This window comes from Leptinotarsa decemlineata, unplaced genomic scaffold (genome assembly GCF_025532065.1).
Source record: "Leptinotarsa decemlineata unplaced genomic scaffold, Ldec_3_MD MMD2_tig00000026_RagTag_RagTag, whole genome shotgun sequence".
Classification (NCBI taxonomy): domain Eukaryota; kingdom Metazoa; phylum Arthropoda; class Insecta; order Coleoptera; family Chrysomelidae; genus Leptinotarsa; species Leptinotarsa decemlineata.
In genome coordinates, this window is record NW_027412539.1 from 5,551,570 (window position 1) to 5,839,927 (window position 288,358).

General features: G+C 35.1%; 2 protein-coding genes and 1 long non-coding RNA gene across 3 annotated transcripts; 1 reads left to right on the top strand and 2 right to left on the bottom strand.

Moving 5' to 3' along the window:
- Nucleotides 1-86,803: 86,803 nt before the first annotated feature.
- LOC111503546 (uncharacterized) lies at nt 86,804-226,721 on the bottom strand. Its single transcript, XM_074171653.1, has 6 exons — nt 226,486-226,721; nt 215,204-215,406; nt 161,364-161,612; nt 118,998-119,181; nt 92,071-92,243; nt 86,804-87,110 (listed from the first exon to the last, which is right to left on the bottom strand). The coding sequence occupies exons 1-6, from the start codon at nt 226,664-226,666 to the stop codon at nt 86,895-86,897; spliced, it is 1,206 nt and encodes a 401-aa protein (XP_074027754.1). The 5' UTR covers nt 226,667-226,721; the 3' UTR covers nt 86,804-86,894.
- LOC141480913 (uncharacterized) lies at nt 175,346-176,442 on the top strand. The gene is made up of 2 exons (XM_074171652.1): nt 175,346-175,592; nt 175,657-176,442. Exon 2 carries the CDS (start codon nt 175,658-175,660, stop codon nt 176,366-176,368), a length of 711 nt encoding a protein of 236 aa, XP_074027753.1. The 5' UTR covers nt 175,346-175,592; nt 175,657; the 3' UTR covers nt 176,369-176,442.
- On the bottom strand, nt 186,601-188,365 carry LOC141480912 (uncharacterized). The gene is made up of 2 exons (XR_012464627.1): nt 187,136-188,365; nt 186,601-187,074 (listed from the first exon to the last, which is right to left on the bottom strand). It is a non-coding gene; the product is annotated as an uncharacterized lncRNA (long non-coding RNA).
- Nucleotides 226,722-288,358: the final 61,637 nt, after the last annotated feature.

The following is a 288,358-nucleotide window of genomic DNA, read 5'->3' on the forward strand; positions in this document are numbered from 1 at the left end:
AGCAACCCATCCTTCTACATCCTATGACCCTGATTTTGAGGTAAGCGATAGGTCTAGTGATCCGCACAGAATTAGTCAAGCAGAGTTGAGTGACCTTATAAGAGATCTTCGCTTGTCTAAGGAAAAGGCTAAGCTGTTAGGGTCAAGAATACAACAGTGGAATCTTCTAAAACATGATGTGAAAATATCTCAGTACAGACAGCGTCAAAAAGATTTGCTTCCTTTTTTTGAGAAGAAAGAAAACCTCGAAGTTTGTTCTGATGTTAATGGTTTGATGGACTGCTTGAATTTGGATCACACTCCATCTGAATGGAGACTGTTTATAGACTCTTCAAAACTAAGCTTAAAAGCTGTACTTCTGCATAATGGAAATCAGCTACCCTCTATTCCTATAGGTCATGCAGTTCACATGAAGGAAACGTATATAAATATGAAAACACTTCTCCAATCAATCAAATATGAACAACACAAGTGGCACATCTGTGGTGATCTGAAAGTCATTGCTATACTCCTAGGAATGCAATTAGGGTTCACCAAGTACTGTTGTTTTTTGTGTCTGTGGGACAGTCGGGATAGAAAATCTCACTATAAAAAAATTAACTGGCCTACACGAGACCTAAATCCTAATGAGAAAAATGTAGTTTACGAGCCTCTTGTAGATCCTAAGGATGTTCTCCTTCCCCCATTACATATTAAGTTAGGACTAATGAAAAACTTTGTGAAGGCCATGGACCAGGAAGGACAAGCTTTTAAGTACTTGAGAGCAAAGTTTCCCAGGTTGAGTGATGCTAAAGTCAAGGAAGGCATCTTTATTGGGCCTCAAATCCGTGAAATCGTAAATGATCCTGCTTTTGACATGATTTTAACAGGAAATGAAAAAAGAGCCTGGGAAGCCTTTAAGGGGGTTGTACATGGGTTTTTAGGTAACAAAAGAGATGATAAATTCACAGCATTGGTTAAAGAGCTTCTTCAAGCTTACCACCAACTTGGATGCGACATGTCCTTAAAAATTCATTTTCTTCACTCTCATCTTAATTTCTTCCCACAAAACTGTGGAGCTGTGAGTGACGAACATGGAGAAAGATTCCATCAAGACATTGCCTTAATGGAACAGAGATATCAGGGCCGTTGAAATGAAGCAATGCTTGCAGACTACTGCTGGTCTGTGTGTAGGGATGCTCCAGAAGTGTTTTATAAAAGACAAGCTAAACGACAGCGATCTTACAATGAATCGGATGGACTTAATTGAAATTTGGTGGTACAAACTTCTTTTATTTGTCAAAACACTAAGAATAATGTTTTTTTTTATTAATTTTGTACTTAAAATATTCTAAAAGAAACATAACAATATTGTTTTATGTACTTTCACTTTTCACGTATAGTATAACTACTCTTTAAGATTTAGTACTGTGTATCTCAAAAACCAGAGCTAATAAAAATTTTTCATGGTTATTTTCGTTTTTATCACCCCAAAATTAGTAGAAATTTACTAACTTAGTGTAGGAAACATTCAAAAAATATTTTGTTGTTGTGTTGTGTATTTATTCGTTGAAGAATTTGTAAGACTCTGAAGGAGTCTGAAATTATTGAGACTGTGTCCGTGCATTTGACTTAGCGTAGTGGAGAGCTTGAAGGATGTTGAATAATTCTCCAGTAAGTATAGTTGCCATTTCTGAAAGTTTGAAGGTCAATGCAACATGGTCAGACACTACTGTAGCTCCTACTCCGAGATGAGTTTTTCATGAGTCTGTGTATATTTCCTCAGGGTGGTCGTATTGGTCCCGAATTTATCGAAAATTCAGTTCGATAATGTTTTTATTCGTATCGTGTCTGAGAAACTGAGAAAGGAGAGTGTTTGATAGGAGTCTGTATGAACCATGGTGGTGCAGATTTGTAGGTTACGGCATTGAAAATGGCTCAATTTGTCAAGAACTAATAAGTCGTCGGACCCTTTCGTAAAATGGAAGGTCAGTTCTTGACCGATAGTCACTTGTTGGAAATTGATTTGTTATTGTTTTTCTGTAAGTGTGGATGTTTTTCACTTTATAAATGCAACTGTAGCACCATAAGACAAACTCAGCTGAGTTCTGCAAAAACTGACGAAAGGTTTTCCTAATTCAAAGTAGAGGCTTTCCACTGGCGTAGTCCTATAAGTTCCTGTAGTCCAGTTGAAGTAATGTTCTTCATTCAGCAGAAGCATATGCAATTTAACCATAATCTAATTTAGAGCGTAGTAAAGATTTGTAGAGCAGCAGTAGTGGTGCCACTCTTGTTGAGGAGCTCGCCTTTCCATAAGGTCGTTAGGTGAAAAAAAATTCTAGGTTATATATTCTCAATATATTTACCATAATATATAATGAATTACCTGAATTTGGTTAGAATGAAGTGAACTTGTGATGCACTATTTGGAACCTTTTGTGTAGTAATGAATATTACTGGAGTTTTATCCCAACACCAAACCATTATTTCAACACCTCGCCAGGTGTTTCGATCACAAAGTGATCATCTTCAAGTCTTCAAGAGGAAGTTGAAATTGAATTTACAGTTTAATCTTTCTCTTGAAGATGATCATTCGGTGATCAAAATATATGTCGAGATGTTGAAATTATGTTTGGCGGTAAGATAAAACTCCAGTAATATTTAGAATGAAGTGGTTTATGATTTTTCCGTAATGTCAACGTAGTTCTTTTGGAATCATTGTCTGAATTTTGTTAGGGAAGATCCATATGTAATTTCTTAATCAATTAGGTGATAACGCAATTTTCAAATTCCACGATATGATCTCCACGAACTTTGTGGATACAGGGGGCCCGCAAACCGGTGAGCAGGAAACGTTAAGAGGAAACCGACGAGAATTAGGCCTGCGAAATGAGTGGCGGGTCTCATATTGAATTTTATAATAATTGTATTGAAAATACGGCGGTAACGGTTTTTAACGCACTTTTTGTGTTGTAGAACCTTCTTTCACTCCATAGACAAAAGGGAAGGAAAGAGTTTGGAGCCAATTCTTGATTGGCAACGGTGGCGGATAACTTGGTGAGCGCGGCAGAATCATGAAACTTATTTTACCTCAAGATTCAATGTTACCAAAGGAATATATTTGTGATGTAGGTCAATCAAATCCACTTTTGTTGTACGAGTTAATTGTAACCATTTTTTAAAATTAACTAACCCAGTATAGTATTTAAAAAATGTGTTATGAACAAATCACCAAGCCTATTTTTGATATAAAACATTCCGATACGGATTAAAACGATAAGGTACTTCAATTTCAGAACTATTCATTCACATTCACTGATATTAATTATGATGGGACAATGAAATAATTAAAAACACTATGGGATGCATGTAGGCGAAGAGAAAATTGACAACAGAGCAATAAAATCCTGTTCACAAGATAATACAAATACAAAATGACGTTTTTGTTATGGTAGAGAGCCAATCACAGCCGCGAAGCTACCTGCTAGCCGCTGCTGTCAACCTTACGACATTTTAATACTTAATTCCCTGTTATTCCCTGCTTATTTGGAGGTGGCGTATGTTTGTGATATAATTTTATAATCAAAACATGATTGAAACAGTAAATACACCATTTTATGCAACCTTTATCTATATGACGAAACTGTATGTTTATATTATATCAGTTGTTCAAAAATAACTAGTGGGGCCCTGAAAAGAGGTTTGCGGGGGGCCCGAAAAAATCTGTTACGCCACTGTGTGGATATCATATAGTGAGGTGTAGTTCATGAAATTTATATCGAAATATTTTCCTTAACAGGTTCCATATCCATATTTCTTTCAAATGTTAATTGAGGAACTGCTGAAATCGAATTCAAAATGTCTCCATTTGTCCGTTAACTTTTAATTGCAGAAGCACAAATCATACCCTATTCAAATATTCAATTAATTATACGTATCATTGATATTAGAGAGATAATAAACCTGATGCTCATCGAAACTACCGCGATCGGGCTATTTCGAATGGATTGAAATTTCAATGGTTAAAATTCGTAGTTTGCACAATAGGATGTAGGCTTGTTATTAAACATCATTATCTCCATCATTCCACAAATTTCGTAGTTATATTGGTGTATATTTATGGATATATAGATAAATAGCACTTTATATCTAACAGGTGTTCACCCAATTACAGGAAATGTTGAAGAAAATATACAAAAAAAAACATATATGAAAAAGATCTTTACAATTTAGTTCATATCAATCATATTTTAAGTTTTGTTTATGCTTAATTCTTTCCTTAATTTCGCATTGTACAATGTGACAGCAATTTTACTCTCCTCAAAACTTTAAACATTAAACGTGAAGTAATCTTTTCAATTCATCATCTCATTTCAATTTGATTCTTCAAGTCGCTGAGAACTTGACATCGGCATAGACAGGTGAATTGAAGAAATAACATTTTCGGAAAAGTTACTTTTTTATACAGAGGTGATGATTTTCTATAAGACTCAATATTTTTTTTTTTCATCAGATACGGTCATTTCTCTGGTAATGCCTTACAAATTAGTTGTTTCATGTGGCGGTTATTTTATATTATGGAGCTTACTACGGAAGAAGGTACTGTCTTAGCGAAAAGCATGTATAATTGACAAAATGTTCAGTTATTATCATAGGTAGTGAAATGAAACATTCAACACTATTCTCAAGTAACTTTCTTGACCAGTGTAATGCAGCATTCACCTACATTCCTGAATGATGTTGATCAATATAAATACGTTCAAGGTGGCTTGAGGTATTCAACCGGTAGTTTAGATATTGGCCACCGATAGGTCTAGCTACACTCTCCTAGTGTTACTTCAGTTAGAGACTTGACATACCAGGATAAGAATAACTTTTTTGAGGTCAATTGCCCTAACACCAAACTGTTATTTTTGCACTCGTAGCGCGTTTCGCCAACAAAGTTAGTATCCTCAATTTTCTTTTCCTGAGGATGCTAACTTTGTTGGCGAAATGCGCGTCGAGTGCAAAAATAACAGTTTGGTGTTAGGGCAATTGGTCTCGAAAAAAGTTATTCAACTTTCACACCAAAGGTTCCAATCTCATCGTTATATAAGGATTAACCAGACTAGACTAGGTATCAATTTTCTTACCCTGAGGATGCTAACTTTGTTGGCGAAACGCGCGTCGAGTGCAAAAATATCAGTTTGGTGTTAGGGCAATTGGTCTCGAGAAAAGTTATTCAACTTTCACACCAAAGGTTCCAATCTCATCGTTATATAAGGATTAACCAGACTAGACTAGGTATCAATTTTCTTACCCTGAGGATGCTAACTTTGTTGGCGAAACGCGCGTCGAGTGCGAAAATATCAGTTTGGTGTTAGGGCAATTGATCTCGAAAAAAGTTATTCAACTTTCACACCAAAGGTTCCAATCTCATCGTTATATAAGGATTAACCAGACTAGACTAGGTATCAATTTTCTTACCCTGAGGATGCTAACTTTGTTGGCGAAACGCGCGTCGAGTGCAAAAATATCAGTTTGGTGTTAGGGCAATTGATCTCGAAAAAAGTTATTCAACTTTCACACCAAAGGTTCCAATCTCATCGTTATGAAGATAAGAATAAACTTGAAGTCAGTCGACAGCGACAACAGTCTTGTGCTTCAGCGTGCTGAGCTGGACCCTTGAAAGACTATCGCTCTACATATTATCGAGTGGATACCTATTTGGAATTACTCTTCTAGGGGCTTGAGTCACTCCGTTGCGGTTCCGTCTTTAGCGCCTTTAGCTGTTACGTGCTAGAGAGTGTAGACCCTGTTGGAGGGGTACCCTTGGACGCTCGAGTCATTCCGGAGGCATGTTCCGTCTTCAACGTGCTGCACTGGTGGAAGGAATTTCCTGAAAAAGCTGTGGTTTAACTAAACTGGCAACTCTCTGGGTCGGCAATTTCAGCCGTTTGCAGGTGTTTTTGAAGCGTGTTCAACTTGTGAAGCCCCGTGATGGGACTGCAGAACCATTAGTCTAGTTCACATGTACTTTTTTTGTAACATTTTTCAGCCCTGTCCAAAAATTACGACCAAGGTGTCATTCAATTCATATTTTTGCCTAGAAAGTTTAAGGATAGGTCCGAAAACGCGCCGATAAAAATTACAAATGTTATGAACAATTGAGTGAAAAAAAAATTGGGCTTTAGATTTTCCTTAATATCTCGGAAAATTTTCAAAATTTTGGAAATTTGAAAGAGAATTTGAAAAGATCAATGAATTTGCGTAAAAAAAGTCTTGACTCCCGAAACTGTATCTCGATTATTTATAATTTTTACAGAGCCCTGCAAATAGAGCCAAAAGCGGGTAGTCTGGCTTCCGCGCGCGTTTCGTCACTCTGACATAAAAACAAAAAAAAAAATTCAAACATAATAAATGTAAATATTGAGGAATGAAAAAATTCATGTGATGTTGGGATACATCAATAAACAATAATCCGCAGTCAAAAAATGTTTATCCCAATTTTAACGTTAATTATGAATTTGTTAACTTTTTCTGAATTGAATATCAATATAAAAATCCCTATAATTAATAAACTGAAACCCAGGCATTTTTTCCTTTGGTAAAGTTATCTTTGATAGGCAAAAAAATAGATTACCGTTGCCAAAATGAAAACATTGTTATTTTCTATTTTTTTATTGACAATTGAAAATTATAATTTTATAAAAAATACATTACAATTTTTTTTTATTCTTTATTGTTTCAATGTCTCATGGCTAAAAACTAATTATTGATAATTTTTAAGTTTTTTACAGCTATTGTTAATAAATTTATTATAAACAAATACATTGTTTAAAAGCAATTAGAATTTTTTTTGCATTATGTTAATTGAAAAAAATCATGATATTTAGGAAAAAAATGAGTTCTTAAAAAAATGTCTTTGTTGCTAAAAAATGCGTTTGTTAATTAACAATCGTTTTTTGCAACTAAATATTGAAAAAAAGGAACCGTTTTTTTTTAAATCATAAATTCTATTGTTCTTCAAGGTTTTGGAGAAACTTTTTTTTTTCATTCTTCTTTTGATTGTTTATTTAAAAAAAAATTTGTTACAACAAATTATTTTTATTTTATTTTTTTCAATACTTTGTTCTATAATAAAAGTAACTATGTGTTTTTTTTTATTCATTTCATTTTTTATAAAACTTTCAATATTGTTATACCTTGATAATTGTCTTTTTCATTTGCTCGTTCGCTTTGATAATTATAATACATTTTAAACTATTGCAGTTATGATGAATATGCTTTGAGTCTTTTTTGTTCATTATGAATTCATTAACAATTTGAGCCTTTTACTAAAGTTGTAGTCCTATTATTTATTTAATTATTGATCGTTATTTATTAAAAAAAATGTTATTGATCCAACAACTACTAAAAGTGCAAGTAATAAAATCCTTATGATTTATTGTTACATGACACGAAGTTTATGTTGAAAAGACTTTGTTGCTGAAAAATGCGTTTGTTGATTAACAATCGTTTTTTGCAACTAAATATTGAAATAAAGGAACCGTTTTTTTTAAATCATAAATTTTATTGTTCTTTAAGGTTTTGAAAAAACTTTTTTTTCCATTCTTCTTTTAATTGTTTATTTGAAAAAAATTTGTTACAAACAAATTATTTTTATTTTATTTTTTCAATACTTTGTTCTATAATGAAAGTAACTGAGTGTTTTTTTTTAATTATTCCTATTTTTTATAAAACTTTCAATATTGTGATACCTTGATACTTGTCTTTTTCATTTGCTCCTTCGCTTTTATAATTATAATAACTTTTAAACTATTGCAGTTATGATAAATATGCTTTGAGTCTTTTTTGTTCATTATGAATTTATTAACAATCCAAGCCTTTTACTAAAGTTGTAATCCTATTATTTATTCAATTATTGATCGTTATTTATTAAAAAAAAACGTTAATGATCCAACAACTACTAAAAGTGCAAGTAATAAAATCCTTATGATATATTGTTACATGACACGAAGTTTATGTTGAAAAGATTCAAACATATTTTTTAATAAATAATGATCAATAATTGAATAAATAATAGGACTACAACTTTAGTAAAAGGCTTAAATTATTAATAAATTCATAATGAACAAAAAAGACTTGAAGCATATTTGTCATAACTGCAATGGTTTGAAAGTTATTATAATTATGAAAGCGAAGGAGCGAATGAAAAAGACAAGTATCAAGGTATCACAATATTGAAAAATTTATAAAAAATAGAATAAATTGAAAAAAAAAACACATAGTTACTTTTATCAGAGAACAAAGTATTGAAAAAAAAATAAAAATAATTTGTTTATAACAATTTTTTTTTAAATAAACAATAAAAAGAAGAATTAAAAAAAAGTTTTTTCAAAACCTTAAAAAACAATAGAATTTATGATTAAAAAAAAAGTTTCCTCATTTTAATATTTAGTTGCAAAAAACGATTGTTAATTAACAAACGCATTTTTTAGCAACAAAGAAATTTTTTAAGAAACAATTTTTTAAACAATGTATTTGTTTATAATAAACTCATTAACAATAGCTGTAAAAAATTTAAAAAAAAATCATCGATTAGTTTTCAGCCATGAGACATTGAAACAATAAAAAATTGAAGAAAAAAAAATGTGTAATGTATTTTTTATGAAATTATAATTTTCAATTGTTAATAAAAAAAATGATTTTTTTTTTTCATTTTGGCAACGGTAATCTATTTTTTGCCTATTAAGGATAACTTCACCAAAAGAAAAAATTGCCAGGGTTTTAGTTCAATAATTATAGGGATTTTAATATTAACTTTCAATTCAGAAAAAGTTATCAATTAACAAATTTATAATTAACGTTAAAATTGGGATAAAAATGTTTTGACTGTGGATTATTGTTTATTGAGGTATCCCAACATTACATGAATTTTTTAATTCCTCAATGTTCACATTTAATATGTTTAAATAATTTCTTTTGTTTTTATGTCAGAGTGACGAAAGGCGCGCGGAAGCCAGACTACCCGCTTTTGGCTCTATTTTCAGGGCTCTGTAAAAATTATAAATAATCGAGACACAGTTTCGGGAGTCGAGACTTTTTTTACGCAAATTCATTGATCTTTTCAAATCTTTTTTCAAATTTCCAAAATTTCGAAAATTTTCCGAGATATTAAGAAAAAACTAAAGCTCCATTTTTTTTCACTCAATTGTTTATAATATTTGTAATTTTTAGCGGCGCGTTTTCGGACATTTCCTTAAACTTTCTAGGCAAAAATACGAATCGAATGACACCTTGGTCGTAATTTTTGGACAGGGCTGAAAAATGTCACCGAAAAGAGCTAAATCGAGTACATGTGAACCAGACTACATCTATTTGTTGTCGTTCCAACCGTTCTGGTCATCATTCAGTAGAGAGCCCTCCGATTCTTCGTCGAGCCCAATCTTCTGAGGACTAACTGAGAAATCGACTAGTCTCCCAATTCTTTCCGAAATTCGACTGAAATACTCATAAGTTGTTCAGCATTTTTGTACATATGATCCCCGGTTTCTTTGTAAGTATTTCTCAAGAATAAAGTGATTTTTCCTTGAAGAACCCTGGACATATTTTTCCCAAACGAGCTACCTGAATGAAGAAACGCAACGTGAAAGAAAACCACGTTACAGTAGTAACAATCGTGCAACTATGTATGGACTTCAATCCTGATTGTGAGGTAGGAGGTTTACCTTACGTTAACCGTGCCATAAACCTACAAATGCATAGAAGCATAAAGCGACTGCACTAGCAAATTCGTTTGAAAAATTATACTGTTTAATTTTCACTTCTATTCGGCAAACTATGCTTTTTGTTTTCAACATTTTTCGCTTAGTTGTATCCCTATCTGTATCCGTAGAAATTTAGATTATTTCAATATTGATCATTATAATTGGTTTTGTTTGCTAGTTCACACCTACTACACTGACAAACCGGTAAATCAGCGTATAGAAAAAGGAAGGAACTGAATACGGTGTGAAACTGAATGTAATTGTTTCACCATTATTTTGTAAAATGAATGAAAGAAATCTTGACTTTTAAAAACAACAAAAATCAATACAAACATATCTCAGTTCCATACCACCAATACACGAACAACTTTTGAAAGATATTCAAGGAACTAGGTATGAAGGTGGTTTTTAAAACAAGTCATACACTACAGAGCCTTTTGGGTAATCCAAAAGACTAAGTGGACTAAGTCAAGTCAAAATATGCTTTATTGTCTGAAGATTCACATATCACACATATCAGCTATCGCTACTCAGTCATATGAAACTAAAAACCAAAATACAATTTCAAGTAGATACTGAATATATGTATATGTAACACAATAGGACATGAAAGATTACAGAATCAGTTTGTTTGTATTCACCTAGCACAATAGGAAAATAGCCAGTAATAATGTATTTTGAAAATTTCCAATATTGATTACATGAACTGTATTGAGAAATTAAATGTAAGGACTGCGATGCAAAATATTATGGACAGACAAACAGATCTATCAAAATAAGAAATAAGGAACACTTAGCACATTTAAAATATGGAATAACTGGAAATTCAGCAGTCGCCCTTCATATTTTGCAGTAAAACCATTCCATAGACTTCATTTCATTGAAATTAGTTAGACAAGTTAACAACAACAGGTATCTAAATGCCTATTAGAGTGTAGAAATAAGTAAACATGATAATATTATGAATAACGATGGGGGACCAATACCTAATAGTATAGTATATAGCTTGTTAAAATAATATATTATTTATTAGATTTACCTGACTTTTACTTAAGGAGACATTGTAAAATTAATTTAATACATTCAAGACACAGGTACCTAGAAGAGGTACATATTGTATAAATAAGGAAAACGAAACTTTTATTGATCTGGTTTCCTCCTTGCTAATTGTACAGAAATTGAGAAATAGAAAGCCAAAATCCTTAATTTTCAAAAACGAATCTCTCTTTCAATTGCAGAATTCCTATCGCTAAGATCGAATCAAATAAGCGTATGAATGATGTCATTACGTACTGTTATCGTGACATCATAAGATTGAATTCTTCCGTGACATGAAGAGTCGTGTTGTCATGAATGAATTCAGTGCTTCGTTTTGTAATGTTATTCAAATTTTTGCTAATGGGGAAATAAGACCAATGTCTTACTTCAAAACTTAGAGTTTCACCTTCGACGATGACAAGGTTCCATGTAAGTGAAATTTCATACCATAAGTCTTCCATTCACTATATTGTGTAGCAATCCTGTGAATAATATCTGATTCAATTCCATAACTATGTTGGAACTAACATCTGAGTAGAAAAAAATGGTTCTATTGTAATTTATGTTTATATAAAAGTAGTTGTTTCTGAAGTAGTTTTCCTTTCGTGTGATTGAAACTTTATACGGGAGTAGTTATTCCAATAAAACTCCACTTTTCACAGAGTTTGAATGAAAATTGATTGTTTGTTTGTCCACATTCATTTTTGAAGATAAAGAAGTAGGAAACTAAAATCATTCTTCCTAAAAACTAGTAGCTCTAGTAAAAATATGCCTCTTTCAATTGGAATAGGATCCATATGACTGAGATCATAATCTTATGAATGTCATCACATACTATCATCGTGTCATGAAGAGATTTACGTTTCTTTGAAGGTGGTTGACGATGTTTCTTGGTACATTTCATTAATTTGGACTTCCATTGTCTAACATGATTTAAAATGATTTGAAATCCCTGAAAGAATAAATAAAATTGAAATGGATAGATGAAAATAACAAGTATATTAGGCAAAAAGCAAAAAACCTGACACAAAATCACAATCAAATGAAATACAAGCAACAAATTGAAAATGGAACAATGATGAAGAAATAAAAATTGAAATATTTCAAGTCAAGTTACTTCAGAAAGTGAAATATCTTATATACATTGTTTTCAATTGTTTTTCAGAACCTTTTTTTTCCTTTAACACCTGTATTCAATGAAAAGTGGAATATTTTTCATAAAAATAACAATATGATATGTAAGTATACATTTAAAAATTTCTGCGAAATCATCAGATACTCAGTAAAGTAAATTAACACCAATGTATTTAGTCCGATGAATTGCATTGTCAACACTCAGAATACTTGCAGTGAAATACAAACCTCAAGTCAGATTACTTCAAAAAAACACACACTTACAACAATATTCACAAATATCGTGCTCAGAAACATCGGACGGTTGAAATGATTTTCATTACATCAACACCAATTATTCATTAGAATTGAACATAACGATAGAACAATATCACAATGCTTAATGTATTCATTTATCTATTTATACATTCCATTAATATGAAACAGGCAATAACGCTGATGATACTTGAAATTTCAGTAATATTCCAGTTTTACTGAAACTACAATTGTTGGGGTTCATGAATAATTGAATATAGATTGTTGTGAAAATAATGTAGGTAGTCATAGATCAGCTATTGAAATTTCACTTTTGATCTCATAAATATAATTTCTTATATATATTTTTAGCATAAACCTGGCAGTTCATGAATTATTTATTTACTTTTATACTTTTAGGTAACTTCGCATATGTACCACACACAAAGTAAATACTGAATAGGTACCTACAAAAAATGACAAAGAACGTCAATTGTCTACCCAGAAGGCAAACACAGAACGTCTGAACTGGCCAAAAATGAATAGTACTGGAGTTTTTTCCCAACACCAAATCGTTATTTTTACACCTCAACACGTGTTTCGATCACCAAGTGATCATCTTCAAGAGGAAGTTTTACCTTCCTCTTGAAGATGATCACTTGGTGATCAAGGGGAAGTTTTATCTTCCTCTTGAAGTATGATCACTTGGTGATCGAAACACGTGTCGAGGTGTAAAAATAACGATTTGGTGTTGGGAAAAAACTCCAGTAATATTCATTACTACACCAAAGGTTCCAAACAGTATATCACAAGTACATAATGGCCGGAAATAGTAATAATAATAATAATACGTCTTTATTCATCACAATAATAAGTACAAATTAAATAATATTCAAAAAAATGATGAATGTGCGGAGTTCAGCTATGAGAGCTGCCTTCAAACCCAACCTCGATTGGTATGTATTTTTATCATTTTGTATAATATTCGGATATGTGAGAAATTGCCAAACTCTTTTGCATATGTCGTGCCCTATCACTGTCGTGTAAGAAACATGTCTTTCAACCTTTTCTTAAAGTTTCTCAATGAACTTTCTTTAAAGTCTGTAGGGATGGTGTTACACAATTTTGCCGCATTGTAGGAGAAACTTCGAGTAAATATTGCTGTGGAATGCCTGGGAATGAGCAAAGTATGTCTATTACGAGAAGTGCCACTATGTGATAGTGCAACTAGTCTTTCACGTAAGTAAGGCGGATATCCCGAAACAAGAATTATATGCGTGAAACTAAGCAGATGGATTGCTCTTAGATATTTGAGTGAAAGCCAGCCAGAATTTCGAAAGAACGGACTTATGTGATCATAATTTCGGATACCGTAGGAAAATCTGACACAACTATTTTGTATTCGCTGGAGTCGCATCACATCTAATTGTTGTAAGGCGGGTCCGTAGATACAATCGCAGTAAGCTAATCTTGAAAAAATAAGTGTTTCACAGAGATTCAACTTCAGACTTTTTGATAAAAGGTGTCTACTTGGATAAAGTTGTCTTAATACATTGAATGCCGTTTTACACAGATGACTTACATGCTTCGTGAATCTCATGTCTGTATCTAACCACAAGCCTAGATTTTTACATTCATTCACAAAAGGTATTATGTTATTGTTGACACGGATCGACAATGACTCACACCTGCTCAGCATCTACTATGCTATGGCCTACTCTATTATGAGCATGAACATACTTGTCTGGGGTATGGCTAAAGATTTCTCTCGAATATTTCTAGCCCAAAAAAGAATAGTAAGACTTTTCTATAACATAAGCTACAGGGACAGCTGTCGACCTATCTTCATAGAGAAGAAAATTCTTACAGCTCCTTCCATTTTCATCTTCAAATCCATAATGTTTGCCAGATTAAACCTACACCTATTCAGAGAAAACTCCTCCGAGCATTACTATAATACACGTAATGGTGACCTTCTTAGAATTCCCCAACATGGAATGACACTTTTTAAGAAGTCTCCTCAGTACAATGCCATTACTTGCTTCAACAAGTTACCAACTGAAGTTAAAGGAATTAGAAGCGACATAAAATTTCAGGCAATCATAAAAAACATTTCAATAGATAAGTGCTATTATAGTTATCAAGAATTCTTGAATGACAATCTCACAAACAACTCATTGTGAATTTATGTTTGTAGATATATATGTGTATGTGTGTAAATATATACCTATATTTTTGAATGGGTGTGTGTGTTTACGTGTATGTGAAATTTTAAGTTATGCGTTTGATAGACCTAGATTCAGGTACCTTATTTTTACATAAATATACCTGTGTGCTTTATATTTCATATATTATATTTTATATTTTAACATTTAAATTCTAGCTTTTTAACTTATCTATGTGAAATTTCTGGCTGACGTACCATATATACAAATTGTATCATAAGTGGTAAATAAAGATATTATTATATTATTTTTTTTTTTTTTCACCGTAGTGTGCGCTGGTCAGGCCCTATCCCCCGAAGCCCCGATACATTCGGGAGGGCGCGCCAGCACAATCAACCAATGACCACTCCCCACACCGTGGGGTAAGTGATCATTGGGTCCGAGAATCATGTGCCCTGAGCAAACGCAGTGAGCCAAGAATGGCAGCCTTCTGCATCTATGTGGCTGAGATTTCTGCCTTAGTGCGGCAAGCCGGTATGATTTTGAGATTCGAGAGTAGAAAAGACATCATTCCACCAAGGACTCCAATAATCAGAACGACCATCTTGACAGAGTGATCTGGATAGAGTCTGCGGAGTTCGAAGAGAAAATCTCGATATTTTATCCGTTTTTCCTCCTCTTTTCTGACGATATTCGTCTCGCCAGTAGCTGAAAACTCCACGACAAATATCGTTTTGGTCTGGTGGTCGAGAAGGACTACATCAGGCTTATTAGCTTGTATGAGCCTGAGGGTGGGGAACGAATAGTTCCAATAAATTCGGCACTTCTCGTTCCCTACAACGGATTCAATATCCCCCGGAGCGTAGAGCAACACCGGTGTCTCGTCAATACCGTAAGAGTGCCGTAGATGGTAATGTAGCACTCTTAGGGCCGCGTTATGTCGATGGATATAGGCCGAGACCGCATATACTGGACATGCTGATGGCAAGAGCATTAGGGTCTCGGGCGCCTCGCGGCAGGCCCTGCACCTCGTGTCAGGAACCTCTATACCCATCACGCGACTGCGGTAGACTAAGGTGTTGAAGACACCATCCTGTCAAGCCATGATGAACCCCTCAGTTTCCGACTTCAGCCCACTCGACCTGAGAAAAGCGAACATCAGGCGCTTTGATAAGCCAAGGTCTTCAATATTATTGAAGAAAACCCCATGCATTGGCTTATCCCTGTGTCTCCGCAGAAGTAAGGTGATCTCTGCGGCGTTTATCTGAGCTTTTTGCTGAACGGGTTCCAACTCGGTGACAGAGTTGTAGTCACCTCGTTCAGAGTCGAAAACTATATCGAGTTATTATACCGAGTATATCATTATTATTATTATTATTATTTTTTTTTCCGTAGTGTGCGCTGGTCAGGCCCTATCCCTCGAAGCCCCGATACATTCGGGAGGGCGTGCCAGCATAATCAACCAATGACCACTCCCCACACCGTGGGGTAAGTGATCATTGGGTCCGAGAATCATGTGCCCTGAGCAAACGCAGTGAGCCAAGAATGACAGCCTTCTGCATCTGTGCGGCTAAGATTTCTGCCTTAGTGCGGCAAGCCGGTATGATTTTGAGATTCGAGAGTAGAGAAGACATCATTCCACCAAGGACTCCAATAATCAGAACGACCATCTTGACAGAGTGATCTGGATAGAGTCTGCGGAGTTCGAAGAGAAAATCTCGATATTTTATCCGTTTTTCCTCCTCTTTTCTGACGATATTCGTCTCGCCAGGAGCTGAAAACTCCACGACAAATATCGTTTTGGTCTGATGGTCGAGAAGGACTACATCAGGCTTATTAGCTTATATGAGCCTGAGGGTGGGGAACGAATAGTTCCAATAAATTCGGCACTTCTCGTTCCCCACAACGGATTCAATATCCCCCGGAGCGTAGGGCAACACCGGTGTCTCGTCAATACCGTAAGAGTGCCGTAGATGGTAATATAGCACTCTTAGGGCCGCGTTATGTCGATGTATATAGGCCGAGACCGCATATGCTGGACATGCTGATAGTAAGTGTATTAGGGTCTCGGGCGCCTCGCGGCAGGCCCTGCACCTTGTGTCAGGAACCTCTACACCCATCACGCGACTGCGGTAGACTAAGGTGTTGAAGACACCATCCTGGCAAGCCATGGTGAGCCCCTCAGTTTCCGACTTCAGCCCACTCGACCTGAGAAAAGCGAACGTCAGGCGCTTTGATAAGCCAAGGTCTTCAATGTTATTGAAGAAGACCCCATGCATCGGCTTATCCCTGTGTCTCCACAGAAGTAAGGCGATCTCTGCGGCTTTTATCTGAGCTTTTTGCTGAACGGGTTCCAACTCGGTGACAGAGTTGTAGTCACCTCGTTCAGAGTCGAATACAATACCGAGTTCATCAGCTGCTCGAGCGGCTGCCCTAAGGAGAAATGATCCAATTCCTGCTCTCTCATGGTCACGGACCATGCAGAGAAGGGGATCCGAACTCCTGACGACTTTATAGGCTGCATCCAGTACCATTCTGTCATGTAGACACTCCAAACTCAAAAGTCCACGACCTCCCTGTTGTCGGGGGAAGTACAACCGTGGAACGGACGATTTGGGATGCAAACTCCTATAGAGATGCATCATTTTTCGGGTCCTTACGTCGAGTTGATACAGCTCCTCCCGAGTCCACTTCACTACTCCAAACGAGTAGAGTAAGATTGGAACGGCAAGCATATTTGTTGCAGCTACTTTGTTCTTCCCCGACAGTTCCGATGACCAGATCTGTCGAAGTTTGTGCTGATACTTTCCGCGGAAAGAGTTTTTCACTGCGGTTACCTCTTGTGAGTGGCGTTGTTCCACCCCAAGGTAAGTATACGTCTCTCCGGCATCCAGATGATGTAGGATGCTTCCATCTACGAGCTGCACATCCTCTCCGTAGTCCCCGCATCGTCCTCTTTTGAGATGAACCATTGCACATTTGTCTATCCCGAATTTCATACCGATAGCATGCGTGTACTCTTCCACCACCCTCAAGGACTGATGGAGATCCTTCTCTCCAGAGGCATAAAGTTTAAGATCATCCATATATATTATCACCGTAGTGTGCGCTGGTAAGGCCCTATCCCCCTATTATTATTATTATTAATATTTCTTTTACATTTGGGACCAAATAACATGACCTGGGATTTCAGGTCATGTTATTTGATCAGTTCAACTGGAATACTTCTGCTTAATATCATCTGATGAAGAAGATTTTGAATACAGAAACCCTCATAAATCAACCCAAATGAAACTAACTTCTCTGAAATAGTACTCTTTTTTCACCAGTGCAACAAGCACTCAACTATTTAATAGCACTCTAAGCAACTATACAGCCCAATGAAATGTTTCCATAAAAAATTTCATATAATCGAATTTTTATCTATTCGCACAACAAGAAGATCTTGCAAGGAAACATGAAATATGAAAATAACGAAGGAAAGATGATCATATATACATGATCATATATATTTCCTAGAAAACCATTACAGAAATATTAACATCTTTTCACAAAATCAAATTTAGTTTGATATTAACGCCAAACCGTTTAGTCATTCCTGGCTTGTGGATTTTTTTAAATAAGTTTTTGAGGCGTTTCAGAGAAGAGAAAGTCCTCTCAGGGGTACATGTGGAAGCAGACAAGAACTTTAGAAGTTTGTGAATGTTTGAAAATAAGGACAGGTGGCATTTTCCGAGAGCTTCTACAGCACATGTTGGTCGATCTAGTTCAGATTCTTCCAGCCATTTTATCCGCCACATGTCTAATTTAGCTTTCACAAAGTCCTAATCTAAATATTTTTTATAGAGCTCTAAGAAATTTTTTGATATTTACTTTTGATTTGTTCTTTGCAACCCACAGAAGGAATTAAAATGTTGAGAGATGATAAATTGGCTTTATGATTTTGGAATCTCTACTGAAGCTGATCAATGAAATCATCCAAAAAAGGAATCATTATAGTAATTCTAATATGAGTTTCAGGATCCTTTGCGTTATAGTTTGCCCTATGCTCTTGGCGTGACGTTATTCGCGGAATTTTAATTTCTTCATGTACAGTACAGAGCAAATTCTGTGCATTCTGGAAAAGTTTAGAAAAATTTGAATTGATATTTTGGCGAAAACCTTCAATAGTATTTATGTACTTGTGATATACTGTTTGGAACCTATGGTGTAGTAATGAATATTACTGGAGTTTTTCCCAACACCAAATTGTTATTTTTACACCTCGACACGTGTTTCGATCACCAAGTGATCATCTTCAAGAGGAAGATAAAACTAATAACTACTCAAAACTAAAGCTACTTATACTAATCAGGTACATCATAAGGTAAGTAATCAGTAATACCACCCATACAAGAGTACCACCCTAAATTAATTTTACAATTGGCCTTTCTATTATTTACAATATGTCCTTATGTATGTTTAAATGTTACAGCTATATATAGAACAATTTTCGGCTATATAAAATTAGTTTCACAATATTGCCTATCTAAATATATTTACAATGTGTCTTTTTGTAGTAATCAGTAAACTTAACAATATTATTTCAACAAGCTATATAGTATGCTATTTGGTATTGGTTCGTTGTCGTTATTCATAATATTATTATGTTTACTTATTTCCACACTCTCATAGGCATCTAGTTGCCTATTGTTATCAACTTGTCTAACTAATCTTAAATAACTGAAGTCTATGGAATGATTTTGTTGCAAAATATGATGGGCGACTGCTGATTTTTCAAATCTTCCATATTTTAAGTGTGCTATGTGTTCCTTATATCTCACTTTGATAGATCTTTTCCTCTGTCCATAATATTTTGCATCGCAGTCCTTACATTCAATTTCGTAAATTCCAGACTTTCCCGAATTCTCGACTTTGTCTTTTGGACTTCCCAAAAGGTTCTGCAGTGTATAATACCACCCATACAAGAGTACCACCCTAAATTAATTTTACAATTGGCCTTTCTATTATTTACAATATGTCCTTATGTATGTTTAAATGTTACAGCTATATATAGAACAATTTTCGCCTATATAAAATTAGTTTCACAATATTGCCTATCTAAATATATTTACAATGTGTCTTTTTGTAGTAATCAGTAAACCCAACAATATTATTTCAACAAGCTAAATAGTATGCTATTTGGTATTGGTGAAGTTGAGGTTAAGAATGAACGAAATCTCGACTTTCAGAAAGGACAAAAACCAAGATAAATACATCTCAGTTCCATACCACCAATATACGAAGAACTTTGGAAAGATTTTCAAGGAACTAGATATGAAGGTGATTTTTTAAACAAGTCATACACTGCAGAACCTTTTGGGAAGTCCAAAAGACAAAGTCGAGAATTCGGGAAAGTCTGGAATTTACGAAATTGAATGTAAGGACTGCGATGCAAAATATTATGGACAGAGGAAAAGATCTATCAAAGTGAGATATAAGGAACACATAGCACACTTAAAATATGGAAGATTTGAAAAATCAGCAGTCGCCCATCATATTTTGCAACAAAATCATTCCATAGACTTCAGTTATTTAAGATTAGTTAGACAAGTTGATAACAATAGGCAACTAGATGCCTATGAGAGTGTGGAAATAAGTAAACATAATAATATTATGAATAACGACAACGAACCAATACCAAATAGCATACTATATAGCTTGTTGAAATAATATTGTTAAGTTTACTGATTACTACAAAAAGACACATTGTAAATATATTTAGATAGGCAATATTGTGAAACTAATTTTATATAGCTGAAAATTGTTCTATATATAGCTGTAACATTCAAACATACATAAGGACATATTGTAAATAATAGAAAGGCCAATTGTAAAATTAATTTAGGGTGGTACACTTGTATGGGTGGTATTACTGATTACCTACCTGTATGATGTACCTGATTAGTATAAGTAGCTTTAGTTTTGAGTAGTTATTAGTTTTATCTTCCTCTTGAAGATGATCATTTGGTGATCGAAACACGTGTCGAGGTGTAAAAATAACGATTTGGTGTTGGGAAAATCTCCAGTAATATTCAATAGTATTTATGATCAAATCGACATGCCTATACACCATCTGATGATGTATAGATATATTAAATGGAGTGAACCGCCTGAATATCTAGTCTATCGATGGTCATGGAGACCGTTATTGTTTCGCCACATATTTCTTGAAAATGGTTTGAAAGCAGAAGCTGAAACATCAGAAACAGAAAAAAACTACAGACGCGGTTCAACCCGGACTTACAGTTTACCAAATTGTTGCTGGCCGTGAAAATATATCCAAGGTAAAATCAGCAGGCGCCTGTACAACGTTTTCCATATGGAAGATTTGCTGCAACTTTCTATATAGGTATATGACGAACTGAAATTGATTTCATTTGGTTGGGACGACAACCGATCAAGAGGAACATATCAGATGAAGTGAACTGTCTGAATATCTGGTCTATCGATGATCATGGAGATCATTATTGTTTCGCCACACATCTCTTGAAAATAGCTTTGAAACAAAAGCCGAAACATAAAAAAAAAGAAAACTACAGACGTAGTTTAACCCGGAATTACAGTATACCAAATTGCTGACCAAGGAAACCTATCCGAAGTAAAATTAGCAGGCACCTGTACAGGCACGTTTTCCATTTCGAAGATTCGTCGCAAGTAAATTCCTATATATGAAAAACTGAATTTCATTTGGTCAGGACGACAACCGATTAGGAGAGGCATTTGAGATAGAGTGAACCGTCTTGATATCTGGTCTATCGGTGGTCGTCGCGACCAAATTAAATTAATTTCAGCTTTCCATATACGAGAAGTTACTTGCGAGGAATCTTCCAATAAAAAAACTTCGTACAGTTGTCTCATGGTTTTACTTCAGCTTTATGTGTAGTATCAGCTGGGATAGTTGTTGTTTTTCCGTCGGGTATCCGCTACGTTGGTTTACATTTACGGAGATATCTGCGTTTTCTGTGTCTTTGATCCTCACAACGATTTTTTCCACAATGATGGTAGTAATCTTTATAACTGAGGTAATCTTTGTGAATCATCCCATTTGAGACAGTTGGGACGTACTTCAATTTCAATGGCAATGGTTTTGGCGTTTTCGAAGGTCATTGTGTGGCCTGTTTCACGGTGATGTTTGATGAGGGATGATGCTGAGTCTGATTTACGAACAGCAAGCTTATGTTCATAGGCTCTGTTGGATACTCTTCTGTTGATCTAACCGATGTAAGTTCTGTAGCAGGTAAAACATAGTATTTTATACATGTCCTGTACCTTATCAAGTATTGTGTCCCTAGGTGTTCGTAGAAAAGTAGAAATCTTATTTGTGGCTGTAAATACTGTTCTTATATCGTACCTCTTCAGCATGGATATCAATGTATTGCTAACACTTTATCGGTATAAGAAGAAAAGGTTTTTGATGGTCAGTCTGCTCTTCGATCTGTTTGAGATGTGAGGTACTGGTTTGTTGAAGTTGGATGGATCTTTGGATTTTGGATTCAAAATTTTCGTTTTGCAGAAGGGCGGATTTGAGTTCGTCTAGTTCCTCGGATCTATTTTGGCTATCAGTGACTATGTTAGACATGTATATGAGATAATTTGGAATGGGATTTGAATGAGCAGGATGATGGTGGACCCCAGCAATGACGTAGGGGTTAGTGCTGGTTTGTTTTTGGTGAACAGTGTGTGAGAAGCAATTATTGGATTTTCTGATGAGAACGTTCGAGATAGTTTGTTGTTATTTTCGATTTCCATCATGAATTTCAGATCAGAATGTGGAGAGTTGATATGATTTAGAAATTCGTGGAGACTTTCAAAGTCATCAAACCTTATAACAGAGAAGTCATATACGTATCGAAGACAACACGTAGATTTGAGATCAGACATCTCAATGGCTCTTGTTGCAAAGTCTTCCATGAAAAGGTTGTCAAAGATTGGAGAGATTGGGGAACCTACGGAAGTGCCTTGCAATTGTTTATAAAATTTTTCCTAACAAAGGGAATACGTGCTTGACATGCAGTGGCTGATGACGTTGGGAGTATTTTGGGAACTTTGGTGTTTCGTTATGAGGATGAGCAAGGTTTCGAATAGTAGAATATTCGTTAATAAGCATACTGTATCAGAGCTGACAAGGATATCACTTTCTTAGATATCGAATAATTTCAGGATTTCAATGAAATGACAGTAATTTTGGACGTACGATGAGAACTGCTCGGCTATTGGCAAAGCGTTTGGTGAGTCGTGAGTGAAAGATCTGTATGCACTGATGATAGAACGAAGTGTGATGTTTGATTTATATATTTTTGGAAGACTTTATATACTAGGTATACAAGAGTATTTTTCTCTTGGAATGAAATATTTTTTAGTCAGCGGAAATGCTAGAGTTGTTGATTAGTGCTTTGGTCTTCTTCTGTAGGTAAGTTGTGGGGTCCCTAGTTGTTGGTTGGTATTTCGGAGAGTCGCGCAATGTCGTTATCTCATCGATGTGTTTGATGGTGTTAAGTACTACAATGGAATATCCTTCGTCTGCCGGAAGAATAACTAGGCTAGATTATAATTGGAGTTTTTTAGGAATTGTCTTTCCGCTGAGGTGATACTGGATTTCGGAAGCTTCGCTCTTCTCAAAGTGGTGGTGCTATCTTGCCATATCTTGCAATGGTCAGGTTTTCAGGAAGATGAAAAATGGCTAGTTTCAATGGTCCAGATGAAAGTTATTTTCTTCACTTCAACCCACAAAAAACGAAATTACTGTTGAAAAAAGTAACAAACTGTTACTTTTTTCAACACGTTTCTATTAGCTTCACTTTTATGTTTGTTTGAACTCGATTTTGACTATATTCAAACGGACAAATTTATTTCAAACTTTATACATTTATCAACGATCGGTGACGATACAATAATTTCATAAGTGAGCAAGTGAGACAATCACACTGTCTGCGAATCCGTATATCTAATATATAAAAATGGATGTTGGTTGGTTGGTTGGTAAGTGATAAACTTCTACATCGCTCAACCGATCGTGATGAAACTTGACATGCATAAGTAATTTTTCATAGAGAAGGTTTTTAGGCTATCAATTTTTCTGTAACTAGCCACTAGATGGTGCTGTAGAACAATTTTTTTAAAGCACTGTTCTATAACGCTGCGAACGCCTAAGTTCGTTGATTCTGATTCTGTCAAAACATTGGAACAGCAGCGATACAGCAACATAGTACTAGTATTTCATATCACAACCAATGGGTTTGAAATAGCAAGCCTAACTGAGAAGTGAAAAATAAATAATGGTTCAATAAAATAAGAAACAACCCTCAATAGCAATACAAACTGAAAAATCAAAAATAATTCAAAACTAATTTAAGATTGTGTTCAACATCGATAATAACTCCTATGGCTCGATGTAACTGATGAATTTCAATGAGCCTGAAATCAAAATATATCGATATACAAAACAAATAATTTTGTTGTGAAAAACCGTGGGGTGCTAAATATCCATTGTTATAAATATTTGGTTAGGAGCTCTACGGCTGATTGAAGCCATGATAAAAATATAGTATCAATATTTTTCGGGTTCGAAGACCGTGGATTGTTGGAATTTTCTCCTGGAGTTTTGAGTGCTAATACCTGTACCTAGATTAGGTAATAATAAATATGCGTTACCAAACCGTAATGTTCAGTCATTGTATATTAATCCAGGATGTATGAACCTCTGAGGAAGCTAGCTGCCCGTGCCGTCGAAACGTCAGGAAAAAATTCCAAAAATCCATCGCCTTCGAACCTGTAAAATAGTAACACTGAAAACCTAGGTCGCGGAATCCCTAACCATTTTGTCAATAAAATATATAATTCAAAGTATCCACGCTGTTTTACAAATAAATATTTTTTTAGATTCATTCTTATTTCAGATTTATTGAAAGTCATTAGTTACATCAAGCCATATGACTCATAATCGATGTGGAAAAAAATCTCGAATTGGTTTTGAATTATTTTCCATTTTTAGTTTGTATTGCTATTCAAGCATGTATTTTTTACTTTTTCAAACTAGTATTTATTTGTGATGCACTGTTTGGAACCTTTAGTGTAGTAATGAATATTACTGGAGTTTTTTCCCGACACCAAATCTTTATTTTAACACCTCGAGACGAAGAGGAAGATTAATCTTCCTCTTGGAGATTCCATATGATTTCTATAACTGCTAGGAAAAGCATTTATGATGACGTAACTACTGATATCTTCTCTTTTTCACAACTTACAATATAAAATACCCGAAAACAAACGAAATTCAATTTCGTGCAATAATTAGTTATTTATCTGGTATAATGAGAATACTGAAAGTTTCCATTTCATTCATCTTTTCAACGTTCAGGTTCAGCATCTATTTCAAGACCTCAGTTTTTTCGTATCATTTAATTTCCACATAACAGCAACTTGATTTGATTTCTATTAAAAAAGTAATGAGGCCAATTTTAAACTCCATTATACTTCACGGTAACTGATGCTTAGTCATCAAATCTGAAATCCTCAGCTCATAGTAATCCAGAAATTTTATAAGCAGCCTGAAGTGTGATGTTTGATTTATATATTTTTGGAAGACTTTATATACTAGGTATACAAGAGTATTTTTCTCTTGGAATGAAATATTTTTTAGTCAGCGGAAATGCTAGAGTTGTTGATTAGTGCTTTGGTCTTCTTCTGTAGGTAAGTTGTGGGGTCCCTAGTTGTTGGTTGGTATTTCGGAGAGTCGCGCAATGTCGTTATCTCATCGATGTGTTTGATGGTGTTAAGTACTACAATGGAATATCCTTCGTCTGCCGGAAGAATAACTAGGCTAGATTATAATTGGAGTTTTTTAGGAATTGTCTTTCCGCTGAGGTGATACTGGATTTCGGAAGCTTCGCTCTTCTCAAAGTGGTGGTGCTATCTTGCCATATCTTGCAATGGTCAGGTTTTCAGGAAGATGAAAAATGGCTAGTTTCAGAGAATACTGAAAGTTTCCATTTCATTCATCTTTTCAACGTTCAGGTTCAGCATCTATTTCAAGACCTCAGTTTTTTCGTATCATTTAATTTCCACATAACAGCAACTTGATTTGATTTCTATTAAAAAAGTAATGAGGCCAATTTTAAACTCCATTATACTTCACGGTAACTGATGCTTAGTCATCAAATCTGAAATCCTCAGCTCATAGTAATCCAGAAATTTTATAAGCAGCCTGAATGTGCACTTTAATAAATATGATATAATCTGTTATTATCAAACGAACCAGTTTATGTAAAGCCCTCTCGCTAGAAGGAACTTTCGAAAAATAAATTATGAAACTGAAACGAGCAAAACTGTTAATGCGTTAAATTTTTCGCTTTGAAGCTGGAAATAATTTCGTGAACTGACAAACTGCTGTTTATATTTACACCCTAGTTGCGTCACACGAACAATGGGGTGGATACCACGTTATATGGCGTGGTAAAAGGTTTTAATTTCAGGGTGAGATACACAAGAAGAATACACAGCGCCATGAATAATTGCGTTCATTCACAATTAAATAAGAAGCGAGATTTCTAGATTAAAAATGGAGCTGTTAAGAGAATTGGCGGAGATTTTACAATCTTTATAATTGCTAGCTTCTGTAATTAGTACTTTTGGTGAGTCCCAGGAGATAGAAATTTTTCCGTCAGAAAGAAACTATTTCCGGTCGGAAAGATCAGAGTGGTTTCCAACTCGGTGAGCAGGGAAAATAATTTGAATCTGGGATGGAAAGATGGAGAAAATGCAGAACTGAACTCAAGTACATCGACAGAGAAATTCAATAAATACATAGAGAAAGATATTTCAAGTTATGGCATACTCATTATTTGTCATCATATGCATTTTTTGAACATTTCACGGTTCCGCACGGAATTGCACGTGAATCTTGGTATCTACATTAAATTTTTTCGGAGCGACAAAAAATGTGAGATATAAGCTATAATCGAGAAAACGATTAAAGAAACTATGATGGAGCTATTCACCGATAAAAAAATTATTCCTTGGTTGGTGGGTGTTGTAATAGAAACAGTTTCATGAAAATTAACTGCACAAGTTGGAAATCTATCAACAAAAATTGAAGTGGATGAACACGTTAGGATGAGTGGAATGAGTTGGAGCATGAAATGAATGATCTGGAATAAAAGGAAAAGCTGAAGGAATTGAAATTCTTGTTATCGAATCTGAACAACATGATTATTGAAAGAGAAACCAGAGCCATTCTGGTGTAATCTGGAATTACTGGAAGTTCAAATGAATTGCGGTATTTAGAAAAAAACTGAAAGGTAGGACGCAGAATTGTATTTGTTATAAATCTGTTTGAAAGGCAATATGAAGTTTTTTTTTTGATACAAGTAAAGTTGGCGAAAGAAATAGTTTTTACTGTTTAGAAAAATATAAACCCACACAGCACCAGATATTCATGGAATATTCCCTCTATATCGTAAAACGAACGTATATATTCCAAATATTCATAGAATATGCGTAAATGAATATGGCAGGAGTACTCCTGAAAGAATGTGCATAGAAAATATTGTCGATCGAATATACCATACGGTATTTTCTTAGAATATATCCCCACGGTATTTTTTGGAATATTCTATACGAAGTATTACTGGAATTTTGAATTATCTTATGATAACGACTTCAAATAATTCAATATTATTAAGAACAAAAATATTTGAAGATTTTAATCGAATGCATAACCTAATGTATATAACCCTAATAGTGTTAACCAGTTTTTGAACTCAATGCGAAGATTCTGATGAATTGCTGCAACTGCAACTGCAACTGTTGGAAACGACAAAAAAATTCGAATGGGCCAATAAATGAACCACTTGCATCAATAAATCGGTTTATTCTCATCCTATTTATCTTTTTGTATTTGAAATTATTCAATTACAAAGTGACAAATCCTGGCAATAGAGAAATGGGAAGTGAAGTATTGAAGTAAAGGTTTCTCATTGGTCCATTGAAGTGTAGCGCGCGACAGCCGAAGCTCTGTGAAAGCGGCTTAACGCTTGACTTTGAAATCGACATTTTGACATGGCAGATTCGTATGTGTAGTGCATGGTGCATTGGTGTTATTATCAAAGTATACTTCTCTCATGTTTAGTGTACCATTTATAGTTTGGGATTGTCCAATTTGCAGTACAGCGAATAGTTTGATTTTGCGAAAAGTAAGTAAATGACAATAGTAAGGATAAGTCATAAGTCATTTTAGGCCCGAAGAGAGTTGGTATGTGGAATTTGTTAGTTTGACTAAGTACATGCTTAAACAAGAGTGATTTCAGCTGTGTATCTTCAGTAGAGAAAATTAAGTGAATGACATATTTTTTTGTATCATCTGTTTTCATAATTTTTATCATTATTTTTCAAGCTAGTATCAATATGCCAAAAAGGAAAAGGAGTGGTACCTACCTGGCCAAGAAACTGAAAACGTAATGAGTACTTTTCACCAACGGGAATGCAAGTTGCTCTCCATGTCATAAAAAGTTGTAAATGTTAATGAGGAACCTATGAGAAAAATATCTATCAAATTTTTATTCCAATTTTGTATTGCCACTTTCAAATAGTGATAATGAACGTTAATGTACATTTCGTTCCAGGTATCAGTAATGAAAGACTGGCTGATGCATCGTTGGACAGAAATCAGGAAAACTTTTCTGATGAGCAAAGTTTGGATAACTTTAAGTAAGTAAAATTAATTGAAGAACCCATCATACCACTCATTTAAAATGCTTCATTCGTGGGTTTAGTTTTTGAAGTGAGAAACCTATATCTCACTCATTTCTTCATGTAATACATTTGTTCTTTTTCAATGAAACGATATATTTATTATTTTTCAATTAGTGCTGATGAATTCACAGAATTGTTATTTCAGTATACATTTTTTTGACAGTAGGAACATCCAAATTTAAATACATTTCTAATATTTGTAACATGAAAATATTCAGGAATATTTTTTTATTCAGTGAATGAATATCTCGAATTAGATTTTCTGTGTGTATTGTTTTTGGAATATATTGCATGTACATACCTGAAATTGGAAGACAGACGTCTAACGGATTTGAAAATGTAAAATATACCTATGATGAGAAAATTTTTTGACACTGATTATCTTACGCTGAATAATAATCGATGGGTAGCTGTAGTCCTGATTTCTTAGTGATTAGTATGATGCAATGTTGATAAAAGTATGTGAAGATCCTGCTATTCATATATCTATAAGAGATTTGTTGTTTGTTTAAATTCGTTTGAAAATACTTACTGTCTACACTTCTAATTTATTGTAAACTGTCCAATATTATGTCAGATTATGATAAATACCTATCCGAATCTATAACTATTGATAATAATGATAATTCATTATGATATTATGTTATTATATTCATTTAAATGTTCAACTGAATAGTCGCACCAACGATGTAATCAAATTAAAAATTGAAATTTGAAAAGAACGGAAGGAAAGTATGTCAATCAGATCTGTTCAAACACGTGAATAGACATACTTTCAAAGACTGTACTCTGAAAAATGTATTAACAACCTTTTTTTAAGTGAGAAATTTCACTATTTTCAATATTTTGGTTTCGAATATACGGAATTATTTTTTTTTTCGCACCAAAGGAACGTATGGTACGCAAATCTTTTTGAACATGTCGATAGATATGCTTTCGAAGAATATATTCTGGAATTTTTATCGGCACACTTTTTTTGATAAGTGAGAAGTTTGACTTTTTTGAGTAATTCAGTTCCGAATATACGGAACTTTTTCTTTCGCACCCAAGGAACGCACGATACGTAAATCCGTTTGAGCACGTCAATAGATATACTTTGGAAGAATATATTCTGGAATTTTCATCAACAAACTATTTTTGATGAGTGAGAAATTTGACTTTTGTGAGTAATTCAGTTTCGAATATATGGAACTGTTTTTTTTTCGCACCGAAGGAACGTATGGTACGCAAATTTGTTTGAGTACTTCGATAGATATACTTTGGAAGAATATATTCTGAAATTTTCATCAACAGACTATTTTTGATGAGTGAGAAATTTGACTTTGCTGAGTAATTCCATTCCGAATATACGGAACTGTTTTTTTTTCGCACCGAAGGAACGTATGGTACGCAAATCTGTTTGAACACGTTGATAGATTTACTTCCGAAGAATATATTCTCGAATATTCATCAACAAACTTTTTTTGATAAGTGAGAAATTTGAATTTTTTGAGTAATTCACTTTCGAATTAGGGGAACTATTTTTTTTCGAACCAAAGGAACGTATGGTACGCAAATCTGCTCGAGCACGTCGAAAGATATACTTTTGAAGAATATATTGTGGAATTTTCAACAACACACTATTTCTGATAAGTGAGTAATTTGTTATTTTTTTTTGATTAATTCAGTTTCGACTATAAGGAACTATTTTTTTTCGCACCGAAGGAACGTATGGTACGCAAATTTGTGTCAGCAACTCGATGGATATACTCACGAAGAATATATTCTGGATTTTTCATCAACAAACTATTTTTGATAAGTGAGAAATTTGACTTTTTTGAGTAATTCAGTTTCGAATATAATGAACTATTTTTTTTGCAACGAAGGAACGTATGGTACTCGAATCTGTTCAAACTCGTCGATAGATATACTTTCGAAGAATATATTCTGAAATTTTCATCAACAAACTATTTCTGATAAGTGAGTAATTTGACTTTTTTGAATAATTTAGTTTCGACTATACGGAACTATTTTATTTGCACCGAAGGAACGTATGGTACTCAAATCTGTGTCAGCACGTCGATGGATATACTTACGAAGAATATATTCTGGATTTTTCATCAACAAACTATTTTTGATAAGTGAGAAATTTGACTTTCTTGAGTAATTCAGTTTCGAATATACGGAATTATTTTTTTTGCACCAAAGAAACGTATGGTACGAAAATCTGTTCCAGCACCTCGATGGATTAACTTTCGAAGAATATATTCTGGAATTTTCATCAACAAACTATTTCTGATAAGTGAGAAATTTGACTTTTTTGAATAATTCAGTTTCGACTATACGGAACTATTTTGTTTCGCACCAAAGGAACGTATGATACGCAAATCTGTTTGAGCACGTCGATAGATAGACTTTCGAAGAATATATTCTGAAATTTTCATCAACAAACTATTTTTGATAAGTGAGAAATTTGATATTTTGTGGATGAGTCTTTCCTGGGCATTCGGTATTGTTCAACGCAGGATATTTCAAATGACATACTTTTTACAAGTCATAAAATTTTTACTGAGGAACCAATTTTCCAGTTTCCATACGCTACCTGTTTCGGTACAAATGAATTTTTTCTGAATAATATTATACTCTTATTTTACATTTTTTTCGGTATTAATGCTTGTATAGGGACAGTTGGCTGATATAATTAGTTTATGTAGTATGCTGACTCATTTATTCGACATGTTTCAATAATATATCATGTTTTTAAAATGATAACATCGAAATACAGGTAAAATTCCTAATATTTGCAATCTGGCAACACTGTTCGCAAATCTCATTCTAAACCCTGTTCGATTGTCCCTCGTCATAAACTGTGGATAAAAAGTTGTGGGTAACTTCACACTAATCCTAATATGATATTGGAGCAACATTGATAGAAGAGTATTTTTTCCTAAATACGAATTCAAAATTGATGAAATGAGTACAAATTTCTTGGTTTTGGTATTTTGAGGAAATCTATGAAAATATTGCGATAAATAATGCAATTTTGTGCCTCCAGTGAAGAATTTGAAAATTTTGACGGATGTGTGACTTGAAAGTATATCATCAAACATGTGCGGAAGGGATGGGGAGAGTGTGTATGAAAGAGCCAGTTTTGAAGAACATCAAAAAAAGTTAACGTCAGGTGATGGTTATTGAATAAAATTGCTTTTTGTAAATAATTAGTTTATAGTAATAGTTATCCAATCAAAATAAAATGAGATACAATGCCAGAATTTAATAATACGGCAACTTCAACATAAAAGGAAATTGGCTCTTTCAAAGCAACATGTGTATGAAAGAGCTGGGCATGTGCTATGGAAGAGCCGGGTGTTTCTTTACAAAAAAAAAAGTATTTCATCAATAGAAATTACTTAATAAACTATTTATCTGATATATAAGTCTTATCAAACTGTAAAATTGCTCATTTCTGTGAAAATTAGTTATTTACCAGTCTTAAATCACAATCTTCCAACAATCTTGAGCAATATAGTGTATATTTTTCAATAATCTGTCTCCTTTATAAAATAATTAATTAACTAGAAACCTTGTAATGCCATAAGGCTCCTCTTTACAAAAAAAACAGTCTTCCAGCAATAACAATCTCTTAATAAACTATGTATCTCTTACAAAAACCTGATCAAACTTGAACATTGCCTATTTCTTTTTAAATAACAGTTATTTATCAGTTTCAAATCACAATTATACAATATTCTTGAGCTATATTGAGCTACAATTATAGATTTTTTTCAAATCAGTCTCCTTATGAAATGATCAACTAGAACCATTTTTGGCCAAAGAAGTTTGTTACACATTCAATGCCAGAAGACTCATGTGACCAATCATCACAAATCTTACACTGATACCATCCTACTTTGCTCTTAGAATAATCTCTATTAAACACAATACAATAATTATTATTTTGCTGTGAAGTAATCTTCTTGTTTTTCAAATGCAATAGAATAATTTCATCATGTGAGCTTGTTAATGAGGAATCATCGTACAAAGATATGTTGGAATCATTGGAGTCATTATGTCCCTTGGAATTTGGAACTTTTTTATGTTTTGTTTTGTTGTCATTTTCACAACACCAACTCTTCTAGGTTTATTTTTCTTCTCTTTTTTCTCGTTTTACTTTTTTCTGAAGCTGGATTAGGTCTGTCGGTCACATATGAAGCAAGGAACGCATCGTCAGAAAATATTTTAGAATTTAAGGGATATATGCCAGTTTTGATACAATACAGTACAATACTTTATTTTTCCTTAGAATTTTTTACAAGCATAGAAATCGTCTAATACACAGTAAAGATTGGAGTTGAAAAATATCAAGTGATAAAATATGGAACAAACATTAAAAAAAAATCAAATCAATAGTAGATGTAGGAGATAATTATATAAAACAATAAAAAAATACATAGCATAAACAGTAGAATATTAACAAGCAAACAATCGTAATGTCAAGCAGCCAGATCAGTTTGAAAATATTCATCAAGTGAATAAAAGGCATTTTTGTAGAGAATATTTCCAACGCTATTTTTGAAATTAATGAAATTTTTTTAATGAATGTTGGAAGCTTATTGAATATTTTTATAGACATAACATGAGGTCCGTTTGATACAGATGTTAATTTGTGTACAGAAACTATCAGATTATAATTTTGCCTGAGAGTATAACCAGCTGCTATGCGGATAGTATCCCTTTGCTGAAACTCATGGTATTTATTCTTAATGTAAGTGACACAATTTAAAATATACATGTATATCACAGTTAAAATTTGTAACTCAGTAAATAACTGCTTACAAGAATCACCATATTTTTCAAAACACATGGTTCTTAGTATCTTTTTTTGAGCAATCAACATTTCATTCAAATGCACGTGACAAATCAAATAGAATACTTATCGATTTTTCGCCATTTTCTAATTTGGATAAAACATGATTGACCAGAGAAAGAGTAGCATCTTGGGTGGATAAACCAGATTGGAATCCATATTGGCTCTTTGCGAGTAGGTTATACTTTTTACACAAGGATATGACATAGGATTTTTCGAAAATTTTTGAAAATGAAGACAGCAATGCAATACCTCTGTAGTTGGAGATTAAGTGCTTATCATTTTTCTTGTGAACAGGAACAACAATAGCATGTTTGAGACACGAGGGAAATGAACCCTCAAGGAAAGAGAGATTAAGTAGGTATGTAAGTAGTTCAATGATTAGTCCAGCAACATACCACAATACTCTACCTGGTAATTCATCAAAACCACTAGAGTTCTTAGACGATATGGACTTGATGATATCAAGAAGTTCAGTTTCGTCTAAAGGATGAAGAAAAAAAGAGTTTGTTTTTATATTGTGATTATTTTCACCAGCAGGTTCAGAATCATTGATTAGAGAATTTACAGAGTCAATGAAATAATCATTAAAGACTTGAGGAATAGCAGGACTACCATGAAACCGAGTTCCATCATCAGTTTCAAAATAATTCGTAAAACGATTGCTCATATTATTGAATGTTGTATCCTGTTTAATTATATTCCAGGCAACTTTAGATTTGTTATCAGCTTCAAGGAATTTGTTACTGAAATACTCTTTTTTTGAATGGTCAATTTTTTTTCAATGATTCTTCAACATAATTTTGTACTGCTCAATAACGATTTCATCACATTGAGTTCTGTTCAGATTGAAAACATCACGAAGAAGTATACCTTCATTGATGATTTCCTTGGTGATCCAGGAGAAGAATTTGGAAAATTTAGTGTCAAACTCAATGTTGTAGAGATATACGAAGTCCCAAGATTCACATTACAGTAAGGTTTTGAAATAATAAATTTTTTGGTCATTGAACGCTCGTTTGAGAGTGTAGTAGGGATCATCAGTAGAGCAGGATTTAATAAATCCTTGAATAACATTTTGTAGTCTTAAGGCTGCTAAATAGGCATCTTTAACAAAATGCGCAATTTGGTACTTTGTAGTGTATTGAAAGAGCCAGTTTTCATGCCATGAGAGAACCGTCTTTGTCAAAGCCTCCACAAGTGGCTCTTTCAAAACATTTAGTTATTTATGTTGTAACCTCAAAATACAGCTATTTCACGTTAATATTATGACATTATAATATCATCGTTAAATATTGCTACAGATATGCGTAACAATACAACATTTCAATTTTATCAAATCATGCGACACTTATCTCTGCAAAAAAAAATTAAAGAAACACAAACAAACTCACTTTTTGGTCAAAAAATATTTGATGTGGTCCACCGACGCCATTCGTTTTCACAGAACTGTTAAATGTTTGTGGATGACAGATATACAAACATTAAAATTAAATTATGGTAGGATTTTGGTAAGTGTTATAAAATCACATCGGCCTTTCAAAGCCTGGCTCTTTCATACACACTCTCCCGTATGTGAATCTTAAGTTTTGAACTTCCAATCATTGTATACTTCGAAAACATAAAAATAGAAATCAAGTTAATTGATATATCACTCTATTCTTTTTTTTCATTTATTATATGGGTCTTTGTTCAGATATCGGGATCACTGCTTGAATTCAGACTCTTCAAGCAAAAATTGTTGTAAAAATATATGTTCATGCTCTATTTATGTTGAAGTTTTTACAGATGCAATGACAGTTGTGCTAATTAACGAATACGTTTCTCGTCGAAAGTCTCTCGTTTTTCTTGATTTCATTCTGCATTGTCTGTCTGAGAAAACTACACTGCCATTCATATGTGAAATAATAATAATAATTATAATAATAAATAGGCTTTATTGATAATACAATAAAACAATACAAAGATATATTTGAAAATGAAAATAGGTTTCAGGAGATTCTGGTACTCCTTGGCGAAGTCTAGCTCAAAGCTACTCTAACTCAACCAACAAGCACGACTCCATAATGCACGCAAACATACAAAAATAAAAGCAATTAACAGTGATGGTACCACGAAATGAGAACCGTAAATAAAATAATAATTTGTGATTACCTTCTAAAGATAGTTGATTATTAATTTAATTCAATTGATCTGTTGTCTAAAAAGCAAAAGTTGACATTACTGACTATCATAGATATAATTTTTATATTTGTATTTGAATTTCCTGATATTAAATCTCTTCAATTGCTCGAGCAATGAATTATAGAATTTCACAGCACCAAAAAGAAATGATCTCTGAAACTGTGCAGTGCGATGTTGTGGTATAGTTAATTTGTTTTTATTTCTAATCTTTCTTGAGTGAATATTTTCACGCAGAATTAGTTTTTGTATTAAAAGAGGAAAATGGGGAAGGGTGATCAATTTATGAACAAAACAACCCAAATGATGAATCATACTGTTGTTCATATTGAGCCAGCGGGAGTTTTTAAAGGCTTCAGAAATTGAATCATACTTACGAAGTCGATAAATTAGGCGGCAACAAGAATTTTGCACTTTTTGTATTCTTTTTTTATCTGAATCATATATATATATATATATATATATATATATATATATATATATAATCATATATGAAATCACAGTAGTTGAAATGGCTTAGCACCAAACTATCACAGAGCATTCTTTTGAGAGGTTGGCTCAAAATAAAACGATTAGAGTATAACAGTTTCAATGACATATAAGCTTTTTTCATTAAATTTTTAACATGGCCAGTGAATCTAAGATCAGTGTCAGATGATCAAGATGACGATCATATACAATACTCATATCATCATACATCATATCATATACAATACAATATTCATAAATCATTTCTTTGCTAATCTGAAGAGACGAGAAACTTACCTATTTCAGTCTTTATCTATAGATTTCTTAAGAAAACCATTATTTGAATCATATTGTGCAAATTACAAAGGGTAAAATTCGTTAGATTTTCAATCAATGATTACGAACTCAACTGGTTGAGTCCGTATATAACGGAATGAAACAAAACTCTCGAAAAATGTTTCAGAAAACCCACACTAGAATATTTCATGTAATTCTATATCTCGTTTTCTTGATTATTCCACGAATGTATACAATCACACTAATGATTCCCTCGAATATTTTTAAGACCTTTCACCGCTACCATAAAGCTGTATAAATCTGAGATAGGAATCGCACAATAACAGTTATTCAGGTAGGCAAGAACTTACGAAATTCATATTACCATTAGAATCGTCAGAAAAATAGGGAATACGCGAGCGTAGTTAAAGTAATTTAGGTATTATCGTGAGGCAGTACCCTTTTCGAATTGACACGTAAAGGAAAAATCGATGAAAGTGGCAGCTTGCACGCGAACCCAATGGCGGAATGATTGTGGTAACAACGTAAATATAGCTCGTTTTGATACCTACGTAAATAGCAATCGTGATTGGTTAGCTAATGATTTCTTGTCGATGGAAAGAAGAAAATGCAACTATAATTGCTTTTCATTCAAAAGTCCAATTTTCGAGAATAGTTAATCATTTAGTAATTCGGGTGGTACAGGGTGAGCCTTCGAAAACGCAAGATAAACAGGAATTTTGATCGGTCAGCTAATGATTTCTTGTCGATAGAAAGAAGAAAATGCAACTATAATTGCTTTTCATTCAGTCATAAATAAAGTCCAATCTTTGGGAACAGTTAAATATCTAGTAATTCGGGTGGTACAGGGTGGGCCTTCCAAAACGCAAGATAAACAGCAATCGTAATTGGTAAGGTAATGATTTCTTGTCGATGAGAAAAAAAATACAATTATAATTGGTTCTCATCCAAATGTGAACAATACTTTTATTAAAACAACGATAAAAATCAAATAAAAACAACAATAAAAATTAATTGGCGCTCCGGGGCGACTTCTTTGATTCCAATGGCACATTTGCTTTTTCAGCTGCAGGAAAACCCGAAAAAACCTGCAGCACCACATTATCTGAAGATCTTGATCCAACAGTCCTCTCTCTTATAAAACAAAAGTCCAATTTTCGAGAATAGTTAATCATTTAGCTGGAGCAGCACAAAGATTTGACAGGGTTTGTTACCACACTTAGAAGAAGTAAGTAGTTCATGATAGACTCCAATTGTTTAGATAGATTCAAAAACAAAAATCTTCTAGATATAGGACATATTTATACTATGTAGTTATTTTATAGATAAATAAATATGTTTCTTTAAAAAAATGTGTAACTAATGAAAAAAACATGAGTGAAAGAAAAACCATAAAATGAAAGATTGTGAACCCGTCTATATTCATTGACTATAGAGTCGCTCGAGACTTATTTTCAGTTTCACGTAAGTTGCAGCAAAAAAATCGACGTTAGAGAGCTTGTTTGCATTAAGACCCATGTAGTTAATTGGGGACTCCAACTTTAAGTTCGTTTGTGCCCTTTTGCATGAAAAAAAATTGTGCTTACATACTAGCCTTGAAACAAATATGTCAAAACCTGAAAGTAGTACAGAAAAATCTATTTTGCCATTCAATAATTGGAATAAAAATAAAAGAGATGCCTGATATCATCGTTTCTCGCTACAAATTCGAATTCGGATCAGAGTAATGACAATTTCTTGGGGGATACGTTCCAACTATTCTGTAATTGGAATTTCAGAATATTCTTTTGTACTCAATTGCATATATGTATATTGATTTTTTCATAAACTACAACTTACGATTTGCTCCCCACAAACTTTATTTCCAAAAAATATATCATACTACGAAAAAGCAACGGCGATACCATAACATGTGATATATTTTTTAAAAAAAAGTTTGTGAAGAACAAATCGTGAGGTATAGTTTATGAAATTACTATGGATCTTCATCAAGTAACGGCCGAATCTATCAGAACAGTGTATCGATTGTATATGGATTCCATATCATGGATCCATATTGCAGTTTTGGCCTCACCAAACTGAAATACAGAGAGGTTGACGATAATATATTATGAATCTTCATACAGTTCCTTATAATGACACCGTTAGTGCGGTAAGCTGAGTTTATAATGTGTAATGTGGTGATTGAAAGTCAGATGATCAAAATAGTCTCCTGAATTCCGAATATTATCTGTTCTATCTTATATAATGTTATCAAAGTGGTAAGGAATTTGTAGTGTATTGAATTTTCGGCTGCATGTCACAATTTTGCATTTGGATGTATTCAAATGGAGGTGCTTCTATTGCCGATTAACGAATTGCACAGATCGTTAATGAATAATGAAAACAATGAGGGGCCATGATTAGATCTTTGCGGGACTCCGCTAGTGGCTAAGTACATAATAATATCTATACATATTGATGGCATCCGCAAAAATAAGATTGCAAAAGTTGTCAGTAAATTGTTTAGAAACGCATGCAAGAAAGTTTACAATTCATTTGAAAGACTTACTTATGTCATTATTTGTGGAATATAACAACGTTCAAATGTCCACCACGGCTTCTCTGGATGGAGCGCAATCAAAACGTTCCATTTTTCATGACTTTGGTGTATAAATCAGACTGAATTAGACCCATGACATGGGTTATATTGGCTTTGAGGACCGCTGTGGTTTTTACCTTGTTCGCATACACCTGCAACTTGGGAAAACCCCATAAGAAAATGTCCTACGTAGTCAAATCGTACGATCCAGGTGGCCAGTTCACATCACCTCCCTGTAACATGACCAAGCCCTCAAATCGTTCGTGCAGAATATCCATTGTTGCATAAGCTGTGTGGCATGTAGCGTCGTCCTGTTGAAACCACATGTCGTTGGTGTCCAGTTCATCCAATTCAGACCAAAAGAAGTTGGTAATCATCAACCTATAGTGCTCGCTATTGACAGTGATGGCCTGGCCAACGTCGTTTTCAAAGAAACATGGACGCCACCATCCCAAAATCCACACCAAACAGTGACTTTGGGATGAATTTTCATTGGTTTCGTCCCAAATTCGACAATTTTGTTTGTACACGTACCCATTCATTCTGAATTGGGCCTCACCGCTAAAGATGATTTTTTATCGAAATTAGGGTGAGTTGTCAACTGCTCCATAACCCATTCAACAAACACGCGTCGTTGTCTATGATCGTTTGACCTTCAATTCCTTGGTCAGTTGAATTTTGTACGGGTACTGGCCCAAGTTCAGACAAAAAAAATCACCAAGTTGTTGTCTGCGTAAGGTGAAATTTTTGTGAGTGACGCGATATTAACTGCCGCAGATTTGCCTTTACACTCTCACAGATAGCGGCGATGTTTTCAACATACAGTGCATTTTTTTAATGTCCCCTCCTTTTATTTTGTGAACGAGTCAACTCAAAAAATTGAAATTTGGGATAATGAAATTGATGCATGAATACTTCTTGTTGTAGTGAAATTGACAGATGAAACTTTCAAGATGGCGACTGGGTGCCATCTGGGAAAAAAATTAAATGAAAATAGGCTCATGAAACATCATTTTGAAGCTCCTGACGAATACTTCACAACCCTAGAATCTGAAGTCAATATCTTCACCTATTACAAAATAAGAAAACATTCAATAATTTCCTGAAGTCATCACATTACTATCGATATTTCTACAAATATTCCTTTTTATCTGCCATATAGCAATTTCAACAACCCGATAAGGTTTGTTAGGTTATTTTTTGTTTATAAAAACGACAAAAAATATCAGTACGACAATAAACATCATTGTTCAGTTAGAATATTCTTATTTAGTTTTCGGTTTCACTATTAGAAAGGTACCACAATCTCTGTAATTGTCAATTCTCGTCCTTTGGAAGAAAAAATTGGAGCGATTTTTATTTACGGTGCAACACGTAACTTTCACGGGACCGAAAGGATCTTCAGTGAACGTTTTCCGAATCGTTCTATCTGTAGAAAATACTTGAGGGAACTTGTATCCAAATTCAGAACTACCGGTAGTGTACATAACAAAAAGACCCCAGGTCATCCGTCCATTCCGGAAGAACAGCAACTGCAAATAATTGGTGAGATGGTAGTAAATCCTGAACAGTTTACTTATTCCGTGTCGAATGTTTGTGCTGTCTCCTACTACTGTGTGGAGACTTTCGAAAAGGAACAGGTATCATCCATACAAAATCAAAATGGTACACCAATTAACTGAAGATGACCCTGATCGGAGAACAGAATTCTGCGAAATCATGATGAAAACCATTGCAAAGCCTCCTACCTATCTCCACAATATTTGTTGTAGTGACGAATGTACATTTTTTTTTAACGGTAATTTTCACAGACAAAATTGCCTACTATTTCTATATGGAAATCAAATGACAGGGCTTGACTAGTAGCATGGTAATACACTTCGGAAAATATGCAAATTCAAGATGGCCGCAGCTACAAAATGGCGGATCACATATAACTTGTGATACGGAGACACAAAATGAACCGAACAGAATGGAAAGAATTGAGTAACAAAATTGGAAACTGAAAACTATAAAGTGAATTGAGTAAAGAAATATGTTGAACGATTTTTTTGAAAAAATTATGTAGATAATGTATTAAAAAGTAAAAAAAATAAGATGTTCCTGAGTGAATATGAGAACACTACGCCCAATATCATTTTTTTATCTGATCAATACCATAGATTGCTGAGGAGAGTGGTGTGATGACTGCTACGTAGGAACTTCCGAATAACGTTTTAGTTTCTAGTACATTATCTACACAATGTTTCGATAAAACCGTTTAACATTAACCTTTTTTTACCGATTTCATTTGGATTCATGCTGTTTGTATCCCAAGTCGTGCAATGAAAAATGAATCAATTACACAGGTCTGCGATGAAAAAATTGTAGGATATTGAACTACTGATTTTATAGATAAGTCACAAATTTCACCTGCAATTTTCTTATTAAATGGGTTTTTTAGGTTCGGTATGGATTCGATGTATCTGTATTATATAGCCTATATAAGCGGTAAATTGAGTCTGAATTATGGAACTTTCATAATGAACAAGTTACTACACAATGTGAGTGTATATCTAATATGAAATACGGTTTCAATCTATTTATTTCAATAACATAACGAATCTAAACTGGAAAAATCCAGTTCCTACTGGAACAAGGCATGTATGTGTCAGTCTGTCTGCCCCCTTCCTGAACCTACTGTCTGCTGGGCGCGACCTTAGTTGCAGGCAGTGACTTGATCAGTGTGGAGCCAGCCACTGTGGTGTACACATCAAACAGTTTTGTGCTACCGTTTTGAGAAGAAATGGCTACTAGAGGATGTGTTAACTCTCCTAACAGTTTCTGTTATGTTTGTGGGTCTTATACCATCGAGAAGCAACAAAGGAATATTTATAATTTTGCTCAGAAGTTGTATTTTGCATACTTTGGTATTAGGGGACTAAGATAAATCTTGGGCTCACCATATAGTGTGTTCTGTGTGTGTTGAAGAACTTAGACAATGGTTTCAATGAAAGAAAAAATAATTTCGTTATGGAGTACCCATGGTTTTGAGTGAGCCTAAAAATCACAGTGATGACTGTTTTTTCTGTTCTTGTTCAGTGCAAGGTTTCAATTCAAAAAACAGAAAGGATATTTCATACCACACCAACATACGTTCAGGTGTTCGCCCTGTTTCTCATGGACCTAACTTGCCTATTCCTTCACCTCCGGATACCTTGGAAAACATTTCAGACGATTTAGACGCGAAAACACATAGTAGCAGTAGCGACAGTGTCGACAGCTACGATCTAGGTACCAATGACCCTGAACTTTTCTCTCAATCAGACTTGAACGATTCAGTGCGAGATCTGGTCAGAAGTTCTCGGGTCCAGACTTAAAGGAAGACATATGTTAGCCTCTAGTGTTTCTTTTCCATGGTACCGATTCAGAGGAAGGGAATTTGTCCCTTCTTTTACACATGAGGGTGACCTAGTTTTCTGCAACAATGTACTCGGCGTCTTCGAAATGTTCAAGATAACGTATGAACCAGGGAAATGGAGACTTTTCATCGATTCATCAAAAAGAAGTTTGAAAGCTGTACTTCTTCACAATGGGAACCAATATGCTTCTGTGCCTGTTGGACACTCAGTCCATTTGAAAAAAATGCTACGGAAATCTTGAATTTGTTCTTAGTGAGCTCAGCTACTCTGATCATAAGTAGACCATTTGTGGAGACTTGAAAGTTATTTCGATGTTACTAGGTCAACAAAGTGGTTAAAATAAGTTTCCATGTTTCCTATGTGAATGGGATAGCCGTGACAGGAAACAACACTATGTCAAGCAGGTGTGGGCAATAAGAAAGGGTTTTATGCCTGGAGTTGAAAATGTTGAAAAACAAAGTTTAGTGGATCCTAAACATAATCTTACTTCTACCACTCCATATCAAATTGGGACTAAGGAAACAGTTTGTGAAAGCATTAGATAAAGAAGGAGATTGTTTCAAGTATCTTTCTGAAAAGTTTACTGGTCTATCCGATGCTAAACTAAAAGAAGGTGTCCTCGTTGGGCCGAACCTAAGAAAACTTTTAAAATATGATAGCTTTGTCACTAAAATGGAAATGAAAGAAAAAAATGCCGGAAATTCATTTGAACTTGTTATAACAGGCTTTCTTGGAAACAAAAAGGAACCAAACTTCAAAACGTCTACAAAGTCCATTTCCTTCACTCACATCTGAACTACCTCCCAGAAAATCTAGGGGCTGTGAATGAGGAACAAGGAGAACGGTTCCATCTAGACATAAAAAAAATGGAACGCAGATACCAAGGTCGGTGGAATGTTAACATGATGGCAGACTACTGTTGGATGTTAAAAAGGGAAAATTCACAAGAACACAGCCGAAAAAGTACCAAAAGAAGCTTTGACAGAAAAAGAAAACGTTTTTACAAAGACTTATAATCACTTCGCAAACACTCGTGTATCACTATAATGCTTGGTTTAGCTATGAAGCATTTTTTTTTGCTTTTATTTCATGTGAAAATAATGAAAATAAATCCACAATTTCCCGTTTTTTCGTACTTATTCAATTATTTCATCCTCATTTTGTAGGCAAACCTTACGTGATATATAAAAACAAATGTCATTTTTGAAATCAGCACAAAAAACTACATGAAGATCAGTTAACGAAATCAAAACAATTTTTCAAAAAGTTTTTATTGCAGAACTGTGTTATTATATCAATTTATGTTAGAATCTAATTTCTTTCCTATGAAGGATTACGAAGTTATTTGTTATTTTTCAAATTTATAATTATTAATTAATTTATATATTACTTTTCTCTATTCAGTTTGTATATCAAACATTTGTTGAGGAATAAGAATCAGATATCATTTACATAAGTTCTACTTTGAATGAATGGTAATAAATTGTATTCACATGGAACACTGTCACCCTAACTGGTATACACCGGTGTTTCGCCTTAAGACACTTGCCCTAAGGCTCTTCAGTACCAAATTGGATAACATTATAGAATAGAGAAAAGTATCTTCTGTATAATTCAGTGTTCATATAGAAGTATCTGTTTCAAAAGAATTTTTTTCTTTCGTGTAATTCAATGTTTATATGAAAGTAGCTGTTTCAGGAGGACTTTCTTTCAGGTTGTGTCTGAAAGTTACTTCTTTGCATGATCTACATATCCATGTATAGCGTTACTTATTTTCAAATTGATCACTTCCTTTCTTTATTTGAAAGATTCTCTCATCCATTTTTTTTTTGTATCAAATGGAGTAGTAGAAAGCCAAAAACTTTCTTTCCCAAAAATTAATCACTCCTAAAAATATAACCCTTTCCATTCAAATTAAATTCAGGATAATGAAATTAATGCATGGGTACTTTATTTTGAAGTGAAATTGACAGATGGAACTTTCAAGATGGCGACTGGACGCTATCTGGAAAAAAAATTAAATGGAAAGGGGTATTTTGTGATACATCTTTATAAAGCTCCTGACAACTGCTTCACAACCCTAGAAAATAATGTCAATATCTTCAACTAATACAAAATGGCCAAACTATAAATAGTTGCCTGATTACATTGACATTACATTGACAACTACATAATATGAGGTAATCAGCTTGAGGTCAGTTCAAAAGATGCTCGAAATGGTTGCCTTGAACTTCTTGACATACGAACAGCCTATCCGAACATTTTCGAACACAGTAACGTCAATATCTCTACAAATATTCATTATTCTTTGCCGTATATTCAATATTGAAACAGGTTCAGTTACGTACTCATTTTACTTTAAAGAGTCCAATATACAAAAAAAGTCCAAAAAGTCCATTCTGTAGGTTCTCGGAGGCCAATCCAATGACCGGTAAAAGTAGTATCCAAGTTTCTTATTTGTCTGAAGTAATGTGGTTATGCTTCAACTTGTTGGAATACAATAACCATATCGAATTCATTAGGATTCGCTTCGACGATTTCACTGATGAGAGTGTCAACAGTAGTTTCCAGCATAATCAAATACAGTTCCCCTCTTGAATTTTGATCAATAAATAAAGGTCCTACAATATGACTTCCCAATATTCCTGCCCAAACGTCTGTGAACATTGCCTTTTGAAAAAATGTACATTCGTCACTAAAACAAATATTGTGGGGATGTGTAAGATGCCTTGCAATGGTTTCCGTCATGATTCCGCAGAATTCTGTTTTTCGATCAGGGTCATCTTCAGTTAATTGGTGTACCATTTCAGTTACAGTAGAAGGAGATACCTAACAAACATTCGCGCCTGAATAAGTAGACTGTTGAAAATTCACTACCATATCACCAATTATTTGCACTTGCTGTTCTTCCGGAATGGACGGATGACCTGGGAGCTTTTTGCTATGTACACTATCGATAGTAGTGAATTTGGATACAATTTTCTACATATAGGACGATTGAGAAAACATTGATTGAAAATCCTTTTGGTCTCGTGAAAGTTACGCGTCGCACCGTGAATAGAAATGCTTCAATTTTTTCTTCCAATGGACGAGATTTGACCATTTTAGAGATTGTTGACGTGGTACCTCTTTAGTAGTAAAACCGAAAACTGAATGAGAATATTCTAACTGAACAATGATGTTAATTGTCGTACTGACATTTTTTTGTCGTTTTTATAAACAAAAAATAACTTAACAAAACATATCGGTTTGTTGGAATTACCATATGGCAGGTGAAAAGGAATATTTCGAGAAATATCGATATTAATGTGGAAATTATTGAATGTTTCGCCATTTTGTAGTAAGTGAAGATATTGACTTCATATTCTAGAGTTGTGAAGTATTCATCCGAAGCTTCAAAATGATGTGTCACAAGAGACCCCTATCCATTTATTTTTTTCCCAGATGGCGCCCAGTTGCCATCTTAAAAGTTTCATTTCTCAATTTCAGTTCAAAATGAAGTTATCATGCATTAATTTCATCATCCCAAATTTCATTTTTAGGATTATATGGAATACTGAATATTTTCATCACGCCTTCATTCGCTAAGAGTGTCGTAGGAAGTTAGTACCAAACTAGATCGTCATTTATTCATTTTCGGTGTCGATACCCTGAATATTTCACCAAAAAATCCAAGTTATGATCTGTCTGGATCGACGACCGGCCCGCCGCGACTCAACTCGTCGCGGCCTAATGATCCGCGTCACGACGGCGACGCGTCACCCTTCGGCGGTAACAGATTGCGTGCAACGGGCGCAATGTGTTTCTTGCGTGTCTCTTTCTCTGATTCGATTTCGGAGAAAGGCAGCGAAAGAAGTTCATCTACTAGTTTTGATTATCGAAGTGTGACGAGGTAGCGAATGTCGCATAGGCCAAATGAAAAATCCATAGTTCAAAGGGCTTTGCTGGTTTACTTAGCGCGAGCACGATACTCGGACTTGGACTAATGGTTGTTTCGGGAGTTTGTTGCCGCCGAAGTTGTTAATTTAAATCCCTCTGCGAAGTGTTTTCATGTTGAGGAAGTTTTGTAGGTATTGCTACAAATCAAACTGAAAATATTTTTGGGAACATATTCTATTCAGATTGTCATAATTGTATCACAAGCTCTCCCTTATTGGAAAAAAAAGTTTTTCAGCTTTCTACTTCTCTATCTTGATACAGAAATGTGAAAAGGAAGGAAGCAATCAGTTTCAGAAGATTAACTCAATACGAATATGTGTATATCATACAGAGAAGTAACTTTCAGACACAAACTGGAAGAGAAAACTCTCTCGAAACAGCTCTTTTCATATAAACATTGAATCACGCGATAGAAAATTTTTTCCGACAGAAATTATTTTATATAAACGCTGAATTATACGAAAATTATTTTTTCTATTTCGTTTGTATTCCAAATATTTGTGATGGAATCGAGTCAAATATCATTCACAGGATTTCTACAAAATATAATTTTTTCAATAATAATAATAATAATAATAATGGCAATTTATGTTCATATGATGATTACATAGAAAACAAGTCATATAAAATGTGAAATGCAATATACAATACAATCAAAAGTGAGGGTGAAAATTTGAAAGTTGAAAATGATGGCTCCTCAACAGAGTAAGGAGAAATTTGAACACCATTAAACAGGAGGGTTTTTTTTTCAGCAATCAACTGGTGAAAAAATACAGGAAAATTGTGAAAAATGTCAAAAGGTAATATACCAACATAATACAATACAGATTGAAAAAAATGTTATAGATATTCACATAAATATAGATATATATTTACATACATAAATACATATTAACTCGCATATACATGAAAAGCATATTGCCTACATATTCCATTTAAAATTCAAGTTTTCTAATCACAAAATTCTCCTATGATGTGGCAGTTTTTGCGGAATAAGTGTTTTTTCAGGAGATTTTTGAAAATTGTTAGAGAAGCTGCATTTTTTATGTGATCTACCAGAGAATTATAGCATTTGCATCCAATATATTCAAAGTTTTTTTGATACCGGACGGTGGTATGCCGGTGGAGTAAACTAAGGTTTTTTGGTCTAATATCATGTTCATGGTGTGTTCTGATGGCATTATAAGTGGCCTTATTTTTGAAAATGAAACAACACGCTTCGAGGATGTATGTGCCCATAACAGTCAAAATATAAATTATTTTGAAAATCTCTCTGCATGGCTCTATTCTACTCACTTTTGCAATTATTCTGATCGCGTATTTTTTCAATAAGAACACCCTTTGTACAGAGGAACTTGCTCCCCAGTTTGAATTTCCGTATCTCATATGAGAATGGAAGTGGGCAAAGTATAAAGGCAGAAGGATATTTTCACTGCATAAACTTGAGTGCATAACAACCTTTTTTAAGTTTGCCGCAGACAATATCAATATGTGAATTCCATGAGAGCTTTGAATCAAAGGTAATTCCTAGCATTCAGAAGAAGTCACGACGTTATTGGTATTTTCAAACAACAAAAGCTGGTGGTGTTTCCGACTATTTGAACAAAACATCAGGGCATTAGTCTTTGATTTATTTACCATTACATGGTTTTTGTCTGACCATGTTATCACCTTAGCATAGGTAGTCTCAGCCAATAATTTTAATGATACTTAATCTTCTTCTATACGTTAAATATTTGTGTCGTCTGCATAACATGTTGTAATAATTTTATTGTGTTCGTTCAAGTATGATATGAGGTCATTGGCAAATACTATGAATAGAAGGGGGCCTAATATTGATTCTTGAGGGATACCTTGCGTAATGCATAAGGGATTACTGTTATTGTTGTTTGTTTTAACAATTTGCTGTATGTCAGATATATAGGATTCTAGCAATCTATACGGCGTTCCCCTAAGTCCATACCTTGACAACTTTGATAATAGAATCTCATGACTAACACAGTCAAATGCTTTAGAAAAGTCTATGAAGAGGCGCATAACAAGTTTTTCATTATCGAGAGATTGAATTATTTTGTTTTGGAATTCACTTAAGGCTGTATCGGTCCTTTTTTAACTGTAAAACCATGTTGCGAGGATGATAATAGATAACTTGTTTGATGTGAAGGAACTGGTTAGTTGAAATTTGATATTCAATTCATATAACTCAGATGATTATATTGTGTATTCTTTCAATAATTATATTTCAATAATTGATTCTTTCAATAATTATATTGTGTAGGAATCTTTGAATGATATCTGATTCGATTCTATTACAAATGTTTGGATTACAAACGAAATAGAAACAATATTTGTCATCTTATTCAGCGTACATATGAAAGTATTTGTTTCAAAAGTTTTTTTTTGTATATTCCAAAATTTTTATGAAAATTGCTGTTTCGAGAGGATATTCTCTTCCAGTTTGTGCCTGGAAGTTACTTCTTCACCTGATCTGCACATCTTTGAATGTAGCTAATTTCTTAAATTGATTGCTTTTTTTCTTTCTTTGGGGAATTTCCACATTTTGTATCAAGAAGGAGAAGTAGAAATCCATATAACCTTTTTTTCTCAAAAATTATTCTCTCCTAAAAATATACCCTTTCAATCTCTAACTAATTGTTTGAAATTCAATCAGATTTCTCTCTCATGATGATTTTTCCCAGTTTTCAGAATCGGTCAAAAAAAAAGTTTCAATGTTTGGAAATTTTTGAGAAAAATTTCTTTCAGTTCAATAGAAATTGAGTTTCTCGAGAAAGCTATTTTTTTATAAAACCCTTTGAAGTGAAAATCACACAATAAACTGTTTTGATTAGTGTCAATATGTATTTTCATCAAGTATCGGCCAGACCTATTCAATTAGAAACAATTCAGATACATTATCGCTTCTAGGAAAACAAATAATTCATAAATATCTTGACTATGGACATTCAATGAAATCAAAACCAATAATGGTAGACGAATAACTACTTGTTGAATTTCAAAAAAATGTGAATATTTGCTTCTTTCGATTTTCAATGGTCCCAGCAGATAAAATTTTTGTTGTTCATTCTGTACACGTAACATATTTTTACAAAAATTTTTTGTTCTGCCAGAATCATCTATCTGATTCAAGGTTGACATAAAAAAAATTAATAGAACTGTCGGATACTTGATGAAAATCCACATTAATGAGTTTTGACATAAAATGACAATATTTTACCTGTTTTTCCTAGGAGATATTGTATTTTGATTGTTTCTCAAAAACATTATCTTTCGCCCAAAGGAATTATTTACCTATCTAGTTAAGTTGTATATCTAACTACTGTTTTATGAAAGACATTGTGGAATAATCTAATATACCAGTCCAACTGATGAGGCTACCATGCATCGAAACGTGTCTTGAATGAAATATATTATTAATTAATGTTTTCAGATCGAGTGACAGCGTGTCTTCTCGGTAACTCATCTCACCGTCAAGATCGACCTCTGTCTTTTGCCTTGTAACTTCCTTCCTCAAGCCCGATTGTTCTGTGATACTATGATTGAGGTGACAAAATATATAAATTTCATCGATTTGTTCGTAATATACATGACTTGTGGGATAAATAACAGGGAGAATTTTCATTATTGGAGTAGACATAATCCATTTCTAGTCTATCCTCACAATCCGCAAAGACTATACTATAACAATTTTCAATTGAAGGTGATTCATTAGCAACGTCGCATTCGAAATGACCAACGGATAATCCTCTTACCCACTCTGCAGAGGCGTACCAAAATAATAGTTTTATTTATTTAAACACATAGATAATTACGTAAAAATTGTTATAGTAGGTGGCGCTACCTGGTGCCAATGGTAAAACTGATTACATTTTCTTATTATGCCCAATACAATACTTCAAAAAAAATTAAAATAATTATTATGTTCCTTTTATTCAGAAAGGGAACTACAAAGCAAAGAAATAATTACCTATGTTATGCTTATGGAGTTTCAGAATCCATTGACTCGTCCGAAGAGAAATCCCCAGTCACACTCATATCTATTATTATTTGGTCGAAAACAGTGTCTACTATCCCGTCCAATCTCCATATTTTCTCTTCTTCCTTGATCACATGGGCTATAGCGTTAGTCCAATCTTATTTTCGTATCCGTTCCATTGCGAGTTCTAAAAAACGTTGGACATCAGAAATTTTATATTTCACGTTTTTACAAGAAACGAAACCCTTATTTGAGCCCAGATTAATTCTATCGGGTTTAACTCGCAATGGTAAGGAGGAAGTCTCAAAATGGTGATGCCTTCTGCACGAGCTATTGTTTCCACCACGATGCTGTTTGATGACACTCATGAGCTCGGTCTTAACCTTCATAAACCCATGGTCAAAAACTTACATTAAATATGGAGTGGGGTCCAAATGCACCCCAACATTTTTTTGTCTTATTATTATTTTTTTAATGTTATAATTAGAGAATATTAAAAAAACACATTCTGCTTATAAAAAAAATATATTTTTACATAAAAAAGTTGTCAGCATTGATAAATGAGTAAACACATTTTGAATAAATAATATGAAATAATTAGGAATAATAAAAACAAAAATAATTTTGAAAAAAGAACAAGCACTTCAGTGACAATTCAAATAATGATTCAATTATCACACCTGTTACAAACTGTTATATTTTTTGAATGTTCTGCACATACGAACTGATTGCACCGAAAACAAAACTTTCGAAATTTCCTGTCTTTACTTCTCTCGCATAAGAAACATCGCTGCTTTCTGCCAATAACGGGAACAGGTTGTTCGTTCCTTACGTTTGATTCTGGCAAAATGGTTATGATGAATTGTTTTATATTGGAATGTAACAGCTTGTCATTTTGATATCTACAAATCATGTTTTTCCTAATTAATTCTTGGCCCAACTCCAACAAAACATTCTTCTCCTATCCAAGCGATTTTTTTTCTAATCTGCATTTTCAACATCCAAAGTTTATAGGCATTGATGCCACCAATGTCCAGCAGATGAAAACATATTGCCATTGGCCACCGATTACTTTTTCTTTGTGTCGTGAATTCCTTCGCTAATTTATCTGTTGTGTCCACTGCACCCTTTGTTTTATTGTATTGTGAGATAATGTCTGATTTGTAATTAGTTTCTTCTCCACTTATTTTGTCATCGTTATGTTTAGTCGATAAAAGAATAACTGCCGCATTTTTTGTTGGTACGTAGGAAACTAAGGTTTTATTTTCCATAAAAGCAAACATGCTTGAAAAGTCCTTTTTATATCTTGCTGGAAGTAGTTCTTTTGGAATACAAGTTTTATTTTTACGCAGTGTACCACACAAGGTAAGGTTTTTATCTAAAAGCATATTAGCTAACTCAATACTGGTAAAAATGTTATCAGTAGTTATTCCATATCCTGAAAATAAATGGTTTATCAAGTCCAACACTACCCTTTGTCCTTGGCCTTTCTCCGGTTTGTTTCCTACTTTGCCTAAAATGATTATTCTGTGATAAAAATCTACATTTTTTTCATCAAAAAACCTACCTTAATAAGGTTGCATATTCACTGTATATGCTGAACTACAATCAGCCAATGCCCAAATTTTTAAACCGTACTTGTCCGGCTTACTCTTCATGTAAACCCGAAAAGGGGCCTTGCCTCGGAATGGGACTAACTGCTCATCCACGCACAAATGTTCAGATGGATTAAAAGATTTCTTGCAATTTGCATCAAAAACATCTCTGATTGGGGCCAATTTATCAGTGCGTTTTCTTTCTTCTCTTGTTTCAAAATTATCGAATCTTAGAAAGCACATAATCTTTTGGAATCTGTTGCGAGACAAGGCAGATGGTACTAGAGGCCGACATAAAGTTGGATCTTGGCTCCAAAGTACACAAATTGGCTCTTTAGCAGCGTGCCAGGCTCCAAAAATAATAAGCAAACCAATAAATGCTTCCAGTTCTTCTTGCACAGAAGGAGAAAAGGCCTTCTCATTTCTCGCATAATATGATTCGGCTTTTCTATTTGTCTCCGATAAAATCACATCCATAATATCTTGTGGAAGAAATAGTTCAAAATCTTCTTTTATGGTGGAAAATTGGGAACTATATCTAGTGAAACCTGATGAAACCTTCTGAATATTACATGTTCGTAGTAAAAGGAACCTTTGCCCACACACTACCATCTTTAGACGAATAAGTTGGATGATCTGTATACAAGTTTATTGATGGGCCTACTTCATCTGCAGAATCTGTCGACTCATTTTCCTTATCACTAACTTGTAAAACGTCATCTATCTCATCAGTTTCAGTCACTATGGCAGTCTCCTCAATATCACTTGAACCATCCTCTAGTTGTAAATCATTAAAACAATGGTCGTAAGCGTCCGTTTTTAATATCGCCAATAGTTCTTCGTCAGTTACCTTATTTTCATTTCTAAACTTTCGTGGTTCACTCATTTTTATAAACGCGTACTCGACAATCAACTGTAAACGTGACTAAACATCCCTAAATTATATTGAGAAAATAGGGGTACAATTAAATTGGGAATCCCCGAGAGTGTTGACGCCAAGAAACGGGGAATCCCCGTCGTTTGAACAATTTGGGATTAATTTGTACCCCGGTTGGTTTTTAACGTAGGCAAAATTTATACCTGTTGTTACATACCGAGCGGGGTGCATCTGGACCCCAAGCAACTAAATTATTTTTAATTAGTTACAATAAAAAGCAATTTTTTCAAAATTTTGTATACCAATTTAGATATATATATATATTTGAGAAGCATAGCTCGAAGGATATTAGGTTAAAAAAAATATATTAGAAAATATACCCAAAAATTCATGTCTGGGGTTCAGCTGTACCCCGCTAGGGTTTATGAAGGTTAACCATGTCCTCGGAAAATGAAATTCCTAATTCAGCTCGACTCGTGAAAGAAGGGATTGAAACCATCCTTCAAAGCATTGGATGTCCATGTCCTCGTGATAATTCCCTTTTTTTTTGGATGAAAAAATTAGTGCACTATCGTCTAAAAAGCCACTCTCGTTACCTATATGGGCGACAATTAGTCGTTGCCCTTTACCCGTTGGTCCGCGAAACCCTGTTGATAAACCGATCACAAATGCTTGACGATAACTAGTTACAGTAGTATCTTGCAAGATCTTAGATAGTGTGACCAGCATTCACCCACGTTTCGTCCAGATAATAAATCTTTTCGTGAGCAGAACGCATTTCTCTAATAGAGCGAAGATATATCCGTCGCCATGAGAGTATATCTTCTCTTTCTATTAAAACAGATTACGGGATCGTTTGGCATATATAAATTTTAGATCTTCTCCTATTATTTTCCTTAACTTCTCGTTGCTCATTTTTGGAATGAGATAATTATACATTACCTTTGTCCTAACGGATTTGAGGGTTGGCGCTTTATTCTCAAAAAATAAAGAATGAATGGTATAGCCTACAAAATTTTTCTGGTACTCGTTCAATTTAATTTTTTTTCCACCACGACAATGTACTTTTGGAGCTTGCACAATCCCAGTCACGTACAATCGTACGTGAAAAAACTCTATCTTTTATTTTAAAGTTAATAAATATAACAGTCTATTTAATAAATATAATGAAACATATTCAATGAATACAAAACGAAGTCACCACCACAAGAAACAGAACTCACTACGCCTATATAGATAAGGACGCTTGATAATGAAGAAACCGAATGACTAGTTTGCCGATGATTCAAAGTATTTCTGGTTCACTGGTTCACCTATTCGCTCGTACATCCTATCGATATGCAGAAGCTATCTTGTTACGGGGGGCAAATTTTATGGAATCATCTTACTTTTCAATTATTTACAATGGCGATGCATAGACAATAAAAATGACCCCGTTAAGAATTTAGTTCTAACATTTAACATTGTTGCCGTTAGCTCTCAGTTCAATTTGTATATGAGTTACCTTCAATTGAAAATTGTCAGACTATACATGATCTATTTTCAGCAGGATGGAGCATTAGCTCATAATTCTAGTAGCGTGAAAAGTGTTGCGAGACTGTTTCGGAAACAGATGGATTGCTACAAATGGTCCTGTTAAGTGACCTCTTCATTCACCAGACATGGCACCTCTAGATTTTTATTTTTGGGATTTGGGAGGTATACAAAATGAAACATAATAATGAAGATGAACTGAAAAATTATATTTAAACTATAATTGATTGAATTGATTGCCGAACTGTGTTGAAAGCAACACGCACTGTCAGGAGAAGGGCCCAAATATGTGTTCAACAAGAAGGCGGTGATTTTGAATATTTACCCGATATTTCATAGCTCTTTATTCGTCAAAACAAAGATTTTTTTTGTATTAGTAAAATAAATAGGTAAATATTTCCACATAACTCGCTCATTTTTAACTTTAGGAAGGAAGGTGACATGAGCTTTATTGTTGAGAATGATGTTATAACGAATCGAAATGCATGATAATATATAGAGTATTCAATTAAAAAAATATCATTTTATGAAATATTTTGAAAACGTGACTGAATTATTTTTTTTTCAGCATCGAGAAGGCCATTGAAAATACCACTAGTTTACCCATTTAACCGAAGCCATAGCATTAATATTAACGGAGTTTGCAATGGTGCAGACTTAATTTAGAACACCCTGTGTATTTGTTGTTAATCAATTGTATACGATCCGTAGTTTCGACAGCAATGAATGTCAATCAAGATAAAATACGTCTGTAATTTTATATTCGAAGGACTTTTCCTATATATTTGTTATCAATTCATTTTTAAGCAGATAAGTTGAGTTCCTCGAATACGTAGTTTCTCTTTCCACGTAATCTTCCCAGCAACTCAGCGTAATATCTAACAAATATTTCCGAATATAAAATGGGTATATTGAGTGTACCAAGTTGTGCCAACAAACTGTACTCATACTCAATACATCCATTAAGGAAGCATAATATGCAACATGGCGAACGAAATCACAACTTTCCTACCTGCGGAAATCCGAATATTACATTATAATTACAAAATCCATAACTTCTGGAGTTTCAGTTTTACTTCGTCTTGGCATGAAATATCAAGAAGTCTACGTTGGCTTCTAAACTAGAAGACAGGGGCGGGCTGAGCATAGGCGTGAAGAGAATGAATAAATAGATGATATGACTAACCAGCAAAATTGTTGTATAATTTCATGGTACTGCAACAGTTTTATTTTGTTGGTGTTTTATAATTACTTCTAAAATGCTGATTGATTATATAAAACGAGCCGTGAATAAAAAAGGGTTATAGTCAATGAAAGTGTTTTATAAATTCGCCATAGAAACTTTCATGAAATAAAATCAAAAATAGTCACGAAATTATCAGAGAAATGTTTTTACAACTAACTTAAAAAAATCTGTTTAAAAATCTGTTTTTCCGTTAATCAGCTGTCGCCCCCATACGAACGACAACTTATAAAACATACTTTCCTATGGAAGTGAATTTTTTTGTAGCAGTTTCATAGCACTTTCCAGCGAGGTTTGTCTGATGTTTATAAAACTATTTTAAGCAGTCATTGTTCACTGTGGTTATGGCGTTGAATCTGCTACGCATTGGTCAAAGACGAAACGAACGAGTTCAACATTGACGATAGTCGTGTCACTGAATATTCTGGCAATATTTTTAATCCATTGGAGCCTCTGGAAACACCCTAAATTTTATTCTGTGAAAGAGAGGACATTGGCAAATCAAGATCTTTAGATGATGTGGTACTGTAGAATTTTCCGGGTTTTCCTTCAGCTGAAAAAGCAAATGCGCCACTGGAATCAATCATGTTCCCCAGAGCGCCAATTAATTTTTGTTGTTTCATAATTTATATTATTTTGTTTTATATGTTTCTATAATTGAACATTCTTTCAAGTTTATTTTACAACTGCTTCCTGTAGCTTAGATGAGATTATTTTATTGAAATGCTTTCAAATACATATTGTCATTTCAATATTTTATAGTATGGGATTTTTACTTAAGTTACAAAACATTGAAATTACTGTTATTATATCAAATTATTTTCGCGAATGTATACATTTACTGCCGCCGAAAATAAGATGCAGCATTCAAGAAGAACCAGCTGACATTAATTTTGGATTTTGGATTTTTGGATTTTCATTTGACTAGCGTCCCAATAACGTCGCCAATATACGTCGTATAAAATTGGTCATTGGAAAAAAAGAAGAAAAGTGGTTCGTTAAATGAAGATCCACGTAAACTAGTGTTTAAATTTTTCTCTTGCTAAAAACAGAAGAAGGTTATTAATGTTTGAAATCCGTCGATTTGAAAAGAGCATCATGTAGACATACCCTCAAATTACTAGCATAAAACTATTTATCCAAACTATACCTGAATGCCTATTTTCACACAGGTACTTTTGTGGAAATCTATAGATTTAAAAGTAGTCTGAGTCTGCGCAATACTATCACTCCAAGAACTAATTGTTTCTCAACAGTTTGAATCGGGTAACATAGTAGCTAAAATACATTAAATGACGCCATTTTAAAATGATAGTCATTCAGAATATTGATATTACATAACTTGTAAATATGAAATACCCCATACATATTGATATTTACAGCTAAAAAGAACATTGATATTGTAAAATTATATCATTTAGAACAAACTGAGTTGAGTTTGCTTCTAGAAAAGAAATACGTCGATAGAGTGAATTTTTGTATAATTAATAATTTTTTCTAAAAATATTAATGAGTGGCGCGCCTGAATAATAGGCTGTATATTTGTCAATAAAATTTCAATAGCAGTAAAAATATCAATTTCTAAAGCACAAACATCGTCTTCAACTGTTTTATAATTACAAAAGTGAAATTATTGAAATGGCTCCGACCTCTCTATTTGTTAGTTTTTATTTGGTGACATATCTATTATATTTTCCTAGTGTCCAATACAAAATTACTTCTTACGCCTTTAACAAAACATTCTGAAATTCTGAAAACTCTTTCGTTTCATCGTTATCGTTTCAGGCCTTACAAAATATTAATATTTTATAAAACGGTGCCAATGTTTTACTTACAGCTGTTTCATAAACATATTAAAAACATTCCTTGGAGAAATATAGTTTCATGATTTGTTTCCCCTGAACGTTTTCGCAACTATTATGAAATATAAAATTACTGGTTGGATAATATCCAAGAGATAAACATTGGGATTGATCCAATAATCCTCAATAATTCGTTTCAAAATAACATCATTGCCTCATTTCGGAATGGTTTCAAGAGTGGTGCTGATGTGCAATGTACATTATTTGATGAATGCCTGCCTTGACGAGAATTGATGTAATATTCCTGAACATGTATTAATGAATTTTGCACTCATTTTGGACAAATGAAGGCTTTTGCTGAATACAGTTCACTTTGTTTTTTAATTGATACTCGAAAGAATTTGAAATATATATTTTTATGACATTAAGTATAAGTTAACTTGTATAATTGACTAACATATCATAATTTGCATAAAGACACCAACACTTTGGATGACTTGCAAATTGAGAAAACTGCTTTTTCGTGAGGAAAATTTATAATGACTCTTTGATAACTGGGGAGCCCAGTTGGTAATTGAACTGAAAGAGAATTCAAATATGTACTGAGGCAAATCTTCCAAATAATGAAAAAAAAAATCCAGAAATACTTCCACGCCATCTATGAGATCGACAGAAAATGAAATCTTCGAATATCAAAGATAAATGAAGATCCCAAGGCGGTCACTTGTGAAGTCGAATTTCAAATCAACCGCCAACGAGATTCGTTTTCTGTCTTCCACTGCAGCTTTCACTGAAAGGCGACTAGCTGAAAGCCAGCTCCCGTACACAAATCATTAATGATTCAAAGCTTTCACCCGCCATAAATTCCATCAGTGGTGCTAGGCTGAAACACAAATATATTGCAAGACTCAATTGTCCTTGAAAAAAGAACCTGAGTGAGAACGATGACATACACAAGATGCCAAATATAACATCAACATATTCCGGTCTAATCGCGAAAGAATATTATTTTGAAGTTGGAGGATCAAATTCCAGTTTTATATCAATATTACCAGAATTGAAATCTAGGATTAGATGAATGGGTATGAGAACAAGAAAATGGATCAACAATATTATGAGCTAGTCAAGAGAAGGTGAAGAGAAAATGTTTTCAAAGCATTGAAACATATAAAATCTATAAATTGATGGATATAGCCGTGAGTACGTGGTGGAAAATCATAATGAAGAAAAGAGAATTGAAACTTTCAATGTTTTTTACCACTTTTATTTGTAGTTTAACGTATAAGTTTGAAAATGTACTCATAGGGCGGAAATGCAGTAACGTTTGTTACAAATAAAAGAGGTAAAAAACATAGAAAGTTTCAATTCTCTTTTCTTCAATATAAAATCTAATTTGCAACCTGAAATTGAAATGGATGAAATATAAATTTGAACAATTATGTTGATCGATCTGGAGGAAATATCAAGAATGTGCCTGAGACAGGCTGAATAATAATGATGATCAAAATTTGAAGAAAGTTTCCATGCAAATACGATTGTGAAAATGGGAAATATTGTCAACCGCATTCAGGTCACAAACAAAGGTAACATTTCCTTCAAAAACTAGTGTGAACTGATTCCACTATATTGTTGTTCATCGAAGTAGTATATGATTTTTCACTCCTCGATGTAATGTGAAAGTCAGTCCGATTCTGTACAAGAGTTGGTTCAGCTTTCATCATGCTTGTTAGAAAATATTTGGTTTCGTGCAACTTTCGGTAACACCAGCAGACAGGAATTGTGATTTACATCATTTCTGATACTAATCTGGAACACAATTGAAATTTTCCAGATGGAAAATTTTCAACATCGACAGTTATAAACTCATAAGCAAATTGTTATTTGAATTTTTTTCTCAGTCTTCCCCTTCGCTTATTCTGTATATGTGAAACATCGACAGTTATAAACTCATAAGCAAATTGTTATTTGAATTTTTTTTTCAGTCATACCCTTTGCTTATTCTGTTTGTGTGAAAATTTCATTCAGTAATTCAAACATATTATTTGTGGTATATATCGCTATATCGCATCTGTCTCCTTAATGTTTTATTTGTGAAATTGCGATATTTGTATAAATTGATGGATGTAGCCGTTACTACGGGGTAGGAAATCATAATGAAGAAAAGAGAAATGAAACTTTCTATGTGTTTTCCACTTTTATTTGTAAATAACGTTACAGCAGTTTTGTCCTATACGGACATTTTCAAACTTATACAATAAACTAACAATGGTTCATTACATTAGCCCTTATCTACCACCCCTGTAGGTACTAATAGAGGTACTTGGCTTGATTGAGTACCTGAATTTACAGTTTACAATGCGAATGTGCCAATTAAAATTCACTTACAGATTGATATACCCTCAGGTGAAACAACCAGAAATCAATTGTATACTGATCATAATCCAGTAATTGCCGTATGAGATCTTCGGCGGATTGGGATATCTTCACAACCCAGCTCGGAGAGATGCGCGCACTTCGCACTTCGCTTTCCCGACGAACTCGAGGTGGCAGTTGCGCGTTTCGAGCTTTCTGTGAATAATGCGTTTCGAGCGGCCACCTTCAGAAAAGAGTGTCCGCTGAAGGGCTAAAACGAGTTTCACTGTCGTATCAAAGCCTTGATATGAGAGGGAAATCGCCTGAGAAGGCTCTATCAACAAACCCTTTTCCCAGGAGATGAAATTGCGGCAAGTAGGATGACCAATCAAGTCAAACAGCTCATCATTGATCACCAAAACGAAAAGTGGCAGGAGCTCTTGGAATCCTGAAGGGTTATATTAAGGCCGCAAAGGCCAAGAAAGCCCCGGAGGCCGATTCAATAACAAATAGGTTGTTGAAGAGGCTTCCGGAAAACTACGTCTGAAAAATGCTGCATATCATTAACAGCCTGTTGACCCTCAGATACTTCCCCAGAAAGTTGAAGCATGCGATCGTCGTCATGATCCCAAAACAGGGTCAAAACCTGCTGTTCCCACAGAATTATCGCCCGATCAGTCTGCTCTCGTCGGAGGCTAAGCTGGCTAAAAGAGTCGTTCTGCAAAGACTCAACGAAGAAGTTGAGAACCGAAATGTTCTGCCTGTCGAACAATTTGGCTTCAGGAGAGAACCCTCCACTGAGTTACAGGGTCCAAGACTTGTCGAAAACATCATCACAGAGTCAAATTACAATCAAAAAGTCTATGTCGTACTTTTAGACATGTCGAAGGCCATCGACCGTGTATGGCACGAAGGTCTTCTGCATATGCTATTTGCGTTCGACCTGCCTCGGGACCTAATCCAGTGGATTGGGTCTTTCCCGAAAGACCAAACATTTTGGGTTAGAGTAGAGGGCTCTCTGTCTGACAACAGAGTTTCAGGCTGAAGTGCCACAGGGGCCGTGCTCTCACTCACTTTACACCAGTGATCTTCCGAGGTCTGAGCGTGTGAAAATATCTCTATACGCCGACGATACGGCTCTCTTCTCATCTTCCATGGGTCGGGAGCTCGGAATCGACCCATGGTACCGAGCGCTGGTACCTTGAATGGAAGATCCGAGTGAACCCGGAAAAGACTCAGGCGATAACATTGGAAGAACGATATCTTCTCCGGCCAGAAAAGTGAGGATCTCTGGAAGGAAGATCGACTGGCAAGCGCGGGTAAAATACCTTGGTCTTCTAATAGACCGTAGGAAGAAGTATTTTATCAACACATAAGTCAACGAAATCCACGACACAGAAATCGTCAGAGGCAGGACATCTTCAACTGGCAGGGGACGTTCGACAAGAAACACGGCAACAAGGAGTCAGATATCATATGACGGGTCGTCGCCGTCGACATCTGTAATCAGTATCATCTGTTCTGTCTGTGGCAAACAGGATCATACAAAATATGTGTTTTTTCAAGTTCATGTAATATTTGTAAACCAAAGGGTCATTTATCAAAAATTTGTAGACGTAATAAAAATAATATTTTGCAGGATGAATATGTGATGTAATCGCTGTGTGATAATGGACTCAGAATACATTCATCCAGAACTCGCTTTAATTCCGGTTCAACGCCTTCACACATCGCAAAAGGCAAAGGTCGATGCTTGAAAAACTTTCGCTGCGCTCCTTCTTTCAACTCCAAATGTATGATGCCACCGTTATAACAACCTAAAGAAGATGCAAAGATTTTAGGAATTTTTTTTGCATGTACTTTTTTATATCATCACGATCAACTTCCTCCAAGTACGTTTCATTCAAATTATTGATTGAAAGCTCAAATAAATTGATGAAATCTCGAACCAACAGTGTTGGTCCGCCTTGGTCAATGATAAACAATTTAAATGTAATTTGTGATTTCCTTATGAGTAATATTTACATAGATATGACCTATCGGTATTTCTGACGGTTCTTGTTAGTTTATATGTCGTTTTCATGTTATATCGATTTTGAAATCCCTGTATTTTATCTGTTACTCCTCTGACGTGGGCCAGGATGGCTTTGGTTTCCTTTGTGTTCGTTTCTTTCTTGTTTTCCTTCTTTCTTTGGTGTGCTACTTTGTGGATTGTATGCTTCTTATATCCATTCTGTTGGAAAGCTTCTTGTATAACTTTCATGTTTTGATATTCATATGTTCAGATCTGAATATGAGGCTGTTGGCTATAGGATGTATTTGTGAAAAATAATGATGTGACTCGCGTTCAGGTATCTGTTACTAACACTAACAAGTTTCCTGTAGACTGTGTGCTGAATTGCTCTATTGAATTTTCTCCTAACTATCAGTGTGAGTTTGGGAAAGGCCAAATGGTGAAAATGTCTTCGACATGTCTCAGCCATAATTTAGGGCGACCGGTGATGAAGCGGAACTCATTGGAACACCTTCTATCTGACTATAAAGTCTGTTGTTGAAGCAGAAATATGTATTTTCAAGCAGTGATTTGAGAGTTCAATAACGGAAGCTGGTGGGTCATTGTTCATTCATGTTGCTCCATTCATTCATAAGTTCGGATACGGATATATTTTGTCTATACTGGCACATACATATATCGTTCGTGTCCAATGTAGTGTTTTTTATGAGGCTGATGGAATGCTCTGAGTTCTTGATTGTTCTATGATTGTGAATTCTGTGTAAGCGGATCTATTATGCTGGCCAGGTATTGTATTGTAGATCTAATTGCGCTGACAATGAGTCTTAGAGGTGTGTTCTCTGTTTCTCTAGGTATGATTTGTTCCTACATTCCGAGTCTATTGGTGACTTTTATTTTTCTTTTGGTGGTTCTCTCGAAACAGGTACTCCAAACCAGTATATCACTCCAACCAACTCTGACTAGGGGAGAATTAATTCAATGCACTCAAATAACTTGGGAAGGACACTGACTACACTGTACTACAGCTAACCAAAAGGCAACGCTACCGTTGTTACAGACATAGAGGAGTACACAAGGAGAATGGAAGACAATTTTGAAGATGAGGTTCATAAACGAATCACTCGAGACCCTACATAGTTCGGTCAATTTAGAAATTCGCAGCTACCTAAATTCACACCAAGCTGAAAATCATTAAGCTTGTTCAAAATATGATTAAAAATAAAATTTGAAAATTCTCCATCTTTCTCCGGTATAGAAAAAAATTTATTCAAAGTCAAAGGTCAAAAAAAAATTATTTTCGCGATTTTCAGCAAAACGGTGAGTTTTTTTCATAAAAATACTCCAGACAGAAATTGCAGATCATGAAATTATCTATAAAAAATGTATCGATACTAAGGGCCACCGTTCAAAAAGTTGTAATCATAATATGCCCACGTTTCCACGCCACCTATGAGGTAGTGTACTTAGCGCGTTTTTTCAACGTGGTTTCCCTAGTAAGCCTATTTCACGGGTCTTTTGTGATCCTGTTCAATTTAAAACTATTGCAAAATAATGGATAGCAGAAATTGAAAAGATAAAAGCAATTTCAATTATAAAAAAGTTGTGAAATTTAATCTTCCGAGTCTTCTTGTTCTTGTTCGTCTTGATCTTTTTTTTGCTTTTGTTATTTTTAACGGAACATGCATATCTATACTTATCTAAGCAGGTAGTTTTTTTAGGAGTTCCCTAAAAGGAAGAAGAAAACAAATGCCGTTAGTGATAATTTATTGTCGAGTTGAATTACTATTTTTAAAAACTTCAGCACATTGAACTACACTTTGTTTCTCAAACATTTTGAAAACTGTTATTTTAGCCCTCCTGTAAAATGCAGATGTCGTATCACAGCCAGTTATTACATGTAAAAATAGTATATATGATTTTCACACTTTGCAAAAGTAGATGAACTTTCTGATGAATATATTTCCAATTGATGTTGAGCTTTTCCTGGTTTTAAGAAGAAAATAGTTTTTTTAGTTGGAGTTCGAGCGGTGAGAAATACGAGTAAATCTACAATTTCACCAACAACAATAGTTGTATTTGTCAAATTGAATTGCTCCATTGCTGTTTCAATTATCAATACATCAGCATCAATTATCAATACATTAGCTTGTTTTACCAATATATTCAGCATTTAATTTTTCTTTCAACATTGAAATGAACCAAGACTTGTGGGAAATCTTTGTTGACTGGTTGGAACTGTCATATTTTCATCAAAAGAAATATCAATTGATGAAGATGTTGCTGAAATTCGACGACGTTGTTCTGCAGCTTTGGTATTTCTCGTGCAATAATTATAGCCATCAAATACGATAGTAACTCTGGAACCAAAATGTCGACGTCCATACTGTACGTATTTATCTAAGGTAACGTTAAATGTTCCTTCGCTATCCCACACAACGCGATGTAGTAAGTATCCGCCGTCAATGATGTATGTCGCATTTGAGTTGTTAATATCAAAATCTACCTTTTCGAAACAATCGAAAATGGCAGACTTCCGTATTTTACGCATCTCAATGTCATTAAAAAATTATAAAGGGTAGGGAGATAATTCATATACAATGACCCATAGTGAAATATTTTAACATATATCATAACTACAGAAATGTATATATGTGGCGAACTCATTCATATTATGACGATTATAACTTTTACAACTTTTTGAATCGTTATATATCAAAAACGGTGGCTCGTAGGAAAAGAAGTGTTGATTCACTTTTTGTAAATAGTTTCATGCGAAAAACTCATTTTTTGAGCTTTGAACTTACATACAATTTTTTTCATACAGGGGAAAGATGGGGAACTGTCAAATTTTATTTTCAATTATATTTTGAACAATCTTACTGATTTTCAGCTTGGTGTGAATTTAGGTAGCTCTACTCTCATTTTTTGATCTAATTTGACCGGATTATACAACCTATTTGAAAAGAAACACCAAAATCAATAATAAAAGTCACCAATAGACGCCAAAACCCAGGAACAAATTATACGTAAAGAAAATTCCAGCCGATGTCCCAAGTAATATGGATCACCAATGTTCTACAAACAAAACAAATGATAGCATTCCTTTTCAATAAGTCATGATTAGATTTTGAATAATTTTTTTTTTACTCATTGTAGCTAATATGCTACCTCATTGCATGTTTCTGTTTATAGAGTCGACAAATTTCAAACAATTAATAACAATACCTGTCATTTCCCATTAAATCAGTGTTATACAGTCACATTTAATAATAACAATAATATATGAAATTGCCTGGATTTTAATACCCTTCTTTTATGGCTCATTACCTTCAATGCGGTTTCAACATTTCATGGATCAATTAATAAAAATGATTAATCACATTCAGATACGCTTTGGGGGCATCAGATTATTATTAATTAATCTAACGATTCTGATATTCATATGCGTAGTCATGATATATACATTAACGGCGTAATTCAAATGGCGGTCACATCACGTTAGTGAATTGGGATGAGGTAAACACAGGGGTGGAACTATGTGTCACGACATATAGAGGCTCAAATTAATAATTATTTTATACAATTTTTGACTTTCTTAAAAATGAATAAAAATTATTATTTCAAGTGAACCTCTAATAGAATCATGAATTTGTAGAATTTTGAAGAGATTAAGTCCACTTTGATTAACCTAGTGGCGTTCAAGTAAAATCAAAATTTGATGTTTTCTAAGACTACAAATGAGAAAATAATATGAATGATGAATTTCACTAGTTCGGACTTCCATTGTCTAATATATAAAATGATTTGAAATCCCTGAAACAACTAAAAGAGAAGAATTAAAAATAAATAGCTGTAAATAACAATTATATTAGGCAAAAAATCTGAAATGAAATGATAGAGAAATAAAATACAAGTAAAAATAAAACAATTGAACAAAAATAAGAAATAGAGAAATACAAAATGAAAATAAAGATAAAAAAGATTTCATCAACACAACATCGAGTGGTCCCAAGCTGAGATCCTACACAGAGAGGAAGCCATACATGTTGTCCAACAACGTATTCAGCCAAGCCAATTCAGCCAAGCCAACGTAGAAATACGCAACATATGGAAACCCATCATCAAGCGGAAAATGGACAATTCCCATTTACCCAATGAAGCGGAAAAAATGGAAAGCGGGGATAAGTGAAAGTACTCGAACGACCTATAAATAGTCATCATACGTACCTTTGCTATATTGTCCACTTACAATTCTGTAATTCATATGTGCTCATATATGTATGTATATACGTGTATATATCTTTTTGTAAATAAATATCACATCCATTTTCAACATCCATATCAATTTCAACATGTTTTTATATATTATTACTAGTACGCGTATTTTACAATTGTGATTTTATACTTAACTGTCAATTTAGTTTTATGTTTGTATGATTTCATATTCAGATAATATTATATGTCAAAACTGACAACTTTTATATAATCTAATGTGTTTTTAATTTCATATATTAAGTAGTTTATTTTCATATGCAAATCCCCTTTATATATAATTCATTGTCATACTTTGATATTTATCATATATTCATTTTTTTTTTCATCTGGATCTCCCTTTCACCACATACAAGCAACATCTGATGCTTCTGTGGTTTCTACAATGTTTATTCAACTGTATGTATTACTTTAGTTATTCCTTTTTGTGATTTGAATACGAATGAACATTATTATTATTATATTATTATTATTATCTCTCAGAGAAATCAGTCCAGTCATCACCAGAAGACGATTGTGGATACTAACAATCGAAACGTCGTGAATTAACTTGGCTTGAAATCTCTCACCTTTTTTATTTTTATCTTCATTTTCATTTTGTATTTCTTTATTTTAAATTTCTGTTCAATTGTTTTATTTTTACTTGTATTTTATTTCATTATTATTTAATTTTAAGTTTTTTTGCTTAATATAATTGTTATTTAAAGCTATTTATTTTTAATTCTTCTCTTTTAGTTGTTTCAGGGATTTCAAATCATTTCATATCATATTAGACAATGGAAGTCCGAACTCGTGAAGTTCATCATGAAATATTGTCAATCATCTTCAAACAAACGTTAAATATAAATGATGATACATTGTGTGTGATTTCAAACAGCAACACCTTGTTTTTTTGGAACCCACGAACCGATTTCGAAAAATGACAGTTTCAAATTATAGTACTCGATGAGCTCTATCCAAATATGTTGACAGATATGAATTATTCTCATTTTCAAGACTTACTGTGACCTGCAAAATGGGTCGAAATTTCGAGAAGGACCATTAGGCATTTTTTTATCGGAAAAGAGGATACCGCATCCGATTTGGGGATATTTCGAACATGTTTACTCGAAGTTTCAACCCAATATCTTATACAGGGTGTTAGTTATATGATGACAAATTTTCAAATATACGATTTTTTAGCTGACCCTGTATAGCTACGAAGTTACTAGAGTTCTAATCATGTCATGGAGTTGTATCTACTTTAATTATAATCAGCAAATCGAAAGTTGATAACGTTTTTTTAATTTTAGAAAAATTATCAACCACAGAAATAAATTTAATGATAAATGGAACATTTTTTCAGGTATTGGAGTTTTAAAAATATCCTCCTTCAAGCTCTATACATTATTCATATTCTGGATGGTCTTCTTCAATTAGCCTGGTGTTATTTAACCATATTTTTGCCTTATCCTCTCCTTCAATTCGTTCAAATTTCGTGGTCTTTTCCTATAAATATTTTTTTTCAAATATGTCCACAGAAAAAATCTAATAGAGTTAGCTCTGGTGATTGAGGGGGCCAACAAATAAAAGGGCGATTCCTTCCAATCCATCTTCCGTGAAATTTTTCATTGGAATATTTCCGCACAGCAATCACATTGTGAATGAAAGCAACGTCTTGCTAAAATTTAATATTTCTGCCATCTTTAATGCTCAGTTCTTCCATAAAATCCAAAAATTTCGTTCTCAAAAAATTATAAAATCCTCCACTGTTTAGTGTGTTTTCAGAAAACACTTGACCAATCATACGGTTTTCTAATATTCTCCACCCAGTGAATATTATCTTTTTGCATTCAACATCATTGTGGATTATCCCTTGCCCAGTACCTGGAATTCTGAGTGGACACTGTATCGTTAGTGGTAAATGTCTTCAATCGGTAAAGAGAATATTGCCCAGAAAATTATTATTGTTCAAATATTCACCTTGACAGAATTCCAACCTTCGTTACTCATCGGCTCTTTCGAACGTGTGCATAGTTTTCGGTTTGAAAAAAATAACTTTCTTTGTTTTGAAACATGTAATTATTTTAGATATACTAACGTGTAAATCTCGTGAAATCTGCTGCAAGATATTTTTCGGGTTTTCTTGAAAATACTCTAAAATTTGTTCGTCTATGTCTATCTCTTTGTCTCGGTAGATGTGTTTCATTTACTCTCCCGGTTCTATTGAATAACGTATTGATCCTGGAGACGGTTTTATGGTGAGTTGGTTCACGATCTGGATGTCTTCTTCTTCCACAGCCACCCTCGTTGATCGAACATTATCAACAACTAAACACACAATCTCAATTCTCTTGACTAAGTTGAGATTTACCATTTTGAAAACTCGCAAAACCCTTTTATAACTCTCTTCACCTAATACTTTCGGAAAGCGTTAGAGGATACCTAAATGTCAAAATTATAAAAAAAAAATAAAAGAGACAACTTAATTCAAAAGCCTGCTATGAAAAACAGTGCCTGGCTCATTGATCTACTCATATGAATATGCCGTATGAACATGCCGTGTGAAATGAAATCAAAAGAATTTTTTCAAAATCTGTCAACGGGTTGTGACAACTGTTTAAAAAAACATATAAAGGGGTATTTTCACAATCTTTAATTAACTATGCATTATACCAAAAAATCAAATGATATGGATAAAACATTTTCAACTTTTGATTTTTGGTTGAACTAGGGTAGATGTCCCTAGTGCAGTACCTGTTACGATGATGAAACTTCGTATTTGAATATTAAATGTGTTTCTCATTTCAATTGCTACTTCACCTTCCCTTTGAAGTTCACAGTTTGTTTTACAGGATCAGACAAAAAATCTTAAATTCAGAAATGTGTGATCATATGACTATGAGCAGGGCATAGTAGGCCTTGAAAATAATAAAAATCCAAATCGGATTACATCTTTGTAATCCGAAGCTCGTTGAGTACTATAATTCGAATTTTTATTTTTCAAAATCGATTCATGGGTTCTAAAATAACAGGGTGTTGTGGTTTGAAATCGCAGCACACTGTATAGAAAGATGGTATATGGTGATAGATTTTCATGTGAGTGAAACTATTTTTCAAATATTTCGTCGTGTAGCTTTTCTATGAATGATATCTGTGTCCATTCCATAATGCTCACAAACCGTATGGTGGAAAGTGATCATCCTGTAATTCAATGTTTATCTGAAAAAAAATATTTCGAGGATTTACACATATTTGTGAAGAGGTCAGTTTGGACTGAAGTTCCTTTGGAACCACTTCACATTTTTTTAAATGAAGATGATGTGGTTGTTATCCAGATAGCGCGTTAACAATTTTGGGACTGATCATCCAGCAAATCATACGAAAAATTGCGGTGGGTATCTCAGTCATATCTATTGGGGATCAAATTGTCTGAGACATTCCGGACTTTTTCTAATTAGTTCAAATCGATCATTGTTCCCAAGTGACTGTGATTATCACTATTAATAAATTTTCTGTATAGAGGGTGTATCTTGAATGAGGTCATTAGTGTCAGGTAGTTATTACTTGTCACATGTTATGAAAAAAAGTTCATATGAACTTCGTTTCAGAAAAAAAAAGGGTGTCAAAGTTTTACTAAAAATATCAACACTTCCAAAATACAAACCATGAAATTATAAAACAACAATAAAAATTATTTGGCGCTTCGGGGCGACTTTATTGATTCCAGTGGCGCATTCGCTTTTTCAGATACAGGAAAACCCAGAAAAACCTGCAGCACCACATCATCTGAAGATCTTAATCTATCAATGTCCTCTCTCTCAACAAAATGTAGGGTGTCTCCAGAGGCTCCAATAATACATCGCCAGAACACGACTATCGTCAAACTTAAACCAGCCCGTTTCGTTTTTGACCAAGGCGTGATAATGACCAAATTCAACGCCAGAACCTTCGTAAGAGTTTGGTGCTCACGTCAGAGATCATCAGTGTTATTATTAGATTAACTGGTGCCTCACCTATACTTGTTTCCTTATAAGTCAGTTAGTTTGGCGCATGTTGAAAGTTACATTTTCAGATGATTTAACAATAAGCTTTGCACGGACTGATATTCAGTCATATTAGGAAACACTAGTTGAAGTTCCAGGTTGTTACCTCTTGAACATTTACTACAAAGTAAACAAGTGAGGATTATTCCAGCAAAATATTTACAAACACAAAACGAGATAGACTGAAGGAATTATTCAATCCAGAGCGGCAAGGAGTATTGATTCTGCAATTGTTTGGCTTACGAAGAGTATTCAACAAGAACCCCGAGAATTCGGAACAATCCTCTTGTTGTCCTAATGAGTATTTAGTGGACTTCAAATACTCTAGAAAATAGTTTGGAGAGAAATATGATACATTCTTACGGAACTGCAGCTGCAGTTCCGTAAGAATGTTAATCATTCAAATCTCGTTCGTGAAATTCTTGGTCATGAACAACACTTGTGAAGTGATGTTCATATAGCAAGTTTTTCCTAAATTATCTAATCCAATTTTTTTCTCAAGGTTTTCAGGACAACTCTCTACTGATTCGTAAGGAAGAACATATTCCACATAATATGCATGAGAACCGTTTCTTACGCTGCAATTGATCCTTCCAAGTGATGAAGGGTTTAGTAGAGGGATCGATTCGGCTCTTGCTTCATGAAGCTCTACCACTGGAAGTGAACAAAACCACGAGGACTGCAACTCATATTTGGAGGGCAAGAATGACCTATGTCCATTGACCACACTGAAAAATTATGTGAAGGAGGAATAGTTCCAAGGACCGAAGCAGCATTACCACGTTGAATAGCAATACTGATTCTTTCTATCAAAAAAGTAGAACGGTGATCTTTCGTTGCTTGGCCTATTCTCCTTCCGAGTTCATGAACGAATAACAGAGACTCCGGGCTAAAAACACCAAAATTTTCAACCGCTACTGGAAGGAACAGATAGTTATCACCAAGATTTTGGTATTTTTTTCGTTTCAATTTTTCGCCAGACAATGCTGTGGTTCTAGCAGACTTGGAACTTCCGGCTAGATGGGAAGTCGCGACCGTGTCGACGCAAGTGAAGTCCCATACCACAGGTTTACCGTATTTCCATGATATGAAAGACATACCATTTGGTCGTTTACCATCATCTCGACTGGTATCTAAGGGTCCCAGAATTGCAGGAACATCCGCCGACAACAGCTAGTTTCAATATGTTGTTCACTTGGTGATGTCGACATGTACGCCCTGCCCTTCTCCTGCAACTTAAACCATGTGTACCTTTCTCATCGACTATACTACCGAATCGGTGGGAAAACTCAGAAGTTTTCTAGCCGATTCTTTCGTAATGTCCTCATAGGACGAAACTGCAATAGTATTAATTACAAATAAAAGTGGTGAAAAAACATAAAAAGTTTCAATTCTCATTTCTCATCATCACATAGTAATGACTACATCCATCTATTTGTGTGATTTCGATTAAACATATATCTTTTGAAGGCATTATCGATGCTTCGAACTCTTCTGAAAAGGTGTCTGCGTAAAGATAGCCGTTATCACTACTTCTCATTTGCCTCTGATTTTGAGAGAATTATACCAGACATTCGTTCATTTTGTAATATGTTTTCATCATGGTCCATCACCGTGATGAAAAAGTTAAGTCATTCATCATTGAAAATGCACCCTTCCATATCGTAAATATGCACTAGCAACACAATTCGATTTAACTCAATTTCTGTTATATTGTCAATATTGGTTGATTTCTGTTTTTCATTTTCCAATTCTCCGAGTTCCACGATATGTTTGCTGTTAATAGCGGACGAGATTGACTGAACATTCATTTCATCCAAACTCAATATTTGTTGTTCTCTGCACACCAATAATTAAATGCAACATTTTTTATCAGATTGTTTGAGAAACGGTTGGAACTTGGTTTGTTCAGTATTTTTTCCTCGATGAAATGAAAACTTGGCGTTTTTAATCAGTTGGGTTTATTCATTCGTATTTGTTCAGGACCATTTGACTTTATGCCGTTAAAATAAATATTGGGGAAATATATTTGGATTCATTCCGCGCTTCAACTTCTGGTCTGTAAAGACTAATGGAGCATTTTGAAAGTACTTATCAAGGGCGGTACATGAAGTCCAATCGGGAAATGGGAAATCAATATGAACTCATGATATGACATGGAAAATCATTAAATAAATAAGATTGTTTTTTCTGTTTTTCCAATGAGTATCGATACGGAAATGAATATCCTGATGAAGTGCCCGTCATCGTACTCAAAAAGTGCGCAAACGAACTCGCACCAGTATCTTTTCAACCAGTCTTACAAGAAAGGGGTTTTTCCTTCTTGTTGAAAGATTTCTCGCGTTCAGCCTATTCCCAAAAAGGGCAAGAAAACTCTTTGAAATAATTTTCTGATTGATTCGGCCGTTACTTGATGAAGATTCATAGTAATTTCAAGTGATTTGAAATTCAAATCACTTGATAAACCTACTGTGCTAGCGAAACATGTTGTGATAGAGTTTGTGGAGATCAAATCGTGAGGTGTAGTTTTTGAAAAAATATTTTCCAAATAACTATAGACCAGTCCATTTACTATCAGTGAAGAAAGCCGTAAACCCCTATATGTTCAAATATTTGGAAGGCTTCAACATCTTGAGCGATCATCAATATGGTTTTCGGAAACAAATATCAACAGGCGACCTTCAATCGTATGTCACTCATATTTGGAATAACGCACTTGATATTTTTGAAGCCTTTGACCGTGTGTGACATGATGGTTTGCTAACCTAACTTTGATGCTATGGCTTGTCGAATCATTTTTGTGTATGGCTCTTCAGCTACCTGAAAGAATGTTCCCTGCAGGTGGCTGTCCGTGAATATCTCCCGGATATGTTTAATATCAACGCTGGTGTTCCCCAATTATCCATATTGTCTCCAACCCTCTTTCTATTGTACAGGGTGTAACATAAGTACGTTAAAATACTCAAGTGACGTATTCCTGAGACAATTTCAAGAAAAAAGTTTATATGAACTTGTGTTAAATGCTTCGTTTCGGAGATACGGGGTGTTGAAATTGAAATTTTTCGTTCGCTTTTTGAAAATAACTCTTGCAAAAAATAAGTTGCTTGCACGAAATTTAGTACTCGGGGTTTTTTGACGTGGGAAATCATAATTTCTTATTTATTTTCATGTTACATCTAGAGGGCGCTGCGTACGCTGTCATTATTCATTTCAAATTACCCTAACTTTTTTGACATTAAACTTTTGGTACTTTTCATGAAAAAACTTAATTTCCACACCTTTTCCAAGCAAAAAGTACACCTCCTCAATAATGCTGGAGGTGTATGAAGGTGCTATGGCTTTTCGGATCACTTTTGTGTGTGGCTATTCAGCTTCCTGAAAGAACGTTCCCTGCAAGTGGCCATCGATGGATACATCTCGAATACTTTCACCATCAACGTTGGTGTTCCCCAGAGATACATATTGTCTCCAACCCTTTTTTTATTGTATATCAACGACTTATTGGAAAAAAACAAGAATCCAATTTATTTCTGTGCTGACGACAGCGCACTTGTCTCGTTATCACACTTTAATTCCAGGACATCGGCTGCGGATGCACATCTTCACCACCAGTAAGAGGTTGAATATCTCAATGACAATCTAGAAGTAATTTCGAATTGGGGCGGAACTAGCCAGGTTGCATTCAACGCCACAAAAATCCAGGCATCACTTTCCTCCAAAACCATATGTGTCGGAACCGGATATATTAATGTTAGGTCAGACATTTTCCCCATTCTGCTTCCATAAATTTGTTGGGGGTAAAATGGACAATATGTCTTGGCACAATCATGTCGCTATAATTGCAAAAGACGCTACTCAAAAGCTTGGTACACTTTTCCGAACCAGAAAACTGTACACACTTCAGCAACTTTCGATGCTTTATGAAGCACAGATCAGACCTTCTTCAGAGTATTGTTCTCATGCATGGAGCTCCGCCCCCAAACATACCCTGAAGCTGGTGGATACCATTCATAAAAGAGCCACCCGCCTGATTTGAGATACAAACATCACTTGCAACCTTGAACGTCTGCAACATCGAAGAAAGGTTGAAGATTTGTCTTTCTTCTATATATACTTTCACGGGAAGTGTTCAAGTGACTTGTCACATTTGATTCCACCAAGAGCGGTTCATATCAGAAATAGGCGACAAACTGTGGCTGCTCATCTTTCAGACTGCAGTGGTCGCCAACCTTTTCAATGTGTTGAGCTACTTTCTTAATTTTGGAATAAACAGCGAGCTACTCACACGGAATCCACGTAACGCAACGTAAATGAAATAATCCACAGTTAATTTATCATTACATGTATTTATTTCACTATTTAACTGGTAATACATAATACATAGGTACTAGAAATGAACTAATAACAAAATAACTAATATTACTAGTACGTACTTGTTCATAGCTACATCAAACGATGTAGCTACATAGCTACATCAAACGAAGGTGAAAAATAAACACAAACTTTTATCCAGCCACAACGGCCTGTCCGTATCATTTAAAAATAGTTGATAATAACAACAAAAAAGTAACGCACTATCATGAACATAAACATTGAAAAATACAAAAGCACGTTCAATGAGAAGGCTGACACTCAGACTCATCGATATTTTTTTTAATGTTTGCAGTATAATTTGATGCAGCCATTCGAATACAATTATCTAAATGTTCATCTGTAAGTCGATTGCGATATTTGTTCCTAATAAACTCCATATTGGAGTTTATTAGAGGAAAAAGAAGATTCACACAAATAGGTCGAACTGAATAATGCTTTCACTTTCAAGGGAACACGGCATAGAACTGAATATTTGTCTTTACTTACAATAGGCCAGATACATTCAGTAGTTGAGACTAACGATTTTAAGGCTGAATCATTTTGAAACTGAATGACTTCCATTTCTGTTGCAGTGATGTCTTCGCCAAAGTTCTGCATAACACAAGTTGCAAACTGTTGGATATCAATTTCCATAAAGGGTGAAACAACAAACTGCGCTACTAAAGCCATTTCATTGAAATCCTTAAAACGATTTTTGAAGTTATTCTTTAGGGTAGAAATTATTTCTACATGATATTTGTTGTCATAGGGTTCTAATGGATTTTGAGATATTTTTCTGGAAGAATAAGAAAATGCTTGGCATCGCTGTTAATTAGGTTTTGTTTCCAAAACTCCAGCTTTTTGATAAATGCTTTTATATCAGAAATCATTTCCGCTAGTTCTTTGTCTCTCCCCTGAAGCTGCAAATTAAGTTCATTTACTTTCTCTGTAATGTCCACGAGAAAACCAAAATCTCTAAGCCAGATTTAATTTTCTAGTTCCGGAGTCGGTTCATCGCGTTGTTTGAAAAATTGAACTATGCCAGATAGGACATCATTAAAACGTTTCAGCACTCGTCCTCTACTTAACCATCGGACTTCACAGTGAAGGAGTAGGTCCCCGTATTGACAGTCAACTTCATCGGTCAAGGTTCTGAATAATCTTCTTTGTAACGCTTGAGCTCTAATCTTGTTCACAATTTTTACCACCAGTTTTATAACGTTGCTTAAGTTCAGGAAATTTCCATATAATGCTTGCTGATGGATAATGCAGTGGTTACAGAGAAATTGCGGAAAAGTTTCATCTTTACGACATAACGCCACCAGACCCTTATCACAACCCACCATAGCTGGAGCGCCATCGGTTGTCAAGCCTACCATTTTCGATATTGGAATTTTCTCGAAAGAAATAATATTTTTCAAATGAGAAAACAACTTATGTCCAGTAGTGTGTCCTTTCAGTGGAATGAACTTCAAAAGATCTTCTTTAATCATAAAATCACTAAAAACCATCCTGACGAACACGGCCATCTGGGCAGTGTCAACGACATCTGTTGATTCATCCAGTTGAAGTGAAAAATAAACACAGTTATCTAAGTCAGTTCTTAACTGTAAAAAAATATCACTGCTCATTACTTCTATATGTCTCATCAGTGTATTAGCAGAAAGTTGCATAGATTTTATAGCTGAAACTATCTCGCCTTTATTTCTGAAGTTGGCAAATAACGAATCAGTAGCTTCTAAAAACGCCTGTTTTATCATTTCCCCGTCTTCATAAGGTTTCTTTTTTCGTGCAATTATCTGGGACACACGGTACGATGCTTCAGTTGCAGCCTTATTTTTGTCGACTGTTCTTAAAAATATTGATTGTTGTCCAATTAACTGCTTTTTTACCTGTTTCAGTTTCTCCTTTCTGGCGGCAGAATGTAGTAGGAATAATTTTTCAAAATTAGAATGTACAGTTTTATGATGTCTCTCAATATTTCCTTTTTTAGCAACGGAGACCGAAGTATTACATAACAAACACACATTTTTGTCTTTAACTTCTGTAAAAAAGTATTGTTCTTCCCATTCCGAATGAAAGTGGTATGTCTTCACCTTCTTACAACTGCTCGCCATAATATTATTTTTGTTGTTCTCTACGAACCCTACCGCTGGACGTTGGTTAAGCGTTCAGTTTTAAACTAAGCGCAATGTCGCTGCGCCGTGCATATTTATCCCGTTCAAAGCAATCCAGATCGTTCTCGAACACTAACGCGATGGTCCGGCTGGTCGGTTCTAGCCGATTCAAGCTTGATGGCGTCAGCGGCAGATCGCTCACCGCAACGTTGTCGCTGTTTATGTTTGATATTATGACAATTAGATTTTTTTGTGGAATTTTCGGAAGCTTCTCTGATTTTTGCAGTTTGTATTTTTAAAATTAAAATAGTTGTGAGAGCTACCAGAATTGCCTCCGCGAGCTACCGATAGCTCGCGATCGACAGGTTGGCGACCACTGTTTTAGAGATTCAACCCAGTATACCTCAAACTTCACTGTTTGAAAACCCTTCCATTTGGAGAACGGCGTGTATGTGAAATAAACTTCCTGAGAACGTTTTTCCAAATGGATCACTACTTTCACACAGGCACCACTCTGAGAGCGCTTTAAGAATATTTCTGTAGTGCTTGTGTTTTGTATTTTGAAAAAGTTGATCATTGAAAAGAAGAAACAACGAATAAATCATAGAAGAAAGTGATATTGACGGACTTCAGTTGTTTCAATTAATCAGGGCTTGGTGTCAATGAAGCCTTAAGAGATGACATTCGTCACAATCTATATTAATGATTCATAATAATAATAAGGACAATTCGACAACATCTAACATGTAACTTGGACAACTTGTCAGACTCTGACGCACAGTTGCAATTATATTATTAGAATAAATTACTGATCATATCACCAGAAGTGATATGGCGTTTTGGAACTTTTCAAGTGCCAAGCAAATTCCAAAAGGTAACCTTTTGAATTGATATCTACCAAATGGAGTTCCAAAACTACAATACTCTGAGGATTTGTCGTCTGTTTTGACCTACATATAGCCATTTTCATATTTAGCACTGACATGTATTCTCTTTAGTATGGTTTTGAATCAATTCCATGAACAGTGGGAATAAGGAAGTATTATCTTTGAGGCTTAATCTCGAATCATATTTTTCTTTTGCACTAGAAGATGCCCTAACCACATCATCTAAACTCATGAACCAAACTTTTATATTTTCTACTTTCTTCAAGTCGAGTTTCACTGAATGTTAGCCTGAAAGAGGCATTTGTCTTCACCTATCAACAATAGGTTCATTGTTATTGTGGACAATGATGTCGTGGAAGTGGACATAACTAATGAGCAGGTTGCACCAGGTGATGAACAACCAGATGATGATGATGATGTAGAAGACGTGGGAGCCCGTGCCATTAGGGATCAGGTAGCAAACACTTTACAACTGTAAAGGTCATCAAAGTGAGGTCAATTTGTCTTGAAATATGCAAATAGGTAGAACAATTATGGTTGTGAATTTAGGAATAATAGAAGGAATTTCTAAGGGTTTCTGCTTATTTTTATTTATTCACCCCAAAACATTTTCACATACTCAATTATACATGTATCTGATACATATTCATATTTATATTTTTTTGTTATTTTGAACTAATGAACTCAATACCTCCCACGAAAATAACCTTACTGAAAATCTCACTTACTGAAAATTAGCAATTTCTCTCTTTTTAGGAGCTCATTTATTTCCTTATAGTCTAAGATCTGAATTAGGGTCGACCTTCATTGTTCAATGTATGAAAATTATTATATTCCACGAACATAAACTGAATAATAAATACTGAAATTTAATCACAATTCTTTGGTCAGAAATTCCACGAAGTGGATTTATAAAGTTAGGTAGAGTCTCTTTTCAGGAGCTCATTTCTTTCTCTTAACATATCATTTCTTTCCTTCATTAAGACTACTATCTGCTTTTGAACTTCTAACTTCTGTTTTTCAACTCCTATTCTCTCATTATGATATTCTTTCCTATCTCTTCTCAATTGCTCTAAAGTGAGATTTTTAGTTGCTGTGGGATTTTTTCTTTTCAAGGATAAACCTTTTCCTAGGGTGTGAGGTGTAGCTATAGCTGAATTTGTTGAGGTAAATTGAATAGGTTCCTCATTGGCTGGCTCTACTCCTTCTTCCACATGTTCAATGGTATCTGTTGACAACAAAACATCGGGTTTAATATTTTTTTTCCGGTAAATATATTGTCCATCTCACCCTGACACTCAAAATATTTTTTCCTTTTCCTATTTTTTTCTGGTTATCAACAAATGTTTTGCATGACTGTTCAACAACTCTCCACCTATTTTCTACATAACTTGAACTGTAGTTAGATTTAAGAATCTCATCAATTTCTACAGCTATAACTTCCCATAGTCTTTTTAAATCTTTGCATTGAAAACTCCCAACATTTTATAAAGATATAACATCATTTTTGTCTGGTCGCTACTCCAATTAGCAATAAATTCATGATTAGGTTTTTCTTGTAGTCTGTGGTGGAATTTTCTTGTAGCCTGGGATGGGTGTAATGTTGATTGTTCTGTGTTAACCGAAGGAATACTCTCGGAAATACCAAATTTTGCTGGAGCTGGAAAAATTAGGAATCCTTTAAGTGAACCTAAATTAGGACCATCTTTAATTACACAAATTAATTATTGCGGTGACTTACTTACCCCATAGTTCCACGTTGATTAGTAAATAGAATAGATATATAAAATATTGCAACCTTCTTTTACTCTCTAGAAATACACTTGATTAGAATTAATTTTGAAGGTTATGTGGGAATTCCACGACAAACTTCACTTGAACTACTTGAGATGTTCCAATCAGAAATTTCAAATTGATCAGAAACCAATATTCAAAACTTTTGGAAATCTGTTGGTGGCTCAAGGTTGGAACGAACCTAATAATGAATGGAAAACGTGATAGTATTTCATCTATTCTTCACTGAGTCGAATCCTTTAATTCCAAAATCCGAATTTCCATAAGCTATTACCGTTATATTCGACCTTTTTATTCTACTACTGAGATTCACCGCCTTCAGAATATTTAGTGAAATGGCACTTGTGAGTGTTTGAATTCAAGTTCTTCACAGATTCACACAACGATTCTCTTGCTCCAACATCACTTCTCTACTCAATGACCTGCGGCTAACAACTATGGTCCTTATAACTGAATGAATATAGAGTTCGTCGTCTTTTCCGTCGTCTGCACCACCTTCCACTTCTACCGCTTCCACCTTCTTGTCCTGATGGGATCTTTTTTATCTGCACACAGAAGCAAAACAGCCTTCCATGACAATAGTCACATATATGTCCATAAACTGGGCTTTGACTTGTTCATTACCGCAGTAAATATAGTACTTTTGCACAGCACGTGCACTGACAGGATTCCTCATCACTTGCATTTTCCTATTCCCTAAAACACTGATTGCAGCTTCATTCTGTAGATATTTTGATTTAGTTCTGCCCGCTCCAACGGCTCTGTGAAACCACAGATTCATCATGTGTCAGACTAGATTCATGTAGAAGTCTTTCTTGGGTTCCTGATCCCATATGCCCGTGACAAGTATGTGCCTGATCATATCATATTGATCTGCATACCTCGAATATTCAATTAAGGTCTGACCTTCCTTCTGACTAATTCTGTTGGACTTTACCGTTTGAATATGATCTTGGGCTTACAATCATTTCATTTTATTTTTTTGTATACTTTCCATAGTACTATCTTCTCCTGTTGCTAATGTCGAAGAATTATAAAGCTTCAACCTTTCTTCCACAACGAGACTCAAATATGATTTGAATTTTTAGAATCATAAGCCACTCTGCCCTTGATATCAACGGCTCCAAGGGCGTGAATAGTGATCCCGTAAAGAAAAAATATTCCACTACTTAATCTCGTAATCCAGTCAGTTTTACACCTCTTTCTCCCTCTCTCTCTCTCTTATGGACGTTGCTTCGCACTCGGGCGCATTTGTCCAGGCTCCTCCTATCAAATTGACATCAATTTGACAGAAGCTTCGTCGGGGGGGCGCAGCGGTCTTGCTCGAAGCAATGCTGCTACCTCTTTTTTGTCACACTTTTTATAATAAAAAACAATGTACTTTTTTATAGTCACCTGCTGTTGAGGAGACCTTTTAATTTTTTACATATATGTTTATTGGGTCGCGTCCTCTTCGGGAGAACTGCTGATTTTTTAATTCACATACATGGCCCCTTTACGTGGTTATCCGTTCCACTCCGGCCTGAATACCGGTGTGAATAAAGGGACCCTTGAACTTCTTTTTTTAAAAACTCTCACACACTTCAGTATTCATTAAAATGAACTGGAACAACACAAAACGGAGTCCCACGATAGCACATGGTATCCGCGTACCTTCTTTGTGGACGGACGTTATCAGTACGTCCGTCCACTATCACGGCCACCACGAGACTCCCAGTTATTACATCTGTATTGAAAATAATTTCGAAATGAGTGTTATTCATAAATATTAATGATCTCGTGGTCATGCCATGATAGAACGTTGAACATAAGAATCCGAAACAATAATAATGACAACGCAACAATAACTAACATAGAAGATACAGGGTGTTTCAAACTCGATCCTCACCATCGTGATCTCGGAAACTATGAGAGATAGGAAGATGGTTGAATAGTGGCAAAGTTGCGCATTTATCTGACTAACAATATGCCGTTGAGAAAGTTCTGAAATTTTGAAATATGTTTTTTTTTTCTGGCTTTTCTTTACGAAGGATTCGAAAATAAATTGCACTTCCACATTGCTGCTTTTTCCCTGCTACATAATGGTGTTTACAGATTTGCTATCAGACATTTCGTCTTCCGGCTACCATCATCATTTTCATTTTCTATTATGTGCGCTATATTGGATTTTTTCTCTTTTGAATAGAACCAGATGTCATCTTTTCAATGATATATCATAAGTTGTCATTCTTTTTCAAAAAATTGGAGGTATTGAAAAAAATTGATTCTCATCATAATTTTGACTTTGATGTTTCCAAATTTGGCTTTCGATATGTTACACTAAATGACATTTTTTTTTTTAAAGCAAATTCGCATTAGCCTAGTGGTTATTAGCGAGTAGTACATGTTTATAATTTTGTAATAATATCGATACATTTAAGAAATTTGATAATATTCGGAATATTACAGTTTCTGCCAATAGTGTTGTAGATATCTAGGGGAAAGTTAAAGTTGTTTCGCTGCACCCAGTATTTTGGACAATCAGTGAAAATGTGCTCAACACTCAGTTTTGTTTCACATATGTCACACATTGGCTCTTCGGTGTGATTTAACAGATAACTGTGCGTGAGTTTGGTATGACTCAAGCGTAGCCGATTGATGAGCACTTGATGTTTTCGGTTGTTTGTTTCATCAGGCCACGGTTTCACATCATATTTGATTGTACGTAGTTTTGCCCCGGACACTTGCCACTGATTTTGCCATTTCTGGATTATCGCTGTTTTCACCATTGTTTTAATGTCTGTAGATACTACTTTGGACACTACTTCCGATTCGGTAGAGGTAATTGCGCCACGAGCACATTCGTCGGCTTTTTCATTGCCCTGAATTCCAATATGTGATGGGATCCAAATGAAACTAATACTTTTTCCAAGTTGCTGGATCAGATGCAGTTCTCTTTTTATTTTTTGTGCAATTGGATTTTTAGGATATAAGCGCTTAAGTTCGTATATGGAGCTAAGTGAATTCGTTAAAATGATATAATTATCTCCAGCTGTCGCATTGACATAGACCAGCGCACGGTAAATAGCATATAGTTCTGCACTGAATATGCTGGTAGTTGAGGGAAATTTATATGAGAACGATTCAGATTTTGTAACTATGGCAGCTCCTACTCCTTCGTTGGTTTTTGAGGCATCCGTGTAGATTTCCATGTGATTAGGGTGGTTACAAATAATTTGGTTGAGTTCGTTTTTGATGATCTGGCTATTGGTACTGTGTTTGTCGTATTTAGTTAGGCTCGTGTCACAGTTCGGCCGTTTAACAGTCCAAGGAAAAGGTGGATTAAATTTGATAGGAAACGTTTCCGGTAGGGATAGATCGAGGGTAAACAAATGGTCGCGGATCCTCTGGTAGAAAGTTTTATAGATTCTTGTACGATTTGTGAAGAGATTTCTATATTTATCGCAGAATGTGTTACTATGAGTGGGATTCGTTGGATTTGCACTTATTGTTGCTGCATATGCCAAACTGAGATAGGTACGTCTGTTGTGGAGAGATGACTCTCCTGTTGCACAGTAGATGCTTTCAACTGGTGTTGTACAGGAAGCACCTAAAGATATTCGTAAGGCTTTGTTGTGGATAGTGTCAAGTAACTTGAGTGTTGTCTTGTTCGCCGAGTTGTATGCAATACATCCAAAGTCCATTTTAGATCGGATGAGTGTTCTGTAAATGTGCAGTATTGTTTGACCATCAGATCCCCACTCTTTATGTGCCAACGTTTTCAACATATTCAGTCTTCTGTTACACGACTCGGCTAGGCTTCCAATGTGTGCATTCCAATTCAATTTGTCATCAAATATCATACCCAAGAACTTTATGGTTTTAACATATTTAAGATTTTGCCCATATAGGTAGAGGGGTGGTATATTGGCCGTTTCTTTTTTGGAGAACAGAATACATTGTGTTTTTTCTGTTGAGAAAATGAATCCAGTTTCATTGGACCAATGCTCTAGGTTCGAGAGTGCTTCCTGAGACAATGATAATAAACTGTCTAAATTTTTGTTTTTGCAGAAGAATACCAGGTCATCAGCATAAAGACGTGCTTTCATTGGTGATTTATTTTCTTTTAGAATGTCATTCATGGCGATAAGGAACAGTGTTGGGCTAATGACAGATCCTTGTGGGGTACCATTTTCCAGTGTGTGACTGCTCGAGTAAGTTTCATTTGTTCTGACGCGAAAAGTTCTTACTTTCAGAAAGTTCTGGATGAAAGCGAAGCAGTGCCCGTTAATTTTCCATGAGTCTAGTATTTTCATTATACGGTATCGCCATGCAGTATCAAATGCTCTTTTTATGTCAAAAAAGATGGCCAAACATTTCTGTTTTACTGCTAGTGCTTCATGAATATCGCTTTCTGAATCTAGAATATTGTCATTGGCGGATCGATGTTGTCCAAAACCGCTTTGCTCGGGGGTCAATAGATTACGGTGTTCAAGGGTCCATAGCAGTCTTCTGTTAATGATTTTCTCTAGGATTTTGCACATCACACATGTGAGAGAGATCGGTCTATATGAGTTACGGTCGGTTTTTGATTTACGTGCTTTGAGGATGGGAACAATTATCGCCTCTGACCATGCTGATGGAAATTTGTGTTCTATCCATATTATGTTGTATATGCGTAAAATAAGTTCATGTGCATTATGTGGGAGATTATTCATGAAAATTACCGGTATCTCATCGGGGCTGTGACTTGTATTATTGAACGTTGAGACGGCATCTTCGTATTCTTCTTTACTTAGAGGCATGTTCAAGGGGTCCTCATAGTCTATGACGATGGGTATTTCAACTTCCTCTTCATCACGTTTTTTTGCCAAGAATGATTCGTCATAATGGGAGGAAGATGAGTTTTCTCTATACATTTCTGCCAGAGTCTCCGCAATCTCTTGTTTATCTGATACAGTTTGATTATCCACTTTCAAGATATTGATTCCTTGGTAAGTATTAGCTCCCGATATACTCCTCACCTTTTTCCATACTTCGGTCATAGGTGTTGAACTATTGATACTCGAAATATACTGTCTCCATGAAGTCCTCTTAGCATTCTTGATTGTTACTCTTGATATTGCTCTGAGTTTTTTGAACTCAATTATATTTTCTGTAGTGTTGTATCGTTTACATTTGTTGAATGCTCTTTTATCATCACGTATTGCCTGTTTGCATTCATTGCTCCACCAGGGAACCGGAATATGTTTAGGGTTAAAAGAAGTTTTTCCAATAGCAATCACAGCTTCTTGCGGAACGACTCTGTTGAAGTTGGCTAGAGTTTCGTCTATATTGTCAGTGATTTCACAAGTTGCTATATTTTTCTCTATTGTGGCAGAAAAAAGTTTCCAGTCAGCTGATTTGATATTCCATTTTGGAATCGGGTTATCCGGCTGTTGACTTCTCAGGTTGTTGGATATTACTATTGGATTGTGATCACTGTTGTAGTTGAAAGGTAGATCTTCCCATGTTAGTAGAGGAGTAAGAGTGGGGTCACACATCGTGAGATCCAAGACGGAGGATTCTCCCGTGTGCGCATTGAATCTGGTTTTGCTTCCATCGTTTAACAGAGATAGATTAAACTGGTTGATCAATTTTTCGATCGTCCGACCCATATGATATTATGGCCGTTGAAATCACCGACCATAATACGTGGTTGAGGAATTTGTTCTATCAAGCTCAGAAGATCCAATATATCAATTATTTCATTTGGAGGAAGATATATATTGCAGATAGAAATTTTGCTCCCTTCTAATGTGACAGCAATAGCTTCTAATTTAGTATCTATGTCAATAAGATTTGCCTGAATGTTTTCTTGGACAAATATAGCTACGCCACCATTTGCCTTTCCCTGTACGTCTCTGTTTTTAAGAAAAGGTTGGAAATTTCTCAAACTCGGAGTTTTATCATTTCTGAGACGGGTTTCTTGTAAACAGATTACATTAGATTTTTGTTCCAAAATCAATACTTGTAACATTGGTAAGTTACGGTAAAAACCATTTATATTCCACTGCAGAATAGAGTTGAATGCTAAGAGATGAATATAAAAATTTAAATTAGTAAGTGATTTCTTGAGAGGAGTCACTTTCAATATCTGTAACTGAATCGTCAATGGTTTCTCCTCCAAGATGTTTCAATAATTTTTTCTTCAGTTTAGTGCACCTCGATTTGATATTCCTTTCAGTGAAGTGTGGATATATTTCTGTGAGCATATTTATCAATGCTAATAGATCATTGGTGTAATTTTTAACCACACTGACTTGATCAGCGGATCCCCAAACATTGTCGAAAAGGTCCTTAATTTGACTATAATTCAATACACATGCAGGAGAGTGTGTTTTTATGAAGTTTTCCGTAGGTTTGAATAAATCTTCTATTTGCTTGGTAATTTTTGGTTTTTTGGCTCGAGACTTTTCCGAAGGTTTGATAAAAGGATCAGCTGTGGTATCTTGTTTGTCCGTTTCAGTACTTTCCTCGGTTGGTGTTAATATATCATTTACAGTACGTTTATCCGACACTGTATTTAGAGGTAACAGGACATACGAGTCGGGTGGTTGTTTACTTGGCGAGGTTTTGCACTGAGACGAAATATGTCCAGCCTTCTTACAGCTGAAACAGGTGAGGGCATCTTGGGAGAGGAAAATACGATAGGATGTTTCATCAAAAGTTATCAATATTGATTCCGGCATCCATTTTAGATCAGCGAGTAGAAATAATTTTCAAGTACGATCCTGGCTACGCAGGTGTACTGAACATACCGTCACCAAATTGGATTTCTCTTATTTGTATATCAGTATGCAAGGTTAGGTATACGGAATTATTTCAAACTGTACTTACAGTTCAATGCTGGATAGATCACTTATGATTCACAATTTACCTAATTCTTCAATTTTCAACTTTGAATCACAGGTTTATTTGAGTATGAATATGGATCTGATATTAGACACGGTTGAACCTTGTCAGTCAGAACCGGACTCCTAAATGACAATTTGTTATTGTACAAGTCATTGAATTTTTGGCGAAAAATGGCTTTCACGAATGAATAAAAAAGTGATATGTACAAATTTTTTACAAATACAATATAAATAGTGTCAGGGCATCAGAAATTTATTTAAACTTGTATCCCGAAAGACGACATCCACATCGAACTATGTTCAAGTTATTGGATCAAAATGTCACCCAGTGTGGTTCGTTTGAAAAGCCAATGAAAAAATGCGGAGTTATTTGGCTTTTTTGCTTAATATAATTGTTATCTTCAGCTATTATTTTCAATTTTCAATTGTATGGGGTCTTTGGCGGCCGAGATTTTCACTGTTACTATCTTCATTCGGGTTCGAAGGCCGTCGTAGTTTGGAACTGCATCCTAACGTTTCGCCAGCACGAGTGACTGGCTTCAAGGTTTATTCATCTTGATGAGCCATCGGTGAATTATCCAGATGAATAAACCTCTGAAGAAGCCAGCCACTCGTGCTGACGAAACATTGGGATGCAATTCCAAACTACGACACCCTTCAAACCCAAATGAAGATAGTAATTCATTTCATATCATATTAGACAATAAAAGTTCAAACTGATGAAATTCAACGTCATATTATTATCCGTTCGGAAACTTTCAATTACAGAAGTGACTAGCTAATTACACTAAGTACTCATGATTCACAAAATATGTTAAAAGAAACATGATTCAATTTCTTGAGAATACGTAACAGATAGTTTATGAACAAATAAATATTTCAAATTAAAATCTACAAACATTCATCTCTCCCTACTACCTACACCGTGATAAATGCCTGCTGAAGGTAATACTTCGAAAACGATCTACTCAAATTATTTCAGCATGGTCCTGTTGCTGGACGAACGAGAAACATCTGCGAGACTAGAATCTGTAAGGAATCTTGCATAAATATCTGTCGGATATAATTCAATATCCAGCGCAGTATTAGCCGGGGAAGTAGTTGTTTTTCGACAGACTTTTACCACACCCTACTGTGTAGGTAGTTGGGAGAGATTAATGTCTCGATACTATAGTCAAATAGTTTATGTACGAGTGTCATATATTTCCGGAAGCTAATCAATTTTCACTGATTGCAGGCAAAAGGAAAGAAGAAAGAATAAAAAAAATAGTTTATAAAAATTTTAATGCGGATTTCATTCCATTTTCGTTGAATCAACTTTTGAAACACCGTTAAATTGCTGCACTCTCTTCCAGCTATCATGATCGTGATTTGTTCTTCTTTAGTTTTTGAATTTCATTCTTAGTCAGTTGATTTTCGTTTTTGTTATTACGATAAGCAAGAGGATTCTCAGATTTTCTTTCCTCCATGTCTGCTTCCAGTTCAGATTTGCTGATTTCACTGAGGGATTTTCCTTGTCCGTAAAATATGTCTTCAGTATATACACGGTCCTTTTTTCTGTAGGTTCCGTGGATCTGTGAATATTGAAGATTCAATTAGTACTTCAATTTTTCAAAATATTAAAATTTTGGTGGTGAAGCTGATTTTCATTGATGTTTTCTGGGTATCTATCTTTTTACTATTCAAAGGTTTTTATTATGGAGCAAATTGTTGTAGTGGAATATTCAGAAACCCAGAAAACATCGAGAAGTACTTCATTATTTCAGTGGGTATTTGAGAGGATTATCTATTGAATATAGATGAGATCTGATCAATCAAACATTCGAATGAAGAAAGCAACTTCCCTATTATTTATAGTAATTATTGAGGTCGAAAACAGAAACAACACTAGTGATAATAACGCAGAAAGCATCTTTCGGTGAACACAATCAAGACTCACAATTTTTTTACATAAATACCTGCCTCTGAAGAGAAGAATCTTTATCAGTTTCAGGGTAGTAGTAGGGTTTTCTCGTGCCATCGCTATAAAATTTGGGATATAATACACTCTCTGTTGCAATTGTTATGGCTCATTTTTCAAGCACGATAACAATATTGAATGCTTTCGAATCAACAGAACTTATCTGGCAGGTCTGTTGAGCCGTTCAGGTTGTCTTTTGACACTTAATAATAATAATAATAATGATAATGAAGATAAAAATAATACAACTCGCGTCTCGTATCCAATGTGTGATGGATTACAGGGCGGCCAACAGGCCTTTCACGCCCGCAGTGCAGCGAATAGCCGCCAATCCACGACATCACACTTCGAACCAAGGCGTGCTGCTGACTACCAAACAGCACTGCTTTGATATGATACGAATGCTAGTGGCTGCTGAGAAGTCACTAGTGAGGCGAGCGAGAAGTATCCCGGAAAACATTAGGTTCCGCGAGAAGACTTCTCGCTTATTCCAAGAGTCTCCACGTGATGTGGATAATCCGCCGACCGCTGATCAGGTGGAATCCTTCTGGAAGGATCTCTATGAACACCCGCAGCCACTCAACTTAGACACTCCAGCCCTAGCACAGTTCGAAGCTTTCAACAGAAAGCTTCGTCAGCCTGAGCTCAATGAACTGCGCAACCCGATAACCCTGGATGACGTTCGAAAGGCCCTTGTTGGTTCCAAGAACTTTGGTGGTCCAGGTCCAGATGGGCTAAACACTCATTGGTGGAAAAAACTACCAAGTACCCATCGCCATCTGGCCAGAGTTTTCAACTCATGGCTGGATGGAGAGCAGCCGATTCTGGATTGGTTTGTCGAGGGGCGGACCGTTTTTATCCCTAAAAGCGGAGATTTGTCGATTCCTAAGAATTACAGTTATGAGTTGTTTACACGCATCTTATACACACGAATACTTACCGCAGTTGACTGAGTGTTCGAACTGATATATGAGCATAGAGTGTCGAAGAAAGGAGTCACTGGATGTAAAGAGAACCTGCTCATCGATAGATGTGTAACGCAGGACTCGATACAATATAAGCGTAACCTCTCTATGGCCTGGATCGATTACCGTAAGGCATTTGATACAATTTTGCATGTGCTCATCTTGCATTTGCTCAGATGCCTTGCGGTACCCGATAACATAGTGAGATGCACTGAACAACTGATACCACTTTGGCGAACTCGCTTCACCATAACATCTGGTCAAGCAAGAGTCCAAACAGGGTGAGTCACTTTCAGAAGGGGTATATTTTAGGGTGATTCCCTCAGTCCCCTTCTCTTCTGCATCTCACTATTGCCATTATTCGTTGCGCTCAGAAATTCCCGAGGGTATAACTGTGGCACCCCTGGAAACCAGGGGTACAAGGTCACCCATCTGTTTTATATGGATGATCTTAAACTTCATGCCTCTGGAGAGGAGGATCTCCATCAGTCCTTGAGGGTGGTGGAAGAGTACACGCATGCTATCGGTATGAAATTCGAGATAGACAAATGTGCAATGATCCATGTCAAAAGAGGACGATGCAGAGACTACGGAGAGGATGTGCAGCACGTAGATGGAAGCATTCCACACCATCAGGATGCTGGAGAGACGTATACTCACCTCGGGGTGGAACAACGCCATTCACAAGGTAACAGCAGTGAAAAATTCTGTCCGCGGCAAGTATCAGCACAAACTTCGACAAATCCGGTCATCGGAACTGTCAAGAAAGAACAAAGTTGCTGTAACAAATATGCTTGCCGTTCCAATCTTACTCTACTCGTTTGGAGTAGTGAAGTGGACTCGGGAGGAGCTGTATCAACTCGACGTAAAAACTCGAAAAATGATGCATCTCTATAGGAGTTCGCATTCCAAATCGTCTCTTTCAAGGTTGTACTTCCCCCGACAACAGGGAGGCCGTGGACTTTTGAGTTTAGAGTGTCTACATGACAGAATGGTACTGGATACCGCCTGTAAAGTCGTCAGGAGTTCGGATCCCCTTCTCTGCATGGTCCGTGACCATGAGAGAGCAGGAATTGGAGCATTTCACCTTAGAACAGCTGCCGAACAGCTGATGAACTCGATAAAGTTTTCGACTCTGATCGAGGTGACCACAACTCTGTCTCCGAGTTGGAACCCGTTCAGCAAAAGGCTCAGATAAAAGCCGCAGAGATAACCTTACTTTTGCGGAGACACAAGGATAAGCCATTGCATGGAGTTTTCTTCAATAACATTAGAGACCTTGGCTTATCAAAGCGCCTGAAGTTTGCTTTTTTCAAGTCGAATGGGCGAAAGTCGGAAACTGAGGGGTTCATCATGGCTTGGCAGAATGGTGTCTTCAACACTCCAGTCTACCGCAGTCGTGTGATGGGTATAGAGGTTCCTTATACAAGGTGCAGGGACTGCCGCGAGGCGCACGAGACCCTAATGCACTCGCTATCAGCATGTCCAACTTATGCGATCTCGGCCTATATCTATCGACATAACGTGGCCCTAAGAGTGCGATATTACCATCTACGGCACTCTTACGGTATTGACGAGACACCGGTGTTGCCCTACGCTCCAGAGGATATTGAATTCGTTGTGAGGAACGAGAATTGCCGAATTTATTGGAACTATTCGTTCTCCACCCTCAGGCTCATACAAGCTAATAAGCCTGATGTAGTCCTTATCGACCACCAGAGCAAAACGATATTTGTCGTGGAGTTTTCAGCTCCTGGCGAGACGAATATCGTCAGAAAAGCGGAGGAAAAACGGATTTTCTCTTCGAACTCCGCAGACTCTATCCAGAACACTCTGTCAAGATGGTTGTTCTGATTATTGGAGTCCTTGGTGGAAACAAACTGCATAGAGAAGGGTGTTTTTGTATAATTCAGTGTTTATATAAAAGTTGTTGTTACGATAGTTTGTTTGGAAGTGTTTGACAGTTATCACCCGAAGATGACTGTGAAAACTGACATTCGAAACGTCGTGAAGTAACTTGGCTTGAAATCTTCAAACTTTTAGTCTAATCAAATTTTTCTATTTTCAATTTATTGCCTGATTTTCATCTCATTGTAACTTCATTTCACGGTGCTTGTTGCTTAATGTAATTGTTATTTTCAGCTCCATTTCAATTTTGAATTATATTTGTTCTTTCAGCGAATTCAAATCATCTATACGAATATCATAAATGTGAAAGTTTGTGATCATGGATGTATATATGTATGTAGCTCTTTCATGCCTAAACGACTGAACCGATTTAGATGAAACAGAAATACAGCGTATACATCAGAATAACATAGAGGCTACAATTCATAAATGTTTTGTGTAATTTTGGTCATAATGAAACGATAAGTATTAAGTGAGTCGGAAAAATTCTTGCTTCCTGAGAGCTATCTTGGCGGGTGCTGCCTATACCGTTGGAGTTACTCGCAGATAATGTACTGTAACATTGTTTAACTTAAATATTTCTAAACAAAAGTCCGCGATAGCATATATCTACATAAATTGGGTTCTTTTATCACAATGTACATTTTAAAATATCTGTCAAATTCTGATAAAAATTGATACAATTGTCGTTTCAAGTATTCAATATAGATAAACTTTGTCTTTTACACTAAGTAATTTAGATGAACCATTTAAAAGATATCACGATAAGATCAACTTGACGTAATGCAGTAAGGCGTTACGCGTCGCGTCTACTGTATGACGACGTGGGACGATGCGCGTGGGGTAGAGGAGCGGTCGAAGCAATAAAGCGCCATCGTGACGGTTGTGTTGATTTTGCGAATTTCTCTATAGATAACATAATTTAATTCTCGAAGCCATTCATAACTCGGTGCAGTTGGCATATTTTTTCAGTTACTGTATTTTTGAAGTGAAAATATAATTTACTAGCTGCTTTTCACTCTTATATCAACGTAGGTACAGCCGAAGTTACTGAACTTGGAATCTTTAAATATGCAGGCAGGTTCTTTGTATAGCATAAATAAGCATCAAGAAAGGGAATAAGTAATTTCTACCCCCAAGGGGAAAACATAGGGGTTCAAAGATTCTTTTGAATTTGATCAGTTTTGAAGTTGGAAACCTGAAGTTTTGGGTTGATAAAAAAGGGAACTATTTGTTTAAAATGGTCTGTCACGAACAACTAATATTATCACATTAGACAATGGAAGTCCAAACTAATAAAATTTATTCAAAAATGTTTTCCTTTCGTGTAATTCAATGTTTATATGAAAGTATCTGTTTTGAGAGGGTTTTTTATTTCAGTTTGAGCTCAAAAGTTATTTTTTTCATGATCTAGATAGACATTTTTGTATAGATATTTTCAAATCGATTGCTTTCCCTTTTTCCTTGGAAGATTCCCAAATTTTTGTTTAACGACAGAGCAGTAGAAAGCCAAAACCTTTTTTTCCTAAAAACCAATCTCTCCTAAATAAATACTTCTTTCAGTTTGAAAAATAAATATGCTTGTGTCAAGTATAATAGTTGCATTGTATTTTTATTGTATGTGACACTAATGTATGAAACCCCGTATAGCTAAAAGCGAGTTGTGAAAAATTGATGAAATTCGTTGAAAAATTCACTCACGCGATCCCAAATTTCCATGTTGAATCCAAAATTAACATGGAAGTACTGATGATGATTGTCATGGAAAATTGCATCCGGTTGCCATGGTTGCCACCATTGTGCCTTAAAAGCTATCCCTGAGTGATCTATTATGCCATGGTAGTAGACGTAAGCAACAATTGCATAAAATGGTCCTGGAATAGAGAAAAAATAATGTAACTGTTGAACCTCAATTCAGGCTGTTCGAAAAAAAATTTTTTGGTTCGAAATTTTCGTTATTATGAGTAATGGTATTTCCTAATGTATCACTGAAACCAAATGGAAGTCACATATATTTGAGGGTGGTGAATTGATATTTTGTAGAAACTGCATCAGTATCTCACTTTTCTCTGATAGTTCTACGAAAAAATCAACTGAAAAATTCTCTTTTTGTCTCAATAGTGAGCTATAACAGATATTTTGAAGTATAGGGGAGAACAGGGCAATGGGAGCCTACTAAGGGGAAGTTTGAATAAAAACAACGTTAGTCAAAATTCTTTTTTTTTTTTTCATTATAAAATATTACTTTTGTTATAAGAGAACACTTTAATCATAGTTATAATCAACTACAGACATGTAGATAAGGTACAATCACAGTTTTACAAAAAAAGTCAGTCGCTCCTATTACCCGACAAATGCGGCTAATAATGAGATCCCATTTAACGCTGACACAGGAAATGGGAGCCATTATAATTACTAAAGAAAAAAAATTAACAAAACGTACTATAAATGATACCTTAATTACTATAATTATCAACACAATAAAACTATTAGTAAGTCAAATCAAAATAAAAACAAACTTGAACAAAACGGAGATGAAATATGAAATTATTAATGGATAACAAAAAATCTAGATTTCACGGATCCAAACAAAATGCATAAATATAAATATCTGAATTATCACTGCCAGAACACTCTTTATGGGCCCAGTTTTGGCAACTTCTGCATCGGTACCACATCTCTTCACATTTTCCAGTATCTAAACAAATTGCACATAAATTATCCTCTTCAGAATATTCTGACTCATCATCCCAAATAGTATTTTCGTCTACTTGATCAATAGACGAGTATTCATCATCACTTTTTAACAAATATTTTGTTGTCTTTCTGATCCTTGTGTTTCTGGTTGTGTTTATCTTTGGTATGCTTCTTTTTAATACAGTCACCTTTGGTACATTTTCCCTTGACACAAGTTTTTTTATCACAGTTTTCTTCATTTTTTTAATTGTCTTCGTCTTATTCTTCTTTTCAGTTCTTTTCTTTTTTTTTCTATAAATACTGCTTTATTTGGAGTATTTGTTATTATTACAGAATGCTGTTTGTTCTTCAACGGTCTTTGTATTTGAGAGATGAGTTGTTGGGGCAGTGGACTGATAATAGAGACAACATTAGCAAAGTCAATATTGGACTGAGTTGCGATAGATCTGGCGGTGTGTGTCTTCAGAATAGCAGGCGATTCCGGTGTTAAATATGATGTGGATGGAATTGAAGATGGAGTTACAGCAGCTTCCCTCTGAATAATTTCTGGTTCAATTTCCAGACCACAAAAATAGATGGACTTGTTACAGGGCTAGAACATGGTTGCTCAGCCTGATTTAACGTTGATGGAATAGAAGTGATATTCGTTGGCTGCTGTTGAGCGTCAGCCACCGGCACAGTTGATCTGGATTTCTCATTAATGAAGTCATCATCGCAAAAAACTCCGGGATTCATTGGGAATATTCCCGTTGCTTTAAAGCTCGACACTCCTTTTTCTATAGAAGCAACTCTAGTATAGGCTTCATTAAACAGTCCAGTAATGTCGTAAGGAGTAATTTGTATCAAATTTCTAGATTTTATATTCAAGTTGCATTCTTTGTTATAAGCTCTTTCAAGCGGGGAATAAAATGCAACGTCAAGGGGTTGTAGATGGTGGGATGAATGAGGAGAAATGGTTAGAAATATGATATAGTTCTCTTTTGCCATTTCCCAAGCTTCGAGAGTAGCATGCCAGACTGTTGAGATACTTTGTACACCGATACCCCTCCTCTTCTGAGAACAGATAACGCATTTTCTAATGAATCCACTGTCCAAGAAGCTTTTGTGGTTGTCCGAACTCTTTTACGTGGCATCTAAAACAAAAAAAACAAGGCATTATGTTTCTTAAATGATTAAGTGGGATAAAGGGAGCTTTGTCGGATTATGAGAGCCAAGCTAGGCTACCATTAGCCGCTGACCACCATTTTGAAAAGTAATAACATAAATATGTAATTTTATTTTCAATGACAATTTAACTAATTGGGCTTGTTAGTAAACGAATATAGGGATATAAGAAGTATAAATACAATAAAATAAGAATATAATTTCATGCTTACCTTGATGCTGGCAATCGACAATTTCTTGTAAGCGTGGAGCAAAAAACATACAAGCATTCCTAGTGACTGAACGAATGGCACTAACGATTCGAGCGCGTCAGGCGAAGTTTGCAGATAGTTGACGGAAGTAGCCAGGTGCTTACGATCGCGCAAATGTACCTGCATTCCATTCAATCACCATATCTGTAACGAATATTTCGTTACCTTCATATATTCTTAATGTTACCTATAATATCAATAGTTTAATCACCACAATTTCGATCATATTATTCTCCGTAAACGGTATATAAGGTACTGCCGGCAGGATCTGAAAAAAAAAAAACGCAAAGACCGAGGGCATTCGTTTGCGACGGAAACGATAGAAAGATCTCTTCCTTCCCAGCGTTTGACGAGAACGGTTGATATCTGGTACGTGTTGACCTTTTGTTTGAAATTATCTTTATTCATAGTAAATTTGTGGAGATCTGTTTAAGTATATCTTTTGCCTTTCCTGGATTTTCTATTCAGTCATAGAAATTAGTTTAATTCTGTAATTAGTGATAATAACACTGCATGTGATTGAAGGTTATTTTTTTAATTTACTTTATACTGGCTTTTATTCAGTCATCGATGAAATTTAGAGTCTTGCAAAGATTGCTAATTCACTATTTGTGGTATTTTTTTAGGTTAGAGGCTTCATTTCTTTTTATTTTCGTAATCTCAAGTCATCCTCTAAATACAGTGAGATCACAGAGTTTCTTCTAGAGAACATCAGATTGCCTTGATGGTATTTTTTTTCTAAAAATTGAATTTGCTCTAAAAATAAAAAAACACAGTTGTGAAGTATCTGCTTTGCACACCTCCTTCATCTTTGAATTGCTTAAGGAAATCAGTATCTACGCTTTATAAAATTTCAGATACTGGATACTTGGCATTTTATTCTCGAGATACCTGTTGCTGCAGTGACGTTATCATTATTACTAGGACATTTGGAAGTGGACAGGAGAGTTGAAGTTGATTGCTTGGTGACATTCAGGCAGTACCTTTCCAGGACAATTCCTCAGGTAAGCATTTATTTTCTATATGACCTACTTTTGGTCCAATTAATTTCTCTTTGAGAAATAAATGCAAACTTGAGAGAATTTGTTTTCTGGCCTGATTTGTTCTGTAGTAAATGACTGATACCATTCTATCCTTATCTTCCGATTTATCTTATCAAGAATACTTAAGCAGTCCATTTTATCTTAATTAACTTTATCCTATAAGGTCAACCAGATATCCTCCCTTCTGTATATATGCACTTTGCTTGTTATTTCCCTGGCATTTTTTGTTAGAAGGATTTGCCCCCTTAATTGATTCAAAATCAATAGCTTTGGTTTCTCATTGCTTTAAAGTATTGACAAGCTATCAAAGATTGTAGCATATTTCTATTTGCCTTCAATTCAGTACCTTATTTTTAATATTTTCTTGGATTAGTTGTCAATTTGTTTGATGATTTTCAGTGTAGTATTAAAATAGTTAATGATTGCCAAACTATTATTTCCTTTCTTTTTTTTAGTTTAAGATACATTACCCTTTGATGTAACTGAATTCCATTGGAATTAATCTTTTTAATTCAGAATATAGTATTAAAATTCTGAGGATATATGTGTTTCCCATCGTAGTAGAATTGTATCTGATTCATTTCATTGTTTCGCATGATATCGAGAAACTGTATACTGGGTGAAGGACTGATACAGACAGGAGGTTCCTACTAAATAACTTAATCGAAGAGGCACTCCAACGTGAGCTCTAAATCCATCTCCAGCCACAGCAGGTGGTTACAAGTCTCTGCAGCCCTCTTCAAGACTCCTCAGCCACCCCAGGTATTCCAACCAGTGAAACTGACAACTATCGACACTGTAAATATTCTGAATTTTTTTATTATTATTTTTTTATATTTCTAATATTATATCACCATCATTATATATATATATATATATATATATATATATATATATATATATATATATATATATATATATATATATATATAGAAACATAAGTTAATATCGGACATAGCACTCATGAAAGTGGCAAACCATAGACACGTGTTTCGGGCTTTTGGCCCATCATCAGTATGGTGCAGCCAAGTGTAAGGATGGGCAACACTTGGTTACCAAAAGATAGAAATATAAAAATACAAATGCACGAAGCCACCAACAGGAGCCAACCGCACATTTGTGTGCCAAAAGCCAAAAGCCCGAAACACGTGTCTATGGTTTGCCACTTTCATGAGTGCTATGTCCGATATTAACTTATGTTTCTATATCAAGACACTCAATAACTTTCATATTTGTATAATTTCCTGGACCCGGATGTCACGCAGGTAGCTATAGCTGCCTCCGTGGTGATTTTGATAGTTTTCTTGTGAACACAAGATCTATCAACTGAAACCACAAATGTGCGGTTGGCTCCTGTTGGTGGCTTCGTGCATTTGTATTTTTATATTTCTATCTTTTGGTAACCAAGTGTTGCCCATCCTTACACTTGGCTGCACCATACTGATGATGGGCCAAAAGCCCGAAACACGTGTCTATGGTTTGCCACTTTCATGAGTGCTATGTCCGATATTAACTTATGTTTCTATATCAAAACACTCAATAACTTTCATATTTGTATATATATATATATATACATATATATATATATATATATATATATATATATATATATATATATATATATATATCCGACTTTGAGCCATTTTGTAAAAAAGGAAATAAAGTTGTTAATTTTTTATATTTATTTTGCCTTTCAATCCAAGCTAGGTACAAGTCATATCTTTCTCTTTGGTTTTGCCTTTTGCAACCTGGCGCCCAAATATCAGAATTAGTCAAGTAAACTCATGGTTTATTTGATTAATAGTAAACTAATCTGTTATAGCTATTAATCAGACCTGTGTTGAACTTATTCACACCCTCCCGTATCAAACTGAGCAGCCTATCAGCAAAAGGTGTTGGCATCCCAAATTTTGAATTATTAAATTTGCCTTTTCAAAATTTGGGGGGTTACATATCTCCCATTTCCCGACCGCTCTCATTACCCCACGTTCCCCTACTACTGGTATTCGTGCACATTTTTCAATGCTTCAAAATTACACTTATCTTCACCATTTTGAAGATGTCGATCTCTCAGAGTGTTGGAAAGTCAATTATGGATTGATGAAACTGAAACTTGTGACAGTTTAATCAACCCATATATTTATGGATTAGACGCGAAAAAAAATATCATGACTGGAGTTCTTGAAATTTGATCGCAATAAGTGAACGTAATTGATAACTTAATTTAACTTGATTTTAAAATCGTCTCAGTAAAATGAAATATTTCAACTAATACTTCCTTTTTTCGCCCTCATTCAGCTATTCGTGAAAGTATACTTATGTTTCATGGAAATCTATTCAAATTTTTGCTGAGCAGAATCTGATAAATGTGGCGCCTTTGAATGGATATGTTCCAGTTGAGCTTCAATTGGTTTTTCTGTTCGGTTCATTTCTTGTCCGCCACTTTCCTGATTGATATATATTTTCGGCTTTTACTTGACCTGTGGTCTTTTCCATATCGAAATCAAAATAAATCTGACGACTGTTACGAGTTATCTATTCGTATGAGAGAATGAATATTCGAAAATGTTATTCAAAATATTGAAGTTTCTCAACGTTACCACTTGGATACTGATATGGATACTGAAGTATATCTATGCAGGTTTTCTCAATAAGTATTTTTTTATTCTTCCAGTAGCAAGATATCGTTGAAATCAATCGAGTGATCAAACGCAGAACATTACTCCTCGTCAGTGCAGGACAGATTCAACCAACACACTAGTGTGTTCTGGAATTTTTTGGACGGACTATGTTTGATTGTAAGAACACACCTGACACCTTTTTGGAGCTCTTTCGGCCGATTTTATTCGATTGCCAAAATAAACTGCTCATCTACTTTGTTTTCTGTGCGATTGCTTTGAAAGAATTTTCAGTCTTTTGTTACTCTTGATTCTATACTTATCCTTGTTCTTAATGCTTGTTCCTCGCTTCTTCTTTTATTATAGTGGATCACTCCTCAAGTTGGTACCATTATTTTCAACATGACACTTGACTTTACGCATTCTGTTGCAAGTTGTCCTTCATTCATATCACATATCGACCGAACCACATGTCCTCAATCTCTAACATGTATATTTTTTTCAATAGGGATACAAACAGAATAAATTCAAAAAATATCCTCATTTTACATATGAAAGAGAGTGAGTAAACAAAATATAAATGCTAAGTACATTACACTATATAGTAATGAATATTAACAAAAAACTAAATGAACAGTTTATGAAGAACCGATAACTAATTATAAATAAAAATAGATTTCCCATACTTTTTAAATCTAAGAAATGGTAACCTCAGTTTTTCAATATCATTGCAATGAGTATTGAAGGATCTGACAATTCTGCATGAAGGAGAGTTTTTTCCTGAATTGGTTTTTCTAAATGGGTTTGCAAAGAGATCATGGTTCCGCAAGTCTCTGCAAGGTGTATTCAATGAAATTTTTGTTATCAACGTAGAACAATCGACACGTTTATTGAATAATTTGCACAGCATTAATATATCTGACATTTGTCTTCTATCTGTAAGAGACAACAAGGAATACTTTTTGTAAACTGGACGGAAATTTCCATTATAGATTATAGAAATGTCAGTTTCACGCGCCAATTGTTTGACGAATTTATTTTGAACACTTTCAATTCTCTGTTGGTAAATCGAATATTGTGGACTCCAAACGACAGATGCAAAGTTCAAACGACTATATACATAAGAGTAATATAGATTAAGAAGAGTTTTTGCATTTCTGAAATGTCTTGTATTTCTTAAAATGAATCCCAATAAACGATTACACATATTAACGGTCTTCCCAATGTGGGATTTAAAAATCATTTTGGAATCCATTATCACTCCCAAATCACGTACTTCATTAACTTAATCTAACATTATTTTAAGTATAGGCTACTATTGCCACAGATTTCTGCAAATGCTTCAAGATCATTTTGCAATCTCTCACAGTGCTGGATTTCTTTGATGGTTCGATAAATTTTGAGGTCATCGGCATACAACAAAAAGTTGGAATGTTGAAATACTTCAACAATATTGTTTATATGAATTATAAAAAGTAATGGTCCCAAGTGACTCCCCTGTGGTACACCTGATGTAATCACAAAAGGTTCTGACTGGTAACCGTTAACATCCACAACCGTTAACATAATCTGTTAACTCGATTAAATTAGTATCGATGGATCTACAGGGGAAAAAACCATGTTGTTCTACTATTATTTTATTTTGTGCATGCTCTAAACTAATTCTATGCATAATTTTTTCAAACAATTTTCCGGGAATGAATAGTTTGCTGATAGGTCTATAATTCTTAACATTACGCTTATCACCACCTTTGAAGAGTGGCATGACGATAGAAGATTTCCACTTACTAGGAAATCTTCCTGTCTGTAGGGATAAATTAAAGATGCAAAAAAGAGGTGGTATCAAGTTCTCTCTACATTTGTTTATAAATATTCCTGATATGCCATCCGGACCAGGACAATTCCGTATGTTGCTGTTCAGAAATGCTAACAGAGTAGTCAAGATTATCGTTAAACATTGGACGATCATTTGCAAGCGGGTCGTGAATATACACCGTGACTCACAGTCGATGGTAGGTTAGACGTTTCTGGAAAACACAAAGCATGATTTTTCTGAAAATTTCACCTCTCACATTTCCTTACCTGTTCTATCGATCTAAAATATTTTCAGCACTACGGCGTTGCCACTTCTATCAAAAAGCCCTAGCAATTATATTTTTTTGAACGGAACACCCCGTATATTGATACATTTTTGGAATTGCTCTAGTATTTTAATACTTTTTGTTGATAATATCCGATACCTATCTCTATCTGTTTTCGAGATAAAAAATAAATTGTGCTAAATATGGTCCAAAACATAGCCTTAATTGAAATTAAGTACATCAGTACTCTCAATTCATGAAAAGTTGATATTTTGATGATAGTTTGGACAAACTCTAAATATTCAAACAACACCAAGAAATCGACTCCATATCATACACGGCGTACTAAAATTACTACTATTTCCATTGTGCATAAAAGTAATCAAAAGTTCATTTTTTCAAATAAAACCCCCTGTATATTACTCGATAAATTGAAAGATTGTGGAAAAAGCTTCAAGATGATATATCATGTCCCTATATCTAAATCGTTAAGTTTTCCTAATAAAGCCGTTTTTGTGGAAAAATAGTTATTCACGTTTTACCTACAAGAGTTGAAAGTGGCATTTTATTTTGTGAGTGGGGATCATTGCAAAACGAGCGTCAGCAAGTGGAGCAAACTCACGAGCAAAATAAAATCACTTTTAACAAATGTATCATACACATTTTTTTGCATAACGTTACTGCTGATAATAAAAAAAAATTATAGGGTCCATGGGATAAAATAACTAACGTTATTTTAAGGAGGATTATTGGTTAGTCATGAAGGACTTTCTACAGTTGGACTGAATACTACTTCGTCATCGTCATCGTGCCAATAGCACGAACTGCATGTGTGAACTTTTCTAAATAATTTTTTGGTAGGTGTTCTGATTGAAGTGTTTCTATCAAGTAACAGTTGTACAAAAAATAATTTTTGAAGAATTTGATTTCTAGGTAGCCGTGGAAATATCAAGCTTATGACAGTTTGGTGACTTTTCTAAGTAAATGATAAATAGTTATTGACGGTGTTTTAAAAAATCGCCAAAAATGAATGCAAATATCGATTATTTAAACGAAGTTTTTATGAAGTTATTTATTATACACGGACAGTGTGATCAAATCGTTGCCAGAACTTGTAGAAATTTCAACCAAATGTATCCTGAATTAACACCAATAAACGAGAGGAAGTTTGTAAGATTACAAAATAATTTCCTCAACTACGGCTCCATGTTAAAAGCGCCTCCAACTTTACCAAAACCTGTTACTTCAAATGAGGACAATACTGTTAACGTTTTGGCATATTTTTATGCATATCCAGAAGCTTTCATTCGCAGTGCAGAAAAAGATTTAGGTGTATCACATGCTCCAGTACAACGAATTTTGAAAAATCACGGAATGCATCTGTATAAATTTACCAAAGTTCAAGCTCTAAAAGCAGAAGACTTCGAACGTAGAATGCATTTTTGTGAATCCCTTTTGATTCATACACAGGAAGATCGGGAATTTTTGTCAAAAATAATTTGGAGCGACGAATCAAAATTTACGAGGGATGGTATTTTCAGTAGAAGGAATAAACATTTTTGGGCTGATCATAATCCTCATGTTACAAAAGAAATGGGTTTTCAAAAAAAATTTGACCTGATTTTTTTCTGTATTTTGAAGAACAATAAAATTAGCTTTTTTATTTATGAAGACATACTGAATGCAGAGAGATATCTCCAAATATTAAGGACGACTGTAACCGATTTTCTTGAAAATTTGCCTTTAGAGGAATATAAGAATTCGTGGTTTCAACTGGACGGAGCGCCAGCTCATTCCACCCAGGAAGTTTCCAGGAAACTTGACGAACTCTTCGACGATCGTTGGTTTAGGCGTTTAGTGCCGTGGGATTGGCCACCGAAATCACCCGAGCTCACGCCACTTGACTTTTTTATGGGGTGTATTAAAAAAAAGGGTATAATTGCGACGGCTAAATAGTGCGGAGTATTGAAGATTTGGATCCCCAGGAAATTGAAAAAGCAACCACAAGTCGAGTACAAAAAAAAATTTTAAAGTGTTTAGAATGTAATGGACAACATTTTCAGCATTTACTGTGAAAATGTGATATTTTGTTTACAATTTTGTTATTTTGAATCATCCTATTCTGTTATTGTCTATACTTTCACATGTTTTAGCCCACAAAATCTTTCTTTTTATCTAGAAATGACTGATTTTTGGTACAGTTGTTCCCTGGAAACTTTGAGTTAGGAAAATTATTTTGTGAGCCTACAAACTTCCTCTCGTTCATTGGTGTTGATTCAGGATACGTTTGGTTGAATTTTTCACACGTTCTGACAATGATTTATTTTGATCACTTCGTTCATGTGTATAATAAATAATTTCATAAGAACTTCGTTTGAATGATCGATATTTGCATTCATTTTGGAAGATGATTCAAAACACCGTCGATAACTCTTTGTAAATTACTTATAAAAGTAAACGAACTGCTATAAGCTTGATAATTCCACTGCTACCTAAATCCAAATTCTAAAAAAAAAATAATGTTTCTAAAAGAAGCGACTTTATTGAGAAAACTTGACGATTCAGGTATAGGGACATGATATATAATCTTGAAGCAATTTTCATCATCTTCCAATTTATCGAGTGAAATACAGGGAGTTTCATTTGAAAAAATGAACTTTTGACTACTTTTATGTACAATGGAAATAATAGTAATTTTAGCACGCCCTGTATGATATGGAGTCGATTTCTTGATGTTGTTTGAATATTTCAAGTTTGTCCAAACTATCATCAAAATATCAACTTTTCATGAATTGAGAGTACTGATGTACTTAATTTCAATTAAGGCTATGTTTTGGACCATATTTAGCACAATTTATTTCCTATCTCGAAAACAGATAGAGATAGGTATAGGATATTATTGACAAAAAAGTATTAAAATACCAGAGCGATTCCAAAAATGTATTAATATACGGGGTGTTCCGTTTAAAAAAATAAAGTTGCTAGGACTTTTTGATGGAAGTGGCAACGCCGCAATGCTGAAAATATTTTAGATTGATAGATCAGGTGAGAAAATGTGAGAGGTGAAATTTTCAGAAAAATCATGCTTTGCGTTTTCCAGAAACGTCTAACCTACCATCGACCGTGAGTCACGCTGTATACACTCTTAAAATAATTAGAAAATAATTCACATATGCCTTCTCCGGTGTCTGGTGACAGATCGTCTAAAAATACTGATTGAGGTATATTCGAATTATTTTGTTTTTTTGTGTTTATATACTTCCAGAAACTTCTAGAATCAATAAGGATTTTATTTTCGATATTATTTACATAGTTATCGTAATCCCTTTGAATCAACCGTTTGGAATGTCTACGTAATTGAGAGAAAAGTTGATACAGATGTTGTCCTCCATATTTTTTGAATCTTTTGTGTACTTTATTTTTCTCATTGGTAGTTTGTATAGTATCCATCATAAAGTAAGTTGGAAATTTTACATTTCTTTTTATCACATCATTGATTTCTTGATGAATATTTCAACTACTGTATCCACATTTTTCTTCATGAAACAATGGACCCAATTTATTTGTCCAAGTTCAAAATTTACTCTATCATAAGTAGCTTTGTTGAAGTTCAATTGAATGCTTGATTTTTCAAACAAATATTTGAGTTTATGAAATTCAAAATCAATATTTAGCGCTGGATGATGTAAATCTTCTCTGATCAAAGGATCAGAACAATCATTTAAATTTTCATTATTATTAAATTGTATGAGTTCCAGAAAAGAACACATATCAATAATTTCAGAATATTTGGAGTCGACATTGGTCGCTTCAAAGTTATCTTCACGCATTACAGGAATCCATTTAGTAGTTGAGAAGTTGAAATCGCCTATAAGCATTGCCGAATTGTTATTAAAAATAAGTTGATTCTTACGGAAATTAGATGAGAAAGCATAATAAGCCACAGAGTCATTAAGAGGTAAGTAGACACAGCATATACAGGGTGTCCCTGGACTTCCTCTTTTCCTCTCGGGAATGTAAAGATGGGGTCAAAATATCACCAGTACTTCATATAACTTTTTTTCCCAAAAGTCTTCGTAACCAAGTTACGGGCCCTCGAAGTTACAAAATGAAAAATGTTTTTCTTTGATAACTTTTCAAGTGAATATTCAAAATCATCCAAATTTTGGTAATTGACTAAACAAATGAATTTCGTCGATGAGCTTTCATGCAGGAGTCAGTTGTTTTGCTACAAAGTCAGGAACGGACTACCCCCGATGGTCCACACCCCAAAACTATGAAATGACAGATATTTTTCAATATTTTTCAACAAAATAAGGTTACTTGGACAATTTTATGAATAAAAATACTCGTGTGGAAAGTCGAGCGGAGCAACGAGTCTTGATAAAAATGTAGTTCTACTCGACGACATCAAACCCGCTCGTCCACCATTATTTGAAATGAATAATTATCAAAGCAGAAATAATAATGATAACGTTAATTCAACAACATTTATAACAGGAATAATACAAAGTATGCTGAAATGAAGTCGTAAACAAAAAGTACAGTACCTATATGGAAGTTTAAGTCACAATTGTGATAGCAGATATTTTTTCAAAAGAAATATCAAGTTCTGTAGATTCGTGGTGTTTTTGAACTAACAAGCTACTCTACTATGAAATATCGAATTCATTCCATATTTTGTATGTACATAATACGTGTGGAATAATCACGTTTCGTGTTGATCAGTTATCTGAATCTCATGAAACTCAACATTCGAATGTTTCAAATTCTTCTTCACAGCTAAACTGTTGAGGAGTTTCACTGATAATTATAATTTTATGGGAGAAATTCTTTAACACGAATCTAAATTTAGCTGAAAAAACGCACATCGGAAAAAATATTTACTATACTAATAAAAAGCAAACGAATGAACTACAAAAACGGCTGCACATGATCAGGTGAAAAATATCCAGGGAATATTTATGTTCCATTTCTTCCACAGATGTTGACAAAAAAACCTTTTAGAAAGTTTTGATAAAAAATGAGAAACTGGAATGCGATTTTGTTTTGTTGAGTGGTGCGTTGTCATATGACTATCATTGTATTTTCAATATTCTATAGGATATTTTGAATTTTTTGATATGGCCGAACAGTTTACATTCAATGAATATGCAGATATGCATGTATTCTATGGACGAGCATTTTGTAATGCTGCAGAAGCTCGTCGTCTGTATTCCGAGCATTTTCCCAATCGAACGGTACCGTCAAGAGAAACATTCGAACGTGTCGATCGCAGCTTGAGGGAGACAGGTATGTAATAATTGATAATTAATTCGAGCACGTTGTTTTATTTCGATATCATTGTAGGTACAGTTTTGCCAAAACGAGGTGGTGAGGGCGCTCCTAGGACTGTACGTACCGTTGTATTGGAGGAAAATATTTTGGAAGCCGTCGCTGATGATCCTTCAATGAGCATCTGAAATCTTTCAGAACAGTTCCATACATTCAAGTCCACTATTCATAGAATAATTAGGGAACAACTGCTCCACCCATTTCACATCCACAAGGTACATGCCATGACACCTCAAGATTTTCCAGCACGACTGGAATATACCAATTGGTTCATGGATAGGCAAAGAGAGGATATGACTTTTATTAATCGAGTTTTATTCACTGATGAAGCAGGTTTCAGTAGAGATGGAGTTAACAACTCTCATAATCTCCATATATGGGCCGAAGAAAATCCCCATGGGATATTGCAAACCAAACACCAACGGAAATTCAACGTGAATGTTTGGGCTGGTATCATAGGAAACCATCTTATAGGACCATTCGTTCTACAGGACCGATTGAATGGAGAACGTTATTTGGAGTTCATTCAGAACGATTTGAATGGACTTTTGGAACATGTTCCATTGCAAACACGAAGAGATATGTGGTTTATGCATGATGGCGCTCCTCCTCATTTTAGTTTGATTGTGCGTGACCATCTGAACCATATTTTCCACAATAGATGGATTGGTAGAGGTGGGCCATATTCATGGCTATCGCGGTCTCCGGATTTAAATCCATTGGATTTCTTTCTGTGGGGGCATCTAAAAAGCCTTGTTTACGCTACACCTATTCACACAAGAGATGCATTGTTGAATAGAATAACATTACATTGTGAAGCCATACGAAACGACCCTGGAATGCTATTTCAAGTACAGAGAGGGTGTCTTCGCAGACTAAGAAAATGTATAGAGAGAGAAGGTGGTCATATCGAGCAGTTTCTGTAGCGGATTTTTCATTTCTGTTTGCTCTTGAGGCTCTTGAGTTTCGTTAGTTAAACGTGTTTGCATTATAAAAATTCGTTATGAACATTTTACCTATCATTTCCATTTTCCTTAAAAACTAATATTTTCGAATAATGGTAGACATCTCAGGATAAATGTTGTTGAATTAACGTTATCATTATTATTTCTGCTTTGATAATTATTCATTTCAAATAATGGTGGACGAGCGGGTTTGATGTCGTCGAGTGAAACTACATTTTTATCAAGACTCGTTGCTCCGATCGACTTTCCACACAAGTACTTTTATTCATAAAATTGTCCAAGTAACCTTATTTTGTTGAAAAATATTGAAAAATATCTGTCATTTCATAGTTTTGGGGTGTGGACCATCGGGGGTAGTCCGTTCCTGACTTTATAGCAAAACAACTGACTCCTGCATGAAAGCTCATCGAAGGAATTCATTTGTTTAGTCAATTACCAAAATTTGGATGATTTTGAATATTCACTTGAAAAGTTATCAAAGAAAAACATTTTTCATTTTGTAACTGCGAGGGCCCGTTACTTGGTAACGAAGGATTTTAGGAAAAAAAGTTATATGAAGTACTGGTGATATTTTGACCCCATCTATACATTCCCGAGAGGAAAAGAGGAAGTCCAGGGACACCCTGTATATAATCTTTCCCCATTGACAACGTCCACTGATATCCACAAATCATCGGCATCTGATTGCATATTGGGATGATATACCACAAGAAATTCTTCCTTAACTGCGATAGCCGCTCCACCACCTTCGGATTTAGAAGATGCACTATCATGACGATCGCGCCGAAATACTTGATATTTGTCGTTGAAAAGTTCAGCAGAGATCACATTGTCATTCAACCATGTTTCTGTGAGACATATCACGTCATAGTTAATGGATAAAATATTCAAATAGAATTCATTCGTCTTGGATCGAAGTCCTCTACAATTTTGATAATATATATTCAGTGTATAAGCCATTTTTGCTACAAACTAAGTTGATGATGTTACAACGAGTAGATATTGATTTATCTTTTCTGAAGCATGTCATGATTTTTAATGTGTAGGATAGGTGAATTTTCTGATTTTCTCACGAAAATGCTTCCATTTTTCATCCAGACAAACTTATAATTTTTTTGCTTGCCAATTTGCCGAGTTTCTTTATGCAAATTTTTGTTCATGAGTGCAAGATGTTCATTGATATAAATTTTATCAGAAATGCCAACCACTTCCAAGGGTGAATTATTTGATCCAGCATCAATTTTCTCAGCTTTTACTGAAGTTAGTAAAGCATCGCGGTACTTGCGACTAGAAAAAGTAACGATTATATTTTTTGGTTTGTCTCTAGGGGAAACTTTTTTGTTAGTTGACACACGATGAATACAATCAATCATATTCTCATTAATCGAAAATTTGAGTGATCCCCAATTTTTTTCAAAATTTGAACTAAGTTCTCATTATCTCTTTCCGGAATTCCATGTATTTCAAAATTCTTGATTCGACTTGCTTGATCGAGCTCATTGAATTTAACGGTTAATGAATCAACTCTTTCTTTCAGTTGAACGTTTTCGGCTATAGCTCTATCGACAATTTTCATGTGTTCTCTTATTTTAGATATTTCAGTTTGAAAATCCGTTATCTTATCGCTGCAAAAGGCAACAGACTCCCTAAGCAATCGCATCTCTTCTCTTATTTGCTGAAGTATATCGAATATTTCGTTTGAGGTAATCTGAATACTTCGCGGCACACCTAAAGAGAGAAGCGACTGTCGTTTGGTGGGGTTCACACCAAAGTTCTGCGAGGCACGGCGAACGGCGATTAGGATGCTCCTGCTCGCGCCTGCAATCGGCGTAATTCCACGATGCGCCTTCGAACCTCAACGCATCCAACTGATTCGTCGTAAAACCGAGGCACTGATCATGATAGTACTCCTCACAAAAACTGCTACATTAAAGGCCTGGTTTTTTGCGGTTAACCGGCCTAGCACAGAATTTACACTTGTTGGACATATTTATATCTTCACTTTCAAAAAATAAAGGCAAACCAGCAAAACACTGTTTGTATATCGGTTTTTACGTCAACTCTCTATAATTATTGTTACGAAAAAAACAATAACTCTCAACTATGATGATGGGTCTAAAATTGACTCAGAGGAAGTAACTGAAATATTTGCTGAATATTTCTCAAATGCAGCTGAAAATTCCATATCAAATCACTTCGGGCAAAACTTATCTCTACCCTGTACTGTCACTGAAAATATTACCATTATTGAACCGTTCCAATCCTATCCGGTTACGGAATATGAGATATCGAATGAAAAACAAAAAAACGGCAGGCTTTGATGAACTATCAATTATAGCAATTAAGAAAATATTACCATCGTTCCTTTAACATACTTAATGAATCAATCACTTATACAAGGATACTTTCCAGAAGTTCTGGAAATCACTCGTTATACCTGTATATAAAAAAGGAAACCCCACAGAAAGGGACAACTATAGGCAAATATCTTTGTTATGCTCGATATCTAAATTATTTGAAAAAGTTATAGCACGTAGGGTTATGGATCATTTGAAATCAAATAGGCTGTTATGTATGTCTCAGCATGGTTTCAGGAAAAATAAATCTATAGAAACAGCTTCCTATCATCTTCTGAATTATATTTACACAGAGATTGATAAAAAAAATTATGTGATCTCACTATTTTTCGATCTATCAAAAGCGTTTGATACAGTATGCGCGGAATTTCTCATAAAAAAACTGTCATTGTTCGGGTTTCCACGAAATATAATAAATTGGATACAATCCTATATGACAAACAGAGAAATGGTTGTAATCTGCAATGGAGTTACATCTGAGTCAAAGACGGTAAAACTCGGGGTGCCACAGGGCTCTGTTCTAGGACCTCTACTGTTTCTTCTCTATGTTAATGATCTTCCTCAACATATAAAGGGAGGCTACGTCACAATGTTTGCTGATGATACAACGATAACCATAGCAGGCAATAATGCTGAGCAACTCATCTGCAAATCTGAACATATTATTGATCAGTTCAGTACCTGGTGCCAAAGAAATAAGCTCATTCTAAATACTTCTAAATCGATCAGTGTTAACTTTCACTTCAGAAGAAATATTCCAATTGGTCGACACTCTAGTTATGACATTAAAACTTCTGAAGAAATGAAATTTTTAGGGACGTTCCTAGACGCCAATCTAAATTGGGAAAGGCAGGTGGACTATATATGTGCTAAGTTAAATAGAGCATATTATGCCATAAAACAGCTAAAATCCTGTTTGGATGAAACTGCCTTACTCAGCATATATTATGGCCTACCCTCATATAAGTCCTAATATTATGGCTTGGGGCAGAGCAAGGGATTTTTCCAGAGTCTTCATAGCACAAAAACGCATAATACGGCTAATCTTCAATATGAATTTCCGGGATAGCTGCCGGCCAGTTTTTATTGACAAAAAAATATTGACAGCCCCTTCCATCTTCATTTTCAAATGTATTTCATTTGTTAGGCAAAACAATAAATTATATGATAAGACTGCTTCAGATCACAGTCATAATACAAGAAACGGTGATCTTCTAAAAATCCCACAGCATCTCATGACAAGCTATAAAAAATCCCCTCAGTATAATGCCATTACGTGCTTCAATAAGCTGCCAAATGAAGTTAAAAAAATCACAAGTGACAAGGTATTCCATGATTATGTTAAAACTATGCTTTTAGAAAGAGGCTATTACAGTTACCAAGATTTTTTAATTGACAATCTCACAAACAATCAAATTCACAGTGGACGAAATTTTATTTAGAATAAATTATGTGAATGATGTAAAATGTTTAGTTAATTTGAGGGCATCTATGCTTACTTGTATATGTGTGTATATATGTATGTGTATATATGTGTATATTTAGAGGTGATTCTGTGTTCAATCTCCAACTCTTTTTATCTTTACTAGCCTGTAGTACAACTGACTTACCATATATACCCAAGTGTATCAAAAATGGTGAATAAATATTATTATTATTATTATTATTATTATTATTATTATGAATTGGTATAGAATATACTATTTCACTCACTAAAACAAAATATACTGAGAGCAAAGTAACGAACATCCGTACGCTACGATGTCCTCACACAATATTTCGTTGAATTATCAGGCTAATTAGTTTTATATGAATTGAATCTTACAGATGTACTGTGTCCTCGTTTTTCTATACCTCCTGTTGCCTGATAAGTGAGTAATATTTTTTTTTATATATTCATTACATCAAAATAAAAAAAATCACAATTATCTCAATTAGATTACTTACTTGCAGGTGAGCACTGTTGATCACGAAAGTCTAAAGCGCTTTGCAATAAAAATTTATAATTATACACTTTAATAGAAACTCTCCGACTCATTCATTCTAATAAGTGTATTTAGCTTCCCAAATGTATTCTTTAATCTATTTCTTTATCGTTTCTGTTATAATGTGGCAGTCGCCGATGTTACGCCTATAGATTATATGAATAGTCGAGGTATTTGAATTGCTGCATTGTAAAAAATCAAGTGAATATACTCTTCAAGGGCTGCCAGGGCCACACGTGCCCACATGTAGCATTGCTGATAATACATTCAAGTACAAATGAAAAAATATAAACTCAGTAACATTCATTTTCTTTTTCAATTTTTACATGAGTTCATCCAGGATGTCTATTACTATTTATTTCTGCGATATTCCTATACATATTCACATAATAGACACAAGTTTGTTCCAAGAAAGAACTTCTTTGATTTCTGTATTCATTTCATTATTGATTTCAATTGTTTCTTCCTTCATATTCCTTTGTTCTCGCCTTAAATGATTATTGTCATGTTATCGGGTGAAACTATCTGACAAATCAATTATTACTGTTACGTTTCAACTGCAACTGCGGCAGTCATCTGCAGTAGTGTATTAACTGACGTATCAGTTGATACGTCAAGAAGAGTACTTTGACCATGCCACTGAAGATAACTGTGCCACAGTTGCATTCAAAAGGTTTGGAGATTATAACCAAAGAAGATCACGGCAAAATTCGGAAAACAACCTGCCGTGAGAGCCATTCCTGAAGCAGTCTGTGATTATTTCAACATAGCTGGGGTTACCGCTGGTGTTACTTTGGCATTCGCTCTCGTGGCCCTTTCGCGGTACCCATTCCCTTTGAAGACATTTTTTGGTGATTGAGTTTTTCAGGAAGTCTCTCAGGTTGTTTCAATTACCCCTCTCTTTTGGTGTGGCTGGTGGTTAGAGTTTCTGATCGGGTACCTGTTTGTGTGTGTTGGTTTCCTCTGTGGCCCAATGCACCATCTTCACGCCTGTTCACAAGAACATCCAAGAAGGCCAGAGTCCCATGAATTTCTCGTTCTATTGTGAATTGAACATTTGTGTCGAGAGTGTTCAGATATAATAGTCAAGTGGCAAGACAATATCTCGGATTTTGTTGTAATGAAACATGGAGTTCCGCAGGGCTCTGTTTTAGGTCCTCTACTTTTTATAATCTATGTTGATGATATGATGTTCAATTTGTCCAAACCAACTAATATACATGTAACTAGTTATGCTGACGATGTCTCCATCATACATTGTAACAGGGATAAATGTATTGTCGAACAAAATATAATGGAATCTGAAGAATTACTGAAAATATGGAACAAAAGCAACTATCTGACATTAAATCTGGACAAAACACAAAGAATCTCTTTCACACTGAACAATACGATAGCTAATAATGATATTAAGTTATTAGGAGTGCATCTAGACGTCAGTTTAAATTTTTTGTCACACATAAGCCATTTATCCAAACGGTTATCGACGGCAACTTTTATTATTAGACAATTGAAGGGCAAGCTAACTGAAGAATTCATCAGGGTATCTTACTTTTCAATATTTCACGCAGCAATGACGTATGCTATAGTTGTTTGGGGTGCATCAAGTCATACAGCCAAAATTTTTGTCTTGCAGAAAAGAGTTCTAAGAATTATGGCAGGGGTTGATTATAATGATCATTGCAAACCACTATTTAAAAAATTTAAGATACTTACACTTCCCTCTTGTTTCATATATGAATGTTTGATTTATATAAAAAATAAAAATATTCGTGGTGATACCGTCAAATATGAGCAGGTACATGAATATTTCACAAGAGGAAAAAGTGATATAAGACTGCCAAAGCCTAGAACAACTAAGATCAAACAATCATCTCTGTATCTATCGATGAAATTTTTCAACGCTCTTCCTAAGAATCTGAAAAACGAAACGTTGAGTTTGAGCAACTTCAAAAAGAAAGTAAAGAGTATTCTGATCGAGGAATGTTTCTACTCCTTTGAAGAGTATTTCAATTACTTTTCATATCCGATACCCCATTTGTAATCAAGTAACTGAATTTATGTATTTATGAAGTATACAAAACTATACATATTTGTGTTTGAATATGTTTTTATTGTCTGACAAATGGTGTTGATTGTAATGGATTTTAAATAACTTAATTATTCGCTGTAATTTTCACATTTTTACTTTCTGTTGTAACTGTTTTATGTGACGTATGTATAAACACTTTTGTGTAACAACATGAATAAAGTATCTATCTATCTATCTATCTATCTAATAGATATTCGTTTAGTGCATCTTCACCATTTTGCCATACTACCAACGTGTCATCAACAGAACGCGACCAATAATATGGTCTCAAGGCCGCTTGCTCTAAAGCACGTTGTTCGGAATTTTCCATGGAAAATGTTGTCACTGCCCATTGTGATTTCATCCATTAGTTCGTGAAGAACACCGTCCCACTGGAAATGAGTTGATGATGAACTATACGCGAAGAGGGCGCTTATATCTTCTGGGAGAACTTCGACGTATCTGTGAACTTGAGAGTCTTTCCGAGGAACCCAATCACTTGAAAAATGCTTCCAAAAGAAATGAGTACAGCGAAGAAGAATTTGAGCGGGCCATACTACCCAAGAGAGATAATACCAAAGTAACCTCAGCTAGGCCGGTCAAAGAGAACGCTTTCCTTCCCTATGTTGAAAATATTGAAGACCGGATAGGGGGAATCTTAGAGAAACTTGACGTGAAACCAATATGAAGGCCAACAAAAACTTTCAGATAAAGTATAGCGTCAGCTAAGGACCTCGCAGATAATCTTTAGCAACTCCCGGGGCATACTGGATTCCTTATAGCTGCGAACTGGTCTACATTGAAACCACAGGAGGGAAGCAGGTATACTTCAAGTACACGATATAGTGCAAACTACCTTTCAACAACTCCCTTTTAATAATATAGTTAGGTAGCTAACTAATTTTTTTATTTTTTTTTTTTTTTTGATTAAATAACAATCACAATATGCAGGCATGTTAAACATACACATTCTCGAATCATCAGTCCACCCTTTCGTAACTATTTCGTCCAAATAGAAAATTTGCCATTGTTCTTGTCTATATTTAGTTATTTACTCTAAGTTTTTGTTACGCAATTCCACTATTCTGCTTTCCATAACTGCTTAACGTATGTTTATTATTTTAAATCTAAATCCTAGTTTCTTTATCTAATTCTGAAGAGTTTTGTCACAGCAGCTCACGTAATGGCCGGATATATTCAATCTCTTCCTTATGATTTCAGTTGTAGGAATCTAATTTCTTTCATAAGAGTCGTATTTTGTTTTTTTCAATGATTTTATTAGATGAACATCTAAAGGTTTTGGTAATTTCACATTGTTGACTTGAGAAAAAAATTTCGATCAAATCTGATGTTGGTTGTAATGGTTTTTTTCCCCTCGAAACCAAACTCGAGATGTAGATTCTGATATACATTGAAACACACTCTCTGTGTTTCAATATTCAAATGCACCCAAATCTTATTCACTGGTATCTCTATTTTACATTGCTCACCATCGCTATTGGAATCACTACACTAGAAAGAGTCTGCGTTGTTATCACACTCGTTATCACTATTAGTAGATACTTAGTACGTCACAAGTACGCCACATTTTAAACAGATAACAACAATTTTAGGTAATTATAACGGCACCAATATCGAATTTCAACACTCAAATCGCGATCAGTTTCTGAACTGAACACGACGGCGATTACCTTCCCCAATTTCTATCACTAATTTCCTCAACAATATATGAATTGGGATCATATGGTGGGGTAAATTTATTCACATGTTTTTTTTGCAAATTACTGAATCTTCAACATTTAATTCATGATTTTTAGTATGTAATCTTTCATCTGCATACTTTTTGAATTTCATTTTATTTTTCTCATCAATAATTTTCAAATTTCCATCTACATCTTGATTGGTAATTTCAGGAATAGTCGTATGTATAGATCGGTTGAAAAGTAGTTCAAACGGAGATTTTTCTGTAGTGGAATGTGGAGTAGCTCTATAATTCATTAAAAATGATTCTAATTCATCTTTAATATTTCGTCCGCTCATCACTGCACACAAAATTGTCTTCTTGATAGTTCTGACGTTCTTTCAGCAAGTCCATTTGCTTCAGGCCATAAAGGGGTTACTTTATGATGTTTGAATTTGAAATGATCAACAAATTCACCAAATTCTTGCCCATTGAAAGGTGCTCCATTGTTCGTTTTGAAATGATCAACGAATTCTCCAAATTCTTGGCCATGGAAAGGTGGTCCATTGTCCGTTTTCATTTGATTGGGAATTCCAAATAGGGAGAACAAAGAAAATAGTTTATTAATCACAGTTTTAGAGTCCACTCTTGGTATTTCATAACAAACAGGGTACCTTGAATATTCGTCAAATACAACCATGATGTATTTACCATTAGGATAGGGTCCAGCAAAATCCATGGTTGAATTTCTCCAAGGACCTGTAGGTGAAGCTGTTACCTGAATTGGATCTCTACTTTTAGTGGATGTTGCTGCTTGACACAACAGACAGGACTTTATTTCATTTTCTACTAATTTATCCATTCCAGGAAACCAAACTTTGCTTCTGAGTAGTTGTTTCGTCTTTACTATTTTCAAATGACCTTTATGAGCTAGCTGGATAATCTGTTAGCAAAGAGTTTCTGGAATGACCAATTTTGTGTTCCTCAGAATTGTTCCATTTGCAGAAGTCAACTCATATCTAACTTTTTTATGGTTTCAAAACACCGGTATTCCACAAATTCTCATCAGAGTTCTTCAAAGCCTCAAATATATGTTGGAATTCTTGGTCTCTTTTTGAAAATTTTATTACTTCTTCAAGAGAAATCGCCTTTGGAAGTGAGTTTTGAAGGATGAAGTTTATATACTCTGCAGGTTCAGATGTAGTATGTTCTACTGGTAATGGATGTCTAGACATGTAATCACACGGATTATTTATACCTTTTTGATGTTTCACTCTGAACTGGTATTGCTGAATCCTAAAACACAATCTTTCTATTCGGGCTGAGAATACTGATCGACGATTCTGAAGTATGCTGACAAGAGGTAAATGATCGGTATAGAGATTGAATACACTACCATATATGTAAATGTGGAAATGTTCGATTGCCCAAGTAATGGCAACCATTTCCTTGTCAATCTAACTATATCGCTCCTCTGTTTGAGATAGTGATCTGCTGGCGTATGCAACAATTTCAGGATTTTCATTATCTCATTTTGCGATGATAGCTCCCACTCCACAAGGACCAGCGTCGACGTACAGGTGAATTTCTTTGTGAATATCAAAATATGCAAGATGACATTCTTCACTCAGCTGACTTTTCAAGAATTCAAATGTATCTTGAATTTTTTTTGTCCAAGTCCAACATGTATTTTTCAAGATCAATGTTCGCAAATGTTTGGTGGTACTTGCTAAATTCGGAATGAATATACCAACATAATTAATCACACCCAAAAGACTTCTTACTTCAGATGCATTTTTAAATGTAATGTTTCGTCCTGTATATGCTGTTTTAGATTATTGTATGTCAAGTAGTCACTTTGCAGATTTAACTGAGAGATTGTTTAAAATAAACAAAGATTGAAAACTACTTCTACAATTTCAATTAATATTCCAACACGAATATTACATTTGGCGACGAGAATAACAACCCACGTCAGTAATGGAAAACATCAATTCGAATTTTGTATCATTTGATACTAAATCCGATATAATCAATATTGGAACCAGATGAGAAAGATCGATCAATCGTTTTGAGATATATCTTCAGGCAATGAACATTACCAAAGAATCACGAAAAACAGCTATGTTACTGCATTACATTGGAGATGATGCATATGATTTGTATACATCCTTACCAGATCCACCATCTTCATCTTCCGAGAATGAGTATGACAAAGCAAAATTGAAATTATCCAATTATTTCAAACACAAAATCAATGTATAGTTTGAAGTATATAACTTCAGACAAGCTAAACAGTTACATGGAGAAACCTTGGATCAATGCTACGCTCGCTTGCTGAAATTATACAAGAACTGTATTTTTGATGACCATATGAAAAAAATCAAGTCTCAAATTATTCTCAGTACTAACTCCACCCGGATTAGGCGAATTGCATTATCTGAACAATTAACACTAGAAGAGCTTTTAGCAATAGGCAAAACATTTGAAGCTACCGATCATCAACTTATGGCTATTGAACAGAAAGAAACAGCAAATTTTTCAAAAACCAGCAAGGAAAGCTGGAAGGATAGAAAAGATAATGGCGATTTCAAGCACAATAAGTCAAAATGTCAAACTAGAAATTTTGAATCTGTCAAAGAAAATAAAACGGAGAAAATTTGCAGAAATTGTGGCAATAACTGGCATAATCAAGATCTCATCCTCGTCGCCAAATGTAATATTCGTGTTGGAATATTAATTGAAATTGTAGAAGTAGTTTTCAATCTTTTTTTATTTTTAAACGATCTCTCAGTTAAATCCGCAAAGTGACAACTCACAGTCTACTCGACAAAGAATAATCTAAAACAACATATACAGGACGAAACATTAAACGTTCTTCTCAGCAAATTGACAAAATTGGGACTCTCTAACCAACTGCTTACTCTAATTGAATCATATCTAGTTAACAAAAAACAGTTCGTCGAATATGAATCTTTCAAATCGGCCGAGTACGTAGTTACATCTGGGGTACCACAAGGTTCTATTCTTGGACCTCTTTAATTTTATTAATGACTTGGCAACCTCTTTGAATATTCTTAGCCTACTATTTGCAGACGACCTGAAACTATCATAATATCGACGACATTACTGACTACCAACGTGTACAACATGAATTAGATGTGATGAAACTTTGGTGAAATAATAATCGTCTACAACTGAACGTATCCAAATGTAAAATAATATCAGTTACAACAAAAAAAAGCAAACTTTAATCAACGATTATTCAATCAACAAAAATACAATCAACCGCCTACATGAGATAAAAGATCTTAGTATAACACACGATAGTAAATTGATAGTTACAACATATATAAGGAATATGACTGCTGATACAAATAGGATGCTTGGATTCATTTACAGAAATGGCAAAAACTTCAAAAGTATTGCCACCTTGAAATTGCTATATGTTGCATATGCCAAAACTAAGTTAGAATATGGCTCTGTGTTATGGAATCCAGTTTACGACTATACCAAAAAACATCAATTGAGAGCGTGCAAGTTCCTAAAATACTCATGTCTAAAAGTTGATGTCAATACCCCCCGAAAGGCATCGATCATAACATTTTGTTGACACGATTCGACATGACATTTTTGGAAAATAGGAGAGTTATCCTTGGTATAAAATCCCTGCATGAATTACTAAACAACAATATTGACAGTACGGTTCTTTTACCCGAGATCAATTTCTCAGTACCAAGAAGTGAAGGTCGACACAATCTGAAATTGAATTGCGAAGCATCACGCACAAATGTTATGCTACGATCACCATCGAATTTTATGTGCAGAAGCTTCAGTAAAATATGTGAACACTGCGATATTCGTTTCGACTCTCTGAATGCCTTGGTATCTTGTATCCACAATCACTTTTAATAATACTATAAATAACATTTGTGTCAGTACTGCTACATTGCATGATTTGTAACTTTTTGTGTATATACTAAATTTTTCATTCCTCTTTTGAAATTCTACTTATACGAATATTTTATATATACTTTGTTTCAGCATTTACTTTTATACATTTCTATATTCCATTATTTTTATTATTCATCTCATATATACTGTGTAATAATAGCATTTCCTGTAACTGGGTACTCCTGTTGGAAATAAATCGGTTTTTTTTTCTTTCTTTTTGTAGTGAATGCGTTTGGAACAACTGGAGCACGGTTACCACATCGACCGTTACCACTTCGCCTTTGATAATATCTGCCGGAGTAAATGACGAAAAATCAGGAATGAAAAACCTGCAGACCACGGCCCAAAAACTCAGAAAATAGCTTCCATACAAATCACTGCGGAAGACACGACGACGAGCACCAAATGGGATTCAAAGGATACTCACCCCAGTGAACCGGAAATAAGAATACCGGTGTTATCACTAACAGTTGAACATTTGTTGATTCTACGGGATGTATTGCTGTGACAGAAAATGCAGTAGGTTGCTTGTATTTGTGGTGTAATTTGTGAAAGTGCTTGTAGAGGAACGGCCAGTGATAAATACGATGTATCCAATAGGTTGTATAGTCCTGAAACAAATATAGATATATATGAAAGTGTTTCACGAAGATAAAAATTGAAATTGTATTCATCTGAAGATTTGTTTTGTAGTTTTTCATTCAGGTGAGCTTGGATCGTGAAACTTGTTTAGAAAGTACGTAGATTTTAACATGAAGTTTGGCGCCACCTGTCCCTGTATCCCAAGAAATTCTTCATTTTCATGGCAGAAAAACCTATTATCATAGACAGCCAACTGAATCTTTCCTCCAACAACCCGAAAATATACTCGAATTCAAATGAAAGACTGATCAGCTATCAAAAAAAAATTGCCTCATCTATTTCGTCAAAAGAATATAATTTGATCCTTTATTAGAAAATACAATTTGCATGTTGTTTTCTTGAATTGAACAATCGATAATTCAATTCAATCAATGGACTGACCAGTTACTTGAATTAATGACGAATAACAGAATCCATGATAATTGTTTATTTAATATCATCAATCGATCATTGAATTTGCAAATTGTACATATTCATATAACCTTGTTGCAAAAGGTCGTTATGGTATCATTTACTACTGTTGAATGAAGGTAAAAATCAAACTGATTTGGAAATAATAATTTGAAGTGGTCTGTGGTTTCAACACAAGACAAAAGAGTATCTAATCTGTTGTATACGAGTAGTAGATGGGATTGAGCAGAGTCTATCCATTAGGATGGACATTCAAATTGTTGAGTTTTTTCACTAGAATTAAGGAAGAAAAAGAAATAGGAATTGGTATTCACAAGAGGGAAAGTGTAATAACAAACTCCTGAGCATTTTTGCTTATTGCATAAATGATCATTGAGAAAAACTATTCACTCAGTTCAGCATTCTGTAAAAAGTTAGTTTATTCATTCATTTATTTAGTTTCATAGGAAAATAAACAGGGCAAATCCAAAGACAGTATTAACATATATATTACAAATGGAACAAAAATGAACATAGCAAGCAGTGGTGAAAGTATGGCACAAATTAGGCATTCGAATTGAGTTTGAATATAAAAGTGGTCAGAAAATTAGAAAATGTATCAATGTCTATACTTTTTAGGCAATGATGCAGATAATAATTCATGACAGAACGAAGGATATTTATTGCATTCATATTGGAACCAACAAGGTTCGACATTCGAATTATAAAGGTAACTCCCAACCTGCTAAAGAAAAAGAAATCCATGAAGCAACCATCAAATTCTTCAAGGAGAATTATAAAATTATTGGTAAAATGAAGGTTATTGGTCTTTCCATTGGTACCCCAAGAACAACTTCCAATTTTGTTAATTATGACAAACAGTTCAAAATTTTCAGAAAAACTGTAAAATTTATCTTTCCTGAAACTTTTTCAATCATTTTCGTAATGGTTTCAATTTAAGTTCCACCGGTAGATAGCCTATTGAGCATCGTCAGTACCGGGCAGGCGGTCCTCGATTGAAGACAAAATGTGAATAACTAAGATTCAATATGGAAATGATCAGAATAGTATAAGAGGAAGTTTGATGCATTCAAGCTGCTGGAAAATAATTCCATATACATTCAATATGGGAGGATTTTCTTGTGAATGTTTTCCAGCAGCTTGACTGCATTAACCTTTCTCTATTTCATATCATTTCTAGAAACATGTGGATTCGTAGTTGGCTTCCCAAACGTTTGCTATCGCAGTTATCGGTTCATTGGTCAAACCACCAACACTGACATAAAAACTTAGGAAGTTGACTTAGGTGTCACCCCAATAGGTGGATCCACTTATGCCTCACTTACGTTATCACAGTTATTTTTATTAAGTGCTTTTCTTGATTATTCACATTTTGTCTTCTATCGAGGACCGCCCGCCCGGTACTAACGATGCCCAATAGGCTGAAACAGCTGTTATCGGTGGCTCTCAAATTTAAATCAATGTGGAGGTGATCAGAATGGTATTTATTATTATTTGTCAATTGATGAAAAGATCCACACCTTACTGCACTGAAATATCAGTCAATGCATATACACTTAAACTGTTCTCTAGCTTCTTTGAAGTCAAAATTTACGTAACAGCATTATTGTTTTCGAAGTAAAACTGAATAGAAATCCTATCGTGAATCCAAATATGCGTGTCCGAACCTTTCACTTACCACATCAAATATCTATTTTCAGCAACTGTTTTCATTCTCATTCCCGTATCTCATTCGGAAAACAATAAAATCGGATTTTCTGCAGATAAATTCTCGAAAAGGTTTTCACAGAAGTGTTTACAGGTTAGCCAGGTTACTGATAACCTGCACAATATATCACGGAAGGGCCGAAGTACGGAATAAATTGTTTTGTTTCACCCTCAAATAGAATAGAATGAAATAACGAAAAGGTCCTTTCACAATGAAAACGATGTTCCGGATGGATGGGCGCGAAATAATCAACAGACCGGGAAGAGTGGATATCTAAAGTTCCAATATACAGGATGATTTCAGAATGTCAAAGGGTCAAGTGAAAATATTCTCCATATTGAAAGTGGATACCGATGGTAAATAATTATTTCAGGTTTATTAGGTACTTCGAACAGTTTGAAAATAATCAATATACCCACTTATTGGTTCTTTGATAAAAATTTTTGAGCTTCTCATGATAATAACAAGCATAGTAAGTTAACTCAGCTATAAAGCTACTGAATACAAAAACCAATTAACATAATACAAACATATAATTGATCGATCATGAATAATAAAACTTTATTACTTTCCGTTGACTCTGTATGAAGTCGATATGATAAAATGAGAAAAAAGTCTGGAATGAATATTTTCATATAGAAATCAAATTATCACTCAGAAATCAATATTACTTCATGAAAAATTCAAAGGCATTTTTTAAGTTTTGATAAATTTTCACAATTTTCTATTTCTGATGGCAACTTATTACAAATTTTGCAAACTTTTATAGATTGATTGATTTTGTCGGAAACTTGTGTAGAATCTCTTTGAATGGATATCAGTTGAATTTCTTGTACTATATTGATGTCTGTTACTTGAAAGCTGAAATATCTTAGAGATATAAAGGAAGCATATCATTCATGGATTTTGTTGCGAGCACCTCTCATTCTATCGTGAAATCCAGCAAGCCATTCTGAGATATCATTTTTGCCTGTCTACGAATTCAAATTAAAAAATCTTTATTGATTAGTTGGGTACAAAATTGTACATATGGCAAGTTTTACAGTGAACAATACACCCACAATGTATCATATACATCATATTGTTTACAGTTAACAATAAAATAATTATATATCAGACATACATATATCAGACAGACAGAATTTTTTGCTACAGTAGTAATCTTTGTCCAGTAAGAGATTTTCAATGCTCTTATAGAATAACTTATCTGTTTTAATTTGTGTAATAGCTAACAGCAGTGCATTGTGAAAGCTGACTGCATTATACATATTGTCTTGATTCTTTAAATTTGGAGGTTTTGTGTCTAGACACTTTTAATAAATTTCCATTTCGCGTTGGATATTCATAACATGATGAGGTTTTTTCAAGCAGTGACTCATTTTTTCTGGCGTAGTTCACACATTTATATATGTATATTCAGGGAGCTGACAGAAGCCTTTCTCTAATGGATACTGGCCTACTACTCTCTGAGTAGTTCATGTCAAATATCAGTCTCATTAGTTTTGTTATTGTAATACAAATATCCTGGTGAAGATTTTTGCACTTCCCCAAGACATTATATTGTAAGAAATGTGTGAGTACGCCATTGCATAGTAGACTCTCAGCAGACTTGACCTGCTTGAACATTGCTTCATCTATTTTATTGCAAAATATGCTTTGTTTGATTCCTAACACACACTATCCACACTATTGTTCATCCAAAATTGTACCCGAAAATTTAGCGACAGTTACAACATCAGTATTAAATGAGTCGCATATGTGATCTGGAATATTGCTCCTTCTGTTGTATAATCTCATAGAAAAAGATTTGGTAGTGTTTAAGTTGTTAAGTTGACATCATTCTGAGAATGTTTCAATCACACAATCAATTTGTTTCATCAAGATTTTGAAATCTCTTCCTGATACAGCGATAGTAGTTTCATCAGCAAACATTGTGATTTGATAAGTGTTTAATAAGTTCCGGCAAATCATTGATAAAAATAAGGGATGATAAGGGCCCGAATACCGATCCCTGGGGAACACCTGAGTTTACGTTGAAAGATTTGGATAAAACATCGTCATACTTCACAATTGTGTTGCCATTTTCCATGTAGGACTCTATCCACTTGACTAGGTTTTGTAGAAATTAGAATACCGTCAACTTCTCCATTAGCAATTCTGATGAGACCATATCGAAAGCCTTGGTTGAGTCGAAAAAATTCGCGAATACAAAATGGCTGAGTCGACTTCTGTGTAGATATAATTGATCAGATTTTGGGATGCTTTTTCTAACGAACGGTTTCCCCTAAAACCATGCTGATTTGTGCAGAGTAAATTATTACTTTCCAGGTAATCTGCTAATTTGTTCACCACGATTTCCTCAAGAAGTTCAGATAGCGAACATAACAGTGAGATTTGCCTATAGTTATCGATATCACTACTTTTTTACTTTTTATATATCCGGATTACTAGAGCTTCCTTAAATAGATCTGGGAAAAAACCTTGAATGAGGGATTGGTTGAATAAGTTTGAATATTTGATAAACAAGAATAAGCTTTCGAATGATATTAAGTTTCCACAGGATAGGGCACCTCCTCATTATGACAAAGTGTTTCGAGGGTGACTGGATGACAACTGTCCAGACCGATGGATAGATAGACAGATAGATATATAGATGAATAGGTTTATTGATCAGACACCAATTAAAATTTGGATTGACAATTCAAAATACCATAGTTACTTGAATTGAAAGGGTTATATTTTTAGGAGTGATTAATTTTTGGAAAAGAAAGTTTTTGGCTTTCTACTACTCCATCTGATACAAAAAAAATGGATGAGAGAATCTTCCAAAGAAAGGAAGGAAGTAATCAATTTGAAAATAAGTAACGCTATACATGGATGTGTAGATCATGCAAAGAAGTAACTTTCAGACACAAACTGAAAGAAAGTCCTCCTGAAACAGCTACTTCCATATTAACATTGAATTACACGAAAGAAAAAAATTATTTCGAAACAAATACTTCTATATGAACACTGAATTATACAGAAGATACTCTATATACAAACTCTATTCAGTTTGTATATCAAACATTTGTTGAGGAATAAGAATCAGATATCATTTACATGAGTTCTACTTTGAATGAATGTGTTCCATGATATCTGATTCTTATTCCACAACGAATGTTTGAAATACAAACTGAGTAGAGAAAAGTATCTTCTGTATGATTCAGTGTTCATATAGAAGTATTTGTTTCCAAAGAATTTTTTTCTTTCGTGTAATTCAATGTTTTTATGGAAGTAGCTGTTTCAGGAGGACTTTCTTTCAGTTTGTGTCTGAAAGTTACTTCTTTGCATGATCTACACATCCATGTATAGCGTTACTTATTTTCAAATTGATTACTTCCTTCCTTTCTTTGGAAGATTCTCTCATCCATTTTTTTTGTATCAGATGGAGTAGTAGAAAGCCAAAAACTTTCTTTCCCAAAAACCATAGTTTCATTTTGATTATTGCTAAAATGAAATATAAAAATTATTAATATCCGTAAAATACTATAAGAATATTTTTTTTTGGGAAAGAAAGTTTTTGGCTTTCTACTACTCCATCTGAAAGCCAAAAACTTTCTTTCCCAAAAAATTAATCACTCCTAAAAATATAACCCCTTCAATTACTATAAGAATACTTGTATAAAACCATCCAATACAATTAAAATCGTCCATTCGTCATCGTGAATTCCTTTATATCATAGAATGCATTCAGGAGCAGAAAAAAATTTTTAGTTTAGACTTGAATCTAAACAGGTTCGACTGGTTTTTCAATTCATGTAAAATTGTAGAAATTCGCGCCTGCATATTTTGGGGATTTTTTGTAATTGTTGTATGTGGCTAGTTCTAGTCTAAATTCGTTTTTTTGCGAGTTTGGTAATTGTAGATTTTGAATTTTGCATGAGACTGTTTTTGTGAATGTAGGTGTGAATCACAAGTTTGTATACTTAAATAAATACTCGTGAAAGTTAGAAGATTTTTCTCTTTGAAGATATTTCTGCAGGATTCTCGATAATCCATCAGGCGAATCATCCTTTTTTGTGCCAAAAAGACTCTGATACGATCGGTGGCCAAAACATAAGCTACAATGTTATAACTTATAGTCGAGTGAACCAATGCATAGTACACAGAAATTATACCCCCGCATCAAGGCATCTTATCAGATTTTTTATTGCGAAGTAGTGTTTATTCAATTCGGAGCAGATCATAGTGATGCATTCCTCCCATCTGAGATTGCTATCAACAACTTGCAGTTGTTCTGTGTGGAAAGTTTTTCTGTTTTGGATCTCTGGAAATGAACTGCAATGGTTTTGGAATAATTTATAATCAAACGGTTCTTTATACACCAATTATCAAAATGGAGAATAACGTTATTTGTTTTTCTGAGTAGCTCATTTGTATCTGGGCTGATTACTATCATAGATGTATCGTCTGCGAACACAGGAAGGTCATTGATGAACAATAAGAAAATTAAGGGGCCGAGAACGCTCCCCTGGGGAATACCAGTGTCGATTAAGTAATCATCGGAAGTTTGTTCACTAATTTTCACTATTAGCTTACGACTCTCTAGAAATGAACGGATCCATTGTGATATGCTTCCACGAATCCCAAGTGCATTTATTTTTGTCACGATGAAATCAAAGTTTAGCGTGTCGAATGCACGTGACAGGTCGAAAAAATTCCAATAATGGATTCTATTCTCTCTGTAGTTCATTAGAGATATTTTATCTCCTTTTTTATAAATAGGTGTCACTAGCGATATTTTTAGGCGACTCGGAAATTGTCCTAATTCAATTGAGTTATTCAGGATAGATTTTTAGTAAGGTACTATATCTGAAGCACACTTTTTCAGGAGATAGACTGGGACTTCATCTTTTCTGGTAGATTTCTTGTATTTTAATAAAAGTGGTCCCTCAGATTGGCCCGCTGTATCACCTGATTTTGCGTGAAAACCGGAGTTGTGTGCTGATGCTATTTAATGTTTTTGAAAATTTTGAGCATAAAGCGTGCGGCAGTGGAGTTCATTTCAAAATTGCTGAATTTTGACAGATCTGCTTTGAAGGGCCATAACTGATGACGAATCATGGGTATATGGTCACATTGTCTCAATGGAAGAGACCAGGGAAGCCAAGTTCAAAAAATGCACGCCAAATTCGATCAAATGTCAGAGTTTCACTCACAGTTTTCTTCGATTACCGTAGCAAAGGAGTTCAGGAGTTCTGGTCACTTGGTCGTACGGTAAATAAGGAGTATTATATTGGAGTTATGCGCCGCTTGCGAGAAGCCATACAAAAAAAAATCTGGTGGAGCGGAAAAATAATTCATGACTGTTGCATCACGATAATGCGCATGCTCACTCGTTATTGCTTGTTCGTCCCAAAACAACACCACCATACTCACCAGATTTGGCTAACTGTGAATTTTTCATGTTCCCAAGATTGAAGCGACCCATGGTAGGACGGCGTAGGCGATGAATGATGAGCTAAAAACCAAATCGCTGGACATAACAAAGGATAAACTATAAGGTGCTTGTCAGAACTGTTTCGAGGATTGGAAATAACCCTATCACAAGTGTACTATACCTAAGAGCAACTTCTTTATAGGGGACGAAATAGATTTTCATGAATATATGAATATTTTTTTGGGAAAGATTAAAATTCGCCTTATTTTTGAACAGATTACATGTTCATTGAACTTTTGTGAGCTATCTAAAAATGCACCTGAATTCTGAAACAGTTTCAAGTTTTTCATTTTCAAAAATGAAAGGGATCTGAAATTTCGTATTTGCTGGTGTGAAAGTAACATAAATTTTGATTTATTCAGATATGTTTTTGTAAAATTTCAATAGTTTATCCACCGAAATTCCTGTAACATAAAGCAATGCATCATCTGCAAATAGTTGTAGTTTACAATTACTTATAATTTCATGAATATCATTTACCTATGTATAGAATAAATTAGAGGGGTCCAACACACACACGGTTGAACATAGGTGTCATTTCAAGTCACACTAATGTTCTGAGTTGGAACAATTCCAAGCATTCAAACATTATTTCATATGACTGATCATATGGGCATGAATACAGAAACAGCCCATTCGGCACTACGAGCTCAACTCCCTTGATATATTATCGTAACACTTCATCAATGTGGATACGATGTGGTGGTGTTACCGCCGTTTGTAGCTCACTGAAGTGTTGCCTGACAATCAGAGTGAAATTACTCCTGGAAAATTAGTCAAAATATGAAAAATGTTATTTGTTCAAATAAATTATAACAGAATTTAGAGTTATCAGCTGAGATTCCCGTGTACATGGTGAACTTTTAGTTCCTATTCAGCCAGAAGAACTGGTTTGGAATTTTCAGACCATATTTTTGGATTACTTTTTGGATAATTTTATAGTATTTTGCCAAGTATTCGGATTTTTTTCCAAAAAGATATCGCGGAGCTAGCAAAATTGAACTCAAAAAAGATTCGGTCAAATTACACTACATCATAATTTCATGCTCATTTAAGGCTCCTTCATTGAGATTTACCAATTTTTGAATTTTCACTAGGGTAGATTCAAATCAAATCACTTTATTTCTTTAAGACATCATACAGTTGTATCAGAAAGAGTCATGGTTACAATCGCATGGTAATACGGTTCGTGATTTAAATGAAGAAATGTACAAAAGGAAAATAACAGTACATTAAGGAATATAACACTACGAAAAACATGTTTACATAATCAATATGCCTGTTATGTGGTTCACACTGAATTTATATTTTTAAAAAGCAATAAACTTTATTTATTGAATACAATTGTTTACAATAAAGACATTTGACATTAAAAAGTGATTCAAGATTTCGACGAACTTGGATAGTCCCGAAGTTGTTCAAGAATGCGGCGTCCTCTTGTTCTCCCATATCTATAGGATCAGGAACTGCTGATGTAGATATGCGTTTCTTCGAATGTTCTAGAAAAACCTTGGAAATGTGCTGAATATGCTGAGTCATTTCCTGGGTAACTGCGTAGTGACTGATGCAATGTTTGTTTATTATGGTGCAATCCTTAGACAAAGGGTGCATTGATTTTTCTAATATAACATGCATATACAAAGTACACAGAATATTGACTAACATAAAAACACAGATTCTCGTTGAATAAAAGTTCAAGTTGAAAGTATTCATTTGAGAAGTATAGACATTTCTCAACCAGGTATCCTTTGAGTTTTTTTTAAAGTACCTTCATGTTTAAGAGAGAGATAATCGTAAATCATCCTTACGACATGTGTTGTATTCGTGGAAATCTTCATTTATGAAAAATAATTCCCTATTTTTGAACACATGAATACAGACTTCAAATAGGTAGAGGCCTGTACAGGTCAGAACTTCAAATCTTTTGAAGATTTCTCGACAAGAATAGTCATTTTTCACACCAGCAATACACCTAATAATTTTTTTCTGTGATACGAGGATGTTATACGACAATGTAGAGTCTCCCCATAGGCAAATACCATACTTCCGTCGACTTTTCACTTGTGCGTGGTATGAGTTTAATAATTGTTGATGTGAGATTTCTGAACATATAGTGGAGACTCTACACTTTCTTCTTCTTTTCCAACTTAATTTTGGTCCCAGCTTCCAGATGGCGCTATTATGACCAGTACTCTTTATATTATAGTGAAAACTATAATAAAAACTTTGTCCGGGGAGTGCAAAAGTCTTGCTTCACGCAATACTGCACCCCATTTTTATTCTTCCCAAATTTGTATTCTTTAATAGGCACGTCTTCCTACGGCGGACATATACATACATATAAATTTATCATCTTCTTCATAAACGATTATTGATTACAATCCTACTCCCACGTGGACATCCAGTCCACCCGGCCTCCAACCGGCGTGAATGAGAGCACTATTTATTTAAAAACACTTGAACGGTATTTATTAACCCTATTTTTAATTTAATTCATGCTTGTACGTTATAAAACGGCAGACATTCACAACATGAACTGAGTTTCATTCCCAACAATGGCGTCCGCGTAATTTTTGTTCTCGAATTTCCATTGCTGCATTGACAGGTTATTCCTGAAAAACCTATTTTGCTTACAACATTTTTCAATTCACCACCCGCCTGTCTACAGCAATTGAGTTGATTTATTCAGGAATACTTAGTTAGTCGACATCGCTATGATAATTTCGGAAATCTCAACTTTTGGAAACAATATATAGGGTGCTCGATGAAACCAGTCAAGTTTCATTCATTTTCAAACAGACATAACTCGATTTTTTCAAATGGAACACCCTGTATTTTTTCATTTGTATGAAATGTTTCAACGTTCCACAAAATTTTTATTACAGGTATACTATACGAAAAACAGATATTTTAGAAATTATGCCAAGTTTTATTATTTGTTGTACACACAAAAAATGCATTTATTTACGTTCACTTACTCAAACATTTTTCAATATGAACAGTAACGCCTAAATTTGTTATTAAATAGAGGACTTCCAGAAATGTTCCCTTTTTAAACGAATTCTCTACACGTTCCAGCATATTCTGAAAGATCTAGTGATTCCTCGTTTCAGGCCTTCTATAAATATTGGAGGAGTTTGGTAGATGATCCATTTGATATATTCCTATAAAAATCCATTTCAGTCAGGTCAGGTGATTTAGGTGGCCATGCCACAGGCCCACCCCTACCTATCCATTTTTGATTGAAATGATCGTTGAGGTATTCCCGTACCTCAGTTTTGAAATGTGGTCGTGCATCGTCTTGTTGTAACCACATTCTCAGTCTTGTTCCATATAGAAACCCGACTAATACATTTGAAAACTAGTGGCGAAGAAATCTTACATTTTTCTTCCAGTGAGATGACCATTTGAAAAATACGGAACGAGACTCTTTTTCCGAGACCACCCCAAACATTTAGTGACCAACGCTGTTGATAGTTCAGGCAACGAACAAAATTGGGGTTTACCATTGCATAATACTGCATGTTATGCCGATTCACAGTTCCATTCTTATGAAAAGTTGCTTTGCCTGATTGATCTTTTCTGAGCCCCATCAGCAAAATTGAACACGTTTTTCAAAATACTTTCCTCATAACTCTTGCATCAATTGCATGTGGTTAGGATGAAAGTTGCCTGCTCGTGATTGACATTACCAGTTCTTTCAAATCTTGTTTTTAGAGCCTAATACTTCCATCTGATTGTCTTATTTCGGGGAACTTTTCTTTGTCAGTCCTAGATAACTGTAGGTTTTTTCACACATTTTCCACCGTTGAAACCGCTGATAACTATCACTACTCAGATGGTATGAAAAATGGTATGTACTAGCGATTAGTTTGAGTATTAGAAAAACAAATTTGAGTAAGTAAACGTAAGTAAATTTGAGTAAGTGATCATCTTCCTTTTGAAGATGATCACTTGATGATCAAAACACGTGTCGAGGTATTAAAATAACGATTTGTACAGTAATATTCATTACCACACCAAAGGTTCCAAACAGTGCATCACTAGTATACTTCCGATAAAAAAGTAGTGGAAAGTTGAAACACTTTATACAAATTAAAAAACACAGTATTCATCGATATGACTACAAAAAAAGCATTTCGACAAATTTTTTCCTCTGATAGCAATGAACCGAGGGAATCTTGTTGACTCACCCTGTATAAGTAGTATAAGTGATTGACTGACACTTATAATGATTGTTGAAATTTTTATCAAATAGAAAAATATTGAATAAATGTCAGTTTGCCTTGCAAAGCTATAAAAACACTAATGATGCAATCTTCTCATTTTTGGATAAAATGTACTTGAATCTGAATGAGGAGGAAAGAATTTCGGCAGTTTTCTGCGATTTTTTGAAAGCCTTCGACATTGTCAATCATGATATATCTATAAAAAATGTACTGTTATGGCATAAAAGGGACATATCTTGAATGGTTCAAATTGTACCTATGAGGTGACGAAAGTCAATAATGCATATTCGGACATTTCGGCTATAGGTTGCGAAGGGCCTCGGGGATCGGTTCTAGGTCCCATTTTACTTCTATTATACATTAACGATCTCACTACAGTCGATATAGAAGGGTCATTCACAATTTTTGACCATGATACCATATTGTTATGGTATGAAAAAAATACTAACAACTTCAATCAAATGATATTTATAAGAAGTCAAACAGTGGTGTGATTCTAATTCACTCTCCTTCAACGTAGAGAAAATCAAAATTGTAAACTTCAAGTTTGCCACTGCGGTTACCACCGCAGTTGTCGGTTGATTGGTCAAACCACCAACAGTGACATAAAAACTTGGCAAGTTGACTTGGGTGTCACACCAATAGGTGGTTCCACTTATGTCTCGCTTGCATTTACGCAGTTATTTCTATTAAGTGCTTTTCTTGGTTTTTCACATTTTGTCTTCAATCAAGGACCGCCTGCCTGGTACTGACGATGCCCAATAGGCTGAAACAGCTGTCTACCGATGGCTCTTAAATTGAAATCAATATGGAAATGATCAGAATGGTACTTATTTATTTATCTTTTGATTTTCATGAAATTATTTTCCAGCAGCTTGACTGTATTAGCCTCTCTCGATTTCATATCATTTCTAGAAACATGTGGATTCGTTTTTCGATGACATTCCAGGAAAGCTTTCCAAATTTCTGCCACCGCAGTTGTCGGTTGATTGGTCAAAGCACCAACACTGACATAAAAACTTGGCAAGTTGATTTGGGTGTCACACCAATAGGTGGTTCCACTTATGTCTCGCTTGCATTTACGCAGTTATTTCTATTGAGTACTTTTCTTGGTTTTCCACATTTTATCTAAAGTGAGAATCTCTGGAAGGGAGATTGACTGGCAAGCGCGGGTAAAGTACCTTGGCCTTCTAATAGACCGTAGGCTCACTTGGAACCCGCACATTATGTATTTGCAGCTGCCTTCCATTCGGCAGTCTATTCAGTTGAGGAATTGGCGAGTTTTTGAAAGTGCGGAAACTCACGAAAATCCGTTAGTTAGTAAAGCTATATACTATGCTGTAGACGACCCCTTCCGATATAGAAGGCCCCGACACTCTGCTGAATGAGGCCCTCATGTCCCCCGTTAACGGACGAATAGCTTTTTCATCCATCTCACCCCAGCCTGGTAGGGGTATCCCGGGAAGGGCGGTACTGATGTCTGAGGACTTCATACCGTCATCTCCTCAGTCATGAACCCATTTGTCCTTCTTCGACAAAAATCAGCCGAAAGGGTAAGGGAGATGGGCTCCATCCCGATTGAACTCGAGACGTTGGTCAGTCACATTTTATCTTCAATCGAGGACCGCTTGCTACTGCTACTGCTACTGGACCTAGAGCCTTGCAACATGCTGGTGGGTTCTTTGTATAGGGTATATGAGTATCAAGAAAGGGAATCAGGAATTTCCACCTTCAAGGGAGAAAAATAGGGGTTTAAAGATTGTATTGTATTTCGTCACTTTTGAAGTTGGAAAGTTTTGGGTCAATAAAAAAATTTTGTAACTATTTGTTCCAAATGGTCCGTCACGAAAGTCGATGTAACAAATCAATTTCTAGGCGAGCGAAGCCGTAGGCAACAAATAGTTGATAATAAAGATTTTTCTCTTCCTAGCAACTCCATCTGTAGACAAACTGTATATTTCCTTTATATAATCAATATAATTTGATTATTGTTTGTGGAAATAGTTTTTAAATAACAGCAATACACTTTAATTTTTCCTCGCCTGTTCAGCATAATTTCTTCACGCCTGGAAGAGACAGATTAAGTCAAAAACGTCAGTAATTAGTGAGAATTCAGTGTCTACTATTTTGAAATCATAGTATATAGTACAACAGCAATTGTTATTCCCTCAGCATAATGCTATCAACTGTGACCAATAAGAATAACCTAGCACAATGCGGAGTGAACATTCTCATGATCACCTCAATTTCATCAACTCCCACGGGTAGAAATACTAGTAAACACAGAGCTCCCGAGTCAGTCGTTGCTGAGACTTCGAGATACTACCTTCGTCCGCTTATACTACTGAAAATATCTATCTGAATATCAGACCAAAACGTTTGGTATTAAAGTTCCTTTTGATCATGATCCAACAGCCGTTTTCATAGTTGATGTAGTCGACGCAGGCCGTTTTTGCCTGGTTTCAAAGTTATGTGAATTATATCACTCTTCAGCAGTAGCAAAAATTGACCTTGTACTTCAAATTAGTTTTTTGTAATCTTAAATAGTACTAATTTCACTGGACTGAACGACTTCATTGTAAACCAGCAACCGGTGAGGATCGATAAATGCAAATAGCGTTTCTCCATTCATACGTTATTAAAATGTATATTTACGAAGAGGAGAAGATTCAGTTTGGCAGGCTAGCGTCGATCACAATCTTTTGAAAGAGTTTCGCGATAAGATCCGATTTGGTCGTATGAGAGCTTTCGTAAAAGCCTACTATTTATGAAAAATAGTTTCCGGGTTGTGTATCAGCGCGATGTTTTCGAAAGTTTCAATTCTGTTTATGAAATATGATATCATGCTTATATTCGACGGAAACCACTAATATACAGGCTGTTTTTAAAGTAGAGAGAATTATTTCTATTAACTATATCTATCAAACCGTTTCAAAGTTACTGTTTATTTCAATTTTTCTCAAGCAATCACGAATACAGATTTAATATACAATAATGTAAATAATGTGAAATCAGGTAAATTGAATGTGAATCAACTGTAAATTAATTAAATGAATAAATAACTATAGGCTCTATAGGGAGTGGGGTGACCTAGGAACAAGTGCCTGTTTTGCCGATCATTATTTTCTAATGAAGCCAAAAATGCATTAATACATAGAAACATTAGAAGAAGAATTAATAAAAAAAACAGAAAGATTAATTGAAATAATCCTTATAGCAATTTTAGCAATTACAATGGTGAAAAACGAGAAAAAAATTAATGAATGAAAAAAAGTAAATACAGAAATAATAAAGTAATAATAATAGAAAAAAATAAGATTATAATCATAGCAATTTTCAGCTATTACAATAATAAAAGTACTAGACGTGGAGTGAGGTGAATGTTATGCGTTGAAGATTGCAAATTTTGTGAAGTTTTCTAGAACTATTTTTTTAATTTCTATTTCGAATATATAGGTTGTTTTAGTTTGTTTCATATTTAATGGCAATATGGTATATAGTTTTTCTTTGGGGCTTTGCCAAACAAACATTGAACACCTGAATGACAAGAAGATTTATGGACTTCTCGCAGAATCTTCCAGGATTGGCTTCCTCTAAGCTCTAAGGCGATTATTCACCCTTCGAAACTTGATACCAGAAAGTTGTTGGACTACAGTAGCGATGAACTAAGATGTCTAACAGGCCTTCTTACACTGTCATTTGAATCATCATATGCAGAGACTCGGACCGTCAGATGACAGTGTATGTCGCCTCTGTTTGGAAAATGATGAAACAGCTAATCACATACTTTGTGCCTGCGCCGCTGGGAACGGAATCAGGTTTTTAGAGTTCAGCAGAGATATACTCTTACCATCTGTTCTGAAAGACCACTCACTATACAAACTAATCGGCTTCGTTGAGAAGCTGGTCGAGTGTGAATATATGTGAGCCACAATAAACCCTTGCGGGTTGCGATGGAGGATCGAATAGACCAACTCACTTTGGATCTAACCTAACTAACCAATATAGTTTTGGTTCATAGAAGAAAAATGATTTTTGTGTTAGAGATTCATCAAAGAAATCAACATTCATATCCCAATTTGTGGCTACCCGAGTGTTAGACTTTTTCCTTTCAAATTATTCACTCTTAAGATGAACTCGTAGTAGGCATTGGTACGTGTAGATTTGTCTGACTGAATGATTCAGTTTCTTTTATATATAAGTTGAGTTGGAAGTCGCCTATTTTTACGGAGTATGATTTTTATAAAAGTGTTTCAAGTGATTTGAAAATTTTGTAAGGTTTTTGTGAATGTGCCACCCCAGGTAGTTATATAGTATCTTAAAGTTGATTCGCAGAATAAATTGTACATCATCATCAAGTTTTTCCAAGATATTAAATATTGTTAAGACATGATTCGTCTTCGATTTTCAGGAGTTTTGTTTGTGTCAAGATTGAAATTTTCATTCTGGCTTTTTTTTCGATCAGAAACCCTAATTTTTTCTAGAGTTTATATGTATTTTAGTATCCATCTGTTTCAAGAAAATGCTCCATTTCTTGGTATTTCTCATTAGCTGTTCAGAGGGTTGAAGTTATGAATATTGGATCATTTTCAGTTATGGATAGATAAGTTGGATATTATGATGTGAAGATGAGGTAGAAGCTGATGGCTTACCTGTTGATTAATTATTTTCATTGGATGATATTTTGATAATAGATGATATTTAGGTGTTGGATGGTATTTTGGTTGGAGATTGATCCTCAATCAGATGGGACTGGTCAGATATATATATATATATATATATATATATATATATATATATATATATATATATATATATATATATATATATATATATATATATATATCTGTATATATATGTACTATTTCAGGTAGATGTGATATCTATCCAAATGTGTTTTATTCGACACATCTGGATTGGGACCGCAACTAAGAAATTTTGAAGATATATTTCTGTTCCGTTTGCGAGAGGTTATTTGAAGATTATAACGATAACTTTTCTACATCAACTCAAAATATGTTCATGTTGTTGGTAAGATGTACCTATTTTGATTAGTTTAGTCAAAGTCGCGACAAATCAACAGAATTTTTCTATTTTCTGAACCCCGTTTCACATTCCATGTAATTTATTGCAGTTCAAATTCTCTAGCAGAATAATCACGAGTCAAAGGCTCAAGAAGTATCCTGCGGAAGCCGACCATTACTCTCAAAACTCAAAGTTTTTCCTTTGAGAGAGGCCCGTCAACGACCGACAATTTGAGCCGTATATTTTCCAAATGGCCGACATGAAACACTGAAAGAAACTAATAAAGCACTGAGCCGGGTTGTATAATTTTTTTAATTATACAGTAATTTAGGATATTCACGGATATTCACCGAGGTAACTGGCCGTATATCAGCGTTTTTAATTTACTGCAAAGTGCCGGTAAAACCATCCCGTTTTCCGCCGACATTCTGGAATTCATTTAGGGAATTATTGCTTTGAGTAATGACCTCGCTAACACGTTTCGGCTATTCTCTGAAACATACTGAGAGTTTTTGATCGTTTACCGAGTTATTACCGTTACCAGCGTAATTGCTAATACACCGCTCATACAATATAGCAATCTGCAGTAAAGATATTTCAAAAATACCAACAGACATTCCCCAAGTGATAGTTCAGTCATACAAATGGAGGTATGAGCAATGTCAATCTTACGTCATGAACATTTTTTCATATGTCATCGAAATTTTTCATGTTACAGAGATGCTCCAACAAATTTTTGGCGACTCGACGTCAATGGTGAGACTTATCGATTGTTTTCTAGCTGACAGATGATGCCAAAGCAAAGTAGGACAAGCGACTTCTGGGAGCAGGAGTCCCACAAACCGGAGAACAACTCTAACAAATTGGCACTCTACTCGAAATTTACAACTCCACTTGCAAATCCGCCAAACACGCGTTAGTAACAGGATACCTGCAACAACAAGCGGAAGTATTAGAAGAATGATCCAACCTCTGAAAGATCAGTATCAACCCTGACAAGAGACAGGTGATACTATCCACCTGGAGGAAGGTACATCCAGAAGGACGCGTCGACTTCAACAAACAGGAGATTCATTGGAGAAACAAAGCAAAATATTTCGAAAAGAAACTCACATTCAGGTCCAATATCCAACAAAAGATAGGGCCGATGGGAGCCGCACGATACAACCTCTACCCCAACATCGGACGCAGGAGTTACGCTAGTTGCACACACACCGATTTTGGACGGCCGACTTTGTACCGGTCGTCCAAATTCCAATAGTGAACCACATGTGGGAACGGGACCTGGCACACATGCCGACCGGTGATCGTCGCCGGTAAAATACCGGTGAGCAGCCGTCCACTGCCACTGTATCGCCGGCAGTACCGGGAAGTAGTGGCGTACATGACTAAATACACTCTTGCATACTCACCGGTTTTTTACCGACCATTCCAGTCTCGAATGTTCGGTGAAATTGTAGTTACTACGCATTAACTTCGTTTTGGTAGTCCGTGCTAATTACGACAACAAAGCAACTGATTGTTTGACCGATAAAAATCCGGTGAGTGTGCAAGCACCCGCTACCAATAAAATATCGGTCGACTTTATACTGGCCGTCCAAAATCGGTGTGTGTGCAACTAGCGTAACATGGATTTCCAAGTGAAACTGCCTGGGGCCAGTGCGTAAATACGTACATATGCCAAAACATTTGTGAACGCCTGCTCCCAGATACATACGCAACGGATACATCTATCGAGGCCTGAATGTTAGCACCCAGTAGAAACTACGCCGAGATCATTTCTGAGCGTGATCTTCACGGCGCACTTAACAGGGACGACCACAGACTCAGCAGGAGGAACAATTACATGAGGCCGACGGAGCAGGATTCAAGACTACCTCCGAGAGTCACCGTCAGGTGGCTCCGGTGAATATAGAAACTTCACAGATGCACACAATCCGGTTCGAGCATATACTAATACACATTAGTCCAGCTAGTTTCACCACATATAGTAGAGTAATCAAGTTTTACAGATGATCCGATATAAGAGAGTATCAGAGGCTGACTTCTGACCAAAAGAAGTCAGATTTCAATCTTGCTGAAGTGCCAAGCAGCATGTTGACGACCACTGGAAAGTGAGGGGAGGTAGATGGAAGAGATTCATGTTCCATGAAAAATGATATAAAAACTTTCTATATTTTTACCACTTGTATTTGTAACTCACGTCACTAAACTTCCGTCCCTTAAAAACATTTTCAAAAATATAAAATGAACTGCATTAGGTTAGATTATTTCAAAAGTGGTTTGCGGTGGACTCACACCTATTCACACTCGACCAAATAAACCCAGATTCCTAACGAAGCCGATTTGTGCGACTCTGAAAATCTTATTTGTTTCGCAGCGGAGCTGCTGTTTCGTCATTTTCCAAACAAAGGCAATACACACTGTCTTCCGAAAGGTCAAGTCTCCGCATATGGTAATTCAGACGACAGTGACCTATGAGAAGGCCTATTCATCCCTAGTGTAGTCCAACGACTGTTCGGTTTCGAGCTTCGAAGGGTGAGTAAACGCCTCGGAGTGAGCCAATCGTGAAAGAATTTGCCAGAAGTCCATAAATCTTCTTGCCATCCAGGTATTCAATGTTCGTTTGGCAAAACGTGAAGGGGTGCCAATGACAGATTCTGGTCCGATAAAGCTGCTTGCAGTTCTCTCTTTCGCGAAGAAGTCAGCAGCCTCGTTGCCTTCCAGGTCAGCATGGTCAGGAATCCAGACTAGAGACGATTTGTTAAGTCTTCTCATTGTCATTTTGACAAGGGGTTTCAACATCGCTTGACTGCCCAAGAAAAGTTTCATTGACTTGTGTATGAGGTTGGATTCTACAAATCTCTCCGCACATAATTAAATAGCATAGTTTTTCGCTTGGAATACAGTCGCATAGTTCCCTAAACAAATTATCATGTTCGTCCTGGGTCTGCGACTGAAAACACCTGCACCAGAACTTGATGGTGTTTTTAATCCATCTGTGAACCAACAACTATCTGTTCTTAATATTTCCTTCTCCCGGAGGATCCAGTTCTCCTTACTCTGGGACAGTACTGTATAAAGCAGTTCGCAGTTAACATCTGGAGGCATAAAGTCAGAGGTCATTTGCAGAATGCTGTGATTTCAGTGTTAATCAGCAGTCTATTGTACTCTGCATTAGATTAATTTGTGCAATTGAAGATGTGCACAGTCTATATGCATTTCATCTAGTCTCTCCCTTCAAAAAAATGTGGAGAAGAGGTAGATTTAGAAGAATCTCCATGGCCACTGACGGTCTGGTACTGATGGCACCACTGATGGTGTCATCTGTACACCAAAGAGCTTCGGCTGAGCCGTTTTCTGTAGAGCCTTAGGCCACCAGGCAATTGCTCCCTAAGTGATAATTGGTTCCATGTTTTCAAGCTATTCCTTGGAATACAACCACAAGTTTACGAATTTAAACGATACGGAAATTTTGCACTATGCAAGCAAGGGTTGGAAACTGAATTATTTGGAATCCTTGGAAGTTCATAAGCATAGGCATTGCTGATGTAACCAGCTAAATGACCCTATCAATCTAGTTCACTCACCGGTTTCTAAATTAGCATACCCAAATTGTCACTGGTGAACAAAATTCAGGAACTCAATTGGATTAACGAACTTGGTTATTACTCGCAGTGGTGTATAGAGATATAAGGGCTAACATTACACAGGTCTGCAAAAAAACTTTTTGAAAAACTGTTTTGATTTCGTTAACTGATCTTTATGTAGCTTTTTGCGCTGATTTCAAAAATTACATTTGTTTTTATCTATCACTTAAGTTTTGCCTGCGAAATAAGGATGAAATAATTGAAAAACAAAAAAACTAGGAATTGTGGATTTATTTTTTATTATTTTAGCATAAAGTGAAAGCAAAAAAAATGCTACATAGCTAAACTAAGCATAATAGTGATATACAAGTGTTTGCAAAGTGTCTTTTTCCGTCAAAGCTTCTTTTGGTACTTTTTCGGCTGTGTTCTTGTGAATTTTTCCTTTTCAACATCCAACAGTAGTATGCCATTATGTTAACATTCCACCGACCTTGGTATCTGGTATCTTTTATGTCTTGATGTTCCTCACTTACAGCTCCTAGATTTTCGGGAAAGTAGTCCAGATGTGAGTGAAGGAAATAGACTTTGACACTCATGTTGCAGGCCAACATTTTGCAGTTTTGTATCAATTCAGCAACCGAAGTTTTGTAGTTTGGGTCTCTTTTGTTTCCAAGAAATCCTGTTATAACAAGTTTAAATGAATTCCTGGTATTTTTTTCTTTCATTTCCATTTTAGTGACAAAGCTTTCATCTTTTAAAAGTTTTCTTATGTCAGGCCCATCGAAGACTCCTTCTTTTAGTTTAGCATCGGATTGACCATGATACATTTCAGGAAGATACTTGAAACAATCTCATTTTTTGTCTATTGCTTTCCCAAACTGTTTCATTAGCCCCAATTTGATATGGAGTGGTGGAAGTAAGATTTTTTAGCATGCACTGAACTTTGTTCATCAAAATTTTTAAACCCAGGAATAAGACCCTTTCTTATTGGCCACATCTGCTTGACAGAGTGTTGTTTTATGTCACGGCTATCCCATTCACATAGGAAACATGGAAACTAAGAGTAACCACTTTGTTGACCTAGTAACATTGAAATAACTTTCAAGTCTCCGCAGATGGTCCACTTATGATCAGAGTAGCTGAGCTTATTGAAAACAAATTCAAGATTTTCGTAGCATTCTTTCAAATGGACTGATTGTCCAACAGGCACAGAAGCATGTTGGTTCCCATTGTGAAAAAGTACAGCTTTCAAACATCTTTTTGATGAATCGATGAAAAGTCCCCATTTCTCTGCTTCAAACGTTATGTTGAACATTGCCATGACGCCTGGTACATTGTTGCAGAAAACTAGGTCACCCTCTTGTGTAAAAAAAGGGACAAATTATTTTTCTCTGAATCTGTACCATGAAAATGAAACACCGGAGGCTAAAATGTTTTTCTTCAAGTCTAGACCCTAAAACTTCTGCTGAGTCCTTTGGGAGACCCAGATCTTGTACTAAATCGTTCAAGTCTGATTGAGAGAAAAGTTCAGGGTCAATGGTACCTGGATCATAGCTGTCATCACTGTCTCTACTGCTACTATGTGTTTTTGCGTCTAAATCGTCTAAAATGTTGTCCATGGTATCCGGAGGTGAAGGAATAGCAAGTTAGTCCATGAGGAACAGAGCGAACATCTGAACGTATGTTGGTGGGATATGAAATATCCTCTCTGTTTTTTAAATTGAAACCTTGCACTGAACAAGAACAAAAATAACAGTCATCACTGTGATTTTTAGGCTCTCTCCAAACCATGGGTACTCCAAAACGAAATGATTTTTTCACACATATGGGGAGCCCAATATTTATCTTGGTCCCCTGATTCAATACCAAAGTATGCAAAATACACTTTCTGAACAAAATTAGAAATATTCCTTTGTTGCTTCTTGATGGTATGAGACCCACAAATATAACATAAACTGTTAGGAGAGTAACCACATCCTCCAGTAGCCATTTCTTCTCAAAACGGTAGCACAAAACTGTTTGATGTGTACACTACAGTGGCTGGCTCCACACTGATCAAGTCACTGCCTGCAACTAAGGTCGCGCCCAGCAGACAGTAGGTTCAGGAAGGGGGCAAACAGACTGACACATACATGCCTTGTTCCAGTAGGAACTGGATTTTTCCCAGTTTAGATTCGTTTTTTATTGAAATAAATAGATTAAAACCGTATTTTAATTTAGACATACACTCACATTGTGTAGTAACTTGTTCATCATAAAAGCTCCATAATTCAGAGTCAATTTACCACTTATATAGGCTATATAATTTAGAAACATGGAACCCATACCACACCATTCAATAAGAAATGTTCACGTCAAATTTGTGACTTATCTATAGGTGATAGAATTTTTTTACTATTTTTTCCGTAATCTGCACACAAAATACTGTTAAAATTACTAGTTAAATATCCTACAATTTTTTCATAGCAGACCTGTGTAATCAATTATTTTAAGTTTTTCGTATTAGTTCAAAAATGTCCTCTTAGGACGATACTGCATCAACGTTAGTTATCAAAATACAAGCTTTATCGTAATTTTTCATGACGATCTCTCACCACGTAGTAACAACGGCTACATCCATCCATTTATTGATTCTAGCTTCTGCACGCAGTAGGAGGGTAAGAAAGATTATATCTTGGAGTCGGTCGGTCGGTAGCCAGACGGTTCGACGTGGGTGCTTTGTTCACTCACTCAAATCGAACGCCGTGTTGATTGGTGGTTCAAGCCCCATGCTGACTTTTTTCATGATGGATCTTTATGAAATGGCCTATATGACACAAAACACGTTTGCAGTCACATCGATCGAACTCAACTGGTCATTTGAAAATGAAGCATCTTCGAAACTGGTTGGATCAAACGTTCATTAGTGTATCAAGGCAACGTCGAAGCAAGTTCAATAGATCTTCATCGAATGTTCAGAAACAATGTGTATAAAAGTACCCTTCTGTGGTATAATACTAGGCGTGAATCTATGTAACATCCAAAAATATACCAACAGACATATTTTGAATAGTTTATATTCTATATCACTGATTATGTTGAGCATTAGGAAATTGAAGATTAGTCTGCATTCTCGGTGGAGTAATCAAAAACGTTTTATGTAATATACTTCAGTGGTATCGACGGAAGATTATTCCACTTATGAATAAAACAAATAACCAGGGAAGGACATTAAAGAAAATTTGCACGTACTGAACATTAAAATTCCTGTAAAGCGCTTAAATGGCTAGGCTAGATGTTAGACGCCGTTGGAAAACTGCACATATTTCAGTTTATAGAGCCCTTTTTACACTCGAAAGATCCTACTAATTTTTATGTGAATATCGTGCACCTGTAATAAAGAACTAGTAAACCGTTTTTATTAAGTCCAGAGGTTGCGTCTTATACAGACTCTAAATGTCGAATACATAGAAGTATGTTTTATGGTAGTGCATGATACTGCCGACTCCTTCAGAAAAGAAATATATTTATTTGCCTGTACGACGAAAATTTGTCGGTAGAATTCAATTTTTGATGAGCTCGAGACATAGAACTTCGAATATATCTCAAATATAGACCCTAGTTTATATTTCAGATAGAATGTTTGCACTGCCAGGTTGTGTATAATTTAAGATTAGTGACATAATATATTTGGTAATTTTTATTGAATGATTTTTGCATACCCTTCATGATGGTAGTATGTCGCTGTTCACTATACCCAAAACTTCCATCATATCTTTTTCGTTACTTCGAAAAATAAATATGATTTAGATAATTTCACGTTTTTACAACGCCAAGAATCGGGACATATCGCCACAGAAGAAATATGTTATGGAATCGTCATTATGTTATTGTCCATCATTTTCAAAACGAAAATCAGACTTCGCTTGAATTTTTCTTAAAGTATCAGTTTATCTTCAGTTTCTGACCCATCATTGTGTTTCACACGATCACTTTGTTCTTCTTTATTATTACAATCAGATATATTTTCAATGATTTTCCACAAGTTCTTAGAGTTATTTCTGTTTATTTCAATTTGTTTTTTATGATTCTTTGATTCTGCCTTCGGAATAAGTTTTGTTAAGTGATAAATTTCTGTTTTGCTATAATATCTTCTTCATTTTTCTGGTACCGTTTATACAGCCTGTCTCTTTCAGAGATTGATTTAACTAAACCTGCACTGATCCAATTTTATTTTTATATTTTTTTATATGAATATAGTCATATTACTATTCATAAGAATATTAAGTGTAGTCAAAAAAGAATTGTGAAATATACAATAATATCATGTTATTGAGGAATGCGATTGAGTGGACCCAACCACTTCAGCTTCATTTTGGATCGTATGAAAACCAAAGTGTGTCACACTCCACAAAATTCATTGATTCATGCTATGAAGCGACACCAAACAGGATCAAATTGATCATTGAGAACGGTTTTTGAATAAAAATCAATGGATAGGAAATCGATAGTTAATCAGTAAGGTATCAATTGATTCCCATTTCTAGAGATTTGTGGAACGATACTCCTGCTGAAAAACTGAAGTGTATTGTTATCCATACAGTGTCATCCCCAAAGTGTGCACCTTATGGAAAACTTATTTATTGAGAGTTTTTCGACAAAAAGTTATTTCTGATAAATATTTTTGCATTCCCTGAAACTGAACATGAACCAACCAAATACAGGACAACACACGTAATATAAGAGGAGCTTTCAAACATTTGATTTTGTGACAAGAGAAAAGTACTCTTATTTTGTAAAATCTTGGGAAATGATATTTGAAAAAGTTGTTCAGCATTGACGAATACATCTTGATTTGAAGTCATTGCCATCTAAGTGAAGTTTAATTTTTTACCCATTTTTTTAAATGGAAACTACGAAAAAACATTTTTGCTAAAACGATGAATAAACAACATGTTGTATACGGCGGTCCATTTCAAAAGCCTGTAAAATTACAAATTAGACAACTATGGTGTTAACCACGGTATTTTTTTTTTGAAAAGTAAATTAATTTTCGAAGTTTTTGGTGCAAAGTTATTTGAATTTTTGATTAACATCAAAAATTACTCAAAATTATATAGTATTGTAACAAGAACTTGATAGTCGATAATATTGAGTCACAAAACATTAAAATAAAATACATATTTTCTGGAGATTCAACTTAAAACACTTATTTTGGAAATCAATGAGTTTGTTCCAAAATATTTATTTTATATTGATGTTTTGTAATTTGGTATTATTAAATATCAAGTTCTTGTTACAATACGGTACAATTATGAGTAATTTTCGGTGTTAACAAAAAATAGAAATAACTTTGCACAAAAACCTTAGAAAATTAATTCACTTTTCAAAAAAATTGACCGTGGTTAAAACCATAGTTGTGTAATTTGTAATATCACAGGATTTTAAAATGAACCGTGATATACAGGATGCTGTCTATTTATCGTTACAACAAATTTTTTTTCGTGGTCCCCATTTAAAAGAATGGGTAAAAAAAATAAAACACCACTTAGATAGCCATAACTTCAAATAAAGATGTATTTTTTTAATGCTGAACAACTTTTTCATATAACATTTTCCGAAATTTCCCAAAATAAGAGTACTCTTGTCACAAAATCAAATATTTGAAGGCTCCTCGTATATTACTTGTGTTGTCCTGTATTTTCTTAGTGCATGTTTAGTTTTAGGGGATGCAAAAACTTTTAATAATAATAACTTTTTGTCGAAAAACTCTCAATAAATAAGTTTTCCATATGGTGCATACTTTGGGGATGACATTGTAGATATATTCAGCCTGAAATTCAGGCACTTTGTCCTAATCAAAAATGATTTTAATGAATGAGTAGGTAAACGTTTGAAAAACTCTAACTTATTGGGAAAGACAGTTTTTGGCTTTCTACTACTCCATCCAGATACAGAAGAATGTGGGAATAATCCAAAGAAAGAGACGAAGTAATCAATTTCAAAAGAAGTAACTTCATACATAGATGTGTAGATCATGCAAAGAAGTAACTTTCAGACACAAATTGGAAGAAAAAGCCTTTCTTCCTGAAACAGCTACATTCATATAAACATTGAATTACGCGAGAAAAACATTATTTTGAAACAATTACTTTTATATGAACCTGAATTATACAGGAAACTTTCTTATTAGTTAGTGGGCTATGCTTGAAGACTGGCAGTGAACAAATCTAAAGAAATCAACTCTAAACGTTCAAGCCAGTCCCGAATACAGTAGGTAGAATGGACTTGACGCCTATCAGAAAACCCCTGGCTTGTACCACGAAGGGCGTTGGATTATATCCGACAGGCGTCAGTGCAGGAATCTTCACACAAAATTTCCTGCATATGCAATTGGCAATACAACTGAGTCGACCTTCCTAGAACGGGCACACTTGCAGACCGGTTTCGGTCATCAGTGCAAGATAGTGGCCATCATCGACCTAAAGTCAATGATATTCCATAATTGAAAATCGGATTTCTTTCAGAGACGACTGTCTGATGAGTCCGAAACCGGTCTGCAAGTGTGCCCGTTCCAAAATTGAAGGTCGACTCTTTCAGTTGTATTGCTAATTGCATATGCAGGAAAATTTCTGTGAAGATTCCTGCGCTGACGCCTGTCGGATATAATCCAACACCCTCCGTGGTACTAGCCAGGGGAGTAGTTGTTTTCTGATAGGCGTCAGTCCATTCAACTTACTGTGTAGGTATATTCGAGACTGGCTTGAACGTTCAAAGTTCATTTCTTTAGATTTATACAGGAAACACTTTTGTCTACTCAGTTTGTATTCCAAACATCCGTTATGGAATTGAATCAGATATCATTCACAGGATTTCCACACAATATACTAAATGAAAGATAAAAAACTTTCACTGTCATGCTTACTGGTAGACATCGATGTTTCGCCGTAAGACACTTGCCTTAGGGCTCTTCAGTACCAAAAATTAGTCACTTCTGAAAATATCACCCTTTCAAATTAAACTCTTACCTACTTTTTACAAAATGGTCCAATTCACCAACAAGAAGCAAGTCGTCGGCATTATAGATTCCATTTGGCGGACACTCGGTACCCATTTCAAAAGCGACGACATACTAGCGGAATAAAGTTATAAAATGCACCCATTTCGCATCACTCTGGGGGTTTATTGGTTGTAAAATGCGACGGTAAAGTTTGAAACTATCGATTTCATTGAGATGGTTAGGTCTCGGTTTCCCTTGAAATCTCTTGGGGATGCAGACACATAAGTTTGCACACTTCCTCAATATGACGAATGCTTTTAGGGGATTAAAGCCGGAAATATGAAATGAGGAAAGCGGTTGGAGAAATCCCACAGCTCCTGGTGAACTTCAAGTATTCATTGAGCGTACACAGTATTCTTGGATAATTTTTATTAGTAGATGAGGTTGAATATATTATGAATGATATTGTCATGATATTCTCATGATAATGATTATACAATTTTCACAATAAATATCCAAGACGAGGTTCGCTACATGGTGGCTTCATTAGTTAGACTGATACAACAAAGTTTTCTACGATGTTTATTACAATAGTAATTAGATGAACGACTTATTTTGGTGTAACTTTTCATTTATGAACTTTTCATATTTTGCTGTTTGCGAGACAATATGAACACATCTGAAATTCTTCTAAGCAGTCAACAGTTCATCCTGTTCTTTCCAGGAAGGTGAACAGATCAGTAGGAGACATCTCCTTTACATGGCCAAGACTCGCCAAACACACACTCTCTTATTACCGATAACTCCGGATACTCGCATAAGACACGCCTGACAAATTCATCTTCCTGTTCACACATCCTGCATATGGTATGTCCACTAGCCCCATGATATGGAGGTATTTCTTTAGTTGACAGTGACAAGTCAGAAATCCTACTGTCAAGCGTGGGTTTTTCTTGGTTATCGCCAGATATTTCTTCAGCGCCAGATTCCCAGGGTCGCCCAGGGAGATCCTGGCAAGACTGCATCCTTTGATTCCATCCCATCTTTTTGGAGATTGAACATGGGTGTGACATTTGGCTACTTTCAAAATTGTCGAAGTCATTAGAACGTAGGTGTCACTGGGTCCTATGCTGGCAGCTATTCAAAGTCCATATCGTTTATTTTGATTATTTGATACATGTTACAGTAATGTTTACGACTCCAACGGACCTCCTTGTAAATTTAGTTCAGGAGCGAGTCAACAGAGGAGATGGATGTCGAGTTTACGACTTCAACTGACCTCCCTGTAAATTTGATTCAGGTGCGAGTCTACAGAGGAGATGGATGTCGAGTTTACGACTTCAACTGACCTCCCTGTAAATTTGATTCAGGTGCGAGTCTACAGAGGAGATGGATGTCGAGATTACGACTCCAACGGACCTCTCCATAAATTTAGTTCAGGAGGGAGTCTACAGAGGAGATGGATATCGAGTTCACGACTCCAACGGACCTCCCTGTGAATTTAGTTCAGGAGCGAGAGCTGCGGCGTACGCAGAATCTGTCTCAGGTGGGGGAACTAACCCCCTATGAACAGGTTAGCAAACGTTTGTGCTCAAGTGAGGTTTCACCAAAACCAGAGGCGAAAAAGCCCTGCACGGCTGAATCTAAGGCATTGTCAGGTGTAGCTGACGTGCAAAAACCCTCATATGGAAAGGTTGTCGTGGGTATCAAGGTGGGAATCTTGCAACTTGACTATCCGACTACCTCATTAACAGAGCATATACTTTGTACCTGCCCCGCTGGGGACCGAATCAGGTCTATAGAGTTCGGCATAGCCGTACTTTTACCATCTGACCTGAAAGACCACTCACCATACAAACTTTTGTTTGGCCAAGTGAGAATAGGTGGGAGCCACAATAAACCCTTGCGGGTTGCGGTGGAGGGTCGAATAGACCCACTCACTTTGGACCTAACCTACAACAAGGTATATAAATAGACGTAAGCTATTACTCTTCTGCTTCTATTCAGTCCCAAACTTAATTTTCATAGTGATGATCGTAGGATGAGAAGGTAGATACAGTAATGTCATACTCAGAATCGGTGAGCTTGACAGACAGAACAAGTAAAAGAATTTCTTGAACTTTGAATCGATACCGATTCTATGTATGAAAGACGTAGTTTTGAAAAGTTATTTTTGTGCCTGGTTTCATACAGAGAACACTCAGTGATGATTTGAATAAAATTATTGAGAATCATCCATCACAGTAACTTCCACCCTTTAAGGTATTCATAGACATAAGTTCAAAAGTGGAATATACGAAATAATATTTCTAATTGTTGATTTCAACTAATCATAGGGTGATTAGGATTTAATATTACAGTTTCTTGTATTATAATTCTGCCAGGAAAAATCATTAAAATCATCAAGATCATATAATCACACATTAAAAGCATAAAAACCAATGAAAGTGTAACAACCACTATTGCCTTGGGCGTGTCTAGCTGCACTGTAAAAAAATGGGTCTGATGTGATTACTGCTGGAGAAAGCCGGAGTCCCGGATCTCAAGACTCAGAAAAGTCTATTTGGAGGAGTGTAAAACGGAAGCTTCGAGTTTCACTGATGGTTTCTGGAAATAGCATTTCAATCGGAAGTTGTAAGGTTGTGTGCATTGATCCCTAGGATATGACCCTGTACTCAGTTAAGTATATTTCCTATTAGGGCCATCATTGGAAAGAATAGAAAATTTCAAATTATTGACACTCTATTTTTTCACAGAGTGTATTTTCGATATTGATTCATTGATTGATTCATTTCAAGGTTCAAGGATGCAAAACCCTGTCAAAACTCCAAAGTAAACCGTATTATTTGTTTTATTGGCCTTCTTGAAGTGTCTCTTATCCCGGTGTAACTGAGTTGGTCTACAGTGACATGTGTTGAAAACACAGTAGGTTGAATGGACTAACGCCTATCAGAAAACAACTACTCCCCTAGCTAATACCACGAAGGGCGTTAGATTATATCCCCGACAGACGTCAACGCAGAAATCTTCACAGAAAATTGCCTACATATCCAATTGGCAATACAACTGAAAGAGTCGACCTTCAATTTTGGGACGGGGACAGTTGCAGGCCGGTTTTGAACAAAATAATACGTGTTTACCGGAACAGTTGAATGATCATTTCATTAACAATATTCCTAATCTCGAACCTGATGAGGATACTATTATATAATATGAAAATAATCTGAAAAATTCAAAATTCTCCTCTTTGGATTTTGAATAAGTCAATGAGACAGAAATATTTAATATAATAAAAAATTTGAAAAGCAGAGCAACAGGTACGGATGGCATTAATATTTTAACGTTACATCTTCGTACTCCATTTTTACTGCCACACGTTACACGTTACACGATATCAGACCAATTAGTATACTTCCCACTTTATCAAAAATTTTGGAGAATGTCATTGAAAACCGAATTCGAAAACATTTATCGAAAAACGATTTTATTCATTGATGAAGGAGTACCACACGGGTCAGTATTGGGTCCCCTACTCTTCAGTCTATATACTTGCAATTTTCCTAAGTCCTTCCTATCATGCACGCAGCACTATTATGCTGGTAATACACAATTATATTCGTCATTCAAACCTGAAGAATACTTTCAAGCTATTAGTGCTTTGAATTCTGTTCTATATAATCTTGAGCAATTTTCTAATAGTCATTGCCTGAAACTGAATTCAAATAAAACTGTTGCAATCGTTTCTGGTAGTAAGAAAGCAAGAATAGAATTTACTGCAAACCACTATGCTAGCATTCAGTTTGGAGGGGGACTTTCAACACTTTCTAATAAAGTTAAAAATCAGGGTTTGTGGATTGACGAAGATATGAGATTTTCTCATCATATCAGCACAAGTATACAAAAAGCATTCTGTAATCTCAAACTGATTCATCAAAATAGACAGTTATTCAATAAAAGAATAAAAAGTTTACTATGTGACTCTTTAGTGTTATCCAGGTTGAATTACTGCGATGTTATTTAAGCTCCTTGTATAAACTCCATTGATATTAAACGAATCCAAAAGCTCCAAAATAGTTGCTTGAGGTTAATCTATAGCATAAAAAAATACGATAGGGTTTCATACGCATTGAAAACAAACAAATGGCTTAATATGAGTGATCGAAGGTTCCTTCACTCTGCCTGCTTCTTTTACAAAGTTTTAAAATACCGAAACCCCCCTATTTGTACAATAAGATAACATTTCGCTCTGATGTCCATAATATTAATATTAGATGAAAAAGTTTGCTTTCTCCCCCGATGTTTCACACAGAATTTTACAGACGTTCTAGGAAATAGTTCTAGGAAAAAATTATAAATATGGTAATTTTTGACATTTTATGAAAACAAGTTTCGATATTGGTGAGTGAGTGACTTTTTGTTGCAGAAATTTCAACAGGTTCAATATTTGTCTTTCTTTTCCTGTATGCAAATAGACGTAGTCCACGATAAAATCGTAGTTTTTCTTTGAGAAGTAGCCAGTAAAAGTGGAACTGGTTTTTTTTGGTTGAAACTCCTTTCAAACCAAAAATCCTGTTCACAATGGAACAAGAAACCCAAGGGACTATAGTTATACAGCCATATAGGTTACAGGATCACACGCAGACAGATACCTGAATGAAAACTCCAACCACCAGCCACAATCAAGAGGGGTAATTAAAACGTTGGTTGAGAGGGGAGGACACATCTGTGATTCTATAACTACAGATACAGCGAGTAGAATTCAAGCGGGCCATAAAACCCAGATCAGAAAACGTCAAAGTAATCCGAGAAACACGTTAAAACAATATTCAAGCCACCGAAAACAATCAGTGAAGATTCCAGATCAGCTAAAGACTCCAGAGAGCTATTAACAACACCCGGAGTGTACCGGATTCCTTGTAGTTGCCGGTCAGTCTACATTGGTATCACGAATAGAAGTACAGGTACCGTCTCTCTGAACACAAAAAGAACTGTTGCCTTCGACGAACTAACCAATTAATTGTAGCCAAATATGCTCTCAAAGAAAGCAATCAAATCATCTCATTCGAAAATACAGAAATATTCCTTCACTCTCAAAATTACTATCCAAGAATATATAGAGAGTCAATATAAATTCAAAAACACAGGAATTATTTCAAGAGTATAGAAGAGGCAATGAACGTCAATGAAAGCTGGCTACCTGTCCTCCATTGCACATAAACGAAGTCAGGTTATCCAAATGGGGAAACGAAGCCACGCCCACCTATGTTAATATAAAACCGAATACAAGTACCTGCATTGTAGTTGCTATGTTGAGAACTAATTGAGCACTCAGAATGTTACGTCATCGCTTTTCACAATGTCTACCGCAGTAGTAGACGAAACGTTAGACAAAAACCTCGGAAAATAGCTTTGACACAACTTCTTTTTTGTCGGAGATTTTCGTTTTGAAATTTGTTGAAGTCCTTCCTACAAATGGTGTAATAGCCGAAACCGGTCAACAATGAAGAAATATAGTGGAAAATAGACAAAAGTGTGTTTTGTAGTGTATCCTCAGTGAACATGAATTTCCACAAAATAAACAAGTCGTCAATCGAAGAAGCTTCCTACAAAAGCTTTTGGAAATGTTCCACAAGTTGGTTAGTAAGTAGATCCCCGATTTGTGTCCATTTTTGACCTGTAATTCTTCACATGTCTATCAGTGAGTCATCTGTTTTATATGCGTTAATAATCTCCTTTGTTAGTAGCCTTTTCATATCATTTTATGATTTTTCTGTAATCGTGAGTTTTTTGTACATGTTACTGTCATTTTTAATATGGGAATATACTTGGGTAATGGCCTGTTTTTTTGAAGTTGTCCATGAAAATGTCATCGAGTGGGGAGCTCAGAATATTACCCATTACGAAGTCTTATTTGTTGATATACATTTCACTTTCACAATCGAGAAGGAAGTCTACACCGAATTGCTATTCTTAGACGTATCGGTGAAGAAAACCGACACTAAGTGAGAAACATCTGTATACCGAAAACCCAGTCATACAGGACAGTATCTGAACCACGAATCCAACAACCATAAATCGACTGAAAGGGGAATCATCACGGCCCTATAGGCCGTGCTTTCAGGCAAAAATTATCTTTAACGGAATCAGAGCAACGGTGGAACAAACTTTGTCTAGAAGACAGCTGAAGCCTCGCAAGGAAGAGAAGCCGTCACAACCAATGCTTGCACTTCCCTATATATCCTGAAAAGGATACAAGGAATTGGGTCCTGGTACAACATCAGAAACTGCTTCAGTTCCGGAAACACTATCTGTAGCAGCTTCAGGAAAACCAGGCCACCAAACGCGGACTGCGATTCCAAGAACTGCATTTACCGGATACCCTGCGAGTGCGGAGAATCATACATCAATGAAACTATGAGGCCATTGAAAGTTTACATTGCTGAGCATAAGAAATACACACAGCGAAGGGAAACCAGCAAATCAGAAACAGCAGAGCATTTTTGGACCCATCAACATAACATCGAGTGGTCCCAGGCTGAGATCATACACAGGGAGGAACACTGGCTTAGGAGGAAATTTAAAAAAGGCGCATACATGTTGTCCACCAAATGAATTCAGCCAAGCTAGCGTAGAGATACGCAACATATGGAAACCCATAATCAAGCGAAAAATTGCCTTCTCCCGCTCAACCAGTGAAGTACTCGAATGACCCATAAATAATCATCTCTTGGAGGAATTAGTCCAGTCATCACTTGAAGACAATTGTGGATACTAACAATCATAACGTCGTGAAGCAATTTGGTTTGGAATCTTCTAATTTTTTATCACTTTTTTGTTTTAACTGTTTTATTTTTACTCGTATTTCATTTCACTGTAATTTCATTTCAGGGTTTTTTTTGCCTAATATAATTTTTATTTTTAGCTATTCTTTTCAACTTTTCATTGGTATTAGTTCTTTTAGGGATTTCAAACCATTTTATATAATATCGGACAATGGAAATCAGAACTAATGAAATTCATATATTATGTTATTGCAAGATTCTTTACAGAGGGTGGTTTTGCATATGGTTCTTGTTCATCCAGCAGCAGGACCGCGCTGAGATCAATCGAATAGATTACTTAAAGACCGGGTTGAAGATATAACCTCTCATCAGTGCAGGAAAGATCCGACCAAACAGCAGTGTGCCTGGGACTCGATTAATTTCAACTCGGCTCGACTGCATGATATGAAACCTCCGTCTAAGAGAAATATTTGTCAACTAGTAACCTCTCCAGCTCGTGAACAAAGCCAACAAAAGCCGTAGAAGGAATATCTCAGTTACCAATACCCTACAAAAATCAAGATAAGTTTAAAGACTATATCGCGGACATATATACATACGTGTGAAAAAATAAATATTACGAAATGTAATCTCGAAACATATTTGCCAAAACTAGATGTGTCGAATTTAGTTTCTGGTACTACTGCCTCCATTTCGAATGATATAAAAAAGGTAGAGGAACTTTCATTACTGTGTCATATTTCTAATAATCTAATATAAACGAATTTGCAATGTGATCTCTCATCCATGAGTTTATATGATCCTTGAATAGCAATTCATCTACGAGTTTCTGGACTTTCTTGGTTATTTCTTCGGGAACTGCACATATATGTTAGTTTAGTTTAGTGTTGGATGGTTAAAATACCCAGGAAAGTTCAAGGAACATGAATAGAAGATTATATGATTATATGTATATATGAATGTATTTCACCTATATCCAGTCTAATAATTTCATGATAAGCGTAGTGTCATAAAGATTATATAGTTATTGATTTCCATATTCTAGTTGCACTAACCGTTCTATCGAGCCATGCTGTCGACAAGATATGTAAATCAAACTGTTACTTTGATATATTGGAAAATATATCCGTCAATTTACGTTCCATCCCATATGTCTGGGCCACAAAATGACTAGTGATCTATTTATTGTCTGGAATTCTGTCCAGATATTTCATAAAATAAATAGGTTGCTGCGAGCTGAATGATTCACAACTTGCTGGTTGGATTCTGTCGAGAAAATATATGTGGAATATTTATTTTCATTGTATACCCAGTCATAGAATTTCCTCACTGAGTTATTCGCGATATTTGATAAATTGTTGAAATTATGATTGCTAAAGAAGTAACTGAGGAATTTTCTACTTTACATACACTTAACCTTGTCCATGTAACAAAAACAATTAAGGTAAAGTACCAAGACACCTGTGTATGATTATAATAATAATAATAATATGCTTCATTCATCAACATAATAATATACAAAAACAAAAATAATGATGGAAGGCGAAGTTCAGCTTAAGCTGTTTTTCAACTTAACCTAGTTGAAAAGACAATTATAAAAGGATATTTGAAAGTTATGCAAAAAATTGAAAAATAAATGGTAAAATAGTAGACAGGAACACAAAAGATGAACTGCAATAACATACCACAAAAGAGAGCATTAACGGTATCCAATTGAACTATCCAGCTGATTTAGAGTGCAGTTTCAGTATTTCCTTGAAGTTATATAACGTGTGGTGTCTGAACTCACTGGAAAGTGCATTGTAGAGGACAACTGAATTATATAAGAAACTCCGAGTGAAACAAGCTGTGCAGTGTTTGGGAATGATGATTTCATCATACAGAGTGACTCTGTATTTCAAATGTTACGTATTTTTCAAATAAATAGTGAGGTTTCTTTTGAGAGATCAATTTGTGAGTTGCAACAAGAAGGTGCAGTTGCCTAATTTTATTCAGTCTGTGCCAGCCAGATTCCTCAAATTTAGCTGAGATATGATCAAACTTCCTTACACCATAAGAGAACCGTATACAGCTGTTCTGAATTTTCTGGAGGCGTTTCATGTCCGATTGTATTATGACAAACCCATAGATGATATCACAGTAAGATACTCTGGATAATATCAGTGCTTTGCAAAGCTTCAGTTCAAGCATGGATGTTATAAAGTCCCTATTTTGGTACAGCTGACGTAAGATATCATAAGAGTTCTGACAAATTATACTAACATGCTTGTGAAATCTGAGTTCGGAGTCTATCCACAGTCCCAGGTTTTGCTTTCCTTTACTATAGGAAGTGTATCATTACCAAGTCGAACATTGATCCAGTCAGTCCTTTTTCGTTTCGTACCTTTCAGTAAAAGTTGAGATTTAGTCGTGTTCAGTTTCAGATTGTGAGCAGCTGACATGTGTGAGAGATTTTCCAGATCCTGATTGACTTTATGAACAGTTTCTTGCCAGTTATTTTTGCTGAATGAATAGTATAACTGAGTATCATCCGAAAATCCGAGATGTATATTGAAAACAAAACCGGACCAAACAATTGATCCCTGAGGGACTCCGAAACAAACTGGTGAAGCATCAGAATATCTACCATCTATACAGACAATTTGCTTACGATTTTGTAGGTAACTCCCTAATAACTTAACACTGTTTTTATCAAATTCAAAATACGAAAGCTTCTTACAGAAAAGTGCATGTATCAAATGCCTTACTGTAATCAAGCATTACCATTAGAGTCAATTCATTTTTATCAATTGAATTGAATGAATCCTGCGTTTTGTTGGTAAGAGCAGTTGTAGTGCTGTGGGATTCCCGGAAACCTGACTGGACAGCAGTGATAATATTATTACTATACACATATGAATCAATCTGATCTTTGAGGATCAACTCGAATGCTTTATAAAGAACAGGCAGTTTACTGATAGGCCTCAGGGGTGATAGTTCTGTTGGATTATCACACTTCGGTAACGGTAAAACAATAGCTTCTTTCCATGAAGTGGGAAAGTTGTTTGTTTCAATTGCGGTATTGAATATATGTGTAATGTGGGTGATAAGGTGGGTGTAAGGTCAACCTCTGATGCCATAGTTAACTCAGTCACACAAATATATGATCACTTAGATAAAAAACGACCATATCTGGGAGTTATTATCGATTTGGCTAAGGCCTTCGATAACATTAGTCATGAAAAATTGCTATCGAAATTAAATAATCTTGGTATCAGAGGTCTGGCAAATGATCTAACCAGAAACTACTTCAATAAAACAGTACAAATGGTTAAAATAGACGGTGTACTGAGCGACCCATTAGAAATTAAATACGGAGTTCCCCAGGGCACTGTTTTAGGGCCAATCCAATTTGTATTATATTTGAATGATATGTTATCCATTGATATTTCTGGAAGAATGGTCTCATATGCTGATGATACAGTACTAATATTTGATGGAGCAACCTGGGAAGATGTAATATCTCATACATGAAACGATATTGACACTATAGTAAATGGGCTTGATGATAGTTTACTGACAATAAATATTGATGAAACATCTTACATTTCATTTTGTAGTAACAGTCATAATTTTCCCAATTCACAAAGCATCAATATTCATTTAACTAGCAGAAATAAGAACATAACTTTGAAAAAATCCAGTTCAGTTCAGTATCTTGGAATACACATTGACCATAATCTCAATTGGAAAATACAATTAAAATATCTTTGTGAAAGACTCAGAGCCCTTTTGTATGTTTTTCGAACACTTCTTTCTTTAAATATACTGAGTATCAATGATTTGCGCCGACTCAAAGCGAGTAACCTAGATATACGGAAAATGAACAAAGCTATTGAACACAGATCATTTACATACATTTAACCCAAACTATTCAATCTTGCTCCAGATCATATGAAAACAGAATATGTGTTTAAGTTTTTAAAAATTTCAGTGATCAAATAGCTCAAAAATGAAAATATAACATTATTATAAACAAATTCTACTGAAGTAATGTATCAATTTTCATATATATTTTTCATCCCTACCTAGCATTTTGAATATTTTTAATTTAAGACGGGTTTGTATTTTATATTTTATTTTATATTATATTCATCCATATTTTTATACGTTTCATACACTTGAAGTCTTACGTTTTATATGTTTTACATTATGTACACTCTAGAGATTTCATACTTTAGATTTGATATTCAATGTGTCTTTTTTGTAGTATATTAAGGATATTATTCACTACTTTTCAGGAAAAGATAATATCGACATTGTTATTACTATTTACAAATATAAGCACTAAATTGTTTTGCCCGAGTAACTCAAAATACAATATATCTTGACCATCTTCAAAGGAAACAATTTCGATATTGATGTTTCGCAGACAAGTTTTCCAAAAACTTAAGTGAATCATTAATACCTATGTTTTCTCTGATAAAAATTCAATAATAAGACTCGTTTTGACAAACTTTCCCTTGTATGTTTTTATAATTACATGTAATTTAGTGAATAATAATAAACTACTACTAGGAAAAACTACTGGAGTGAAATTTTTCAATCAACCTATTTGCAATATATTCATTGACATATTTGATATTTTCATCCATTAACCAGCTCGATGAAAGTCTTTTTATACTGGGATCTTAGAACATCACTCTTGACTTAGAGCAAGTAAGTATTATTTTTGCCAAGTTGGGATGACTAGCTCTCGATTTGCGAAAGCAAGGGCGCAGGTCAGTTATTTGGACACCATCTACAGGCGTTTCCAGAAATACTGTACCACTTTCCAACGCTTGTCACTGTAAACAACTGAGTTATACCGAGACAAGAAACACTTGTTCACTTAAAAGTGTCAATAGAGTTTTCACCCCTAATGTGGAAATATATGAAGGAATAATGAAATGAATAATATTCGTTACTGAAATTGAACCTTCACTGTATCAAAAAAATGTGAGGGTCGAAATTATCACTTTCCATTGTTTGTTTCGATGGGAAAAGTAGGAAAATCAATGGTCTTACCCAAGGGTTTGATGCACTCAACAACTCCTGATTGAAATTTTCTATTTCCAGAAACTATCAAGGAAACTCAATGCTTTTGTTCGACACTCTCCAACTAGACTTTTCTAATTCTTCAGATCTAGGACTCCGGCAGTCTCCAACAGTAGCCACCTCAGGCCTGATTCACAGTGCAACCAGACACGTCCAAGACAATCTCCTCGTTGTGACCAATTTTTTCTATTTATTTCTGTTTTAATGCATCCACTTGTTTTTTTATTTCAGTGATTCTTTTATTTTCACTGGTTCTTATGCTTTTACAGGAGTTCATGCTTTTACTTGGTAGAACTATAATACAAGAAAACTGTTCCATAAAAATCCTTACGACTGATTTGTTTGAAATACCAAAGTCAAACTATGATTTTATATAATTTTATAAACTACACCTTACGATTTGATCTCCACAAACTTCATTTCAGAAATATATCACGACATGTTTCGCTAACAGAGTAGCTTCTTCAACAGTGTAGTTTATGAAATTACTATGGATCTTCCTCAAGTAACGGCCGAATCAATCAGATGATTTTATGTAACTCGTTTTCAAATCAATATCTATATGTACCTTTAACTTTAGAATGTATTCAAAATTTCTTATTGAAACACCACTACGTGTTCTTCATGTAGAGCCAGGCAAATTTTCTTTTCCCGCACATATAATCGATTCAAGTTCAGAACCCAGGCAATGTCACCACCTATTTCATCAGTCTCTCCAAACATATACACAGAGGAAGTCCACCGATTCACTTCTCATTCTACGTTGATCACAACTCTATGACTGAACGAAAAAAAAAGTATTTCTTGATATCTATACGTAAAATAAATGAGGATAATGAAAATAAACTATATGGACTATGAATATGTGCCAGCTTCTGATTGCTCCGACTGCTCAAAAGAATCCTGGATCGGTGAAAATAAAATATAAAAATTTATACGTAACTGGTATATTGCAATAATCTACAAATCAAAGCTGACAAAAAGAGTTTTTTGTGTCCAGATTGTCTCGCAAACAGTACAAATTGAGAAGTGGAAAAATGAAAGTTTACACTGATATGAAACTACAAGTTCGAGTTCATCACATTTTTTCTCGTCAACTCCTGTTTCTCACTTCTGAAGTGAGATTTTCACTCAACAATTTTCGAAATGTCGACTATTTTTTCTGTTAGATATCGGATCACATATAAAAACAAAGGTTTTTATTGTACTTTTTTTTTACATGAGCTACCGACTCGTGGGAAACGGAGTTCAGGAGTGGTTTGGTTTTGGAATTAGGAATATATGTATAGTTGTGAGCCGGAAGCGGCTTATTTCATTCTAATACGTAGCAATTGGTGTCGAGGATATAAGAAATTCCACGTAAATTAATTCTTTCGTTAAGTGTGGCAAAGTGAGAATAAAAACATCGAATAGAAAAAACAATGGCAACAGGACTTTTTGGTCCTCTCGCTGTATTTGATCACAAAAACTCAGACTTTTCTGTGTTCAATGAACGATTGAAACAGTATTTCATTGCAAATGAAATCAAAGAAGAAACACGGAAAAAAGCAATCTTAATGAATACTTTGAACGAAGAGTGCTATGTTTTGCTGCGTAATTTATGCATACCGGACTTACCTGAAACAAAAACTTATAGTGAAATCATCGACATCCTAACTATGTATTTTCCCCCCGTAAAATCGTACTTTTCGGAACGTTTTAAATTTTACAATGCTCGAAAAAGTATGAGTGAAAGTGTTTCCGAATGGGAAGCAAAGTTGAAAAGTCTCGCTACAAATTGCAAGTTCAGTGAGGAGCAATTGAAAATAGTGTTGCGAGACATATTTCTAATTGGGATGGGAAACGAAAAAATTATGTCCCGTTTATTTGAGGAAGATGCATCAAGTGAAGCAGTAACGTTAGCTTCCGTGGTGAAAATAGCTTTAGCAAAGGAATCCGCTGTTAAAGAACAAGAAGAAGTGCAGGTGGTAGCAGTGGAAGCCGCTAGATCGAATATTAAAGCTGAAGATGTCCATTTCAGTCGTTCCCCCGAAAGCAGTAGGGTTTGCAAAGGGATAGCAGCAGGTAGGACAGGGTGTGCACAGCGAAATGTGCTTTCTTCTGGAAGTATTTCACGAGATTTAGGTAAGTGCTATGTATGTGGTCGATTAAACCATAAAAGTTCTGAGTGTAGGTTATAAATGCGGGACAAAGGGGCATTTGGCACCAATGTGCAATCGTTCCAATGTTAGCCAAAATTTCATAAAAGACATCGAATCCGAACAAACTGCCGAGTTTATGTTTAATTTAGAAAATATCGAAATTGATAATAAAGGAAATGTAAAACCTACCTATGTTAAATTGATAATTGATAACTAACTGGGCGGTGATTGCTTTTTCAGGTGTATTCAATACATAATGAGTATTGAACACGTCTGAAGAAGTTATTGTATGATGGAACACGCATTGGAGCTCTGAAAACTGTTCAGTGAAAATCTACAAATGAAGTGTTATCTCGATACGTTATCATGGATTCCATCTGATTCCAACCATAGTCAATGTTTATTAATTATTCACGAACAGGATATTAGAATGGGAAACTCAGTGTTTGTGTCGAGGGTGTAAAAAATCACGACGGATATATAAAGTGTTGTCAGCTTGTAATCGATTCTTGATTGACTCACCTATACAACCTAATGGAGTACTGTTTCATTTTTTAAATTGTTCGGCACATCCATTATAAATCTTTCGAAAACATTTTCACAATACCAGAACAAAATACGGTCTCTCCACACGCGTTTCGCTAACCAAGTTAGCGTCCTCAGTGGATCATTATGAATTTTTGTATATAGGAGTGGATGTACTAGAATGAAAGATTATTTACACTCACCATGTAAATGTATACAACTGGAATTTGTAGAAAAAACCAAATCCATCCATAATCTGATATGTTATAGTAAATGCAGCTATAACCACCATTAGCCACGTAACAAGCCAAGACGCCTCCAATGGTCGAATTCACAAACAAAGTCATCGATCCTAGAATGATTTCGTGCCTCTCCAACTCCGGAGTTATCCACTTTTTGGGCTGGCATTTCCATTCCTCTGCTCGGTCCCTCTGCCGAACGTAGTAGTACCACTGAAATCAAAGAAACTATAAAAGAAGACATTTAGTGAAATTTTCCCTGAAATGTTTTTTTTTTCGCAAGAGTCAATATATCAAATTACCTGAAAAAACAATTCGTTCAGGTCAGTCTGAACTCCCTACACTGTAGCTCAATGGACTGACATCTATCAGAAAACAACTACTCCTCTGGCTGATACCACAAAGGGCGTTGTGGTATCAGCCGACAGGTTTCCATGCAGGACTTTTCACTGAAGTTATTCCTGCATATGCTGTTGGCGATACAACTACCGCAGCAATAGATTTCCAATTATTGGAATACACTTGCAGTCGTCAGTGCAAGGTAGTGTCTACCATCAACATAAAGCCGATGATTTTCGATAATAGAAAATCGAATTCCTTCAGAGTATTATTACTCGAACTAGGATGAAGCGGACAACAAACAACAGATTTGTCATCGCCACATCTGCCTGTGAACGAGGTAAATAACCGCATATCCGGAATTCGCCCATTTCCTCGTATAAGGAAAGGAAACTTTTTACGTATAGTCAGTGGGCATACTTACTGGCTATAAATTAAATCATCTAAAGGAACAATTCGTTCAGGCCAGTCTCAACTCTCTACACTGTAGTCAGTCTTCAAGTATGCCCACTGACTATATGTGAAAAGATTCATATAATTTGCAATGTATGTATGTACACTGTATATTCAAGAAATACGGTGAATTTTCATTTTTCGAAAAAAAAAGAAATGTTATTTCATTTATCAATTTCTATTTCGTCCCCTTGAAGCAGTTCTAATATGCACATTTTGGTATGTCCTAGAGTTCTCTCAGCGGTTATGTTTATATATCCTCAATCGACGCGAAACACCGTCATAGGTCCTTCAATCTTGAAGAGAAAAAAATCACATAGAGCCAGATCTGGTGAATACGGTGGCTGAGGCATGATTACGGTGTTGTTTTTAGCCAAAAAACTATGAACTAGCAATAACGAGTGAGCTGGTGCCATATCGTGATGTGGACGTCTTCTTCGTATTTCTTCTTCACGAGAGGTGCATACTTCTTATTGACCGTACGACCACGTGGCAAGAACTCCTGATGCACTATGCCATGGTGATCGAAGAAAACAGTGACATTCGATCAAACTCGGCGTGGTATTTTTGGTATCGCCTCTCCTGGGCTCTTCCATTGGGACGATTGGACTTTGTTTTTGAAGTCACAATCATGATTCATTACCACCATAACAATTTTCTACTTTCTTATATGTGCTGTGGCGACCATCGTCATTCACATCTTGTCAAACATGTGAATATTTTGTATCACCTATAAACTTTTTTCTGACTGAAAGTACAATCACTGTATGCAACTGTGAGTATTTTCAGTATTTTTGAACACGCAAGTCCATTTTTTTTCGCAAAATTTGATGCAAATTCTTGAACCATTTTTTTCGATAGCAGAAAATCGCCTCTCACCAACAAACTGAACATGCTAAATACCTAAAATATGTTCCAGACTAGAATACCAAAATAAAAAAAATGAAACATCGCCACATGAATAGTCTGCGAAATTTGAATATTGATCTAATTTTTTTAACAGACCTCGTACACTTCAAAGACTTCCGTCAATATAGAGAGACGCTGTGGAAATTTAAGGCTTGGAAGATAGCATTCAGAAGGTTTTTAGTTTTAGTCGAATTTTGAATTTACATATAAACCCTGATAATTTTTAAACTGAAAACCACAAATTTTGTTTACTTCTTGAAAGCCTTCAAAAAAGATTATTGTTGAAAAAATAGAAAAATTTTGATTATCCACTTTTTTAATAATAATCAAACACGTAAAAAAGTGAAAAATTTATTTGAAGCAATAATTTTTTTTTATTAAAATTTATTCGTATTCTTATCATTTAAAGTTACATGAACATGATTTTTTATTAATTTTCAGCTCTATTTGTTTGAAAAATTGAACAAATGTTTTTTGTTTGTTTGAAATTTTTTCGGAAGGTTTTTTATCGGTGATGTATATTGTGATTTTCAAAAACAGAATCGTTTCTGAAAAAAAGATTCATTGCTTAAAAAGGCATTTGTTGTCCAACAATTTTTTTTGCTACCAAATATTAATATTGAGGAAAGATTTTTTTAAATAATAATCTTCATCATGAAAAAAAATGTCATTCTTATTTTCTTTATTTATTCAATAAAAAAATTGTTTCAAACACATTAATTTTTACGATATATCAAAAAAACAGAACAACAATGATTTTTCTCTATTTTTTATATTTTTTCAAATATTTTTTTACACAAAAAGTGACACATGGTTTTTTTGGTAGTATTAAAAAATATATATTGAAAAAATTAATTTGTTCGAAACAAATTGTTTATTGAATAAACAAATAAATATAAATTAAAAAAAAATTTTTTTGTAGAATACCGAAGAGAAATAGAAATTATGATCAGAAAGAAAATATTTCCTCATTATTCTATTCAGTAGCAAAAAAATTGTTATTCAATAAATGCGTTTTGAAAAATTTCAAATATCTTATAATCAATACATTTGTTTATAACAGTTTTTTGAACAAATATAGCTAAAAATCTTGAGAAATCATTTCCATGTGACTTCAAATAATTTGAATACGAATAAATTCGAACATTAAAAAGAATTTTCATTACTTCAATGGAATTTTTCACTCCTTCACGTTTTTTATCATTAATAACAAAGAAAATCTTTTTTTGAGGCTCTCATGAAAAGCTTTGAGGAGTGAATAAAATTTGAGGTTTCCAGTTAAAAAATTATCAGAGTTTTTATGTGAATTCAAAAATTAGTTAATTACCTAAAGTATATCCAATGGAATAATCACAAAAAAAATGTTTTTCCATCGATTTTCGTTTATTCAAGTGTCTAGAAGGTATGTGATTTTTTTTCTCTCAATACTTATATTTAATGGGTTGAAATAATTTTTATTATTCAAAGGTCCGTATCGGTCAGCGCGTGCGGGACGCGCATCGTCCGCTTTTAGTGCTGTTTTCGCCTCTAAATCAAAATTATAAATATTGGTGATAGATTTCCGGGAGGTGAAACTTTTTTTCTTTAGAAAAATTCCTCCTCTTCAAGGATATTTTTTCAAATTTCGGATATCTTTTATATTTTTCGAGATATTTGCTAGAGGTCATTTCGAATCGAATGATCCCTGGATCAAAATTTTCGGTGTCCTTGGACAGAAGTTTCCAAAAAAGGATCTTGTGGCATAGACTATTTATAGAGAATAAATAGAATAAAATGTCTCACAACTCTTTGAATTAGAAAAAACTGAAATATGTACTTACGACACACCTTTTTCGATAGGTGATTGATTTTATCTTAACTGCATCAAGATAGTGAATAATTTTGTGTATCTTATTGAATTAATATTTTCCTTGGAAATAGTCACTCATACCGATAAAATCTACTACCGACTAATACAATCAAATAGACTTTCTGAAACATTTGAATCAGAAATGAAAAATGACTGTATATTCAGTAGTTTACAAGATATTTTCGATATTTTCTGTTTCGTTTTTGACACCCTGTGAAAAAATGTTTATGAATTTATTTTTCATAACTTATCCTGAATAAATTCACTCCGGAAGCAATAATAGTATTTGAAAAATACTCTGTTTGGGTTTGAGTAACCGTTTTCCTATCATGTCTTGAAATAACATGAAATCGTAGATAGATATTTTCATTTTATCAGCGTTCATGATGTTAATAAGTGTATAAGGATATTCACGTTGAGAAAAAAATGACGTTGATTTTAGTAATTTTGTATATCCGACATAACAATGTGAAATTCCCAATGAAATGCGTTCAATAGCAATGAAACTAGTAAAATTTGATTTTGTAAGTTGCTCAACTGATAGTAAAATTTCAGACGTTGCTGTTTTGTTTTTAGAACTAATCATTTCTTTTGATAAGACCTGCGTATATTCAATATGACTATAGCATTATTGAAACAGTCTCAATGAATAGTAGCGTCTTTAATAGACTACTTTGAAAGAGAACGTGAGAATGAAGGACGTCTACTTCCACTTACTGCTGTAAGAGACGTAAGTTATACAGGGTGAAGTTTAACTTCGGCACTTGTTTGTGCTTTGAATTTAACTTAAAATGATGCGACCCACTGACGTTCAGTGTTTGTCAAATTCTTTTTTTTTTTGAAAAAAATTGAAAAAGTGCATTTCTAGATCGAATTTAACAAAAAGTTACTCGAAAAAGTTGTGTCTACGGCATTTTTATATTCATATGCCAAATTCTATGCAACTAGGATAAAGTTAACGTTTTGCTTATTTTTGACAGATATCCCCTTTATTTTAAAAAACAAGTTCGGTTAATTGTTATTCATGTATACATAACAAACTGATCATGGAGTTTAACTTTTCTGATAAATTTTTACTTATACGGACATTTTTAGAGAGAAATTAAAAATGTGCTATAAAAATTTCAACATGACTGGTGCAAAGTTTCAATCACTTGGCTATTTTCTTAAACAAACGTCAGTACCTTCAATTTTGAAAAAGCAGACACAACTCAAAAACTGCAATTGGTATCAATAAAATTACTAGAGTTGGAATCACATTAAAATTTCAATATTCAGTATTTACAGATTATTTATAAACACTAACTAGGGCGGTAAGGATGCTTAATCACGTCGAATAAATTTTTTAAGTAGGTCTTGACAAACAAAATGCATGCTATGGTAGTGTCAAGTTGTTGATTTACTTGTCAAATTTTCAACAGTTATTGTTGCAATAATGTTGTCTCTTCAGAAAGAATAGAAATAGTTTTAATATGTGGTGAGAATACACCATACCGGCAAGTAGCTAACATTTTTAATGAACGGCCTCCAGGAAAAAATGTTCAACATACTACTGTGTTGAGGATAATGTCGAAATTCAGAGAAACATGATCCGTAGCAAATCAATTTAAGAAAAAGCACACTCCAAGTAAGAGGAGGCCTAACTCAACATTTGTTTAAAAGTTATTGAACACGGGCAAACGAGCATAACCGATATTATAAAAAATGTATTGAAGAATAAATTTTGGCTTGTACGGTCAAAATTTATTAACACATTGAAAGAACGAGATTTTGATGTCCGTTTGGGGTTTTCGATCTGGTTTCAAGGAGAGAGAGAAGAAAATGTAAAGTTTCCCTATGAAATTTTAAGGACAGATGAGGCAACGTTCTCTTCAAATGGAACGGTAAGTTATTGCCGATGGTGGGCCCAAGAAAATCCTAATTTCACAGTTGAATGTGATGATCAGTATTTCTTTAAAACTGATGTATGGTGTGGGATACTTAACGACCAAATAATTGGGGCATTTTTCTATACGGAAAATTTATTATCCGTCGGTTATCTCAACCTTTTAAAAAATGAGGTTGGTGAAGTTTTAGATAATATGCCTTTGAATATTAAATACGACCTATGATATCCGCTTGATGGCGCACCAATACATCATACGGTTGCTGTAAAACAGTCCCTCCAACAAATGTTCAGTGGAAAAGTTATTGGACGTAACTAGGAACATTATTGGCCACCTAGATCACCCGACTTGATGCCTTAAGACTTTTTCTTGTGGGGTTACCTGAAACAAAAAGTGTACCGAAGTAGACCATTTACTGACAAACAACATCTGGAAAATACCATTCGCGAGTGCTGTGCAAATATAAATCCCTGATTTATTAAAAATGCAGTTACAGATGTCAGTAGAAGGACCATAATTTGTATTGAACGTGGGGGACGACATACTGAAATGTAGGCTATAAGTGTTTGACAACCTTATTTAGATCAATAAGTAATTTTTTGTACCCATTTGTATTTTCTATAATATTATTGTTGTTTAAAATTTATAATAGTAATAATAGTTCCATCGAAATTATTTGCATTTTTTTTAATTGCCTCTGCTTTTTCGAAATCAAAGGTTTGTTCAAGAAAATAGCCAAGTGATTGAAACTTTGCACCAGTCATGTTAAAATTTTGATAGCAAATTTTTAATTTCTCTCTAAAAATGTCCGCATCAGTGAAAATGTATCAGAAAAGTTGAACTCCATGATGAGTTTGTTATGTATACATGAATTGATGACAATTAACTGAACTTGTTTTTTAAAACAAAGGGAATATCTGTCAAAAATTAGCAGAACGTTAACTTTATCCTAGTTGCATAAAATTTGGCGTATAAATATAAAATTGCCGTAGACACAACTTTTTCAAGTAACTTGTTAAATTCGATCTAGAAATACACTTTTTCAATCTTTTTCAAAAAAAAAGTTGAATTTGATGAACACTGAACGTCAGTGGGTCGCAGTTGGCCGCATCATTTTGAGTTGAATTCAAAGCACAAACAAGTGCCGAAGTTAAACTTCATTGAAACTTTTCGAAAAAATAAGTTTCCCATATGGTGCGCACTTTAATGATGACACTGTATATTAACGTTTATTCAGCAATTTATGATTGGTATCGAGCAGTGAATTTGCCCACTGGTTTGTTTGAAATTCATTATAATATTTTTGGAACGCTGAAAATGTTCAATGAACATCGTTGATTGTAGGTACTAACTTAGCTGAAGTAAAAATCATTGAGGAAATTTCCATTGAACCATGAAAAAAAATTGATTTAATGACTCGCTAGTGTGAGTTACCAAACCGAATCAAATGTTCCTTCTGCTAATCAATTCACTCCACCCCTGTGAACGTATGCGCTTAGCATGAGAAAAAAAGTCTTAAAAGTTTACGATGGACCTTTCTTGTCCTTTCTAGCGACACATGTTTATATGTAATCGTAAAAAGGCAATTGGCACCTTTTCTACTATGTGTTTTATTTCATTCATTCGTGTGGAAATTTTTAGGGGCTCAGAAGGGAGCTTTGCAATTGTATATTTCATTTGTTTCCCGATCACTAGCTCGAAATTGGGGTTGCTAGGATCTGAATCTGTAGGGTCATTTAACTTGCAAATAAAAGATAAAATACATACCTAAAGGAGACGTACAGGGATTGGTTCAGAAGTTTTGGTGGGAGAATACAAGCAATCAAAAGTTCAAAATTAATTGTGAGAGGCACAGTGCAAGGACTAGGTGGGTAAATGTAGAGTGACGATGAGCTTGAGATCAGCAGGTAACTGGGAAACTGAAGTTTTATTGAAAAACCAGCAAATATAAATTGGAAGTTATTGGGTGAGGGTTTCGTAAAATTCCTTACGCAGTGAACAATCTACCACCAACATGACAATTCAAGGTTATGGTGCAGAATATCACTCTGTAAAACAACTCTCTCTGTTTTTTTTCATAACCCCGTATTGATATCTTGCATAATTTTCGGAACCGGTAATCTGAGCCCCACAGGAGCGATATACCTATCACATGAAGCAATGAAGTTGTGAAATCGAGTGTAAGAGAAACCAACGTAACGTTGTTGGCAGTTTCCACAGCCAGAGAATTTGTACGAGACACCCGACAAGATATATTGGTGCAGAAAAAGCAAGTGGTGGGATGGCTGTCATTTCTGGATGTTCTCATCACAAAATCCAATTATTCTATGTCACACACTGTTTACCAAAAACCAACTCCTACTGACCGCTAGGTCAATGATAAGTCCCATCATCATCCTGCCCAATTCAATTCCGTTCTGAATTCCCTCATACACAGGTAGTAGTTGTTTACAGCTGATTCTCGGCCTCCCCCCACCACTATGACGTATTAATTGCTTTTTTTATTGGTTGTTGTTTGGTGAAGTCAAGGTGATGTGACCTTGAAGGGTGTGGTGTATGGATCGTTCAGAATTTTTTTCCCGGTTCTAATCCTCCCCCCACCAATATGACGTGTTATTTGCTTTTTTTGTTGTGCAGTGAAGTCAAGGCGTTGTGACCTTGAAGTGTCTGGTGCATGGATCGTTCAGATTTTTTTTTCATATGAGATTTTGTGTGTTTATGTGTGTGTGTGTGTGTGTGTGTGTAGGAGAATGCACGGTACAGGGTTTCATCATGTGCTTGTTTGTCTATGTACAAACATACGTCTACATACTTCGAAGATCCTCCAAGTAATAAATGCTCCATCGGTGTTAGGGCACCAAGTTAGTAGTGGAGTGACGTCACAGCAATAACCGTTCAACGGCTAGAGAGCGACATGTTCACTCCACGACGTGTGGCAGAGTAATGCGTATTCATCGGTCTGCCCTCACCTCTCCCGAAGCGATGAAGGTTGTGATGTAACGCATTGCTCTAGCCCCGCTATCGATGGTGACACCACGGCAGCCGAGGACCGTCTACCTAACGTCTACCCTCTCCGAGACCGCAACGACCACTGCTTGCTCGTATATCGACATCTGTTATCGCATTCAGTTGGGAGGTAATCTTGGCGCATGTAGTTGAGAAGTGGGGTTGGCTATGACGTCTTGACGGGTCCTATCAGAGTGTATTTAAGAAGCGTACGAGTGTTGGCTATGTCAGTTTACATCAAGTGAGTTAGTGAGAACTATTATATAAAATGTATTCCTGTGACTGTGGTAAATCTTTCACTCGTAGTGATAATCTTCGTCGGCATCAGCTCCAGAGTTGCCAAGGAGGGCCTGCAGTGAAACGGGTGAGAGTGGATAATGCAACACCTATGTATACGTGCAATTGTTGTAATGTGACAATTCCTATGACCCAAGTGAATTCTCACCGAAGAACCATGAGTCATAAAAATAATGCATGTGTTCAATTGTCTGACGGTGTTCAAATTATAACGAATGCATTCAATTGCCGCATTGCTACATACAGGGTGGAGAGTTCGATTGTAACCAGTGACTAGATGTCATTTTTCAATGAGATTAGGCAGAAGGTCATTGAATTACTGGAATCAGCCATCAGGATCCATAAAAGCATCAAGGTGAATATGGAAGTTTTTGGGAATTATATTCTTCAGACTGATGATTCGAGGGACACGAAGTCATTTAATTCCCAAAATAAAATAGTGGACCAATCTTCAGATTTGAATGCTGTTTTTGATGGATTCCGTGATGTAATTGTGGCTCAAACGACTGAGTTCCAGGATCGTGACTCAGGTATTTATTTTTTAAAAATTTCAATAAGATTGAATAGTAATATTTTTTTTTTATAATTCAGGTTGGACTTGTGAAAAAATATTGTTTCTCGAGGTCAACATTAATAAATACAGTCCACTGGAAGGACGTTCATATGTGAAGCTGCCTCAATGTATTCAATGGAAGAAAGCTGTTGTGAATGTTCGTAATGAAGATCAATATTGTTTTGCTTGGGCTATAACATCAGCATTATATCCTGCAGATAGTCGAGTGTCCGAACTTACGTCATATCCACATTTTTCCACTGTTTTAGATGTCACAGGTATGGATTTTCCGGTTAAAGTTAATAATAAGAGTATCGAAATATTCGAAGATAGAAATGATATTTCAATTAATGTTTACGGTTTAGAGAGTACATTTGAGAAGGGTAAAATGAAGTATGAAGTGATTGGTCCATTGCGATACTCACAGAGAAGACTCCGGAGACATGTCAATTTGTTGTTTATAACTGATGACTCCGGTAATGGTCACTATTGTTGGATCAAAGATCTTTCAAGATTAGTTTCTAATCAACTATCAGCTCATAGACAGAAAAAATATTTTTGTGACGGATGTTTGATATATTTTTCTGATGAGAGATTGCTTTTACGTCATAATATGTATGATTGTAATCACATTAGTACCACAACACCAACTACTAATTTAAAGATCAATAAATATGGTAGAATGGTTGCGGAAAATAAACTAATGTTTGAAAACTTTGAGAGGCAAATGAGGGTGCTATTTGTAGTGTATGCTGATTTTGAATCAGTGCTTAAAGCGATTCATGTGAATGAGCCAAATCCTGGAAGTTCATACACGATTAAAACATTCAAACATGCCCCATATTCATTTGCTTATTTGATAAAGTGTTCATATAATGATGATTTGTCAAAATTTGTTACATATAGGGGTGTAGATGCAGCTCAGAAATTTGTGAGTAGCATTGAAGATGATTTGAAAGAGATACATGAAAATCATCTCAGAAACCCTAAACCAATGGATACACAAACTGTCGAAGAAGAAGAACAGTTTGTTGCAGCCAGAACTTGTGGTATATGTAATAAAGCATTTACTGATGGTGAAGTCAAAGTAAGAGATCATTGTCATGTCACAGGAAAGAAAAGATCACATGCCGCTCACTCGAAATGTAATTTAAATTTCAAAATACCAAACTTCATACCTATCATTTTTCATAATTTAAGTGGTTATGATTGTCATTTATTCATAAAAGAATTGTATAGGAATAAAGAGAAAGTTGATGTTATCCCGCAAACTAAAGAGAAATATATATATCTTTCACGAAGCATCTCTTTACACACAGCTATACTGATAAAGATGGTGTGGTTAGGAAGAATTATCTCAAAATGAGATTTATCGATAGTTATAAATTTATGACTAATTCGTTGGAGAAGTTGGGTGCAAACTTGACCTCCGATCAATGTTTGGAGATGCACAAACATTTCCCACAAATTGAGAAATTCAATTTGATGAGACAGAAAGGTGTATTTCCATATAGTTTTGTTGATGACATCGACAAATTGAATTATCCATTACTTCCGACAAAAAATCAGTTTTATGACACACTCAATTGTGAACATATATCGGAAACTGATTATGATAGGGCTAGAAATGTTTGGAATTTATTCGAGTGTCAGAATTTGGGGGAATACTCTGATTTGTATTTGAAGTCGGATGTATTGCTACTATGTGATATTTTTGAAAACTTCCGCACCACAAGTTTAGAGATATATAACTTAGATCCGGCACAATATTACACTGCACCTGGATTATCATGGGATGCCATGTTGAAGTTCACTAATGTTGAATTGGAATTACTAACTGACATTGATATGATTCACTTTTTTCAAAAAGGTATACGAGGAGGAATTAGTCAATGTAGCGAGAGGAAACATATAGCAAATAATAGATTTTTACCCAATTATAATCCCAATGAACCTTCCACATTCATTACATATTTAGATGCAACAAATCTATACGGTCACAGTATGTCACAACCTCTACCAACAAGTGAATTTACATGGTTGACACCAAATGAAATTCTTAATCTTGATGTGATGGATGTGAGTACTGATAGTCCGTATGGGTATGTATTTGAAGTGGACATTCATTATCCACAAGAATTGCATGATAAACATTCTGACCTTCCATTTTTAGTCGAAAAAATAATACCACCTCGTACACAATCGAAAATTCCCAAATTAATTCCAAATTTGAATGATAAAAGAAAATATATTGTTCATTATAGGAATCTACAGCAAGCTGTCAAAAATGGATTGATTGTAATGAATACACATAGAGTATTGAAATTCAAACAATCATGCTGGATGAAACCCTATATAGATCTTAATACTGAAATGCGTAATAGGTCTAACAACAAATCTGTTAAAGATTTCTATAAACTAATGAATAATGCGGTGTATGGAAAGACAATGGAGAATGTAGATAATCGAATTGATGTTAGACTCGTTACACATCGGGAAAATATAAAGAAAAATATAGGTGCCAGCACTCTCATAGCCAAACCAAATTTCAAAAATTGTTCAATTTTCACTGATAATTTCGTTGCCATTCAATTGGGTAGAGTGAAGGTTCATTACGATAAACCATTATATTTGGGATTTTCCATATTAGAATTATCTAAAACAGTCATGTATGACTTTTTCTATGGATGCATCAAACAACACTTTGATGAAAATGTCTCTTTACTTTACACAGATACCGACTCGCTCATTCTTAAAGTAAACACAGAAAATTTTTATGAATTCATAAAAACTAACATAAGTAGATTTGATACATCCAATTACAGTATAGTTAACCAATTCAATATTCCAGTAACAAGTTCAGTCTTGGGTAACTTCAAAGATGAATTTCCAAATGATCCAATCATGAGTTTTTATGGTACAGGTGCTAAAGCATATTATGTGAAATCTGTTGATGGTGAATTTAAGAAAGCCAAAGGGGTTAAACGATCTGTAATAAAGAATGAATTGACATGCGAAGATTATCAAAAAATCGTCGAACAAGGTGGTATGATATTCAGAAAGATGAATTCATTTAGAAGCGTGTTACATGATATGTATACTGAATTAAAAAATAAAGTTGCATTATCATATCACGACGATAAACGATTTATCATTCCGAATACTACCCACACTCTTCCTTGGGGTCATAATGATATTGAATTTTATGAAAACGATCCAAATGAGAACATTCGTTGGATAAGTAATATTATTCAACAATCACAATCTCAGGAGACTCCATTGGATCAATTGATTAATTTATTATCTGCCGAGATCAATGATTGAAATATCATTCAATATCTTCAAAACCGGAAAATTCAATATTGATATTTATGTAGCCATTTATAATTAATAATATATGATAGAAGTAATGTGATATTAATGTATTATGTATGTATGTATATGTATTACTGTAATGAATATAAAATGATTAAAATTTTATTTGTATTATTTCTATTTCCCTAATCAATTACTGCAATATATAGTATAATGTAAATGACAGAAATATCAGTTTGAAGAGAATCATCGTAGAGTGCACAATGTCTAAAACAATCGATAAGTTTGGTAGAAAAAGAAAATGGGGTGGTAATGTCATTCGAGGTCCTCCTGGGAATGGTTTTAAATTAACAAAAGATGGTCATTATGACATGCAAAGGAAAATATTGAGAAATACAAGTGAACCAATTGACCAGAGTGATTGTGTAACTGTATCATATCTTGAGAAGGAAATTAATGGAGCAAAGGAAGTTATACTTCTAGCCCTACAAGCTGCAATACAATCCACAATAGGCAATATTGCTCGGGACGCCCGGCAAGCATTTGACGATAAAATTGCAGAGGCTCGGATAACTTTCACTCGTAAATTTGACAAACTTACAAGTGATGTAGACATAAAAATGTCTGACATAACAGCGTCTACAAATAAAAAATTTGATGCTATGTCAAACATAACAGGGACTACAATGAAAAAGTATGATGTACTGGAACAGAGAGTTGAAGTATTGGAGAAAAACCATAAAGAAGTTTTGGAGAGAAACTATAAAGTCAGGCCATCATCATCAGGTGGACTGGGATATCCAGGACTGAACATTAATCCAAATCATAGAATAATACAACCAAAACCAAAACCAACTGATGATGTATTAATGGAACCAACATGGTGAATGGATTCCCTCGTTAGGTTAGGTTAATAGTTACGTTAGGTTAGCTGCATACTTACGTTAGGTTAGGTGTTAGGTTAGTATTCCCTCGTTAGGTTAGGTTAGGTTAGGTTAATAGTTACTGTAGGTCAGGTAAGATTATGACTTACGGTAGGTTAGCGTACTAGGTTAGGTTACGTTAATACATACGTTAGGTTAGGTGTTCGGTTGCATAGCGGTAGGTTAGCGTACTATGTTAGGTTACGTTAATACATACGTTAGGTTAGGTGTTCGGTTGCATATTATGTTACGAACGCGCGCGCGAAGCGGGCGTAGATGTCTCTCCAGATGTCCCGCCTACCTGGGGCCGGAGGCCCCACCCACCTGGACGGAGCCCAGGCAGTGGGCGTGGCCCGTTGGGGCCACGCCCCCCCCATCGCCACCAACTTTTTCGGATACCCCGCCCCTTCCCGAAGCCCCGCCCCCTTTCCGAAGCCCCGCCCCTCCCCTCCCCGAAGCCCCGCCCCCGACTCCCAACATTTGCGCATGTACACCCCTACCCTCAACGCGCATGTGCGCTCCCACCATTTTCCCACCACTCACGCATCGAAGTCGATACCCTCCGGAGAGCACTCTACAACATTCAGTTCGAGAAGTCATCTCATCGAGAGCAGTCCACTCCACTTCAAGGCAGTAGCTTCCAACGACTAACTTGACATTTGAGTAAGTAAATTAAGAATGTTATTTTTTTATATCAACTAACTTTGTATTATTTCTTCTTTTTCAGAATGGCAACCAATACACAGGAGGTGAATAATGCTGTGGCGTCTATTCTGCCGGTGTCCGCTGACCAGGAGGAGGCAGCATCTTCGAGAGCGGTGACGGGTGACCAGGTAACCACTTCGCGTTCGCGAGTTAGGTGCAGATCTTCTAGCCCTGACTTATTCGAGGAGGAGGAGGAAGTCAGGGCTGTGAAGAAGGTTTGCCAACGACCTGCAGCAAGGGTTGGTCCTATTTCAAAGTACCGAGCTACTTGCAATAGGACTAATCCTTATGCAGGTAGTTTTTCGACCTCTCGTAAGAGGGCCTCCACACCAGCAGCAGTACCAGCAGCAGTGGAAACTCCGAGGATTCCTTCCCCGGAGTTGGTGATATTGTCCCCGTTGGTGGTGCGACTACCACCGCTGCCAGCGACACCGGCGGATCCTGAGGTGTTGGTGCCACAGCCTATCGAAGAGGTTAGTGAAAAGATGAGTGTTTTTTTGCAGAGATGTAAGGAAGCAGAACGAGCTTCCCGATCTAGCGAGGCCGCGTTGGTTACCATGAAGCGACAAATGGCTGAAATGGATAACCGACGGAGGGAAATCCAAAAGGAAATGGCCGAAATAGATCGGAATTATGCATCTCTGCAGGAAAGGTGTAAAGCAGAGACCTCTTCGATAGAGCTGTACAAAAAAGTAGTGACAGTTATGGACACTCTTTTTGTAGATAAAGTGTAAATATAAGATTAGTTTTAGGTTAGTTAGGAATATTTAATTATGGTAGTTTTAAGTTTATATTTGTTAAGTTTATATTGAATAAAGGAAAAGGAAGTGAAATAAAGGGTGTACACTGTTTTTTGGTTTGGTACACATTGAACAATGCGATGGTTGGAGCATTTTTCTTCACTTCCTCTTATTATTATTATTATTTTTTTATTTCAATTCCAAGTTCTTCTAGACAAATACCTCACATCAATTTTTGTGTTCTCTAATCACTTGTAAATAATTTCATGTGAAGAAAATTTAAAAAATAAAAAAATAGACATGTTTCATAGTGAAATCGACAAGTATATTTCATTTGTATTTTATCCATTCAAGTATCTCTTTCATTGAATATGTCTTATGTCACTTTGCAATTTACCCCTACTCATTGAATATGTCTTATGTCACACTGCAATTTACCCCTACTCAATGTCCCACTCCTCTCCCACTCCCTCTCGAAAGTATAAAAGTAGAAATCATCTGATGAAACATTCAGTTGATCAGCTAGCATCGAGATGGAACCCGATTCAACCTCCGAACCCTATAGCTGCCCGGATCAGGGGTACAACTTCAATTACTGGGATAACAGCCAGGTACCGCTAGTCTCTTCCACCACGGAACCCCACAGTCCGCCATATGAATACCGGGATCACGACATCAGGATGCAAGTTCAACATGTCACTGGCAGTGACGAAGGACACTTGGACGATTCGGAATATCCAGATCCTGACGGATGGTGGGACCCTGCTTATGATGACATTGTCCCAATGAGCAGCGACGACGACGATGATGACGACGACGACTCTGGCGATGATGCTGATGACGAGCTTGACGTTAGACGTCCTCCACCATCCCCTATCCTCATCGAGGATAGTCCTCCGCCATCCCCAATCCTGATCGATGATGATGTCCTCAATTCCGATGATGACATATAATCATCTACTCGTCCATCATTTCCTTTCCTTTCCTTCCACGGAGTACACACTTTTTGGTTGGTGTACACGAGGCACTGCGAGGCTGGGGCAGTGTCTTCCTCCCTTCCTCTCCCTTCCTCCCCCTCTTATTAGTTTTTTTTTTCCATAATAATCACTAAGAATTTCTCCTAATAATCGCTCAGAGTTTCATTCTTGATGTTTTCGAATCTCAAACACTGTTCTACATTTCACCCCCTCCATTTCATTTCTTCCAATATAAATATAGCAACAATCCCAGTTCTATATCATTCTTCCACAATGTCGAGTACAGAACCCATCCAAGTACATGAAATAGATTCAACGTCTGATCATTTGAGTACAACCTTCGCTCAATTTCTGCAGCGAATCTATGATCTTCCTGATGATTTCGCAGAACGAGTGGAACAAGGTATTCAGGACGACATAGATGCTGTTGACGATAATAATGCGGATGATGTGATTAGTATATCATCTGATTCAGATGATTATGACGACGACGACATCATGAGTATATCATCTGATTCAGATGACTATGAGGATGATATCATTAGTATATCATCTGATTCAGATGACGATACCATAATTATTGTTTCTGATGATGAGGAGCGTTAGTCCATATCATTGCATGGATAAATAAAAAAATAACAGCCCTTTTCAGGGCTACAATTAAAGACTGAAACAATAAAAAAAATACCTCTTTTCAGAGCTACCATTATACTTTCAAACAGAAACAGATTCATACCATTGTTAACATTATGTTAACATTATAATCTCAAACGAAATATATGTATGTGAAAGTATTCATCATTATATGCATACAATGATTGACAAAATGCCAACTTCAACTTTCATTTAAAGTAGTACTCATCATATGCATAGATATTCAATGACTATCAAATTCCAAATTTCGACTTTTCAGTCAAAGTAGTAATTTATTTGTCATATAATGTATAGATATTCAAAGACTAACAAATTTCCAACTTAGACTTTTATTAGTCAAAGTATTCATTTGTCACATAATCTATGAATACTAATACAACTAACTACTGTTTGTGTGAATAATGTAGCCCTGAAAAGGGCTGTTGTTTTTTTTTGACCAGTAGGTCCACGGTTATTGTGCCACAGGTTGGACATTATTACATATAATACATGTAGATACTCGGGTGAAGTTTGTTAGTGGCCTCTCGCAAGCTTCACACCAATTCTGTCCCATTTCCATAATTGAGACAGTGTTGTGGGTGTTGACATGGGCATACCACCCTCCATTATTGTTTCTATGCGAATAAAACCGAAAGCAGCACCAACATAGTTTTTTGTTCTCTCCATCTATTGTGCTGATCAATACGTATGCATCCATCGCACAATACAAATCCAAGGGATCTTCCAGTGTCTCACTGACATTGAGTGTTCGCATACCGATCCTCATAGCACCATCACCTTCAGTTGTGTCAGCTTCTATCCCTTCATCATCTCCTTCTTCATCCATGACCCTCTCAAACTCCATCACGTCATCATCTTCGTCGCTTTGAATGGCCTCGTTTTCAACTTCGTCTATCTCATCTTCATCGACTCCAACATCTTCTGCTTCAACTATTACTTCCTCTAGCGGAACATTGACATCCTCATCATCTGATTCGTCTATCCAATTGTTTTCATCAACAGCAGATATTCTATTTAATGCAGCATTTATTTTTGCAGAATTCATCTTGTTGTTGTTTGCTCACAGTTATAGAGAGTGAATGAATGAACTCTAGGTTTGCAAGTCAACCTATATAGAAGGTGATGCGACTCCCACTTGACTCGTTTAGAGTGGAATAGTAGGAGAAGTTATCCCACTATACTTCCACATGATGTTGATTTGTATAAATAGAGATCGTAGGTATAGGAGAGAGCATTCAGAGTTTCTGTAAGTCATCTCTTAATATTTCTAATCGAATTAGTAAAATGCCGTTTCCAAAAGAGTGGAATGAAAAACCAAAAGTGTGTGTCTACCCAATGATGATTGCAGGGGCTATTGTGTGCTACTTTTGTCAAATAAGTAGACCTAAGGATTCAATCAATCCATGTACTGGTATGTGTAGTGATTGCGTGTTGCGGATTCAACTATCGCCTCCTTCTCATCCACCGAAGCGAACAAAATCGGATTATCGTCAACAACAGTTACAGTGTCTGAAGTGTTCCGAACCTATAATATTTAACAATATAGGTATCTGTAGAAATATTTGTGGTACCTGTGCTGCCGTTCCAACTCCACTGCAACGTTGTTTGCGTTGTGATACATATTCCATGAATTGTTGGAATCATGTATGCAATGCATGTAGAAGTACTTGGGATCTGTGTGAGAAGGTTGGTCAACTCTACCCCAATAGGAGAATCCATTTTTTTCAATGTTGGTGTTTGACGCACGAGCAACAACTATTGAGGAATAGAGTCAAAGAACGTTCCACATCCACAGAGACATATTAACATTTTTCATTTTTTATTATCGTTATTGTCCTCTATTATTAATAAATATATATATTTTGAATTTATTTGTATTATTTTCTAACATTTAAAAATACATGCATGCAACACAAAGTTTTCCTCTTAAATGACAAAGATTGTTACATGCGTGAATAGTTTAGTGAGAGAGCGCATGTGCCAGTTGATGAAAGAGCGCATGCGCTAGTTTATTTTCTTCTATAAATGGTGAGGTCTCAGTAACATCATCACCTTTCCTATCCACATTCTATTGCTATCACATATCATTCCTCAGACCTTAATAATCATGAGCTCTATGCCGCTATTGATTGCTGAAGATGGTTCACCACTTGTTGATATCGATCAGACTGATTTTGAAAATATTCCAGTATTACATTTATCGAGTCAAGATTCGATAAATGATTTTGATATTAAGCTTTTATTGAAAAATTCTTTCCCTTGATCGCTTTGTATGTGTTTGGGGGAGTATTTGGCTTCTTTCAGTACACATTTCATTGCATTAGTTACTGTACTACCTGTTTTATCTTTAACTGCTACAGTCCACAGATATTTGGAGTAACAATCTATCACTACAAGTATATATCGGTATCCTTCATTACTTTTTGCATAAGGTTGCAGTTCAGCTAAATCTATTTGCCATAGATCTGCAAAACCTTTGATGGTGGTTATTCTTCTACGAAAATTACGTCTTGCAGGTTTATGTAATTCATTAACAACTTGTCGTTTGACATCACTTATTTCATTAGTCATTCTATTTCAATATGATTAAAGAGAAAAGGTGATAATGTTACTGCATTGAATGATGATGTGACAGTGATCATTACATGTGAATATGTTAATATATTATACCTTCTTCACGTAATTCTTCAATTATTGAAATTATTTCATTATCATGTCCGGTATGTCCAGCTGACTTTGAAGCTACCAATAGTCGTAGGCGAGCAACTAACTCTTTCGGTGAATTCCAGTACACATAATTCACAGGTTTAGAATTATATATTTTCTCCATTTTCACTCGTTTGAGTGCTCCACCAATTTTACTTCTACTTCTTATTGGATATTGTCGTGAGTCTAATAGAGGTTTGATAACTTCACGAAATTTTTTAGAATTTGTATTTTTAAAACCATTCTTCAGATGATATTGTTTATATGGAGCATTCGTTATTTTCAATATTTTGGAATATACTTGACGAGTTTCTTCATTATCAACATCTTGTGGATTCTTCAGAAAAATCATATCATACAATTCTGGACTACCTGCGCATTCATATTTTTTCACTTTATTAGCATCCCAAAATGAAATGTTTCCATCTTTGAAATGTACCACTAGACTTCCCATTTTCAGCTTTTGTGTAATTGGATCCATACGTACGCCAAATGTTCCATCATATGCTGGATTTCTAGATTTTATATTATTCAAATGTTTCATCAAAACATCTTCACCACTTTCATTCATAACAGGTGAGATGTCAGGATCCGAGGAATCGATGTGGGACGATGATGGTGTTTCGAATAGAGTTGTTCTCATATCGTCTTGAAGTGTGCTCGTGTCACTATTCACAGATGATACACTACCAAAAGATTGTTTTCTTCCTATTGGAGTACTCATGGGATAATTTGAAGTAGATTGAACAGTTCCATGATTTGGTGATAACACTGGTGATTTAGAAATAGCGTTTGATGATAAAACATTCAATGGTTTCATTATGGGCTCATACAATCTTTCAAGTGTCGTACGATTTTCAATATTATCATTCTTGATAGAGTTGAATTTCTGCCTGACAGTTTCTGTTGTCTCTACTAGTTGACGTTTCAAATTTATTTCATTGTTTTTATTTTCAGGATCTTTTTTTGTATTCATAATGCCCTTTTTTTTGAATTAAAGCTTAATTCGTTGGTGAAGTGACCTCTACAATATTCAGTGATCGAATAAGTTCCAAAAACAAGATCATGGGTATATAAAACTATCGAATCCTTTGCGATATCTACCTTCATCTATTTTTCTATCCTTATCAATGACTAGAAATCCATATTGGTCCTCCCAGCATTTAACACACATCAATTGGAATTGTTTGAATGTTACATCGGGTGAAACATGATCTGAATAAATGTGATGTAAATTCGTCTCATCTTGTTTGAACATTATAATGAAATTGGTATTGTCACGCACTAACTGTTTGGGTACCCGTGAATATGTCTGTGCTAGATAAAAATAATCAACATCCTTATGACGTCCCATACAGAAATATGATCTAATAATATCTTGCTTTTCACATATCACATCATCGAAAATGAAAACAGAATTAGGCTTAGCTTCGGAGGGTTCCACTATTTCTGCATTATTGCTGAATGTATAAAAACCTAATCCTTTTATAGGTTCCAAAACACTTCGCAAGTACTGATATTTAGGTTGATTGAGTGATTTCGAATAGAGATACACATTTCTAAATCTCAGTCCTTGTGGATGTGTTAATAGTGATATCATTGCATTCGTCTTTCCACAATTTGAAGGTCCTATAATGAGTCCTCGAACTGATGATGGAAGTAGTGGACCATGTCTGAATACCCTTTGTCCATTCAATCCACACCCAAATTTCTCATCTAGATTATCTACAGCAAACTTTTCTTTCTGTTTTACAATGCGCATCGTGCCGTGGTTGGAGACTATATAAATGTTATTAGCTTATTCATTTCAATGTGTACCATCAAACGATACGGACGTATTGAAAGTGATCGTAAAATTAAAAGAGGTTGTGGTTTTGTTAATGATTTAATAAACAAACTTCCTTTCGAATTACATCTACCCGGAGGTTATCAATACTGTGGACCGGGTACAAAATTGAAACAACGTTTAGCTCGTAACGACCCTGGAATCAATAAATTAGATATTGAATGCAAAAAACACGATATTCAATATTCTAAGCATCCATCCGATCTTACAGCAAGACATTTAGCCGACGAAGAACTTGAATACAGCGCTTGGGATAGGGTTAAATCGAAGGACGCGAGTATTGGGGAAAGAGCAGCTGCATTACTTGTCACCAACATTATGAAAGCGAAAAGACATATGGGCATGGGTTGTAGTACCAATAAGAAAAAATGTAAGAGGAAACAAACGAAGAAAAATAAAATTAAAAAAGTTGCATTTGGTGCTGGGATAGTCCATAAAGTGCGAAATGTATTGAAGAAAGCTGGTGGGAATCAATTTGTGACGAATAATAGCAAAAAAGCTATCACTGTGGCATTGCAGGCGGCACGTAAATACCTTAAAGCTGCCGGTGGAAAGAAGAAAATCCGCACACCACGCATAATTCCTGTTCCCAAGATCGGTGGACTTTTACCATTGATACCAATTTTTGCTGGACTATCCGCACTAGGAAGTTTGGCGGGAGCCGCTGCTGGTATTACCAAGGCCGTGAATTCGGCAAAAGCCAGCAGAGCGGCTTTAATGGAAGCCAATCGTCACAATAAAACCATGGAGGCTGTAGCATTAGGCAAACGCGGAAGTGGAATATATCTCAAACCATACCGTAAAGGTTTAGGACTATATTTAAAACCATACAAAGCCACAAACAAAACAAAAAACTAATTGAACCCCTACCTCAGAGGCCTCTTACTGATCTCGATCTCAGTTAATATGCACAAAAAATGAAAATTCCACATTTTCGTGGTGTTTTTATGCGTGATAGATTACCATCTTCAGGTCCAAAACAAAACGAGACAGCTATTGTTAATTTAGATGGAATAAGTGGACCAGGAACACATTGGGTGGCATATAAAAAATGTGGGAAAGAAGTCACATATTTCGATAGTTTTGGAGATCTACCCCCACCATTGGAATTGACTCGATTCTTTCGAAAATGTTCGAATGTAAAAATCAAATATAACTATGATCGACAACAGAAATTCAATACAGTTCTCTGTGGTCACTTGTGCTTGCAGTTTCTCTCTAAATAATTTTCCAAATAAAAATGGATTCAACACCAAAACTGGATCGGGAGGCTATCAAGGGAATGGGGTTTTCACTTAGAATGTTTTCAAAATATGGTACCTTGAAAAAAATGGATAAAGTGATGCTTGCAAATATGCCTAAGGAAGTGATACTTGCATGTGTTGCACATGAGATTGCATATGTTTGGGAAAAGTTGCCTAAGCATCTGCAAGATGACATCGATATAATGAAACATAGATATTGTTATGAGCACCACCACCACGATCAAAATTCAGAATCGGATGTTAATGACGGTCCTATACCTCGGAAATCTATGTGTTGTATTTGTAATATAGAGGATGTGAATATTGGTATCAATAAAAATGATACTTATTACAATACAACACCTTCCAAAAAGTGTAAATTGTCTCAAATGTGCTGTTGCTGTGTACAATAATGAATTGAAATGTGTTTCAAAATATTCATCAGTCATGTCACGAAAGTTCGAGCTACAAGCTGTCGGGACAAGTGTCTTGAGTGCGGATTTTTTTCCACCAATTGAATTGGATAGGAACAGTCGTTATGGATTAGGACTTTTGGGATTCTATGGGTGCAATACAATCAATAATATAACTGAAGCTAATAACTTAGTTAGTTTTAGAATCAGTAATGACAACTCATCGATACCCCAAAAGTTGACAATTGAAATTCCATGTGGTGCTTATGAAATAGAAGAGATCAATGCCGTCATACAGAAACATATCATGTTCAGATTGTTTCATGATAAAAAACCAAATGATGTCGTTGCAGATGATATTTTCTATCTACACGCCAATAATAATACATTCAAATGTGAAATGCGATCCAAATATGAAATTGATCTGACACATCCAAATTCAATAGCAGAAATGATGGGGTTCGCTCATGAAATATTTCCACCAAATCAGATACATGAATCATCATTACCAATAAACATTACAACTGTGAGACTTATCCGCTTAGATTGCAATATAATATCTGGTTCATATATAAATGGTGAAGAATCCCACATTCTTTTCTCATTCGATATTGATGTTGAACCTGGCTACAATCTCACTAAAGAACCACACAGTATTATATATATGCCTGTCAGTCCAGAAGGTCGTCAATTGATTCACAACATTACAGTGCGTATTTTGGATGAAAAAAATAACCTTATCGATTTTGGAAGTGAAGAAGAGATTTTCATTATTTTGGAATTGAAGAAAATCGAATAACTGTTGTTATGGGTTTCATTTATAATAGACAAAATCGCATTGAACAATCCCAAACGAGTTGCACTATCAAAAAGAAAGGTGTGCATAAAAAGAAGCTCATTCCACAAGTGTATGCTAAACAGTTAGCACATAAAGCTCTGTCTGTGAGTGATTTTAAATTTTTGAAATCGATTGGATTGAAAGTGAGAAAATAACAATGGTGCTCGAAACAAACAATGAAAAGTTGAATATATTCAATGAACCAGTGCTCGATCATTCTCTCATAAGTTTACATGAGCACACATATAAGCCCTATGGATCACCGCTATTCAGGAATTCGGATGAAATCAGAATTGCAATCAATAATCAAGATGTTATACTAGATATTGCCGAGAGCTTCATTTACATAGAAGGTAAATTCACCCCCAAAGATGTAGCGAAAACATGCTATCTCTCGAATAATGCAATTGCATTTCTCTTTGACGAAATTCGTTATGAAATGGGTGGTGAACAAGTGGCTGTTGTTAGAAAACCTGGGATAACATCTACAATGAAAACCATGATATCATTTGGACAATCTCATGCTAACACATTATTGACATCTGGTTGGGGACTTTCACAATTGAAGCAAGATATCTTGGATACAAACAGTCATGTTTTTAGTGGAAAACTACCACTGAAATATTTGATGGGTTTTGCTGAAGATTACAACAAAAGTATCTTGAATGCCAAACAGGAATTGATTTTGATTATCGCTCGATCATTCAAAAACTCATATATAGGTGAAGTTGATGCTGATTTGGAAATAAATAAAATCGAATGGAAAATAAGACATATTGTACCAGATGATAAACACAAGCTTAAACTTTTGAGTAGAATAAACAAAAGCGGTCTGAATGCCAAAATCAAGTTGGCGTATCGTATGTGGGACCTCTATGAACTACCATCATTACGTGGGACTTCTTCAGACATATGGGCCATCAAAACAACTAACGCATTGGAAACTCCTCGTTTTGTCATCATCGCATTCCAAAGTACTACCACATCTGAAGATAGAACACAAGATATTACAAAATTCACAACTGCTGATATCAATAGTATTCGAGTATACTTGAATTCTGAAGTTTATCCATATGAGCGTTGGAATTTGAATTTCGATAAAAAACTTGATGCTCCTGCTTATTATGCTTTTGAGAGTTTCCAGCGAAGTTATTATGATAAAGATATGAGTGAACCTCTGATGGACATTGGACAATTTAGAGAGAATCCACTATTCGTCATCGATTGTTCCCATCAACCGAATGCAACAAAATCATCAACTATTGATATAAAGATTGAGTTTGAGACGAGGAAGACCAAGTTTCCAGACAACACTAAAGTATATGCATTAATTTTGCATGATACAGTTTTAACATACAATGCATTGGATGGTTCAGTTCATAGCAGATATTGACACTTTTTTTTCACTCTATCATGTACTGTTTTATGATCTTTTTTTTTTTTATTTGTAACTGACTTATATCATGTATTGTATTTTATATCATATTAATTGTTTTGTAATCATTTTCTATTGTATTTCATCAGATTTAAATAAATAAAACATGAAAATAATACAAAGTTTTTTATTTGACATTATTTATGATTTACAGGAACATACAGACTATCTAAAATAACTTCTTCCTCATAATCATCATTTTCGCGACCATCTTCAATTTCCTCTCGATTTTCATCATTCAATTCAAAGTGATGAATAATCCATTCTGGCAAGTATGGTTGGAGGCTATACAGGAATCTTCTTAGGTTCAGTTCAATCATAACCTCACAAAGTTGCCACAATTCCAATTCATTATCCAAAAATTTGTTGCAAACTTCTGCACCACTCCAATAGTTCTCAGCATCACGAAGGCATAATTCGATTTGTTTTTCATCATAGCATACACTCATATCATAAACGCTTGCATGTTCGGCTCCATCACCCAACACCTTCAATTTAGACGACAAATGTTGAACCGATGATTTGAGATCTACAATATCGACCCAATCTTGACTTGCGTACTGCATCCACATCTTTAAATGGTGGAACTGAAATCGAATAAAAATAAACAATAAGCAACCTCCAATTTTTCAGTGATATAATACTCACATTCCCATTTTACTTGTAGTTACAAAGTGAGTGTATTCAACTAAGTTAGTAATGTTTATATTTCCATATAATTATCATCTAATATATGAATATTAATAAAACAATAAGAAATTCATTATAATTACTATTATTATTCAATGATATTGAATTTGACTAGAGTTATCGTTTTCACACCAAAAAAACTTTGTAAGCTATGACCTAAAGAAATTCACTATAAATTATTACTATTATTCAATCATATTGAATTTGACTAGAGATCGCGTTTTCATGCCAGCAAAACTTTGTTGGCTCTGTCCTAAATACATCATCGTATAACTACCACCTGATGAGTTGATACAAGATATATCGTCATCACTGAATTGCAACGAAATACGTTTTGGTAGCCATGTTTTAAATAATTTATCATTGCTCACATCTTGCAAAGTTAATAAAATTGATTTACCAAATCGTGTAGAATAAGTTGACATATTTTTAATCATGTACACTTCATCAATTGGCAATGATGATAAGGCCTTTTGCTCTAGTATTTCAACCTCCTGTACAATCAAATTATTAATTTTATTCAAGTCTACTTTTGAAACGGACATGATGAAAATATATATGAAAATATAAACAATTTCCAACAGACAAATACACTCACCGTCTTCCTTCTATTACGAACTGAATAACACTCTACCAATTGCTAACTGCTGCAGATATATTCGTCTACTGATTTCATAGTGTGCCAGGCATTTCTTTTATATTAAACAGTGTGAGTCACCCCCACCATGAAACCGTGAAAGATTCACATTGCTAGTTGCTATCCACTAGAGATGCCTGACGTCACAGCCAAGCCCATCTCCCAACTTGATGCGATAACAGTTGCCGGTACGAGCAAGCAATGGTCGTTGCGGTCTCGGAGAGGGTAGACGCTAGGCAGACGGTCCTCGGCTGCCGTTGTGTCACCATCGATAGCGGGGCTAGAGCGAACCTTCATCGCTTCGGGAGAGGTGAGGGCAGACCGATGAATACGCATTACTCTGCCACACGTCGTGGAGTGAACATGTCGCTCTCTAGCCGTTGAACGGTTATTGCTGTGACGTCACTCCACTACTAACTTGGTGCCCTAACACCGATGGAGCATTTATTACTTGGAGGATCTTCGAAGTATGCAGACGTATGTTCGTACATAGACAAACAAGCACATGATGAAACCCTCTACCGTGCATTCTCCTACACACACACACACACACACACACACACACACACACACACACATAAACACACAAAATCTCATATGAAAAAAAAATCTGAACGATCCATGCACCAGACACTTCAAGGTCACAACGCCTTGACTTCACTGCACAACAAAAAAAGCAAATAACACGTCATATTGGTGGGGGGAGGATTAGAACCGGGAAAAAAATTCTGAACGATCCATACACCACACCCTTCAAGGTCACATCACCTTGACTTCACCAAACAACAACTAATAAAAAAAGCAATTAATACGTCATAGTGGTGGGGGAAGGCCGAGAATCAGCTGTAAATAACTACTACAGGTCCATCAGACTTACTGACAGCCACAATAAATTCAAGAAAATAGACGAACTCAAATTCGCCCTACACCAAAACGGCTATCCCGAATCCCAAATTCAAAGATCCACCAAACCCGTTCAACACATCCCAAACAGCTCGATGAACAGACGGACCACCAAAAGCTTTCCTTTCTTATATTCTTGGAATTACCAACAAAGTGAGCCGAATTCTGAAAAGGCACGATATAAGAGCAGTATTCATGGCCAACTATTAAATGTCCACTTTTCTACCAACACATAAGGACACCACACCCAATTAGGTCTCACCCGCTTCAAAACATTCTCGTGAAACAGGACACACAATAAGCTTCAAAAACACCAAAACCATTGCCACCGAAAAAACTCTGCAGGCCATGATAATCCGCGAAACTATTGAAATTAAAAAACATCCAAACTGCCACAACAAACGAGATGACTCACAAAGATTATCTCATTTATGGAGATCATTATTGCACAACACTGCACATCTCGCTTCTGCAAGCAACAACCCTGTTTCCATTACCAACTCCACCATCGCCTCCACTACCGATCCACCTTCCATTCATCCAGGGACATAAATACGAGACCAGAACCGACTCATGACTTCAATCGGAACCGAAGACCAATCTGCATGGAGAATGCAGAAAGTTCTTAGGAAGGGACACCGAAAACCATTTCAATCTATACACGGCGAGCAAGGAATCGTCTACACCGACCAAATTGAAGCGAATGATGTCTCGTTTACGGAACCAGGAACCAAAAACCAGGTAGAAGAGACTGTACGAAGGATACGACGGCAACGAAGGGACAACGCGCAACCCCTGTCACCGACATTACCCGAGGAAGTGAAAGGCATCGTGAATCGTGAGATGCCTAGCCACTCGGAAAGCCCCAGGCCCGGACCAGGTACCAAATCGGGCACTGAAAACCCTATCAAGGAAGGGTATAGCGGCAATAACGAATATCATCAACGCTATACTCAGACTACAGCATTTCCCGTACCCGTTAGAGGAGGCAACGCTCACTCACATCCCGACGCCAAAGAAGAACCACTTACTTTCATATAACCATAGGCCAATAAGCATAACCCCTTTCATGAAAAAAGTGGCAGAACCAGTCATCGTGAAAAGACTAGAAGACCAAACCAACGAACTGGGAATCTTACCAGACGAACAGTTCGGTTTCAGATCCGAACACTCGACAGAGTTGCAAGTCCTGAGGGTAGTAGACCATGCGACGGAAGGTTTCAACCCGGGCAAAGGATACCACACCGGAGCGATATACCTAGACGTCTCCAAGGCGCTCGACAGAGTTTGACATGACAGACTGCTAGCAAAATGAGCAATTTTGGCTAACCGATACAAATGGTAAGATTAATCGAATCTTTTATAGCTGACAGGCGATGCCACTGCAGAGTAGGGCAAGAACTCTCCACCATGCGATTACTGGAAGCAGATGTTCCACAAGATGCAATCCTTTCGCCACAACTCTTCTCGGTATACACAGCAGACGTGCCCAAGACAGAGAAAAACTTTAACAAGCTGACACTCTACGCGGACGACACAGCTCTGCTGGCGAGATCAACAAGCCAAGCGCATGTCACACTTGCAACAGCAGCAACCTTTGGAAAATCAGTATAAATCCTGACAAAAGTCAGGCGGTACTACTCATCCGGAGACTGGTACCCCCGAAAGGAAACGTCACCTTTGTCCTGACAAGAGATTCCGTGGAGCAACGAAGCGAAATACCTGGTAGTCACCTTCGACAGAAGACTAACGTTCATGACACACGTACGACAGAGTATACGACTGGCGAGGGCTGCCAGACTCCACGTGAAGTTGGTGATGATAAAGACCCTACTATTGCCACCAATAATCCTGTATGCCTGCACTGCATGGGGCCATTGCGCAGCGACATTCAGACGAAATATCCGAAATATATATATATATATATATATATATATATATATATATATATATATATATATATATATATATATATATATATATATATATTCACTTTCAAACCTAGATATTGCAAGTACATACTTCAAAAACTTCCCCCCCCCCCGCATTTTTTACTGAGCTGTAAGCCTGAAAATGTTAAAAAACTCGAGGAAATCGTTAATTTTTTTAAATAAATGCCTAAAACAGCAAATAAACATTAACTGAAAAATATATGCAAGAAGACATTTAAAAGATGATTCAATTATCTACAAAAATAATCTGAATGTTTATTGTCGTATCTCTAATAGTTTAAAAGTTATGAGTCAACAAATGTATCAGCTGCTACAACTTTTGCAGCAAGTGTATTTTCAAAATTGAATAAATAATGGAAGAAAATTGTTTTCGGCATTTTAATGCTCGTGGTTGTTTTTGTAATTTGTATAACTTTCAAAAAAAAATTGAGTTAAGAGGAGAATTCGTTTTAATTTAAACAGTAGATATATAAAAAAATATCATAAACAATTAAATATCATTATTAAGAATTTTTCAAATCATAATTGACAGTTTTCTATAGAGTTGTGAATTTTTTTTTCAAATATTGAAATAGTCCATTTGTTTATAAAAAAATTATAAACAAATGGAAATAAAAATTATTTGTTTCAGTTTATGAATATCATTTATTGACATAAAAGTGTTCGGTTTTGTTGTTTATAGTTCGTAAACTATAAGTATTTTTGAATTTTGATGTAAAGATCCTTGAAGAGAAGGAAATTTACTAAAAAAGAGTTTTGACTCCCGAAACGGTATCTCCATTATTTATAATTTTGATTTAACGCTGAAAATAGCCGCCCGCGCGCCACTTTTAGGTTGCGCGCATGCCTCTAAGCGAGTACGTAGGTAACTTGAAAATAATTTTTTTGGGGTACTTAAAGTAAATAGAAAAATTTCAAAAATTTATGATATGATCCAAACATATCATAAATTATCAAGATCAAAACTGAGTTTTAATCTTCCTCTTTGAAGTTGATCACTTGGTGATCGAAACACGTGTCGAGGTGTTAAAAATAACAATTTGGTGTTGGGAAAAAAACTCTAGTATTGAAATTTTCAGGACTTTTATCATGCAATCTTCTTTTGTATATATCTAAGAAGGGATCCACGGAGCGGAATAATTGCACGGTAATTATTCAAATATTTATTTTACTTTGAACGATAAAGAAAGTTTTAGAAAATTTTGTTAATTAACAATTGTCCAAATTATTGAAAAATTAACTCCAATGAAAGATTATATCAAAAATATTTTTAAATTTTTCTATTTACTTTAAGTACCTCAAAAAATTCATTTTCAAGTTACGTACTCGCTTAGAGGCCGTGCGCTCAACCTAAAAATGGCAGGCGAACGGCTATTTTCAGCGTTAAATTAAAATTGTAAATATTGGAGATACCTTTTCGGAAGTTGGAACTTTTTGTCAGTAAATTTCCTTCTCTTCAAGGATCTTTTTTTCAAAATTCAAAAATATCAATAGTTTACGAACTATAAACAACAAAATCGAACACTGCTTTGTAGGGTCTATGTTTGTTTATAACTTTCAGAATTTTCATGAACTGATTTACTTTTTTTTTCACAATGATCTAGACAATATTCCGTGTCGAATGAGCTTAACCACTTAATTTTACTAAAAGTATGTCCATTCAATACGAATCTGAACTTAAAGCCCAGACTAAATGATTGATTACAGTTGATACCAATGGTTGTGAAATTAAAGAGACAACAAAATGATCCTGTATTCGAATGTGAAATTACTGATTCAACTCATTCTATTCCATTTGTTGTTTTTGTTTTGCCATCAGCGACGTTCGAGAAAAATATGTAGTCATAGGCAGATTCGAATTCAAGATCTGCTAGCATACTATTGCTGTGCCGTTTCACCACTTGTATTAGCTGTAATTTTTGATAATATTTTACATCAGTTGAGTATGTTGAAATTTCCACTTCAAAAAATGGTTGAGTTTTGAATGAGTGATCGAATATATTTTTACTGGTTTTATCGCTTTTGATGGAGAGCTAAATGGAAAATTCAGCTCAATTTAAATCTCCTTCGACTTCTACATTGATTTTTGAAAATGTTTAATTTCATCCACAAAACTGTTTCTCAATTAATAGAATAAGCCTTATGCCTCTGAAATTATAACAAAAATTTTGCTGTCGTTTTCATAGTCATCAGCTTCTTCTGAGTAGGGTGTGTTACTAACTTTCTGAGCCACACCTGGGAGCATCATGGCTATTTGTAGTTCTGCCAGCCATGTTACGTAGGAGAATCAATCCACCTTCAATTAGATAAAAAATAAATGTAGGGAGAATCTGAAAGCAATTATTCATTTAATAATCAATAACGAAGTTTTACTTCGTGATGATAAGCTGTTGAAAGCATGATTCGAATTCTCTGTCTATATAAGGGGTACCAACGAAATCATATATAACACATGTGGCCATTTCTATTGAATATAGCATGACATCACATACAGAAATATTGTCAAACTCGATGTAGGATGCTAAAGTCGAAGTACGGAAGGGCAGAAGGGCCACATATTTTTATTATTTGTTTCTTGGAAATTACGACTTTGAATCTCGAAATTTCGACTTTTTTCTCGAAATTTCGACTTTAATTTCGAAATTTCGACTTTAATCTCAAAATTTCGACTGTCTCTCTCTTGAAATTTCGAGAAATCTTGTAATTTCAATATTACAACTTCCAACTCGAAATTTCGACTTTCAAGATTCAAAGTCGTAATTTCCAAGAAACAAATAATGCGCTTCCGTATCGAAGTTTGCTTAGTTCTTGAATAAAAGTTTGAAAATTGAAGTTTTCGATTCACCCACGAACTTTTTATCAATTTTGTTCAAACGTCATTGTTTACATCATTTATCTCGAAAATCTAAATAGAAATTTGTATTTTTTGAACTTCGACTTCGAAATGACTCTCTTATACTACAGAAAGGTGTCGCAGAAAGTAATCTGTTTATTTTTCTCTTCCAGTGAAAAAGTGTAAGTGTCTAAGCTCTCATTATGGGATAAAAACTTCATAAAATTGACACTTTTCACCGGTACAGATAAATGGACAGCACAGTATCATTTTTTGTAGTAAAAGAGGTACACTTCGATGTCGAAGTTCAGAAAATACCACTTCCTATTTTGATTTTTGAGACCAATGAAGTGAAAATTGGCGTATGATAAAAGTCAGTAAAGAGTTCGTTGATAAGTGAAAAATTTCAATTGTTGACTTTTATTCAAAAACTAAAAAAAATTCGTCGTTAGTTTCTCTTTATATAGAGTTGTTTGTCGTCATAGTACCGCCATATTCAAATAAAAATGACCACATGTGTTATATCGCTGAAAGGAAAATTTTATTTCTGATAAAATGTTTGAAAAAAAATATATATATATATACGAGACACCCAAAAGCAATCGTATGCAAAACCAAGTTTCGACATCAACCTTCACTGCAATCAGGCAAGTATATGGTTTAATCGATAGCATACCATCCATAATCCCATCCTTATCCTTAGAAAATAATGACATCTTTCTCTGCGAAAACTCCACCTGTGGAATTGTCTCAAACTGAAAATACCATTCATTTTTGAGGCTCCCAAGAGCTGTCAATTGCAAATCGAAGGCTTCGACCGCCGTAAGAAATGCAATGCAAGCAGTTATATGGATGATATTAGAACCCCACATTCGTAAACAAAGTATAGTAATCTACTTGAATGTAATAGCTACTGTTACTCAGCTACTGCTAATGTCATACATTTTGGCTTGTCAACTGCTTGCCGTGATTGTACAGATATTTCGCAGAATTTTTTTGTAGGGTGGACAAGTTTAGAAAATCACTAAGAAATTTTCAATAACCTAAGCAGGGACTTTTTCGCCTCAAGTTTAGAAAATCACTATGAAATTTTCAATAACCTAAGCAGGGACTTTTTCGCCTCAAATTCCTAATGAAAATTATGATTACCTCTCTGAGAATATGTTTTCTTTCCTGAACATTGCTGCTCTCGTTTTTTAAAGTCGGTCCTCTAATTCAGAAGATATAAAACTTTCTGATACAATTGATATAGTTTCCCAAGAATTTAATACAAATAAAAAACTATTTTAATAAACCTGATAAAAGATAAAATCTTCTCCAACAATTTGACAGTTTTTTTTTGCGTGTATCGCAAAGATAAAATATGCACTCGTGTATAACCATTTATAATCATTCAGATTTTTCCATTATGGGATTCTTGAGGCGACGCGACATGATTGAACCCTATTTTAAAATGAATGAATGAGGAAGTCATGTTACCGAGCTATTGAATCAACAGTATCATCAGTTATCTTGTTGGGAAAATTTTTCCCGAATGGTGTCTGAATTTCACTGTAATAGTTCAATAACAAATGGAGCCATTGAGAAATACTTGTGCTCAAGGAAGTTATACCCCTACCAGTATTTGAATTAATTTCTATGGATAGTCAGGGCTGTAGCGAAAAGAAAAACCAGGGAGGAGGAGGGAATCCAAATTGTCCCAACACCACCAGCAAAATTTCCCAATTTTCGAAAAAATGAAAGCCGAGGGATTAGTTACTACTATAATATATAAATTTTCTCACTAAAGTATCCAGAGATTGGCTGAATGCTTATGCTCGTTAGGGTATGCACAAACAAAAATAAAACTTGGTAAATATAAAAATAATAACGGGAATTATTCTACTTTGACCAAGGTCCTTGGTCTTCCACCATATCCACCATGTATAGGAATATTCAATACAAATGAAAGGAAACAACACTTAAAAAATATTGTGCTTATGATGCACTGTTTGGAACCTTTGGTGTAGTGATGAATATTACTGAAGTTATTTCCCCAACACCAAATCGTTATTTTTAACACCTCGACACGTGTTTCGATCACCAAGTGATCGTCTTCAAGAGAAAGATTAATCTTCCTGTCGTTACTGGGCCGAAAGTATTTCTAGGACTATTCATGGGGTACATACACAAAAAGTTGAGCATGTGGGCTGGTATGTTTGTAATGTTTTCTTGGGTTCCTTTTTTGCCTGGAAATTCATCAAGCAATTACGTGTACTGTTCAGTAAATAAGGTGAACGATTAAATTTCGAAGGCTACGTACATTCGATGAGCCATTTTTTATATTTTTCATTTTGGTACACTCTTCTCGAAGATATATTCACAGTAACAGCTGTTTATCATTTTCAGTTTGTTGGTGATAGGCATGAAAGTTAGAAGTGTTCTGGTCAAAGTGATTGCATTAGATTTTGTGTAAAAAATGAAGATGAGAGCTCAAAAACACTTGAAATGTTGCCAGTGGCATACGCTGATTGTACTCTGAGTCAGAAAAAGCTTTTCACAGAAGGTCGAGACGCTTGCCCTGAATGTCTTGCCAGAATGGTGCCCTGAATAGCTTGCCTTAGTCTACCGAAGTCGCGTGATGGGTATAGAGGTTCCTGACACAAGGTGCAGGGCCTGCCACGTGGTGCCCGAGACCCTAATGCACTTTCTCTCAGCATGTAGTCTCGGCCTATATCCATCGACATAACGCGGCCCTCAAAGTGCTATATTACCATCTTTGGCACTCTTACGGTAGGTACTGACGGAACACCGGTGTTGCCCTACACTCCGGGGATATTGAATCCGTTGTGGGAAACGAGAAGTGTCGAATTTACCGAAACTATTCGTTCCCCACCCTCAGGCTCCTACAAGCTAATGAGCCTGATGTAGGCCTTCTCTACCACCAGAGCAAGACGATATTTGCCGTGGAGTTTTCAGCTCCTGGCGAGACGAATATCGTCCGGAAAGAGGAAGAAAAACGGATAAAATATCGAGATTTTCTCTTCAAACTCCGCAGACTCTATCTAGACCACTCTGTCAAGATGATTGTTCTGATTATTGGAGTCCTTGGTGGAATGATGCCCTCTCTAGTCTCTAATCTCAAAATCATACTGACCTGCCGCACTGAGACATAAATCTTAGCCAGACAGATGCAGAAGGCTGTCATTCTTGACTCACTGTGCTTGCTCAGGGCACATGATTTTCACACCCAATGATCAGTCATCCCACGGTTTGGGCAGTGGTCATTGGTTGATAATACTGGCGCGTCCTCCCGAATGTATTGGGGCTTTGGGGGATGGGGTCTGACAAGCGCATACTTCGGTGTTTATTCACCAGCAATAGAAAGAGTTTCCAATACATCATATGCAATTTCAGATAAAATACAAAAAGAAAAACGATCAATTGAATGGAATTTCCTAGATATGGGTAATAAACATCGAGAGAACCCAATAAAACCCTAAAGTTGTGCATGGGAATTCTTCACTTATTGTATTACCAAATAATCTTCAGTGTGAGTATTTACAATATTTACAATATTCTGGACTTGAGAAAAAGTGAATGACAATGAGAGGAGAATCGAAAATTCACTTCATTTCTATAGCGATGAAAGTAGGGAAATGTGTATATATTATTTGTTATCAAATATATTAATATGATTTCATGATCTACATCGAGGATATAATTTTTGAATATATTTTCTATTAGTGGTATTGTGTTGCCTTTCATTAGCTTATTTTTATGCGTATGAAAGAAAGTTACAGAATTTATTCGTTAAAAAACTGAAATAACGTTGTCCCACCTACTTTTTTGTTGTCTGTATTTGTAACAACATTTTTTTGTTTCATGTGGTATAACTATGCTCTAACTGTTGAAGAGTGTATTCATTTTTACTTATGAGAATTGTTATGTCATGTAAGTAAACTTTCTGACGCTGAGGATAGCTGCATCCTCAAAAATCTATTCTGACGGTTACGTATTTTTTTTTTTTGGAAATTATTTTCAAATTTTTTTCACTATCTCAAGTTTTTGAAGATGAATATTAAGTACACCAACCCAGCTGAGGATACCATATCGCAGTCGTGACTCCAAAAAAGCATATTATAGAGTTTTGAGGAAACGAGTATCTACTATTCTATTGAAGCATTCGAATCTATGGAGTGCATTTCTTTAATGTCCCCCCCCCCATTTATTTTTTGAACGGATCAACTCAAAAAATTGAAATTTGGGACAATGGAATTAATACATGAATACTTTATTTTGAAGTAAAACTGACAAATGAAACTTTCATGATGGCGACTGGGCGCCATCTAAGGTAAAAAATTAAATGGAAAATGAGGTCTTGTGACACATCATTTCAAATCCACCGATGAATTCTTTACAACCCTAGAATATGAAGTCGGTATCTTCACCAACTACAAAATGGCGGAACATTCAATAATTTCCTGATAACAAACACATTAATATTGATATTTCTAGAAATATTTCTTTTTATCTGCCATATGTCAATTCCAACAAATCGATAAGGTTTGTTAAGTTATTTTTTGTTTATAACGTTTATAACGTTTATAATGACAAAAAATGTCAACAAGACAATTAACATCATTGTTCAGTTTGAATATTCTCATTTAGTTTTCGATTTGACTAGTAGAAAGATACCACGTCAACAATCTCTGAAATGATCAATTCTCGTCCATTGCAAGAAAAAATTGAAGCGATTTTTATTTACGGTGCGACACGTAATTTTCACGAGACCGAAAGGATTTTCAATGAACGTTTTTCGAATCGTCCTATATGAAGAAAATATTTGAGGGAACTTATATCCAAATTCACAACTACCGGTAGTGTACATAACAAATAGCCCCCAGGTCATCCGTCCATTCTGGAAGAACAGCAAGTGCAAATAATTGGTGAGATGGTAGTAAATCCTACAGTCTACTTATTTCGTCGCGAATATTTGTTAGGTGTCTCATTCTACTGTGTGGAGACTTCTGAAGAGAAATAGGTATCATCCATACAAAATTAAAATGGTAGAGCTTGTGAAATATAGGAAGAGGTTTAAGAATTCCGGTATGGCCCCGCCCACTAAATCTGCGTTCGTTAGAATACAGTGACAGTGAGAGAGAAAATAAAAGAGAGAGAACGATTTCTCAAGTCCCTTCCTAGATTTGATAAGCTGTACACCAATTAACTGAAGATGTCCCTGATCAAAGAACAGAATTCTGCGAAATCATGAAGGAAACCATTGCAAGGCGTCCTACCTGTCTCCACAATATTTGTTTTAGTGACGAATGTACACTTTTTTAAAGATAATGTTCACAGACAAAATTGCCGTTATTGGAGTGACACCAACCCGCACGTTTTCCGGGAAACACATATCCAATATCCAGAAAAAATCAACGTTTGGGCAGGAATATTGGGAAACTATATTGTAGGACCTCTATTTATTGATTAAAATTCAACAGGGGAACTGTATTTGAATATGCTGGAAACTACTGTTTACCCTCTTATCACTGAAATCGTCGAAGCGAATCCTAATGAATTCGATATGGATATTACATTACTCCCGACAAGTAAGAAACTATTTGGATACTAGTTTTCCCGGTCTTTCGATTGGCCGTCGAGATCCTACAGAATGGCCAGCCGGCTCGCCAGATTTAACACCTTTGGACTTTCTGTTATGGGGCTAGTTGGAGCAAAAGATGTACGAAACTGAACCTGCTTCAATATTGGATATACGGCAGAGAATAATAAATATTTTTAGAGATATTGACGTTACTGTGTTCGAAACTGTTCAGCGTGAAATATCGGATAGGCTGTTCATATGTCAAGAAGTTCAAGGCAAACATTTCGAGCATCATCTGAACTGACCTCGAATTTATTACCTCGTATTATGTAGTTGAATGTCAATGTATTATTGAAACTTTCGCCATTTCATAGTAGTTGAAGATATTGACATTATATTCTAGGGTTGTGAAGCATTTGTCAGAAGCTTCAAAAAGATGTGTCACAAGATCCCCATTTCCATTTGTTTTTTTTTTTCCAGATGGCGCCCAGTCGCCTGTATATGGCAATGTATGTATGTATGTATGTATGCCTGCCTGCCTGCCTGCCTGTGTATGTGTGTGTATGTGTATGTGTGTGTGTGTGTGTGTGTGTGTGTGTGTGTGTGTGTGTGTGTGTGTGTGTGTGTGTGTGTGTGTGTGTGTGTGTGTGTGTGTGTGTGTGTGTGTGTGTGTGTGTGTGTGTGTGTGTGTGTGTGTGTGTGTGTGTGTGTGTGTGTGTGTGTGTGTGTGTGTGTGTGTGTGTGTGTGTGTGTGTGTGTGTGTGTGTGTGTGTGTGTGTGTGTGTGTGTGTGTGTGTGTGTGTGTGGTGTGTGTGTGTGTGTGTGTGTGTGTGTGTGTGTGTGTGTGTGTGTGTGTGTGTGTGTGTGTGTGTGTGTGTGTGTGTGTGTGTGTGTGTGTGTGTGTGTGTGTGTGTGTGTGTGTGTGTGTGTGTGTGTGTGTGTGTGTGTGTGTGTGTGTGTGTGTGTGTGTGTGTGTTGTGTGTGTGTGTGTGTGTGTGTGTGTGTGTGTGTGTGTGTGTGTGTTGTGTGTGTGTGTGTGTGTGTGTGTGTGTGTGTGTGTGTGTGTGTGTGTGTGTGTGTGTGTGTGTGTGTGTGTGTGTGTGTGTGTGTGTGTGTGTGTGTGTGTTGTGTGTGTGTGTGTGTGTGTGTGTGTGTGTGTGTGTGTGTGTGTGTGTGTGTGTGTGTGTGTGTGTGTGTGTGTGTGTGTGTTGTGTGTGTGTGTGTGTGTGTGTGTGTGTGTGTGTGTGTGTGTGTGTGTGTGGTGTGTGTTGTGTGTGTGTGTGTGTGTGTGTGTGTGTGTGTGTGTGTGTGTGTGTGTGTGTGTGTGTGTGTGTGTGTGGTGTGTGTGTGTGTGTGTGTGTGTGTGTGTGTGTGTGTGTGTGTGTGTGTGTGTGTGTGTGTGTGTGTGTGTGTGTGTGTGTGTGTGTGTGTGTGTGTGTGTGTGTGTGTGTGTGTACCTGTCGCGCAATAGTTGTGTGGCCACATGCCGTCTAGCAACACGCATGGTGTGGCCTACCTACTTTGAGCGGACATTTTTTGAGGCCACTGAATGCGGACCTATTTTAAACGAATCTACGCGGTCTGCTGATCACAATGGTACCTACTTCTCTATTTGACCCCAGAGTGATGGTTCAGGGATGTGTCAAAAGTTGTGTTAACTCATCAAAATTTCATCTACCTCATGTGGCCATCACTTTCGTCCGCCCAGTGCTGCCTCTACAATAACATGCATCTTGGAAACTACTTTCAAGGACTCTCGATTTATTTATCGAGCGGAGTGAAGCAAAATTGAATTCTCGCAACTTGTGTTTAAAGGTGCCTTGTGTGGACCATCAGGTGTTCATTATTTATTAAGGCCAAGAGGCTTTTCTTACGATCTTCAGAAATCAAACGTTCATGTTTACCTAATGCAAATAGAAGATATTCAAATATGTTATGATATGACACAATTTACAGATTTCAACTAGTGATCCATTAAACTAGTTTTTTCAAAAATTTTCAAACAAATTATTCAAAGAAGACTTACTACCTACAATTAATTTTTGCCGCTAAAAAGCTGGAGGTTAAATGAATCCCAACGTCCATCCATAATAGGTATATCCACATCCCAAATGTTGGGATGGCTTCTAACAAAAAACTATACAGATCGTAGAAATTATCATTTATCAGCCTTTTGAGACATGATTTAGTTAATGTAATATAGGCAGTATATCTAATCGTATTATTCCAGGATAATGAAAAACTGTATAGAAATATGTACAGATTTTCGTAATCAGAATAAAAATAAAATATGTCGAAATATTGTGCTTTCCACGTAAGACAATCGTTGAAGAGTGTGGTAATTGGTGAGCTTCACAATATTGATAATATATCTTTCAAAAATGAATTACCTCAAAAACCAATAACGAAGCCTGTTGACGCTATTTTGTAGGAGAACAAGTATTACGGGTTTATTAAACTGGTTGTGAAAATCTTACGAAGTTTTTTCAATAAAGGTTTTTAAAATATATGAATCACTAGGAATTATTTGTACAAAACCACGTTTGAGTAATATGGAACTAAAAGAATCTTCGAACTCGTCAGTTACTCATTTAAAATTTGGTCTAATTGCAGGGCATAGGTTTAGTGATGACTTTAGTTTCGTGGGCTAATTCCTTCTCGTATCTTATAAAAAACTTTGAATAAACATAGTGCTTTATCACTTGTCTTGAATAGTAATAGAAAAACAGTTTTGTATTACCTGCAAAAGGAATTTTGGCGATTCTGTTGAAACTTGGTAAAGTTGTCTGATTGATATATGTGATAAAAATCAATATTCACCACCAGTTTCATACAACTATGTTATCAATATCAAAATAAAGAATTGAAAATACAATTTCATGCTCTCATGTATTTTTGTCGTGTCGTGCTCACTTTTCAAAGAACAAATTTCAAAAAAAATTCTTTGCACGCCCTTGAGCCAGGAAACAATATTATAAAAATGCGTCATTACTACTTACTAATACCAAACGGTAATATCAGAACTCTTAAATTTATTAAATTTATGCCAAAGGGTACGCCTTACTTTGTTACAAGGTGGTTTATTAGTTAGATAAATGGATAAACAAGTTGAACTAAATTAAGTGAACACCATTATTGACTTTGTTACTGAAAAAACGATGAGTGTTAGCAAATGAGTGATTTTTTACACCAACTAACACGCAAGGAATAACAAAAACCAGTTGAGCATAGCCTTTTCAATTTGTAGGTAACATTTTTTTCTGGTAGAAAATCAAATTTCAATAATTAAAGTTCCTAAAGTGAAAAATAAGGGATTAATGGGGCCTTAACAGTAGAAGTTATCTAATTTCAGGCAGACTGTGACGTCATCACAGCAGCCAGGTTGCCTGTCAACCAGAGTACATCAAATTGTCACGTGGTGTCCTGTCACCCAGCCGTGAACCAATCAGAGTGTACCAAATTGTCACGTAGTGTCCTCAAACAGTCACGCAGCTCGCCAGCTAATGAGAGCGCACACTTCTACATCTCAGAACATCGTGGCGGGAGATTTAAATTTTCTGTGGACATGAATAATTCAGGTAGACAGACGACCAGAAAGAAGTATCCCTCAAAAAGACAGACCGCCCAGTCACGTGGCGCACTTATGTCAGCTCATCTTTTGCTCAACACATTTTTGTTTCACGACGTCTTACAAAAGTTTTCGTTGGAGAATTGAACGCAGGTCTTTGGTGCGATAGACTTGATCGTTAGCCTCGACAGCACCGTGAGATATTGAAAGTAATTGCGAACTCTTGATAGTGATGGCTTTGCTTTTCATTGTTTTTCGAATTGTTTTTACATTTGAATTATGATCACTGTTGTTGACGAACTTATTTTAAAATATGACAGTTGTTAGAAAATTTTTTCAAATGCTAATATTTTCCTTATTTCGATGAGAACTGGTCGAACTGCAAATCCGGTGGGTCTTTCTTTTTGTTATGAATTGTGAATTATTTGGGCAGTGAAATATGATGAAATTTCTATAATGGTTTTACTCAATTGTTTAATTTCACGCCAAACAAATCTGTAATGTCACCAGGGTTTCTACACATCGTGTACGGACGGTAGCACATTACATTTCACATTTTGAATTACGTTTTTTAACTATTTAATGAAATCAAAGTTGGGAATTCCATACATTGAAATATATCAATAAGATCAATTATGATGACTACATTTTGTGCGCATGCTCAATTACGATTTCAATTCATGGAATTTCAATCCACTTTCAGTGGCCAGGAGTTCATTATTTTTATTAAGGCATTCGGGCACGACTGTGTATGAATGGCCACATAATTATTTTGGCCACAAAATGATATCAGTAGGTTGATATGCATTGTAGTTATTTCCGATGATAAGTCGAAAGCTTTGGTGTGTAAGAAAAAACTCAAAGTAAATTAAACCAGCGTGGAAGAAGACGTGTTTCATTGTCAGAATAAGGTTGATAAATCGGCAACAATATATGATCGATTACTTTCCAAAGAGCATATCCAACTTCTTGTATTTTCAAAGATTGAGCATGATAGAAAATATGTTCAAAATAGTGAGATCTAATTTTGAGTGAGCACTTTCCAAAGGAATTTCTACAATCCGTTTTCTAACTCATTTGAAGAGACTTTTAGCACCTGACTCCATATTACATATTGTGATTTTCAATATTTTAAGTTATTATAGATTTTGTTTCGATAGATTTCGAAGTGAATTATGAAATTTACTTTGGGAATTGTAGTACAAATGAAACTAATGAAGATTCGTTGATTATTGTTTTATTAACGCAGTTGGATATGACGGTGTATGGTCACATAATGATACCTGATACCTTGGAGATAATAAACTTGGAATTTTGAGGTGTGTGAAGTGTGTATGTGGCCACTAAGTGGCATCAGTAGATTGACATGGAGCGAACGGTGCAGTTTCCGACTTCGGTGTTTGTAGAGAAACCAAAAGTACCAGTTGTTTCGAAAATAATCAAAATAAAAACAATAACAACTTTCATAAAAGAACAATGAACTGGCTTTTTTTGCCACCGAGTTGAACTTCGGATTTAATTTTCAATTTATTCAACATTGACTAAAGAACTGTGAGAAGAAATATATCCGAGAATAATAATATTATTATTATTTCTTTATTCATTTTCAGTATCTTTTCACTCTACTAAGATTTTTCAGTGAATCATATATCGAAATTTAGTACATCGAAATATACTGCATGAAATAAATGGCGACTACTGCATTGTTGAGAGCAAATTTCAGTAAAGATTCAGCAGTTTAATTCCATGGAAAACTTTTTGTAGTATAAACAAGAGATAGGTGAAAATTAAAGAGTTCGAAGAGTCCAAAACGCATTTTTGGGATGTTGGTAGAACGACGAAACGTTCGTCAAATAAAACAAGCATCGATTATAGAAGTGTGTATATCAAAATCTTTTTTTTTTAATTTGAAATGCTCGATTATCATTTGTAGAAATGATCCACTGACAAATAAAATCATTCCCATTAGAGTTTTTAATACTTTCAGTTGTTTTGAAAATAATCGAAATGAAAAAATCTATATTGCCAGCTTTCGGGAAATTTTCTATAATTTTATATAAACACTATATAAAACAAGTGTATATGGCCACATAATGATACCGGAAATAATGTCCTTGGAGAAAATGACCTTGAAATTTTGAGGTGTGTGAATTGTGTATGTGGCCACAAAATTACATCAGTGGGTTGACCTGCAGTTACCGTTGAGGTGTGGTCATGGCCACAGATGTCTGTTTTGATGAAAAGTCACTGGCTTCGGTGTGTAAAGAAGAACTGGAAATAGCTGAGTATTCACCTAATAAGGCTCTACCGCCGGTTTATAATAACTTCGATGACCCCACAATTCACACCAGGGCGTGGTGTCCACACTACTATTGCGCGACAGGTATGTGTGTGTGTGTGTGTGTGTGTGTGTGTGTGTGTGTGTGTGTGTGTGTGTGTGTGTGTGTGTGTGTGTGTGTGTGTGTGTGTGTGTGTGTGTGTGTGTGTGTGTACCTGTCGCGCAATAGTTGTGTGGCCACATGCCGTCTAGCAACACGCATGGTGTGGCCTACCTACTTTGAGCGGACATTTTTTGAGGCCACTGAATGCGGACCTATTTTAAACGAATCTACGCGGTCTGCTGATCACAATGGTACCTACTTCTCTATTTGACCCCAGAGTGATGGTTCAGGGATGTGTCAAAAGTTGTGTTAACTCATCAAAATTTCATCTACCTCATGTGGCCATCACTTTCGTCCGCCCAGTGCTGCCTCTACAATAACATGCATCTTGGAAACTACTTTCAAGGACTCTCGATTTATTTATCGAGCGGAGTGAAGCAAAATTGAATTCTCGCAACTTGTGTTTAAAGGTGCCTTGTGTGGACCATCAGGTGTTCATTATTTATTAAGGCCAAGAGGCTCTTCTTACGATCTTCAGAAATCAAACGTTCATGTTTACCTAATGCAAATAGAAGATATTCAAATATGATATGATATGACACAATTTCAGATTTCAACTAGTGATCCATTCAACTAGTTTTTTCAAAAATTTTCAAACAAATTATTACCTTTACCTACAATTAATTTTTGCCGCTAAAAAGCTGGAGGTTAAATGAATCCCAACGTCCATCCATAATAGGTATATCCACATCCCAAATGTTGGGATGGCTTCTAACAAAAAACTATACAGATCGTAGAAATTATCATTTATCAGCCTTTTGAGACATGATTTAGTTAATGTAATATAGGCAGTATATCTAATCGTATTATTCCAGGATAATGAAAAACTGTATAGAAATATGTACAGATTTTCGTAATCAGAATAAAAATAAAATATGTCGAAATATTGTGCTTTCCACGTAAGACAATCGTTGAAGAGTGTGGTAATTGGTGAGCTTCACAATATTGATAATATATCTTTCAAAAATGAATTACCCCAAAAACCAATAACGAAGCCTGTTGACGCTATTTTGTAGGAGAACAAGTATTACGGGTTTATTAAACTGGTTGTGAAAATCTTACGAAGTTTTTTCAATAAAGGATTTTAAAATATATGAATCACTAGGAATTATTTGTACAAAACCACGTTTGAGTAATATGGAACTAAAAGAATCTTCGAACTCGTCAGTTACTCATTTGAAATTTGGTCTAATTGCAGGGCATATGTTTAGTGATGACTTTAGTTTCGTGGGCTAATTCCTTCTCGTATCTTATAAAAAACTTTGAATAAACATAGTGCTTTATCACTTGTCTTGAATAGTAATAGAAAAACAGTTTTGTATTACCTGCAAAAGGAATTTTGGCGATTCTGTTGAAACTTGGTAAAGTTGTCTGATTGATATATGTGATAAAAATCAATATTCACCACCAGTTTCATACAACTATGTTATCAATATCAAAATAAAGAATTGAAAATACAATTTCATGCTCTCATGTATTTTTGTCGTGTCGTGCTCACTTTTCAAAGAACAAATTTCAAAAAAAAATCTTTGCACGCCCTTGAGCCAGGAAACAATATTATAAAAATGCGTCATTACTACTTACTAATACCAAACGGTAATATGAGAACTCTTAAATTTATTAAATTTATGCCAAAGGGTACGCCTTACTTTGTTACAAGGTGGTTTATTAGTTAGATAAATGGATAAACAAGTTGAACTAAACTAAGTGAACATCATTATTGACTTTGTTACTGAAAAAACGATGAGTGTTAGCAAATGAGTGATTTTTTACACCAACTAACACGCAAGGAATAACAAAAACCAGTTGAGCATAGCCTTTTCAATTTGTAGGTAACATTTTTTTCTGGTAGAAAATCAAATTTCAATAATTAAAGTTATTGACAATTTTTTTTTCCTAAAGTGAAAAATAAGGGATTAATGGGGCCTTAACAGTAGAAGTTATCTAATTTCAGGCAGACTGTGAAGTCATCACAGCAGCCAGGTTGCCTGTCAACCAGAGTACACCAAATTGTCACGTGGTGTCCTGTCACCCAGCCGTGAACCAATCAGAGTGTACCAAATTGTCACGTAGTGTCCTCAAACTGTCACGCAGCTCGCCAGCTAATGAGAGCGCACACTTCTACATCTCAGAACATCGTGGCGGGAGATTTAAATTTTCTGTGGACATGAATAATTCAGGTAGACAGACGACCAGAAGTATCCCTCAAAAAGACAGACCGCCCAGTCACGTGGCGCACTTATGTCAGCTCATCTTTTGCTCAACGCATTTTTGTTTCACGACGTCTTACAAAAGTTTTCGTTGGAGAATTGAACGCAGGTCTTTGGTGCGATAGACTTGATCGTTAGCCTCGACAGCACCGTGAGATATTGAAAGTAATTGCGAACTGTTGATAGTGATGGCTTTGCTTTTCATTGTTTTTCGAATTGTTTTTACATTTGAATTATGATCACTGTTGTTGACGAACTTATTTTAAAATGTGACAGTTGTCAGAAAATTTTTTCAAATGCTAATATTTTCCTTATTTCGATGAGAACTGGTCGAACTGCAAATCCGGTGGGTCTTTCTTTTTGTTATGAATTGTGAATTATTTGGGCAGTGAAATATGATGAAATTTCTATAATGGTTTTACTCAATTGTTTAATTTCACGCCAAACAAATCTGTAATGTCACCAGGGTTTCTACACATCTTGTACGGACGGTAGCACATTACATTTCACATTTTGAATAACGTTTTTCAACTATTTAATGAAATCAAAGTTGGGAATTCCATACATTGAAATATATCAATAAGATCAATTATGATGACTACATTTTGTGCGCATGCTCAATTACGATTTCAATTCATGGAATTTCAATCCACTTTCAGTGGCCAGGAGTTCATTATTTTTATTAAGGCATTCGGGCACGACTGTGTATGAATGGCCACATAATTATTTTGGCCACAAAATGATATCAGTAGGTTGATATGCATTGTAGTTATTTCCGATGATAAGTCGAAAGCTTTGGTGTGTAAGAAAAAACTCAAAGTAAATTAAACCAGCGTGGAAGAAGACGTGTTTCATTGTCAGAATAAGGTTGATAAATCGGCAACAATATATGATCGATTACTTTCCAAAGAGCATATCCAACTTCTTGTATTTTCAAAGATTGAGCATGATAGAAAATATGTTCAAAATAGTGAGATCTAATTTTGAGAGAGCACTTTCCAAAGGAATTTCTACAATCCGTTTTCTAACTCATTTGAAGAGACTTTTAGCACCTGACTCCATATTACATATTGTGATTTTCAATATTTTAAGTTATTATAGATTTTGTTTCGATAGATTTCGAAGTGAATTATGAAATTTACTTTGGGAATTGTAGTACAAATGAAACTAATGAAGATTCGTTGATTATTGTTTTATTAACGCAGTTGGATATGACGGTGTATGGTCACATAATGATACCTGATACCTTGGAGATAATAAACTTGGAATTTTGAGGTGTGTGAAGTGTGTATGTGGCCACTAAGTGGCATCAGTAGATTGACATGGAGCGAACGGTGCAGTTTCCGACTTCGGTGTTTGTAGAGAAACCAAATGTACCAGTTGTTTCGAAAATAATCAAAATAAAAACAATAACAACTTTCATAAAAGAACAATGAACTGGCTTTTTTTGCCACCGAGTTGAACTTCGGATTTAATTTTCAATTTATTCAACATTGACTAATGAACTGTGAGAAGAAATATATCCGAGAATAATAATATTATTATTATTTCTTTATTCATTTTCAGTATCTTTTCACTCTACTAAGATTTTTCAGTGAATCATATATCGAAATTTAGTACATCGAAATATACTGCATGAAATAAATGGCGACTACTGCATTGTTGAGAGCAAATTTCAGTAAAGATTCAGCAGTTTAATTCCATGAAAAACTTTTTGTAGTATAAACAAGAGATAGGTGAAAATTAAAGAGTTCGAAGAGTCCAAAACGCATTTTTGGGATGTTGGTAGAACGACGAAACGTTCGTCAAATAAAACAAGCATCGATTATAGAAGTGTGTATATCAAAATCTTTTTTTTTTTATTTGAAATGCTCGATTATCATTTGTAGAAATGATCCACTGACAAATAAAATCATTCCCGTTAGAGTTTTTAATACTTTCAGTTGTTTTGAAAATAATCGAAATGAAAAAATCTATATTGCCAGCTTTCGGGAAATTTTCTATAATTTTATATAAACACTATATAAAACAAGTGTATATGGCCACATAATGATACCGGAAATAATGTCCTTGGAGAAAATGACCTTGAAATTTTGAGGTGTGTGAATTGTGTATGTGGCCACAAAATTACATCAGTGGGTTGACCTGCAGTTACCGTTGAGGTGTGGTCATGGCCACAGATGTCTGTTTTGATGAAAAGTCACTGGCTTCGGTGTGTAAAGAAGAACTGGAAATAGCTGGGTATTCACCTAATAAGGCTCTACCGCCGGGTTATAATAACTTCGATGACCCCACAATTCACACCGGGGCGTGGTGTCCACACTATTATTGCGCGACAGGTATGTGTGTGTGTGTGTGTGTGTGTGTGTGTGTGTGTGTGTGTGTGTGTGTGTGTGTGTGTGTGTGTGTGTGTGTGTGTGTGTGTGTGTGTGTGTGTGTGTGTGTATGTGTGTGTGTGTGTGTGTGTGTGTGTGTGTGTGTGTGTGTGTGTGTGTGTGTGTGTGTGTGTGTGTGTGTGTGTGTGTGTGTGTGTGTGTGTGTGTGTGTGTGTGTGTGTGTATGTATGTATGTATGTATGTATGTATGTATGTATGTATGTATGTATGTATGTATGTATGTATGTATGTATGTATGTATGTATGAAAATCCAAATAATAAATATAGTTTATAAAACTTAAAAACACGCTTTTATAGCATATGAAAAATAAAAGTTGAACATAAATATAGTTTAAAAAAACTAAAAACACGCTTTTAAAGAACATCGAAATGAAAAGATGAAAATAAATATAGTTTAAAAAAACTGAAAAACACACTTTTGAAGAACATCGAACTAAAACGATCGAAATATACTAGTATTATTGTGACCAAAGTGTTGGCGCTTTGTGCCATATTTTTTGTTTATCTAGCGTTCAGGCTTTTTTCACAATATTACTTTATTTTTCGATCGTTATCGTTTCAAGCTAATTTAAAAAACGTTGTTGTTAACTTTTTAGTTCGATGTTCTTTAAAAGCGTGTTTTTTAGTTTTTTTAAACTATATTTATTATTTTCAGACTCTCCCAGGTTTCTGCAGTATATAGAATGGCGGTGCCATCAGCGAAGCTCAAGCAGATCAAAAACCGATGAGAATGTTGATAAAGGAGAAAAATTGTGATGGAGAATCGTCAAATCACTATTAGAGACGTTGCTGAGAATGTCAGCATATCGATTGGCTCATATCATGCAATTTTTTCGGAAATGTTGAGCATGAAGATTGTGGCAGCGAAGGTCGTTCCAAAATTACTGAATTTCCATCAAAAAAACCGTCGCATGAGTATCACTCGGAAATTGTTGGATGACATCAACGGCAATGCGGATTTATAGTGTTGTAACTGGTGATGAGTCATGGGTATATGGTTATGAGATCGGAACCAAAGTCCAATCGTCCCAATGGAAAATCCCAAGAGAGCCAAGACCAAGAAAGCATGCCAAGTTCGATAACCTGTCAAAGTTTTGCTCACTGTCTTCTTCGATTACCGTGGCGTAGTGCATCAAAATTTTCCTCATGGTTGTACGGTCAATAAGGAGTATTACCTTGCAATTATGCGCCACTTGCGAGAAGAAAACGTCCGGTATTGTCGAAAAACAATTAAAGCTGGCACAAGTGTACAAGTGTATTATATCTGAAGTGATGAATAAATAAATATTTTTTGGGAAAAATCGAAATCCATTTTATTTTTCAACAGACAGCGTATTTATAAATAGAAAATTCTCGAGACAGCTCTCCATGATATCATAGATAACTATACATTGTAGAAAAAACGCCAACAAGATTGTGCTCTCTCAAAGACCCATAATAAGTACGTAATTATTCAAACAGCAGTACACTGAGATTTCATAAGTGTGAAAAATATCACCTACTCGATCGTAATCGCAATTACGGGAACGGGGTACAAAGACCAACGGTCAACAACTCAAGGTAGATAAGAAGAAATGATTGGAACAGCTGATCAAACTAATCTTTATTTACATTGTATGAATTATACTTTTATTCATTATGTCGATGATAGGAATTTCAAAGATATACGGTTTATCAATCTTTTCAAACTATCATTTTTTTTCATGTGATAAAAAACAACGTTGAAATCGAGCAGCTGTTTCAAATGATTTCACAACGATAAAACTATTTTTCAGAAGCGATGAAATGATTGAATGTTTGCGCAGATGAAATAGGGGCACTCATTTTCCAGGAGGGTGTTGAAAAAATATGTTGAGAAGTATAGATATTCAACTTTCTGAAGAAAACTCCCGACGATGAACTTGTCTCTGGATTCGCTTTTATGAGTAATCAAAAAGGTTATGAGTTAGCACTATTACGTGAAACCAAAAACATTGAAGTATTTTCGTATTGGCAAATGCAGAAGACAAAATTAGGCTAGTACACGTGGAAGATTCAACTAGGACAGAAGTTTTATCACACAAAAGCGACAAGTATTACTTAACGTCTTCAGTAGTTTTTATCAAAAACAAAGTTGCTTTATGTCTGAATCCCGCTTTTCTTGAGCAAGAAAAAAGCTTACATTGGCGGGTCACACAACTGAAGAAGGAAAATGGACATAGCTCAATTAGTTTCATATGAGATGAGAATTTCAATCATTCAGTCATGTTCGATGGACCCAAAGCACGAAAATAATATTGATTACTTTCAGTTAGTGAAAGGTATTGATGATATTGAACGAAAGTCACTTTTCGTGGAGAAAAATCAGTTTTTATCGTTTCTCAGTAGAACATAAAATTCAAAAACAGTAGCAAAATATAAAAATATACTTACCAAAACAGAACGCACACAACGTATCTCTCATTTTTATGGTTTACCAAGAATATATAAACCTAATATTTCTTCAAGACTAACTGTGAGTTCAGTTGGATTTCCCTGTCAAAAATTAGCAAGATACCTTTCAGAATTTTGGAACAAATATCAGAAAATTGTAACCGTTTTCCAAAAAAATGAAACCTATTTCATGAATGAATTCAAAAATTGAACACTCGATGTCTTTCCATGAATGTACCTGTTGATGAAACTCTTCAAATTGTAAGAACCAGGTTGAAAAATGACTCAACTCCAAATTATTGAACGAAAATGTCTGTATAGAAAAAACTACTTCAATATGGGGATGACTTTTGTCAACCAACAAGGATTTGGCTTCATTCAGAATCAGAACTAGAACGGTCTCAAAGTTTGGTGGTGGTTTGCCATTTGGAATGAAAACAATGATTATCTGAATGCCTTTTTGAATTATATCACGGAGAAAAACCAACAATAAATTTTCTGAAGGTTGGTTGGGTAACAGGACAAATTTTTTCTTAAAAAAACAATTGTTTTCTTGCCAATGTTTGCATTAAATTCTTCTTCAGGGCTTGAAAAGTAGTTTCTTCGTGTTTATATTACTATTTTAAAAACCAGTAGAGATATTAGATACAAAAAAATAATAAAAATTGCAACAACCAAATTTTCGAGACAACATCAACAGAGAACGACATGAAACAAATAAACAAACGAAATATCGTTTGCTTCATGTCGCTCTGTGTTAATGTTATCTCGAAAATTTGGTTATTGCGATGTTTTTTATTTTTTTTTCAATGTATCTACTATGTCTGATGGTTTTTGAAATAGTGATATTAACGCGAAGAAACTACTAGTAGATATTTTCTCTACACATCAAATCATCATGCAACTGTTAAAAAAAGTATAATAATGAATTGTCTTCATAACAGTGCAAAGACGATTCCCAATACAGTTGAGCATTTCAATGAAGGGATATCATTACTGAAATATGTTTGTTTGAAGGTGATTGACAATGTTTCATGATGAATTTCATCAGTTCGGACTTCCATTGTCTGATATTATATAAAATGATTTGAAATCCCTGAAATAACTGAAACAGAAGCATTAAAAACTAAAGAAGAAGAATAAAAATGATTAGCTTACAAAACAATTATATTAAGCAAAATACCTGAAATGAAATAATAGTGAAATGAAATAAAAGTAAAAATGGAACAAATTAAACAAAAAAAAATAAAATTGAAAAGTTAAAAGATTCCAAACCAAGTTAATTCACGACGTTTCGATTGTTAGTATCCACAATCTTCTTCGGGTGATGACTGGACCGATTCCTCCGTGAGCTGACTATTTATAAGTCATTTGACTACTTTCACTTATCTCTGCTTTCCTTTTTCCGCTTCACTGGTTTACTGGGAGATGACCGTTTGGCGTGAGTTTGCCATATTTCGCTTGATTATGGGTTTCATATGTTGTGTATCTCTACGCTACCTTGGCTGAATACATTGTTGGATAACATGTATGCGGCTTCTTTGAAATACCTCCTTAACCAATGTTCCTTCCTGTGTATGATCTCAGCTTGGGACCAGTCGATGTTATGTTGATGGGTCCCAGATGCAACCAAACGCGGACTGCGATTCCAAAAATTGCATTTACCGAAAACCCTGCAAGTGCGGAGAATCATACATCGGTGAAACTAAGAGGCCATTGAACGTTCGCAACATATGGAAACCTATAATCAAGTAGAACACGACCAACTCCCGTCAGACGGTCAGTTTTCGCTAAAACCGATAAAGCGGAGAGAGGGAAGAGGGGATAGGTGAAAGCACTCGAATGACCTATGAATAGTCAGGTCTTGGAGGAATGAGTCCAGTTATCACCCGAAGACGATTGTGTATATTAACAATCGAAACGTCGTGAAGTAACTTGGTTTGGAATCTTTTAATTTTTAGTTTTCATTTCTTGTTAATAATTTTTCAATTTCCATCTCGTTTTAATATGTAGTTGGTGATAAGCCTGTTACTGTCTAGCTTATCAATCTTTTTACTTTTTACTTTTTTACCTTTTGTTGTCCCGACTATTCCTATACATATTGTACTATGTCTTTTGGAAAATAAATATTATTATTATTATTAATAGTTCAATTATTTTTTATTTTTTAGTTGTTACTTGTATTTTATTTCATTTTAATTTCAGTTTTTCTTGATTATTATAATTGTTATGTTTCAGCTAATCTCTTTTTTGATTTTTTACAAATTTTTTCAGGTATTTCGAACCAATTTATATAATATCAGACAATGGAAGTCCCAACTAATGAAACCTACCAGGATAGGCTTCATCCAAAACTATTATATACATCCTCGGAGGTATGTTACCAAACAATTTTTAGATTATAGCAAGGATAACTGCATTATCAGCCCTACCTATAGGACACTGTTGTCTGAATTAGCATAAGGAGAGATTTGGAGTATCTGATGGCAGTGCAATTGAATTAGGTTTTTATGGATATGTAGATTTTCCTTTCACTTTAAATTCACATTCTTACAAGAATAGTGGGAACAGATATATTGATGAAGTTTCCACTGCTGACCTAGAATAGATGAAAATGTTCTGAAATCTGTCAATGGGCTGGAAATTTCGTCATACTCAGTGTGGATTATCAGATGGCAGTGCAACTGAATTAGGTTTTTAGTTTCACGCAGATTTTCCTTCCAATTCCTTCTTCACACAATTCCTTTCTCACAAGAACAGTAAGAAGAGGGATGTTGATGAAGTTTTTTTGGTGACCTAGGATACATGAAAATGTTCTGAAATCAGTTAGTGGACTCAAAATTCCATCACCTTCAGCGCCGTGATATTGACTTTTGTTTTAATAGTTCCTGATCCTATATTTTTTATATTGATGAAAAAATCAGAATTACTGACAGTTCATCGTAAGTTAATAATGGTAAAGCTTAACGTCATCGTGCAGTACAAGAAAAATATTTCATTTCTCAGTGTACTGGTCTTCCTGAAATCAATAACACGTTTTACATCCAAACATACCCAACCTTTTGAAAAATTCAAATTCAATAACTCACATGTAGAAATCCTCCCATTCCATAATAAACAGAATAAGAGACTGCGCAGGAAATAAGCACGAATTTACCGACATCTTGTAAATATAAATCTTCCAACGTTAACTGCGACCACTTTCTGGGACTATCGTGCAATATGAACGTTTTTTCTCTATCTATATATCCGAACTGTTTACCAACATTAACGAAAATACCGAGCCAGTCCCCTGAAATAGAAAAAACTCATGAAAATTGTGAAAATAAAATAGTCCACTTAATATCTCAGTAAATACATGAAAACTGTGTGCCCGGGAGTCGATGAAGTCGACGACGACTATTTTTTCCTGGTCCTGATTAGTGAAGGTTCTACCAGTGAAAAAGTTAAGTTCTTGAAAAGATCGTAGACAGTTGGCGAGAGATCTGGGTAGTATGATATGTGAGGCAGAACTTAGACGCTCAATTCTTTCAATTTTCGGGCGATGATTTATGGAACAAATAGACGGGCTTTTTCGCGAAACAGGATCGGACCTATCCTGCTGACCATTGCCGGTTGCTGCTGCTGGCTTGGAACATTTCGTCGATTTTTTTACAATAGGACTCTGCTGTGATGGTTTAACCCGGTTGAATCACACCTGCCCCTGACCATCATACAGTAACCATATTTTTGTTGGTGGGTTTTTGCTTTGGGGAGTACCTGAGTGGCTCATCGGTATTCAATCACTGTCCTGAACGTCTCTTGTTGTCATAGAGAATCCACGTTTCATCACAAAAGACGATTCGATTCAGCAATGAATCGTTTTGGTTGCGCCAAAGACAAGAAAGAATAGACCTCGAAACGTGACAATTTCGTCTATCATTCAAATCGTAGGTCACCCATTCTTCGAATTCTTCGACCTTTCCAGTTAGTTTCAAACTATCAAAAGCCACATGGGAGCTGACGGGCAGTTGGAATGGGTCACGTGAGAAAAAATGGAAGCGAAATGCTCAACAAGCTCATGACGCTGCAGAGACATACACTTGGCTCCCCAGCTGGTGCATATATCAGTGCCCGCGGTACTGAACAATACTACATTCAATGATGAAAGGAATCGACTCATCACACTGGTATTTGAGACCTTCAGAATTTTTTTCCCGAAGTACTCTTCGATTCATCCCGTAGGGTTGAATATGAGGGGGTCTTATTCGAAACCACTCTTCGCCACAAAAAGCACTATTTATGCCACAATCTGATGAAATGTGAGTCTATTCCGGTTGATTTGGAAATGCTCATTCCAGATTCATTGTTATTTTTGAAGCTCAATGTGATTTTGTGCAGTTTTTCTTAAAAAACTAAAAATTATTTTGAGGGGATTGAATTTGAACGAATTAACGTAAAAATGGCCATCCCTGCTGAATGGAGACTGAGGAACTCAGATAAATTGACCCTCAATACAAAGTTTGGGATTTTGGGGGATCTGGGGTCAATTCAGTCATCCCAATAATTGCATTTGCAGATTACGTTCGTTAACTCGAAAAATTCAGTTATGTTAACAAATAGATCAAGGCAGTATGGCTAATATGGTGCAAAACAGTTTTGAACTTCCATTAAGAAGTACAGACCAATTTTTGTAAAAAAAACTCATGATTAGTATATTTCACTTTTCATTCAAGCACTTTCTCTTTCAGTTTTTGTACGCAAAAATGCAAGTATGGTTCTGCCGACACTTGCAGCGAATGGTTTGACAGTCTGTCACGTCATCTGCAATAGCAATAGAGCTCTAGCGTTGCACTCCAGATAAGATCTTGGACGAACCACTGCAGTTCTCATGCATTGTTCTGGAGAAATCTTCTCCGCTTGCCAGGAGACTCTGGTTTTGATCCGAACATGCCTAGCCCGCCAATGACTATGCTCCACCTGTTCAATAAACGAACCGCTAGTGGAGGACATGCTGATGAGGAATATCTAATCAGAAGGATCGACTCTACCAGTACACCGATAAGCGATATCATTAGGGAAAAACTGAAGTCGAGCATTCATGGTGCCGAAAACCACAATTCTGCGAATATCCAGCCCTTCCTCATGTTGCCACTCGATATTGAGAAGGTGGAGACTGGCAGGAGAGCGCTCAAGGTTCTCGTCTCCAAGAACAGTCAAGAAGGGCTGACTTCGTCGAAAACTAACGAGCAGGTCGAAGTGTGGGAGCAAATAATGCTCTGCGATCTTCCTGTTCTCCAAAAGAGAAGCAGAACAAGCTATTCACCTTCGTTTATCACAACAGCAAAGATATCTACATGGGACACTACGTGACCGATGCCTTCCACGTCGGTTATAACTACTAGCTGAGGTGGAAACCACGCAGAAAGATGCGTGCTGAAGCCCCAGGGAATGCAATTTCTTCATTTGCTGTCCTTCGGGCAAAACGATACGATCCCATCCGAATAACGCCTCCTAGGGAGATGAGGTTGCTACGGTTACATGAAGTTCAGCGTATGGTATCGTACGCAATGTCTTTGTTGAGTTTTCATGTAATTCAATTCTTTGTTGGTTTCAGTACTGAACTAGTACCAGTACTGATTAGGCATGTTCGGGATCTGGGTGAATTGATCACTGAGCTCCGACCATTGTCCGGTGTTCTTCAGTCTTAACAAGGCAAGACCGAACGCCAAAGCGATCAAATACGACTACAAGAGCACGGACTGGGCTGAGTTCAAGGCGTCCATGAATGAACACACTGTCATGAAAAACAATATCATCAAGATATTAATGGGATATGTGATTAATTCGTTCAGAACATCCGACGTGCTAGAGAAGTATCTATGAGAAAGGTCGTTATGAAAAACGATCATGACATCCTTCCACATGATGTTGTTGAGCTCAAAGTAAAACATCGGATGCGCAAGGATTGGCGGAGAACGCGTGACCCCCGTAGCAAGGAGACTCGCTGCGAAGGTTGACGAGCGCATTAGAGAGTTCACCAACATAAAGTGGAGGAAAAAAACAGGAAATCCTCAATCTACCCGACCACTTTCTCTGGAGTACTGGGTTAGTGGTTTGGGGCCATCCCGACTATAGACAACGGTGACGTGCATGCGGTGACGGACCACCAGAAGGCCCAGTTGTTATGAGAATACTTCTACAGTGTTCACTGTGTGAACCCCAACGTCTGTGATGAACTCAGATCTACCACTGGAGCTGCCAACACCATTAAAAGCACACCGCGACCATAATACCAGAGCCAACGTTATTGAAGAGGATCACAGACGTTGAGGAGGTGATAGCAACCATGAAGTGCTTGGAGAAAAACAAAGCCACAGGCATTGATGGGATTGAGGTAGTTCCACTGTGTAATCTGCCGCTGAGGGGTGTTGAACAACAAGTACATAAGTCTGAAAAACGTAAAACTCTTATGGGTGACTATCGACCGATCATTCTGCTCTGTACGGTGGCGAAGTTCATTGAAAAGATTCTCTAGAGTAGACTGAAAGACAGTATGGAGCTTATTCTTGAAGAGCAATTTGGGTTCTGAGGAGGTCGGAATACGTCATCATGGCTAATACGGGTTGTTCACGGGGTGAAGGAATCTTCCAACCAGGGGAAGAACACGGTTATAGTCCTGCTGGGTATCCAAAAAGCTTAGTGTTGACAACAAGTTGCTAATTCACAAACAAGGGATTAGGCCAGATATGTTCTACGCTTGTCCCGTATTCTGCAGCCTCAAGAGAGCTCCTCTGCGGAAACTCGAGATGATGCAGAATAAGGTGTTCCGTATTTGCATGAATAGTGACAGGACATTGCATTGATTGATCTGTTAGATTAGGCAGAAGTTGAGACGGTCACTGAATATATCAGGCTGTCTTATAAATTCTTCAAGTTCTTCCTTCCGAAATTCACACTGACGAGGGACGTCACAGTGCTCAGAAGCTACCATATTCAGCCCCGTAAACACGGATTGATCTATGACAAACTTTGTATCTTTCATAATCGTCGCAATGCGATCGCGCTTAGTTCATGAAAAGGCTGGATAGGATAATTCACGAAATTCTCGTGATTTCATAATGACTCTTACTTGTTTTTTTCATGAACTTTCTCAGGAAGGCTCTAGCATTGAACCTTGAGATATACTTGACATACTTAAAACCATTTACCGAACTGCAGCTCTCGCATAAGACCCGGCAGGAAGCGAGAAGTCCTAGACTGAGGCTGACGCTACCCATCGTTGTCATCCTAGGCTCCACATTGAAGTCTTCTCTTGTCATTCACCCCCTTTCCTGTACCCATACCTCTCCTGATCCCCTTCCCAATATATGGGAGAAGAATATATTTGTTTATTTTGTAAATAGTGCTTTTAAATATTACTGGGGTTTTTTTCCCAACATCAAACCGTTATTATAACACATCGACATGTGTTTCCATCACCAAGTGATCATCTTCAAGAAGAAGATCAAACTAATCATACTTCCAAAGCTCTAGATACCTGTTCTAGATACCTGTGTCTTGAGTGTCTTGAATTAATTTCAAAATATTGCCTTATCTACTAGTCTCAAATTAATTTTACAATGTGTCCTTATGTACTAGTCAGGTAAATCTAATAAATAAATTATTATTTTAACATTAGGTATTGGTCCATCATCGTTATTCATAATATTATAATTTTTAATTACTTCTACACTCTCATAGGCATCTAGATGCCTGTTGTTGTTAACTTGTCTAACTAATCTTGTTGAACTGAAGTCTATGGAATGGTTTTGTTGCAAAATATGATGAGCTACTGCTGATTTTTCAGGTCTTCCAAATTTTAGGATTGCTAAGTGTTTTTTATATCTTATTTCAATGGATCTTTTTGCCTGTCCATAATATTTTTCATCGCAGTTCTTACAAATTCGAAAATTTCAGACTTTTCCGAATTATCGACTTTGTCTTTTGGACTTCCTAAAAGGCTCTGTAGTGTATGTCTTGTTTTAAAAACCACCTTCAATTACCACATTCACCTTCATATTTATCTTGGTTTTTGTCCTTTCTAAAAGTCGAGATTCCGTTCATTCTCAATCTGAACTTCTTTCTTATTATATCATCAACAATAACGCTCGAATAACCGTCAGTGGTATTTTACGTTTTTCTTTTGTACCTCTCATGTATTAGAGGAAAAGTCAAAAGACGATGCACTAGAAAATTCAACCCAGCATGTTTGTGCTGTCCACAGTAATGTGAACTGTCAGGAATATACATGAACGTGTTCGTTTCTTTTCTAAATACATCGTATTAATACCCTCCATATTGACTCGTTATTACCAAAACGTCAAGAAGTGGAAGTTTTCCTTTATTTTCTAACTCATAGGTGAATTTTATTGACTTAAAAAGGAAACAAAGTTCTCGATAATAAATTTTTTGTTATCGAATTTCACGAAAATATCATCCACATATCTTAGTCATATCCTATGAAAATACTTTGACTTTTCTTTGGTTTCCATTTCGAATCTGCTCATGAACAGGTTTGCCAGGCCGTTCCTTCCTGTTGTTCAAAAAAGCAACCTTCTACCTGGAACCGGTTTTGTTTTATACACACATTAGTGAAAGAAATAAATTGGTGGATATAGCCGTTACTATGTGGTAGGAAATCATAATGAAGAAAAGAGAAACGAAACTTTCAATGTTTTTTACCACTTTAAACGATGTTTTTCGTACGTTGAATGGACTCTAAACAGTTCTGCAAGAAGGTGGGGATTTTATTTTCTTATTTCCTAGCATCCCAATTCCACAGACCTTACAATACCTCAGAGAATTACTAGAGGAAAATAATTTCAATAATAATGAAACTGATGAATTTGTGTCTCTCACTATATAGAAAAAAAAGAGAAATTAAACTTTCTATGTTTTTTACCACTTTCATTTGTAACTAACGTTACTGCAGTTTCGTTCTTTACAGACATTTTCAAACTTATACAATAAGTATATAATAAGTATACATATTGTATAATATACAATAAGTATAAGTTTGAATATACAATAAGTACACAATAAGTATACATATTGTATAATATACAGTAAATATAAATTTGAAAATGTCCGTATAGAACGAAACTGCAGTAACGTTGGTTACAAATGAAACTGGTAAAAACCATAAAAAGTTTCATTTCTCTTCTCTTCATAGTGAGAGAAACAAATTTATCAATTTTATCATTATTGAAATTATTTTTCTCGAGTGATTCTCTGAGTTATTGTAAGGTCTGTGGAATTGGGATGCTAGAAAATAAGGAACTTACATCGAAAGAAACCAAAATCTCACCTTCTTGCAGAATTTTTTAGAGTTCATTCAACATACAAAAAAGATAGTTTAGATTCAGCTAACTATCACATAAGGACACATTGTAAAATTGATTTAGGACTAGTAGATAAGGCAATGTAGTGAAATTAATTTTATATAGAAGGTGATTGACAATGTTTCGTGATGAATTTCACTAGTTCGGACTTCCATTGTCTATTATATAAAATGATTTGAAATCCCTGAATCAAGTAAAAAAGAATAATTAAAAGGAATAGTTGAAAATAACAATTATATTTGACAATAATCTCCTTGTACTCAACATCTCCAAAACTAACTTGTTAACCTTCAAATGTGAATTGGACGCAATCATTCTTAATTCAACTAATATTGACAACTCCCCCTGCACAAAATTCTTGGGTCTTCATATTGACAGTAACCTGAGATTCGATGAACATGTTAAAAAACTGTCTAAAAAACTATCCTCTGGGTGCTATGCCATTAGAGTCATCAATAATGAGATAGGATTTGCAGCAGCAAAATCTGCCTACCATGCATTAATTGAATCGCATATAGGTTATGCAATTGCTTTTTGGAATGCATGCAATAAAAATTTATTACAGATGATCCAAGTTGTACAAAAAAGAGCCATTAGAGCCCTCTTCAAGATTAAGAGTCGCAAATCGTGCAAAGAATACTTTAAAAATCACCAAATCCTCACAGTGATCTCTATTTTTATATTGGAAACATCTTGTTTGATTCATAAGCACCGTGATCTATGTAAAGGAGCGTCATCGTCTTACAATACTCGATCTTCCCAAAACTCGACTCTTATGTTGCCTATACCCAAAAGTCGCCTCGTAAAGGACTCTATTATATATAACGGCTTGAAAATATACAACTACCTTCCAGCAAGAATTAGGGAAATCAAGAATTATAATAGATTCAGAGGTAGTGTGAAGGTTTTACTCTTTGATCATCCCTTTTATAGCTTGGATGAATTTTTTATAGCCAAATTATCTGAATGAACTCATTATCCATATCTGTCATTGCTGAGGCTCAATTATGTGAATATGTATGTATGGATGGGTGTATATATATATGTACCATTATTTACTCTAATTTGATCAGATCCTGTGTTTATTTGTGTTTATACATCTGTAAGTGTTATTTTAACAATATTTTAACATACATCCATGTACGACAACTGACTTTGTCAACAAGAATTGTATTCTTTCGACAATAAAGCATATTCTGATTCTGATTCTGATTCTGATTCTATTAAGCAACAATAAACCTGAAATGAAATGATAGTGCAATAACCTACAAGTAAAAATATAATAATTGAATAAATAAAAATTAAAGGAATGCAAAAAGAAAATAATAAAAATAAAAAAAGGTGTAGAGATTCCAAGTCACGTTAGTTCACGACGTTTCGATTGTTGGTATCTACAATCGTCTTCGGGTGATGACTGGCGAAGACGATTGTAGATACCAACAATCGAAACGTCGTGAACTAACGTGACTTGGAATCTCTACACCTTTTTTTATTTTTATTATTTTCTTTTTGCATTCCTTTATTTTTTATTTATTCAATTATTATATTTTTACTTGTAGGTTATTGCACTATCATTTCATTTCAGGTTTATTGTTGCTTAATATAATTGTTATTTTCAACTATTCTTTTTAATTATTCTTTTTTACTTGTTTCAGGGATTTCAAATCATTTTATATAATAGACAATGGAAGTCCGAACTAGTGAAATTAATTTTATATAGCTTGTAATATTTCAATTCTTAGATTTACCTGACTATTACATACGGACACATTGTAAAATGATTTCAAGGCAGGTTGATAAAGCAATATTATGAAATTAATTCAAGACACTCAAGATGCAGGTACCTAGAATAATTATCTATGGTATACATATGAATAGCTTTATGAGTATGATTAGTTTGATCTCCCTCTTGAAGATGATCACTTGGTGATCGAAACAAGTGTCGAGATGTTGAAATACCGGGGAGACCGGGGTTGGTTGGGCACAGGGGTTGGTTGGTACATTCGTAAAATTTCGAAATCCGTTCGGTTAACACCAGCGTTGCTCGCATCTATCGGAAGATAAGATGTTTGAATACGCGCCAGTTGAAGACAGTTATCGTTGATGTGTAGGCGTTTTTTTTTTAGTTTTACTTGGTGCACGTGGTTTTGTCACCCGTAAGTGAATATTTATGAGTTTGAAATATTTGTAATATCAGTTTTATCAGTTTTATCACATTCTTCGATAACAACAGAGTATATATATATATATTAAGAAAATTTGCACTTTTGTCAATACTTACCAAATATAAAACTTTCACTTATAATGTTTTAACATTTCTAACGTAAAAAAATGCTTTGGGGATGGTTGGTACAAACTGCAAGGGGCTGGTTGGTACAGTGTATCAAGCAACCGCAGGGGCTAGCTTTACGTTTTTTATTTTGTTTTGCTACTAGCTGGCTTTTTTAGGAAAACTTCATTTAAATGCGTACGTTTGAAAGAAAATAGGAAAGAGGCAAAACAACCCCGGATATTAAGCTGAGGGCGGTCAGAGCCGTAAATTGGAAGGGCAATCTCTAAAATCTGCTGCCAGTGACTTCGAAATTCCATTCAACACATTACGAAAATGTTTACATTGGAGGAACTGCAATCAGAAATAAAAATGCCTTCAACAATTGTTGGATACTTTAAAAATAGACAGGTAGGTTTTTAAAAAAATAAACTTGATGATCTAGTTTCTAGTAAAATTTTTGGTTTTAGATTTTCACCGAGCTTCAAAAGTCCAATCTCACAGATTACATAAAAAAAGCTGCCGATATTTACTATGGTCTCACGCCCCAAGGTGTGAGAAGATTAGCTTATTCATATGCAACTTCTTTGCACCTGACGGTTACAAATAGCTTGAAGAAGAATGAGATGACAGGCCCCGACTGGTTTACATCATTTTTAAAGCGAAATGCTGGATTGGCTATAAGCACACCTGAAGCCACCAGTTTGTATAGAGCCACAAGCTTCAATAAAACAAATGTAGACAGATTTTTCAGCAATCTAGAAATTGTTCTTAAAAGGTATAACTTTAGTCCTGTGGACATCTGAAATATGGACGGAACAGGGATTACTACAGTTCCGGGACCTGACCGAATTGTGGGTAGACGTGGTGTCAAACAAGTGGGAAGAGTTACTTCGACAGAACGCGGTACACTTGTAACTTTGGCGTGTGCTGTTTCTGCTGCTGGAAATACTGTGCCACCTTCCTTTATAGTCCCTCGTGTTCATTTTAACCCCATTTTCTCAGAGATGCCCCGCCTGGAAGCGATGGAAGTGCCAATCTATCAGCTTGGATTATATACAATATATCCAGCATTTTATTCAATACTCCATGGCGAAAGAAAACCCTCTCCTGCTTTTGATAGACAAACACGATTCGCATTTATTTCCCGAAGCACTAAACATCTGCAAATATCACGGCGTAACAGTGTTATCCTTTCCGCCTCACTGTAGCCGTAAGCTCCAACCTCTGGATCACAGTGTGTATGGATCATTAAAGAAGTATGTCATTAGTGTTTGTGATTTTTGGATGACTAATCGTCCGGGTGCAACGATGACCATTTATGACATACCCAGTATTGTTCGTACTGCACTACCATTAGCGGCAAATCCAAACAACATTACAGCTAGATTCCAGGTTTCCGGAATTTATCCATTCAATAGGGAAATTTTTCCGGACAGTGAATTTATTGCTGCTCATGTTACAGATAAACCAGATCCTGAACAAGCTTTGCAAGATATTGAGCAAAACTTAAATCCTGGTGAAGTATTGGGAGTTAAAGCAAATCTACCTGAACTTGATCAATTTACACCCATCTAAGAGGCTTTAAACCAAGTCGACAACCCCTTGCCAGACCAAGAGATTGATCCCAACGAAGATGTGCAACAAGCTGGACCAAGCAGAATTGCAGAAAGTAAGACGCCCACGCCCCAGAATTCTCAGTGTCTCCAGTCATCTAACAAGGTAGCAACATGTAGTTTTACAGATCTCGAAAATTTGAAGCCGTTTCTAAAAGCCGCAAAAAGGAAAGTGCAAGGGGGTCACACAAAAAGAAAATCTGAAATCTCACCAGATACTCCTATTTAAGATGCATTAGAAGAAGAAAAAAAAAGAAAAAAAAAAAAAAACGAGATCGATAAAAAACAGGTCTTTGGAAAATCCAAAAAGAACACAAAAAACAAGCAAATGCGAAGAATTCAAAAATTAAAGACAATTCAAGCAGTGACTGCTTTGCGTTGAACCCTCGTCAAATAGTTTGCATAACGGGAAATGGATTCAGTGCACCCAATGCAAATTGTGCGCACATGGAAAATGCGCGGATACGGGCTTGTTCTACGTTTGTCATAATTGTGATTCAGATGGTTCTGACTAGATTATTCACTTTTTTAACGTATAGGTACCGTTTTTTTTTGTTTTATAATTTTTTTTGCAGTCTGATTCTTAATAAAAACAATAATCATTTTCTTAGTTTTTGCCTTGACCAAATCAACCCCAAGGTATGTACCAACCATCTCCAAATACGGGGTTGCTTGGTACACTTGCATCCTTAAGGAAAAAATTAAATTCAGGATTTAGGATAGGTCCAAACATTATGTAAACAAAACAACACTAATCTGGAAATCGAATGTATTTTCTCACTATCTATCAATAAAAAAATTAGAGGTACTTCAATTTGAAAAGCGTACCAACCAGCTCCGGTCTCCCCTACAGAATTCCTTTGTTGAGTTTTTATGGAATTCAATTTTTTGTTGGTTTCAGTGGACTTCAATTCCTTCATTTTATTCTTATGTAACTTATATTGAATGTACTATTGTTGTAATAATTGATATATTCATGAGTTTTTGTACAAACATTATATAATGGAATTTAGAGAAGTGAAGCTACAAGATGGAAGTTCACTTAGGATTTGAAGGACCCTGATTTGAAATCAGTTAGTTTTCCTTGATTTGGAAATTTAAAAAAATACTCACAAAAAACTCACCACTAACAGATATTCCCACGAGGAATGTAACAAATGTAGCGATAACGTGTCCACCACTTACTGGTATTTTATTCCATATTTTACTAATAGTTCCGTCGTGCTTTTCTAGCCACCTCACCGACATGGGGTCGAAAGTCTGACCGGCACCACCACGGGACCGTTTATTTTTTCTCGAACCCATACTCGCGAGTATATGTAACTAACAACTGCGGTTTTTTTATATTGAAACATTCTATAACTTATCAATATCAATCGAAACAATGGCTACATTTTCTCGATTATTAATGATGTCTTATCGTATTCACACAATCCATTAATATCATACGCCACTAATTGAAATCAAAGGTTAATTTGAAGGACCCGAGTTCGCCCAGAATGATAAAATCAATATATTCCATGATTTGAGAATCCATATTTTTACGGTTTCTCTGAAAACGTCCGTTGTCGTTCCATTATATGAAGGTGGAGATTCAGACTCGCGAATCTTCGCCCGATCTCTCTCATTCCAACTATAGCCAAAGTTATCGAAAAATTTGTGAAAATACTTCTGACGATTTTCCTATTACACCACAATATCTTAAGTGAAAACCAGTTTGGTTTTCAAAGCAATAAAAATACGCACGATGTCATTTTTTCATTTCTTTATGATATTTATTCAAAGTTCAATTCTGATAATGTAGCAGCTGCCGACTTTTGTGATCTTTCTAAGGCGTTTGATTGCGTTGAGGATAAGTTCTTGCTGAGAAAAATGCACCAACACCGCTACAGAGAAATGACACTCAAATGGTTTGAAACTTACCTTTCAGGAAGGAATAAAATGGTATGTGTGTTCCACAAGGATTCGTTCTAGGACCCATATCATTCTTATTTTAGAGTGCATTTCTTCAATGTCCCCCCTTTTATTTTTTGAACGGGTCATCTCGAAAAATTGAAATTTTGGATAATGAAATTAATGCATAAATACTTTATTTTGAAGTGAAATTGACAAATGAAACTTTCAAGATGGCGACTGGGTGAAAACTGGGAAAAACAATTGAATAGAAAGGGCGATCTTGTGACATTTTCAAGCTCCTGACGAATACTTTACAATCCTTGAATATGAAGTTATTATATTCACCTACTACAAAATGGCAGAAGAGTTAATAATTTCCTGAAGAAAATACATTGATATCAATATTTCCAAAAATGTTCCTTTTAATCTGCCATATTGCAATTCCAACAACCCGGTAAGGTTTCTCAAGTTATTTTTTGTTTAAAAAAAATTGGAGTGACACCAATCCTCACGTTTTCTGTGTAAAACATACCCAATATCCAGAAAAAATTAACGTTTGGGCAGGAATATTGGAAAACCATATTGTAGGACCTCCATTTATTGATAAAAATCTATCAGGAGAACTGTATTTGAATATGCTGAAAACAACTGTTGACCCTCTCATCACTGAAATCGTCGAAGCGAATCATATTGTGTCCGATATGAATATTGTATTCCAACTGAAATCGTCGAAATTAATCCTGATGAATTCGGTAAGGGTATTATATTCCAACAAGATGTAGCACCACCACATTACTCCAGACAAGTAAGAAACTATTTGGATACAAATTTTCCCGGTCGTTGGATTGGCCGTCGAGGTCCTATAGAATGGACAGCCCTCTCGCCAGATTTGACACCTTTGGACTTTTTTTTTGGAGCTATTTGCAGCAAAAGGTGTACGAAACTGAACTTGCTTCAATATTGGATATACGGCAGAGAATAATGAATATTTTTAGAGATATTGACCTTACTGTGTTCGAAAATGTTCAGCGTGAAATATCGGAGAGTCTGTTCATATGTCAAGAAGTTCAAGGCAATCATTTCGAGCATCTTCTGAACTGACCTCAAGCTCATTACCTCATATTATATAGTTGAATGTCAATGTATTCAGGCAATTATTAAAAGTTCCGCCATTTTGGGTTGTGAAGTATTCGTCAGGAGCTTTGAAATGATGTGTCACAAGACCCCCCTTTCCATTTAATTTTTTTTTTCAGATTGCGTCCAGTAGCTATCTTGAAAGTTTTATCTGTCAGTTTCACTTCCAAATGACGTAGGTATTCATGCATTAATTTCATTATCCCAAATGTCAATTTTTTTAGTTGACCCGTTCGAAACATAAAAGGGGGGGACATTGAAGAAATGCACTGTATATATTATTCTAATAAGTTGAATACACTGGTGTTCATGTTCAAGAACCTACGTACTGTCCTAGATGAGCAACACCTTATTTCTGTTTTATTATGCAGAAACAGAGACACGCACGCCTACGATATGGAATAATTTTTTGGGGCTGGTTCCCTTATGTTTATAAAATCTTCTTGGTACAAAAAAGAAACCTCAGGACAATTGCAACAGTATTTAGTACCTATTCATGTTTGGCTTTATTCAAAACATTCAGGTTATTAACTGTACCAAGTTTGTTTATCTTTGAAGTTTGCGTTTATATTTATTTTAAATGAATGGTCTTTTGAAATTGTTAAAAACAGACATCAAGTGCATACGCGTGCATCACCACGTAGGCAGCTATAGCTACCTGCGTGACTTCCGGGTCCAGGATATAAATACAGAGATAAAGATGTTAATGATATAAATCAAAAGGGGAAATTCGTGGACAGAACATTCAAAAAGGGGAAAATCATACACTCTGTATTTATATCCTGGACCCGGAAGTCACGCAGGTAGGCATAGCTGCCTACGTGGTAATATTAGATGATGCCTGGAAATGCTAGGTCTTCTAATTGAAACCACAAATGTGCGGTTAGCTCCTGTTGGTGACACCGTGCATATGTGAAGTTTTCCATTTTTAGTAACCAGTTGTTGTCTATCTTTGCAATTGGTTGCACCGCGCAGAAACACGTGTCCGCGGTTTGCCCCTTTTTTGAGTGTTCTGTCCACAAATTTTCCCTTTATATATATATACATATATATATATATATATATATATATATATATATATATATATATATATATATATATATATATATATATATATATATATATATATATATACACGATACATATATACGATATATATATACGATATATATATATATACGACGATACAAAAACTACAACAAAAAATACAGGTCCGTATTTAAAAATTCAAAAATGGGGGTGCCCAAGTCAGATGACACCCTATATAAAAGATTCATGGACATATTCTGGTAGCCCACGTCAAGTGCCAATAGCAAAATGTGGACAAATTTTCATCATTTTCATGTTTGCGAATAAAGAAGATATAGGCAACAAAATAATTTGGGATTTTTTGGTTTTTCATCGATATCTTTAGAACCAAAAGAGCTTTATTCAATTTTTTCATATCATTGAATAGGTCTCCAATATACGCAACATTGCCACAATTCAACCGACACTCTATCTCTTGTCGTTTACGAGATTCGTTTACAGAAACGAATTTGAATAGCCCTGTATATATATATATATATATATATATATATATGGTCAGTCGGTAGCCAAGCGGTTCGGCGTGGGTGCTTTGTTCACTCACTCGAATTGATTGCCGTGTTGATCGGTGGTTCAAGCCCTAGTCTGAACGATCGATCTTCACTTGCTACCGTCCAACCCGTGTTAGGAATCACACGTTAAAAGTTAAGACCTCGTTAAACCTTAGCTCGCACAAGTTTCGACTTCTATATATATATATATATATATATATATATATATATATATATATATATATATATATATATATATATATATATATATATATATATATATATATATATATAAATATATAAAATCTAGAAAGTTCAATGCAGTCAAGCTGCTGGAAAATAATTCCGTTATTGATTTCAATTTAAGAGCCACCGGTAACACCTCCCTAAAATTTGAAGTTGTAAACCGATTTTAATAATTTTTTTTTTTAAATGTCAAGTACTAAAAGGTCTACCTTGGGACAAAATTTGAAATGTTTATTAAAATTTCAGGACATACTACGATATTTTTTCTTAGTCGAAAATTTCATAAAAAAATATTCATTATTAACAAAGTTATGACAACTCAAAAATTCGAAAACTCACACAGCTAACAGTTACAAAAAACACCCTATATCAACAGATATAGCCATGAGAATATTTTTTTATGATTTCAACAATAAAGTGCCGCCAGATGAAAAAAAAAACAAATAGCGTAGTGAATATTTTTAATGAAAATAACGGAATTACATTCAAGTTTTCACGCAAATTAACTAAAACTTAGACCTAATATTTCAATTTAAATCTTAATTACAATGGAAATGATATTACAGTTTGACACTTGTGAAAGATTTAAGTGTACTATTGTCAACAATATTCACCTCACAGTTCTTCGAATTACTTTGTGTCATGGATGCAAGATTGAGCGTAAGAGAGAAAATTGAAATTGTACGCCTTTCGGGAGATAACGTTAGAAGTGCTAGAGAGGTTTGTAGACCGTCCTCGTATTAGCTGCGGTACGGTAAATAAAATAAATAAAATATTCAATGAAACTGGTGCAGTATCAAAAATGATGTTAAAAAGTAATCCTGTACAAAGACGAAACAGGAATGACAGGAATGATCAAATCATTTCAGATTATTTCGGAAATAATCCTAATGCCAGTATAAGGAATGCCACTTTAGATTTGAATATTCCACGAGAAACTATTCGGAGATGTCTCAAGGCGAAGAATATTGAACCTTTCAAGCCTAAATTTTTACACACACTTCAAGAAGGCGACGAAGCAAGACTCCTGGAATATTGTTTATGGGCCCAAGGGGAATATTTGAACAATAGAAATTTCCAAAAAAATATTTTATATACCGACGAAGCCACTTTCACTACAAATGGAGTAGTGTCATCACAGAATTGTCGCTATTGGGCAGCGGATAATCCTAACTGGGTAATAAACTGTAAAAACCAGTATTCCCAAAAAATCAACGTCTGGTGTGGGATATTGAACGAACGAATTATATTGGTCCTAATGGGAAAACATTAATGCGTAGAGGTTTCTAGAATTTTTAAACACAGAGTTTTGGGATGCTATTCACGAGCTGCCAATCAATTAACGATCAAATTTAATTGTCCAGTTAGATGGGTGTTCAGTTCATTATGCTAGAGCTGTGAGGCAATGGCTTAACGAACATTTTCCAAACCAATGGATAGGCCGTGGTAGTCCGTTTATAGAGTGGCCACCCAGATCTCCAGACCTCACAGTTTTGGACTTTTTTCTCTGGTGACTTCTCACACAAAAGGTTCACAAAAACCGCTCAAGAGATAGAAATGAACTTTGTGCAAGAATTCGACAGGTATGTGCAGATATTAGCCCTCAAGAACTGCGGAACGTAATCAGAAACATTCGTAAGCGCTACGACACATGTATCGAAATACGTGGTGGATTAATTGTTGCACTGAATCGAAACATTTCAATAATTAGTTATTAGTTACGTTTATTAAAATTTTTTGCTTCATTGTTAGTTGAATTGTGTGAATGTAATTCCCTTATTTTCATTAAAAATATTTACGCTATTTGCTTTTTTTTCATCTGGCGGCACTTCATTGTTGAATTCATAAAAAAAGTATATATTGTGACTATTAGCTGGGTGAGTTTTCGAATTTTTGAGTTGACATAACTTTGTCATTAATGAATATTTTTCCATGAAATTTTGGTCACACCTATTTAGAGGCACTTTGAATCCAGTGGCGTAGTGATTTTTTCAATAAAAAAATCGCTAATAAAAAATCCCGATTTTCGACTAAGAAAAAATATATATATATATATATATATATATATATATATATATATATATATATATATATATATATATATATATATGCAAATTAGGTGAACTTTCCAGTAATATTAGGCTTGGTGAGGTCATTAATATATAATAAGAAAAGAATGGGACCTAACACAGAATCTCATGGATCTCCAGAATTAATTTCCCTTTTTTTTTGAAAGTTGAATTGTTTTGACCATTTGCGTCCGTCCCATCAAGTAGGAATCGAACCATTTGTGAGTTACTCCTCTGCATCCATAACGTTGGAGCTTTCAGTGAACTGCCTTGTCACTTCAAATCCTTCAGACCCGGCAAAACCACCCATGCCAGCTAGATTAAGAAGGTTTTGGGTTGGGAAGCTCTCCAGATTTGTTCTGGAGTTCTATCTGCTTTCGTAGGAACCGTCGATAAATTATCATCCCTCAGCATGTTGTGTAAACAACAGCACACAACAATAACCGAGTCAACAGTTTCTGTTTTTAAATTTATTTAAAAAAATTCTGAAAATGGTGGTCATGATGCCAAAACCATTTTCAGACGTTCTCCTGGCTTTGCTGAGACAGAAATTGAACGTTCTTTTTTTCCCATCTTGCAATATTTGTGCTCTAGGATAAGGCTCCATCATATGCTCACTCAAACTGAAAGCATCATCACCAACTAGTACGTGAGGTAGCAAAGTATCAGATTTCGGTAGGTATTTTGGAGGTGGAAACATAGTTTCATTTTCAAGAAACTCCTTGAAAATCCCTGCACCACCCTCCTTTCCATATGAACTCACATCAATAATGACAAACTTGCAGTTTGCATCAATCATTGCAAGAAGTACTACAGAAAAATATCCTTTGTAGTTGAAGTATAGACTTCCCGATTCAGCCGGTGATACAATACTCACCATCAATGGAAGGTATACAGTTGGGAAAATGCCAACGTTTCCAAAATTTGTCGGCTTTCTGTTCCCAATGTATTAGTTCTGGAGGAAGCGTTTTCTGTAGAGCAGCTAATAACTTAGGCCCGATCGTGCTTATTGCAGAGTGTGAAATCCGGTAACCAATTGACAGTGATCTTTATGATTCCCCTGTAGCCAGAAACCTAAAAAAATAATAAAATTTTGAGATGATTAACACATATAAATAATTTTGTAAATCAATATCAATAATAGAAGAGGAGAAAATGAAAATACGTTTGCAGGCACGATTACAATGTTGTTTTGTATAGGAATCGTGTTTGTCTGTTGCAAGAAGTGAGTGCAAGAGATGCTGGAAACATATAAGGAATCACTACAAGACGGAAAAAAATAAGAGAGAGATTCTACAGGAAAAGTTGCCAAGAAGAAAAATGCGGTGTATTGGGAACGACTGCAATTTTTGGATACTGCGGAAGATGAAAGAAGCAGCTTTACAAACGTTATTTTGCCAAACTACAATGAACTTCCAATTCCTGATCAATCAAGCAATAGCGAACTACAACATCCTGAGGAGGATGACTCACTCGAGCAAGCCTCACAGCAAGCACAAATTTTAACTCCCACACCAATCTCAGATGGCCAGCGGAAAGAAAAGGTTGCATTACATGAATATTTGGAAGAAAGCAAAGAGGACAGGGTACATTTTAAACTGGTCTTGAAGATATTGTGCGACAGCCATCACATCAAGAAAGTGAAAATGAAATGGACTTTTTTTTCAAAACAATGGCAGCCACAGTTAAAAAATTCAGACCAGACCTTGCCACCAAAACAAAATCGAGTGTCTTTAAAGTTGTGACAGAAATGAAAATACTAAACCAGCAATTGCTTTTGTCATCTACTATAGGTTTTTTCAAATATACAAAGCAATGAATTCCAGGCGGAGTCCTAGTCCTCATCATCATCACCATCGAATCCACAATCATCAAATACAGACACTACCTTCACCACCTATGACATAGTATCTGAAGCATTTGCACAAGCCATCAATAATGAGGATAAATAATTTTTTTTTCATTTTTATATTACGTATGTAAAATAAAATAAAATATTTGAAATGAATTATAACACCTCAGCATTAAAGCCAGTTTCTCTACTGCTGTTATTGATTCTTTGATTCTGTTGTAGAAGGGGGTTGTCAAGTCTTCTTCAACGAGGCTTAAAACGAAGTAAAACCGTTCACGGATCAAACTAACATAATTCTGGAACTTTTCTTCTTTGTCATGGAAATGGCTCTTGATCAAAGTGTTGAACATTCCTTCAATTTTACGATTTTGGAACACAGCACTCACTTGTTTCCTGTACATTGCAAATTTCATCAACATTAACTCTTCTTCCCGGTCATCGTCCATAATTTCTTTAATTAATATCATGTTAGCCAATTTTGTCTTACTCGATATTTCCTCCATTTTGTGAAACTGCAAGAGAAAAACGTTGACCGACAACGCGTCTCTAGGAAAACACTTTCACGCAGCGTAATGTATTTTACGATCCCGCCGACGCGATTAGGATAAATCGGTTCCGCGCTGCGTAAAAAATCCGTCGGTAGGAAAACGTACTTTAACTTTTATACCTCTCACAAACAAACTAAACATTCTAAACAGCTGAAACTGTAAACATATGTTTGAGACTGGTGTACTAACATAAAAAACCGTTAATCCAATATACGTAACCTGCGAAATTTGAGCATTCATCTTATTTTTTTTACAGTCCTCGTAGAATAGAAGTGATTGAATCAGCCATTTTGATTTTTTGTCACTCAGATTATTTTAAGATCTATCGAAAAGTTTTATAGATGTAATTCATCAGTATTGCTCATTCATTCAAGGTTCATATTCAATGTTTTGTGCTTTCTAAAAATGGTCAATATTTCATAAAACTTTACACTCTGAAATACCTACAGACAGAAAGACAGCTATTTCATTATCTGTCATTTCTAATAAGGTACCGTTGGGTTATAAGGCCAGACGTTGTGAGGCCATATCGTTCAAAGTCACAACAGAATCATTATTCTATGCTCCTAGCGCCATCTGCATGAAGGAAGCTTCCAAATGTCCAGAATGAAACATGGATTAGGCGCAGTAGCGTTTCTGTTAGCTGGCTGTACGTTGTCAATCGATTTCTTGGATTTTTATTTATCGACTTATGAAATTAGCTACAAAGAGGTGAGTGATATTTTCAATATTACACAAAATTGTTGTCTATATTTGAGTACGTATGTTCATGTTGATATTAACAATTGATGTTAGAGATATTTGTTTATTGATACTTCCTGATAATCTTAAAAAGTGTAAATGCGTTGGACGTGTAATAAGGCTTGGGCCTTATTACCTGCCTAGACAAGTATTAAGGGCCGGGCTTATTACCCGGCATAAGTGTTTACTTGTATCTGGTACTAAGACCTATCCTAAAAATTACTATTTTTTTTTTTAATTTTCAGATATGGGTAAGAAAAGTCAAGGAATTAGGGCTAAGTGATCGGAAGACATGATGGAAGAAGCCTTACAAATGTTAAGGCTAGGCCATTCCCAAGACTCTGTGTCACAGTGAAGTGTTATCCCTCGTCGGACATTGACAAATCATCTGAAAACGAGTATTAGGAGCAAAATCCATCCTGACCAAACAACAAGAAAATGACTTGGTAAAAAAAATAATTAAATTCGCACAAAAAGGATTTCCGCTTACTCCTAGGGTACTTCGCAGAAGTGTTTACAAAATTTGTGAAATGCTCAATATACCCCAAAAATTCAACAGAGAAAAACCATTAGCGGAAAAGGAATGATACCGATCATTTATGAAACGTCACCCAAATATTTCTCAGCGAAAAGCACAGCAGCTCGACCCAGCGTGTTCCCAGAAATTGAATCATTTTATAACTGATTATCATTTTAAAATGTTGAATACTCTTTTGGAGCGAACTGGCCCAAAATACAAATTTGGGAACATTTATAACATGGATAAAAACGGTTGCAGGCTCTTGCTACACCATCAGAAGCGAGTGCTGGCTGAAAAAAGAATCCAAGAGAGTGCATTTGGTTGGATCAGAACACGGGGAACACGTCGCCTGTGCAGGTGCACTCGGTCACATAATACTACCTATGATTCTATTCAAAGGGCAGAGGTTATAACCCACTTTTGCGGATGGGCTTCCAGTAGGTTCTGTTCTGCACATGAAACCAAAAGGGAGCATGACAACGGATATTTTCATTAAACGGTTGGACCATTTTTCAAACTTTATGTCTCCTTCTCCAACGATCCTTATTTTTGATGGCGCATCTAGCCATTTGAATATTACTATCGCTGATAAAGCAGAATCTCTACAAATTGAACTTTTGTGTATACCTAGCAACACTACCCACGAACTTCAGCCAATAGATAAGTCCATATTTCGTTTGTATGAATCTCACTGGAATCAAGAACTCCTGGATTATTGGGATCAACATCCTGATAGGAAACTAAACAAGGAGAGGTTTTCTGATGTCTTCACACCAGTTTGGGAAAAGAGTATGACTATCAGCAATATATGTAGTAGATTTGGATCGACATACATATACCCCTTTGATAAAAATGCAATTCCGTAACACGTTTTTGCGCCCAGTCTTCTTACACAACGTTACCAGCATGAAAATATTGAGAACCATGATCCCAATATCCATGTAATGTCAGGATAGATAAAAATCAGTGAATATCAGTGAAATTCAGAGGATAAAATCTCACTAGCATGGTTAATTGATAAAGAAGCCCACAACAAAAATAGCAATTCTTTTTCGGAACTTCTGCTTACCCCGGACATGCAGCCCACTAAAACTATCGTACGTAAAATGGCATTGAATTATCGAGACCCAGAATTAAAAAGAGAAGTATTCAAGGAAGACAGCTCTAAGAAAATTCCTACTTCGTCAAAGAAGAATAAATTGCTGCTACAGAAGTCTGGATGTGTTCAGTTTGCGACAATGATTATGTGGCTGATATGAGATCCTGTGTATCTTGTGGTACCTGGGTGCGTGAGGAATGTGTTCTTCAAAAGATGACACAGAAGACTTTTCCTGCCCAGAATCCATGCCATGAACTCTTTCGAATGTTGGGCCTTATTACCTGCCTTGATTATTTACTCTTGGCCTGATGCCCGTGCTGGTAATAAGGCCAACTTTAACTTTTTTCCTTTTTATTCCTGTTGAGTGTGAACGTTTATTTTGAAGTTCCTATATTATTATAATATTATAAAATATATGTATAGTTTCCTATTTGTATAAGCCAAAGCTTAGATATGCTTGTACTTTACGAAATAAATTGAGTTTTTCCTTAACCTGGCCTTATATTACCCAAGAGTGAGTAGTCCTTTGCCTGTGAGGAGTTGAAGAAAGTTCACCAGCTACAGATTGAAGTGTTTTTCACTTGAAAATTTATACCAATATTTTTCCGTATATTACAGCTGGCTGTACACTGCTCAAAACACTTTGGTTCGCAATGTTCCACCGTGTCGCAGACGAAGCATAAATGATGTATTTATACGGGATCCGCACACTGATCGAAATACAATAGTTCAAATCAATGTTTCGGCCAGTACCATTGTGTAAAGTCTTGCAGGATAATAACGTTGTTGACGCTTCGTCTGCGACACGGTGAAACTTTGCGTTTCATTATTATTCAAAATATTTCGACGTGTGTAAGGTTAGCCTAAGTTATGTAGCATTTCTGTTATATCTGTTTCAGTTCTATTGCGAATGTTTAGGGTACAATTTGAAGAAGAAAAAAAGATATCGGCGTAATTCAGTGTGTAGTTGAAGCTCCACCATACCCGCTAGTTTGAACCACCCACCATCATACAATAGATTGGATAAATTAGAAAATAGAATCAAACAAAAATGCAGAACAAGGAACAAACTACTCCAACAGATAAAAACTGCATTCACATTCGTAGGTCACAAAACGAAAAAATTAACAAATATCTTTAAACCCTTGAACATCAACATCACCTACAAGTTGAATAAGAAAATAACACAAAATATAAACAGTTATGAAAAAGAAGATAAAAACCTAAACGGAGGGTACAGCATACAATGCTGCAACAAATTCTATAACGGTCAAACTGAGAAAAAATTGATCCAAAGATACGTCGAGCACAAGAAAGCATACACATGAACTCAATAACATATAAATTAAACCTCTCAACACACGCCATATGAAACAAACATAACTTTTCCCCACCAGAAAACATTAAACTCATAAAACACGCCAATAAAGGAAACCCTATGAACATCTGGGAAAACCTAAACATCCATAAATTCAAGAGTCATAATTCACATTCAATATACTCTTAAGAAATTACTGTTTTTGCCAGGTATGGAAAACGAGATGAAATAATACATAAATGATTGCGACGTATGTTAATTAGCAAAATATAACAGAAACCCAACTAAAATCTATCAATCATTGACTACACCACCTAATCGATCCTTGGAAGCACTATACAGAGTGTTTCAAATTCGATCCTCACCATTGGGATCTCGGAAACTATTTTGACCCACGATTGTTTTATCGTGAGTATGAATGCTCGAAGCACACAAGAACTACAATAACTCTTGTGAAAAGATAGGATAAGAAAAATAACTAGCTATAGTCTATTTCAAAAGAGTGTAGAGTAATAAATCATGAAGTGTCATAAAATTTGCCTGAATTTCGTTGTCGTCCATGGGCGTAGGCAAATCTTAGGATTATTAAACTTAATAATTAAAGTAAATTAAAAATTACAGACATAGATAATAATAAAAGGCCATTTTTGGGAAGTAATTTGGTCTAAAACTAAGTACCTACATGTATTTAGGTAAGTAAAATTTCTTAAAAAAAGATTAAGATTGATTTTAGTGGTTCTTGTAAACTTATTTATTATGCAATTTGGGTTCATATACTTGAGCATGATTTCTCAAAAAAGGGTTAACACTTAGTTCCGAGGTGCCATGTCATTATAATAATCCCTTTTTGACCCTGCCCACCAATCATGCAATACCTATTAAACCCAGGTAATTAAGAAAAAGGGTTTAAATATATTGTAATGGTGTCTTAAACATTCGAGTTATAATAGTAATTGTTACTACACCAATTAAACGTACAGTGATATTGTGATATAGAAATAGTGAAAAAGTTATAAAATGGGGACATTTACTCCAAAGAAAAGAAGTGTAAAAAATTCTCCGCTATCTGTTTGCGAAAAAGTTATAATTTTAAATGTATATGATTGCATAAAACACGATCACCCTAGTTTGTCTGTACAAGAAAGTGTTGAGCGATGTGCCCGAATGACTGGAATTGGACAGTCCACGATTTTTAAATTATTGCGAGAAAGAAAGATATCAGGCCAGGTAAGTCCATGCAAGAGAAAATCAGGAAGACCAATAAAAATCTTAGATGAAGACACCAAATGTGCCATTCGAAGAAAAGTTTATTCGTTTTATTTTAAAAAGGAAATACCCACTCTTGAAAAAATATTTATCGAGATAAGCCAAGATAACGATATTCCTTTGATATCCAGAAAACTTTTATGGAAAACTTCAAAAAGTATGAATTTTGCCTGGGAAAAGCACAATCGAAAGGCACTATTACTGGAAAGTGATGAAATTGTTTGCTGGAGACGAAAATATTTGACAACTATAAAGCAGTACCGCAGAGAGCAAAAGAAAATTTTTTATCTTGATGAGACGTGGATAAACGAAGGTTATATAGTCAAAAAAATGTGGCAAGATAAAAATATAACAAGTTCTCGCCAAGCTTTCATAGAAGGCCTTTCGACGGGTATTAAAGTGCCTTCGGGAAAAGGGAAGAGGCTTATAATTGCTCACATTGGAAGCGAAGACGGATTTTTAAAAGAAGGTTTGTTAAGCTTTGAGTCGTGCCGGACGGGAGATTATCATGAGGACATGAATTCGGATGTCTTCGAAGACTACTTCGGGGAAATGTTAAAATTTCTTTCAGCTGATTCGGTCGTGGTTATGGATAATGCAAGCTACCATTCAAGGCGCTTAGAGAAGGTACCAACTTCAGCTTGGAGAAAGCAAGAAATTATTAACTGGCTGTCAAATAAAGGTATTCAGTTTGAGACGAATTCAGTAAAGAAGGAACTACTAGCCATAGTAAAACAACATAAATCTCGCTTCATGAAATATGCCATAGAAGATGTAGCAGAAAAGTATAAAGTAACTGTGCTGCGCCTACCGCCATATCATTGCGAATTAAATCCTATAGAACTTATATGGGCACAAGTTAAAGGATATGTTGCAAGGCACAATACCACATTTAAAATGAAAGATGTCAAGGTATTGTTTGATCAAGCCATTATGGAAATCACATCGGAAAACTGGCAAAAAGCAATCCAGCATGTTTTAAAAGAGGAAGATAAAATGTGGGAACTGGACAACTTGGTCGATCAGGTGGTTGGCCCTATAATTATAACACCAGGGGATGATGACAGTTCTTCGGATGAAGACTATACTGATGTAGAATAATTTAATTGAATTGTAAATATACTGTAGCGGGATAAGCAATCTGGACAGAGACCAGTGTATCAGTGACAGTGACACTTTTGCTTAGGTTAGGGTTTAGAATTAAGGGTAGTCTGAATAATTATTTTCTCGGAAGGTTCTCGAAAATTGTACCTAGTAATCTCTAGAACATTCAATTAGGGTATAAATAGAGTGTTGTTAAACGTTAAGGGAAGTTCACAGTTTTAGTATTGTTCAAGTGTCAAATTGTAATAACGTATCCAGTAAAGTTCTTGTCGTTTTTGTGAATAAATTGATTTAAAGTCCCCACAAGTGTTTCAATACGTAAAGTTCGTTCGTGTGTGTTTGTGAGTATTTCCCGATTTCGGTTCGTATATATTTTATTGTTACATTTTATATTTTTTTAATAACACTGTTCTGCTGTATTAAATTTTTATTTCCTTTAATATAATTTTTATGAATGCATATTCTTTTGGCAATTATCCCACTAGCGCGCCTCTGGCTCAGTATTTATCCGTCGATAACAATGGACAAATCCCTTAAAACAGGGTGATACCTACCTGCTCTTTATGAAACGACATAATTTTGCAATGCGGACTAGGGAAGTGACAGAATTTATTGACGGATCACCCTGTAGCGCTTTTGAATACTTAATGAGATTTTATTACTCTACACTCTTTTGAAATAGACTATAGATGTACTGTAGACAAGACAAGATTTAAAAAAAATACTGTACTCTTACAAGGTTCTAAACGTAATGAATGAATTTTACAAAATAGCAATATTCCACGTCGGTAGGTATTTTAGAGAAGGGGTTTCAGATTGGTCTTTGGAGGGATAAACAAAGGTTTGGATTATTATAGGTAGAGGAGATCTCAATAGCGGGTAATTCCCAAGATAAGGGATACAAGGAATAATTAAGGAATCAAAAATGTACGGGTTGCTTGAGAAAAGGTATTTGGGAACATTGAATTTTATGAGCATAAGTGGATTAGAAAGACCCGTAAATTTGAGAGCAACTGGAAAACCCCGATTTTGAATAATGGAAAATTAAATCACTTAAACAAGATCAGTTAACAATACATACAATAATACATAAAACAGTCTGTTTTGTTGTACAAATTTCAGAGCTGGCAACTCTAGGCCAAATACTAACAAATTAAGATTCACTTGAAAAACATAACAATTTCGATAGTGAGATTTTGAGACCGAACAGAAACTATGCACGATTAATTTCCCTTCTCCTCAATCTTCCGAACTTTCTAACAATGCTGTGTTGAATGTCCTCAATATTTTGATATTCCCTCTGACTATAAACTCTTTTTTTCAGTGAACCCTATAAGAATGTATCCATAACACTTGAGTCTGGAGATCTTGCTGGCCACCTCAACGGCCCATTATTTCCTATACAAACCTTTCAGTCAGGTAATTAGATATTTGTCTGGTAGTATGCGGTGGAGCACATGGAGATGTTGTTATACTTATCCAAAGGTAGATCACCCAAATGGTTTTCGAAAATCGACATTAAACACTGGTAATACGTTTCTCCATTCAGATTTGTCAAATGAATGAGGACCCAAAATGCTATCTTTGTTCATTCCTGCCCACACGTTAATACTCAATCGCAATTGTAGGCTCCAACCTGTTTGAAATCAAAACGACGTGCAGGTGAAGTCAAATTTCTCGGAACTGCCTGGGGTTGTTTATGCTCCAAATGTGTTCGTTATTTCGGTTGAATATCCCGCAATTCGTAAAAGTGCTTTCATCAGTCGAAATTACATTTTTCAGGAAAAGAGGGAAAATCAGGTTTCTTATTAGGCAATTGCCAAATTCTTATCGCCTTTCGGGATCACCTGGATGCAACTTTTGAGATATGTGTATATGATATATGTGCTTTTTTTGATATGTCTGCAAGAACTTGTATAACTAATATTCATTTTGGAGGAAATTTGACGTGTATATTTCCCTGGGATTATGTTTATCTGCAAATTATTATTTTCCATTAAAAAGAACACAATGTCTAGCGTACCTCATACATACCTCATTTATCAAATTTTCTTCAGTTTACTGATCCATTCTGAATCCGTATTTTTTTCCTCGGCTTTTCAAATTAAGCAAACTCTGTGAGATTTTGATCCATAGCTCGATGTTTGAAATTTTATTAAAATCTGTTTATAATCTGTTTTTCCGTTAATCAGGTGTCGCCCTCATACGAACGACCACTCTCAGAAGTTGAGATACTTGTGCGAGCTAAGGACTAACGAGGTCTCACCTTTTAACGTGTGATTTCTAACACGGTTGCAGAATCATCCCAACTTCAACCAGATAAATTCTCTCGAGAAAAATATCTGATCGAGGCGGGAATCGAACCCACGGCCTTCCGATCGTGAATCGGGCGCACCACCACCGTGGCGTCTTTCGGTATACCTACAAGTTTAAATACATTTCCGACGTCCTAACACTGTTTCTATCGTATTTGTAATGAATTTGTAGCATATCTCTTTATTCTTCATTCGTGAAAGCCATTCTTCAACAAAAATTCAATGACTTGTACAATAACAAAATGTTATTGAGTGTAACAAATGGAAAGTCGAATTTGGAAACATCAAAGCCAAAGCCTATTATCATAAGAATTGATTTTTTTCAATATCTCCAATTTTTCGAAAAAGAATGATAACTTATGATACATCATCGAAAAGGTAAAACTTGGTTCTATTCAAAACAGAAAAAATCCAATGTAGCGCCCTTGAGAAAAAAATAAAGTTGGTGATGATGGCCGGAAGACGAAACGTCGGATAGCAAATGTACCAGAGAAAAAGTGGCAATGCGGAAGTGCAATTTATTTTCGAATCCTTCGAAAAATGAAGCCAGAAAAAAAAACATTTTCCCAAATTTCTGTTTTTTCCGGATATCTCCGAATATACTGTGAATTTCACAACTTTCTCAACGGCATATCGTTAGTCAGCTAAATGCGCAACTTTGCCCCAATTCAACCATCTTCGTATCTCTCATAGTTTCCTAGATCCCAATGGTGAGGATCGAATTTGAAACACCCTGTAGATAGACACATTTCAAATTTTCAATCTACTACACATCACGTGCTACAGTGTCAGTAAATTCAAGGCACTTCTGTACTCAGGACAATATCAAACTTCATTTACAATACCTGAAAATTCAAATGGTGATTCAGCCCAGTAGAAAGACCACTTGACATCATTTGAAATATTTGGAGTTCTTGAAATGAAAGACCCAAAAACAATTACAAAACTACTAATCCAATACGCAATCCCCGCAATCGTATTTACTTTATCTTGTCTTTTGAAACATTTAACTTGAAAAAAATTAAAAAGATATTTGTAAAGTCTTTGTTCTGAACTGAAATGAATTGTTTTCTTCCTTCCTTTTGTTTGAAGATGAAGAAGTAAAAAGCCAAAACCTTTCTTTCCCAGAAAATTAACTTCTCTTTGAAAATATACATTTTTCATTTCTACAAATATCCAACTAATTTATCAGTAGTTCATATTACACAATAACTTTTTGGAGTGAACCTTCAGCGTGTTCTTTATTACACAATGAAAGAATTGTTTTCAAATATATCTGTAGTACTTAAAACTCAAAAAAAAATTGGCACCAGTTTTCAACGAACATAATAAAGAAACATTATTTATTTACTGAGAATTCCTTAAATCCCTTTAAATTGAAAATATACTGAAAATAAGAAGGTGCATGCGACATCTCTCGTGAAAATATATAACATAACATATTCGGGAACTCAGATCGCTGTACGATGATATTGATTATGCTACTCTAACCTAGAGTACGCTAGCGTACTATTACATTGTAATTCTGTTCGAAATATGAAATATAACGAGTATGGATGTCCTGAAAATAACTATTGTTCAATGATTATGTTGACTCTCAATGATTCAGGCTTAACATTTCATTAAATCGTTTGTAGAAGTTCATAAAACGATTTTACTCTATACTTACAATTGCATGCATTCTTCTTCCATTCACTTGGGATATTGTGCAACAGATGGCGACTAGTGTATACTTTTCAGACTTTTTTATGCTTTAAATAAATTAAAATATTAGTGATAAAAAAACAAACCAGAAAATAAAATAAAACTTATGGCTGTTTTTTTTCTTACCTGAACGTCACTTCATATTCGAAGTGTTGGGTTTTGTACAGTCGTGTGGGAAAAAAGGTCGTTAATAAAAGTTCTCTCAGTTTTTGTGGAATTTGGTACTTAAGAAAAAAAAAGCATTGAAGATAAATTCCACATTTGCAAACCATATTTTTGAAGAGGCGCAATCACTACTACGACGTGTTACTTTCGGAATAAAATGGTTTGGAACATAACACTAGTTTACAGCCAATTTACGACTGTAATTTTTGGTCCCTAAATGCGAAAATTTCCTAACACGTAAGATTTTTGACTTATGATTTTTTCAGAAAAATTTAATGAACACTACATTCCAAATTTGCTTTTCCCCTAAATTGAGGAAATTGTTTAAAATCTGGCAATGCAGTGGCTCTGCACAGTATTCGAAACTGCTTCCGCTGTATATGAGACTTGTAACGCCGACTCCTGAAATTCCGATACTCGAAGTTTCCAGAAAATACCCGAAATACGGAACCGCAATAAAAGTAGCAGGTTGACCTAAAAGTCATAGGTCTCTTACTAAGTCTTCAGCGCACATTCACGAAGTTTTGCTGTTTCCTTTGCCTTTGGAACAGTAGGGCAATCAAGTAAAAGAATCAAGGACAATCAAGTAAAAGAATGACCTTCTAGAGATAAATATATTCCATTTCAAACTAACGTGAAGAATATATCTCTCGTTAAACCCAAAAACGTTTTGTTACCTCCATTACACATTAAACTGGGGTTAATGAAACATTTTGTGAAAGCATTAGACAAAGAAGGTAATGCGTTTAAATATCTTGAACACTTTTTTCCAAAATTGAGTGATGCAAAGCTCAAGGAAGGTATATTTGTTGGATCACAAATTAGAAAATTACTAAGTTATCAACAGTTTGATCGAAAATTAAGTAAGTTTCGGAGTTTACTAAATAATTAAGAAAATAATTAAGAAAATTACGAAACACTTGTAGAAGAACCACTTGAAAACTACTGCCGAATGGGATGTCGCATGTCTCTCAAAATCCATTTCCTGTACTCCCATTTGAATTTTTTTCCAGAAAATGTTGGTGCTGTCAGTGACAAACAGGGGGTTCACCAAGACATACTGACAATGGATCAACGTTACCAAGGCAGATGGGATGCAGCAATGATGGGGGATTATTATTGGTTCCTTATGAGGGAAAACGATGAAACATATAAACGAAAGTCAACATATGGAGAAAGGTTATGCACTAAAGACTTCATTTGAATGTTTTTTCATGTTTATTGTAAATAAAGTTTGTTATCCTCAAAATATATTTTTGTTTTCTTGTTTTGATCTTATATTTCCCTGTAAGTGAAAATGTTTGTATGAGATAAAAATAATAATAACTCAAAATCTTTACGTGATGGAAAATTTTTGATGTTAAAGTCGCAGTCAGGATGCTTTAAACTCTCATGTATAGCTATTATAATACTAGTCTCAATTTTTTGTTTCTTATTTGTTGGCTAGTGTAATTTTTTTGGAAGTCTAAGAATGATTTAACATTCATTTAACATTGAACAATCATTCAATATTGTATACATTTTCCTTCTATTATGAAATATATACTCCTACACTCGGAAGGAAGTTGGTATACGCAGTTTAATTTTGTTAAACGGGTGAAGTATTAGGAAGGGTAAGTGTTTGATTTATTCAAATGTTTCCTGGTGATGTGAACCATTTCGATGATAAAAATGACAATTACGGTATGAATTTTGGGGGATATAAATGAATGTTTACAAGAATCACGAGGCTGTGAGTTGGACAAGTATCTGACTGCGTGTTTTTGAAGTACTAATGTACACTGTAATAGGGTGTTAGTGCATGTCCCTTGAATGGTATGTCTGCCTTACCTCAAATGTGATTCCAACTGTGGCTAGTAAACTACCTACAGATAGCCCCAATTCCGTTCTGACCATTCTCACTGCGTAACAACCTGAAGATAATTTCTTTAAGCAGACTCCGAAAAAATTATATTCGGTACGACACTCGATAGAGCCCGCTCAAATTGAAAAGTACACATCTAAACGGGACTATACAGGGTGTCCCTGGACTTCCTCTTTTCCTCTCGGGAATGTATAGATGGTGTCAAAATATCACCAGTACTTCATATAACTTTTTTTCCTAAAATCCTTCGTTACCAAGTAACGGGCCCTCGAAGTTACAAAATGAAAAATGTTTTTCTTTGATAACTTTTCAAGTGAATATTCAAAATCATCCAAATTTTGGTAATTAACTAAACAAATGAATTCTTTCGATGAGCTTTCATGCAGGAGTCAGTTGTTTTGCTACAAAGTCAGGAACGGACTACCCCCGATGGTCCACACCCCAAAACTTTGAAATGACAGATATTTTTCAATATTTTTCAACAAAATAAGGTTACTTGGACAATTTTATGAATAAAAGTACTCGTGTGGAAAGTCGATCGGAGCAACGAGTCTTGATAAAAATGTAGTTTCACTCGACGACATCAAACCCGCTCGTCCACCATTATTTGAAATGAATAATTATCAAAGCAGAAATAATAATGATAACGTTAATTCAACAACATTTATCCTGAGATGTCTCCCATTATTCGAAAATATTAGTTTTTAAGGAAAATGGAAATGATAGGTAAAATGTTCATAACGAATTTTTATAATGCAAACACGTTTAACTAACGAAACTCAAGAGCCTCAAGAGCAAACAGAAATGAAAAATCCGCTACAGAAACTGCTCGATATGACCACCTTCTCTCTCTATACATTTTCTTAGTCTGCGAAGACACCCTCTCTGTACTTGAAATAGCATTCCAGGGTCGTTTCGTATGGCTTCACAATGTAATGTTATTCTATTATATTCAACATCTCTTGTGTGAATAGGTGTAGCGTAAACAAGGCTTTTTAGATGCCCCCACAGAAAGAAATCCAATGGATTTGAATCCGGAGACCGCGATGGCCATGAATATGGCCCACCTCTACCAATCCATCTATTGTGGAAAATATGGTTCAAATGGTCACGCACAATCAAACTAAAATGAGGAGGAGCGCCATCATGCATAAACCACATATCTCTTCGGGTTTGCAATGGAACATGTTCCAAAAGTCCATTCAAATCGTTCTGAATGAACTCCAAATAACGTTCTCCATTCAATCGGTCCTGTAGAACGAATGGTCCTATAAGATGGTTTCCTATGATTCCAGCCCAAACATTCACGTTGAATTTCCGTTGGTGTTTGGTTTGCAATATCCCATGGGGATTTTCTTCGGCCCATATATGGAGATTATGAGAGTTGATAACTCCATCTCTACTGAAACCTGCTTCATCAGTGAATAAAACTCGATTAATAAAAGTCATATCCTCTCTTTGCCTATCCATGAACCAATTGGCATATTCCAGTCGTGCTGGAAAATCTTGAGGTGTCATGGCATGTACCTTTTGGATGTGAAATGAGTGGAGCAGTTGTTCCCTAATTATTCTATGAATAGTGGACTTGGATGTATGGAACTGTTCTGATAGATTTCTGATGCTCATTGAAGGATCATCAGCGACGGCTTCCAAAATATTTTCCTCCAATACAACGGTACGTACAGTCCTAGGAGCGCCCTCACCACCTCGTTTTGACAAAACTGTACCTACAATAATATCGAAATAAAACAACGTGCTCAAATTAATTATCAATTATTACATACCTGTCTCCCTCAAGCTGCGATCGACACGCTCGAATGTTTCTCTTGACGGTACCGTTCGATTGGGAAAATTCTCGGAATACAGACGACGAGCTTCTGCAGCATTACAAAATGCTCGTCCATAAAATACATGCATATCTGCATATTCATTGAATGTAAACTGTTCGGCCATATAAAAAAAAATCAAAATATCCTATAGAATATTGACAATACAATGATAGTCATATGACAACGCACCACTCAACAAAACAAAATCGCATTCCAGTTTCTCATTTTTTGTCAAAACTTTCTAAAAGGTTTTTTTGTCAACATCTCTCAAAGAAATATTATTCCCTGGATATTTTTCACCTGATCATGTGCAGCCGTTTTTGTAGTTCATTCGTTTGCTTTTTATTAGTATAGTAAATATTTTTTCCGATGTGCGTTTTTTCAGCTAAATTTAGATTCGTGTTAAAGAATTTCTCCCATAAAATTATAATTATCAGTGAAACTCCTCAACAGTTTAGCTGTGAAGAAGAATTTGAAACATTTGAATGTTGAGTTTCATGAGATTCAGATAACTGATCAACACGAAACGTGATTATTCCACACGTATTATGTACATACAAAATATGGAATGAATTCGATATTTCATAGTAGAGTAGCTTGTTAGTTTAAAAACACCACGAATCTACAGAACTTGATATTTCTTTTGAAAAAATATCTGCTATCACAATTGTGACTTAAACTTCCGTATAGGTACTGTACTTTTTGTTTACGACTTCATTTTAGTATACTTTGTATTATTCCTGTTATAAATGTTGTTGAATTAACGTTATCATTATTATTTCTGCTTTGATAATTATTCATTTCAAATAATGGTGGACGAGCGGGTTTGATGTCGTCGAGTAGAACTACATTTTTATCAAGACTCGTTGCTCCGATCGACTTTCCACACGAGTACTTTTATTCATAAAATTGTCCAAGTAACCTTATTTTGTTGAAAAATATTGAAAAATATCTGTCATTTCAAAGTTTTGGGGTGTGGACCATCGGGGGTAGTCCGTTCCTGACTTTGTAGCAAAACAACTGACTCCTGCATGAAAGCTCATCGACGGAATTCATTTGTTTAGTCAATTACCAAAATTTGGATGATTTTGAATATTCACTTGAAAAGTTATCAAAGAAAAACATTTTTCATTTTGTAATTTCGAGGGCCCGTAACTTGGTTACGAAGACTTTTAGGAAAAAAAGTTATATGAAGTACTGGTGATATTTTGACCCCATCTATACATTCCCGATAGGAAAAGAGGAAGTCCAGGGACACCCTGTATTAGTTTTTGCGATATACAACGTCAAACAATTTGATCCACAGCAACTTTTCAATACCTTCAAAAGGTTTTATTTAATGTATTTCATCAGTTCAGATTTCCATTGTCTGATATGATATAAAATTATTTGAAATTCATGTTTGCTTGGGTCAAATTTAGTAATTGAAGTTTGACCCTCTCCCTGTTGACAGATTGATCTGATATTTGATGAACACATTTAGTTTTGTTGACACTACAATGAAATGAATTCTGTATCACTGTAAATCCAAGATGGCCGCAGCTACATGATGGCGGATTACATATTGTTCTACAAATACCTCAATATGGGTATCCAATTACAGGGCTTGACCGTACTAAGGCAGTACCCAATGAGAAAGATGCAAATCCAATATAATCTATATAAAAAACTTTGTCAACCCAGAATCGCGATACAAGCATGGATCTCCCACCCAACTCAAGATTTTGTATCATGTCGAGGACTGTGTGGCATTAGAGTGACTGAAAATAATACGTTTGTCATTAGATCTCTATGATTTTTCGAAACGAGAAGGGAAAACCCATAATACCTAAGAAATGAACATTGTATCTTTACGAAGAACATACCGACAGTATTAGTTGTTGGTTGCCATTGCAAACTGTGGTTCTACATGACATTTAAGATATGAATGTGTGTAGTATTCTTTCAAAATATTAATAAATTTCTACTAGAAATTTCTTCAGTTGTGGTGAAAAACTGAATTTCAGATAGCGACCTATAGGGTCGCTTGAGGTTGATCCCACTTTTAACCACATATTTCCATTGAAATCACACAACAGTGTCACGAACCTCCTGTTAACATTACCTCGTAGTAAAGTATATTGCACTCAAGGAACCATATTTCTACTTTTGAGTCAAAATTATGACTTTCAAGTCGAAATTACGAGATAAAAGTCGAAATTACGAGATAAAAGTCGAAATTACGAAATGAAAGTCGAAATTAGAAGATAAAAGTCGAAATTACGAGAAAAAAGTCGAAATTACGAGATAAAAGTCGAAATTACGGGATAAAAGTCGAAATTACGAAATAAAAGTCGAAATTACGAGATAAAAATCGAAATTTCGACTTTTAAGTGGAAATTATGGCGGGTCAAATAAACAAATAATCTTTGGCCCTTATATGCTTCCGTACATACTCGTCTGCCTAATGAATGAATCTACCTGGAAACGTTAGGTATGAATTCATTAACTATATCAATGAATTTTCCGAAAGTATACCTGTGAGTATACCTAACAATTTTTACCTGCAAATGAACATATTCAATAATGACGAATTATTCAATTCAGTTTGATCATTCGTAAGATATTGAGAGTTTTTGAATTTGTTTATTTCCATACTCTCCAACAGGTTAAGTTTCAAACTTCTCTTCGGGAAATGGAGGGGCATATATGGAATTCATTTTTCCATTCTGGAAACTACATTTGTGTTCCTTCATGCGGGCTTTTAACACTCTTCCAGTTTGACCTATATAAAACATCGGACATGACCCACACGATAATGTATACACTCCTGATTTTTCTGACACTGAACTTTTATCTTTGTTATTCTTAATGTGCATGCCTGAGTTGTTGTTGGTTTTGAAAGCAGTATTTACACCTTGTAGTGGGTTGGCCTGAGTAGGTTAAGGTTCTATAACTTGTATCCTCGTCTGTTCGAATTGGGTAAACTTATTTCAAAGCTTGACTGTATAACTTTTTTGATATTAAAGAATATATAAGACCGCTATCGTATTCATTGTTGACGGCTATTTGCTTTATTATATTTAGTTCTTCATTGAAATTCGCCTCTGACAATGGCACATTTATCAGTCTGTGGATCATAATGTTGAAAGCTGCTACTTTATGCTGATATGGGTGAGTGGATGAATTATGAATATTAATATCTTTATGTGCCGGTTTACGATAAATTGAAAAATCATGTTTGTTGCTAACTTTTGTTATTGTCAAGTCCAAAAAATTTATAGAGTCGTCCTGTTCCATCTCCATTGTGAATGTGATAGAAGGGTGGAGAGAATTGATGAAATTCACAAAGTTAGTCAACTGTCTGTTCGTTCCTGTTAAAGATACCAGGATATCATCCACATATCTATACCAATACACGAAACTTCTTACCAGTGGGTTACTGTGTATTTTTCTTTCCAAATCGTCCATGAAACTCTCTGCAAGATTTCTCCTGCCGATTACTCTTTTATGGACTTTACTAGTTTCAATTCCGGATTGAACCTACCTTTATGCATCTTTTCAGACTTTAAAATTTTTGCAGCAATATGTTTATTGGCGTAATATGTCCCCATCAACGCGATATCTGTATCAATTCCCAAAACTTCTAAATTTGTCGATTTTATGTTGGGTTTAATATTGTAATTGAGACGTGAGATTGACAAATTTGTAAAAGAACTTATGTTGTGAAAATAGTTCATTGTCTTTGGTCTTTTTCTTTTCCATCGGTGGCTTGCTCCGAATTAAAATATGTAATTTCTTTCTCTGTGTCAGAAACATTTTATATATAATACCATTAACTTTATTACGAATGCCCAAGTCCAGGACTTGAAATTCAATGTAGTTGGAGTTTATACAACAGTTGTGTATGTATCACTTTGTGATAGATGTTGGCAACATTTCTTTTGCTGTAATGTATCTTTCTTTCTATTTTTATCCATTTGATTTTTCCATGTCTACTTCCATCAGATGCAGCATAGCTTTTGTTATTGTTCTTCAATTGGATGAATCTCGGAAACACTACTTCATTCAAACATTGGTTGAGAAACCAAATGATTTGATTAAAAATGGAACACTTTAGAAGTAACTTGAAATACCACAGAGCCAAAAAGCCGATATTGGCTTTCTTCGATAATTAAATAGAACTGGCCGAAACTTGATGAAAATTCATATGAAAAAAACTAATCAATACAGTTTATTGTAATATTTTCACCATAAAGGGTTGCATAAATTATCGTGTGGTCATGTCAGATGTTTTATATAGGTCAAACTGGAAGAGCGTTCAAAGCCAGCATAAAAAAAACAAATATAGTTTCCAGAATGGAAAAATAAATTCCACTCAGAGGGACATGAGTTCAACCATGAATACAACCCCCTCCATTTCCAGAAGACAGGTTTGAAACTTAACCTGTTGGAGAATATATAAATAATAAAATTCAAAATCTCTCAATATTTTAAACTGTATCAATTAGTATTTTTAAAAGGATTTGATTTTTAAAAGAAAAAGATAATAATGTACTAAAAACTAAAAAATAATTTGAAAAAGTTCAAGGTATCAGTCATCACACCACTCGCATCAGCAAACTGCGGTATTGATCAGATAAATAAATAAATAAAAAAATGCCCAAATATTTTATTATCTTTTATCTGATCCATACCATAGCCTGTGGAGAGTTCAACATATGAATTTTTCTTACTCATTTTATACATTCTAGCTTTTCCATAATATGTAGGTTCTTTCATCAAGTGTTTCCTATGTGTGAGATATCATCATAATTTTTTATTCTTTTAAGAGACCTATTGATGCCATTATGTGTGGGATATAATATCATTCAACATCATTCAGACGTTCAATTTTAAATGACTCTGTTGGATACATCAGGCTGAATTTGACCGATGGCATGGGTTATGTTGGCTTAGAGGATCGCTGTGGTTGATAGCTATCTCGCATACACCTGCAACCTGAGAAAACCTCAAAAAAAAAGTCTCACGGGGTCAAATCGCACGATCTAGGTGGCCACTTCATATCACCCCCACGTGAGATGTCCATGCCCTCAAATCGCTCGTGCAGGATATCCAATGTGGCATGAGTTATGTGGCATGTAGCGCCATCCCGTTGAAACTATGTTTAGTTGGTGTCCAGATCATCTCATTTAGGCCAAAAGAAGTTGGTGATCATCGACCTACTCGTATAGTGCTTGCCTTCGACAGATATGGCCTGGCCAACGTCGTTCTCAAAGAACTATAGAAAGATGACGCTGCTAGCCTAAAATCCACACCAAACAATGACTTTTCCGGAATGCATTGGACGCTCTTGGGTCTCATGTGGAATGAAACTTTTCTGAATTCAACAATTTTGCTTGTTCACGTATTAATTCATTCAGAAATTGGCCTCAACTGCTCCAGAGCCTATTCAGCGAACACACGTCGTTATATATAATCGTTTTCATTCAGTTCCTGGGTCAGTTGTATTTTGTATGGTTGTAGGCCCAATACACGAGGCTTAATTCGCCAAGTTGTGGTCTGCGAAATGCTGAGATCTTGTGAGCGATGCGAAATAGACTGCCCCGGATTCTCCTACACACTCTCACAGAGAGCAGCGATGTTTTTGGCAGATCTTGCGTTCTTTCGACTCACCCATTTTGATAAAACAATTTTATCATTTGCACATGTTGTTCAATGCTATATTCGTCCATGGTGATTTGGCAAAATGAACTCCAACAAGATGACCGGTATCAATTATTGGAAGACCCTACATTAGTATCATCCGCAAACACTCTGAATTCTCTTGATACTTTAATTTCTATAAGTGATCCTAGTCCAATCCTGCGTATGCAAATAGTGGAGTTGATAAAATGCAGATCGGATTTTTGCTGGCTATCAACCATAATCATGATGTCAGGCTCACGCCCGACAGATATGTAAACTAGACAGTTAACTGACAGGCTCACTGTGCCGCATGGACAACTGACAGCAACAACCTGCAATCCGCAGTCACGAATATTAGGAGGGATCGAGACACGTGAAATCTATTATTCGCACCTCTGCTGGGGGGTGAAATTCCGGAAAACTACTATCAAACTCATTTATCAGATTGTTGATTTGTTTGTTGTGAGTCTGTTAAAAAGATTAAACTGATTGTGGTCATGATGGTCGGTAGATTACAAAGAAGTTAGTTGATTTAACAGACATACAGCCTGTTCCTTTTATCATGTGGTAATTTTGATATTTTCTTAACCGTTACAGATATGAAGGCAATTAGATAGAAAAAAAGGTAACTATGGTGGAAAATAGTAAAATGATCAAAGAAGATTTGTAGGAACATCCGTTCTTTGCAAGTTATACAGGAAAAGCTTAAAATGCTATTTCAGTTTTTTACGAATTGAATTTTCATTTCAGGATTTTATAAAAAATAGTTGATAAAAGTATTGTTGTATTCGAAATGTACTATTGCGAAGTAACAGTATACCTTTGATTGATACCTGATGATGCACAAAAAGCACAAAGATAACATCTCAAACTCAACTTAAAATTATGAAAATCCTGGCACATTCAATATTCCTCTTTGTATTCCGTCAACAGCACAAATTGAAAATTCGATTCTTTATAACAACAAAAAATGTCCCCTTTTCAATTGAGAAGTTACACTTCTTCTTCTTCTTCTATCTGGCGAAAAATTTGGGGCTTTGGCGGACGAGGTTTTCAGTATCACTATTTTTCGGGTTTGAAAGCCGTCGATTTTTGGTATTTCTTCCAGCCGTCAATACCCTATGTCATCGGATATTAACTCAGGATGTATAAACCTCTAAGGAAGCTAACCACTTGCGCCAACGAAACGTCAGAAAGAAATTCCAAAAATCCACGGCCTTCAAACCCGGAAAACTGTGACACTTCTTTCTGATGACTTCGCAACTCATAATTGCACCTTGAGATGCATTATAAATATTTTTTCAGCACAGACTTTTACCATATACTTTTTGGAGTATGCTTGAGCCATTTTCATCCCCAAACATCAAAATTGTTTTATAATTACTTCCAAAATGTTAATTGATTATATGGAATAAAGAAAATACTTTTGTCTAGTTTCTACTGTGTTTATTTATTCGTTACGACCGGTTTCGGCTTATGAGGCCATTTTTAAGTAACTATTATTAGACGAGCCGTGAAAACAATACAATTGTAGGCAATAAAAGTGTTTTGTAAATTTGTAATAGAAACGTTTATAAAATAAAATTGGCTGGAATTGAATCAAATAGGTGAATGAATGTCATTACGATGTCATCGATGACATAAGCAGATCAAGCTTATTCCGTGACATAAAAAATCGTAATTAATGAAAGAATTGTGTGTATTTTCTATAATGTTATCCAATTTGGTACTGAAGAGCCTTGGGGCAAGTGTCTTACGGCGAAACATCGATGTATACCAGTGAGGATGACAGTGTTCCATGTGAGTACAATTTGTTACCATTCATTTAAAGTAGAACTCATGTGAATGATATCTGATCTTATTCCACAACGAATGTTTGAAATACAAACTGAGTAGAGGAAAGTATCTTCTGTATAATTCAGTGTTCATATAGAAGTATTTGTTTCGAAAGATTTTTTCTTTCGTGTAATTCAATGTTTACATGGAAGTAGCTGTTTCAGGAGGACTTTCTTTCAGTTTGTGTCTGAAAGTTACTTCTTTGCATGATCTACACATCCATGTATAGAGTAACTTATTTTCAAATTGATTACTTCCTTTTTTTCTTTGGGAGATTTCCTCATTTTTTTTGTATCGAGATGGAGTAGTGAAAAGCCAAAAATTTTCTTTCCCAAAAATTAATCACTCCTAAAAATATAACCCCTTCAATTCAAAAATAGAAAGGTTCTTACAACTAACTTATAACACATATTTTTCTATGAAAGTAAATTGTTTTGCAGCAGTTCTATGACACTGAAGGTTTGTAAGATATTTGTAAAACCTTTTCAAACTTATTTTAACTGTTTCCCGTATATATAGCTTTAAAGAAATTATTTTATTGAAAAGCATTTAGAACATAATTTTGTTTTCATTATCATATTTCCAACTATTTTGTAGCATGGTATATTCACTTGACTTCCAAAATAACGAAATAATGTTATGAATTGAAATTGCTTCCGCGAATATATATTTGCTGTCGCCAAGAATAAAATGCAGCATTTAGGAAGAACTAGCTGACGTTTTAAAGGTCGTGTAATGAAGTATAATTTATCAGTTTTATTTGACTAGTGTCCCAATAACTATATAACTAATAATGCCGTTTGATATTGGTCATTCAATTTTTTACTTGCTAAAAACAGGATAACGTTTTTAATGATTGGATTCCGTCGATGTAAGTGGAGCACCACGTATGTATAGACTCAAATCACCAAGTGAAAACTCCTTCAAAATTTAAGGTACTTAGTAAAAACATCTTGATAGATTCATCTCTACATGATTCTCTCCAATACCGGCAATGGTTCTTATTGCATTTTTTTGCAAAATAAATATTCTTTCAGCAGCAGATCTGGTACTTCAATTCGAAATTCCATATCTCAAGTGGCAGTTTATGGTCGCATAGTATAAGCTCAGTAAAATCTCTTTACTACAAAAATTAGCCATGAATCTCAGAGCATAGCAGTTTTTTCTCAATTCAATACAAAGGGTCTCAATATGAGGATTCCATGTGAGTTTGTAGTCACTGACGCCTAACATTTTTGTAGAAGTACAAGATTCAATTGGCAGATCCCCATTTTCACGGATAACAAAATGTTACTGATTGTGAACTTCATCATCACAGTTTTAGATGTATTGAATGTTAAGTGATTTTTTTCTGCCCATATGTTTACTTGTTTATGTACATCCTGGGTTCTTTCCTGTAGGGTCGTGACATCAATTTCCTCCACTATGAAATTTGTGTCATCTGCATACGCTACTGTGTGAATAGTTGACAATCCTTGAAAATATTTCATCAGGTCATTTGCATATATCAAAAATAGTATTATAGGTCCAAGGATTGATCCCTGTGGGACACCCTGCTGACACCCAACTGACTGAGAGTGTTTCCAATACTGACACGTTGCCCTCTATTTTCCAGGTAGGATTTCATTAAATCTAGGGCAACTCCTCTTACACCATATCTTTCCAATTTCCCTAGTAGCAGGTCATGATTAACGCAATCGAAAGCTCTGGAGAAGTCTATGAACAATCCGCAAAGATGTAATTTATCATCAAGAGCATTAACCACATGCTCATTGAACTCATAAAGTGCTGTTTCTGTACTTTTGTTCTTTGTGAAACCGTGTTGGTTTTCTGAAAAAAGGTTATTTGTTGTGAAGAAAGACATTAATTGATTTTTAAATTTAGTTCAAAAATCTTGGAAATACTTGAGAGTAAGCTAATTCCCCTGTAGTTTTCATAGAGGTTTCTATCCCCTTTTTTATAAATTGGTGTTACTTTTGCTAGTTTTAGACTATCCTGAAAAATTCCATTTTCAGTAGACAAGTTTATGATATACGTCATTGGTCTGCAAGGTTCATAAGAACATTTTTTCAATAAATTGATATCTCATCGTAACCACTTGCGTTTGAATGCTTTAAGCTCTTTATCAATTCAATAATTTCGGGTTCCGTTAGGGGACGCAAAAACATTGATTTTTCGCATATTGAGATATTGCTATTCCTGTAATCGAAGTCTACATTTCGCGGCTGTATGAAATTTGAGAACTCATTATTGGAGTTGTTGGCCATGTCTATGTTTGATACTTCAATACCATCTTGTTGAATTTTTATTTCATTTACCACGTATTCTTTTTTTTGAATAGTATGTACCATATCGTCGGCCTAAGATGCAAATGTCCTAACTCCAAAAATACAAACTTTACAGGAGAGACAAAAAACTTCTCATTTCCCAAATGAAGTGAAACTTGATTTTTTTTTCTGTCAAGTGATGATTAATACTATGATATTATTATTATTATATTATTTTCTTATGATAAAGTGAAGGTTTTCCATTAAATACAGGCGATAGGCCATATTCAAGAGCTGTGTAGGTACTATTGTGGAGTTAGGTTACTTCATATTAGTAAAGGAAATAATAATATATAAGGATGTTATCTTTATTCATACAACTCTGAAACTGAAATTGAGGAATAGTGAACTTTTACAAATGAGGTAAACTATCATAGAAACCATGATAGTCCTCCTTTAGGGATACTTTGAGGCTCATGAGATCCTGAAATGTCTCATTTTTTATGGGTATAGGATTGGGATACATCAATGGCAAGTCATTATGATTACAAATTTTCTTATCTTTCTGCATAGTAATTGTTTCCAGGTCTCAGAATGACAGATTTTATACATGATGCCATTTTCGTTATACTGAAGTGGTGTTATATTAGTTACAGTGGGATCGCCTGTTGCTCTTCCTGGTCGAATAGACTTGATAATCTGAACATGTTGGAAATTTTTGATAAAAGTGTGATCCAGGTATTTTACTGTATAGAACATGGTTTTGCATACCCTGATTCTAGTAGTTGTTTCTAGATGATACATGTATGAAAATTCTCTTCTTGATTCGTTCTCAACTTTTCGATCTCTAGCTCTCTTGATTGGCAGTTTTTAAACTAGTACTGAGAGAAACATTTTCTTCTCACTCCACGAAAGTTTTCAAAATGTTTCGAATATTTGTATCCTCTGTTGATCTGATATTCCTTCACATTTCAAGGCTGATTTTTCCCTACAGTTGCACCTTGCTCCCATCACTTTGGCTCCTTTCAGTATATTAAAATCCCATTCCTTCTCCTGCTTTTTTTCCAAAACATTCCTTTCCAAATTGTCTATTCAATTTATTCTTGTTTTTTTCCAGGTTGCTCGATTTATATGTCTGCGTTTTCTTCGAGAAATTTCAGCTGCTCCTTCATTTCTTGGCATTCCATCTCGATCTTCTTTGCCTCTGGAATCAGTTTCCATGTCACTCTCCCTTTGTTCGTATGTCTAGTCGTTAGAATCAGAATGAGAATCAGGCTCTTGGTTATCATTTCCATGCTCTTGATTATTGTGTTCATAATATTCGTGAGTCTCAGTTTCCAGAGTATCAGGTACTGAAGTGTCAGGAAGTAACGTGTCAGGTTCTTGAATATTAGCAGGTCCTGAAGTAGCAGGTTTTTGGGTAACAGGTTCATGAGTAGCAGGTTCTCGAGTATTAACTTCTTCAATGGCAAGTTCTTGATGAGTATCAGGTTCTTGAAAAGTGATTTCTTGTTAATAAATACAATTCAGTAGATTTATTTTTTCATCAGCTGCTTGCAATATTGAATCATCAGAAATTGAAGCTCCAGATGTAAATATTGCATCAAGATCATTATTTTTAATAATTTTATCTACTTGAATGTCGTATGCCGGTAATTCAGTAGGTAAAGAATCCAAATTCATTATATTAGTGCAAGTAGATGTTGTCGGTTTGATAAATGATATTTTTTCCGAAGACCGTGTGGAACTAAACGTGGTTTGAATGTTAGCCCGGTTTATGTTATTTTCTATATTGAATTAATTTTGTGAATTGACACCCGCCATGGTAAGCATTATATATGATCTTGATTGTTTGTTCATTCTGTAAAAGATACAGTCAATAATTACGAACAATCGTGGGTACATTTTTACTGAAAGTTGATAACATAGATTCCAGAAATAGCCAGCAACATTGAATTCAATTTAGATAGCAGATGACCAAACTCCTGTCTACAGAAGACCGAAGATGGCCTAACTCCTCAGCAACCAATTTGTGGTGAAATTGAATGAAGAATTATTAGATATTTCAACTGAAACTATTTTTTTATGCTTCATAAATTACTAAGATTCATTTTGAATAATATTATCGAATAGTACTCACTATTGAACGTACATTTTAACACATAAGAGAAGACATACAAACTTTGCTCTCTGTGTTGAAACTGGGAGTTCAGCAATTTGCTTATTGAATTTGACTGCAGTGGAGATTCGAGAAACGCGTTTCGTAAATTTGAGCGCGAATAGTGATATTTTGAAGATAGAACGACTGTCATTAGATGGGGTGGGCAGAGGGCAGCAAAAGCTCGATTTCGGCATAAAGTGGAGTTAGGACATTTGCATCTTAGGCCGACGATATGCCACATTGATTTAACTTCGTTGCTGGAAATAGACATTTTGTCATTTACGCACTGCTTATAACTGGCTTTTAGTTTTTTCCTATACGTTTGGGTCACTCTCTTATATATCTCCGTATAATTATTATCAACTTCAGCACATTCTGAATAGAGGTTTACTTGGTGTTTCAGTTCGTGAAGTTCCGGAGTGAAAATGTCAAAATTATGCTTTTTTGTCTGCTTTCGGAAGCGTTTCACCGGGAAAATCGATTCAACATGACATTGAAGAATATTGTTGAAACTTTCATAAGCTTTGTTTGGGCATATTTCTTTATAGACGTTACCCTACAACTCCTTCTGAAGGACAGCCTTGAAGTTTCGAATGTTTTCTTCTGAAAAAAATCGCCGGACGTTTTGAACATCATTATTTGCTTTTTTTATATCGTCTACTTGAATTTCAATGATTTGAGCATAATGATCAGACAGCCTGAAGTCTTCAACTTTTATTTGGTAATCAGAATAATCTCTGATGATGAAATTATCTAGACAAGTAATTGATTTAGCCGTTACTCTGGTTGGTTCTATATATCATGTTGGAACATGCCAGCTGATCACTGAAGAGATTGAGTTCTCTGCTTTCAACTCCAAAATTTATGTTATAATCCCCGCCTAGTATTATGTTTTCATATTTGTCACTAAATAACTAACTAAATGTTGCTGGTCTCTATATTTATGAATTGTGTATATACGTTTATAGAAACAAACATGAATATCCAACTCGTTATAGAGACAAACTGAAGCCCAATATTCATAGAACAACTCTTTATCAGAAAAGTTTTCTTTATCTTGGACCAAAAATGTTTAATAAATTAGAAGAATCAAATAAAATATCACCAAATCTTATTATTTTTAAATCAAGACTGCTACACACTTGACGAATTTTAAACTGTTTTTTATATTTTCATGACAAAATATCACAACTATGTGATGAAATTGACTTTCATTTATTTATAGTTATTTTTTTCTACATAATCTAAGCCAAACAAATAATTACATGTATATACCTATTTTTATTTATATTTTATATCATATTTTTAGATTATTGATTACTACAAACATTATACTCTGTAACGTGTCCTACCCTCAGACGTTTTCCTTGTCACTGTACGTATAACAATGTACTTTTTAACAAGAAAATAATGAAGAATTATTATTATTATTATATTATTATTATTTATCCAAGCTATATGTGAGAAACCCTATCTTTATGCAATAAGAATATATAGCTTTGAAAGTAGTCAGACTCGAGAACTGAGTGTTTCTTAACAGTTTTATAGGTGTAACATTATAGCTAAAATACGTTGAAATGCTTGCTATTAATTCCGAATTATTTTATAGAACGGCACTATTTTAAAATGATAGCAATTAAGAATACTGACATTAGATTAGTTGAAAATATGAAATACCACAAATATAGTAATATTTACAGCTGAAAAGTACATAGATATTATAAAATTATATTAATCAGGACAAACTGAGTTAGGTGTGCGACTAGAAAATTAATACGACGGCAGAGTGAATTTTTGTATAATCAATAATTTTTTCCAAAAATTTTATCAAAAGAGTGGCGCGCTTAAATTTTACTGATAATAGGCTATATATTTGTCAATCAAATTTAATTTCCAGTAAAAATATCAGTTCTTGCGGCACAAACAATGTCTTCAACAGGTTTCTAAGTAAAAAAGTGAAATTATCAAAATGGTTTCAACCTTGCTATTAATTATTTCTTAGTTGGTGACATGTCTATTATGTTTTCCAAGTGTTCAATACAAAATTATTTTTTGCGCCTTAAAGAAAACATTCTGAACACTTTTTTAATTTATCGTTATCGGTTTAGGCTGCATTATACTTTATAAGACTTACTTGGAACTACTAAAAAACTTTGATGAGATTATATTTTAATTATTTCATAAGTATCTTTATGAAATGAATTTTTAAGAGTGTTAGAAAAAATTTATTGTAATTTTCGAAATGTTAATAATGATATTAATCATATGAGTGTTAAGAGTTAAGTTTTATTTTGTGAGTAAAAAAGTTTGCAAAACGAGCATAGCGAGTTGAGGAATTTCACGAACAAACTGAATTTTTTTTTTAACACAAATATCACAGAAAGTTTTTTGTACAACTGACCTGTTTTCATAAGGAAATAGATAAATTTATTATTTCTATAAGAACATATTTTGACATCTCTTGTCAGTTGACTGTTTTCATGTTATGTCATTTGCTGTGAAGTGGCCGTGTCAGGTGACGCCGAATCGCCATCTCATTTAAAGTCACACTGGTGTTTAATGTCTTGCGTAAGGAAGAAAAATAGTGAAGAATTGTGTGTTCCTGACGATATTGAAGAGGCTGCAAAAAGAGCTTCAGTTGAATTGTTATCAAAAAAATCGGCTCAGAATCACGACATCACATATTTTAATTTTCTTAGCTGGTGTAGACTTGAAAACGTCGAAGGAAAGTTTAGCGAAACCGTCTTCTCAGCCAATCTAGAAAAGAAATCGAAAAAATGGAACTCGTCAACATCCCCGAACCAAAGGAATATACAGGTCACTGTTTTGAAAGGCCTTATGCTTCTTTGCTAGCTGAATCCGAAGCAAATATAACGGAGAAGCACGGAGGATGGAAGTCTACAACAGTAGCTGAGGGTAACATAGGTCAATCTATTCCTCATGAGAAGGCTATTGCTGAAATGATAATCCCAACATCTAGCTCCAGTGTTACAGCGTAGTCCACTTCACTTCAAGAATTACAAAAAGGCCCATGAAATTGTCAACTCTGATAATTCAAATATATTACAATGCTCTTTAACATCGCAAGGTATTAAAATCAGCAGTTGTTCTGATTGTACTTCTCATATTGATGTTTATAAATAATAATAATATTTTAATTATTGTATGTAATACATTTGTAAGAGAATTTAATTGTATCTATATCTATTGTTCATAACAAAACTACCTTGAAAATTTAATACTCATGTTTTGTTTATTGCTATTTGGTCAAAAACCATCGTGTTAAAAATATCTTTTTAACACTAGTGTTAAAAACATTTTCAACACGCTACTTTGTAAACATCATCTTTCAATACTCTTGACAACCATTAAAAATGTCACTTTCAATGACAGTTGTACAGAAAACTGTTTTGTGGTGTTTGTGAAAGGCCTTAAAAAATATCAATAAAAACTATAATGTATTATAAAACGGTGCCAATTTCCTACTCATAGTTTTTTTTATAAACAGATTGAAAAAATTTCTGGGAGAAATACAGTTTTACAATTTGTTTTTTGGAAACGCAACTATTATAAAATATTAAATGGCTAGTTGGGCATCACAAATTGAATTCCCGACTGTAGATCTATTGCATAACATAGCTGTAGCAAACACTCCGTGAAGACGGCAATGACAAACGACGTCTCCTCTAAACCGCCTAAATCTGCGCAAATAGCAAACACAAACTTGAATGGTTCCGTAAAGCACCGCCAGGATAGAAAGATCAGTTGACAGAGCCCTAGACCGATGAGGCAATACGTCTTGGCTTGCCTCCCGGTTTTCGAAAGACGCTGAAAAATCGTCCTCGCGCTTGTAATGCTTGAGAAACGGGAAATGTAAGCGACTGCCTAAAAGAAACCGTTCATCTTCCCTATTTATATCTGCCGAGATGGCATGTATATGTACGTCTGCAGACACATCTCATTTACTCAGAGGAGCAAATAATTCGCCAACACTATCCAAAAGTGACCGTAAATTTGATTCTGGCAACGGGGTTGTTCTCGATATAATTTATGAGATTTTCGTTACACTTTGGGAAAACAGATGAATGTATTAGGTTAAAGGAAGAGAAAAATATATAATTCAATAATTATTTTGTATTCTGCGTTTGTTTTTGATCCTGTGATTACTTCACTAAATCGTTTTGACTATACCATAATTTTCCGCTTTTTTTCTAATTAAGTCAAAGTATTTCCATAATAATAATGCTTTCGTATTAATACATTCAGTGAAAACTTACACCAAACGTCCTGATGTTAAGTAAATTGTATAACCGTACACCTACCAGTAATTTAGCTACAGGAATATTATTTTCATGGTGGTGTTTAATATTCAAGATGGGAATTTCTGTAAATTCATGTACAAATAATTTATTCACATACAAATACATAAAACAGATGAGTTGTCTAATAATAATATGGTGAATAAATGGAGATTTAACTCACGAGGTGGAATTCCACCTGTTAGTGAGTACTGACAATACATAATAATAATAGTAATAGTTCAGTCTTGCGAAAAGCATATAACTGTAATTGGAAATAAAATGCAACTGAAAATTCAATACAAGCATTAGAGTTTCAGACATATTAGGGATATGTAAAAACATACATTTAGAGAGAATAAAACACAATATGTAGTACACAGATATAGTGCAGAGTACAGATATAGCAGAGTACAGAGTCAATTACAAGGTCAATCGATGAGAGATACATAATAATATATGAACATACATTTCCAATAATATTCTTTATTTCTTCACGAGGTCAGTATTCAGTAACAAAATTTTCAATTTAATTTTGAATTTATGGAAGATTGGTTCATTTTGTATATCCTGTGATAATGAAATGTGAACTTTAGGTCCTAAATAATTTTAATTTTTTCGTCCTATTGTTTTTTTTTGAATGGTATAATATTCTCATTGTTTCTTGTATCATAATTGTGAACTGTTAGGGTCAAATTAGATTTGTTCTTGTATTGTACAATAGCTAAACTCATGAAGTAATGCATTCTAAGGTCAAAAATTTCAGAGTCTCTATATAGAAGGTCACTAGGATAGTCACAGTTTTTTCGTAATATACATCTGAGGAAACGTTTTTGGATTACTTCAAGCGATCTAAGATGAGTTTTGGAAAGTGAACCCCAGCCAACTATGCCAGAATACCAATGACTTTTGTGAATTTGTAAATAATACATCGTAATTTTTTCATTATGTATTTAATTTGGAGGTGCTATCTGAGGTGGCAGTCTATTATTATGCGTAGGTATTTAATCTTTTCTTCAGGTTTTATCACAACATATCACAACTGTGAAATTCAGTAGAAATATAACACCGAACTTCCACTTCAACACCCTTATATTTTGATAATATTTCAAACATCAACTAACTAATACACTACATTTAACGAATTGTACTCTATCTAGAGATAATGTATAAACAATAATTCCTAATTTCGGTAACACTGATACTTCACATAACTCATGGCTACTTATTCTAACAAAAGAAATAATGCGTTATCGAAATGTGTCATCAAATTTCTCTCCGCAGCCATCATTTACCTCCATCGACGCCATCGATAATAATTCCAGTTCACACTCGGCCATGCCTGACTAGATGATGGCTGCTGTATTCCAACTAGAACCAAAAAATGTTCCGAGTAATTACACCGTCTGTTCGAAGAAACCAGTACCCTATTTTTCGGGGATTCCAGTCCTTCCAGTAAGTACTACAGCCTCCGAATTAAAAATTCATTTACATTCTCATGGCACAGAGAGGCGTTCCCAATAGCCCAACATGGCACATGAACACGTTCTTGATGGTCCACCACGGCATAGGGACTCATTTTCGTCGGCCCAACACGGCCCAGGGACACGTTCCCGAAGGCCCAACACGCCACAGGGACACGTTCCTGGCGGATCAACATGGCACATGGACACCTTTCCGATGGCCCATCCCATTCTTCATTTTCTTCGACAGCATCCATGGTGACTAGTGTGACTAGACAGTCTATTATAGTTTTATCGCATCTCCCAACCTCTCTATTTCTCTGTGGAATACCTATCGTAATGAGGTGGTGACTAATATTCTTCTACATCTAAAACTCTGTGAATCTTTTCAATGTTCATGCAGTTCTTTGTCATCCTTTCATAGTAGGTATTCTATTATCTGATTTCAACTGATCATTTCGGAGTTGAGCATTAAGAATCCAGTTATCTACAGTCACATCAATAATCAGAATATCAACGTTACTTTCAACCATGCTCTGCCTTTGATCCAAGTATGTGAATATCTTTCAACCACTATCTGTCAACTATAGGTATCTATAACGACTCTAATTTTTTCAAAATTTTCTTTCGACATTGTGAACTTTCTCCGTTTCACAATTCCTCAGATCCACAACTTGTATTCACGTAGATTCATATCCCAGTTCTGATGAACTTCAGCAGAACTGATATACTGGACTTCCACATTAACACTCTCACATTTCAATAATATTTCAAATAGCAACAACTGACTCACGCACTACGTTTAACGAACTGTACGATTAGTCCAATAAAATGAGGATTTAAATTACCATGCAAAAGGCAAGCCTGCATTTTTCAATATAAGTTGATTTTAGCATACATTCAAAGGATTTATAGTTAAAAAATGTTGAATTTCATTCAGGGGATAGAAAATGAATAAAAAGTACCCCGAAAATCCCTTTTTCGAATATATCTCGAAAGCATAAAAATATATGAAAAAAAGGTCGAAACAAAAAATGTAGGCAATAAAATTTTCTATAAAATCGTTTCTGATCACTTTTGACGTATTTGCAATAGAAACCGAGATATTTGCAATAATCAATTAATACTTATAGTTCAGACGGGTTGCAGTAGAGCGGCTAATTCTGTCTGGCAACAGGTATTATAAGATATTCACCGAGCAAGCGTAACGGAATAGGTCGATGTTATAGATTGTGAAATAAATCATTGTAGTTGGGTGTTTGGGAAAGTGACCACACTTCACACTTCCGGATTTTCGCGGGGCAGTCCAGCTTTTTGGTGGGTTTGGGTTACAAGATTTTTTTTGGAACTTCTGTCCAAGGGCACCGAAAATTATGAAAAAATGCTCATTCGATTCAGAATGACCCCTAGTAACTTTTTGAAAAATTTCCAGAGAGGCTCAAAAAATTGCAAAAGTGAAAATTTAGTAAAAAAAAGCGGGGTTTGGTTTTTTGCAAATATCTCTGAAAATATTAAAGATATCCGAAATTAGAAAAAAGACCTTTGAAGTGGAAAAAAATTACTGAATAAACAACCTTCCCAAACTCTATCACCAACATTTATAATTTCAATTAAGAAGCGAAAATAGCTCTAAAAGCGGGCAATGCGCGTCCCGTACGCGCTGACCGATATGGACCTTTGAACAATAAAAATTATTTCAACCTATTAAATATCATCATTAAGAAAAAAAACTTCACATACCTTCTAGACACTTGAATGAACGAAAATCCTTGGAAAAAATTTTTCTCGTGATTATTTTATTAGATATACTTTGGTTAATTAACTAATTTTTAAAAGTTTTGAATTACATGAAAACCTCGATAACTTTTAAATTAAAAACCTCAATTTTTTCACTTCTTGAAACTTCTCTTGAAAGCTTTTAAAAAAGATTCCCGTTAAAAAAATATAAAAACTTTGATTTTTCACTTTGTTATTAATAATTAAAGACAGTAAAAAGTGCAAAATTCAATTGAAGCAATGAAAAAGTTTTCTTTTCATTGCTTATTTCATTGCTTATTTCATTTGTTTATATTCTAATTATTGAGAGTTACATAAAAATGGTTTTTACGCAACTTTTAGCTCTATTTGTTTGAAAAATTGTTATAAACAATTGTATTGTTTATGAGATATTTGAAATTTTTCAGAGGGGATTTTTATCACTAATGAATATTATGATTTTTAAAAACAAAATCATTTCTCAAAAAAATTATTGCTTAAAAACGCATTTGTTGATTCACAATTTTGTTTGCTACTAAATATGAATATTGAGGAATGATTTTTTTTAATCATTATTTCTATTTTTTTATATTCTGAATAAAAACTGTGTTTTTTATTCATATTTATTCAATAAACAATTTGTTTTGAAAAATTAATTTTTACTATTTATATTTTTTAAATGCTACAAAAAAAAACAAAAACAACAATTTGTTCCTTCTTGTGACACATGATTTTTGAATTTCACTAGTTTGGTCTTCCATTGTCTAATATATAAAATGATTTGAAATCCCTGAAACAACTGAAAAAAAGGAAGAATTAAAAATGAATAGCTGAAAATAACAATTATATTAGGCAAAAAACCTGAAATGAAATACAAGTGAAAATAGAACAATTGAACAAAAAATAAAAAAATAAAAAAAAATTAAAATGAAAATAAAAAGTTAAGAGATTCCAAAACAAGTTAGTTCAAGACGTTTCGATTGTTAGTATCTATAATCGTCTTCGGGCGATGACTGGACTGATTCCTCGGAGAGATGACTATTTATGGGTCGTTAGAGTACTTTCATTTATCTCCACTTTCCATTTTTTTCGCTTCACTGGTTCAGTGGGATTCAGTGGGAGATAACCGTTTGGCAGAAGTTGGCCATTTTCCGCTTGATGATGGGTTTCCATATGTTGCGTATCTCTACGCTAGCTTGGGTGAATACGTTGTTGGACAACATTTATACGGCTTCCTTGAATTTTCTCCTAAACCAATGTTCCTCTCTGTGTATGATCTCAGCTTGGAACCACTTGATGTTGGGTTGATGGGTCCAAACATGTTCTGCTATTCCTGATTTGCTGGATTCCCCTCGCTGTGTGTGTTTCTTGTGCTCGGCAATGCGAACATTCAATGGCCTCTTAGTTTCACCAATATAGGATTTTCCGCACTCACAGGGTATCCGGTAAATGCAATTCTTGGTATCGCAGTCCGCGTTTGGTGGCCTGGTTTTCGTGAGGCTGCTACAGATAGTGTTCCCGGATTTGAAGCAGGTTCTGATGTTGTACTCGGAACCAATTCTTCTAATCCTCTCCGATAATCATCTGATGTAGGGAAGTGCAAGCACTAGTTGTGACGGCTTCTCTTCCTTTCGAGGCTCCTGCTGTTTTTTAGCCAAAGTCTTTTCTACCATCGCTTTGGAGTAACCAGTTGAAGATCATTTTTGATGATGTCTAGTTCTTTCTCGAGACCTTCCTTCATATTACAGAGCCTGAAAGCACGGTCTAATAGAGTCTTGATGATTTCTCTTTTAGTCGATTGATGGTAGTTGGATTCGTCGTTCAGATACTGTGCCGTGTGAGTGGGTATACAGATGTTCCCACTTAGTGTCGGTCCTCTTCACCAAAACGCCTGAGAATAGCAATTAGTTGTGGATTTTCCTCTCCATTGTGAAAGTGATGGAAGGTATCACGCTGTTGATGTGTTTCAGGAAAGCGTCTAGGTCAGTATTCCCATGGTTCCATATTATGAAGGTGTCGTCAACATATCTCAAACAGACTCGAGGTTTCTTGTGGGCTTCTTCAATGCCCAGAGTTTCAAACCGCTCCACATATATGTTGGCTATGACTGGTAGATTCGTTCTCTCTTTCAGGTTCCCGTCTTCGGATAGCTTTCTCTGTATGATTTGGAGTGCTTCTTCGACCGGAACGTTGATGTAAAGGCTTTCCACGTCGAAATTAATTAGTTGATCTTTAATTGACTCTAGTCTAGACCGATCATCAGCTCCAGAGATTCGGCTACTCAAAACTTGTCTAGATTTTTACTTCCCATAATAAAACTATTACAAGGAAAAACATCCTCTTTTGTGAATAATTCAAGGCATTTTGTCGAACTACTAGAGTCAATTGAAGTCACACAGGAAGATCAACTAATCAGTTTCGACGTGGAAAGTCTTTACACCAACGTTCCGGTCGAAGAAGCACTTCAAATCATACAGAGAAAGCTATCCGAAGACGGGAACCTGAAAGAGAGAACGAATCTACCTATAGAAGTAATTATGGAATTACTAGGATGATGTGCACGAAACTGTTATTTCCAACTGAATGACGAATTCTTTACACAAGATGAGGGGCTGCCAATGGGATCGCCACTTTCACCAGTCATAGCCAACATATATATGGAGTGGTTTGAAACTCTGGCATTTGAAGAAGCCCACAAGAAACCTCGAGTCTGGTTGAGATATGTTGACGTCACCTTCATTATATGGAACCATGAGAATACTGACTTAGACGCCTTTCTGAAATTCATCAACAGCGTGAGACCTTCCATCAATTTCACAATGGAGAAGGAAATCCACAACGAATTGCCATTCTTAGATATTTTGGTGAAGAGGACCGACACTAAGTGGGAAACATCTGTATACCGAAAACCCACTCACACGGGTCAGTATCTGAACCAGGAATCCAACCACCATTAATGGACTAAAAGAGGAATCATCAAGACTCTATTAGACCGTGCTTTCGGGCTCTGTAATACGAAGGAAGGTTTCGAGAAGGAACTAGACATCATCAAAAATGATCTTCAACGGAATGGCTACTCCAAAGCGATGGTAGAGAAGACTTTGGCTAAAAGACAGCAGGAGCCTCGCAAGGAAGAGAAGCCGTCACAACCAGTGCTTGCACTTCCCTACATCAGAGGATTATCGGGAAGGATAAGAAGGATTGGATCCAAGTATAACATCAGGACCTGTTTCAGATCGGGAAACATTATCCGTAGCAGCCTCACAAAAACCAGGCCACCAAACGCGGGCTGCGATTCCAAGAATTGCATTTACCGGATACCCTGCGAGTGCGGAGAATCATACATCGGTGAAACTAAGAGGCCATTGAAAGTTCGCATTGCCGAGCACAAGAAACACACACAGCGAGGAGAAAGCAGCAAATCCGAAATAGTAGAGCATGTTTGGACTCATCAACATAATATCAAGTGGGCTCAAGCTGAAATCATCTACAAAGAGGAACACTAGTTTAGGAGAAAATTCAAGGAAGCCGCATATATGTTGTCCAACAACGTATTCAGGCAAGCTAGCGTAGAGATACGCAACATATGGAAACCCATCATCAAGCATCATCATCATGAAACATTGTCAATAATCTTCAAACACATGGTTTTTGTGTAAAAAAAATACGAAAAAATTTTTTTACACAAAAAGAACGAAAAATGTCAATAATTAAATTACAGGGAATTATATTTTTCGGATCTACTCGTTTTTGTATAGAGTTAATTTTTTGAAATTGATTTCTTCTACGTTCTTTGTTTTGGAAGATTCCCCACATTTTTTTTGTATCAAGATGGAGTAGCAAAAAGCCAAAAATTCCAATAATTCTTAACCAAATGCCTCAATTTTGCTTTTTAATATTTATTAGGTGAAAAAGAATGTTTAGTACTAAAAATCGTTATAATCAAGGACCCATTCTTCTTCAGAATCCTCATGAGATTCAGCGTTTTTCAAAATATCATTAATAATCAGCCACTTCTGCTTCTGTTGATTTTCTGACATATTATATGTATAGATAATTTTTTCTTACCTTTCCCAAATAGGGCGCTGGTTGTGTCACAACCTGCGAAAGTGTGTGCAAATAATATGAATTGTTCGAAATTACTATTATCAGAAGTGGAGTATAATTTGTTGGTAAATTTTTTAGATATAGTTAGTTTATAAATAAAATATTATCGTCTGTTGTTATGAGACCAATCAATAAAACCAATAAATCGACGTCGTTGCCAACAACTGCAACTGAATTTCCATGGTTATTCTTCTAGTATATCGCGGTATTGGCAATAAGTAAATCATCATCTTCATCAGCTTTCCTTACTTTAATTCCAGTCGAGCGTAGATATTCACTCAAATTCAGAACAAAATTGTGTTTGTTACAAATATCTGATAAAAATTTCGTTTGTGTAAATGTAACAAGAATATTTTTGTCAAAATCTACATCTGCAGCAACATTTTTCTCTTGTTTTCGATATCTTTCGTAAGACTTGACACCAAATTGATCACTGCTGTATCCATACAACCACTGCATTACTAGTAAAATGAGTAACAATGTATTGACGATAAGATTGAAATAATTCCTAGTATGTTTTACCATGAGGCCAGGTGAGGCCAGGTGGAGTAAAAACCCCCCATCAACGACGAATGAAAAAGATAATAACCATTTATCACTTTCAAGACTGGTTTTGGAAACAGTAAACAAATCTGACTTCTGGGTCTTCCTCATGAAGCCTGCAGAATCGAATAATGATTGTGAAAATGGCGCTAATTCGTATGATGACTGTACTTTTCTCTTAATGGTCATGCTAATCGGCAAAATTGCCGCTACTGATCACCGGAAAATCATCACTGGATGAGAAAAGAACAAATGCAATATCCTCAAAAGGTCAATGTTTGGGCAGGGATTGTAGGAAACCATATCATTCGTCCCTTTTTCATTGAGGGCAACTTGAAGGGCGATAATCATTTGAAACTCAAAATAATGTAATTCCAAGTTTAGCGAATTTATATCCTGATCCAGGAAACCCTCTAGTTCCAGTGAATACGATATGGTTTTAGCAGAATGAAGCGAGGCGAGGATCAATTGAATGGCCAGCGCGATCACCTGATCTTTCACCATTAGATTTTTTTATGGGGATATGTGAGGGGCAATGTGTACGAAACTATACTTTCAGATTTTAATGACTCAATAGAACGAATAACGCTTGCGATTAGGTCGGTCATGCCTGATATGTTGAATAATGTTAGAAGACAGTTTTATTTGAGATTAGGATGTTTCCAAGACGTTTGCGGTTAACTTCGTTAACATCCATGATTCTTTTTCATATTCTACATTCAATTACGTTTTGCATTACATTTAGTTTTTGAGTGTATTTAAAAGCGATAACATCAAAAAATTGGGGGTTGTACCTGTCATTCGAAGGGGGCTGAAGGTAGGGGTGACAATTTTAAGTAGAAGAATGTCAAATTATAATTTACATTTGACGTCTTCCGGGATTTTTTCAATATGTACTGTAACCGTAATAATGAATTTATTCCATTTGGCTTTTACATACTGTATACATTTCACAGATTAAAGAATACAAATTTATTTTCAATAATATTTTTTACATAATAATGAATAAGATGAATAATTCATTATATTCTTATAAATCATTTCTTGCAATAAAAACATTTTACTGTTAGGTTCTGTTACCGTAGAGTAAAACATAAAATAATATACAGTATATACAAACCATCATGAAATCGACATGACTCCTTGCCTTTCCACACTTTATATTTCAGGTCATTTTTCACTTTACTTTTGTCTATTAATGTCTTTAAACCATTTTTTTCACAGTTGCGATTGTGTCACAATCACTTTCAAGAGGCAATTTACAAATTGAGCACAATTCACGTTCCATTTTCACTTTTCACAGGTTCTTCAATAAAATGCAAAAAAAACACTCTAATGAAATGGATGCAAACACTTTCGGGAATGAAAATAAATATAACTCGCATTCATTCATATGTGCACCTGGGAAACACCGGCAACACTTAATCTATTTCGTAGTGCTGGAGATATATAGCCGCTCTACTGCAGCCCGTCTGAACTATAAGTATTAATTGATTATTGCAAATATCTCGGTTTCTATTGCAAATACGTCAAAAGTGATCAGAAACGATTTTATAGAAAATTTTATTGCCTACATTTTTTGTTTCGACCTTTTTTTCATATATTTTTATGCTTTCGAGATATATTTAAAAAAAGGATTTTTGGGGTAGTTTTTATTCATTTTCTATCCCCTAAATGAAATTCAACATTTTTTAACAATAAATTCTTTGAATGTATGCTAAAATCAACTTATATTGAAAAATGCAGGCTTGCCTTTTGCATGGTAATTTAAATCCTCATTTTATTGGACTAGATATCGAGGAACAAACATTGAATGAATGAATAATCATTCTCAATTTCCTATCGCTGATCCTTACATAACTCATAACTACTCAATCATCGAATTCATTTATTCATTTACTTATTTATTCAACGGCAAAGCCTATTCACAAAAACATATTTAAAAAAGTTTGTAGAACTAAGTATTTTTGAATGCATATGTCTGAGGTCTACATTACAATTTTACAAAACATTTGGCGAACTGTGAAATACAAAATATTGCAAATCCTCATGTCTGGTGACTACATTACTAAAAAATGAAACAATTCTGGTACTTACAAGGAAGAAGATGTAAAAATCTGATACTTACAAAGAAAATGGTAAGGTAAAGAAAAGCTTCGAAAACGCTATAGCCTGTTCAATTGATTTTCAAAGACCTTAAGTGATACATTCAACAGATCTAAGTTATTATGATATTGATTTCCCAGCTTCAGAATACGAGGAATCGAGACTGTTCAAGGCATAATTGGTATGGAAAAAATGTACATGAAAAATGTTAGGATTTCTCGTATATTTTTGTTTGATACGGAAAGTTATTAGTTAAAGTAGTACTGGGCAGTTTATCTCACTCTTTATTAATTTGAAAAGGAAACTCAAGTTCATAGAAATTCTCCTATCTTCCAATGATATTATATTTAACTTGGTTAAGAGTTGACTGTACTCATATTCATTTCGTTGAATACCAAAGTAAAAAGCACAATTCCTTGAGAATTTCTTCAGAACATTCTCAATCGAATGAATATTCACATTATAGTAATATTTATATTATAGTAATATTTTTTGTTTCAGTTGAAAAATTAGAGAACGAAATGATTTGACACTTATTGATGTTTATCCCTAACAAATCATTTTTACACCACATGGAATGAGTTTCGAGATCTATTTGGACTAATTCAGCATCTTCCCGGTAAGTAATTGCTCGATAAAGTTTGAAATCAGTCGCAAACATAAGAAATTCTTGATATTTGAAAACAAACTCTATGTCCGATACAAACAAGTTCAACAGCAGTGGGTCCATATGGGATCCCTGTGGTACCCCTGATGGAACCTGAATGGGTGTAGATGGTGTATCTCCGTATTTTACAGACATAGTTCTACCAGTTGAGAAGTTATTGATTACTTGCAAAACATTCCCGCCTATATCAAGCACTTGAATTCGCGATATAAGTAGACTTCAAAGGCTTTGGAAAAGTCAGTATAGACAGAGTCAACCTATAGAATCCTCTCAAAAATTTCAGTTGAGTAGTTTATTTCCACAGCCATCATTTGCATCTAAAGATGCCGTCTATAATAATGCTAGTTCACACAAGCGTTTTACGCCCATAAAGTTGCATTGGCCGCCTAGCCTCCTAGACCTGAATCTGAGAGATTTTGATGCACGGTTGGTGACTGGGTGTAACCGGAGGTTACGTTGGCTACGTGTTCAAATGATGACTCAAGTTGGTACACTGACCTCGTCATGAAAGTCTGGAGCATTCTCACATCTCGACCGATTTTAGGTCCTTCCTAAAGACCTGCTGCACTTCTATTTATTGCACGTTTATGTCTCGAAAACTCTCGATTGAGTATCTCTATCTTTTGAATGAATAAGTTTTATGAAAACTCACACAAAACTAGTTTACTGATTTTGTGGAAATTGTACACCTCGAAGTTATTTCGCTAAATAACTTTTACTTTTATGGTGGTGGATTCTTCAACTTGAAAAATTCAATGTAGTTTTGAGGGTGTTCCTAACTGTAACCTAAAATATTCTCGGAGGAACTTTCATAAATTCATATTCTAGAAGGCTTTGTTCATGACGTAACACGGAGTTGAATTCATTTCAATTTCTCAAATTTCGTTATATGCCTAGTTTATATCCGAAGCTATCAAGTTCAAACATGGCACATAATATTCTTCTAACAACAAATGAAAAAAAAAATAAATGTCTGCAAGATATTACTTTGTTTCAACTCTTTCGATTTTTATACGACGACTATGGCTAGTTTTCCAATATGTAGATCTGCCAAGACTCATTGACAATAAAAACCAATTTATGAGAATTGAATGTTAAAAATAAAATGAAAAGTAAAACCGATTTGAACTAATAATTTTGGATGAACTGATATATTCCGAAGGTATTTCTTATTATTTAAAAACTATTCTCAGATCATCTACGTCATACTCTAGTATGCCGTAGAGGACCTGCACTATTCATGTTTATAAGTAGCAGCAATTAATTGACAATGTCAGTTCAACAATTATAAACAACAAATCTGGTGACCCACAAGGCTCTATATTAGGATCACTTCTGTTTTCTTTATATTCATCAACAATTCTGAAATATCTCTTGAACTTTTTACTACCGATGATACACAGGTTTATTAGTTTTGATCCAGTGGATCGGAATCCCCGAAACTTCATACAAAGAGCATGAAACCATTGTCTCCAAATGAATTCTAGTAAATCTAACATAATGTTATTTGGCCTAAAAATCAATATATAGTTTACTCAAGGTATTAAACTTACTATTGATAGTGACCAATTAGCTCTTGTAGAACACACAAAAACATTTGTATGTAAGATTCGAAAAACAAATGAATGAACACAAAAATGAACTAGTTCTGTGTGAATCGTTGGTATTGCCTATTCCTAATTCTGACGATTGCGTTAACGGCCCTGATATGTAACAAAAGTCGTGTTCAAAAGTACAAAAATTTCAAAACTCTTGCGTAAGACTCGTATACGGTATTCGTAGAAGCGAAAGAATTTCATTTAAACTAATTACTGCTGGAAGCTGCTTGTTTGTTTCACAAAGTTATAGTTACCAAAAAACACTCCTATTCACAATGTAAATGTGAGATTCAGAGGTACAATAATGCCACCACAGTTTTACTCTGTTATTTTTTCTATGTAAACTTGAAACATTCATTCGTGGAAAAAGTGTAGTGATGTTAATACTTCAATAAGGTTGATACAGTTAGGGCAGCATCTTTGGGTTTGAGTGGAAGAACATTTCAGAGGAGGTCTTGTCTCTGAATTGAATGAACTCCTGTTTATAAGGTCATTCATTCAAGGAAAAAACACAAGCACCACAGAAAAATCCTCAAGGCGCTCTAAGAGCGGTGCCAGTACGAAAGTAGCTATTCACGGAAACCTTCCATAATGGATGAAATAAATGATAAACTGCAATACTGATCATTCACCTCATTATTTTCTCTCAAAGCCTGTACAACATCCAGCACGACGGTTGACATCCGAGACTCACCGCAAAACCTCTCAATACCGGAAGAGCAGCAGCTAAAAGTTGATGAGGTAATATGAAGGGAGCCGATAGAGGAAAAATTATAGCCGTTATAGGTTTTACTTATCCGACACGCCGTTCCGTATAAATTTTCCTTTATTCCCGGTCGTGTCACGCGAAATGGGGCAGTTTTCTCGATATCTAATGGTTATTGCTTCTCTCCGGCGGACATATTGCGTTCCATCTACTGCAATGTGTGCTGGCCATTCATCACGGAACGTACAGCTGCAGGGATGTGCTGCTGCTTCTGCTGCGGCAGGAGCTCTTGCGATATGAGCGATGTGTCGCAAATGAAAGAACAAAAATTACCCGACGTGTTCATGTATTAAAACAGATGAATTTATGGATATCAGTCGCGCCCAGGAAATAATATTGTGCTCGTTTCGCGGTCCAGACAGCGTGACGGGAACTGATATATTCGTGATAGTGTTTCAACTTGGATTTGCGACGTAAAAATAGAAATGGTAACCAAATACCTACTTCTGATTCTGATGGTTCAAAAAATAGTCAGAAATAAAATGGATTACTGAGTTCAAAAATGGTTATATCTTTTGAATATAATTTCTTTGATTGACGACTTGTTTATTTTGTGGAAATTCATGTTCACTGAGGATACACTACAAAAACACACTTTTGTCTATTTTCCACGATATTTCTTTCGTTTTAAAAATGCAAGAAATTGTAGAACAATTAGACACCACAGAGTTGAAAAAAGATCCCACAAAACCCTTCACACTCCATCTGAAGAAAAATCTTGAACATTCTACGTTCCTTTTCCCCACAGCATGGGACAAGAAGAAGACTACCTGCATGAACCCCCGTCCAGCTGAGATGCATGGACTAATTAAACTACACAAAGAAGGTAACCCAGCTAGACCGGTAGTTTCATATACCCCTAATTATAAGCTGTCGAAATTCTTAAATTGCAAATTCAGGGAGATCACTAATTTCAAACCTTCTCACACCATACTAAATTCTATAGACTTGACAAACAAACTCAACAACATAAAAATCAACAATAACATTGAATTAGTGTCGTTTGACATCAAGAAATGTTGCCAAATATTCCAACAGATGAATGCCTTCCCCAGATAAAAACATATTAGATAGACATAATACTAACCCGTATGTCAACATTGAACTCTGTGAACTGTTCAGCACGTGTTTAGAACAAAACTATTTTGAATTTAATAATACATTTTATATTAGTCTACACGATATTTCAATTCTTCTTTTTTAGTTGTTTCAGGGATTTCAAATCATTTTATATAGTAGACAATGGAAGTTCGAACTAGTGAAATTCATCATGAAACATTGTCAATCACCTTCAAATAACTAAATCCAATTTCCACAAGACCAGAACACAAATATGTTGTATCAATTATGCCGGTAGAATCTCCAAAAATATTAAAAATCATCTCTCAAAATTCAATCTACAAACATCCTTCACATCCAACGGAAATTTAGGAAACAGATTATTTAATACCAAACCTAAATTAGACAAAGGGAAGAGATCTGGTATATATCGACTAGAAAGTGGTGAATGCCCCGCCATATATACAGGCCAAACTGGTAGAAATTTTGATACAAGGTACCATGAACATGTCATTTCGGATAAAAAATCATTAATGCACAAACATCTCCGAAATTTGAAACATAAATTAGATAAAGATAATCTAAAGGTCCTTCACAAATGCGAAAAAGGGAAAATGATGAATCTGTTGGAATCTATGGAAATAAACAAGTCAAAGAAAAATCCCAATTCTATTGTCCTCAACGAACAACTTGATCTAAACAATAGTCCTCTCCAGTTCCCAAAACCTACATTATATCAAAAGCTTTGTTTTGTTATGTTCATGGATATTACAGGTATGCAAAATGTAGGTAACAAATTATTTATGATAGGATAGGCAACTTAGGTATAAATTAATCAGATTTGAATGTAATCAGTTATTTTTGAAAATGGTGTAATAGCCGAAACTAGTCAACAATAAAGAAATGTCGAGGAAAATAGACAGAAGTGTGTTTTTGTAGTGTATCCTTTTTGAATATCATTGTTTAGACTAGGTCAAAATGGACACTTCTAAAAGGAAACTACTGTTTTTGAACTAGATAGACGAAAACTGATGGCTGTGTCTGAGCGTCAAATTTTATGACAAACCGAATGGTGAATACCACATGTCAATATCTATCATCGTTTCTGAGTTACAGCATGTTTTTCGAAAATGTGCATTTTCGAAAAGTTGTAACTTTTTTCTTGCCAAGAGTTTCTTGTTTTCATGAAAAAATTTCCAAAGCACTTTTTTACGTAGAATTCAATGATGTAAAAACCATTATTTCAAATGAGATATTAATAGTTACATATTAATGGAAATATTTTTTATGAGACACCCTGTTTATTCCTGCATATTTCAATAGAGCCTAAAGTTACCTTTCTAAAACACTCCAGCAAAACACTTGATGATTTGCTACAGTCATATTTGAAATACAGAGCTTTGAGGTTTTTTCATGTGGACTTTGAAACGCACACATTGATCAAGTAGACTTTGGATGATGCAGTGATAAAACCAGAAAGGAGTCATTGAGGAGTAGCTATCAAATCACTGCAGCTCTAGTATACTCTCAACATTGTACCATGCTAACTTCCATTCACACTTTCGATATGGCATTCTCAACTGGGGTATGAGTACTTCTGTTAAAAGGATATCATCCTCTAGAAATATGCAGTTAGAATAATAGCTGAGCTAGGGTACCGTGATTCATGTAGAGATGCTTTTAAACAGCTAAAAATTCTTACAGTTGCCAGCACCTACATACTAGAGGCTAGTGCATACGTTTTCAAAAATAAATACAATTTTCAGTCCTTTCTTCCAAATCATAACCACAATACTCGTTCGAAAGATCTAATCGTACCAAACGCCCATAGAACTTCTTTGTATGAAAAAAGCATAGAGTACAGTGGGTGTGAATTATACAATATGCTTCCAATAGCTTTTAAGAATTCCCCAAATGATAATGTGTTCAAAAGTCAGCTGAAAAAAATGCTACTTCAAAGGACTTGTTACACCATCAAAGAATTCACCAATCAACTAACCTGAGATCTTGAGCTTTAGCACATTTGGTTAAAGTGTTTACTTTTAATACTTGAGAAATTGTGTGTAGATTATATTTTATTGGCTTTTTTATAGTCTATAACTAGTTACATTTATATTTTTATATTTATATGTTACTTTCATTACTTATGGATGTTTATCACTGTTTGTGTTATTGTGTTGATTACATTATTTTGACTGACTTATAATATGGTTACATGTAGTTATTTACATTTATATGTTTAACATTTACTTTTACTTTTATAATTGACATTTTCTTTGTTCATTGTGTATTGATTTCTGTCAGCTGTACTTTTCAACCAAAGAAATAAATATTATTATTATTATAATGTTGAGAAAACTTTTCACAGCAATAAATGAAACGCACATTTTCAATAAAACTGATAAGAATCTAAACTATATTTACTATTAATTAATTAAACTTCAACAATAATAATAATAATGGTAAATAAAAAACAATGAGATAAATTTCTTCAGAGAAGGTTTTGGAATGCTTCTCCTACATACAGGCGACACTTTTTCTGAACGTTTTTTGCCGAATTGATTAGTTCAATAGGAGTGAGAAAAGCAAAACTTTGCATCACTGCCGGTTCCAATTCGTATGTGGAGTTTGTGGGCAATTTAAAAATTAAATGTTTCAACCATCCCCAGACGTATAACAACATAGGCGTCGAGTTCGGTGACCTGGTCGGCAAACGGTTATGTCCTTGGTTGGCTATCCAATTACACTAGCCAATAAATAAGAAAAAAAATGCGACCAATATTATAATGGGTATACATGAGAGTTTGAAGCATTCTGACTGCGACTTCAATATCAAAAATTTTCCAGCACGTTAATATTTTGAGTTATAGTCATTTTCATTTTATACAAAAATTTTCACGTATTATAGGGAAATATAAGATCAAAACAAAAAAAAAACAATATATTTTGAGGATAACAGACCTTATTTACAATATACATGAAAAAACATTCAAATGAAGTCCTTTGTGCATAAACTTTTTGCAAATGTTGACTTTCGTTTATATGTTTCATCGTTTTCTCTCATAAAGAACCAACAATAATCCCCCATCATTGCTGCATCCCGTCTGCCTTGGTAACGTTGCTCCACTGTCAGTATGTCTTGGTGGAACCTTTCCCCTTGTTCGTCACTGACAGCACCCAAATTTTCTGTGAAAAAATTCAAATGGGAGTGCAAGAAATGAATTTTGAGAGACATGCGACATTCATCCCATTCTGCAGTAGTTTTCAAGTAGTTCTTCTACATGTGTGTCGTAATTTTCTACTTTCTTGTTCCCTAAAAACTCCGAAAACTCTTCTGAAAGAACTCCACGCAGCTAATTCATCATTACTTGAGTTTTGATCAAACTGTTGATCACTTAGTAGTTTTCTAATTTGCGAACCAACAAATATCTTCCTTGAGCTTTGCATCACTCCATTTTGGAAAAACGTGTTAAAGACATTTAAACGCTGCACCTCCTTTGTCTAATGCAGTTTGATGTTTAATGGAGGTAACAAAACGTTTTTGTGATAAACAAGAGGTATATTTTTCACAGTTGCTTGACCTGGAATTAATTCATCTCTCGGAGGCCATTTTTACTTGATAATGGCTCTGTGTTGCCCCACTGTTCCAAAGGCAAAGAAAACAGCAAAACTTCGTAAATCCACCCTGAAGACCTAGTAATAGGTATTCAGGGTGGATTTACGACTTAAAAACGAGGATAGCTCATGTTAACGGTTCTTATAAATATTGTAACTTAGGTTTTAGTCTACATTACTGTTGTAATGTAGACCCCAATAGTTCAGCATTCTCTCTGGACAAGTGGAGGAAAACGAAAAAAGCAAATTTGGAATTAAGTGTTCATTAAATTTCTGTGAAAAAAATCATAACTCAAAAATCTTACGAGTTAGGAAATTTTACTATCATTTTCGCATTTGCGAACCAAAAAGTAACAAAGAACTGCCTTTGGCATTACAGTCGTAAATTGGCTGTAAACTAGTGTTATTACTAAAATTTGTAGCCAAAAATTGGTGACAATTGCAAGCTTATGATGCGAAGCCCCGCCTTGTGGAAAACATATTTTTCTGAGTTCCATTGGTGGCAATTCATCAACAAGGGGTTCTATAGTCAGCCTTAAAATTTCTGAATACCTCTGAGATGTGAGTGCCACTATAAATGAATGGACCCATAATTCTACCCCTGAAAACAGCTGCCCACATACCCAATTCAAATCTTCTTTGACTTCTCTGCTCCATAATAAAATGGGTATTTTGTTGTGCCCAAGTATAAAAATTGTAGCGGTTAAAAATGTTGGCACTGCGCACATAAGCTTCGTTTATGTGCGCTACAATAACATCCATAGCCCGTATATCAACGTAACTCTCATCCAGAACGCGGATATCGTACCTACTCTGCGTTTGAACCTGGTATATGAATGTCTTCAATACCTAGTCTAGAAACCTAGGTATCTTGCCCTTTTCTAGACTAATGCCAGCATAATGAACCCCTGCTTGTCTGGTTTCTTTTCACTTGCTAGTTGCTTATTTGATAGTCAACACATCGTCTCAATAACAAATACTTTTAGTTCATCTATTTCACCTCCCCAACTTACGGAATCAATTATTTGACGAGAATTGGTGAAAAAAATTAATTCTCCAGTTATGAAACTGTGCATATTCAAACTTTTGTTCTTCACTGACCTACATTAAGTTGTTTGATAATATCAGCATAGACGACGTCATAATGTTGCTATATCTGGCTCCTATGCCTCCATTTCGAAAAAAAAATGGTTGCTCGTATTATATCGTTGGAAAGATAATTTTTCGTAATCCCATACTGCTATTTTGATTCAACAGTATTGAGATGAGAATTGAAAAGTTAATGTTACCAGCCTCCGTCTGTTAAGATTTTTTTACTCCTGGCGTCCATTAAGAAATCACTTGTTCAAATATTTTTTTCAAAACTTTGTTTCAACCGCACCACAGAGAAGTTCCAACCTCCAAGTTTTTTTACCAATAGTAGATAGCCACCATTTTTCACAGGCATATTAGCCGATAATCTGCGAAACGAGTGACCTGTGTAGAGCTAAGGATTTCACAATTTCAAGAATGGTGCAATATTCTTTGGAACAGCTCCAATAGTATGAATGCCCACAACTTGTTTTACACATTTACCATTCCTATAAGCAATGAAGAATCGCCGATATTCCAATCTACGTAGTTTTGGTATGAACCATAGGCATCAAAAGAAAGTCCTTCTTTGGGAATGACCTGTTCTTTTTGTTTTTACTATAGCTCAATGTATAACCAAAACTTCGGTACTGGTGCTTTGAAAATCATCCAAAGTCAGCTCAACAAGTTCGTCACGTCTGCAGGAGTTAAAAATACCATACAATAATACAACCTTTTCAAGCAACCATGTATGATCATCTGCCTTCAAGAAAAACCTAATTACTTCTTCAGACACAATTTTTACTTTCTTTGGTGTATCCCTTAGACTTTCGTCTCACGAACAAAAATAATTTTCCAAATCTGAAAATACCAATTATGTAGGTAATACTCCGATATGGTGTGCGATTTAAACAACCAACCTTGGAATGCGAATGTTATCATGAACTTTGAAAGTAAGTTTCAACATTGAAATCTTGGTCCACAGCTAGTTAGGAGAATAAACCTCTGATTTTCCTTTCGTTTCGGCTAATGATACATCTTCATTAACCACCATTCTTGCTTTTACGTCAAAAATTTTTCATATTTTTTTTTGATATCGCTCTTCAGTTATTTTCGGCATCAAATCAACACTTGCTGCACATGATGCTTTCAATATTTTCAAAAATATTTAATTTTGTTCTTCAATTTCATCAATTTCATCCATGGTCGTTGTTAAAGCGAACTCGCGAACACAAAAAAATAACGTTTTTTATAATATTGTTGTGATATTGTTAAGCTGTTCTTTGACAACATGATGTCGGGATTTTTGGTATAATTACAAGATACTTGGTTTGTTCTTTCCTCGGAATCAAAATGTAATCTTTCAGCGGGATTACAAAAGTCTTGAACAACACACGGCCGATACGCAAATGACGGATTTGGTTGTTATTCAAACTCATCCGTTATTTGCTACATATCAGCCTTGTAACGTCAATAACTATTATATATCTAACGAACGGTCTACCGAGTTTCGATTAAACCGGAATGGTGTCACCTCACAAACCACAAGAGGAGACTAAATCATCTGTCGGTAACAAATAAGACAGATGGGTATCCGCGGCTAAGCTAAACAGTGGAGACGGGAGTGGGTTAAACAACTTAGCAAATTTCAAATAGATCTTAATGGGCGCCAGGTAAATTTAATCCTCCAGATACCCTAAGTAACTCACAATATCAATAACTTACCAATTAATATTGGAAATAAAAGATAAAGGTCCCCAATATGATTTATTCAGTAATCCTAACTTACATGGATTAACCAACAACGCTTCTAAGACAACAATGCAATATTCACACTACTACGCGATGTTCAAATGTCCATACAAGAGCGCGGTGTATATACCACGAATTCAATCAGCCATAAATTACGGTAGTAACGACGCTCAAAAAAACTACAATACGTCGAGTAAAACTACCACGAAAATTGAGTAGGTGAAATCGTAAATACTAGTATCGGATGGTAAGACAAACTCGTTTGCGTCGCGTGAGCTCAGGCGTAGGCGCATCGGTGTCAATCAGCAATCGTGAAAGGAAGAATATACCTCAATTTCCGTTTCACAAATATCTATGTCGATCAGGTATCAATAACAAACTCTTAATCAATAAACGATAAACAAACACTATATCAACAGGTATCAATAAACATAAGGGCAACAATTATTCAAATATCTCAGTATATCACAAATATTCAATTAAATCAATTATAACTTGCGTGCTCCTTTTGGGCCACCCGGTATATGGTGTTAGGCTACCCCGTAGTTCGACGGAAGTGGATCACCCTGTAGTACTGCTGAGATGGATCACCCTGTAGTACGGCGGAGATGGATCACCCTGTAGCACCACCAAGATAGATCACCCTGTAGGGCACGACAAGCTGGACCAGTAATGGATCATCAAATAAGACCCAAGAAGAAAAAAAAAAGGAAAACAGGAACCCTTAACGAAGACAAAAAAAAAGCAGGAAGAAAAACCCTACGGAAGAAAATTCTCAATCAGAATCAGATAAAAACAAGGTGAGATTCAACCCCCATTCAATAGGACTATTTGACTAATCAATACCCCTGGTATATTTTCATTTAAGCAAAGTAGCAAGATAACAAGAGTATATTTTTGGGTGCCCTGTATAACCATATGACCCGTAAAAATCAAGAAAATTGAATGGGTGTTGAAACCTCTCTTCAATACTAATATTCAGTTGAGATATAACGATGGAACCAGAAATTACTAAAATCATTTAAAACACATTTAATGGTAAAATTCTTACCCTGGCCAAGGGGTTTTCTATACGATTCTTCGTGTGCGGTGTTCTGCACGGAAGTCCTGCTGGGACTTGATGAGTGACTGAGGGCCTTCTGTTTCTTATGAATCTAGAGACGAGAAACGAAGGTTGTAGAATTGAAGAAGTGATATCATAGCTAAGATCACATGAGAGATGCGACAGTGATTCAGACATACCTAATTTCGGAAATCCTTCCACCTGGCACGAGTTCGGTAACCACCACAAATCCTCAAAAGAGCTTAAGTTTCAGACTGCAAATATCCACACCAAAATGACCAATCAGTCTTCCACTATACAATCCTGACTTGTAGAAATAATCCCCGTGAAGGATGGCACAAATACAACCAAATATATCCTACAATCAGTCTGATGGTACCCTTTGAACTCCGAACCAAGCTCACCGAAGGCTAACTTCCAAATACTAAGCGACTGCCACATCTGACAGCTAACCAGTTGTTGCCACAGTGCATCCAATCTACACTACAAGCACCAAGGGGGCGCTGTGCACAACATCATACATCTATCAATTCCTCCACAGCCACTTGAGACAATATCAACAAGTCCATAACCCATCAAAACTCCTTCTCAAAGCAATGCAACCCTAAAACAACCCTTGACAACTTGAGTAACCGATAAATCCTCCACCCGTGAACAACTGTAGAACTAGTTCGGTGTAGTTCGTCGGAACGACACTACGAAAGTTCGGCAGATGTCAACCAACAGCTGTCTCTTAACCTTGTTTACGAATATTTACAAAATATATTGTTCCAACCTATTTTCAACTATTTACCAATCCTTATTCATGCGATGGAATAGAAACATACAAGGTAAGTCGCCACATCCTTCCCTTTCAGTACAAATATTAGAGCATTCGTATTATTCAGATTATTTACCGAAAATATCAAACAGTATTCAGAAACCAGAGCTAACTAATATTGTTTTTCAGGCGATAGGGCTCTAATATGTAGTAATCCTTCTGGAAGTGATGAATAACAATCTATGCAAGAAATATTCTCGGAAAGGTATAGAGAATAAGGCAGGCAACGGCTGAAAAATGATAGGCGAAGTAAACTGAGAAACAAACAATAACAACTATTTCAACCTAGCGAGGAATTTCGGATCTCCAACGTCGATTGGCAAAAGGAGAATGCGTAAGTACTGGTCAAAGCAGTTAGTCAGGGAGCATACATTTATTCTTGTACATTTCAGGTATGGTTTTCTATGGGACGGAAGATTCCCATTACTATGATCTTAAATGAATAAAATGAACTTGTAACTGAATTACATTGTTAATATCCTCTGAATAAAGATCTTAAAAGGTAAGGTAGTGTTTTTGAAAGGTCACATAAGAGCAGTTTGATCTAGTGCTAAATTGAAACGTAACAACTTCTTTGAAAAGGTAGGTTGGGCACACTGACAAACCAGATGTGTCCCTAGCTGTGACGAAAAGTTCGTCATCAATAAATGACAATTCTGTCGATTCCATAGTAAATAAACGAACAATATCTACAATATTTACAAGTAAATTTAGACCGTTACAATTCCCCCCTTGCCTCAAGAAAATTTACTAGCGTAAATTTTCATCAGCGCTAGCTGACTTTAGGTCTTTCGCATTCCATATCCCCTTATAATTACCGTCTTCATCTCTTAATTCATATGTCCACGGGGATACCCTTTTTTTAATATAAAAAGGCCCGACAAATCTTGGCGCTAGCTTAGCACTAAAATATTTGTCCGCCTCTGATACCACAAAATTCTTCCTCCAAACGGGTTGATTTGGCCAAAATTCTTCACTCCTTCTTCGAAGGTTATAAGTTTTTTCATTCTTTCGAGCAGCCACATCTAACCTTTTCCTTATCTCCTCAAAGAGTTTTCTAAATCCTTCAGGCCTCGAATCTTCAGCAGGTTCACTATCAACCAATAGATTTTTCCTCCGAGAGATCTCCTCTCCGC

Excerpts from the sequence above, each read along its gene's own strand:
- LOC141480913 (XM_074171652.1), top strand. The coding sequence starts at position 175,658 with ATGGCAACCAATACACAGGAGGTGAATAATGCTGTGGCGTCTATTCTG.
- LOC111503546 (XM_074171653.1), bottom strand. The coding sequence starts at position 226,666 with ATGGGTTCGAGAAAAAATAAACGGTCCCGTGGTGGTGCCGGTCAGACT. Across the intron at positions 215,407-226,485 it reads CGTGGGAATATCTGTTAGTG|GGGACTGGCTCGGTATTTTC; the intron begins GTGAGTTTTTTG and ends TTTCTATTTCAG. Across the intron at positions 161,613-215,203 it reads GAATGGGAGGATTTCTACAT|TGGTACTACTACGTTCGGCA; the intron begins GTGAGTTATTGA and ends CTTTGATTTCAG.